Source organism: Rhinoraja longicauda, chromosome 6 (genome assembly GCF_053455715.1).
Source record: "Rhinoraja longicauda isolate Sanriku21f chromosome 6, sRhiLon1.1, whole genome shotgun sequence".
Lineage (NCBI taxonomy): Eukaryota > Metazoa > Chordata > Chondrichthyes > Rajiformes > Arhynchobatidae > Rhinoraja > Rhinoraja longicauda.
Genome location: NC_135958.1, coordinates 36,992,585 through 37,280,942, shown reverse-complemented (window position 1 = coordinate 37,280,942; position 288,358 = coordinate 36,992,585). Strand labels below are relative to the sequence as shown.

Here is a 288,358-nt window from a genome sequence, read left to right as displayed (position 1 = left end):
ATTGCAGGACACAAGATGGTAGGAAGTGTAGCCTAGAGCTGTGGGGATTTTGTCTTTATGGACACTTTTATAGTTAACATATCCTCTCAGGATAGAGAAAGGGAAGAATTATAAATGGGCCATGTGAACTTGAGAACAAGAAAGGAATTGGCAGCAAAAGTGATTTAATATTGCAGTTCCATATGAGACCACAAAGCAGCACAGATACAGCCACCAAAATAATGGAAAAAGTGAGGTGTGGGCCTGAATAGAATTGACAAGGAATATTTCACATATCTCATGAATAAATGAGGCTCCCGTGAATTCCACTTCCACTATTAGCAAGGAAGAAAGTGGAACTGTAGAAGTTGTTCGATGAAAGACCAAGTACAGCTCCACCAAAAAAATGGTGGTGGAAGGGGACTGGATAGGTCCCTGTTTAAGAAAATGAAGCCTTAGGCCGTCCTGGTGTGAGAAGCATATATACTAGACATCTATTGTGAAGACGACTCAGTTGGGACCAGAACATTTTCTGGGAAAACTTGGGACTCAGTTGGAAACTTTGAAAGTGATAGAGTACATCAGAAGTGCCATTCATGTTAGGTGTGAGTCTGGGTGGACAGAAATAGAGGAGACACAAGGAACTGCAGATGTTGGTTTACAAAAAAAAACAAAGTACTGGATTATCTCAGCAGTTCAATCAGCATCTCTGGAGGACATGGATTTGCGTCAGTTTGGGTCCAGACCCTTCGTCAGACGGATTGTTATGGGGTGAGTAAACAGAGGAGATTGGGGCAAAGCCTGGCACGGGTAGGTGGATACAAGTGAGAAGGGTTTGACTGGCAGATGGATGGAGGCTAGAGATGAAAAGATGCCAAAAGGCTGAGATAAGGTGTGAAACGTGAAGGCAGAGGAAGGGATATAGATGGAAGAGGATGGGGGGGGGGGGTGTCCGCTTAGGCCTGCTGGATCTTCCAGTTGCTAACCATTTCAACTCTCCTTCCCATACCAACCTTCCTATCCAGCGCCTCCTCCATTGCCAGAGTGTGATTACACACCATATAAATTGCAGGAACTACACCTCATATTTAGCATGGGTAACCTACCACCCGATGGTATGAACCCTTAATTCTCCAGTTTCAGGTAACCATCTATTCCCTAAACATCACCCATGTCTTCCAGAGATGCCGCCTGACCCGCTGAGTAACTCTAGCATTTTGGGGGGATTTTTGAAGGAAGAAACGTTCAATTGGACAAGAACATTGGCTCCAGATAGATGGCTCTACTAGTACATCTTGCAGAAGAGATAACAGTAGGCTGTGTGTGGTTGTGGAACAATGACACTGGAGGCTGTGGAGAGAATCTCTCAAAAGAAATAATCAGTCTGAAGAAGGGCCTCGACCCGAAAGGTCACACATTCCTTCTCTCCAGAGATGCTGCCTGACCTGCTGAGTTACTCCAGCATTTTGTGATACTCTCAAAGAAATAAGGTCAGTGACAGTCTGGGAAACATTCGCTTTATGTTTAGAGGCAAATCAAGGTTTAGAAGTTAACAGGAAGTGTCTGAGAGCTGTAAAGTATGAGTTGATAAATTTTGCATGTTTACAGATGTTTTAGGGTGTCTGATGGTAAATTTTGTTTGATTAGAATTCTAAAAATGCACTATTTGTGGTTCTAATATGTTGAAGTATCAATTTGGAATGGATTGAAGAAATATTAAATGCTTAAAAAAGAATTTTGGTCCAGAAATGGAAGGTGGTGCTGCTTTCTGACTTGAATCAGAAAGATCATGTGCATAAAGATTGTAGCTTAATCAGGGCAATAATTTAAATGTTTCTGAAAGGTAATATCTGATAGGGGAATATGTCCTGTTCATTATGTATGTAGGAAATGTTTCAATTGCTTGAAATCAACCACAATTGCTGGGTTGGGGAGGCAGCCAGAGTCACTGCCAACCATCAGAAAAGTGGCATTCCCTTGAACATGCATTCTAGGAATTGGACATTCCACAGCATAAGAGTTCAGGATAGGCAGCAGTCTAAAAAGAGCTTTTCAGGGCATGTCATTGTCAGATCTTTAGTCACTTTTGGTGTGTGGAAGCACTGAAGATGTGCAGTTCAGGAAAGGACACATTGAATAAAGATTGAACAGGACGGGGTGAGATGTACAGCACAAAAGTCATCAGGGTTCCATTGTTCAGGCGTGTGGTGGTGGTGTAACTGTTAATGGTATTCTCTCATGGTGTATTGCCTAGCGTAAGTATGGCATATTAATGGCAACATTCTAATTTTACCATCACTATAATGTTAATAACTTTTCACAAATTCTTGACGGCTTTCTAAGCCAGCAAAGCCATGGTCGGTTTTAAGCTGTTCTATGAGCAGGACTTGTGCTAACCTACCATTTTACTGTTCATTGCACTGCCACTGCTTCGGAGAACATTGACCCGAAGGGATCAAATGGCAAAGTTGCATTTATTTTATAGATTAACAGCAGGCACAGGTAGCTTGCTTCTGGTATCAAATTCTGGCCCAGTCGCATTCAAAAGTACTTGGTCTGATGGCCTTCTTATTCATGGTTTTGAAGCCACGTGGTTAATGCACATAGAAGGGCTTTGCTCTGCCTGTTTGGCGATACCTTACAAACAAAATTCAAATACCCATTTCGATCAGAGTCAAGAATAAGTGTTTTCTAATCAGTTGGGAGTTTTAGCAAAATAAACTGGGAAATTGAGATTCAAGTGACTTGAGGATAGAGGTGGAAGGATGCATTACTGATTTGAAATCTGTGATTGATGAGTGGTGAACTGCAGAGATCAGTGTTGGGACCCATGCTGTTTGTGATATATACATATATATATAATGACTTGGATATGAATGCAGGGGAAATCAAGTTTATAGATGACAAAACATGGTAGCGCAGCGGTAGAGTTGCTGCTTTACAGCGAATGCAGCGCCGGAGACTCAGGTTCGATCCTGACTATGGGTGCTGCACTGTAAGGAGTTTGTACGTTCTCCCCGTGACCTGCGTGGGTTTTCTCCGAGATCTTCGGTTTCCTCCCACACTCCAAAGACGTGCAGGTATGTAGGTTAATTGGCTGGGTAAAATGTAAAAATTGTCCCTAGTGGGCGTAGGATAGTGTTAATGTACGGGGATCACTGGGCGGCACGGACTTGGAGGGCCGAAAAGGCCTGTTTCCGGCTGTATATATATGATATGATATGATGGTGGTGTTGTGCAGAGCAAGGAAAGTTTTCTAAGGCTACAGCTAGATATACATATATATCAGATAGAAAGCTTAAATTGGTAGATGGAATTTAATACAGGTACTGATAAGTGCAAGGAAGTCAAATAGGGAGGAGGAATTCAAATAGAACTTGGATATTTACAGTAAGTGGTAGGGCACCAAGGAATGTTAATACACAGAGGGTCTTTAAGACTCAGGACCATGATTCCTTGGAAGTAACAAGAGGTGGATACAGTGAAGGCAATGGGGAGTTTGTCTTCACAAGTCAGGGCATAGAATTTGGGCCCTTATGTTACAATCTATACAATACATTGGTTAGATCGCACTTGGAGGATTGTGTGCACAGAATGGTTACCATCTGCAGCTTGCTGCAAGAGAATATGGTGTTAGATTCAATCACTGTGTTTAAGAGAAAATCAGCTAGGCACATCATCGATGAATGTGGACCTAATGAAGGCATGTGGGATTAGTGTAGATGGACGAAATGGTTGGAATTCAACAAGGGGATCATTCTGTTTCATATAACTATATGACCACCAGGTAGATTATAAAATGGGAGGGAACATTAATCAACCAGTCTCCTTCAGTTTATTGCATGGTTAAAGATCTGCTATACAGGCAGATATGCAGGGAAATAGTGTAGGAAAGAACTGCAGATGTAGTCTGAAGGGTCTCGACCTAAAACATCACCCATTCCTTCTCTCCAGAGATGCTGCCTGTCCTGCTGTGTTACTCCAGTGTTTTGTGTCTACTTTATGCAGGGAAATATATACTTAGTATATACAGTGCATTGGAAATCAAATCAGGTTAGTTTATAACATTTTGTAGACTGAAAATACAGCACAAATGAATGAATTTACTGAATGAGTATTCATTATTTCTTTCCCAATGCAGCAGAAAGAGGTTCATTATTTTCATCTGAAATAAAGTACTTAATAGCAAAAACTTTAAATTACCAATTTGACCCCATAAAGTTTAACATGAAGCGACTGGAGTTGTTACAAAAGAGCCAATAAGACGCTTGCAATTAATGTGAATTTGAATATCAGCGAAACGTCGATCCAATCAGCGAAACGTCGATCCAATCAGCGAAACGTCGATGAAAGTAGGTGTCCACTTAATAACCCCAATGACGTGTCTGCCTAGCCTTTCTCAACATCGGAGGAGCATAGGTGAGTGCTTAAGCCTCCCATCACCACCGGGAGCAAGTTAACATTTGGCACTTTGGATATCTAACATCTTGTCCTGTGTATTTGGAAACATTGCAATTAATGTGAATTTGAATATAAATTTTAACTTAAAAATATCTGACAAATATTTTTAGCCCTTGCTTCCAACAAAGTCTAGATATGTAGTAGCAATTATGAAGCAATGGAGTATTTTGTAGAAAAATTCCACATCAAGAAATACAACAAAAAAAAAATTTGTTTTCTCTTGTTTATGGGACCATAATTTTTAAATTAATGGTAATAAGTTTGGATCATAGCATAACAAATACTTCTCTTCCAGCAGCAGTGTTGGGATTAGTCAATTAGAATTAGAAAAATAATTTACATGGGTAATGTTTACTTAACTTGTACAACAAGAATGTTGCTGTTAGATTTCATTCCGATTATTAAAATTAACTCCCTCAGATGCAGAATTAAAATGCTTCTCTATTCCCAGATTTAATTGCTAGATTGCAAGATTAACTGATCTCAAAAGTGTAGCCGCATAACTGAAGAAACATGATTCAATGGATCACGATTTGAAAGAGAAGTTTAGTTCAGTTTTCGTGAAGTCTAGTGATAATTGCTAGAAGCATGCAGACAAAATATGAAGCCAAAATTGTGGATCGTGGTCATTTCCAGGTGCTTTAGTAGCAAAACATAACACTAAATACAAATAATATTTTAGTTTACAGCATGTGTAACGTTTGCATGAAAATACCACAATGCCAATAGGCAGTTGGGGAAATCTAGGGTTCTGGCTACCAAGCATCATTCGACTGAACAAGAGATGCCAGGAAATTCAAGTACAAAAATTAAAGAATACCACATGGAACAGGTTAAAAATTAAAAAAATCAGAATACCAATACCAGAAGTAAAATTACAATATATCTATACATTAGAAAAATAGGTGATTTATTGAAACACATTTCTCACAGCAATTAGCAGGGTGGATTCCAAGAGGACATTTCTGCTTGTTGGGGTGCCAAGAACTAGGGAGCACAGCTGAGAAGACATTTATCATGAATGGATCATTTCTGATTCTGTACAGAATCATGATTCTTTGAAATTCCAGAGGACTATGGAGGCAGTCATTGAATAAATTTACAGACATCTGAACTATAGGGGAGTCAAGGACTCTGCAGAGAAAGCAGGAAAATGCTGTTGAGACTGAGAATATCAACCAAGCTCCTATCTGTTGCAGTACAAGCTGTTAGCTGGTTGACCCATCATCTGCTTGTTTATGTTTGGGGAAACTGCAAATAACCCGCATACAATGAATCCATATTTAAATCAATCTAGTGACTTGATTCTCACCAATCACTTTACATCGTTTGGAAATGAAATTTATTTTAATAGACAAGTACTTGCTCGTTGGTATAGATATTACTCAACAAAGTGCATTTATGAGACTAAATTCTGAGTCTGGTGTCAGTTATAAAATTATTCTAATAAAGTTTTTTTGATTAGCAAATGTTGTATGCACATACCCAAATACAGCATTCATCAACAAGTACAAGATATAAATTATGTTGCATAATTATATATAGCAAAGACCAAAAACATTATAGCTGGTTATCTTGACATTAAATAAAATTCACAATTCAAGAATACATTGTAGCAGCTATTACAATAAATTAAAGAACAAGTGAAATGCCTTTTAAGATAGCAGTGGAAAGTATTTCTTAGCTCATCAGATGAAGAATTTAATGAAACCGGACTAAATTGCTGTTGCATACACTGCATCATGGTGAAAGCCAAAGATTTGCACTCAGTGCAGAAGTAATCCAATATTTTTGATACATCGTTGAAAATTGATTTAAAAAAAGCTACCCAGTTACAAATATAGTCTGAACATACAAATCAAATCCTGCAGACATAGCAGATAGATACAAATCATGTGCATAGCAACAAATTTTACATAGTGAACATATTTTAATCTTAAATGTGATTAATGAAATCTGACATAACATGCAAAAATAATCATCTACATTAATTAACATCAAATATTTATAAAGTACAAGATTGGTAATCAGGAAGCCAAAATTCCAATGAGTAGAAGGGTCAGGAAACAAAGACCTGATTAGATATTATGAGATGCAACTTAGGAGTTCTTCTTATTCCTTCAGGGAAAGTTAAGGCCCAGCACATCAGAAATAGTAGGCCACATCACTTCCAATTTGGGGTGCAGTGTACCAAACCACATCAAAGACAACCATAATGGTCACTTTATCCTTAGTGCTCAGTGGATAAATGGATCAGCTATCTTTGTAAAATTGCATAATTTAAGACGGAAATGAGCAAGACTACAACTATTATTGAGCTAGGGAGGGAAACCAAAGAAATAGAAACAATCCCATTCCAGTCTACTTGTTGTTGGCAGGTACAGAATAGACACTGTGCATAAAGTCTAAAATCACCCACGTCAGCTTGAAACAATATCCTGTCTTCAGGAATGTTTGTCTGAGTTGGTATATCAGAAATGCTATAAACCAATGAAACTGTACCCATCTTGAATTTATCACCCTCAAGGAGAAATGGGCAAGGAATACTAAGAATTTTAGCTGCATTTCATTTTACATTATCAGCTCCAAAAAAGAGTCTTGTAAAATTAGAAAATTGTAATAACATGCCATATGCCTTTTATATTTTAAAACGCATATAGTGAAGGCCAGTTTAAGGAAAAGTATTTTTGTAAAAGCAAAGAAAAAAATGTAATTTGTGTGAACACAATAATTATTAATATGCATAAAGGTAACATTTACCAGGACTTTACAATCGATAGATATTTGCAGCATCAGTGGTACTGAATTTTTCAATATCTGATGTGCTTCACATTAAAAAATCAGACATAGGACTCAAAAAATGCTTATTATTCAATTTGTTGTGTGCTCTTTATAAAATTCTGACATAACAGACTGCATTTACTTCACTAACAGGTGCACAGAATAGGAAAAAAGGTATACAGGGGTCTTGCATTTAATTTAAATAACATCCAATTCTTGATAAAACCTTCAACACATGGGTGTTACTGGCCTCTTGCTTTCTGGTTCACCACACCTCATCGCACCTTCAGCATAGTTAATTTAAAGTGAAATGCTTCAGGAAGAATTCCTGTTCTCATAAAGGTACAAGCGGTACATGAGTCCTATAACACCAGCTGCAAAAGCAGGAATAAGCCAATTTGTCCACCAACTGAAAAAGAAAGCATACTTTGTTAGTAATCTAATTCAAACATTGTATAATGTAGGCCATATTTTCACTTTTTGCTGATAAAAAATTAAACTCAAGCAGCTATGTACAGAAAACCCAATAAGCAGTACAAAACAATAAGACAATCCTTCACAAAATATTTTTGTGTCTCTGCTACATTATATTATATTTAAATATCATGAAAATGTATGCATTCAATTTCCTATCAACCTAACTTTTATTAGTTGTATTGTAACATGTTAAAGGCTCACTGGGAAAACAATCAATGAATACAATATAGCACTCAAGGATTAATCTAAAGAGACCATCTCTTCCAATTGATGATATTGTCTCATATTAAAGTAGATATGAAGGTTTTTGTTTTGCTATTTATGGCATTTCCATTGATGAAGCTGATGGATTTGAACTTTTCCAAATTATCATTTAAATTGAGCAGGGTGGAGGACAAAGTTGTTAAAGTAAACAGCTGATTAAGCTTTTTGCTGATATGAGCCTTTTGCCTAAATTAATCAAAACAAAGGAATTTATTAGTTCGACCATGAGACAGAGGAGCAGATTGAGGCCATTCAGCCCCAGGTCTACTCCACCATTCAATCATGGCTGATCTATTTTTCCCTCTCAACCCCCTGTCCGTGGGTGCGGGGGGAAGAGAGGGGAAGTTTTGTTGCCTCCATCACAGTGAGGGGGTGTTTGGAGTCACTGTGATGGATGTTTGTGTTGGGGTCGGGTGTCCTGTGTTCTTTTCTTTTTGCTGTATTTTGTGTGACTGCTGAAATTTCGCTCGGTGTTGTGCCGAGTGACAATAAAGTGTTGTTATGTTATGTTATGTTATTCTCCTGCCATCTCATAACCTTTGACGCCCTTCCTAATCAAGAACCTATCAATCTCCGCCTTAAAAATAACCGTTGTCTTTGCCTCCACAGCCCTCCATGGCAATGAATTACACACATTCAGCACACTCTCGCTAAAGAAATTCGTCCTCATCTCCATTCTAATGGTATGTCCTTTTATTCTGAGGCTGTGCCATTATTTCTTAACATTGAAAATGAAAAAGGCTTGAAATATTCATTTAAAATATCCCTTTTTGCCCAGACTGTTTAAATTCCATCTATTTATTTTAATGTTTTCTTCTCAGTTTCCATGTGGCAAATAAAAACCGTTAAAAGTTTCAAATGTTATTGCAGAGGTATCACATAATAGATGGGGTGGGGTGTTTGTTGATAAGTCTACTGGAAGCAAAATTGGTCATTTTCCCCCGGACACTAGAATGCTTTTATGCCATGAAGATTTGAGCACGAGCAGCAAATGGTTTTCTTAATTCCAGATGGAATGCAGTTCATAACAAGTGGTCTTTGTCACACTTGTTAGTTCCGATTCACTCACCACCTTTTTGCAAAGGCATTCCCAACCACTATTCCATTGGGAAATGCCACCTGTACTTGTCAATATAAAAAGCACGAGTTGACTTTTATTAAAATTTTCTGCCATTTTAAACTATTATTTAAGGCTACTGTACCTAGAATGGCTTGAAGATGTCGTTATTAACACATCCTGTGGAGAAAAGGAATATTGTTTAGCATCTTCATGTGAAATCTTCATAAAAAGATTGATAACAATCTTAAAGTATATTATTTAATCTTCTCATTGAGCTGCTCAACTTTATAAAGATTCAATTCTTTAGATTTATCTTCTAAATTCATTAGAGGGGGGCGAGGGTGGGGAGGCGCGGTGTGGGGGAGGAGGGGTGGAGGAGGGGGTGGGGGAGAATGAGCGTGGGGCTGGGGGAGGTGGGGCTGGGGGGAGATTGGGGGGGGAGAGATTGGGGGGGAGAGATTGGGGGGGGAGAGATTGGGGGGGGAGAGATTGGGGGGGGGAGAGATTGGGGGGGGGAGAGATTGGGGGGGGGAGAGATTGGGGGGGGGAGAGATTGGGGGGGGGAGAGATTGGGGGGGGGAGAGATTGGGGGGGGGAGAGATTGGGGGGGGGAGAGATTGGGGGGGGGAGAGATTGGGGGGGGGAGATTGGGGGGGGGGAGATTGGGGAGGGGAGATTGGGGGGGGAGAGATTGGGGGGGGAGAGATTGGGGGGGGAGAGATTGGGGGGGGAGAGATTGGGGGGGGAGAGATTGGGGGGGGAGAGATTGGGGGGGAGAGATTGGGGGGGAGAGATTGGGGGGGAGAGATTGGGGGGGAGAGATTGGGGGGGAGAGATTGGGGGGGAGAGATTGGGGGGGAGAGATTGGGGGGGAGAGATTGGGGGGGGAGAGATTGGGGGGGGAGAGATTGGGGGGGGAGAGATTGGGGGGGAGAGATTGGGGGGGGAGAGATTGGGGGGGGAGAGATTGGGGGGGGAGAGATTGGGGGGGGAGAGATTGGGGGGGGAGAGATTGGGGGGGGAGAGATTGGGGGGGGAGAGATTGGGGGGGGAGAGATTGGGGGGGGAGAGATTGGGGGGGGAGAGATTGGGGGGGGAGAGATTGGGGGGGGAGAGATTGGGGGGGGAGAGATTGGGGGGGAGAGATTGGGGGGGGAGAGATTGGGGGGGGAGAGATTGGGGGGGGAGAGATTGGGGGGGAGAGATTGGGGGGGGAGAGATTGGGGGGGGAGAGATTGGGGGGGGAGAGATTGGGGGGGGAGAGATTGGGGGGGGAGAGATTGGGGGGGGAGAGATTGGGGGGGGGAGAGATTGGGGGGGGAGAGATTGGGGGGGGAGAGATTGGGGGGGAGAGATTGGGGGGGAGAGATTGGGGGGGAGAGATTGGGGGGGGAGAGATTGGGGGGGGAGAGATTGGGGGGGAGAGATTGGGGGGGGAGAGATTGGGGGGGGAGAGATTGGGGGGAGAGATTGGGGGGAGAGATTGGGGGGGAGAGATTGGGGGGGGAGAGATTGGGGGGGAGAGATTGGGGGGGGAGAGATTGGGGGGGGGAGAGATTGGGGGGGGAGAGATTGGGGGGGGAGAGATTGGGGGGGGAGAGATTGGGGGGGGAGAGATTGGGGGGGGAGAGATTGGGGGGGGAGAGATTGGGGGGGGGTGAGATTGGGGGGGGAGAGATTGGGGGGGGAGAGATTGGGGGGGGAGAGATTGGGGGGGGAGAGATTGGGGGGGGAGAGATTGGGGGGGGAGAGATTGGGGGGGGGAGAGATTGGGGGGGGGAGAGATTGGGGGGGGAGTGTTGGGGGGGGAGAGATTGGGGGGGGGAGAGATTGGGGGGGGAGATTGGGGGGGAGAGATTGGGGGGGAGAGATTGGGGGGGAGAGATTGGGGGGGGAGAGATTGGGGGGGGAGAGATTGGGGGGGAGAGATTGGGGGGGAGAGATTGGGGGGGGAGAGATTGGGGGGGGAGAGATTGGGGGGGGGAGATTGGGGGGGGAGAGATTGGGGGGGGAGAGATTGGGGGGGGAGAGATTGGGGGGGGGAGAGATTGGGGGGGGAGAGATTGGGGGGGGAGAGATTGGGGGGGGAGAGATTGGGGGGGGAGTGATTGGGGGGGGAGAGATTGGGGGGGGTGAGATTGGGGGGGGAGAGATTGGGGGGGAGAGATTGGGGGGGGAGAGATTGGGGGGGGAGAGATTGGGGGGGGAGAGATTGGGGGGGGAGAGATTGGGGGGGGAGAGATTGGGGGGGGAGAGATTGGGGGGGGAGAGATTGGGGGGGGAGAGATTGGGGGGGAGAGATTGGGGGGGGAGAGATTGGGGGGGGAGAGATTGGGGGGGGAGAGATTGGGGGGGGAGAGATTGGGGGGGGAGAGATTGGGGGGGGGGGAGTTGGGGGGAGAGATTGGGGGGGGAGAGATTGGGGGGGGAGAGATTGGGGGGGGAGAGATTGGGGGGGGAGAGATTGGGGGGGGAGAGATTGGGGGGGGAGAGATTGGGGGGGGAGATTGGGGGGAGAGATTGGGGGGAGAGATTGGGGGGGGAGAGATTGGGGGGGAGAGATTGGGGGGGAGAGATTGGGGGGGGAGAGATTGGGGGGGAGAGATTGGGGGGGGAGAGATTGGGGGGGGAGAGATTGGGGGGGGAGAGATTGGGGGGGGAGAGATTGGGGGGGGGAGAGATTGGGGGGGGAGAGATTGGGGGGGGGAGAGATTGGGGGGGAGAGATTGGGGGGGGAGAGATTGGGGGGGGAGAGATTGGGGGGGGAGAGATTGGGGGGGAGAGATTGGGGGGGGAGAGATTGGGGGGGGAGAGATTGGGGGGGGAGAGATTGGGGGGGGGAGAGATTGGGGGGGGAGAGATTGGGGGGGAGAGATTGGGGGGGAGAGATTGGGGGGGAGAGATTGGGGGGGGAGAGATTGGGGGGGGAGAGATTGGGGGGGGAGAGATTGGGGGGGGAGAGATTGGGGGGGGAGAGATTGGGGGGGGAGAGATTGGGGGGGGAGAGATTGGGGGGGGAGAGATTGGGGGGGGAGAGATTGGGGGGGGAGAGATTGGGGGGGGAGAGATTGGGGGGGAGAGATTGGGGGGGGAGAGATTGGGGGGGGAGAGATTGGGGGGGAGAGATTGGGGGGTGGGGGGGAGAGATTGGGGGGGGAGAGATTGGGGGGGGAGAGATTGGGGGGGGAGAGTTTGGGGGGGGGAGAGATTGGGGGGGGAGAGATTGGGGGGGGAGAGATTGGGGGGGGAGAGATTGGGGGGGGAGAGATTGGGGGGGGAGAGATTGGGGGGGGAGAGATTGGGGGGGGAGAGATTGGGGGGGGAGAGATTGGGGGGGGAGAGATGGGGGGGGAGAGATTGGGGGGGAGAGATTGGGGGGGAGAGATTGGGGGGGAGAGATTGGGGGGGAGAGATTGGGGGGGAGAGATTGGGGGGGAGAGATTGGGGGGGAGAGATTGGGGGGGAGAGATTGGGGGGGAGAGATTGGGGGGGAGAGATTGGGGGGGAGAGATTGGGGGGGAGAGATTGGGGGGGAGAGATTGGGGGGGAGAGATTGGGGGGGGAGAGATTGGGGGGGAGAGATTGGGGGGGAGAGATTGGGGGGAGAGATTGGGGGGGAGAGATTGGGGGGGGAGAGATTGGGGGGGAGAGATTGGGGGGGAGAGATTGGGGGGGGAGAGATTGGGGGGGAGAGATTGGGGGGAGAGAGATTGGGGGGAGAGAGATTGGGGGGAGAGAGATTGGGGGGAGAGAGATTGGGGGGAGAGAGATTGGGGGGAGAGAGATTGGGGGGAGAGAGATTGGGGGGAGAGAGATTGGGGGGAGAGAGATTGGGGGGAGAGAGATTGGGGGGAGAGAGATTGGGGGGAGAGAGATTGGGGGGAGAGAGATTGGGGGGAGAGAGATTGGGGGGAGAGAGATTGGGGGGAGAGAGATTGGGGGGAGAGAGATTGGGGGGAGAGAGATTGGGGGGAGAGAGATTGGGGGGAGAGAGATTGGGGGGAGAGAGATTGGGGGGAGAGAGATTGGGGGGAGAGAGATTGGGGGAGAGAGATTGGGGGGAGAGAGATTGGGGGGAGAGAGATTGGGGGAGAGAGATTGGGGAGAGAGATTGGGGGAGAGAGATTGGGGGAGAGAGATTGGGGGAGAGAGATTGGGGGAGAGAGATTGGGGAGAGAGATTGGGGGAGAGAGATTGGGGAGAGAGATTGGGGGAGAGAGATTGGGGGAGAGAGATTGGGGGAGAGAGATTGGGGGGAGAGAGATTGGGGGAGAGAGATTGGGGGAGAGAGATTGGGGGAGAGAGATTGGGGGAGAGAGATTGGGGGAGAGAGATTGGGGGAGAGAGATTGGGGAGAGAGAGATTGGGGAGAGAGAGATTGGGGAGAGAGAGATTGGGGAGAGAGAGATTGGGGAGAGAGAGATTGGGGAGAGAGAGATTGGGGAGAGAGAGATTGGGGAGAGAGAGATTGGGGAGAGAGAGATTGGGGAGAGAGAGATTGGGGAGAGAGAGATTGGGGAGAGAGAGATTGGGGAGAGAGAGATTGGGGAGAGAGAGATTGGGGAGAGAGAGATTGGGGGAGAGAGAGATTGGGGGAGAGAGATTGGGGGAGAGAGATTGGGGGAGAGAGATTGGGGGAGAGAGATTGGGGGAGAGATTGGGGGAGAGAGATTGGGGGAGAGAGATTGGGGGGAGAGAGATTGGGGGGAGAGAGATTGGGGGGGGATGGAGAGATTGGGGGGAGAGAGATTGGGGGGAGAGAGATTGGGGGGAGAGAGATTGGGGGGAGAGAGATTGGGGGGAGAGAGATTGGGGGGAGAGAGATTGGGGGGAGAGAGATTGGGGGGGAGAGAGATTGGGGGAGAGAGATTGGGGGAGAGAGATTGGGGGGAGAGAGATTGGGGGAGAGAGATTGGGGGGAGAGAGATTGGGGGAGAGAGATTGGGGGGAGAGAGATTGGGGGGAGAGAGATTGGGGGAGAGAGATTGGGGGGAGAGAGATTGGGGGAGAGAGATTGGGGGGAGAGAGATTGGGGGGAGAGAGATTGGGGGATGATTGGGGGGATGATTGGGGGGGAGAGAGATTGGGGGGGAGAGATTGGGGGGGGAGAGATTGGGGGGGGTGAGAGATTGGGGGGGAGAGATTGGGGGGGGGAGAGATTGGGGGGGAGAGAGATTGGGGGGGGGAGAGATTGGGGGGGGAGAGATTGGGGGGGAGAGATTGGGGGGGAGAGATTGGGGGGGAGAGATTGGGGGGGGAGAGATTGGGGGGGGAGAGATTGGGGGGGGAGAGATTGGGGGGGAAGAGATTGGGGGGGAAGAGATTGGGGGGGGAGAGATTGGGGGGGGGAGAGATTGGGGGGGGGAGAGATTGGGGGGGGAGAGATTGGGGGGGGAGAGATTGGGGGGGGAGAGATTGGGGGGGGAGAGATTGGGGGGGGAGAGATTGGGGGGGGAGAGATTGGGGGGGAGAGATTGGGGGGGGAGAGATTGGGGGGGAGAGATTGGGGGGGAGAGATTGGGGGGGGAGAGATTGGGGGGGAGAGATTGGGGGGGGAGAGATTGGGGGGGGGAGAGATTGGGGGGGGAGAGATTGGGGGGGAGAGATTGGGGGGGAGAGATTGGGGGGGGAGAGATTGGGGGGGGAGAGATTGGGGGGGGAGAGATTGGGGGGGGAGAGATTGGGGGGGAGAGATTGGGGGGGAGAGATTGGGGGGGGAGAGATTGGGGGGGGAGAGATTGGGGGGGGAGAGATTGGGGGGGGAGAGATTGGGGGGGGAGAGATTGGGGGGGGAGAGATTGGGGGGGAGAGATTGGGGGGGGAGAGATTGGGGGGGGAGAGATTGGGGGGGAGAGATTGGGGGGGGAGAGATTGGGGGGGGAGAGATTGGGGGGGGAGAGATTGGGGGGGGAGAGATTGGGGGGGAGAGATTGGGGGGGGGAGAGATTGGGGGGGGAGAGATTGGGGGGGGAGAGATTGGGGGGGGAGAGATTGGGGGGGGAGAGATTGGGGGGGGAGAGATTGGGGGGGGAGAGATTGGGGGGGGAGAGATTGGGGGGGGAGAGATTGGGGGGGGAGAGATTGGGGGGGGAGAGATTGGGGGGGGAGAGATTGGGGGGGGAGAGATTGGGGGGGAGAGATTGGGGGGGGAGAGATTGGGGGGGGAGAGATTGGGGGGGGAGAGATTGGGGGGGAGAGATTGGGGGGGAGAGATTGGGGGGGAGAGATTGGGGGGGGAGAGATTGGGGGGGAGAGATTGGGGGGGGAGAGATTGGGGGGGGAGAGATTGGGGGGGGAGAGATTGGGGGGGGAGAGATTGGGGGGGGAGAGATTGGGGGGGGAGAGATTGGGGGGGGAGAGATTGGGGGGGAGAGATTGGGGGGAGAGATTGGGGGGGAGAGATTGGGGGGGAGAGATTGGGGGGGAGAGATTGGGGGGGAGAGATTGGGGGGGAGAGATTGGGGGGGAGAGATTGGGGGGGAGAGATTGGGGGGGAGAGATTGGGGGGGGAGAGATTGGGGGGGGAGAGATTGGGGGGGAGAGATTGGGGGGGAGAGATTGGGGGGGAGAGATTGGGGGGGAGAGATTGGGGGGGAGAGATTGGGGGGGAGAGATTGGGGGGGAGAGATTGGGGGGGAGAGATTGGGGGGGAGAGATTGGGGGGGAGAGATTGGGGGGGAGAGATTGGGGGGAGAGATTGGGGGGGAGAGATTGGGGGGGAGAGATTGGGGGGGAGAGATTGGGGGGGGAGAGATTGGGGGGGAGAGATTGGGGGGGAGAGATTGGGGGGGAGAGATTGGGGGGAGAGATTGGGGGGGAGAGATTGGGGGGGAGAGATTGGGGGGGAGAGATTGGGGGGGAGAGATTGGGGGGGAGAGATTGGGGGGGAGAGATTGGGGGGGAGAGATTGGGGGGAGAGATTGGGGGGGAGAGATTGGGGGGGAGAGATTGGGGGGGAGAGATTGGGGGGGAGAGATTGGGGGGAGAGATTGGGGGGAGAGATTGGGGGGAGAGATTGGGGGGAGAGAGATTGGGGGGAGAGAGATTGGGGGGAGAGAGATTGGGGGAGAGAGATTGGGGGGAGAGAGATTGGGGGGAGAGAGATTGGGGGGAGAGAGATTGGGGGGAGAGAGATTGGGGGGAGAGAGATTGGGGGGAGAGAGATTGGGGGGAGAGAGATTGGGGGGAGAGAGATTGGGGGAGAGAGATTGGGGGGAGAGAGATTGGGGGGAGAGAGATTGGGGGGAGAGAGATTGGGGGGAGAGAGATTGGGGGAGAGAGATTGGGGGGAGAGAGATTGGGGGAGAGAGATTGGGGGGAGAGAGATTGGGGGGAGAGAGATTGGGGGGAGAGAGATTGGGGGGAGAGAGATTGGGGGGAGAGAGATTGGGGGGAGAGAGATTGGGGGAGAGAGATTGGGGGAGAGAGATTGGGGAGAGAGATTGGGGGAGAGAGATGGGGGAGAGAGATTGGGGGAGAGAGATTGGGGGAGAGAGATTGGGGAGAGAGATTGGGGAGAGAGATTGGGGAGAGAGATTGGGGGAGAGAGATTGGGGGAGAGAGATTGGGGGAGAGAGATTGGGGGAGAGAGATTGGGGGAGAGAGATTGGGGGAGAGAGATTGGGGGAGAGAGATTGGGGAGAGAGAGATTGGGGAGAGAGAGATTGGGGAGAGAGAGATTGGGGAGAGAGAGATTGGGGAGAGAGAGATTGGGGAGAGAGAGATTGGGGAGAGAGAGATTGGGGAGAGAGAGATTGGGGAGAGAGAGATTGGGGAGAGAGAGATTGGGGAGAGAGAGATTGGGGAGAGAGAGATTGGGGAGAGAGAGATTGGGGAGAGAGAGATTGGGGAGAGAGAGATTGGGGAGAGAGAGATTGGGGAGAGAGAGATTGGGGAGAGAGAGATTGGGGGAGAGAGATTGGGGAGAGAGAGATTGGGGGAGAGAGATTGGGGGAGAGAGATTGGGGGAGAGAGATTGGGGGAGAGAGATTGGGGGGAGAGAGATTGGGGGAGAGAGATTGGGGGAGAGAGATTGGGGGGAGAGAGATTGGGGGGAGAGAGATTGGGGGGAGAGAGATTGGGGGGAGAGAGATTGGGGGGAGAGAGATTGGGGGGAGAGAGATTGGGGGGAGAGAGATTGGGGGGAGAGAGATTGGGGGGAGAGAGATTGGGGGGAGAGAGATTGGGGGAGAGAGATTGGGGGAGAGAGATTGGGGGAGAGAGATTGGGGGGAGAGAGATTGGGGGGAGAGAGATTGGGGGGAGAGAGATTGGGGGAGAGAGATTGGGGGGAGAGAGATTGGGGGGAGAGAGATTGGGGGGAGAGAGATTGGGGGGAGAGAGATTGGGGGGAGAGAGATTGGGGGGAGAGAGATTGGGGGGAGAGAGATTGGGGGGAGAGAGATTGGGGGGAGAGAGATTGGGGGGAGAGAGATTGGGGGAGAGAGATTGGGGGGAGAGAGATTGGGGGGAGAGAGATTGGGGGGAGAGAGATTGGGGGGAGAGAGATTGGGGGGAGAGAGATTGGGGGGAGAGAGATTGGGGGGAGAGAGATTGGGGGGAGAGAGATTGGGGGGAGAGAGATTGGGGGGAGAGAGATTGGGGGGAGAGAGATTGGGGGGAGAGAGATTGGGGGGAGAGAGATTGGGGGGAGAGAGATTGGGGGGAGAGAGATTGGGGGGAGAGAGATTGGGGGGAGAGAGATTGGGGGGAGAGAGATTGGGGGGAGAGAGATTGGGGGGAGAGAGATTGGGGGGAGAGAGATTGGGGGGAGAGAGATTGGGGGGAGAGAGATTGGGGGGAGAGAGATTGGGGGGAGAGAGATTGGGGGGAGAGAGATTGGGGGGAGAGAGATTGGGGGGAGAGAGATTGGGGGGAGAGAGATTGGGGGAGAGAGATTGGGGGGAGAGAGATTGGGGGGAGAGAGATTGGGGGGAGAGAGATTGGGGGGAGAGAGATTGGGGGGAGAGAGATTGGGGGGAGAGAGATTGGGGGGAGAGAGATTGGGGGGAGAGAGATTGGGGGGAGAGAGATTGGGGGGAGAGAGATTGGGGGGAGAGAGATTGGGGGGAGAGAGATTGGGGGGAGAGAGATTGGGGGGAGAGAGATTGGGGGGAGAGAGATTGGGGGGAGAGAGATTGGGGGGAGAGAGATTGGGGGGAGAGAGATTGGGGGGAGAGAGATTGGGGGGAGAGAGATTGGGGGGAGAGAGATTGGGGGGAGAGAGATTGGGGGGAGAGAGATTGGGGGGAGAGAGATTGGGGGGAGAGAGATTGGGGGGAGAGAGATTGGGGGGAGAGAGATTGGGGGGAGAGAGATTGGGGGGAGAGAGATTGGGGGAGAGAGATTGGGGGGAGAGAGATTGGGGGGGAGAGAGATTGGGGGGAGAGAGATTGGGGGGAGAGAGATTGGGGGGAGAGAGATTGGGGGGAGAGAGATTGGGGGGAGAGAGATTGGGGGGAGAGAGATTGGGGGGAGAGAGATTGGGGGGAGAGAGATTGGGGGGAGAGAGATTGGGGGGAGAGAGATTGGGGGGAGAGAGATTGGGGGGAGAGAGATTGGGGGGAGAGAGATTGGGGGGAGAGAGATTGGGGGGAGAGAGATTGGGGGGAGAGAGATTGGGGGGAGAGAGATTGGGGGGAGAGAGATTGGGGGGAGAGAGATTGGGGGGAGAGAGATTGGGGGGAGAGAGATTGGGGGGAGAGAGATTGGGGGGAGAGAGATTGGGGGGAGAGAGATTGGGGGGAGAGAGATTGGGGGGAGAGAGATTGGGGGGAGAGAGATTGGGGGGAGAGAGATTGGGGGGAGAGAGATTGGGGGGAGAGAGATTGGGGGGAGAGAGATTGGGGGGAGAGAGATTGGGGGGAGAGAGATTGGGGGGAGAGAGATTGGGGGGAGAGAGATTGGGGGGAGAGAGATTGGGGGGAGAGAGATTGGGGGGAGAGAGATTGGGGGGAGAGAGATTGGGGGGAGAGAGATTGGGGGGAGAGAGATTGGGGGGAGAGAGATTGGGGGGAGAGAGATTGGGGGGAGAGAGATTGGGGGGAGAGAGATTGGGGGGAGAGAGATTGGGGGGAGAGAGATTGGGGGGAGAGAGATTGGGGGGAGAGAGATTGGGGGGAGAGAGATTGGGGGGAGAGAGATTGGGGGGAGAGAGATTGGGGGGAGAGAGATTGGGGGGAGAGAGATTGGGGGGAGAGAGATTGGGGGGAGAGAGATTGGGGGGAGAGAGATTGGGGGGAGAGAGATTGGGGGGAGAGAGATTGGGGGGAGAGAGATTGGGGGGAGAGAGATTGGGGGGAGAGAGATTGGGGGGAGAGAGATTGGGGGGAGAGAGATTGGGGGGAGAGAGATTGGGGGGAGAGAGATTGGGGGGAGAGAGATTGGGGGGAGAGAGATTGGGGGGAGAGAGATTGGGGGGAGAGAGATTGGGGGGAGAGAGATTGGGGGGAGAGAGATTGGGGGGAGAGAGATTGGGGGGAGAGAGATTGGGGGGAGAGAGATTGGGGGGAGAGAGATTGGGGGGAGAGAGATTGGGGGGAGAGAGATTGGGGGGAGAGAGATTGGGGGGAGAGAGATTGGGGGGAGAGAGATTGGGGGGAGAGAGATTGGGGGAGAGAGATTGGGGGGAGAGAGATTGGGGGGAGAGAGATTGGGGGGAGAGAGATTGGGGGGAGAGAGATTGGGGGGAGAGAGATTGGGGGGAGAGAGATTGGGGGGAGAGAGATTGGGGGGAGAGAGATTGGGGGGAGAGAGATTGGGGGGAGAGAGATTGGGGGGAGAGAGATTGGGGGGAGAGAGATTGGGGGGAGAGAGATTGGGGGGAGAGAGATTGGGGGGAGAGAGATTGGGGGGAGAGAGATTGGGGGGAGAGAGATTGGGGGGAGAGAGATTGGGGGGAGAGAGATTGGGGGGAGAGAGATTGGGGGGAGAGAGATTGGGGGGAGAGAGATTGGGGGGAGAGAGATTGGGGGGAGAGAGATTGGGGGGAGAGAGATTGGGGGGAGAGAGATTGGGGGGAGAGAGATTGGGGGGAGAGAGATTGGGGGGAGAGAGATTGGGGGGAGAGAGATTGGGGGGAGAGAGATTGGGGGAGAGAGATTGGGGGGAGAGAGATTGGGGGGAGAGAGATTGGGGGGAGAGAGATTGGGGGGAGAGAGATTGGGGGGAGAGAGATTGGGGGGAGAGAGATTGGGGGAGAGAGATCGGGGGGAGAGAGATCGGGGGGAGAGAGATCGGGGGGAGAGAGATCGGGGGGAGAGAGATCGGGGGGAGAGAGATCGGGGGGGGAGAGATCGGGGGGGGAGAGATCGGGGGGAGAGAGATTGGGGGGAGAGAGATTGGGGGGAGAGAGATTGGGGGGAGAGAGATTGGGGGGAGAGAGATTGGGGGGAGAGAGATTGGGGGGAGAGAGATTGGGGGGAGAGCGATTGGGGGGAGAGAGATTGGGGGGAGAGAGATTGGGGGGAGAGAGATTGGGGGGAGAGAGATTGGGGGGAGAGAGATTGGGGGGAGAGAGATTGGGGGGAGAGAGATTGGGGGGAGAGAGATTGGGGGGAGAGAGATTGGGGGGAGAGAGATTGGGGGGAGAGAGATTGGGGGGAGAGAGATTGGGGGGAGAGAGATTGGGGGGAGAGAGATTGGGGGGAGAGAGATTGGGGGGAGAGAGTGGTGGAAAGGGGGGTGGGGAGAGTGAGAGTGGGGCTGGGGATGAGAGAATGGGGTGGGGAGGAGAGTGGGACTGGGGAGGAGGGCAGGGTAGGGTGGGGAGGAGGGAAGAGTGGGGGCGTGGAGGAGGAGGGCTGGGGCAGCAGGGGTGGGGGAAAGGTGGTGGGGGGGATAAGAGAGTGGGGATGGGGGTTAGGGAGACAGTGGGGGTCAGGGAAGATGGGAGAGTGGAGGGTAGGGAGGGGGAGGGGATAAGGGGGATTGGGTGGGGGGGTTGAGGGTGGGGGTGGGGGAGAGTGGGGGTGGGAGGAAGGGAGGGAGGTGGGGGCAATAGGGGTAGGGAGGGAGAAATGGGGTTGGAGGTGGGGCTGGGAGGAATGGGGGTAGGGGAGGGGCAAGTGGGGGGAGTGGCATGGGTAGGGGCAAGTGGGGGAGGGGCGTGGGAGTGGGGGCAAGGGGGGGGCAAGTGGGGGTGGGGAGGGGGGATGGAGTGGGTCAGTGGGGGCAATAAGGGGGATTGAGTGGGGGGGTTGAGGGTGCAACAATACAGGAGAGGCTTTGGGTCCAGGGCTCACTCAATCACACCCTCTCCCCTTCCCTGTCCCCCCTCTACGAGGAATGGGCCCAACAGGTCCACTCGGTCTAGTAACCACATAAAAGTTGACATAAACATCCATCACAGTGGATTCCTCATTCCTCACTGTGATGGAAGGCAATAAAGCTCAATCTTCTTCCTCTTGTTCTCCCGCAGTCGGGGTCGGGGTGGCAGCGACACGGCCTCTTCTTACCAAAGACCGCGGGCTTCACGATATTAAAGTCCACAGGCCCCATGGTTTAGTACAGCATGGAAACTCTTTGGCCCGCTGATCATTGGCTGACCGTTCATACCAACTCCATGTTATCTACTTTCACATCGGCTCCCTACGCACTGGGAGAACTTTTTTTGCCTAGAACCATCCACCCACAAACCTGCAATTCTTTGGGATGTGGGAGGAAACCAGAGCACCCGGAGGAAAACCACACGCTCACAGGGAGAACATGCAAACTCCGCAGACAGCACACAAGGTCAGGATCAAACCCAGGTCGCTGGCACTATGAGGCAACAGCTCTACCAGCTGCGTCACCTTGATACCCACAGTTCTTGCATTTCAAATCCTTAGAAAGCTTGAATTCACTTTACAGTCTGACTTAATTTTGAAGTCTCAATATTGGAATTGATTTATTATTGTCACGTGTGCCATGGTGCAGCGAAAAGCTTGTTTGTATGCTATCCAGTTAAATCAGATTGTACTACACACAAATACAATCAAGCCATATACAAGTATAACAGATAGCGCAAAGAGAAAAATACCAGTGTAGAATATAGACTTTAGAGATAGTGTGGAAACAGGCACTTTGGCCCACTGAGTCTTCGCCGACAAATGATCACCCAGTACACTAGCAGTATCCTACACACTAGGGATAATTTACAGAAGCCAATTGACCTACCCGTACGAATTTCAAATGTGGAAGGAAAACAGAGCATCCAGTGAAAATGGAGAAAGTACAAACTCCGTACAGACAGCACCCATAGTCAGAATCGAACCTGGGTCTCCGGCGCGGTAAGGCAGCAAACTCTACTGGTATATCACAGTGCCACCCAGTTTACACCATTGTAGCATTACAGTGGAGAAAAAGTCTAATGTCTGCAATGAGTTAGGTTAGAAGATCAGGACTACACCCTAATTTATAAGTATGTATCATTCAGTCGTATGATAACAGAAGGGAGAAGCTGTTTCTAAGTCTGTTGGTATGTGTATTAAGCTTTTGTGCCTTCTGGAGAGGGCTGAAGAGGGAATGAGCAGGGTTAAAAAGGTTTTTGATTATGTGGTATTGCCATAATGTGAGAAGCACAGTGCCAGGTTGTTCGCAGCAAAATACAAATCAAGAAAGACCAAATAATCTGGTTAACGTTTAAATATTAGAAAGAACACAAAGGATAATTTGCCTCCTTTCATTCTGAACAATGCCATAGGATCTTTTTGTTTACAGATAGCGCGGAAACGGGCCCTTCGGCCCACTGAGTCCGCAGTGTAGATCTCTCTCCAGCGTCAGCCTGGATATTATGCTGAAGGGGCTCTGGTGGGAGGGATGATGCTGACAGACAAACAAAACTGCCATAACGGATTCACAGAGACAAAAATAAATGAAAGCAGGATTTGAAATGCATTGCTTCATCTCCTATACAACAAAATTTTAATTCAAGGATTGGGCTCCGATTACTGAGAAGCGCTAGATATGCTCATTGGTTATAATCGGGTTGCTGGGATTGGTGGAGTTCAGTCTACTGCAAATGTTTCAGGAGATAGATGTGCTATTGGAAAACATAATGGGTATTTGTGTTAGATTGGGAACAAGTGGCGCAAAGGATTTTTTTCATCGACTGAATCTCAATTAAAAATGTTATTTGGTATTATCAACTGTTATTAAGAAAATAAACACAAAACAGGATTGAAATGATAGATAAGTGATATTATTACGAGACCACAATAAGACACACTCCTCAATCCCTATGTTCCTCCACGGGTACACGAGATCCCAGCCGCCTTTACTTGGCTCATGCCTTTTTCCTTAACAGAGCCTGAATTTCTCTCGACATCCAAGGCCTTGCCCTTCACTCTAACAAGAACATGCATATCTTCAACTCTCACTATCACAATTTTCAAAAACATTCCCAACAGTATCCAAAAGGGTATATCTGCTGTTGAGGGGAAAAGGCACACACTGCCTACCCCTTTCCTGGTGATCACCCATCTACATCTGCTATACCTTAAGTGTGATCACCTCACTAAAACTCGCATCTATGAAGCCCTCAGTATTCCAGACAATTCTGAGATCGTCCATTTGCAGCTCCAGTTCCTTCATGTGGTCATTCAGGTGCTACAGTAGGATAGACTTTCCACAGGCATAGTCCTCAGGGACAAAATAAGTTTCTTTGACTTCAGACATCCCACAGGGAGAGCATACTGGTGCCCCAATTACCATCTGCACTAAGACCAAAGAGTTACAAAGGATTAGGTAGTCATTTTGTGGGCAGTAGTATAAGTATCCCTCTGGTGCTCACAGATCTCAGCTGGAGATTCATTCTCACCAGGCAGTGCCACTTTGATCTCCCCCATGGCCTCATTAGCCTCGTCCAAATCCCTTCCATTCGTCCTCCTGGAGATTTTAGGAGTCAGTCTGAATCTATAGCTGGATTAAATCTATACTTGGTTAGGGTTAGTTAATTTGAATCTTTCGTCACCCTCAGCTCAGCTCCTTACTGAAGCATCAGGAGCCATAAGCTCAACACTTAGCTTCAAGCACAGCTCTTAACCTCAACACAAAAGCCTTTCCCAGCTCAACCTCACTGCTAGTGCCTGCCTTTCATTTTGTCATCACTTGGAACAGTCACTACTGGCCAATAACTGCTTATTTTTAAATAATCAGTTCTGCTCCTTCTCTCAACTACTCACTCGCAAGTGAAACTTAAGTTTCCTCATGTCAACACAGCTTTTTAAATCTCCATGCAGCACCTCATCTCAGCTGCTCACTTGCTGATGTCATTTTGTGCTGGCATTTATTGTAAAGGATATTTTAAATAAGTAATATAATAAATAATTATGTTGACTAGATTAAAGGAAAATCATCTGCAATTTTGACCGTAAAAATAAACAGAAATATCATATTGAACTGAATAAATGTTATTAGCCAAATACGTATACATCCAAGCAATTTGCCTTGGTGCTTTGTTCGCAAGTAACAACATGATATAGGGTAGACAATTAAAAATAAAACATTATAATTTAAACATGTGAAGAATGAAATATAATACCAGAGCAACAGGAGGCTACAGACTTTTGGCTGTTGAGTAGAGCTACTGCTTGTGGAAAAAAAGCTGTTTTTATGTCTGGCTGTGGCAGCTTTGACAGTTCGGAGTTGCCTTCCAGAGGGAAGTGCTTGAAAGAGTTTGTGGCCGGGGTGAGAGAGGTCAGAGATAATGACAATATGGGATAAATTGTTTAAACAGCACATTATTATTGCAAAACATTTATTTATAATCAGTATGATAACTGATAGTTCTTTCCTTACCTTAGAATTTTCCTTTTTCCGATCAGCCTACAAAAAAAAATATTTTTAAGATGTCAGCTAGAAACGAAAAAGCTACTAAATGTTGAAAATCCAATACAAAAATAAAATGCTGAAAATAATTCAGCAGTTCAAACTGCATCTGTGCAGAAACAGGTTCGACCAAAAACATCAGCTTTGTTTCTCTCTCCTCAGATGCTACTTGACTAGACGTGCATTTCTAGGTTTTTACATTAAGATACAACTGGCTGCAACAATGCCTTGTTTAAAGAATTGAAGTGCTATTTCCTGGAGGTACATACTATTTTGCAACAGAAAAGATTATTTTTGGAATACACAACACCCTTCAGCCTCAACAATGTCATCTTTCTGTGAGTAGAATCAGTGGAAATGTGTCCCTATTAATCAGGCATATTTTTATCCCTTGACTTTTTTCTGAATGAAAACAAAGGTGCAAAAGTAACAGGGTTAGACAATAGACAATAGGTGCACGAGGCCATTCGGCCCTTCGAGCCAGCACCACCATTCAATGTGATCATGGCTGATCATTCTCAATCAGTACCCCGTCTCCGCCTTCTCCCCATACCCCCTGACTCCGCTATCCTTAAGAGCACTATCTAGCTCTCTCTTGAATGCATTCAGAGAACTGGCCTCCACTGCCTTCTGAGGCAGAGAATTCCACAGATTTACAACTCGTGGGTGAATTTAATTTCCCCAATATTGCCTGGGGCTTACTTAGAACAAATTCTGGCCTGTCTAATCCTTATACAGTGTATCCAAGAGGGCCTCCTAAAACTGTATGTCCAACTCAAAAGGGGGATCATACTGGACATGGTATTGAGAAACAAGCCTGGTCGCTGACCAGTGTTTCAGTGTGCACAATGCCAGTTTTTAAGACTGTTTTAAATAGCTATGAATCTGAACCTTTGGAGAAGGTACTAAATTGGGATAAGGCAGCATTAATAGATAGGAGTCAGGGAGAGTAAATTGGAAGTAGTTATTATTGGGATGACATGTGACATGTGGGAGTCATTTGAAGGCAAGTTGATCAAAGCTGAGGCATGCCAGTAAGGTGGTGGGGTAAGGATGGCAAGGTAAAGATATAATGGTTGTATATTTAATCAAAAAGAGAAAGGAGGTGTATATTCAGTTTAAGATGAAATCGGACTGGTCCTTTGAGAAATATAAAGCAAATAGGAAATAATCCTGCTGGAAGGGCCAAAAAGGGCCATGAATGTCTTTGGCGAGACGGATTAAAGAAAATCTCAAGGCCTTTTATACGTACATAAAAAACAAGAGGAAAAGCAGGGAGAGGGTAGGATCGCTCAAGAATAGAGGAAGGAATTTGTGCTTGGAGTCAAAGAACTAAATGAGTACAATGTGTAGGAAAGAACTGCAGATGCTGGTTTAAATTGGTCTAAAGAGGGTCTCGATCCGAAACGTCACCCATTCCTTCTCTCCAGAGATGCTGCCTATCCCGCTGAGTTACTTCAGCATTTTGTGTCTAAATGAGAACATTCCATCTGTATTCACCAAGGAGAAAGACATGAAGGACAGGGGGATCAGTGTGGAGAATACTATATGCTTAGGCACTTTGAGATCAAAGAGGTGATTCGGGGGTTTTGAAGGGCACCAAGGGAAATTAATCCCGTAGGCCTGATGGTTATATCCCTGGTTAGGACAGGGGCTTTGACGAAGATCTCTGCAACTTCTCTAGCCATAGTCGAGGTACCGAAGGACTGTGAATAGGTAATGTTATTCCTTTAAGAACGGAAGTGGACATAACCCAGGGAATTATAGGATAGTGAGCCTCACGTTAGTAGTAGGGAAGCTACTGAATAGTACTCGTCGGAATAAGATTTACTCCTATTTGAAAGGGGATGTGCTAATTAGGGTCAATCAACACATCCTTGCAGGCAGCAGGTCACGTCTTACTAACTTGATCGAGTTTTTTTGAGGAGGTCGTGAAGGTGACCAACGAAGGTGAAGGTGGTGGGTGTTATCTACATGGATTTTGTTAAGGCATTTGATAAAGTCCCCCATGGTAGAAAAAGCAGAAGATTACAATCCACAGAATTTACAATAACTTGGTCATATGGATTCAAAACTGGTTTACTCACAGAAGACAGAGGGTTATGGGGGAAGGATGTTATTCTGGCTGGAGGTATGTGTCCGGTAGAGTACTGCAGAGATCTGTGCTGGGACTTCTGGTGTTTGTGATATATATAAAAGACTTGGACGTAAATGTAGATGGATTGGCTTGCAAGTTTGCAGATAACACCAAGATTGCTGGAGTTGTATACAGTAAGGCTGCCAAAGAATACAACGGAATATAGATCAACTACAGAAATAGGCAAAGAAATGACTAATGGAGTTTAATCCGAGCAAGTGTTGGGGGTTACCCTTAGGGAGGTCAAATGTAAGGGGAAGGTATCCAGTTGATGGCAAGACACTGAACAGCATTTATGTAGGGAAGGGTCTTGTGGTCCAGGTACACAGTCCCCTGAAGGTGGCAACACACTTACATAGGGAAAGTATGGTCTGCTTGTCTTCATTGGTTGTGGCACCGAGTGCAAGAATCAGGAAGTCAGGATGCAGCTCCACAAGTCTTCAGTTAGCAGCATTTGGCATACCATGTACAGATGGAGAGGGTGCAGTTGAGGTTTACCAGAAAACTGCCTGGATTATGAGATATTAACGACAAGGGGAGGTGGAACAGACTTGGATTTTCTCCTCTGGAATATCACAGATTGAGGACTAATAAAAGTATATAACATTATATAATTATAATTATAAGAATATATAAGTATATAAGAGTTGAGACCTGATAGAAGTATTTAAAATTTTGAGAGGCATAGATGGGATAGACTGTCGGAACCTTTTCCCCAGGATGGAAATATCAATGACGAGAAGTTACAGCATTCGGGTGAGAGTCAAAGTTTAAAGAAGATGTGCAAGGCCAGCTTTTGTTTTACACATTGGGTGGCAAGTGCCTAGAACATACTGCCTGGGGTGGTGGTAAAGTTAGATATGATAGGGTTGTTTAAGAGGCTTCTAAATAGGCATATAGATATGCAGGGAATGGAGTGATATGTATCATATGAAGCCAGATGAGACTAATTTATCTTGGCACCGTGTTTGTCTCAGACATTGTGGACATTTGTGCAAACCATGGAAATTTAAATAACTTGAAAGTAAGTTAAACATTCAACCAGGAGCATACACCAGGAGCAACATAAATTATATTCCATACCAAATCAAGTTCTCCAATGAAATACTGCTTCAGCATCTCTCTGGCATCAGATGAATGTCCCACATCTTCAAAGCTTTCCGTGGCATCTCCTCCAGCTTGTTCAAAGAGCACCTCCTCTCCACCAGGATGCTACAACAAAAATGTTAGCAATTCAAAAATGCATCCAGATCAGGATTTGCTTGGTTTGATGTAAATAAACCATCTACAATATTATGCTCTCACCAAGATTTCCATATAACATTACTACAAGACAGAGGAGCAGAATTAGGCCATTCAGCCCTCGAGTCTGCTCCACCTTTCAATCACGGCTGATCTATTTTTCCCTCTCAACCCCATTCTCCTGCCTTCTCATAGAAAATGGGTGGAGTAGCCCATTCAGCTCTTCGAGCCCACACCACCATTCAATATGATCATGGCTGATCATCCAAAATCAGTATCCCATTCCTGCTTTCTCCCCATATCCCTTGATTCCGTTAGCCTTAAGAACTTCAACTATTCTCTTGAATACATCCCCATAACCTTTGACACCGTTCCCAATCAAGAACCTGTCAATCACCACCAAATACATACCTAATGTCATGGCCTCCACAGCCACCTGTGGCAATGTATTCCACAGATTTATCACCCTCTGGCTAAAGAAATTCCTCTTTATCTCCATTTTGGTATGTCCTTTTATTCTGAGGCTGTGCCCTCTGGTTCTAGACTCTCCCACCACTAGAAATATCCTTTCCACTTCCACTCTATCTAGACCTTTCATTATCCAGTAGAGGTTCAATGAGGTTCCTCATCCCAAACTCCAGTGAGTACAGGCCCAGAGCCTTCAAACGCTCATATGTTAACCCAACCAGCCCATGGATCATCCTTGTAAGCCTCCTCTGGACCCTCAACAAAGCCACAACATCCTTCCTTAGGTAGGGGGCCCAAAAGTATTACAAAAGTGATCTCACCAGTGCCTGAAAAAGCCTCAGAACTACATCAATGTTTTTATATTCTAGTCCCTTGGAAATTAATTGCCCTGGATTTGCCTTCCTTACCGTCGATTCAACCTGCAAATTAACTTTTTGGGATTCATGTACCAGCATTCCCATGTCCCTTTGCACGTCCAATTTCAGAATCCTCTCTCCATTTAAAAAGTAGTCTACACCTTTATTCCTTCAACCAGTGCAAGACAATACACTTTACTGCACTGTATTCTATTTGTCACTTCTTTGCCAACTCTCTCAACCTATCCAAGTCCTTCTTCAGCCTACCCGCTTCAACATTATCTGCCCTTCCGCCAATCTTTGGATCATCCGCAAACATGACCACAAAGTGTTCTACAGAGGTCGGTTTTACTTCTGCTACTTTTCACGTTATATGTTGATGATCTGGATGATCTTCCCTCATCCAGATCATCAACATACAACGTGAAAAGTAGCAGGACCAACAACAGAACACCATTAGTCACTGGCAGCCAACTGGAAAAGGCCCTATTTATTTCTACTCTTTGCCTTCTGCCAGTTAGCCAATCTATCCATGCTAGTACCTTGGCTCTAAAACTATGGGCTCCTATTTTGTTTAGAAGACTCACGTGTGCCACCTTAAAGGCATTCTGAAAATCCAAGTAAACAATAACCACTGACTTTCGTTTGTCTTTTCTGCTTGTTACCTCCTCAAAAACTCCAACAGATTTGTAAAGCAAGATCTCCCCTTGACAAAACAATGTCAACTTCAGCCTCTTTTATAATGTACTTCAATGTAACCAGAAACTTAATAATCTCTTCCTCTTAGGCATGTGCCCAACAAGCCTCACCAACTTTTACAGATGCACCCTAGAAAACATTTTTTTGGTACACATCACAGCATAGTTTAGGACAGCTCCATCCAAGACAGTGAGAAACTGCAGAGAATTGTGGACTCAGCCGGGATCATCATGTAAACCGACCTCCCTTCCATTGACTCCATCTACACTTCATGCTGCAATGCCAAAGCCACCAGCATAATAAAGGACCAGTCTCACCCTGGTCACTCCCTCTTCTCCCCTTTTGAAATGCATATCTCCAGATTCAGGGACAATTTTTAATGTAATTTTAATTTATTTACAAATAGGTGCAGGAGTAGGTATTCGGCACTTCGAGTCAGCACCGCCATTCAATACGATCATGGCTGATGTTGAGAGCAAGTTTGTTGTTCACACAATCAGAGTATCGATCTCTCTCCTGCACTCTGACTCATCATTACGTTATTTCCCAATAAAAGATATTGTTGCAGCTGCATCTGGCTACACTGTCATGAGTAGAAAGACAGTAGAGCAACTCAACTGTTTTTTGTTCATACCATTTTCTCCCATTCTAAAATTTGAAAGATGGGTTCAGAAGTTGCTAAGTATGTAGTTTGCATGATTTCCTACAAATATGCCGAGCCCTTACAACGCTTGATGAGGTTTTAAACAATTAGAGAGCTTCAAAGAGAAAGCAAAAAGCTACTTCGGCACACTGAGTAGACCGTTTAGGAACTTCATTAAAGGAGGAGTGGCAACGTTGACCCAACCAAGATGCCATAGATAAAACCTTATTTATCTATACATGAATCATCAAAATAAATTTATGAAAACAGATATAGTTGCTTACCAGTTTTCCTAAATTAAACTTAACTGAAAGATGACTTAGAATAAATGAGTTCCTCCTGATTAGTTGATGTCCAAGTAAATCACAATAATTTCCTCCCTTTCTCATCTTAAGATTCAAGCAAGATCTTTCTCTGTTGGCCAATGAACCATTTTGGATAAGATATCAATGTTCTGAAGGAATAAATATGAATTTACCTTATCAAATATTTTTTTAAGATAATCACAATTAATCACGAAGGTAGAAACGCAGAAATGGGCACTTCAGCCCTTCATGGCTATATTCAATGATGGAGCAATCATGGCTAATCTATTCCTACATTCTACCAATGCTCCATGATGCCTTATGTCTATGTCTATCTACCTTATTTTCAAATACATTCAGTGACTTAGTCTCCAGTGGCTTTGGTGATAGAGTGACAGGTGGTAGGTGATAGGCGACAGGTTCGCCACAATGTGCACAGAAATTTCTCTTCATCTCAGTACCAAATCCTAAGATTGTGCTCCCTCCTACTGACATTCTGCAGTGGGACATTACAGACATGGAGGGAAACAGCGTTAACTTTGCGCTTTGTGACATGGAACAAAAACTAGCAGCCCACTGAAGTGGATTTTTAGATGTACTGTCCTCTTTGGAAATAACCCCATCATCACAAGATACAAGATCATAATATCTGATGTGTTAATATATTTAGATATAACAGAGGATTGTTTTTGTAACAGCAGAGTAACCCCTGGGCTGTCTTCAGGAGCTTAAAGATCTGACATTGGGCACATATGGAAATATGTAACAATACATTGGGAAGCAATGATAAATAGCTCTTTTGGTAATGCAGGTGATGGAGTAGTTAATTGAGAGAGTCCAAGAAATGCAGGCAACCTCTGAAGATATGTGGTAACTGACGTGTCCAGTTCAAGTGTTATTAACCTGGTAACTAAAGCTTTAAGCGAACAATGTGATGTTTTAAGGCCCAGAGATTTGCAAGTACACAGTGATCGTGCAGGGAAAGTAATGTCCAAAGCAACTGTTTTATGCAACTCATCTTGTGTTGGTCAAGCAGTGAAAATTAAATGACCACCCATTAGTTGAAGATGCTGCACCTTATTTCTCAATGCATGTAAAATGCCATGCTATGTACAAAGTCCTCTTCTTTATGTAGATGATAGACTGATATTTGTCCAGGGTACAGATTTATGCAAGTGATTATTTTAGTCCACAACTGCGTTATATTTGTAGCTAAAGGCAGGTCTGGCTTGAGAAAGACAAAACCAATGACCCAATATCACACAGCGTTCAAGACAGGCACCTTTTTCTCCAATGCTCCCTAACCACATTTGCTTCGCAATACTCCCAAACACCAACTAACCACCATTGCCCCGACCACACAATCCTATCTTTCTGCAAGATTCTACCCTGATTCTTGGATCTCTCCACTCATACCATATTCGTGGACATCCTTTCTGTTCCAGGCATGTTCCAGGGCTTCACAAAATTCTAGCAAATTATTTAACGGTTACTGTCTTCGTGTTCCAAAACAAAAATGTTCCTGTCGCTTTTGCAAAGCCCAAGTAAATCAATACTTCTCAGGACACAAATATTTTGTTCTGTGAGCATTATGTACAATAGATTGGGACGGATCAGGTGAAATTATTTATGCTCTCTGTTAAAAATATTGTTTTGAAGGCACATCAGTCCCAATTGGTTTGATCTCAGTGCAAACAGAAACACAAGGATAATTTATCATTACTGTATTGTAGTGCATTTAAAAACAAATGGTTTAACTACTCTTCAAAATGAATGTTAATATTGTCCAATATTTGTGTACCCTCCTATCACTTAAAATGAAAAATACTTCATGCAAAATTTCATTATGCTTATGTTTTCATAGTGTTCCCCCCACCCCCCAAACTTGCAATACCAATAAGACAATTTCTAAATTCCAAGAAATGCCTTTGGACACCATTTAAAATAGTGCAATATAATTTACATCTTAAAAACATTTTTGGCCTAGGGAACACGATGGAACAATGAAAAAGCATCCTCACAACTTGAAAGCATTGTCTTAAGATCTCTGCTTGAAACAAATGAAATACTTAAACTATGAATGCAGTGCCTAAATATTGAAAACAAAGTCTCTAAGTAACAATAATCAAATTTGGGACTGCATATGAAGCAACAAGTATTAAGCAGGGGAGATAAAAAACATATTCTTCAAATGTTGATGCACCTATCATTAGATTAATAACTTTCGCAATGTAAGTATAAATGGACAACTTATCCGAAGCCATGGTGTTTACATCAATGTTTTACTTGGTTCCACTTTATCACCAAGCTCAGTTGGTTCATGTTGGCAAAACAAATTCAACGATCCCAATGTATTTGTTTCTCCATAGCCTCACCTTATCTCAATTCTGCAAATTATGCTTGTTTAGACTGAAGCCGATGGAGAATTTGGCAACAAATGATGTTGGATTTAAGCCTTTCGATTGACAAAAACATCCATGCAAGATAAAAATCAGAACTTGGCATTCAGAAAGTATTTATTCGAACGTGAGCGTACTGTTGACAGTATCTTCCTACATTTGGCTGATGATTAACAAATGACTGTTGGAGGAAATCGATTGGATACATTCTGCTTTTTGTGAACCAGATATCAAATATACAACTGTTCAAATTCAATCCCATTTAGCATGACTGTTCTGCTACACAATACAGTGGAGTGTGTCTTTCGTGTGGAAGAGGCTGGACTTTCTTACCAGCAGGATTGTGTTGTTACTTCCATCCATGCTAACTGGACAGATGTATATGCCACAGACAAATTGGCATGGACATGGTCAAGTTGCTTTCTCCTTCAAGTTGATTTGCTTAATACCTGTCAGTGACCATGTCTGGCAGCTGGATCTTTCAGGACTCTGCCAACTTAATCAGTGACAGTGCTACCTAACTATTCTAGATAATGGACTGAAATCCCCCACCATCTGCTGCTTTTATTACTTTAAGCAGTTGTTATTCAAAAACCTTTGTACGATTCAGCACGTTAGACTGCTCTGGAAAATTAGAGGCCTGCGATTAGTGGTGTACCTCAGGGATCGGAGCTGGGCCCATCGCAATTTGTCAAATACATAAACAATTTGGATGAAGATGAGTATCAAGAATTATTGCAGGATCTTGAACAGCTGGCCAAGTGGGCTGAGGAATAGAATATGGAGTTTAATTCAGATATGTGAGGTGTTGCATTTTGGGAAGTCAAACCAGGGCTGGGCATTTACAGTGAACGGTGGGGCCCTGGAGTGATGTGGGGCAGAGAGATATCGGAGTACAATTACATTGTTCCCTGAAAGTGACAAGATAGTGTGGTGAAAAAGGCTGTTAGCACATTAGCATTCATCAGTCAAGAAACTTAAGTATTAGTCGGGATGTTATTTAAATTGTGAGTTAAAGACGTTGAGTTATAGTTGTGCAAGACATTGATGAGGTCATTCTTGGTGTATTGTGTACAATTTTCATCACCCCGATTTAGGAAAGATGTCATTAAGCTGGAAGGGGTGCAGAGAATATATAAGAGGATGCTTCCAGGACTCGAGAGCCTAAGTGATAGGGAGAGTTTGGGCAGGCTCAGACTTTATTCCTTGGAGCACAACAAGGTGGGGTTCACCTTATGAAATAATCACGAGGAAAAAAGATTGGGTGAATGTAGTCTTTTTCCCCAGGGTAGGAGAATCAAGAATCAGAGTTCATAGGTTGAAGACAAGAGGGGAAACATTTACGGAATCTGAGGGGCTTCAATGATTTATAAATGACTTGGATGTTACTATAGAAAGCCACACACCCAAATTTGATGATGGCACCAAGATGGTGGCATCTTGTGATAATATGTGAAGGATTATACCCTTCTTTTGCACATCACCATCTCTGGTGGGTCTGCACAGTGGGTCTGCACAGGACATACTCTGGGGCTGTAATGGACTCTGGCACATTGTCTATATGGTGTTTATAATTATGTCATGCTGCTACATGACTGGAATGTGGGTCAAATCTCCCTATAAAAACACCAGTCTCCAAACAGAGTTGAAATATTGGCTTAAATTTTCTGAAATTTCTTAGAAATTCTTAGGTTTCATTGAATTAGAAAATAGTAAATGGAGGTTCTTTATTCAAAAAAAGTGACAAAGGAGGAACATGACACTTTAATTGGGAAATATTACAAACTATTCATAAAGCCTTAAAATTAACAGTGGAAGCAGATTCTGAATATTTAAGGCAGAGATAGACAGATTCTTGATGAGCAAAGGGATGAAAGGTGATGTGATGTGGACAGAAATATAGGGTTAAGATCACACAGATCAGCCATGATCAAGTTAATTCACATGTAGGATTATGAAAAAAACTTTACAAGATCAACACAGTAAGATGGGGTGGAGCAGAGGTCACTTTGTCATGTTTACATGGTAGTTTAACCATTTTTAGCCTTGCCATAGTCCTACCCATTCATTTCATCTTCTGCTAACTTTGTAATTTAGTGCCTCCACTACCCAGTTTAAAATGCGAAACAACCAACTCGAGTTCATCAAACTGCAAGCAAGTCCTTAATATTTATTGTTTCCAAATGTGAACAGGGTGCTCAGGCTGAGCGATCGTAATGAAGAGGGAATCCTTTCAGCCCATCTCTATCTCCCACTCCCTGATATTCAAACACAGCAAATCTACATTTTATGAAGTTGTTTAACTAGTTTCAATCCTGGAGTTTTTGTAACCTTTCAAAATGCCGCTGTTTCTTGACCTGCCCAATACAAACAGGCGCCTCGGTTACATCAAATTTTGTCCACTAAAACCAAAATCCCTTATGAGGTCTGTAAAAACAAGGATTTAACGCATTGACAAAATCCTCACTGTGTGATTTAAAGAGAGTTAACATTGCTACTTAGCAATTTCTATTTGAAAACAAAGAATATAAAAGTTGATTTGAAACCCCCTTTTAAATTTCTTTCCATTGTTCCATTTTGGCACCTGGCACCTTTCGTGATTTATATTTCTCCCAATGGCAGGATGTAGATGTAGATTATTGTTTTGGCAAATTTTATGTTTGTTTCTTTGAGTTATATGCTGGTCCTTAATCTCTGAAAGCATCAATGGCTTTGTTACTTTTTAAAATACAGGCAGTTCCCAAAGGTTCCATTTCCAAGAACTATCCAGAAGACAATTTTGCTATAAGTCAGAAACATCCATTCCCAACAGTTACTCATATTGTATAATTCTACATGCTTGCTAGAATTCGTTCACTTTTTTTAAATAATCACCCAAACACTCATCATTAAAATGAAATATACCAGTCCGTAGTGAATACCATGAAACATTTATAATTATGCTTGAAAAATACTTTGAAAATGTATAGGAGAATTTGCATAAAGTCAGATTTACATAAATCGGGTCATTTACAACCCAGGCAAGCTCTGTAGAACCTTGGTTAAGTTTAAGTTAAAATGAACTAACAAGTTAGATGATAGAGGCAAAATGTTTGAAATCGGTTTCCAAGATGAATGACCTTTTTAAGCAGATAAATCAAATGGAAAATATGTTTTGGTCACCATCTAACTCCTCAACAATATTCCATCACCTGAGGTACAAATTCAGGTATAAAACTGAATACATCCACTTTTCTGAATGGATGCTCAATCCAATCCACAATAAAGCATCGATTTGATTAGTCCTGGCTGGAATGTGTATTAGCTACAAGATATTTTGCAGTAACTCATGATCGTCTTTGATATATACATCTTCCCATTGATATCCAAGTGTGGAAATCTCAGCTAAAATTCTAGTGCGGTGCCATTGGAGTGCTGATTGTTGGATGTTAGATTGTGAGATGTACCTTTTTTTTAAAAATGGGGCTTTAAAACTGAAATCCTATGCATACTAACAATCCCTTGGTGTTATTTTGATGGAGTTCAGGGGAACAATTCTCATGTGCTGATCAATTTCCTCTTCAAATCATTACACATTGTGAGAGCATGCTGCTCTTGTCGTTACAGTAAGCTTCGATTAAAAATACTTGAGAAGCAAATGACTGAAGCTGAAAACCTGAAATAAAAACAGAAAATGCTGGAAATATTCAGCTGATCAGGTCCCATCTGTGGAGAAGGTAGCAAAGCTAATGTTTCAGTCAAATTGACCTTTTGGATGGAATAAAGATAATGGTAAATGACTTTATGTAAAATTGTCTTTTTCATAATCCCTCTCGCATCCACTTTCATTTATAATAATAATAAATTGTATTTATCATAAGTTGGTTGAGACAGGGTCAACAGTACAATGAAATGTATTTGGCAAGACAACGGGTCACCTCAGCAGTAATATTCCATGGATAAATAAGATTAAAAACATGACATTAGTAAGGTAAAAAGACAATATTAAAAATAGGTAAAAAGACAATATTAAAAATAATCAACATATATGATTTGAAATGTGTTTATGAGTTCAGAAGCCTGAGGGTAGAACCTGTTCTTAAGTCTGGTGGTACGTGCAGCCATACTCCTGTATCGTCTGCCTGGCAGTAACAAGAACAGCTATGCTGGGTGGCTGTGGTCCTTGATGATGCTGCGTGCCTTCCGCAGGCACCGCCGGTAGTAAATGTCCTGAATGGCCGGGAGACAGTTGCCAGTGATGTGCTGTACCATCTTCACCACTCTCTGTAGTGATTTGTGGCTGTGGGCAGAACAGTTCCCGTACCAGACTGTAATGCAGCCCGTCAGCAGGCTCTCGATGGTGCATCTGTAGAAGTTTGTGAGGATGCTGGCGTTCATGCCAAACTTCCTCAGTCTTCTCAGGAAAAAGAGCCGCTGGTGGGCCTTCTTTGTTATTGTGTCCGTGTGCAGTGTCCAGGAAAGGTCCTCTGTGATGTACACACCGAAGAACTTAAAGCTGCTGACCCTTTCATCCTCAGCATCACTGATGTGGATGGGGAGGTGTCCACTCCCCCGCTGTCTCCTGTAGTCCACGATCATCTCTTTAGTTTTGCTGACATTGAGAGAGAGGTTATTTTCCTGGCACCAGCTGTTTAGTGCCTTTACCTCCTCTCTGTAGGCCATCTCATTGTTGTCTGTGATGAGGCCCAAGATGGTCATGTCGTCAGCAAACATTCTGATGCTATTTGAGCTGTGCTTAGCAACTCAAGTGGCCTAAATTCAATTGTTATACATTGAAATGTTTGAAACTTTTGTTAGCATTAGCAGGACATGAATGAATGAAATAAGGGAAGGGTAACTGGATTTGGTCAGTGGCAAAGTAAACTGAAAAGTAATGCTTTGGAAAATAAATTAGAATGGGAAGATGCAACAGGGGAATCTAATCTTGCTTGAAATTGACTATTTTGATTTATAAACAATAGTTAAATAATTTATTACAAAAATAAGTGTCTGAATAAACACTTAAATCACCGAGCCATAAAGCCACAGGTCAAGTGTTGTAATCTGGGATTAATATGGATGAATGCCCAGTGGTCGGTGTGGACTTGGGGGACCAAATGCCCTATATCTGTATGACTATTAAATATCAAGTATACACATTGCTTTAAATTGCACAGTACTTCAAATTCTAAAAGATCCAAGAAAAATTGCATATTACAAATATAGAATAACACGATAGGACTTTGACATTTGAACATGGAGAAGTCGTTCACTAATATTGCATTTTATCATTTAACCGAAATTTAAATTACATTTAAGTATAAGGACTTACATCAAAAAAAGGAATGCACATTTAAATAGGACGACATTTTAAAAAGTCGATTATACACATTGAAAGATCATTTTAAAATCATTACATGTTACAGCAGCACTCTTACGAAATTGAATGGGCGGCGTTTAACAACAAATTTAAAACTGACCTCCTCCAAGAATTTAGTGACATCGTACACTTTGTCGTGTAAGACCAGCCACGTGGATTTGCTATTGTCGTGAGTTTTCACTTCTTCCATTGAGAAATAGTTCACCTCCGGCCCATTGTCAGCGCTGTCCGTTTGCTCCCCCATTTTGCACCTCCACCGGTTCCCTGCGCTACCGGCTGCACTTCTCTCGCTCGGCGCCCGGGCGCCGCGTGACCACCATCTCGCGAGGGCTCAGGTGGCAACGGCCAATCGCGCGTTGGGCGTTGACGCGAGGCGCTCGAGCAGAGTCCGCCGGCAACGCCGACCGTGAGTGGCGCGCACGTGACCTGCTCACTGCATGTCTTTGCTGAAGTGGACAACAGGTTGTCGTGAATGATCAAATCTTATTTGAATAATCTTGATCTGAATTACTTCAAAAAAAGCGGTTAAAAAAACCCCATTTTCTTAGCAAAATATGTTAGGAAAATGCAAAGGGAATATTGTTAATGTGAAATGAGAATTCTTGATTAGTACGGGTGTCAGGGGTTATGGGGAGAAAGGCAGGAGAATGGGGTGAGGAGGGAAAGATCAGCCGTGATTGAATAGTGGAGTCGACTTTTGATGGACCAAATGGCCTAATTCTACTATCCCTTATGACCTTATGAGAACCTTATACTGGTTTTCAGTAAATATTCACATTCAAATGTGTATTATAATTATATTAAGGGATAGGACTGACCTGAATTATTTTTCTTCTTTTTTTGTATACATGGGGATTGAATATGTCAGGCTAGTTATATTGTTCTTAATCTCATCTGTGAATTCCGACATGTTTACATTTCACAATGCCAACTTTTCTATTTAAAAAAAAGTGATCAAAATACTCAATGGGTTAGGGGGTACTTTGAGACAGAAACAGGATTAGCATTTCAAACGGAAAAGTTTGAGATAAAACTTTAAAAATGCCAGGAAGGTAGAAGGTAAGAAAGATTAAATGACAAATTAAAATGCAGAGTGAGAGAGCCTGTAAAGAGATTAATTAATAAAAAGAAGAATATAAAAAATTTTGGACACAAAGGGCTGGAGTAACTCAGCGGGTCAGGCAGCATCTCGGGAGAGAAGGAATGGATGACGTTTCGGGTTGAGACCCTTCTTCAGACCCGAAACATCACCCATTCCTTCTCTCCAGAGATGCTGCCTGACCCGCTGAGTTACTCCAGCATTTTGTGTCTACCTTCGATTTAAACCAGCATCTGCAGTTTTTCCTCCAAAATATTTTTAAAGTTGGATAGACTGTATGAAAGTCAAAAGCTGGAATTGGTGATTATCTTAGGTTGTTGAAAATTAGGACTTGTTCCTTGCGATCAGTTTTGACACTTGTAGGAAACTGAAAATAGAGTTCAGAGTAGGCGCGGCAAGAAGAATTTAAGTTGCAGGTAAGTAGAAGTTTGAGGTCATCATCAGAGTCTCCAAGCACATTTTCCAGGTGAGGTCATATTTAAAATGTACTGTGTATTCTATTTAGTAAAGACATTTGTTACATCAGGCTTTGTGTAAAAGCCATTTGTTCAGAGAAGTCTTTCACAATATTTCAACCAGCTTTTCATGTGAATAATCCCTTAACTGCATAGCAACCATCTGAGACCCATTGGAGAAACGTGAAACTGCAGATACTGGATTGTCGAGCAACAAACAATGTGCTGAAGGAGCTCAGCAGGGTGAGCAGGTTCTGTGGGGGGAAAGGAATTGTTGAGACAGGAAGTGATTTGTGGACAGAGAAAGGCTGAAGGATGTTGGTCAGATGAGGCAGGAAGGGAAGAGGAGGGGTGGAGCTGAGAGATAGAGATTCCATCTTGTGTATGGATAGAGGTGGGGTCAGAGCAGAGATCTAAGAAAGAAAGGAAATGTGAAATAAAGGAAATACCATTACCCACAGTAGGAGGGAAACCATTTTTTCTGAAAAAGGACGGGGTTATTCAGGTGTCCTGGAGTGGAATTTGTCATCATGAGAGCAGATTTGGCTAGTTTTTATCATATGCAGCAAGGTGTAATGAAATTCCTCGATAAAATGAAACTCACTCGCCGAGAGTATCAGATCACACCCAGACATTCACGGCTATAACACTAAACATACAATTAACAAAATTTCCTTATATGCGGATGATGTACTATTATACATCACAAATCCTGAAATTAGCATTCCAAATTTACTAAATCTCATAACTCAATTTGGCTCATTCTCCGGATATAGAATTAATTGGTACAAAAGCGAAATCATGCCAATTACGGAACAAAATCCGGTTATACTTCAGCAATTCCTTTTTAAAATTGCCTATGAAAAGTTCAAATACCTTGGAATCTACGTGACCAGGAAATATACTTCTTTATTTAAATCAAATTTTCCTTCTTTAGTTACTAAATTACATAGAAATATCCAATTTTGGAAAACACTCCCCATTTCACTAGCTGGTCGAATTAATGCTATAAAGATGATCTTCCTCCCACAGCTACTATACTTATTTCAAGCAATCCCGATACACCTTCCAAAATTTTTTTTCAAAAAAATTGATTCAATTATTACTAATTTTATTTGGGATTATAAGACCCATAGAATAAATAAAAGACATTTATGCAAGTCTAAAACTAATGGCGGATTCGCTTTACCAAACTTCCTATTTTATTACTGGGCGGTTAATATTAAAAATATAACCTTCTGGCTGGACGACATTGATCAGCAACCAGATTGGTTAAAGTTGGAGAAGGAGGATTGCTTACCATTTGACATTGGTGCGATCTTATTCGCCCCAATAACTTTGAATAAAAAAACATATGGAGGAAATCCAATTATACATAGTGTTATCCGTATTTGGAAACAATTAAAACTCACTTTAAAATTGAGTAATTTATCTTTCTTCCTACCCATTGCAAATAACCCTTCTTTCAAACCGTCTGTTTCAGATAGAGGATTCATTCAATGGAAAAGTTATGGAATTAAAATGGTGGGAGACCTCTATCATAAGGGAACTTTTCTCTCTTTTCAGGAATTACAACAGAAGTATGGATTACATGCTAATAATTTTTTTAGATATTTACAACTCAGAGATTATGTAAAATCACATACGCAAGAATATAGATTTAAAGGCCCAGGGATTCTTGATGAATGCTTGAACCGTCACTACAATACAAATAAATTAATATCTTGTATTTATAACACTCTTTTAGATACCGACATTCCGTCATCAGAATCATATAGACGAGCATGGGAGGACGAATTGGCTCAATCCATAACACAAGACATATGGGACGAAAGTTTACAACACATACATCAATGCTCGTTAAACACTAGACACTCATTAATACAATTTAAAATATTACACAGACTACATTATTCAAAGACAAAATTAAACAGGATCTTCCCAAGTATCTCTCCTATTTGTGATAAATGTCAATTTCAAGAAGCCAATTTAACTCACACTTTTGTGACTTGTACAAATATGCAAAATTTTTGGATCGATATTTTAAAAATAATTTCCAAAGTTATCGATAACCAACTGGATTTAGATCCAAAATTAATAATTTTAGGATTATCAGAACACATTACAAACTTTACGCTAAGTCAGAGATGCTTTCTTGACTACAGTTTAATAACTGCGAAAAAATTAATACTTACATTTTGGGAAAAAACAGTAACCCCCACAATTAAAATGTGGATTACGGAAATGACCGAGACCTTGCATTTGGAAAAAATAAGGTTTGCCTTAATTGACAAACCAGATCTATTTTTTAAAAATATGGTCTCCATTTATTGAATTTTTAAAAAAGTAAATGGGTTTGTCACAAAACTAAAATTTAAAACTAAAGTTAAAACTTGAGTTTAGGGTTGGAAGTACAACTATACTCACTAACTCCCGGATCTATCCCCATAATCTTTATGTTTGTAATTCTCTTTTTTCTTTGCTTTCTCTCTATTAGTTTATAGTCTTTTTTTTAAGTCTCTTTTTATCTTTATTTTTTCTTTAAAATTTTTTAATTGAAGCTATGTAAGAACTCTATAACCAGTTTGTCGTTTATTATTATTTGTACATATGCTTTAAAAAAAAATTTTTTTTTTAATTTTAAATTAAAAAAATGAAACTCAGAGTAAACAGTATACATACAGTAATGATAAATACAATAAATACAGTGACAAGTACAAAACAGCAGAATGCCACAAGAGTGTAGTGCAAAATCCAAATAGTGCAAAATAATCCAAAAAATATGTTCAGTGATTTTGTATGTGTGAGGTCGTGTCTCAAAAATCTGAGTGTTTTTTTTAAGACGTGACCAAATTGGTCGATGAGGACAGAGCTGTAGATGTTGTATGCATGGACTTCAGTAAAGCATTCAACAAGGTTCCACATGGTCAGTTGCTTTGGAAGGTTAGATTGCATGGGATACAAGGAGAGAGAGCTGAATGGATAGAAAATTGCCTTCATGGAAATATGCTATTGCGCTTTCTTAGTCCGCACTTCAGTGTGAAGGCACCAGATTTTGATTGCTAGTGATATAAAACTGAGAGTACTGCATACTTTGTTTCACAGAGACATAGCTCACAGCTGATATGCTTGATTATGCCATCCAAACCGAGGGTTGGACCTCATAGCGTCTTCAGACGTGGTTTGAGGTGAAGAGGTCTGCTTCCCAATCAATACCTCGTGGTGTTCAGACGTGGCAGTCCTGACGAGTTCATGCTCTCCAGACATGGAATATATAATTGTGATGTGCCATTCTTGCTACCTTTCACGAGAATTCACCTCGTCTATCCTGACAGCAGTCTACATCCCTCCCCAAGCTGATGTCAAGCTTGCTCTGAATGAACTGTACTCTGCTACTAAGAGCCTTGAGACAAAGCACCCCATAACTCTGATCATTGTAGCTGGCGACTTCAATCAACCCAACCTCAAGAACGTACTACCAAAAGACTATCAGCATGTCTCTTATCATACCAAGGACCAGAACACCCTCGACCACTACTACATGTCCATAAAAAACGCCTACCGCTCCATTCCCTGGTCACATTTTGAATAAATCTAATAATTTAGCTGTGAATTTACTCCCTGCCTACAAACAAAAACTGAAGCAGGAAGATCCGGTACGGAACGTCGTTCAGTGCTGGCCTTCGGTAACAGATTACTTCCTATGCGACTGCTTTGAGTCAGTAGACTGGTGCAGATTCAGAGAAATCTGCGGCCAACGTGAATGAGTATGCCACTGCCGTGACTGACTTCATAAGTAAGTGCCTGCTGAAGAAGACAATCTGAGTGTTCCACAACTGAAAACCATGGATGCACCGTAAGGTCCATTCCCAAGTGAAGGACAAGTGAACCACTGTCAAATGAGTACTTGAAATGATCCTGAGTGGTACAGGAATAGAATAGAATAGCCTTTATTGTCATCCAAAAACATGTTTTTGGACGAAATTACGTTACCCACAGTCAACAATGAGAGGCAATAAAAAAGAAAGCAATAAAAATCACAATCACAAAAAACAAAAAACATCCATCACTGTGAGTCTCCTCCAGTCACCTCCTCACTGTGATGGAAGGCCAGAATGTCTCTCTTCCCTGCCGTCTTCTCAGTCAGGCAGTCGAACGTGCCATGTCGGGGCGGTCAAGGCTCCCGACATTGATGCTCCCGCCGGGCGGTGGAAAATCCCGCGGCCTATTCCAGGCCGCTTCAGACGGTGAAAGGTCCACAGCGGGCCGACCCAAGCCTCGTGATTCGGGGCGGACAAAGACGCTGCCACTGCCGGAGCTCCCGAAGTCAGCCCCCACCCAGGGACCTGCGAGCTCCAGACGTCCATAGGGCCCGTGGCCCATGGCCGAAGCCTTCGAAGGCGAGTCGCAGTCTCACACGCAGCGCCACCACAGCCTCCGAAGAAAGTCAGCTCTGCAGGTGGTGAGTACAGTCCGCAGGATCTGCGAACCAGAGCCCAGGTGGTCCCAGCTGGAGGCCGCCAGCTCCAGGTGTTTTGCCAATGGCAGGCCACAGCCCCCCCCCCCCCCCCCCCCCCACATAGTTCACAACCACAAAAAAAGGCTACATCACATTTGCTTACAATTAAGACAAAAAAAAACAAAAAGACAAACGGACTGCAGGTGAGCCGCAGCTGCTGCGCAGCGTCGCCACATGTGACACCTCACAATAAGACAATAACGGAACAAACTTGAGTCCAAAGAAAATCATTTGGACATCAGTCAACTGTGAGAAGGCCTGAATACTATAACTGGTTGCAAAGCAAAGTTATGCAGTGCGATAATGCGGTGATAGTGCGTCCCTCCCTGAGGATGTTAATATATTCAATGCTCGCTTTGAGCAGATGGCCAACAGGGAGATGACATCCATCCCATCAGACTCGAATGTGCTTTTTCCCACAGTCACTGTTGCAGAAGTGACCTTCCTAAGTGTGAACCCACGGAAAGCAATTAGCCCAGATGGAGTCCCTGGCCATGTCCTTAGGAATTGTATGGACCAATTAGTGGGAATATTCACGGATGTCTTTAATCTCTCCCTACTCCATTTTGACGTACTCAACTGTTTCAAGAAGACCACAATCATCCTGTTGCCAAACTCTGGTACACTCAACCCTGGCCATCCTGGTGCACTCATCCCTGGAACACCTGGATAAGGAGGACACCTAGGTCAGACTACTCATAGACTAAAGTTCTGCTTTTAATACCAATCCCAACCAAGCTCATCTCCAAACTCGTGGAACTTAGAGTCAGCGCTCCTCTTTGCAACTGCATCTTCGACTTGCTAATACACCACAATCAGTGAGGATAGATGACAAATCATCCTCTATGATAAACCTCAACACCGGTGTCTCGCAAGGATGCGTTCTTTGCCCCCTACTATCTCTTATACACTCATGACTGTGCAGCGAAATAGCAACCCAACTCAATTTATAAGTTTGCGGACGACACCACTGTAGTGGGCTGGATGAGACGAAGTACAGAAAGGAGATTGAGAACCTCGTAACCCAGGGCCAGTACAACAACCTCTCCCTCAATGTCAGCAAGACAAAGACGATTGTGATAGACTTCAGGAAGCAAAGCAGTACGCACACCCTGGTTTACACTGGTGGCGCTGAAGTAGAGCTTCAAGTTCCTAGGAATAAATAGAAAGCAATTTGTCCTGGACCAGTCACATCAAAGCTATGGCTAAAAAAGCACACCAACTCCTCTACTTCCTTAGAAGGCTGAGCAAGTTCAGCATGTCCCTAACAATCCTCACCAACTTCTACAGATACACCATATAAAGCATTTTATCGGGATGCATCACAGCTTGGTGTGGGAACCGCTCCATCTAAGACGGCGGGAAATTGCAGAGAATTGTGGACGTACCCCAGATGATCACGCCAACCAATCTCCCTTTCATTGACTCCAGCATAATCAAGGACCTGTCTCACCCCGGTCACTCCTTCCTCTCCCCTTTCACATCAGATAAGACGTACAGAAGTGTAAAACCGCATACCTCCGGATTCAGGACTGGAGTGCGGTACTATCCCATCTACCTCATTGGAGACCTTTGAGCTATCTTTTAACAGACTTTATTTTGCACGAGGTGTTGTTATCCTCTATCTGTAAACTGTCAACAGCTTGATTGTAATCATGTAGTCTTTTCTTTGGCTGGATAGTACGTAAACAAAAGCTTTTTACTGTACCTCCGTACACATGACAATAATAAACTAAACTACCTAGAAACGTAAAGCTGTTGACCATCTTTACAGCAGCTTCGTTGATAAGGACAGGGTTGTGTTACCCTCCTTCGCTTCCTTAGGTCAACAACCAACTCTTTCATCTTGCTGACTTTATGGCCTAGGTTATTGCCCTGACACCCTCGCTTTCAATTGTTTCTACTGTGTTTCAACGTTGTTACAGATCCTGGCGGCAACATTGGTATCATCAGTGAACTTAAAGATCGAGCTAAGTTGTACTTAACCGCACTATCATGGTGTACAAGGAGTAAAGCAGCGGACTGACCACAACACCCTGAGGGGCACCAGTGTCAGGCATATGTTTGTTCCTATTTCACTGCACTAGAGGGAGACGGGGCCGTGGAAGAGAGTGGAAGAGCAGCGCACATCTTGCTGGCGCAGGGAGAGAAAGAGAGAAAGAGAGAGAGAGACCCTGCAAGTGGCGGCGCTCCTTCACCCTGCAACCTCTCCCTCCCCATGCTCCTCCTCTCACCCGCTGCTCCCTCTACCCCGACTCCCTCTACCCTGACTCTCTCTCCCCCCGACTCTCTCTACCCCTCCCATCCCCGACTCTCTCTCCACTCCGACTCTCTTTCCACCCCCGACTCTCTCCACTCCTGACTCTCTCGCTCTCCACCCCGACTCTCTCTCTCTACCCCCCTCTCTCTCTACCCCCTCTCTCTAACCCCCCCTCTCTCTAACCCCCCTCTCTCTCTACCCTCTCTCTCTATCCCCTCTCTACCCCCCTCTCTCTCTATCCCCTCTCTACCCCCTCTCTCTCTACCCCGTCTCTCTCTACCCCTCTTACCCTCTCTCTCTCTACCCCTCACTCTCTCTCTAACCCCTCACTCTCTCTCTAACCCCTCACTCTCTCTAACCCCTCTCTCTCTACCCCCTCTCTCTCTCTACCCCCTCTCTCTCTACCCCCTCTCTCTACCCCTCTCTCTACCCTCTCTCTCTATCCCTCTCCCTCTACCCCATCTCTCTCTACTCCCTCTCCCCTCTCTACCCTCTCTCTCTCCCCTCACTCTCCCCCTCTTTCCCCCACTCTCTCTCCCCCCTACTCTATCCCTCTCCCCTCCCTCCCTCTCCCTCCTCCCCTCTTGCTCTCTCTCTCTCTCTCTCCCACTCTCCCACTCTCCCTCCCCTCTCTCTCTCTCCCCCCTCTTTCCCCCCTATCTTCCCCCTCTCTCTCTCTCCGCTCTCTCTGCTCTCTCTCCCGTCCCCTCTCTCTCCCCTCTCTCTCTCTCTCTCTCGCCCTCCTCTCTCCCCCTTTCTCTCCCCCTTTCTCTCTCTCTCCTCTCTCCATCGGTCCCATCTCTCTCCTCTTTCTCTCTCCCATCTCTCTCTCCCATCTCGCTCTCTCTTTCTCTCTCTCCCCCCCTCTCTCTCTCTCCCCCCTCTCTCTCTCTCCCAGCGCCAACGAGATCTGCGCCGCTCGTCCACTCTCTTCCCCGGCCCCGTCTCCCTCTAGCGCAGCGAAATAAGAATAAACACGTGTTGTGGTTATTGTTCAGAAGCCCCGCATTCCCGCGATGAGCGGCAGCGGTGGCGTTGAGAAGTTTCCTTGGGTTTGTTGTTTGCGAGGGGGCGCAGTGATCTCTCGCCTTGTCCCGGCTCTGGGTTGGTGGCGATCCGCTCTCCGGTGAACCTTCGCCGGCAGCTTCTGCCGCCGCAGCCACGGTTCCATGGCTTCGGGACAAGTTAAAGAGTCGGGGAGCGTTGAGGGGAACTTGCCGCATAAAGCAAAAAAAACTACGAGATCATCGTAGTTTTTACTAATTAACCATATATACACCAAATTAATAGTTTTGAAAACAGTATTTTCTTACCTATGTGGAGAATGGAAAAAAAACGCATCAATTTTGCTGGATTTTGGTCCATGAAAATGGGATTTTTGGACCTTGAAAGTCCTTGAATTTTTTGCTGTTCCAAGTGTACGAACCCTGGGTGGGTTGAATTTGCAACCTGCGGCCCGTGCTGGAACTCCAGCCCAGGTGGAGCCAGCAAATCTATTCCCATACCTGGCCTCCTTGGCCTGCTGGATAAACCAGCAAAGCTCTAGAACCAAGAGTGCCAGAAAAACAATGGTGGAACTGTAATGAGTAAATATTAAATTTAAGTGCAAGTTATATAACTAAATTAATTAAGACAGGGTTAAAATATAAAACACAGCAGAAAAGCCAATCACCACCTTTTAGGGCTGATTATCAATTAATGTGCGAATTTACATGAAAATGTTATTAGTATATACCACATATTCACATTATTTTGTAATGTCTGTTTTTATTTTGAAATGCACTAAAAGAGGCTTGAAACTGGTAATTTTGTGCGTAAATTTTCAACATTTTTTGACCCCTGTTGTAAGCCTCGTGCAAGCGCTTGGCTCTTTTCCTCTTTTTTTTTTACCTCACTCGCATGCCTGCAGTGTTGAGGGTCAAGATGGAGGAAATGTTATGAACAATTCTAACTGACTTCTGCCAGTTGCTTATGGAGGCTGCAAGGCTAAGGTCCAGAAGTTTAGGGATGTGCTTATTTGGTATCATGGTATCAGTGAATAGCATCCTGACGTGGACGTTCTTATTGTCAGGGTGATCCATGGCAGAATGTACTGCAGAAGAGATGGCATCCTCTGTAGACTTATTTTCTGTATATGTGAATTGCACGGTGTCCACATTGCCAGGAAGACTGACGGAAATATGGTCCACATGATTATTTAGAAATCTGATGCAGATGTGGACCTAAACTAATCTTTCAAAGCACTTCAATGTTTGAACTATAGGGTAGTAGTCATTCAGATTTTTTTGAAGACAGGAATGTTGGAGGTTTAGACTTTTATGCAAATGTAGATGGGATGATTAGTAAGTTTTCAAACAAATACTCTCTTGAACTCCTACACGTGTACAGTAGAGAGCATCTCAGATGGACACAACAAGCTGGAGTAACTCAGCGGGACAGGCAGCATCTCTGGTGAGAAGGAATGGGTGACGTTTCGGGTGAAGACCCTTCTTCAGACTGGTTAGGGATAACGGAAATGAGAGGTATAGACGGTGATGTGGAGAGATAAAGAACAATGAATGAAAGATATGGAAAAAAGTAACGATGATAAAGGAAACAATAGACAATAGGTGCAGGAGTAAGCCATTCGGCCCTTCGAGCCAGCACCACCATTCAATGTGATCATGGCTGATCATTCCCAATTAGTACCCCATTCCTGCCTTCTCCCCATACTCCCCAAACAGGCCACTGTAAGCTGTTGTAGGGTGAAAATGAGAAGCTAGTGCGACTTACACTAGGGGTAGAGAGAGAAGGAATGCCGGTGCTACCTGAAGTGAGAGAAATCAATATTCATACCACTTGGGCTGTAAGCTGCCCAAGCAAAATATGAGATGCTGTTCCTCCAATTTGCATTTAGCCTCAACCTGACAATAGAGGAGACCGAGGACAGAAAGGTCTGTGTAGGAATGGGAAGATCAGGTTGGTTCACGCGGGCTGAGCGAAGGTGTTCTGCGAAACGATTGACCAGTCTGCGTTTGGTCTCGCCGATGTATAAGAGTCCACATCTGAACAACGGATACAGTAGATGAGGTTGGAGGTGGTGCAAGTAAACCTCTGCCTGAAAGGACTGTCGGGGTCCCTGAACAGAGTCAAGGGAGGAGGTATAGCGACAGGTGTTGCATCTCCTATAGTTGCAGGGGAAGGTACCTGGGGAGGGGGTGGCTTGGGTGGGAAGGATAAGTTAACCAGGGAGTTGTGGAGGGAATGATCTCTGCTGAAGGTGGAAAGAGGTGGAGATGAGAAAATGTGGCTCGTGGTGAGATCCCGTTGGAGGTGGCGAAAATTTCGGAGGATTATGTGTTGTATACAATGGCTGATGGGGTGGAAGGTAAGGATTAGGGAGACTCTGTCTCTGTTGTGACCAGGGGGAGGGGGAGCAAGGGTGGAGCTGCGGGGTACCGATGAGACATGAGTGAAGGCCTCATTTACGATGGAAGAGGAGAACCCCCATTCCCCAAAGATTGAGGACATCTCAGATGTTCTAGTATGGAACACCTCATCTTGGGCGCAGATGTGGCGTAGACGGAAGAATTGGGAGTAGGGGATAGCGTCTTTGCAGGAAACAGGGTGGGAAGATGTGTAGTCGAGAAGGATCTTGACCCGAAACGTCACCCATTCGTTCTCTCCAGAGATGCTGCCTGTCCTGCTGTGTTACTCCAGCTTTTTGTGTCTATCTTCGGTTTAAACCAGCAACTGCAGTTCCTTCTTACACATGGTTGTATCTCAGCCTTGTTCAGCAACTCAAACGCCCAGGAACAAAGAAGATTGCAAAAAGTAGTGAACACTGCCCAGTCCATCACATGTACTGACCTCCCTGCCATCGAAGGGATCTACGGGAGTAGCAGCATCAGAAAAGCAGCCAGCACCATTAGAGCGAAGATAGACACAAAAAGCTGGAGTATCTCAGCGGGACAGGCAGTATCTTTGGAGAGAACGAATGGGTGATGTTTCGTGTCTGAAGAAGGGTCTCGACCCGAAACGTCGCCCATTCCTTCTCTCCAGAGATGCTGTCGGTCCCGCTAAGTTACTCCAGCTTTTTGTGCCTATCTGCAGTTCCTTCTTACACAGCACCATTGGAGACCGAGATCGCCCTGGCCACACTCTCATTTCACTCCTGCCATTGAGAAGAAGGTATAGGATCCTGAAAATTCTAATGTCGAGGTTCAGGAGTAACTTCTTCCCAAAAGCCATCAGGCTATTAAACATTACAACTTCCTAATAAACTCTGAAAGATTTGGATTTGGGGGCATTGCTTTTGTCTTTACACTATACTGAAGTGTTTATATTGAACTATTTTGTTGTTTATTATGGTGCTTACAGAGTACTGTGTTCACATCTCTGTCGTGCTGCTGCAAGTAAGAATTTCATTGTTCCGTTTGAGACATTTGGTAATAAAGCTCTTGACTTTTGAAATGGCAGATGGTGTTTAATTTGAGCAAGTGCGAGGAATTGGACTTTGGGAGGTCAAATATAATGGGAAAATATACAATTTATGGCATTGAGCATTCAACAGCATTGAGGGATCTTGGCGTCCCTAAAAGTGGCAACACAAGGAAATAGTGCCCTTGTAGAGGTTCACGTGTTGTATAAACATTCAGTTTAATATTTAAATGATACAGCTCAACAATTAGTATAAGAGGGCAAGGTGTGTGTTACCGTGTTGACTGTGAGGTGAAGACTAGCTCCGTCGTCCGCTGCATACCGCCAGCAGACCACCCAGGTCAACATTGATTGGTCAGCCCAGATCACGCCAGGTCCACGCGAGTGCTCGAGCTTGACGAACGACAGTTCGAGACCAAAGTAGCTCGGCCAGCCACAAGACCCCCCCAGAACCGGAGTATTGGAGGTGGTTAGGCTGTCGAGTGAGGCGACCTGATCTTGTGCACGTGTCTCCCGTGTTCGGGGTTGCAGTTGGTTGAGCTGAGGGTGGGTTTGGTCTTGATGGTGGATGCCCTCTGCAGCAGGGTTGTGCCACCTACACTGGTTGGTCAATGTCCAACTGTGCCAGCTCTCATGTCTGCCGCCCTTGTCGATGATGAAAGTTGTGGCGTCGCTTTGCAGTACTCTGAAGGGTTCCTCGTAAGGCTTTTGCAGTGGGGTACGGTAGGAATCTAGGCGAAGGAAGACGTACTTGCAGTCCTGGAGGTCGGGTGGGACGAACGTGGTTGTGAGACGTTGGGACTGGAGAGAGCATGCCCACCTTCTCACGGAGGTGCGTCAGCATGGTCATAACAGAGCTTTATTTGTCGTTCGGTACCGAAGTACCGAACGAAACTACATAGCAGTCATAGAAAAAAAAAAAGAACACAAGACACATAACCCCAACACAAACGTCCATCACAGTGACTCCAAACACCCCCTCACTGTGATGGAGGCAACAAAACTTCCACTCTCTTCCCCACGCCCACGGACAGACAGCTCGTCCCTGACCGACCCGCACAGTCCCCGCACCGGGCGCTGAAACGTCTCGCGGCCGAACCGGGCGATGAAAGGCCCGCGACCAAGCCTTGCGCAGCTAAGTCCCGTGGTCGAGCCGCACCGGGCGATGTCAAGTCCGCAGCCGAGCCGCACCAGCGATGAAAAGCCCCGCAGCCGAGCTGCACCGGGCGATGTTAAGCCCCGCGGCCGAGCCGCACCGGGCGATGTTAAGTCCCGCAGCCGAGCCGCACCAGCGGTGAAAAGTCCCGCAGCCGAGCTGCACCGGGCGATGTTAAGCCCCGCAGCCGAGCTGCACCGGGCGATGTTAAGCCCCGCAGCCGAGCTGCACCGGGCACTGTTAAGTGCAGCGGCCAAGCCGCACCGGGATGTAAAGTCCAGCGGCCAAGCCGCACCGGGATGTAAAGTCCAGCGGCCAAGCCGCACCGGGTGATGTAAAGTCCAGCGGCCGAGCCGCAGCGGGCGATGTTAGGCCCCGCAGCCGAGCCGCACCCCGCGCCGTGAGGAAGAAAAAAGTCCCCCCCCCCCCCCCCAACACCCACCCACCCACACCACCACCCCCTCCCACACATACACAACCGGAAAAAATATATATATAAAAACCATCCCAACACCGACACACAACAAAAAAAGGGGAAAAAAAGACGGACAGACTGCTAGTCAGCCGCTGCCGTTAGGCGCCGCCACATGGGCGGTTCTTGATATCCATGTGCCACCAGGATGAATATAAGAAAATAACTGCAGATGCTGGTACAAATCGATTTATTCACAAAATGCTGGAGTAACTCAGCAGGTCAGGCAGCATCTCGGGAGAGAAGGAATGGGTGACGTTTCGGGTCGAGACCCTTCTTCAGACTGATGTCAGGGGGGCAGAACAAAGGAAGGATATAGGTGGAGACAGGAAGATAGAGGGAGATCTGGGAAGGAGGAGGGGAAGGGAGGGACAGAGGAACTATCTAAAGTTGGAGAAGTCGATGTTCATACCACTGGGCTGCAAACTGCCTAGGCGAAATACGAGGTGCTGTTCCTCCAATTTCCGGTGGGCCTCACTATGGCACTGGAGGAGGCCCATGACAGAAAGGTCAGACTGGGAAATGGGAGGGGGAGTTGGAGTGCTCGGCCACCGGGAGATCAGTTTGGTTAATGTGGACCGGGCGCAGGTGTTCAGCGAAGCGATAGCCGAGCCTGCGCTTGGTTTCGCCGATGTAAATAAGTTGACATCTAGCGCTGCCACCAGGATGAAGTTCCCTGGGACCGTAAGCAGGGTGCCGTACACCAGCTCGGCCGAGGAAGTTGCCAGGTCCTCCTTCGGGGCAGTGCGTATGCCGAGCATGACCCACGGCAATTCGTCCATCCAGTCAGGGCCCGTAATCGTATATTAATGATTTAGAGAAGGGAATTAAATGCAACATCTCTAAGATTGCAGATGACACAAAGCTAGGTGGCAGTGTGAGCTGCGAGGAGGATGCTATGAGGCTGCAGGGTGACTTGGATTGGTTGGGTTAGTGGGCAGAAGCATGGCAGATGCAGTATAATGTGGATAAATGTGAGGTTATCTACTTTGGTGGCAAAAACAGGGAGGCAGATTATTATCTGAATGGTGTCAGATTAGAAGGGAACGTGCAACGAGACCTGGGTGTGCTTGTACAGCAGTCACTGAGCGTAAGCATGCAGGTACAGCGGGCAATGAAGAAAGCCAATGGCGTGTGGGCCTTCATTGTGAGAGGATTTGAGTTTAGGAGCAAGAAGGTTGTACTGCAGTTGTACAGGGCCCTGGTGAGACCGCACCTGGAGTATTGTGTGCAATTTTGGTCTCCTAATTTGACGAAGGACATTATTGCTATTGAGGGAGTGCAGCGTAGGCTCACCAGGTTAATTCCCGGGATGGTGGGATTGACCTTGATGAAAGAATGGGTCGGCTGGGCTTGTATTCACTGGAATTTAGAAAGATGAGAGGGGATCTTATAGAAACATATAAAATTCTTAGAGGATTGGACAGGGTAGATGTGGGGAAAATGTTCCCGATGTCGGGCGAGTCCAGAACCAGTGGTCACAGTTTAAGAATAAGGAGTAGGCCATTTAGGACTGAGATGAGGAAAAAAGTTTCACCCAGAGAGTTGTGAGTCTGTGGAATTCCCTACCACAGAAGGCAGTGGAGGCCAATTCGCTGGATGTTTTCAAGAGAGAATTAGATTTAGCTCTTAGGGCTAAAGGAATCAAAGGATATGGAGAAAAAGCCGGAACAGGGTACTGATTTTGGATGATCAGCCATGATAATATTGAATGGCGGTGCTGGCTCGAAGGGCCAAATGGCCTACTCCTGCACCGATTTTCTATGTTTCTATGGCACAGTCAAAAGGCAGTTCCAAAACATAAGCATGACAAGACAGGGAAAAGGCCTTCACAGAAAAGTTCAGGGAAAAGCGCAGATATGTTCTATCGATGCACTGGTCAACACAAAGCAAATAAGTGCCAGTTCAAGGACTCTATGTGCTACAACTGTCAAAAGAAAGGCCATATTGCATCAGCAGATAGAGCACCATCGCAGGTCAAAGCAAAACAAAAGGCACGACAAAACCAAATGCGTGGGATTCACAACCTCGAAGAACAGTCAGAGAGTAATGAATGTACTGTACGGTATCTATACTATGACCCTTGTCCGAAAGTCTTGCTTTCCAGATAGGGGTCAAAGTTAACAATCAATACATTACTATGTGTACCGCTGCTGATTGCACAATTATAAGCAAAGACACCTATGAATCCAAGTTCAGCAATATGCCTATCACAGAAACAAATGTTCAGCTGAAAACATACTCTGGAGAAGTATTGGAAACATGTGGAGAGATGGTTTGTGATGTACAACACAAAGGCAAGACTTTGAAGTTGCCAATAGTTGTTGCAAGTTATGTCAATAGGCCAAAATTGATGGGCAAAAATTGGCTCCGCTTATTGAAATTGACTGGAAATCTTTATTCCAAGTCGAAGCGCAAACACAACTGGATCAGTTGTTGCAGAAACATCATGCTATGTTCAATGACAGCTATGATGGCATAAAGGGTGAGCAAGCACACATCAGGATTTGACCCAATGTGGAACCTGTCTACTGTCTACCAGTGCCATATTCACTGAAAGGTAAAGTGGAAACTGAAATCAAATAGTTGGAACAAAACGGTGTGCGGGTTAAAACAGATCGCAGTGATTGGGCTACTCCAATAGTGGTGGTTCCGAAAACGGACAACATTGTGAGATTGTGTGGAGGCTACAAAGCGACTATCAACCAGGCAGCAGATGATGAACAGTATCCACTACCATCCTCACAAGATTTATACGCTGAACTTGCTGGTTCCAAGGTATTCTCCAAGCTAGATCTGTCACATGCAGTACCTCACGATAAACACACACATGGGGCTGTATTCCTACACAAAACTACCCTATGGTGTGAAGTCAGCACCAAAAATCTTCCAAGCTACAATGAACAAGATTCTGCAAGGAACATTACATTGTTTAAGCAATCAAGGTGACTTGCTGATTGCAACTGTTACTGAGGAGAATTAGGAGATACTCAGTGAAGTGTTGAAACGGCTTGATGATCACAATATAAAGTTGAAAAGAAGCAAATGTTCATTCTTACAGACCGAATTAGTGTACCTTGGTTTGACAGTGGATCAACATGGACTACAACGAGAGAACAAAAAGATTGAAGCTATAGCAAACGCACCATCACCACAGAATGTGTCTCAACTCCGCTCCTTCCTGGGCAAGTTCTTGAAGGGAATTCAAAATTCAGTATGTCACAGTGGCTAGCTAGTTTCTTACTGAAATATCGTACCACGCCACAATCTACCACAGGGGAAACGCCAGCTGAACTTCTCATGAAAAGAAGGCTCAGAACTAGACTGAGTTTGGTTCTACCTAACCTATCTCCTAAGGTTGAACGCAATCTGATCAGAAACATCATTATGGTGGAAATCAAAAAGAACGTAGGTTCAATACACATGATCAGGTTCGTGTTCTCAGCCCCCCTTACAATGGAAACAAATGGGAGATGGGAACAGTAGTTGAAGTGTGTGGTACCAGGAGGTACTTGGTAGAAATTGGAGGACATGTTAGAAGTGTGCACATAAACCATGTGATTCCAGCAAGAGATGAACAAGAGCAAAGCATAGACGAAGAAGCAGATCTGTCAGACTTTGGTATTATTCCATGTTCAGATGTAAAATCAGAATCTCCAAAGTAGAGACAAAGGTAAATGGTCCTGAACTTGACTCTCCTTTAGAACCACAACCTGACACTCCCCCTAAACCACTCAGGAGATAAGAAATAGTGCGTAAACCAGTTGTCAGATTAAATTTATTAAATTATTCTTGTTTGTCTAATTTACAAGCTATTTTACTTTCTAAGGGGAGAGCAGTGTAATGTATATAATGGTAACTGTAACCTTAAGAACTGAGTACTTGAATGGTATGATTTGTGTCATGTGTTTTTTTCAATATCTTATCAGTCTCGTGAATATGTGTGAGTATGCGCAGTGTACTTTTGTAAAATAAAGACCCACACTGGCAACAGCGTGTACTGAAAACCTGTGCTTGTTTATATCTACATGCTGAAGCCGTAACATCTTACAATAACTGGACCGAAAGATATGCAAACAATTCTTACTCTTGACATCAAAATAAACCTTTCATGTATCAGTACTTTCACACAGATATCTCTTGGAAATCGCATGTTTGGTGGTGTGGGGCTTTAGGTTCTTTCAGCATTTTCTGTTTCTTTTTATCTTACTGTTAATTTATTTTGCGATGTACATTGTCAGTAAACCAGCTAGTAATGTATATTCTTTAGAAATGAACGGGCGGTTAGAAAAAGTGCATTTTACTGGCTGGAAGTCTCCACCAGCAGCAGATCCCAGTTGATTCCTTCACAACATGGAGGTTTATTACCGCAGATAAGACACAAAATGCTGGAGTAACACAGCGGGACAAAGCAGTATCTCTGGAGCGAAGGAATGGGTGACGTTTCGGGTGGAACCCGATGTTGCCTGACCCGCTGAGTTACTCCAGCATTTTGTGTTTATCTTCGGTGTAAACCAGCATTTTTTTTTTTTTGCATTTCATCATTTGTTTTATTTCAATAAAATCTGAACATTGAAATTGCAGCTGCTCACTTGAGTTCTTTGACAGCCAAATTGGGGGTAGGGACTGTTTGAGTTTTTCAGTCTTTAATGACAAGTGTGACAACATACCTACTGCACCGTACTTTAAATTTCACATTGTCTTTGTTCTTCTTGATTTTCACAGATTTTGCGTCCTTGCTATCAGCAAGAAGTCTTTGATTTCAGCAATCGTGCGACCAGCATCTGCGCTTCCCTCACAACATGGAGGCAGGTTTGTTGTCCCACTCGTGGCGGCGGTGGATGGCGAAGGCAACTGGCGTCTTCCGGGTAATTTTAGTTTTAGTTCCGGTCTGATGCTCGGTGCGAAATGGCGGCCCGGTTACTTTGGGGCTCGGAGTTGCAGTTCAGGAAGGTGAATGGAGATTCGGTGCAAAATGAAATGGGTGTAAGACCGAAGGGCACAACGAGTCAAACGTCTGGTGGAGCCAAAGCCGATCTCCGAAATCTCGAACGAACAGTGAACCACTGGATTTTGGAGTTTAACTTCCACTATGCGCTTCAGGCTTTTCGAGACGGCGAGTATGAGGAGTTCTGCACCATCCTGAACGTGATAACCGGTGAGAAGGGAGATTACGTTTTGGTCCCGGATTAACGATCAGGGACACAGTCGGTTAAAAAAATGCCCCAAAGCAATAAATGTTGGTAAAGCTCAGCAAGCCAGGCAGCATCTAGGATGGAAGGAGAGAGCTAACGTTTCAAGTCCGAGACCTTTCGCCATAAACCCATCGTTCATATTTGCCGTTTTTGAAGATTTGTAAAGAATATATAACCTGCTCGGTATGGAGAACAAAAGAAACATACGAGTTCAGGGTTATTCATTTGGGAATATGTTGCGTTTACGCATCACTCCCTGTTTTCCGTCAGATCAAAAGTATTCGATTGTTTACACTTGCATCAAATCTTCTAGGAGTTAGCTGAAAACTGTTAAGTGACAGAAAAGCAATGGCTCGCAGATGAAACGGAAGCAGAAAAAAAATGCAAATAGGTTAATTAACACTAGTGAAGAGTCAAATGGATCATCAAACTGAAATGTGAATTCTCTCATCAGTACTAGGAAGAACTTTAAATTGTGTTTTAGGGAAGGCTATTGGGTAATATTAATGAACCCGTGACAATCTTCACAAACTGCTGAGAATACTCAGCAGGTCAGACAGTGTCTGGAAAGAGAAGATAATTCAGGAGACCCTTGGGAGAAACAAGGTGGCATGTCACAGATAAGGTGGAACAAAAAAACATTTGCTGATGGGGTAAAATAATGGCAGCAGATCTGCCTAATGAAAATATAAATTACTAGACAAACTTAGCAGGTCAGGCAGGCATCATCTGTGAGAAGTGAAATAGTGGGTGTTTTGGTCTGTGACCCTTTGTCAGTGCTGCTTTCTCTGTGGCACGTGCGCCAATATTTTATGATATTTCCCTTTCACCCCACCAGCCTCCACATTCAGTGGATTCTGCTCCCTTGGCTAAGTCATTTCTTTCTCTGTTCTGATTAGGAGTCCCTGACCTGATATGTTAACTGTTTTGCTTTCAACGGATCGTATCTAACCTGCTGATGTTTTGCAACATTTTCTGTTTATATTTCAGATTTTCAGCATCTGCAGGTTATAAAAAAACTTTAATAGTTTGAGACAGTAACAGAGTAGTCAGTGGGGGAAGTGCATTTGATGAATAGTTCTTCTTCATAAGGAAATATGTAGAGGAGTTTGTTCTGACTATTCCACAACCAGAAGTCTTGGATGAACCAGGAGATCCGCAATGTGGACATTTTCAACCTCTCATTACTAAGGTCTGAGGTTCCCACCTGTTTTAAAGGAACATCAGTAATACTGGTGCCCAGGAAGAGTAAGGTGACGTGCCTCAATAATTACCGTGTTGATGAAGTGCTTTGAGAGGATGGTTATTGTGCATATCAATTACCTTAGAAAGAACCTTGTCTCACTACAATTCGCCAAACACCACCATAGATCATCTGGGGATGCGACCTTGATGGCTGTATACTCTGTGCTGGAATACTTGGACATTAAAAGCACATACGTCAGGCTGTTGCCCGTCGATTATAGTTCTGCATTGAACACCATCATCTCCTCCAAACTTGTTATGAAGCTCGGGGAACTGGGTCGCTATATATCCCTATATCTAGATCCTTGACTTCCTCATCAACAATCCTAAATCAATACGAATTCTCACCAACACTCCCTTCTTTAACCATCAGCACAAGAGCACCACAAAGCTGTGTGCTTGGTCCCCTACTCTATCTACTTTATAGACAATAGACAATAGGTGCAGGAGTAGGCCATTCAGCCCTTCGAGCCAGCACCGCCAATCAATGCGATCATGGCTGATCACTCTCAATCAGTACCCCGTTCCTGCCTTCTCCCCATACTCCCTCACTCCGCTATCCTTAAGAGCTCTATCCAGCTCTCTCTTGAAAGCATCCAACGAACTGGCCTCCACTGCCTTCTGAGGCAGAGAATTCCACACCTTCACCACTCTCTGACTGAAAAAGTTCTTCCTCATCTCCGTTCTAAATGGCCTACCCTTTATTCTTAAACTGTGGCCCCTTGTTCTGGACTCCCCCAACATTGGGAACATGTTTCCTGCCTCTAATGTGTCCAATCCCCTAATTATCTTATATGTTTCAATAAGATCCCCCCTCATCCTTCTAAATTCCAGTGTATATAAGCCCAATCGCTCCAGCCTTTCAACATACGACAGTCCCGCCATTCCGGGAATTAACCTAGTGAACCTACGCTGCACGCCCTCCATAGCAAGAATATCCTTCCTCAAATTTGGAGACCAAAACTGCACACAGTACTCCAGGTGCGGTCTCACCAGGGCCCGGTACAACTGTAGAAGGACCTCTTTGCTCCTATACTCAACTCCTCTTGTTATGAAGGCCAACATTCCATTGGCTTTCTTCACTGCCTGCTGTACCTGCATGCTTCCTTTCATTGACTGATGCACTAGGACACCCAGATCTCGTTGAACTCCCCCTCCTCCTAACTTGACACCATTCAGATAATAATCTGCCTTTCTATTCTTACTTCCAAAGTGAATAACCTCACACTTATCTACATTAAACTGCATCTGCCATGTATCCGCCCACTCACACAACCTGTCCAAGTCACCCTGCAGCCTTATTGCATCTTCCTCACAATTCACACTACCCCCCCAGCTTAGTATCATCTGCAAATTTGCTAATGGTACTTTTAATCCCTTCGTCTAAGTCATTAATGTATATCGTAAATAGCTGGGGTCCCTGCACCGAACCTTGCGGTACCCCACTGGTCACTGCCTCCCATTCCGAAAGGGACCCATTTATCCCCACTCTTTGCTTTCTGTCTGTCAACCAATTTTCTATCCATGTCAGTACCCTACCCCCAATACCATGTGCCCTAATTTTGCCCACTAATCTCCTATGTGGGACCTTGTCGAAGGCTTTCTGAAAGTCGAGGTACACCACATCCACTGACTCTCCCCTGTCAATTTTCCTAGTTACTTCCTCAAAAAATTCCAGTAGATTTGTCAAGCATGATTTCCCCTTCGTAAATCCATGCTGACTCGGAATGATCCTGTTACTGCTATCCAAATGCTCAGCAATTTCGTCTTTTATAATTGACTCCAGCATCTTCCCCACCACTGATGTCAGACTAACTAGTCTATAATTACCCGTTTTCTCTCTCCCTCCTTTCTTAAAAAGTGGGATAACATTTGCTATCCTCCAATCCACAGGAACTGATCCTGAATCTATAGAACATTGAAAAATGATCTCCAATGCTTCCACTATTTCTAGAGCCACCTCCTTAAGTACCCTGGGATGCAGACCATCAGGCCCTGGGGATTTATCAGCCTTCAGTCCCATCAGTCTACCCAAAACCATTTCCTGCCTAATGTGGATTTCCTTCAGTTCCTCCATCACCCTAGGTTCTCCAGCCGCTAGAACATTTGGGAGATTGTGTGTATCTTCCTCAGTGAAGACAGATCCAAAGTAACGGTTTAACTCGTCTGCCATTTCTTTGTTCCCCATAATATATTCCCCTGCTTCTGTCTTCAAGGGACCCACATTTGCCTTGACTATTTTTTTCCTCTTCACGTACCTAAAAAAACTTTTGCTATCCTCCTTTATATTATTGGCTAGTTTACCCTCGTACCTCATCTTTTCTCCCCGTATTGCCTTTTTAGTTAACTTTTGTTGCTCTTTAAAAGAGTCCCAATCCTCTGTCTTCCCACTCTTCTTTGCTATGTTATACTTCCTCTCCTTAATTTTTATGCTGTCCCTGACTTCCCTTGTCAGCCACAGGTGTCTCTTACTCCCCTTAGAGTCTTTCCACCTCTTTGGAATAAATTGATCCTGCAACCTCTGCATTATTCCCAGGAATACCTGCCATTGCTGTTCTACCGTCTTCCCTGCTAGGGCCTCCTTCCAGTCAATTTTGGCCAGCTCCTGCCTCATGCCTCTGTAATCCCCTTTGCTATACTGTAATACCGACACTTCCGATTTTCCCTTCTGCCTTTCCATTTGCAGAGTAAAACTTATCATGTTGTGATCACTGCCTCCTAATGGCTCTTTTACCTCTAGTCCCCTTATCAGATCAGGATCATTACACAACACTAAATCCAGAATTGCCTTCTCCCTGGTAGGCTCCAGTACAAGCTGTTCTAAGAATCCATCTCGAAGGCACTCTACAAACTCTCTTTCCTGGGGTCAATTTCCAACCTGATTTTCCCAGTCTACCTGCATGTTGAAATCTCCCATAACCACCGTAGCATTACATTTTTGACACGCCAATTTTATCTCCTGATTCAACTTGCACCCTATGTCGAGGTTACTGTTTGGGGGCCTATAGATAACTCCCATTAGGGTCTTTTTACCCTTACAATTTCTAATTTCTATCCATACTGATTCAACATCTCCTGATTCTATGTCACCCCTTGCAAGGGAATGAATATCATTCCTTACCATCAGAGCAACCCCACCCCCTCTGCCCACCTGTCTGTCTTTTCTATACGTTGTGTACCCCTGAATATTCAGTTCCCAGCCCTGGTCCTCTTGTAGCCATGTCTCAGTGATCCCTACAACATCATACTTGCCCATGACTAACTGAGCCTCAAGCTCATCCACTTTATTTTTTATACTACGCGCATTTAAGTACAACACTTTAACTTCTGTATTTACCTCCCCTCTCACATCGGTCACAAATGGCCCTGCCCTTAATTTCTTTTCCCCTCTAGAACTTCTGTTCCCATTCTTCCGAGAGTCTTTTGCAATATCTCCTGTATTCCCTTTTACCTCATCTTCATATTCACAATTTGTTAACCCCTCCCCCCCACTACTTAGTTTAAAGCCACAGGTGTCGCACTAGCAAACCTGCCTGCCAGAATGTTTGTCCCCCTGCTGTTAAGATGTAACCCGTCCCTTTTGTACAAGTCACCCCTAGCCCAGAAGAGATCCCAGTGGTCCAGAAATCTAAATCCCTGCTCTCTGCACCAGCCCCTCAGCCATAAATTCATACCCTCTATCTCTCTGTTCCTGGCCTCACCAGCACGAGGTACCATGTAACCATTCCAGCTCTATCTTTAAATTTGCTGACAACAGGGTGGCACGATGGCGCAGTGATAGATTTGCTACCTTGCAGCACCGGAGATCCGAGTTCAATCCTGACTACGGGTGCTGTCTGTACGGAGTTTGTACGATGAATACTCTCTTGAACTTCTATAGATACACGGTAGAAAGCAGTATGTGTATGAAGGAACTGCATGTGCTGGTCTAAACCAAAATGCTGGAGTATCTCAGCGTGACAGGCAGCATCTCTGGAGAGGAATAGGTGATTCGATCGAGACCCTTCGTTAGACTGACGTCAGGGGGGAGAGAGATAGATAGATAAGGAAGTGTGAAGGTGTGAAAACAGGGCAAAGGGAAGGGAGATCAAGGAAAATATAGAATAGATTTTTGGTAGCTGGGAGAAGGTAACAACAAAGCAAACAGATAAAATGTCGGAGATTGTAAGACTGGTCGGAGAATTGGGAAGGGGGAGGGATGGAGAGAGAGGGAAACCAAGGGTTACTTGAAGTTAGAGAAGTCAATATTCAACCGCTGGGGTGTAAGTTACCCAAGTGAAATATGAGGTGCTGTTCCTCCAATTTGTGCTGCGCTTCACTCTGACAATAGAGGAGGCCCAGGACAGAAAAAAAGATATACGGTGGGAAGTATATTGACTGGTTGCATCATGGCCTAGTTTAACAACGCGAATGGCCAGGAATGAAGGACATTACAAAAAGAGGTGAACACAGCCTGGTCCTTCACCGGCCCTAACCTCCCCACCATGAAAGAGATCTATGGGGGCTGCTGACTCAAACAGGTAGTCAGCATCATTAAGGACCCATACCAATCGTGCCACATTCCCAGTTTACTCCTGCCATCAGGAAGAAGCTGTAGGAGTTTGAAAACCTTGACTTCCAGGTTGAGGAACAGATTTTGTTTTACACAAAATTGTTTTTTTTAATTTATTGAACTTTTTTGTTTATTATTATGTCATCTATTGAGTACTATGTTTACAAAACCTGTTGTGCTGCTGCAAGTAAGACATATCATATCATATCATATCATATATATACAGCCGGAAACAGGCCTTTTCGGCCCTCCAAGTCCGTGCCGCCCAGCGATCCCCGTACATTAACACTATCCTATACCCACTAGGGACAATTTTTTTTTTTACATTTACCCAGCCAATTAACCTACATACCTGTACGTCTTTGGAGTGTGGGAGGAAACCGAAGATCTCGGAGAAAACCCACGCAGGTCACGGGGAGAACGTACAAACTCCTTACAGTGCAGCACCCGTAGTCAGGATCGAACCTGAGTCTCCGGCGCTGCATTCGCTGTAAAGCAGCAACTCTACCGCTGCGCTACCGTACATTTGTACTGTTTCGGCACATATTGACACTTGAGTCTTAATACCAGATAACCATAACAATGCAAAACTGATATCAGTAGTGCAACTTATATCGCACTTCTAGCAATCAGATTTTTATTTGATTTCAATGTGCATCTTGTCTTTTTCTTCCCCCTCTCAAATGACAGCTGTCCTAAATCGACCATACATTGATACGGAGGAGATTGGAACAAAACTGCTAACAATACAATTTCTCTCCAAATTTGGTAAGTTTTGTTTCTGACGACAATGCACTTATTATCTAGGCTCTATATGGCACTTCTCTGTTCTGACTTCACTGTATCATAATATAAAAAAAATTATTGACAGTGCATACAATTGCATTTCATTGAGTTGTTCATTGAGCCCTTGGACGCACAACCATTAATTCTAATCCATCCAAAGTTGCCAGAAATTACTTAAGTACTTAAGGAATTACTTAAGGATTACATTTAATTACTTAAGGAAGTCTGGATCAAAAAATAGTATTTGTAATAGTGGCTGTGAGAGTTCAGATTTTCAACAAAAAAATCCATATGTTCAAAGGAAAGGTAATCTGCCATCTTCATCCTGTTAACTCTGAAAGTATCCACACTCCTTGCCTCGCTTCCTGCGGTTCTTCGGCCCCTCACCACTCCTGCTGCCCCTCCTGCCCTTCTCCCCACTCGCCCTCTCTGTCTGCCGGGGTCCGCTTCCACTTGGCCAGCGCTCAACACCTCGAGGCTGGGGCCGCCGAGCAGAGCCATGGCCACTTGGCCAGTGCCCGGCCCAGCTCTCGCTGCTGCTCGGCCTCCACTGCCAATCGGCCTCTCCCCGGATCTCTTCCTCCTCCCCTTCGGGCTCGATACTCCGCTCCTCGTCTTCCACCGCCTCCTCCTCCAAGGCCGTCGAGCATGGCTCCCTGGGCCCTTCGCCCTCAGGCCCCAGTGGGTCGCCGACCTCCAGCTCTCGCTGCTTCTGCCCCTAAAGGCCTTCAGGCCCCTCGGCCTGGGTTCTTCCCGCTGCTCCTCTCCCAGCTTGCTCAACCCCGTCCTTTCCTCCTCCTCCTCCTCCTCCTCCTCCTCTTCTTCTCTCCCCGGTCGGCGGCCCTCTGCTTCTCGGCCTTGCTCTCCTGCCGCCCTTCCCGGCCGCTTCTCCCCTAGAATAATGTTCTAGCCTATCCAATCTCTCCCTATAACTCAGTCCCTCAAATTCTGAAAACATTCTTATACAATTTTTCTGCACTCTTTCCAGTTCAATGGCACCTTTCCTCCAGCAGGATGGCCAAAACTGAACACAATACTCCTGTAACAGCTTCACCAGTGTCTTGTACACAGCAACATAACATCCCAACTTCTATACTCAGTGCCCTGACTGATGAAGACTAGGTTACAAAAAGCATTCTTCACCACCCTGCACAACTGTGACGTCGCGTTCAGGGAACTATGCAATTGCACTCCTTGATCAATTGTTCTAGACACCTCACAGCTCACTACCGTTCATTGTGAAAATCCTACGCTGCTCTGAATTCTCTTTTATGACTGGTTTGGTCACAAATGGAATTTTGTGCCCAATTCTGATCACTACATTTTATGAAGTGTGTCAAACCTTCAGAAAAATTGCAGAAAATATACCACTTTCAGGGTTGAGGGATTTGTAGCATTGAAGAATGAACTTTTCTTTGGAGAGCATAAAAATATAATAGAGGTCATTGCATAAGGGAGCTTAAAGGAATTGTGAGGTTATGGGGAAAATGGGAAATGGAGGCCATGTTGCTTTTGCTGAAAGTAGCAATATCTTAAAGCCCAAGTGTTCAACTTCTGTGCTGTTGTGGTTGTGCAAATCTAATTTTCAGAAAGTGATACCTTTCCACTGGAGTCTATTTTAACAATTCTGGGCCGGATGAAGACAGAATTAACACTGGATGAGGATTTGTTCCAAGAAGTTAGAGGAGCTGTGGTGAAGCAGGTTAGCTTACCCGGATGTTTTTATTATATCAATACATTTTTTGGGAGTCTTTGGTGTGACAGCAATTTTTCCAATAACTTTATTACAAAATTATTCGTTGTAAAATGCTCATGGCTCTGAAATGATAAAATGTTACATAACTATTTAGCAACTACTATTGTTGCATTTATAGTAAGGAATTGTTCAGGTTAGAATTTGTGTTTATATGTGGCTTCCTCTGTATTATAACACATCCACATGGAAAAAGCAACCGAGTATTTGTCAGCTAGGTCTTGCAGTCAGTCATTTCAACCGTATCAAATTAATGATTCCCAAAATTAACAGGAAAATGAGGATTGTTGTTCCTAAAATTTCAAGCATTATCCTAAAAAAAGAAATGTTTCCAAAAGAAGCCAGGGTAACTGGAAGAGAAAATTTCAGCCTCTCAGTTAATCCTTGTGATGCAGAATATGGAAGAACCACAAAGAAAATAGTGGCATTGACTCCAATAAATTCTCAGCAGTTGTTCTATTTCTCTCCTTTACAAGTGAGCATCCAGGAGAAGCCGTTGAATCTCTCTGTAAATTGTAATTTTAAAACATTCATCCAAAATTACCAGCAGTGATGAGTTTATTGGTAGTCAAAGCTTTTGCAAAATTACTCAGTTATTTTTATACATAATAACATGTTGATCCTCCCTCAAGGCTGTGGTTGAATCTATTAAGAAAAGCCGTTTTCGAGAAGCATCTAAAATGTTGGAAAAGAATCTCAATAAGGATACTGCTCATCAGGTATGTGTGAGGCAATTACTTAATTTGGGGTACTAAAATAAGATGATTAAATGCCATGACATGCATTTTTTTATATTAACGATCTTTTGTTATTGATGTTTTTCCACCCAAGTAATAAGTAGTGTAATTGTGTCTTGTACCTGGAAAGAAATAACTAGAAGCGCCATGGTCTTGTTTAAATAGTACATAAAATAATAGACAGTGGCAGAAGGTGATACATAGAACCCATAAGGAAGGGATGATGGGCAGATGGAGGAGAGGAAAGTGAGGATGGGCTACGAGAATAGAACCCCATATGGATAGATAAGCAGGTAATGGGCAGACAGAAATTGGAAAAGTGAACAAAGAATGGATAATTGGTAGGAATTGGAAATGAGGAATGGGCAGATGGAACCAGATATGGGAGAGGAAAAGGAGGAAGGTGTGGGAGACACCAGATGGGTTTCTACTGGGAGCCACTTACTAAAATTGGAACAATCAACACTCATGCCTTTGGGTTGTAGGCTCTGGCACTGATCCATAACCCTTTCTGCGCTATATTTAAGACTGCAACCATATGGAACTTGATAATATTAACAACCTTCCACCACACCCTCAAATTTTGACGCTTCTCTCCCTTTTATGGATCTCTCTGTCTCCATCTTGGGAGACAAATTACCCACTGCTATCCTTGAGTACATCTTGTCTCCTGTAAATATGCCAACAAATTCAGTTTTGTCCTCTCCATCGTAACTGTTCTCGGGATGAGTCTTTTCACTCAAGGACATCTGAAATATCCTCCCTTTTCACAAAAAATGGCATTCTCTACCGTAGTTGATGGAGCTTCTACTTGCATTTCAACTATTTCCTAGCTGTCTACGTTCACCACCACATTCCCCAGACAGAATAGAAAAATAGTTCAGCACACTTCATCAGTCAGAATATTGACTATAGAAGTTGGAAGGTAATATTATTGTTGTATAAGGCATTGGTGAGGCTACATTTAGCGTATTGTGTTCAATTTTGGTCACCATGTTAGAGGAGAGTTCTTGTTCAGCTGAAAAGAGAGCAGAGAAGATTGACGAGGATGTTGCCATGATTTGATGGTCTGAGCTATAGGGAGAGGTTGAGCAGGCTAGGACTTTATTCCTTGCATTCCTGTTTCTACGCTGTAAGACTCTCTATGTCTCTGGTTCTCATATCATATCATATCATATCATATATATACAGCCAGAAACAGGCCTTTTTCGGCCCACCAAGTCCGTGCCGCCCAGCGATCCCCGCACATTAACACTATCCTACACCCACTAGGGACAATTTTTACATTTACCCAGCCAATTAACCTACAAACCTGTACGTCTTTGGAGTGTGGGAGGAAACCGAAGATCTCGGAGAAAACCCACGCAGGTCACGGGGAGAACGTACAAACTCCTTACAGTGCAGCACCCGTAGTCAGGATCGAACCTGAGTCTCCGGCGCTGCATTCGCTGTAAAGCAGCAACTCTACCGCTGCGCTACCTTGCCGCCCTTATGATCATCTTTCATGCTCCCCTAGCGTCTGCATGCAACATATTATTTTTAGCCATTTCTGCCAGTTTAACTGGTTATCACACCTCTAGTCACTTATTTGCCTCTTTCTTCATCCCCCTTTTCATTTATGTGGGTCCACACTCTGACTTTGTGATCCACTCATCCCTCTCCACCCATTTTGTGTATTAAATCTGGTCCTAATGTGGCCTCTAGACTCATTGGTGAGTCTAGGCAACCATTTTGCAAAGGATGTTGGCAATGGCTATCTTACCTCAAGCTTGTTGCATTTCACTTCAATTCTCCTATACTCTTCATGTACCAATGTGTCTGTCCTTGGACGTCTCCACTGCCTTCTCACTCGGGAAGCCTATAGCCCAATGGTATAAACATTGATTTTTTTAGTTTTAGGTAACCCACTTTAGGTCCCCCAAAATAGTTTTTTAGGTCCCCCAAAATATCTCCCTTTATTCACCTTTCCCATTTCCATCTGCCCATCACCCAGACACCTGTCCAACTGGGTTTCTGCTCCCCTGGCCTACCTCCCTAATCGTTTCCCCATCTGCCCATTCCAAATAAAATATAAAACATATAAAATTATTAAGGGATTGGACAAGCTAAATGCAGGAAACATGTTCCCGATGTTGGTGGAGTCTAGAACCAGGGGCCACAGTTTAAGAATAAAGGGTAGGCCATTTAGAACTGAGACGATAAAAACTTTTTCACCCAGAGAGTTGTGAATTTGTGGAATTCTCTGCCTCATAAGGCAGTGTAAGCCGATTCACTGGATGCATTCAAAAAAGAGTTAGATAGAGCTCTTAGGGCTAGAGGAATCAAGGGATATGGGGAGAAGACAGGAACGGGGTACTGAGTGTGGATGATCAGCCATGATCACATTGAATGGCAGTGTCGGCTCGAAGGGCTGAATGGCCCACTCCTGTACCTATTTTCTATGTTTCTACGTCTTCCTTATCTGCTTCCATTTAAATTTTAGCGTCTGTATACTTTCCCCTCCCCTCCACCCAACTGCTCTTTTTTTTTTCGCATCAGAGGATAATGCAGCTGCTCTGCCCAAGACCACACAAAATTGCAGCAAATTATGAATGCAGTCCAGTTCAATTACACAAACCTCTTTACCTCCCCACCCCCACCATCTATTTAATTCATAAGTCACACTGCTTTGGGAAAGCTATGTTCTGAAGGAATTAGTTTCCTGATGGATCTGTGGCTCAATGGCTCAGCTGGTAGAATTGCTGTTTCACAGTCCTTGCAACCAATTAATTTGTAACATCTGGTGCTGCACAGTTTGCACACTCTTCTTGTGACCGTGTGGGGGGTTTTAACCAGGTGCTCTGGTTTCCTCCCACATCCTAAAGAAGTTTGCGAGTTGGTAGATTAATTAATCGCTGTGTGTATATAAATAATAACATTATTTTGTGGGGAGCTGAATTGGTGGGAGAAGATAGGAAACGGGTTTGTGGGTGATTGGGTGAGCGAGTGATTGATGATCAGCGTATGTAGGCCCAAGGGCCTGTTTCCAGCTGTAACACTTTATATATCCACCTTAGTACCTCTAACAAGAGGTTAAACATACCTGATTTTGCCATCATCAATCTAACTGGTAGACTCATTTGCCCATGAGTGTAGAAGTGACCATTGCATAAATGTCCTATTTTTCCAGTAAGAATACCCTCCACCTTGTTGTGTGACTTTGTAATTGTGTTAAATGCATAGATGCAGAACTGATCTGGTAGATCAACCAGGCATCCATGAAACTGTAGACTATCAGTGGCAGTAGCAGAAATGTGCACTATGCTCTGTAATTTCATAGCCCAGCAAATCCCCCATTTTAATACTGAGCACAGCTCCAGGTGCACCTAAATGTGCTGAGGTTCCAGTTAAGAAAGCTGCAGCATGGTATACATGGTTGTACAGGTGTACAGCGAAAACAAAATGCAGTATACAACTGAACAACTTCTTAACCAATGGTTCAGAATAAAACGTTGGAAACCTGTAGTACCTAATTTTGAATGATGGTTGACAGTTTAAACAACAATTGATTTGCAGAGGTGACACCAAAGAATATTTTATGCTCAAAAATGGCAGGGCCCTGTAGATGAGCTCTAAAGTCGAACTCCAACATTAATCAGCATTATCTTCTGCCTGAAGAGGTGATCCATTTTGGATTCCTCCTGATTTTTCTGAACTCGCAGAGGTGGTTTTTGACCAATTTGATTCCTGTATGTAATATCCTCACACGGCTGGGAGCATTGGTTGCAGCAAAGGATACAGGGCCAAATCAGCCCAGCTGTAATGGTGAAGACTTGTGACTCCAGTAAATCTTTCCAGTACAGTTAAAACACTGGCATCTCCATGATGGTCTGAGAAGTTATGCTGCTCACTAAAAGGAGGAAAAAATACAATCCATTTAATTATTGCTTATTCAGTCCACAATCAATCATCAGCAGCATAACATAACATAACATAACATAACATAACAAAACTTTATTGTCATTCGGCACAACACCGAACGAAATTTCAGCAGTCACAGAAAAGAACACAGGACACACGACCCCAACACAAACATCCATCACAGTGACTCCAAACACCCCTCACTGTGATGGAGGCAACAAAACTTCAAAACTTCCCCTCTCCTCCCCCCGCACCCACGGACAGACAGCTCGACCCCTACTGAGGCAACCGACACGCACAGCCCCCGCAAGGGGATGGAAGGCCCCGCGGCCGAGCCGCCCCGGGCACCGAAACGTCCCGCGGCCGCACCGGGCGATGTTAAGTCCAGCGGCCGAGGGGCACCGAAACGTCCCGCGGCCGAGCCGCACCGGGCACCGAAACGTCCCGCGGCCGAGCCGCACCGGGCACTGAAACGTCCCGCGGCCGAGCCGCGCCGGCGATGTTAAGTCCCGCAGCCGAGCCGCGCCGGGTACTGAAACGTCCCGCAGCCGAGCCGCACCGGGCACTGAAACGTCCCGCAGCCGAGCCGCACCGGGCACTGTAGCATTAATATCACTTCATCGTCAATGTCTTGGAGATCGGCACCACCGACCAGAAGCTCCACTCAGCCAACCATATTAAAACTGTGACTACAAGAAGCCATGTGTCCTGTGACAAGTCGCTTGCATCCTTGCCACCTAATGTCTTTCCAGAAGAAGTGTCAGTAGTGTTATGGAATAGTCTCCACTTGGCTGGACGAGTGCAACTTCAATAACTTGAAGATAAACCTGCCCATTTGATTGATAATTGGCAATCACACTAAACATGAATTCCCTCCACTACTGTAGAGCAGAGGGATTTAAGAGTACAACTACATCGTTTCCTGATGTCACATGTATACAGGGTGGTGAAGAATGCTTTTGGCACATAGGCCAAACTGTTTACGAGGATATTATCAGAACTTGATGGACTGAGGTACATTGAGAGATTGGACCAGGCAAGGGATTTTTTTGCCATGGAACGCAGGAAACTGGGATAATCTTGTATAGGTGTATAAAATCATGAGGTGTATAAAATCATGAGGGGAATATGGTTTTATGAGAGTGAGATCCCTATGTGGGGAATATGGGCGCAGCAGTAGCGTTGATGCCTTACAGCACTTTCAGCGCCAGAGACCCAGGTCTCTGGCATAATAAGGCAACAACTCTGCTGCTGTGCCACCATGCTGCCAGGTGTAGTTCTGTACTGTAGTTCTACATTATTCCACTTTCACATACTTTCCTTACACAGTTGGGGCAATTTACAAAGGCCAATTAACCTTCAAACCTGCACATCTTTGGATTGTGGGAGGGATCTGGAGCACCACGCGGTCACAGGGAGAACATGTGCATTCTACACTGACATCACCCGAGGTCAGGATCAAACCCGGGTCACTGGTGCTGTGAGCCAGCAGTTCTACCAATTCGGCCACTGATGACTTTCTAATTAGATTAGAAACTGCCACATTGATGCAGTTTCAAAAGAGACCTCCCTATTTATATATATTTGATTTGGAAACTTGCAACAAGCGCAAGATACATCCCAGTCAACAAGAGGGACTGAAATAGAAACCATGTGAAACACCCTGATCAATCCTGTAATTCCAGCGCATAGACGTGGACACTGTTTGGTTTAAGTACATGATAAACTAGTAGGAAAGTTCTAGCTGTGATTGAATTCATTATGATTGGGACAAAGTCCAAACTGTAGATTGTACTTTTGCTGTTATTTGATTTCACATTTGTTTTGTATTTGGTTGTTTCAGAAATTGCTTTCAGCAGTTATTAAGGAGAGGAATTCATCTCATCCAGATCTGGACCTCTTTTCGTACTGCAACTTGAAAAAGAGGATGTTGTGTTTTGCAGAAAGCCTAATAAGCAACACTGTGCCATTTCTTCTTCTCGTACGTGTTGTGATTTATCACTTTATTTATGTGGTGTAATATACTTTAGAACTTTTATACATTAAACTAAGTATAATACAGTAAAACTGGTGAGAAATATAAAATATATTTACAAAAGACACTGACAAAGAACATTTCAGATCAAAGATTAACTTTATTTCTCTTTACATGGGTGCTGAATGTTTCTAGCATTTTATCATTTTATATACATTCTTGCAGAAATGCTTTCTCAGTATTACTGAGGAATAAGGAGGGGGTGGAGTAGGACTTTACAAAATAAGTCTGTTTCTATTGCTGATGCAGGCTTAAGCTGAGAGCAGCATCTTTTGCCCTGCTTCTGACGCTGGTTGTGGCTGCCCCTGCTGCTACCATAGACTTCTCATCAAGTCTAACAGGGCGATAATTTTGCCAGGTCTCAATTTAGGAAAACAGAGATAATCGGTGCAGGAGGAGGTCATTTGGCCCTTTGAGCCAGCACCGCCATTCACGGCACGGTGGCGCAGCGGTAGAGTTGCTGCCTTACAGCGAATGCAGCGCCGGAGACTCGGGTTCGATCCTGACTACGGGCGCCGTCTGTACGGAGTTTGTACATTCTCCCCGTGACCTGCGTGGGTTTTCTCCGAGATCTTCGGTTTCCTCCCACACTCCAAAGACGTACAGGCATGTAGGTTAATTGACTGGGTAAATGTAAAAATTGTCCCTAGTGTGTGTAGGATAGTGTTAATGTGCGGGGATCGCTGGGCGGCGCGGACTCGGTGGGCCGAAGGGCCTGTTTCCGCACTGTATCTCTAAATCTAAAAAATCTAAAATCTAAATCATTGTGATCATGGCTGATCATCCGCAATCAGTAACCCTTGCCTGCCTTCTCCCAATATCCCTTGATTCCGCTAGCCCCTAGAGCTCTATCTAATTCTCTTTTAAATTCATCCAGTGAATTGGCCTCTACTCTTCTGAGGCAGAGAATTCCACAAATTCACAACTCTCTGGGTGAAAAAGTTTTTTCTCATCTCAGTTTTAAATGGCCTCCCCTTTATTGTTAGACTGTGGCCCCTGATTCTGGCTCCCCCAACATTGGGAACAATTTTCCTGCACCTAGCTTGTCCAGTCTTTTCATAATTGTATAGTTATAAATCAAACATCTATAAATAGGGAGGTCTCAGGAAGCCTGCTCATTGAGCCTGCACTGGGATTAACTTTGCACAAGCACCATAATCCTTTCCCAGGTGAATGGGCCAAGTTGCTTATGAGCTATTGAAAAGGGACAATACCATTTAAGTAAGTTATAATGTTTTCATCAATTTTATTGTATTTTTTTAATGATCAAGTAGTGATCATTTAATGAGCAGAATTAGGCATTCGGCCCATCAAGTCTACTTCCTCTTTCAATCATGGCTGATCTATTTTTCCCTCTCAACCACATTCTCCTGCCTTCTCCCCATAACCCCGACACACTTACTAATCAAGAATCTGTCAATCTCCACCGTAAAAATATCCTGATAGTCCAGCAAACTGTCAGCATTGTGACAACCCATCTCCTGGACTGGGCAATGCTGAATTGGTAGAAACCAGGCTCAGCTAAGGACAAGGCTGGATTAATATTTAAAGCTCAATTCTGTACATATCAATGCGATACATATTAAAGATCAATATGATCCAAGTTCTCAGAATTTGCAATGTAAATCATTTTTCTTTTTGCAAGTAATACAGTGGAAATATTTGTTGTAGTGGTAATATAGCAGTAAAATGCAGAAAATTGATCTTAGTTCTGTCACCAGCTTTTTTTGATGGAGAAAAACATGGGATTTCAACAAGGCAGTAAAAGGAATTGTTGTGGAACAGAATTTGTCCCTTTCTGTTTCCCTCATGATTTTATACATCTTTATAAATCACTTTTTAGCCTCCTGTTCTCCATCTTTATAAATCACTTTTTAGCCTCCTGTTCTCCAAGGAATAAAGTCCTTGCTGGCCCAACATCTTCTTATAGCACAGACCATTAAGTCCTGGAAACATCCTTGTAAATGTTTCCAGTATCATGGCATCTTTTGTAAAGCAGGGTGACCATAAGTGAACACAACAGCCCAAATGTGGTCTGACCAATGTCTTGTATAACTGTAATATAATGTCCCAATTTCTGACTGATGAAGCCAATGTGCCAAAAGTTGTCTTCACCACCCTACCTACCTGGAATGTCACTTTCAGGGGACCATGGATTTGTACTCCTGGATCCCTCTGTTCGACAACACTCCTCAGGCCCATACTCCTCATTGTGAAGCCCTTCTTGGTTTGACTTCCCAAAATGCAACACCTCTCACTTATTTGAGTTAAACTCCATTTGCCATTCCTCACCCCACTGTCCAGCTGATCAAGACTTTACTATAATTCTTGATAACCATTTTCATTGTCTACTATTTCTATTTAAGTAACATCTGCATAATTATTAATCATGTCTTGCACATTTCTATTCATAAGCTTAGTAAATTCCATAACTATGGTTTCACAAAAAACCCTAAGGAATAAACATTGTTTATACGTTTTGTATTTCATTTTCAGAGTGCAGAGAAATCTACTTCAACCATTCCAGAGATACAAAACGATGTAAGATTGACCTGTGTTCAAGTAGGGAATCAGAACGTGCCAACTTCTGATGGAAATAAATGCTTATCAAGTCCAGGGAATGAATGTTGCGTCTGTTCAAGCAGGTCATTGAAATCTTTTTTTATCACTTTGACTATCGCATTGCACATAAACGTAATTGGGCTGAGGCAAGTGTGGCCATCCTATAGACTGGGAGTAGTGAACAGATAGTGCAGGAGTCTTGAGTCAATCTCATTCTCCTTTTTGGACACTTGGGGGCAATGAATAGTTCCTTGGAGGAAATATGACTTTCAGGTTTGGCTGTATTTAAAGAAGTATTGGATGGCATTGCAGAATTGGGTCACAATGTGAATTCCTCAGATAAAAGATTGATGTAAGAATAATTGGTGTGTAGAAAAAAGCGAGGTTGCCTTCTTAAAAGGTATAAAATTCTGAGGGTGGATCCCCTAAGTCAGGGTCCACTAACTAGTGAACTTAGTTAACCAGTTAGCGAACTAATGACTAGCTGACTTTTTCAAATGGGGATGAAGGGAAATTTCTTAAGATTTGGGAATCTTCAGCATTCTTCAGAGAGTCGTGAAGGCTAGGGTTAGGTGAGGGGGAGGAATGGGTGGAGTGGGGGGGGGGGGGGATCATTGAGTAGATCCAAGGCGGGGCTGCCCTTGAGTACATCCAAGATAAAGTGACAGACATTTAAATCAAAATAAAGTCGAGGGTTATGGGGAGAGAGCATGAGGCTAGGATTGGATGAACAGATGGTTCAATCCTGCAGCTGCATTCGGCAAGATTACAGCTGCTTCCCTGCCTCTGCTATTTTCCTTTTCCTTTTCGATCACATCCCTTGATCTCTCTGATATTCATAAATATATACATTTCAGTTTTAAATTACTGGCCATGTGTCTACTGTTCCCTGAGCTACAAAATTGCACGTTTGAAGAAACCTTGTGTTGTGCCCCTCAATAATCTACAGATTATTTTGAGACTGACTCCTAGTTCTGGATGTCTCGGCCCAGGGAAATATCCTGCATCCATTGTGATGAGCATTGTAAGAATTTTATAAGTTTCAATGAGGACACCATTCGTTCTCCTCAACTAAAGAAGAGACCTTGCCTAAGCAATTTCTCTACGTGTCAGACTTGCCATTCCAAGAATCAGTGTGATAATGGGCACTGCCCTGCCTCAAGCAGATCCATTTTTTAAAGTAATGAAACTAAAATTGTAAGCAATGTTCCAGCCGTGGCCCCAATAAAGTCTACTGCATTTATTATGAGACATCTGAGTTTACCATTTACCATCATATTGGTGTTCTTGCATCATAGCATCAGGTGACTTGCACGCAAAGCCACCCAAATCACTTTGAACATCAACACTCTTCTCCCACACTTGACAATCACTTTTTTTCCCCCATTGTGGCTAATCTCACATTTTTTCCCATAGTAGCCGCTGTGCACATTAATGATCATTCACTCCAATTTTCTAGATCTTTTTGAGGCTTCTTTGCATTCTGATCTTAACTCTTATTCCTACTTTTGTCTCGGCAGCAAACTAGGAGGTGTTTCATTTTGTCCCTTAACCAAATTATTAATCTAGATTGTGAATTGTTGAAGCCCAAATGTTGATTCCTGTGGGTACAAAGTAACGGCCTGTCAACCTGAGAAGCTCCCATCTATCCCTATTCTTTTTTTTCTGTCAGCTGTCTCTCAATTTGCACTTGGAAAGCATCCTGGAGTTCCCTTATGGAATTCAATGCATCTGGGATTTCCATTTGTGCCTCTGCCTAGTAAATTACCTGGACTAATAGAATATTCTGAAAATGTCATTACTATTAGACTACTTGGCCTGAGGGATTTCTTTTTTTGCATTCTGTGACAATTTTAACCAAAGGCTTGTTTGAACTTAACAGGTGAGCCGTTCCTTTTAAACATACCTTTTTTCTGTTCTGGTAGGTGGTTTGTCAAATATTTGATATTTTCATGTAATTTAATAGTCAGCATTCTAGCCATTTAGTTAAAAAATAATTTAACTTTTCTGTTAACCATTTGTTATTTGTTGTATTTGCATGGTAATGGTAAACATGGGCAATATATTTTGGTGTCTTGAATATCAAGATCCAGAGAAACCATGATGCTATAATGTCAAATTTACTTTATTTCTAGAGTGGAGGAAGCACAGCCTTGCAGTCTCATAGCCCTGCAAACTGCATTCAGTGTCTTGCATAAATCAATACTGGATCCATTGACATTGTTTGAAAAGATGGACATATTGGATTTTAACATGTGTGAAAGCCGTGAAATGCAAAGTAGAACACGAAGCAAGAAGCAGAAAATGAAGGCAATGGATATTCAACGATCTAAAAAACCTAGTGCAAATTGCATCCAGGCTGTGTCTCGGTTTGTTATAGATCCAGACAGTCAGGATGAGGTAGAATGTCCTGATACCGTATCTGATGGCAAAAAAACAATTCACAATGACAGAGAGAGTCCCAATAAGCCGCACAATGGAAATGTTGCTTCTAAAGAAATTATGAATCAAGAAACCAGCCTGAATGTCAAGAGGTAAGAATTGTTAACAACAGCCTACTGTCATTATTACAATGGATTTCAGTTATAGCGGATGGGGAGACCACTGTAATCGGACACTACTGTGTCTTTAAGAACACGGGCTGCTAGTTACACAGCGAGAGGTTATTGAAATTGACAAGCAATTGCTTTGATCAACAGCTGTGCAATGATATTCTGTTAAACAATGTAATATACCTCCTTTAGTATTATGTAGGGAGGAACTGCAGGTGCTGGTTTTACAGTGGATAGCAGATAGCTGGCAGTGATAAAATAGTCTGTGAGATTATGGGCTGGTGCTCATCTGTGGGATCATGGTCCAAGGATAAGTAGGAAAAGGGTCTCATCCCAAAACGCCACCCATTGATTCTCTCCAGAGATGCTGCCTGTTCCACTGAGTTACTGCAGCATTTCGTGTCTATCTCAGCCTTGGTATTTTTAGCTGGCAGTAACAAAAATACATATTTAGCTGTTCAAAAGAACTTTGTACATTCAGCAGGTTAGGTAGCGTCTTTAGAAAGAGAAACAGAGTTACGTATAAAGTTGATGTCCTGGGGAAAAACGTTTACCCAGTTATAGCGGAGAATCGGCAATAACGGAAACTATTTCTCCCCCTCCCTCCCTCCCCACCAAGGTCCATTATAATGAGGTTTATCTAAATGTCTGTATGTAATCTGTACAAGAGTACACATTGAATTATGAATTATATATTATCTACTTTCTGTTGTTTTTCCTGTCATTGACTTCTACCTCAATAACACATGTATAATATCCTCTGATAGCTTGGGTCAAATTTACAACTCAGACTGAATTACTTTTTAGGTTATTTGACATGGAGAATACCAGAGATTATTTTCTCTTCTTTTCTGGTCTCCCTCTTAGTATCGACATATGGAGTTTATAATTTGAGATCACAAGCTAACATCGAGAAAAAGGAACCCCAGATACTTATAGGCCAGTTTGTCACCTCTTGTCAGTTCTTCTATTTTTCCTGAGAATGTGCAAATGTCCTGTTGTGTGTTATAACTTGGAACAGTAGCTTCAAACACTTGTTTTTTTATGAGAATTTGTTTAATAGTCTAAGCTCATCTACTGTCAGGGATATCAGATTTGTATTCTAAATATTAGTCTATAGACTATAGCCTGTAGTCATCTATTGTCGAGCCACAGGCAATTGGTGAGGTATTAAATGAATATTTCTGGTCTGCATTTACCATGTGGAAAGAATATGGTTGCTAAATAATGTAGGGGAAGTAACTGATATCTTGAAAAGAGTTCCCATTACAGAAGAGGAGGTGCTGGAGATCTTAACATGCGTAAGGTAGATAAATCTGGGCTTGGATCAAGTGTATCCTAGGATATTATGGAAAAACAATTATGGGCCCCTGACAAAGATATTTGATAGACATGAATGAGGTGCTGGAAGACTGGAGGGTGGCTAATCTTGGGCCTTTATTTAAGAGAATCTGCAAGGCAAAGAATGGGAACTGCAGGCTGCTGAGCTTAACATCAATGGTGAGCTTAACATCAATGGTGGGTAAGTGATTGGAGGGGATTCTGAGAGAGTAGATTTACATGCATTTGGAAAGATAAGGACTGATTAGGGATAGTCTGCATGGCTTTGTGCTTGGGAAATTGTGTCACAAATTTGATTTGAGTGTTGGTTTTGAAGAGGTGCCCAAGAAGATTTATGAGTGCATTAGATTTTGAGAAAAACAAGGTCTGGTTTGTGGGCTGATCTGGAAGATTAGATCACATGGATTCTAGGGCAAGCTAGCAAATTGGATTCAAAATTGGTATAAGCCTGAGGATGGTGGTAAACAGTTGTTTTTCACACTAGGGGCCTGTAACAATGGTGCTCCACAGGGATCGGTGCCAGGCCCACTGTTGCTTGTGATTCATATTAACGATTTGGAAGAAAATGTAGATGGCAAGGTAAATTAGCTTGCAGGTGACACTAAAATTGATGGTATGGTATAGATGGTATATAGAAGGTCAAATAATATTACAACAGGATCTTGATCAATGGGCCAAAGAAATGGCAGATAGAGTTTAATTCCGATAAATGCAAGGTGTTGCATTTTATTAAGACAATCTAGGGCAGGTGTTGCACAGTAAAGGTAGGGCGCTGGAGAGTATTGTAGAACGGAGACACATAGGGGTGCAATTACATAGTTTCATGGAAGGGGTGACACGGCTAGACAGGATGGTGAAGAAGGCATTTAGCACGTTTTCCTTCATTAGTCAGTGCATTGAGTACAGAAATTCGGATGTCATGTTTGGAGTTGTATGAGACTGGTAAGGCCACATTTGGAGTACTGTGCACAGCTCTGTTCACCCTGCGACAAGAAGGGTGTTATTAAAGGTGGAAACAGTTCAGAAAAAGATTCATGAGGCTGTTACTGGGTCTGGAGTGTTTCATTTATAAGGAGAGGATAGATAGGCTAGGTCTTTTTCCCTGGAGCATAGGAGGCTACAGGGTGACCTTATAGAGGTATGTAACATTGAGAAGGGCATAGATAAGGTAATTGTCAGTATTTTCAACAGGGTAGAGGAATCTACAAATATAGGTTTAATATACTTATAGGTTTAAGATGAAAGGGGAAGGATTTAAAGGGGTGATATGTGCATAGAACAAGGTGCTCGCGGAAGTGGCTGAGGCAGGTACAATAACAACATTTAATAATCACTTGGTCAAGTATATGGATAGGAAAAGTCTTGAGGAATATAGTCCAGGCACAGGCAAGTGGGCCTCACACATTTAGACAACTTGGTTGGCATGGATGAATTGGGCTGAAGTGCTGCACAACTCTGTCTATAGTGGTATTTCACTTATGTCACTAAGCTCAACCATTGGGTAGTGTTTCTGTCTGCTTTGTCCACACACTAAGTTATTAGTAACATTTTCCTTTGGGCATTTAACATTATGGGATCTCAGGTTAAGTGAGAAAAGTGGTAACAATATTTACTCGGAAGCGGGTTGATTTTAGCTTAGGCAGCAATGCCTTTGGTAACGGTTAGTGTGGTTATTTTTTCTCTCAAACTGCTAATTAGGCAAAAGCTCTTCAATCATCCAGGTGTAGTTGAGAAGAAGGAAGACTGGAGTGATGAAGAATTACTTTTTGGCGTGCCTCGAAAGAATTCAGTCCGTGAGTAAAATAGTAATTTGTTCATTTTGATGCCTCATTATGAACAGTGAGTTTCAATGCAGAACCTGACATGTCTCGTAAGAATTGATGGTGTTTGAACTGTTTGAAGTCTTGTGGGAATACAGGGAAATTCAGGAAATTCGATCATGTGATGGTAGGGGAACTTGAATTATACCTCCAAGTCAAAGAGATGTCTGATTAGTAGAGCCTTTCATGAGGTATGTTATCTATGTGGTTTAAGTGGCTGGTTGTTAAGGCTGGAAATACCTTTGCATTTCTGGATGCATTTTTTTGGTAACCTGAGATAGAAGGAATGTTTTGTTATATTAGGGGCAGATCTAATCAAGCAAATCAGTTTTGTTTTAAATAATATCAAGTTTCTTAGAATTAAAATCATCTCAATTGTTGAGTATTTCTACTGGAATCCAGAGTAAAAATTCAACGGGGTAATAGGATAAGAAGAGGGATTTTCTATGTATACTAGAACAATAATTATCGAACAGCAAATATGTGTTAAAATGGGTATTTGGAGGAGGATGATGACTCGGCCAAAGGTCATAAGTGATAGGGGTAGAATTCGACCCATCAAGTCTACTCCGTCATTCAATCACGGCTAATCTATATCTCCCTCTTAACCTCATTCTCTTACCTTCTCCCCATAACCTCTGACACCTGTACTAATCGAGAATCTATCTATCTCTGCCGTAAAAATATCCACAAAGCCAAGGACTCGCTCTGGGGCAGAGTCAGGTGGGGAGTATGCGGCGGAACACTTGTCACACCATAACGCACGTGTCCTAAGGTGAGCTCAAGGAGAACAGAAGCCTCCCATGGAGCAGAAGGGCAAAAGAAATGCATGATCTTGATTTTCAAAATTGTTTTATGACCGGAGAGTGGCAGAGAGGAAATTAGCTAGTTCAATTGAATAGAGGTGGCATGGATTCTAGAAAAGACGGTCATAGATGTAACAATATCTATCATGATGTCTATAATGGTATTTAACATGTTACCAAGCCTGACCTTTCTGCACAGGGTTTTCTCCAGGATAGAAATAGCATTACAGAAGTGAGTACATTGGGATCAGTGATTGTAATGGCCTGTAAAAAAATTAATTGACAGATAGTTATTAAACTTAATTAATCTGCTTCTGTCACAGAAATAGAACATAGAACGAACGGTACAGCACAAGAACAGACTTTTCAGCCCACAATGTCTGTGCCAAACATGATAACAAGACTATCTCTTATCTATAAGAAAATAACTGCAGATGCTGGTACAAATCGATTTATTCACAAAATGCTGGAGTAACTCAGCAGGTCAAGAAGCATCTCTGGAGAGAAGGAATGGGTGACTTTTTGGGTCAAGACCCTTCCTCAGACTTGATAAGGTCCTACACGGGAGGTTAGTGAGCAAAATTAGAGCACATGGCATTGGGGGTAGGGTATTGATATGAATAGAGAATTGGCTGGCAGACAGGAAGCAAAGAGTAGGAATAAACGGGTCCTTTTCAGAATGGCAGGCAGTGGTGAGTGGAGTGCCACAAGGCTAGGTGCTGGGGCCGCAACTATTTACAATATATATTAATGATTTGGATGATGGAATTAGAAGTAACACTAGCAAGTTTGCAGATGACACAAAGCTGGGTGGCAGTGTGAACTGCGAAGAGGATGTTAGGAGGTTGCAGGTGACTTGGACAGGTTGAGTGAGTGGGCAGAAGCAGTATAATGTAGATAAATGTGAGGTTATCCACTTTGACGGCAAAAACAAGGAGGCAGATTAAGTCAAGTCAAGTCAAGTCAAATTTATTTGTCACATACACATACTCGATGTGCAGTGAAATGAAAGTGGCAATGCCTGCGGGTTGTGCACAAAAAGAATTACAGTTACAGCATATAAATAAAGTTAATAAGTTACTAAACATAGCACAAAAAGTGTCGACAAAAATTTAGTCTCTGGGGTTATAAAAGTTGACAGTCCTGATGGCCTGTGGGAAGAAGCTCCGTCTCATCCTCTCCGTTTTCACAGCGTGACAGCGGAGGCGTTTGCCTGATCGTAGCATCTGGAACAGTCCGTTACTGGGGTGGCAGGGGTCCCTCATGATCTTGCTTGCTCTGGATTTGCACCTCCTGATGTATAGGTCCTGCAGGGGGACGAGTGTAGTTCCCATGGTGCGTTCTGCCGAACGCACTACTCTCTGCAGGGCCATCCTGTCCTGGGCAGAGCTGTTCCCAAACCAGACTGTAATGTTGCCGGACAGGATGCTCTCTACAGCCCCAGAGTAGAAGCAATGAAGGATCCTCAGCGACACTCTGAATTTCCTCAGTTGTCTAAGGTGGTAAAGGCGCTGCTTAGCCTTACCCACCAGTGCGGCAATGTGCGTTGCCCACGTCAGATCCTCTGCGATGCGGACTCCCAAGTATTTGAAACTGCTCACCCTATCCACAATAGTCCCATTTATCTCGAGTGGCGTGTACGTCCTTGGATGTTTAGCCCTTCTGAAGTCCACAATCAGCTCCTTTGTTTTAGTGACATTCAAGAGGAGGCTATTGTCCTGACACCAGAGTGCCAGATCAGCCACCTCCTCCCGGTAGGCCTTCTCATCGTTGTTGGAGATCCGGCCCACCACCACAGTGTCATCAGCAAACTTGATGATGGAGTTTGAGCTGAACCTGGCCCCACAGTCATGTGTGTACAGGGAGTACAGTAGGGGGCTAAGGACGCAGCCCTGGGGGGATCCTATGTTCAGGGTGAGGGAGCTAGATGTGTGTTCCCCCATCCTGACCACTTGGGGCCTGGCAGTGAGAAAGTCCAGGACCCAGGCACACAGAGGGGTGCTAAGCCCCAGTTCCAGCAGCTTCTCAACCAGTCTGCTGGGGACTATTGTGTTGAATGCTGAACTAAAGTCAATGAACAGCATCCTCACATAGCCCCCCTGGCTGTCCAGATGAGAGGGAGCGGTGTGTAGAACCTGGGAGACCGCATCATCCGTGGACCTGTTCGGACAGTATGCGAACTGTAGTGGGTCCATGTTGCGAGGAAGGAGGGCGCAGATGTGCTTCTTGACTAGCCTCTCAAAGCATTTCATGACAACCGAGGTGAGGGCCACCGGTCGGTAGTCATTTAAACACGCTGGAGAGGCATTCTTTGGCACCGGTACAATGATGGATCTTTTGAAGCATGCAGGGACCACGGACTTTGCCAAGGAGAGGTTGAATATTGTGGTGAGCACTGGAGCAAGCTGAGTAGCACAAGACTTTAGTACTCGCCCAGATATACCATCTGGGCCTCCAGCTTTCCTTGTGTATTATCTCAATGGTGTCAGATTAGGTAAAGGGGAAGTGCAACAAGACCTTGGTATCCTGGTACACCAGTCACTGAAAGTAAACGTGCAGGTGCAGCAGGCAGTGAAGAAAGCTAATGGATGTTGGCCTTCAGAACGAGAGGATTTGAGTAGAGGAGCAAGAAGGTCCTTCTGCAGTTGTATAGGGTCCTGGTGAGACCACATCTGGAGTATTGTGTACAGTTTTGGTCTCCTAATTTGAGGGAGAACGTCCTTGTTATTGTGGCAGTGCAGCGTAGGTTCACGAGGTTAATCCTGGGATGGAGGGACTGTCATGTGAGGAAAGATTGGAAAGACTGGGTTTGTATTCACTGGAGTTTAAAAGGATGAGTGGGGATTTTGTGGAAACGTATAAAATTATAAAAGGACTTGACAAGCTAGATGCAGGAAAATTGTTCCCAATGTTGGGAGAGTCCAGAACCAGGGGCCACAGTCTAAGAATAAAGGGAAGGCTGTTTAAAACTAAGGTGAGAAGAAACTTTTTCACCCAGGGAGTTATGAAGTTGTGAATTTGTGGAATTCTCTGCACAGAAAGCAGTGGAGGCCAATTCACTGGATGAATTTAAAAGAGTTAGATAGAGCTCTAGGGACCAGTGGAATCAAGGGATATGGGGAGAAGGCAGGAACAGGTTACTGATTGTGGATGATCAGCCATGATCACAATGAATGACGGTGCTAGCTTGAAGGGCTAAATGGCCTCCTCCTGCACCTATTTTCTATGTTTCAATGATCTGAAACGTCACCCATTCCTTCTCTCCAGAGCTGCTGCCTGACCCGCGGAGTTACTCCAGCATTTTGTGTCTACCTTTGATTTAAACCAGCATCTACAGATCTTTCCAAAAATCCATATAACTCTGTTTGTCAATGGGGGGAAGGTTGCAGTCAACAACCTCAGCTGATCGATTGGTCTGTTGCAGCCTCCGGATGTCGTGCTTGGTGGCTGAGCCAAACCAGACTATGGTGGCCCCCCATTTAAGGTCCCTGGAGATGATGGTTCCAAGGAACTTGAATGGCTTCACAGATGTGACTGTGGTGTTGTTAATGGTGAGTGGAGGGAGGAGAGGGGGAACTCTTCAATTAGGCTACAATTAGTTCCACTGTCTTAAAAGCATTGTGCTCCAGGTTGTTGCGATGGCACCAGGACGCCAGCTGTGTCACTTCCTTGTGTTGGCAGATTCCTCCCCATCCTGGATCAGCCCAATCAGGGTTATGTCATCCACAAACTTGAGGAACCTGACAGAGGATTCTGTGGAGGTGCAGTCGTTGGTTTAGAGAGAGTAAAGGAGAGGGGAGAGTACGCAGCCTTGCGGTGCTTCTATGCTGAGGATGTGCTTTTCCAGCCTCACATGCTGCTTCCTGTCTCAGGAAGTTGATGATCCACTGACAGAGGGGTTCGGGCACAGTCAACTGGGAGAATTTGGAGTGTAGTGCATTTGGTACAATGGTGTTAAATGCAGAGCTAAAGTCCACAAACAGAATCCTGGCATCGGTCCCCTTGTGGTCTCGGTGCTGGAGGATGAAGTGCAGGCCTAGGTTGAGTGTATCATCCACCGATCTATTGGCCCTGTATGCAAACTGCCGAGGGTCCAGCAGGGGGTTTGTGATGTTTTTCAGCCGGGCCAGCACGTCTTTCAAAGGTCTTCATGACTACAGAGGTCAGTGCAACAGGCCTGTTGTCATTAAGACCAGTGATCCGTGTCTTTTTGGGTACAGAGACAATCGTGGAGACCTTGAAGCAGGCAGGTAGAGTGCAGGTTTGCAGGGACTGGTTGAAAATGTCTGTGTAGTTTGGCACAGAGCTTGAGGGTAGAGGGGCGAACATTGTCGGCTTTTCGGCTTTTCCATTTCCTGAATAGCCTCTCCACCTCCACAATTTCTATTGTTGGGGATGGAGAAGTGGCCAGACTGATGTTTGGCGCTGTGAACTGTTTTGTATGTGCTGTTATGTTTGTCTGCTACTGTATGTTTCATTTTTTCCTTAGTACCTAATCAGATGTACAGCACTTTGGTCAACGTGGGTTGTTTTTAAATGTGCAATACAAATAAAATTGACGACTTGACTTGACTTGATGTTGAGTAGTGGACGAGGGCGCAGGCTGGAGTCAGGCTGTGAGTTTGTGCAAATTGGTGATTGCAGAGGGGTGGGGAAGGGGCCAGTCTTTGCAGACTGGAGTCAGTCTGTGAGTAGGTGTGAATTGCTGCTTGGGGTGGAGTGGGTGGGGAAGGGTCCAGTTTTTGCAAACTGGAGTCAGTCTGTGAGTACGTATGAAGTGACGATGAGGAGGGGGTGGGGAGGGGATCCCAGGATTATGTTTCTGTTTCTCGAACCTGCATTAAAACTCGTTCAGGTCGTTGGTCAGCTGACGATTGTCCAAGGAGCGGGGGATTTTCCTCTTGTAGCTGGTGATTTCTTGTAAGCTCTTCCAAACTGACGAAGAGTCATTAGCTGAGAACTTGCTCCTCGACTTCTCAGAGTACCTTTCCTTGGCAGCTCTGATTCCTCTTCTCAGCTTGTACTTGGCCTGCCTGTAGAGGTCTGTATCCCCACTCCTATGGGCCTCATCTTTTGACTGGCGGAGCTGTCTGAGTTCTGCCGTAAACCAGGGCTTGTTGTTGTTGAACCAGATCCGGGTCTTCGTGGGAATGCAACTGTCTCGCAAAAGCTGACATAGGATGTCACAGTGTCTGTGTACTCAGCAAGGCTTGTGGTTGCTTCCCTGAACACATTCCAATCAGTGCAGTCAAAGCAGGACTGTAGTATTACAATGCCCTCGCTCGTCCACCCTTTTGTCCTATATATATAAGATTTAGTATTTTATTGAAATACAGCCAAAACGTTTCATGATAGTGCAACAATTTTAGCACTACCTTAGTCTTGTGGTTCAAATGGTTGTTATATATATATATATTTTTCACTTTTTAAACTTTAAAAATCACCTTTTCCACCTGCACTGCCCGTCACCAGCGTTCGACGTCACAATGGGAACCCAACGGGTCCGCGTGTTCAACGTCACAATGGGAACCTAACGTGTCCACGCCTGCGCAGTTGGGGCCCGTTGATCTGATACTTACGTAAGATGGCCGCCAGATCCGTGTGTGCACAGAACAAACGGGTCCGCGCTTGCGCAGTTGGGGCCCGTTGATCTAATACTTACGTAAGATGGCCGCCGGATCCGCGCGTGTGCTGTTGGGGAGGCTTGCCGCTCGGAGGGGGAGCGGAACCCGCCTAAGTGACGGGAGTGGCGGCCAATGAGCTCTCCTGCTGCTGGCCGCGTGGTGAGTGGCTCCCTCTCCCCCCTCGCCCGGCCCTGGGGGAATTTTGAGGGGGGATGGTGTGGTGGGGGAGGGTTGAGAGGGGATGGAGTTAGTGAGTTGGGGGTGGTGGTGCCGGAGAGGCCCGAATAGTGTAGGGGGGGGGGGGTTGATGGGGGATGTACTGGGTGAGTGACGGTAGGAGGAGGGGGGGGAATTGATTGGGGGGGGGGAATTGATTGGGGGGGGGGAGAGGGTGCTACACCAATGGAGGAGAGCTTGAGGTGGTATGGAGTGGGAGGGGGGGAGTGCCGGTGAGCCCCTAAGACTGGAAGGGGGGGGGTGAGGAGAGGAGGGGTGATAAGGGAGGTTGAGAGGGGGTGGAGTGGGTGAGGGGGGGGGGGGGAAGAACGGAGGTGGGGGGATAATGGGGGGGGGGGGAAGGGAGTGGGGGAGAGGAGGGTGCCCCACCAATGCAGGAGAGCTTTGAGCCCAAAGGGTCCACCCTTTTCTAGTATCCTTTAAATTTTGCCCCTCTTATTTTCAAGCTATGCCATCTAGTATTTGGTATTGTCCATCCTGAGGAAATATGTTCTGACTGTCTACCCTGTCCATGCCTCTCATAATGTTAGATGCTTTTATAAAGTCTCCCCGCAACCTCGGGTGTTCCAGTGAAAACAATCCAAGTCTGTTCAATCTCTCTCTGCTTGTAGCTAATACCCTCTAATCCAGGCATAATTCTGGTAAGGCCTCACTTCACCTTTTCCAAAGCCTGCAGTAGGAATCTAGGTATCCAGTGGGTAGTTATCACAGTAAAATAAAAATTTTGGGGGTTTTCTTTGATCAGTCATGCCAAAACAATTGTGTGGCTCCTTTGGGCCCTACTAATTGTCCGCTTGAGTTCTTTTCTTCTTTATATTCTCAAAGGCCCATTCTGATTCCATCCAATTAAACATTCATGTACTTCCTTTTTCTTTTTGACCAAATTGACAACATTTTTGGTCATCCAAGGTTCCCTTATTTTGCTGTCCTTATCCCTCCTTACTGGAACATGCTGGTTCTGAATTTTGATCAGTTAGACTTTAAATGCCTCCACATGTCAGATGTTGTCGCCCTATAACAATTGCTCCCATTGTACCCTACCAAGCTCCTGCCTAATAAAGTACTATGCCTTACTCCAATTTAGTACTTTCCCGCAAAGTCTAGCCATCTCCCTATTTAAAACAATCTTGTTTGCGATTATCCAAGCATTGCAATTTCCTTGGCTGAAAAATCTTGGCCTTTTGCCTGTTAGCTTCCGATTAAAACGTCTTGAATAGCATGTTTTTGATTTGTGTGGAAAATACATACCAACTATTTAACTAAAATTTGAGTCTTGTACATGTCATGTCCCAATTTATTCACAAAATGCTGGAGTATCTCAGCAAATCAGGCAGCATCTCGGGAGAGAAGGAATGGGTGACGTTTCGGGTCGAGACCCTTCTTCAGACTGATGTCCCAATTTTCATGTCCCAATTTGCCTTGCCATTGCTAAAAAGGACTGAAGCACTGAAAGTTTACTATCTGTACAGTCTCAATCCTTCAGTTAAAGATTTTGAAGTTACATTAAATTCTTTGCTTTTCCTTCTTCGCTCATTGAGCAGATTTTAACTAAATATGCGAGGTTAGTTCTAACAGAAAATTCTAGTTGATACTGGACCAAGTGGACCCGTTGGGCCCATTCCTCGTTGGGTTCCCATTGTGACATGGGAAAATCGCGTTTGTTCTTTAAAATAACCTAAACACAATTTCAGTTATTAATCAAAATGTAAGGATTAGATCAAATTTATTTTAGAATAAAATTAATCTCAATGAAAATGGAGGGTTAGGGCCAGACTTTTTTTTAGAATAAAATTATTCTCAATGAAAATTGAGGGTTAGGGTCAGACTTTTTTAGAATAAAATTAATCTCAATGAACCGCACAGGTGTGGACCTGTTTGTTCTGCGAACGTGCGGATCCGGTGACCATCTTAGGTAAGCATCAGATCAACGGGCCCCAACTGCGCGGGCACGGGCGCATTAGGTTCCCATTATGACGTCAAACACACGGACCCGTTGGGTTTCGATTGTGACGTCATACACGGCTGAAGGAGACAGCAGGTGAAATGGGTATTTTTTAAGTTTAAAGGGGCGATTTTTAATGCTTATAAAGTGAAAAAAAATATATATATATATATGAGCCGTTTGAAGCACAAAACAACAGTGATTAGGGTGGTGCTAAAATTGTGGCCCTATCGTGTACCGTTTTGGCTGTAGTTCAAATACAAACTAAATCTTATATATATTATTTCTATATCTATCGACAGACAGACAGACAGACACAGACAGACTCACACAGCAAAATGTGTGAATTCCTACACTGGCTATGGTGATTGATTTACTCCTTTGATTGCTTACAGAGAATGGAAGAACTTCACCAACAGAGAGTACTTTTTCATGCTCAAGCAAACGTCAGGTAAATTGCTTGCCTTGAAACATTAATCATTTACAATAACACCCAAATAATGAAGTTAGTATTGTGTGCAGTTTACCCACAAAACTGAAAGTTGTAAGTGTTAAATAATTTCCATTTTTTAAAAAATGCTTTGGGAAATGACAAGAAATAAACTACATTACATTCATTAATGTGATTAAATATTTGTATGCTGTGCCGCTGCCTCACAGCGTCAGAGACCCAGGTTCGATCTGTATGTTCTCCCTGTGACCACGTGGATTTTCTCTGCGTGCTGCGGTTTCCTTCCACATTCCAAAGGCATGCAGGTTTGTAGGTTAATTGGTTTCTGTAAATTACCCCTAATGTGTAGGATGTGAAAGTGGGACAACATAGTGGGATAGTGTGTTATCAATGGTCGGCATGGACCTGGTGGTCCGAAGAACCTGTTTCTATTACGACACCAAGGAGGAGTGAATCATTTGGTGTTATATCTCGAGATTACTATACAACAAACCTGTTCAACTGCAGATTCCTGCTGAAGACAGCATGAAGCTTGCACACCTGTTTATCATATTACATCAGCAAGAGCATTGAAAAATGATAATTTGAACAGGATTTAAATTAATTGAATTATAAATAATAGATGTGGTTAACTATAATATGTTTACAAAAGTCTGACAATCTTGGCCTTGTATTTTGTTTAGACATCTGAATGTTTCTAATTTACATTTTAAAAATTATTTTCCAGAAATGGACAGTTGAAGAAAGTGAATGGATTAAAGAGGGTGTACAGAAATTTGGAGCAGGAAATTGGCTGAAGATCCTGAAGCATTACCCATTTTGTGATCGTACTAGTGTCATGATTAAAGATCGATGGAGGACAATGCAAAAGCAAAGCATGACTTAAAGAATTTGCTCTTTAAAGAGTTTTAACTATTTTCCAGATATAAAAAGTAAAACATGTAATTTTGTACTGTAAAAGAAGACTCTTTTTTTTTATCTACTGTTACAATGTTTCATGTGAGAATAATTTGCTGACACTATTTTGTGTACTTGATATGGGCACTGTTACCGATATTTTTTATCTATAAACCCCTGCAAAATCTCCTAAGGAAATCAGAAGTTTTAGGCTTTTTTCCTTCCATGTAATATTCCTATATTGTCCCTGCTGAAGATTTTTAATTTTGTGAAATACATCAATTTTGACTTGTAATACTCGAAGTAAATGTGCAGTGCATACTGACATTTGTAACTTAATCATCAGACAATAAAAATGCTGAACCACCCAACGATATGACAATCTTTGGAGAGTAGTAATATTGAAGTTCTTCGAGAGACTGGTGATGGTGCCCAATTACTCCCGCCTCTCAGCCAGCCTTGATCCACTGCAGTTTATTTACCGTTGCAACAGGTCCACAGCAGATGCCATCTCCCTGGCCCTAAACTGGAACACCTGGACAACAAGGAATCAGATGTTACACTCTCTTTATTGACTGTAGCTCTGCTCTCAATCCCATCCAAACTCCTGAACCAAGGAATCAGCCCTCCCTCCACCACAAAGACCACAATCAATGAGGGTAGGTGACCCCACCTCCTCCACAATAATTCTCAATACTGTTGCCCTGCAATTATGCATTTTCAGTCCACTAATGTACTCCCTATAAACTCACAATTGTAGGCCAAATTCACCTCTAATTCCATTTACAAACTAAACTGAAACTATAAATTTGAGATGACACCACTGGTAGGCTGAATCACGAACATGACGGGATTGAGTACAAGAAGGAGGCAGAGAACCTAGTGACATGATGTCAGGACAATAACCTCTCCATCAATGTCAGCAAGATATATTGACTTCAGGAAGCAGAGTGGTGTACATGATCCAATCGGTATCAATAGTGTGAAATTAGAAATGCTTGAGCGCTTCAGGTTCCTTGGTGTTAATATTATCAATGCTCTGTCATGGACCAACCACATTGATGCGACAGCTGAGAAGGCACACCAACGCTTCTACTTCCTAAGGAGACTGAGGAAATTCAACATGTTTCCGGTGACTCTCATTAACTCTACAGATGCACCATAGAAAGCATACTGTGTAGGAAAGAACTGCAGATGCTGGTTTAAATCGAAGGTAGACACAAAATGCTGGAGTAACTCAGCGTCCTTAGATGGGGTCGAGGGGGGAGGTAAAGGGACAGGTGTTGCATCTCCTGCGTTTGCAGGGGAAAGTACCTGGGGAGGGGGTGGTTTGGATGGGAAGGGACGGGTTGACCAGGGAGTTGCAGAGAATAGAAAGCAAACTGTCGGGCTGCATCACAGCATGGTTTGGGAACAGCTTTACCCAAGACAGCAAGAAACTGAAGAGAGTTATAGATATAGCCCAGTCCATCGCACAGACCAGACTTCCTACCATTGAGTCCATCTACACTTCACACTCCTTCAGAAAAGTGGTCGATATAATCAAAGACATCCACCCAGGTCATTCCACTCCCTGCTCCTGTCTAGGAGAAGGTTCAGAAGCTTTAAAGCATTACCACCACCCTCTGGCATCCGGCTTCTGAACAGTTGTGTAAGCCAGGGTACAGTCCAATTCACCTTAACTCCATTGAGGACATTGGACTTTGTCTATGGAACTGATGCGCCACAAAGCTGAGAACTATATTCTACATTCTGTGTCTTCCTCTTTGCTCTATCTAGTGAATTTGACTTGAATGTATTTATGTATAGTATATCTGACATGTTTGGATAACACGCAAAGCAAAACTTTTCACTACTGTACATGTGATAATGATGATAAACCAATATCTTCTGCACCTTTATGGAAAATGGCTGAATCTTGTTCACCAGGAACTTTAAGAGAATCCACCAATATAACTCGGTGATAGTTTTGCTCCAGATTTTGGAGGGATTTTGTATTTCATTTGTTATAGGAATAGGAAATTGAAGCGCTTTTTTAAACCTTGGGATCATGGGAATAACATTGCAATGCTGGCAAGGACAACATTTGCCCGTGAAGGTTGGTGGTGGGCTACTGCTTTAAACAGCTGCAGTCCATCTGATGAAGGAGCTTTCAAGGAATAGGTAGGTCAGGAGTTCCAGAATTTCCAATTCAGAATGCTGGGTGATTTGAGGGGAAGCTGCAGCTGGTGATGTACCCACACATCCCCACCTCCTGTCCTTGCTGGTAGAAGTTGTGGGTGTAGGGGACTGTTGCTGCAGCCTTGGTGAGTCTGCAAATGATATGCACTGTAGCCACATTGTGCAGGATATGGAGGAATTAACAAATTACATGAGTGATCTCCTGATCTCCCAGTGGCTGAGCACTTCAACTCCCCCTCCCACTCCCAGTCTGACCTTTCTGTCATGGGCCTCCTCCAGTGCCATAGTGAGGCCCACCGGAAATTGGAGGAACAGCGGTATGAACATTGACTTCTCCAACTTTAGATAGTTCCTCTGTCCCTCTCTTCCCCTCCCCCTTCCCAGATCTCCCACTGTCTTCCTCTCTCCACCTATATCCTTCCTTTGTCCAGCCCCCCTGACATCAGTCTGAAGAAGGGTCTCGACCCGAAACGTTACCCATTCCTTCTCTCCTGAGATGCTGCCTGACCTGCTGAGTTACTCCAGCATTTTGTGAGTGATTGGCTGGGTGTCTGTCAAACAGGCGGCTTTGTCCTTATTGCTGTTGAGCTGCTTGTGTTGTTGAAGTTATCTTTACCCAAGTAAATTGAAATCATACCATCACACTTTTGTCTTGGAGATGATGCAAAACCTCGGCATATCAGGAGGTGAATTACTTGCAGCAGAATACCAGCCACTGACATGTTCTTGTAACCACTGTATTTATATTTACTATAATTATGACTTTCAAAATATATTTGGACAGATGTATTGATGGGAAGGACTCAGAGAGTTTTGTGGACGAGTAATGCAACTTGGTCGGCATGGATAGAGTGGGACGAAGGGCCTATTTCCGTGTTGCATTGCTCTATGAATCTATGACAAGTCCAGTTGAGTTTTTGGTTAAAGGTGACTTTTGGAATGTTAACAGTGGTGGACACAGCAATAATAATGCTAGTAGATATCAAGGTGGTTAGACACATTAGATGAACATTTGCAACTGGAATATTACTTGGCATTTAACATATCTATTTTGAATGTTGTCTAGATCTTCCGTGAATATGAATGGACTGCTTCATTTGGTGAAGAGTAAGCTAATGTACTTTCAGATATTATAATCCACAATATAGGACAAGTGACTTTTCATCAGCTTATTTTTTACTGTAAAAAAAATCTACTGTACAAGCTGTGTGCTTTTCCATGTTGTATTAGATAACATGCAATCTATAAATTAAATAAAACTTCAGTTTTCCTTTTTTTCATTCTCCGTCTGTGTTTTAAAATGCATTCTGACAGTCATTTTTATGTGGAGCTAAAAGTGAATGATGGCACATCTGGTACATATCGTATTTCCCAGTAATTTCAAAGGTTATTTCAAAGAAAGATGGAAATCTTCCCAACTGTACCATTTTATTAGATCAGAATATCCATGTTTCCAAAAAAGGTGATTGGAATATGACTAAATCTTCTGATCTGGTGAGAATGCTGACAGCAAGCTTAGTGAGCTTGGTGCTTGGCCTAGCACAGCGGTGACCACTGCAATTGGAGAATGTAAATGCTTTCCATTTCTTAATCGATTGCAGTGGATAATCATGACACCTTTTAAATAAATTGATAAAGATTTAAACATGTAACATAGAGAAAACTCCACAATTTGTATACTTGACCACTTGTCTTCAAATATTAAAATCTTAACCTTTTATGTTTTTCATAAAAATAGGTTACAAATGGAAATATTTTAAAAATGGCTTTTTATGGTGATATATTGCTTGAATAGATTGCTTGAATAGATTTTAGTCAAAGTTATGATGGCAGTAAATTTGAACGATGTATTTCATTCAATTTTGATGGCGTTCAGTGTCAAAAAGAATATGAATAATGAATTTACATAATTCTTTAGCATTCCTTTAAAACATCTCAAAGTTATCATTAATCATGATAAATGCAACCACTAATTTGTAAACAACATTACGTAAAATGAGGTGAATAAATTACTGAAGATGCTGGTAATTTATATATTTTTTAAAACTGGATGTACTCAGCAAGTCAGGCAGCATCAGAAGAGAAAGAGTTGAATGTTAATTGTTGATAGCCTTTCATGAATAATTGAATGGTGTCATTTGATCAAGTAGTACCATGATATTCTTTGTATACAAGCCATCACAAAAGGGTATGAAAGATGAATTTATGGTTCCTGCCTGCTTTAAGTGTATTTGTCATTTTAAAGAGGCTCTATTTTTCTGTTTTTATTGCAAACTAAGTATTGTAATCACTCCTTTTTCTACTCAAGATACTATTTGGATATTTAAGTGCATTCCTCCTTATAACTTAACTGACATTTAGTCCTCACGATTCACCAGAAATGGGAGATTTGGAAAATCAGTAATGTAGCATGAAAACAAGTCCTTTGGTTCAACTTACTAATGCCAATCAAGATACCCCATCTACACGAGATCCACTTGCCTGCATTTGGCCTATATCCCTCTAAACCTTTCCTATCCATGTACTCGTCCAAATGTCTTTTAAATTATGTTTTAATATCTGCTTTAACTACATTCGCTGGGAGCTCACTTCATATACCTACCACCCTCTGTGTGAAAAAGTTGCCCCTCAGATTCCTATCAAGGGGTGGCATAGGATCAGAATTCTTGTGGATAGAGCTGAGATATTGCAAGGTTAAAATGATGGGAATTATTTACAGACCTCCAAACAGTAGCCAAGAAATTATATCAGGAGATACAATAAAGACGATGTTACGGTGGTCATGGGGGATTTCAATATGCAAGTAGACTGGGAAAATCAGATTGGTACTGGACCCAAGAGAGAAAATTTGTAGAGTGCCTACAAGATGGTTTCCTAGAGCAGCTTGTAGTTGAGCCTACCAGGGAAAAGGCAATTCAGAATTTGGTATTATGTAATAAAAAGCGGGAAGTGGCGGCGCTGCCCTGCAGCTGCGGCTCGCCGGCAGTCTGTTTGTCTTTCTTCTTACTTTGTCTATTTGTTAGTGTTAGATGTATGAAATAGTCTATCTTTAGCTGTGTATATGTGGGGGGTGGTGGGGGGGTGGGGGAAACCTTTTAAAAAAACCTCTTCCTCAACGGAGATGCGACCCTTTCCGAGTCGTATCTCCGTTTGCGCTTAAAAAAAAAATTTAAACGCGGGGCCTTCCATCGCCCGCGGGGTCTTCCATCGCCCGCGGGGCCTTCCATCGCCCGGTGCGGCTCGGCCGCTGGACTTAACAGTGCCCGGTGCGGCTCGGCCGCGGGGCCTTCCATCGCCCGGTACGGCCGCGGGACGGTTCAGCGCCAGGTGCGGCTCGGCCGCGGGGCCTTCCATCGCCCGGCGAGGCTCGGCTGCGGGGCCTTCCATCACCCGGCGTGGCTCGGCCGCGGGACCTAACATCGCCCGGCGCGGCTCGGCCGCGGGACTTTACATCGCTGGTGCGGCTCGGCCGCGGGACCTTCCATTACCCGGCGCAGCTCGGCCGCGGGACTTAGCTGCGCATGGTACGGCCGCGGGGCCTTCCATCGCCCGGCTCGGCCGCGGGATGTTTCAGCGCCCGGTGCGGCTCGGCCGCGGGGACTTGGGCGTGGGGAAGAGAGCGGAAGTTTTGTTGCCTCCATCACAGTGAGGGGGTGTTTGGAGTCACTGTGATGGATGTTTGTGTTGGGGTTATGTGTCTTGTGTTTCTTTTTTTTGTGTGACTGCTGGTAACGTAATTTCGTTCGGTACCTCGGTACCGAATGACAAATAAAGGCTCTGTATTCTGTATTCTGTATTCTGTAAACCAGATTTGATTAGGGAGCTTAAGGTAAAGGAGCCACTAGGGAAGTAGTGACCATAATATTATAAAATTTGAGAGGAAAAAGATGGAGTGGATATGTCTGTATTCCTGTTGAGCAAAGGTGATTAGTGGCATGAGGGAGGAGCTGGCTAAAGTTGTTTGGAAAGGGACCCTGGCAGGAATAATGGTGAAACAGTAATGGTGGGAATTTCTGGGAACAATTTGGAAGACACAGGATCTTTTCATTCCAAAGAGGATAGAAAGGGAGAATGAGGCAATAGTGGCTGACAAGGGAAGTCAAAGACAGCATAAAACTGAAAGAGTAGGCATATAACATTGTAAAGATGAATGGGAAGCTGGAGGATTGGGAAGCTTTTAAATAAACAACAGAATGTAACTTAAAAAGGCAATACGGGGAGAAAAGATAAAATTTGAAAGTAAGCCAGCCAATAATATAAAAAAGAATAGCAAAAGTTTCTTCAGATACATAAAGAGTAAGAAAGAGGCAAGGGTGGATGTTCGACCGGTGGAAAATGATGCAGGAGAAATGATAATGGGAAATAAAGAAATGGCAGATGAATTGAATATGTTTTTTTTGTATAATTTTTAATTTTTCACAGTGGAAGACACCAGCAACATGCTGGAAATTTAAGAGAGTCAATGCATAGACGTTAGTGGAGTGGCTAGGACTATTGAGAAGGTGCGTGGGAAGCTGAAAGATCTGAAGGTGGATCAGTCACCTGGAGTGGATGAACTGCACCCCAGAGTTCTGAAAGAGGTGGCTTTAGAGATTGTGGAGGCATTAGTTGTGATCTTTCAAGAATCACCATCAAGGACTAGTCCCTCCCTGGCCACTCCCTCTTCTCCCACCTCCCATCAGGCAAAAGATATAGGTGTGAAAACGCACACCACCAGATTCGGAGAGTTTTTTCCCATCTGTTATCAGGCAACTGAATCATCCTACCACAACTAGAGAGCAGTGCTGAACTACTATCAACCTCTTTGATGACCCTCAGACTATCTTTGATTGGACTTTGCTGGCTTTACCATGCACTAAAAGTTATTCCCTTATCATGTATTTCTACACACCATAAATGGATCGATTGTAATCATGTATTGTCTTTCTGCTGACTGGTCAGCATGCAACAAAAACTTTTCACTGTACCTCAGTACATGTGACAATAAACTAGACTGAACTGAACACTAGAGTCAGGGGTGGTTCCAAACTTTTGGAAAATTGCAAATATTACAATAGACAATAGGTGCAGGAGTAGGCCATTCAGCCCTTTGAGCCAGCACCGACATTCACTGTGATCATGGCTGATCATCCACGATCAGTACCCCGTTCCTGCCTTCTCCCCATATCCCTTGACTCTGCTATCATTAAGAGCTCCATCTAACTCTCTCTTGAAAGCATCCAGGGAATTGGCCTCCACTACCTTCTGAGGCAGAGAGTTCCACAGCTTCACAACTCTGAGTGAAAAGGTTTTTCCTCATCTCCGTTCTAAATGGCCTACACCTTATTCTTAAACTGTGGCCCCTGGTTCGGGACTCCCCCAACATCGGGAACATGTTTCCTGCCTCTAGCGTGTCCAATCCCTTAATAATCTTATATGTTTCAATAAGATCCCCTCTCATCCTTCTAAATTCCAGAGTATACAAGACCAGTCACTCCAGTCTTTCAACGTACGAAAGTCCCGCCATTCCGGGAATTAACCTCGTGAACCTACACTGCACTCCCTCAAATTTGAAGACCAAACCTGCACACAATACTCCAGGTGCGGTCTCACTAAGGCCCTGTACAACTGCTGAAGGACCTCTTTGCTCCTATACTCAACTCCTCTTGTTATGAAGGCCAACATTCCTTTAGCTTTCTTCACTGCTTGCTGTACCTGCCTGCTTACTTTCAGTGACTGATGAACTAGGGAACCTAGATCTCGATGTACTTCCCCTTTTCCTAATTTGACACCATTCAGATAATAATCTGCTTTCCTGTTCTTACCACCAAACTAGATAACCTCACATTTATTCACATTAAACTGCATCTGCTCACACTTCTTTATTTTTTCCTACGGCCCACAAAAATGTGCCAAATTTATAATGTGGCCCTCATGCTGAAAAGTTTGGAGGCCTCTGCTATACACAAATAAAGCTTTTCATTGTATCTTGGTACACGTGACAATGATAAACCAACACCAGTAATTTTATACAATAGTTGTTAAATTACCATCACCACTGCAAACTTTCTCCACTATTATTTAATATTTTAAAATCTAACTTCAAATTAACTGAAAACATTGAAGTAGCCAAATATATGAAGTTGTACTTCTCTTCCCAAATGAATAAATGTTATATATTAACTAAACAAAATAGAATCTTTTTTTAAAGTATCATTAGCAAAGTATTCTCTTGGAGTTCAGAAGATTATATTTTCCATTAGTCATGTTCGATGAAGCCTGTTCGTGACTCATGAAATGTTGCTTTATTTTCACATTCAAAAGAAACTATGAACAATATTTTGATATAAATAATGCATGCACCTTCATAGGTGTTATAATTTGTTGAAAGTCATTTGCTTAAAAATGTACAGGTGTGAAAGACATTAAGTACGATTAATAATAATGTAGATTAGATAAAAAAGTTAATCATTTCCTGAAATGTAAGTTTTCTGCTTGTTGCCTTTCTTCAGATGCCATTGCAGTAAAATGTCTGTACAAGGATGTACATTTATGTACCTATGTGTTGTTTTGCTTATAACTGGAAGATGTCAACAACCTGAATCTATGGGTAAATCTGACATATTTCATGGTGCTAATCAATATGATTTCTCTATCATTGTTGAAGGAGGTAAACAGGAATGCTTCTGGCAGTACGCAGATCAAAAAGGCTATTTTTACTTCAACCATGAGGTAGGATCTTGCAATTCATTGTTTACCATATTGGTTTTTGTATTTAAAAAGAATTGTTGAGAAATTATAAGACACTTTCTTTCAAATGTTTAAAATTCTGTAATTAAATATTTCAGCATGCTACGATTATTGGGATGTTTACTGAATTATCGGTTTGTGACTTTTATCAGCAGGATAGGACGTTGGTGAGATCGCCTTTGGAATATTATTCCAAGTTCTGATCGCCATACTGTAGGAAGAATGTATTAAGTTAGAGAGCGTACAGAAAAGATTCAGAAGGATGTTGCCCTGCCTGGATGGTCTAACTTATGAGGAGAGACTGGATAAACTGTTTCCAGTCTCCCCTGGTATGAAGGCAGTTGAGGGCTGACCTTAGAGAAGTTTATAAAATCAAGAAGGGCATAGATAAAGTCATGCTCTTTTTTCCAAGAGTAGAGGAGTCTAGAGGGCATGTTTAAGGTAAGAGGGGAAAGATTTAAAGGTGACTTGTTTTTCACACAGAAGACGATGAGTATGTGGAATGAGCTACCAGAGGAAGTGGTGGAGGAAGATACAATTTTAACATTTAAAAGATATTTGGACAGGTTGCTGAATAGGAAAAGTTCAGGGGGACATGGGACAATGGTATTGGCTCAGGCACGAAGGAGTTGGGCTGCAGGGCCTGTTTCCATGTTATATGAATCTGTATTCTGCAATTTAGTTTTCAGCAACCTTCCCATCACCCCCCGATTTCCGCTGCTCTCCTGCTCTTCGACCATGTTATTCACCTATCACTTGCCAGGCTTTGCCCTGCCTCCACATCTCTTTTCCAACTTTTTCACTACACCAAATAGTCTGAAGAAGGGTCCTGACCTGAGATGTTGTCTGTCCATTCCCTCCACAGGTGCTGCCTGACTTCCCCCAGAACGTTGTTGTTGTTTTGGTCAAGATTCCAGCTTCTAGTTATTCACAGTCTCCATACAGTCTCCATTATATTGTTAAAAAGAATTGTCTAAGATTCTTAGTATGCAAAGCATGTCATACCTGCAAGTCAGTTAAATGAGGAATAACAGATACATTTATGTTTACAACTTATTAACAACAGCACATGCACTTTTGAAGGATTACTGAGCTCATCAGCTGCATAATACAATATATAATAAAACATTTCATAAACTTGAAACAGCACTTTTAAACTATTATTCCTAGGTTCAATGGGTAATGGGATTACAGAACGACAGAGCTGTCACTGCCTCAATTAATGCACCCAGTGGACATTTGATAGAAAGATCCAGTGGAACAAGTGGCCAAATTAACTTCAGAACAACTGAATCAGGTATGGGTGCATAATTCTATTTCAAACAATGGTACCAGTGTTCTTGTCTTCTCGTCTCTGAATAATCTGTCTCCCGCACTCTGTTCCCAGCTTGCCGTGCTTCTGGCTCCTGCACTTTCTTCTGACTTGTGGGGACCCAGTGCCTGACCTCCTATTCAACTTACTGGGGCCCCTATTTCCAATGCTCTCTTCAAACTGACCAGGACCTGTTTCCTGCACTTCCTTTAAACTTATCTTTACTGCCTCATAGATAATTCTTAAATCATAAAGTTTTATCTTAAAAATGTGGTTACTCCTACAAATTCCTCCTCCTTTCTTCTCTTTTAAAATATACTGCATAAATCTAAATGCAAGTTGTTAATAATGCTTATAATACTATTTTATCCATATAAACTATTCTAATTTGATTTTATTAAGGTTTTTATCAACTTTGCATGAGCAACTTCTTCTCACATTTTGGATCAAAACAGATCTTTATCAGTTTTGGAGTTTACTATGAAGATTTTGCTGAGAAAGAGGAAACAATAAATGTTCAACTGAATGATACAGTTTCAGCTATCCAGGTGAGAGACTGATCAAGATATCGTCAAGTTATTGATGGGATCTTGTATTAATTTACTCCTCTTCAAAGCAATATGTCTTTTCTGTGGAAGCATAAAGACTGCAGATGCTGGTTTACAAAAAAGAGACAAAGTGTTGGAGTCAAACAGCATCTCTGGAGAAAATGGATAGGTGTTGTTTTGTGTCGGGGCCTTCTTCAGACTGATTATGCTGGGAACTCCCTTTTGCATAATCACCTTTCTGATCTGTGCCAGAGAGAGGCCACAAGCAAATTGGAGGAACAGCATCCTGTATTCCGCTTGGGTAGTTTACAAATCACTTGCTGTCTGCTAGACCTTTGTGAATCCTGCACTCGGATAGAGGCTATTCTTGAGTTACAGGACACCCTGTACGTATGGAGGGTTGTTTGGGAGACTGGGGGGGGATGGATGCATTTGGATTTGCTGCCTCTGCTCACTGAGGCCAGTTGGTGGCTACTCTTACTGTGCCACTGCTCACTGTCCTGTCACAGCTGTTTCTGTAATCTTCTCACTCACACACTGTGGTGTTCATTTCCTACATGAACAGTTCAGGTTATGCACAGTTCTCAAGATAAAACCCTCATTGTAACCTCATTATCACCTTTCTGTCCTGGGCCTCCACCATTGCAGTGAGAGGCTTAATGCAAACTGGAGGAACCATCATTCTGCTTAGAGAGCTTACAATCTAACGGCATGATCATTGAATTCTCCAATTTCAGGTAACTTACCGACAAACAATTCCCCCTTCTCCCTACCTCCCCTACCCCCTCCCGACTTTTTTCACCCTCTCTTCCCTGTGCCCCACCTAGATTTGCACTCATTCCTCTCCTTCCCCCCTCCCCTCTGTTCCCTTCCACCTGTATTCCTTCCTCTAGCGTCACAATTAGCACCACTTCTTCTCTCACATCTTTTGTCTTTTCATCTCAGGCCTTTGTCCAACCATCTGCCTATCTATTCCCCCCCCTCCCCCCACCCCCGGACTTGTATCCACCCATCACTCGCCAAGTTTTATCCTGCCCACACTTCTCTTCCAGCTCCCCCTTCCCCCACTCCCCCCCCATCTCACAACATTCAGTCTGAAGAAGGGTCCCAATCTGAAACATCATAAAATCATCTATCATGTTCTCCAAAGATGCTACCAGAACTGCTGAGTTACTCTAACACTTTGTGTCTTATGTCGTTTCTGTGGTTTGACCAGCATTTGTTTCTACCCTGTTCAGTTGAGAATGTATATTTCTTGAGTTGTGCAATTGACTTGTGCTGCTAAATAATGCTCACGAGTAAAAATATAGCAGGTTAACATTTACAATGGCAAAAGGATATTCATTATGAATGGACACCTCAGCAATTTTATGGCAAAAAAGAGCTCTGGAATATTCATCATCTAATATTGATATTTAAGCAAAAATGTAAAATGGAAATGTATTGGTTGCATTGAGTCTTTTTAGGCAAACTGTTAGTTAAAAATGCACACTTAACCTCCAATATCTTTAGTTATACACACCAATTGTAAAACTTGCACAAGTTGGGATGAAATTTGCCGCTGAAGAATGATTCTCATGTGAAAACACTTACATGGATCTTGGAACTTAAACTTTTTGACCCCATTCACTACTTGGATTGGAAAAAAACCCATATGCAAGTCAATGAATTGAGGTGGCATAGTGGTGCAGAGGTAGAGTTGCTGCATCACAGCACCGGAGCGAGTTTGATCCTGACTACGGGTGCTGTCTGTACAGAGTTTGTACGTTCTCCTTGTGACAGTGTGGATTTTCTCCGGGTGCTCCAGTTTCCTCCCACACTCCAAAGATGTACAGGTTTGTAGGTTAATTGACTGTGGTAAGAATCATAAATTGTAAAGTGTGCAGGATAGTATGAGTGTACTGATCGCTGATCGGCCCGGACTGTGGGCCGAGGGGCTTGTTTCCATGCTGTATCTCTAAAGTAAAGTTAAAAAATGCAGGACAATTCCCCGGTGGGAGGGGGAAAGGGGAATCGATATTTTGCATTAGAATCATACATTTTATTTTCATATCAATAACTTTTAAACATCTGCTACTCCATGTGGTCAGCTGTTGGAGGGTTCATCAAGAAACTTCAATTTGAAATTACAGCAATAGTTTTGCACTAAAATTATCTTTTAAAATATTATAACCAGGTGTTCACTGAGTAGGTTGCTTTATAAGGGCATGACAGACACTGCTGGAGAATCTCTCTGACCTCGGGAAATGATTTTACGTGTGGAGTCCCACTCCTTTGGAAGTAACTGGTTAGTAGGGAATTAAAGCAATTTATTTAGTTTTTCTATCTGCTTCTTTAATCATGCTCTCCTCACAACACCTGTATTTCCGATCTTTATTTTGCTCATTCGATACCATTTTAATCTATTTTATACTTCCTGTTTCATACATCCTAATTTGGACTGTGCATGTCAAGGTCAGGTTTTTTCAATTGATTGCAGGGCCTTTCATTTGCTTGTTCCCTTATGTATGTAATAAATCAGGGACCTACTGTTTAGTTTAGTTTAGAGATACAACGCGGAAACAGGCCCTTCCGCCCACCGAGTCTGCACCGATCAGCGATTCCCACACATTAACACTATCCTACACACACTAGGGCCAATTTACATTTTTTTATAGCAAGCCAATTAACCTACAAACCTGTACATCTTTGGAGTGTGGGAGGTAACCGAAGATCTCGGAGAAAACCCATGCAGGTCACGGGGAGAACGTATAAACTCCGAACAGACAGTTCCTATAGTCAGGATTGAACACGGGTCTCTGGCGCTGTAAAGCAGCAATTCTACCGCTGCACCACCGTGCCGCCACTGGATTGGAAGAAATCTTCAATGACAGACTCTCAAAGAGTCATCACATGCCCATGAGTAACATAAAGAGTGAATCTAATTATTTGTCACTGAGGGTAAAATTATAACCATTGTATTCCACTAAATACAACTTCAATGGAAGCAGTCTTTCCATGCCTGACCTCACCCTCTTTCTCAGTTCATACTGACAACACAGTTGATAGGCACCAATACTAAAATGCCAAGTAACTTCAGAACGTGGTAAGCATACTGAATCCTGTTACTAACCATGTACTACACGTAACTAGTTTGAAACTAAGGACACAGGTATGTCTAAACCAAATTATTCAAATGTTTAAAGCCTGCGTTAGCCATCCAAAATGAGCCTTTTTTTATTCTGAAACACGAGAAACTTTTTATCCTCTAGAGCTGCTGTTACTACAAAAACGTGCTTTAAATAACTTTCAATAAAATGGAAATATCAATAGCACCATTTTTGTTACATTACTCTGACTGGGAAATGTAGGCAAATGTGTCAGAAGATTTACATGGAACAAGATCTCATAAATAAATATCAGTCTGAAGAAGGGTCTCGACCCGAAAAGTCACCCATTCCTTCTCTCCTGAGATGCTGCCCGACCTGCTGAGTTACTCCAGCATTTTGTGAATAAATACCTTCGATTTGTACCAGCATCTGCAGTTATTTTCGTACACCATATTTAGGTAATGTTGGTGCAAGGAATGGAGCAAGCAAGCCTGAGACCATTAACTCGGCATTGTCTAGGTATCAAAACAATGGTTTTTAACAGGACATAGATTTTTATCTATTATTGTAAGAGTCATGTCCATGTATGTTCAATTTATTAGTTATTTAATGCATTCTATTAATTCTGCATTGGCATTTTGATTTGTTACATCAATTATCATTTTAAACTAATATATCTTGTGCCAAATTTAAAATCTCTTTTTCACCATTATCTCCCCATAGGAAACAGCTGTCAAATTGCAGAACTACGTCTTCCACATGTGGAAATACTATAATTTTGCAAGGATGCATAAAGGAGCTGATTACTTTGTCGCCCTGGCACTCAGTAACTATGTGTTCTGGTGGTCATTTGCCCAGAGTGCAATCATTGTCTTATCTGCTATTGTGCAGCTTTACTTTCTCAGCCAGTTGTTTGCTGTGAAAGCCATCACTGCAAATGAAAAGCCTAGGTGCTAGATACAGTTTCATTTAGGAAGTGTAATTGTACCAAATTGACAGAACTATGACATTTCTTTTAAACATTATCCTTGAATCTATATTTGTTTTTGTACAGATCTCAAATATTATTAACCTTCACTGAAGCCTTGATTGTAACTATTTTAGCTTCAAAACACAATAAAATTAATTCACCAGAATACATAAAAAGGCTAAATACATCTGCCTGAACCCTGTAAGATCATAGACCATCATTTCTGCTCATTTTTGATTACATTCAAACTTTAGAAATGATTTACTTTTCAGATATTACACGTCATCAAACATGGAAGGGCACGGCATGACAAACAAAATGATTATCTTGTTTTGCTTTTCAGGGTTTCCATTTCCTTTTTCTCTTTCAAATTAAAATGTTTTCTCACATTTTTGTTTAGATTTTTTAAAAATCTTAAAAATATTAATTGACTGATTTCTGACATTTATTCATGATATATTGCATATTGTATATTCACTAAATGAAGGTAACTCACAGCTGGTTACTCTTTGCTCATTGTTATTGGAGTTAATATTGTGCTAAATAGAATGGTTGAAACAAATCCGGAATAAATTGGTTAGTGATGGACAATGGTTGTTGGGATCATGATGCCAATGAACTGAGGCCCACTTGAACTGCAGCCAGTCTCACATTCCTACTGTTTTGTCTTTCTAGTTTTAGTTTGAACCACACTATTTCAAGAAAGCTCATGAAAGGCAATCTTCACTCTTGCAGGAAGCTTAAGGGGATGATAAAAGCAAAATATTCTGGATGCTAGGATTCTGAAACAAAACTGAAAATGCTGGAAAGGGAAGGGTTGAAAGAAAAACTGAATTAGAATTTCAGGGCAAAGATCTATTGGCAGAAATGAAAAAACAAGTTTTAAATTACAGAGAAGGGGAGCAGAGAGAACAAAAGAAGACTGCAATAGCATGAAGAGGAGGAGAAAATTTGAGATGGAAGAAGGCAGTGGAAGTAAAAGTATATCTTGAGACATAATAGAAGTGGACAACATTTTTTAATTATAAGAGCTATCCTCCTTTGTAGCATAATGGTGTGAATTATGTGTCCTATCAAATGCCGAGCTAGTCAATGATTCAATTCAATGATTCTATGATACGTTATTGACACATGTACCGAGGTACAGTGAAATGCTTTGTTTTGTGTACAACCCGGTAAAATCAGACAGCAGACCTCACCTAGGCAGTACACAAGAGTCGCCGTGTCTCTGAGGCCGTCAAAGTTACAAATGTTCACCAAACGGTTTTATCTTCTGCCTGCTACCGCACGTGGCCTCCCCCACCAGGTCCCCCTTTGTTCCCGGCGGCCCCCCTCTGGGTCTCCCCCTCATTCTCAACAGCCCAGCTGCTGGGTAACTCTTGGCTGCGCAGGTCCCCCTACACTCTTGATGGTCTACTCCCTCTCGATTGTTCCTCTACGATATCGATGGTCCCCCCACACTCGATGGACTGGACCCCTTTGCTCATGGCGATTGCTCGTGCATTCCTCCTAGATCTCAGCAGCACAGGTGGTTTGGGGCCAAGTTCAGAGTCTGTGGTGGGTGACCTGGGCTTACCGGGCAGGTCCTCCATTCTCAGTGAGCAAGTCCTCTGGCCGTGGCAAGTGAGCCGGGTCTACTGGTGGGCTTGGCCCCCGCTCGCCAGGATACTACCGGTGTATGGTTCGGATGTAGTCTTGGATTTCTCTAGGAGGGAAAGTTTATCTTAGTGTTCTCACAGGGAGCCTCATGATTTACTGGTCCTTTCAAGTTAGTCTAAGCATTCTTTAAAAACATCTACTTAAGGTCATATGTGATAGGAGCAGAATTAGACCATTTGGCCCATCAAATCTACTGCGCCATTCAATCATGGCTGATCTATATCTCCCTCCTAACCCCATTCTCCTGCCTTCTCCCCATAACCCCAGACACCCTAAGTTATGGGTATACTACCAAAATACCACACCATACTTGACACTACCTATTTTCTTAAGCGGGGTTTGAAATGTCTTGCTGCTAATTTAGCTGACAATTCTGGGATGGCACGGTGGTGCAGTGGGAGAGTTGCTGCCTTACCACGCCAGAGACCTAGGTTTGATCCTGACTACGGGTACTGTCTGTATGGAGTTTGTATACTCCAGTTTCCTCCCACACTCCAAAGACGTACAGGTTTGTAGGTTAATTAGCTTTGGTAAAAATTGTAAATTGTCCCTAGTGTGTTAGATAGTGTTGGTGTACGGGGATTGTTGGTCAGCAGGATTTGGTGGGTCGAAGGGCCTGTTTCCATGCTGTATCTCTAAATCTAAAACTTAAAACTCCATTTTAGCTGACATGGTCTGTTTAACTTCTCTTACATTATATTCCATCCCTTGAAGTTGTTAGGCCACATTAGCACCCATGTAACTGAATGTTACTGAGTATACTAGTACAAATAATAATAGTCTAAATTTCAGTATAAACCATCAGTTCATTTAAAAAGATTGATATCCTCCAGGTGCTGATCTTCTTTCTGCATATTCATCATAATCTCTTCTTGGTTCAATCATTCGGTATAGATGTCAGAACCAAACAGTGTCCAACACGTGCCGCGGTTTGATATCCCTGCAATCCGAAAGACAAAGTAATACCTGCTCTTATTTCCATTAAAATGTCTTATTCACACTGTGTAAATTTTCCTGAATCGAAATAAATCGGCACTGAGTAATACCTAAAATGTATTACCTTGCCCATCTGCGACAATTTCCGTCATTTGCGGAGGGTTATTTGGGTGGTGTACCCATACTAGATGTTTGCCTAAGCAGGGTTAAAAGCTGCTGCCTTGTAGCATCGCTGTCCATTTTCCAATACAACAGAGCCATCCGTGAACCATGCATGTTGTTGCTGAACCATGGAGAGTTTGCCAAGTGATGCACCATTTAATAGGCAAGTCTGGCAAGCTAGGGAGAGTAGCCAGGTCAGGAACTGCAGAGTGAGGGATTTCAGCAACTTGCTCATGTAATTTGCAAACACCATCCATTCCTTTGGCAGTTCTTACAGCATTTCCATTTAACAATCGAACCTAAATCGATTGTGCATCTACATGTTACCTCTTTTGAAAAACGGCTGCTGTGCTGTCATTGGGCACTGGTAGAAACGGAAGGGCTGACAGGGGGTGACAAGGTCCTCCTGCGACCAGACCTTCCAATCGTGACATATATTCTTTCTAAGACCACCACCAATTGAGAAGCTGGGAGATTTATCTACCTTCATACACCTTTGGACATCAGGCACCTCCTCATCCGTTATACAGACTGTCCCTAAGACATTTTCATTGATTGTCTCAAGTTCCCTTGCCTTCATGTCTTTCTCCAAAGTAAAAACAGAGGAGAAATACTTGAGGGCCTTGTCCATCTCCTGTTCCACACATAGATGACGATAGATGTCCCTACATCACTTCTCTCACTTCCATTCTAGCTGCCCCCCCCCCCCCCCTTCAGGTGAGGCAGAGGTTCACGTGCATCTTTTCATACCTCATCTAGTGAATACGGTGTCCTCGATGTGGCCTCCTTTACATCATCGAGACCAAGCACAGACTTGCCGACTGTTTCACTGAACACTTGCCTGTGTTGGATATCCCAATTGCCAACCATTTTTATTCCCTTTCCCATACCAACCTTTATGTTCTTGACTTCCTCCATTGCCGGTGTGAGGCCACGCAAACTGGTGGAACAGCAGCTCATATTCCATTTGGGAGCTTACAATCTAACCGTATGAACATTGAGTTTTGCAATTTCAAGAAATGCCTTTCTCCGCCCCAACCCCAATGTGCACGTGTTTCTCCCACCATCTCCCAATCCTGCCTCGTCACCCTACTCCTTTCCCTTCATTCATACACCCATCCTCCATTCCTGAATCCACCTGTTTATTTCCCTCCTTTTCCCTCCCTTTCCACTCATTTCCCTTCCTCCAACTTTACATTTCACTCCTGCCCTTATCTGAGTTTTGTCTCCTTTTCACCTTTCACCTTTGTCACTTACTCCACCCATCTAACCAATCCAACCCCCCTCCTCTAAATCCTCTTGTGAGGCTTTGTCCCGTCCCCTACCTCCATTTTCTATCTCTCCCATCTTCTATCAGTTTGAAGAAAAGTCTTGAGATGAAATATCACCAGTCCATTCTCTCCACAGATGCTTCCTGACCCACTAAGTTCCTCCAGCACTTTGGGTTTTGCTGAAGATGAAACCTTCCACTATTCCATGAAGCTAATTCTGCATCCAGTTAGCTAGCTCTCACTGGATCCCATGCAATTTAACCTTCGAGAACAGCCTACCATGCGGAACCTTAACAGCCACCTTGCTTCTGTCCAATATCTATGGCCTTGCCCTCATTACCTTTCTTGGTTTCCTCTCCTAAAAGTCAGGGTCTTGGAAGTAAAGTATTACAAGCTTTTATGTCATATGCATTCGTCTTTGACTACATAGGACTGGTTCGGTTGCTGATTTTATATTTTTATAAATGGATAATGCAGAGTTAGTTTAGGCCAGTAAAGCTAGATTTTGTACTGGACAATTTTGGGGAAAAAATTGACCTGAAATTTCACCTATCCATGTTCTCCAGAAAATGCTGCTTAACCTGCTGAGTCACTTCAGTACTTTGTGTCTATTTTTGAAATGGGAAACAATTCTGAGACTAAGCATAAGTGATTCTTGTTCAGCAGCCCACAGCCAAATAAATAACTCATCACCAAAATGAACAAAGATTTTAGGTGTAATTTGTCTGCAACATGTGCAGAATGCTGCATATTAAAGGCTCTTCAGCACATTGTCAAAAGATATCTATTTTAATCTGCATGGCAGCCTACACAGTAACCTGGGTCTTTGATAAAATAACCTTGGATAATTACTGAAGCATTTTTCATTTAATACACAGAAGCGTTAATTCCGAGTCTAAAGCCATTGTGGCTGACATTCTTAAAAATAAAAATGTTATTCATTGCTGAGAAACTTTTATTTGCTGATATAAAAAAATACATTAGTGCACAAACATATTATTTGTATTTCTACTGTAAATTCCTTCATTGATGTTTGAGAGTGTTTTCAAATGAATGAAGAATGGAATGTGAAATGACTAGACTGCTGACAACAGTATTTAATGTCACCATAGACAAGTAGGACTACGAAGAGGCCTTCCTCAATAATCAGAATGTTTGTTGAACAGCACAAAATAAAGGATTGATTTAACTAATTTCTCAAACAGTACTTTCCAACAAATGACCCTTTGAAGAACATACCCAAATGTTAGCAAACAGCATATGCTGAGACAAAAGATTTACCAGACTGTGAATGACATATTAACATTTCACTGGAATCAAAGCACTGAAACAGGCTCATTGACCCAACTTGCTGACCAAATTGCCCCATCTATGCTAGTCCCATCTGCCTGCGTTTGGCCCATCTATATACTAAAACTCTCGTTTGTTTGTTCGTTCGTTTGTTCCTGAACTACAGCCAAGACGATACACAACAGCACGACAATTTTAGGACCACCTTACTCACCATCGTGCTAATGGAAGAAGTTTCATTAAAAATATAACACCGATTTCAGTTATTCACATTTTAAAGTTTAAATCCATCTCCTAGTGAGGGAGGATAAGGGGGGTTGAGGAGGATGGAGTGGGGGGGAGGGGAAGGGGTAGGGAGGGGAGAGCTGGAGGGGGGAAGGGGGGGGGGGGCAGGAGAGGGTGCTGCACCAATACAGGAGAGGTTTGGGCCCAGCGGGTCCACTTGATCTAGTATCCCTCTAAACCTTTCCTATCCGTATGCCTGCCCAATGTCTATTAAATCTTGTTATATAGTATCTACCTCAACTAATCCCTCTGGCAGCTTATCCCATCTACCCATCACCCTCTGTGTGAAAACATTGCCGCTTAGCTTCCTATTAAATCTTTCCCCTCCCATCTTAAACTTATGTCCTTTAAAAAATGCTCTCTTCCATATTCACTTTTTTACTGAGCAAAACTTTTATTAAAGTCATTTGCACGTTTATTGTTAACTAATTGTTTAAATAAATGAAAAAAATATACAACAATGTAAAAAAAAAAAAATCTAACAATTAGATCTGGAACATAAATGGAAATGTATTTTCTTTTAAATTAAATTTCCAGCACTTTCATATTCCCTTAATCCTGTACTTTCTCTCTTGAAAGTGAGATTATGATTTATAACAGGCAAATAATATTTATTCAAGTAACTGGGAAATTTAATTTCCTAATTTGACGTAGTCTACAGATTTTGAGTACATGAACAATGTTCACAAATAAATATTATACTATCACATTAATCACCACACTACCAAACAACAAATCTCATTGGACACAAAGTGCTGGAGTAACTCAGCAGGTCAGGCAGCATCTCTACAGAAAAAGAAACGCACAGGTCTGAAGAAGGGGGAACGTCACCTATTCTTTTTCCCCAGAGATGCTGACTGATCCGTTGAGTTACTCCAGCACTCTGTGTCGATCTTTGGTATAAAGCAGTATCTGCAGTTTCTTCCTAAACAAATGTCATTAACTATGTGAATAAGTTCCATTGATAAAATCATCAAGTTCTAAATATGTGTACAAACATTCTTCTTACAATCAATACTACTAAAAGAGTTTTCTGTTTTGAGAGTCACAATGAATACAATCTTTAACATCATGTCTTTTTACTGTTTGTAGTTATTTCAGAGCTCCGAGCCTTCACAATAAAAGGCTTCTGGGCAGATTCACCAATAGCATTCAATCTCTTGCTCACAGGTGTGAGCTTCTGTGGATGTTACAGCAATGCCTGCCTGTCAAAAAAGTAGGTCAATTATGAAACGCTTTAACCCAAGGAGCTTTGTAAAACGGGTTGAAATTATTTATTTTATATGTTTCAAGAATACAGCACATTACATCTTTAAATAAACAGAAATGAAAGCCTGGTTGGAAACAAGGCAACCTAAATAAATATAGCGACATAGTCACACTTCTCCTTAGTCGATAAACTGTAAACAGGTTCAGGCCTTTTGTTGCCATGTGTTGGAAGGAAGTGCAGATGCTGGTTTACACCACAGACACAAAATGCTGGAGTAACTCAAGCAGCATGCCTGGAGAGAAGGAATGGGTGACTTTTCAGGTCAAGACCCTTCTTCAGACTGAGTCAGGGGAGAGGGAGACTAGAGATATGGAAGAGTAAGGTGTGAAAACGACAGAGCAACACTGTTCAAAGGAAGTGTAGAATGTTTCATTGTTAGCTGTGTGGGGAAGGTGACAACGAAGCATGTAAACAGTAAAATTAATCAGGACAGTGAAACTAGTCAGAGAACTAGGACGAGGGGAGAGGGGAGGAGGGGGGAGAGGGGAGGAGGAGGGGGGAGAGGGGAGGAGGAGGGGGGAGAGGGGAGGAGGAGGGGGGAGAGGGGAGGAGGAGGGGGGAGAGGGGAGGAGGAGGGGGGAGAGGGGAGGAGGGGGGAGAGGGGGCAGAGAGAGAGGGAAATAAGGATTACTTGAAGTTGGCGAAATCACAATTCATACCACTGGTTTGTAAGCTGCCCAAGCGAAATATGAGGTGCTGTTCCAACAATTTGCGTTGGGTCTCACTCTTGACAATGGAGGAGGCCCAGGTCATAGGTCGGTGTGGGAATGGGAGGGGGGAGTTAAAGTGTAGGAAGGAGCTGCAAATGTGTAAGGAGGAACTGCAGATGCTGGTTTAAACCGTAGACACAAAATGCTGGAGTAACTCAGCGGGACAGGCAGCATCTGTGGAGAGAAGGTCAATGAATGGGTGACGTTTCAGGTCGAACCCCTTCTTCAGACTGAGAGCCAGAGGAAAGTGAGACGCGAGATGTAGACGGTGATGTGGAGAGAGAAAGAGAACAAATGAATGACAGATATGCAAAGAAAGTAAGGGTGATGAAGGAAGCAGGCCGTTGTGGGCCGCGGCTCGGTGTTTGCCGGTTAAGGAGTGCGGCCCGGGCGGGCGGGCGCGGAGGTGTTGTCCTTGCCATACAGGGAGCAGGCCAGTGTGGGCCGCGGCTCGGAGGTGTTGTCGTTGCCATACAGGGAGCAGGTCATTGTGGGCCACGGCTCGATGTTGTCGCTGTCGTTGCCATACATACAGGGAGTGGGCCGCGGCTCGGGGTTGCCGGTTGAGGAGAGCGGCCCGGGCGTGTTGCCGTTGCCATACATACAGGGAGTGGGCCGCGGCTCGGGGTTTGCCGGTTGAGTAGAGCGGCCCAGGCGGGCGGGCGCGGAGGTGTTGTCGTTGCCGTTGCCATGCCGCGCCGGTACTTCCGGTCAGCTGACAGCGCCGCCGGTTGGGAGGAGCGGAAATGGAAGCGGCAGCTGAGGCAACGTCGGAGGCCTGAGCAACTAAGGTGAAAAATTAACTGACGCTGCTGGCAGTTTGGGCCTCGGCACTTGGAATCAGTTCATTTCTGTTTTATAAGGCATGTGGTTTTAGTTAGGGGGTAGATTTGAGCACGCGCGCGTGTGTCTGTCTGAGTGAGGGAGCTGGCAGCCGGCAGCGATGGGCGACAGAACAATAACAATCGCGTTTCTTTTGGGCACAGAAAACAAACCGCTGCTGGAACTCAGCGGGTCAGGCAGCATCTGTGGAGGGGAATGGACAGGCGACGTTTCGGGTCCGGACCCTTCTTCCTTCTACAGAATCTGCCTGACCCGTTGAGTTCCTGCAACACTTTTATTACTCAAGAGGCCAGCATCTGCAGTCTGTTGTGTCTGCGCTTCTGAGTGTGAGGGAAGAGAGAGGAAACCAGTCAGTCAATTAATTAATTAACCTTTTTTAATCAATTGGTCTATGTACACCCCGGAACTTTTACCTTGCATATTCAGCAAGGTAAATTCAGGAATCCTGGTTGCGTTCATACTTTGCTTCCTGGTCAATTCGCCTAATCAACCTTTCATTAAATGCCTTGAAATTCCAAAGCGACATTTAGTGGAATCCTTTCAATTATTTTATAAAGAATATTCTGAGCGATTTTGCGCCCTTCGGCTTAAAAGATTTGAATATATTACTGTGCAACAGCAGTGTTTATTTAGCTGGAGTACATACTCTAGACTTGACCTGATCTTCAGAAGCATCAACTTTCTCGCTTAGACGCAGTTCATATCTGAAGATCCAATTAATCCGTGGAGTCTTAAATGTCCTAAATGTCTCGAGATGCGTGTAACTTGGATTTACCTCATTATAGGGCTAAATATATTGCCTGGAAGTGAGTCATGTCCAAATCTCTTGGATTTCTGCCCACTTACATTTCTTACCATAAAGCTTACAATGGCACAGTTTTAAAGTTTCACATGATTTTTCTTGTCCTTTCGTGGGGGTGCTATACAGTATATCCGGGTGCACCAAAACACCCGTGTTTTCTGGGTGTGGGTTAAAATTTTGAGAGGGACGGACAGAGTTGACGTGGGTAGGCTTTTCCCTTTGAGAGTGGGGAAGATTCCAACAAGGGGACATAGCTTCAGAATTGAGGGACAAAGGTTTAGGGGTAACATGAGGGGGAACTTCTTTACTCAGAGGGTGGTGGCTGTATGGAATGGGCTTCCGGTGGAAGTGGTGGAGGCTGGCTCGATTTTATTATTTAAGAGTAAATTGGATAGGTATATGGATAGGAGGGGATTAGAGGGTTATGGTCTGAGTGCAGGTAGATGTGACTAGGTCAAGGAGAATGGTCGGCGTGGACTGGTAGGGCCGGACAGGCCTGTTTCCATGCTGTAGTTGTTATATGTTATATGTTAAGCTCTACTTTTTTTTCGGCTAGAGTAACGACTGACATTTTACTCATTATGCTCCATGTTCCCACTAATTTCCTTAGTCTTTCTATATTTCTATGAAACCTCTCTGCATTTTCCTGAGGATTTTTACTCTGATGTGGCTATCTGATCATCAAAATGATTTCTCTTTTTCAAATCACTGATGGAGAATGTGGAGTCTAAGCACTGAAACTCTTGGCATCTCATTAATTTCAACCTCTTAACTTGAAAATGACAGTTTATTTGTACTCTTTACTTTATATCCATTAAACAAACACCTCATTCCACCCCCAAGATGAATATAAGAACTGTCCACTGATAAAAGATAATCAAGGGATATAGGGAGCAAAGAATTTAAAGTAGTTTCTATTACTAGAAAAATAATATAAGGTAAGTTAACGAGGCTAATGCCTGTGAATCACCCTGGACATAATGGTTTGCTTCCAATGGTCTTAAAGGAAGTGGATGCAGTGGTTGTAATATACCAAATTTCCGCAGATGTCTTGGAGGATTGGAAAATTATAAATATAGCTCATCAATTCAAGAAGAGAAAGAGATAGGAAGCAGAAACCTAGGAATCACCGAGCCTAACAAAAATTGAGACAACAATTTGTTACACCCCCCCTCCCCCGCAGATTTCAAGCTTGCCTACCACTACCGGGGAGCAGTACTGAACTACTATCTACCTCTTTGATGACCCTCGGACTTTGCTAGCTTTACCTTGCACTAAATGTAATTTCCTTATCATGCATCTATACACTGTAAATGGATCGATTGCAATCTAGCATGTAACAAAAGCTTTTCTCTGCACCTCGGTACACGTGACAATAAACTAAACTGAAGAAATGCATTATTAAGGAGGTAGTTGCTCGGGATTTAGATGTTCATAAAATAATGTAGCTAAGTCAGCTGTTTTATGAATTGGAAATCATGTTCAACAAATTTGTTAGATTTCACTTTGGATGAAGGGAATCCAGGATGGATAAAGTGGAACTATTTTTGGATGGGCAATCAGTAACAATTAAGGTGCTACAATTATCAGTGCTGAGCCTTCGATTATATTGATGTATAATTGGATAAGGGTGCGTGGTGAGGGTACTATTTCCAAATTTTCTGTTGATGCAAAATATATATTGGTTAGCATATTCTGAAGATGCTAAGTGAGTGGACAAAATGGTGAAAGATGGGGAACAAGTGAAGTTATTTACTTGAGAAGACAGAATGATGAAGCAGATTATTATCTAGCAGATTATTATGAAGCAGATTATTATCTAGATGGAACGGGACTACAAATCTTGTGGTACAAATGATTATGGAGGTCCTTGTTTGTGAAACACAACAAAAAAAAGCATGGAGGTCCAGTAAATAAATAGGAAAACCAAGAGGATGTTGATCCAAGGTGTAGGGAGTAAAAAAGTAGGAAGCATTTGGTGCAACTTTGTCAGAACAAGGAGTGGGAGAGAAGGAATTAAGTTTCAGACAAAATGAATCATGGGATATAATTTCACAATAAGAGATCACCCTTTTAAGACTGAGAGGAGGAGGAATTTAATCTCTCAGAAGATTGAGAATCTTTGAAATTCTGCACACCAGAGAAATATGGAATATAGTCATTGAATATATGCAGGACAGAAATTGACAGATATTTAAACGATAAGGAAGAAATATAAAAAAACATAATAGGGACAGGAATTGGCTATTCAGTCCCAGTCCACCATTCAGTATGATCACAGGTGATCATTTATTCAGTACCCTGTTTCAACTCTTTCCTCATATTCAGTGATCCCTTTTAGCATTCAGAAATATATCTTTGTGCATATATTTACCGACTAGAGAGTATTCTGAGGGATAGGATATACGGGCATTTAGATGGATAAGGGGTGATTAGGGATAGTTAGCATGGATTTGTACGTGGGAGGTCATGTCTCACAAATCTGATTGTTTTTTGAAGACATGACCAAAATGGTTGATGAGGGCAGAGCTGTAGATGTTGTATACAAGGACTTTAGTAAAGCATTTGGAAAGGTTACGCATGGTAGGCTGCTCTGGAAGGTTAGATCGCATGGGATCCAAGCAGAGATAGCTGAGTGGATAAAAAATTGGCTTCATGGAAGGAAGCAGAGGGTGATGGTGGAAGGTTGCTTCTCGCACTGGAGGCCTGTGACGAGTGGTGTGTCTCAGGTGCTGGGCCCGTTACTGTTTGTCACCTATATCAATGATTTGGATGAGAACATAGATGGCAAGATTAACACGTATGCAGATGAAACAAAAGTGGGTGGTTGTGCAGATAGTGAAGATGGTTGTGAAAAATTGCAGCAGGATCTTAATCGATTGGCCAGGCGGGTTGAGGAATGGTTGATGGAATTTAATACAGAGAAATGTAAGGTGTTGCATTTTGGGAAGTCAAACATAGGCAGGACTTACACAGTGAATGGTAGGGCTCTGGGGAATGGTGTAGAGGAGAGAGATCTAGGAGTGCAGGTGCATGGTTCCTTGAAGGTGGAGTCGCTGGTTGATCGGGTGGTCAAAAAGGCTTTTGGCACATTAGCCATCAGTCAGTATTGAGTATAGCAGTTGGGAGGTCATGTTGCAGTTGTATAGGATATTGGTGAGGTCGCATTTAGAATATTGCTTTCAGTTGTGGGCATCATGTTATAGGAAGGATGTTGTCAAGCTGGAAAGGGTACAGAGAAGATTTTCGAGGATATTGCCAGGACTAGAGGTTCTGAGCTATAGGGAGAAGTTGGGTAGGCTAGGACTCTATTCCTTGGAGCGCAGGAGGATGAGAGGTTATCTTATAGAGGTGTATAAAATCACGAGAGGAATAGTTCGGGTAGATTCACAGAGTCTCTTGCCCCAGAGTGGGTGATTCGAGGACCAGAGGACACAGGTTTAAGGTGAAGGGGAAAAGATTTAATAGGAATCTGAGTGGTAACCTTTTCACACAGAGTGGTATGGAACAAGCTGCCAGAGGAGGTAGTTGAGGCAGGGACTATCCCAACATTTAAGAAAGTTAGATAGGTACATGGATGGGACAGGTTTGGAGGGATACGGGCCAAACGTGGACAGGTGGGACTAGTGGGAGTTGGAGGGCAGGAGGAATCACAGAGGGTGAGTAGTGAGAGTCGGCGGGCAGGAGGAATCAGTCTGAAGAAGGGTCTCGACCTGAAACGTCATCCATTCCTTCTCTCCAGAGATGCTGCCTGACCCACTGAGTTCCTCCAGCATTTTGTGTCTGGTGGGACTAGTGTAGCTGGGACACGTTAGCGGCGTGGGCATATTGGGCTGAAGGGCCTGTGCCTATGCTGTATCACTCAATGACTCTAAGCATACATGAGGAGCTGGGAATTCCTGGTGAAGCTGGAACAAGTAATATAACCTGATCAGCTTTTCAAGCTAAGTGGCAGATTTGGGAGAATTTTTGAAGGAATCTTCACGGGCTGTTTGGCAATCCAAAACAACAAGTTGCTATTGTCAGAAGAATCCTTCGGACCTTATTTTGTTTAAAATTGTTTAATTGTTTAATTGTAAGCTCCAGAAAATAAAATAAAGAATACCAATTTTTAAAAATGCTAAAATGATAAATTTGAGAACACCATTTTTGGAAATGGAAGGATCTCTTGGTTATGGACTAATATATTCCTTGAAGCCACGATATTGGCCTGAAAAAATTCTGTAATGTATTTGAAACATATGGCGTTATTTTTGTTCTTTTGACTTGGCATTCTGCTTGTAAATTGTCCATTAAACAATGTCCACTTGTAATTTTAAGGAATTGATAAAATACCACAATAAAAGTCGCATTAATTTTTTTGGAACCTTTTTGCTATTGTAGGGTGACTGCTATTGTAGGGTGATTGTATTTCAAATAATGAGAATAAAGAAAGACAAGGTATTTTTTAAACTTTGTTGAGTAGGTCTGCCAGAAGGGTTTTAAATCTGTGATGTTTGATCCAGAGGCATGAGGGATGCCAACTGACATAATTGTAAAAACTCAGGAACAAGCATAGCATTATGTGTTGTATGCTGGAACACCAACTGATTAACTTCAACAATTGCAAACAATGTTTTGTGAGTTAAAGCAGAATAATTGTCTGTTGCATTATAGTGCAAAGAATGTAGTTTGGAGAGGCAGGCGGCATTGTGTTCTGAGAAAATAAAACACAGCTAATAAAACTGCACCCTTGGATAAGAACTGAGCTTTCAATTATTCATAGAAAATTAGCTTGTTCACAGTGCATCATAAAGTGGTGTGATGATCACAGGCTGTCTTTTTAATTTTGGTAGAAGTAGAAATGCTATCACTTTTGGATATTAAAGGATAATAATGTAAACTCTTTGTAAAAGAACAAAATGTCTTGCATCATTTACCAGTCGTCCAGTCAAATACACCGCCATACAGCAAGGCAAATTCCACATAGATTTTTGCAGTGGTGCCTAATATGCTTGGTACCTTTGGTACCTGAAGTACGTTGTATCCTGGAGTATTTCCCTGGGGCTTGGCTTGGCTTAACATGAGAAGCAACATTTGAAGTCAAAGATGAAAGTGTTACAAACACTATTTATCTTTCCCACAAAATATTCAACACATTTTCTCATGAAATGCTTTTCTAGTTGTTAGTAAAGAGAAATCACTTTCTGGAATTTCACTTCAAATGACTCCATTAATTTCTTCCTGAGGGAGAAGCTTTCCGCAGTCCATATTTTATTTGTGCAGTTATTAGTGTAAACTAGAACACGACATATGACACTTGTTCAGCGTGGATTCAGCTAAACATGAATTCATCTGAATGTGCTATTCAGTTTTTATATTTTGACAAAATGAGTTTAGTGTAATGTGCCTTGCATTATTAGTAGGATATCTGAATTAATTTTCATGAAGCAGTTAATTAACTGGCTATTTGTGCCTAAAATACAATATGCACATGGGAGATCAAATGATGAGCTGAAAGATTCGGCGGCCCGGATTAAGCTTACCTTCCTTTGCCAATTCCACAGAGGAATGCTGGTTATCCACGGTTCACTGTTTTGCAGGCTATAAGGTGTATGCCCAGCCAATTCTGGAGCTCAGCTGTTGGTACATGTGATTTCCCACTCTGTAACCAGATTAACCATTGAGTCCAGTCACAGAGCTTTGATGTGCTAATAAGAAGGGACGTGGACTTTGCACCTGGTCTTTCAGCATTTTACCAGAACTGGCTGACTTAAGAATTATGTCTGGCGGCATCAACCCCATGAAAAATGGTTAACGTTTAATGTTTTAAATGGTCTGTTAGCACTTTAGTGTTTTTAGTTAAACTGATTTTATTTTGTTTGATTTTTCTGTTTACTATTGAAGTAAATAAAACGCTTCCTGTGAAGAGAATTTACCTTCATGTACGGTATAATGCTCATAGGAGATTTTATGAGCACTTGCTTTTGATGTGCAAAGAAGATGTACTCCAAAGACGTACAGGTATGTAGGTTAATTGGCTGGGTAAATGTAAAAATTGTCCCTAGTGGGTGTAGGATAGTGTTAATGTGCGGGGATCACTGGGCGGCACGGACTTGGTGGGCCGAAAAGGCCTGTTTCCGGCTGTATATATACGATATGATATGATATGATACTCAGTAGCCAAAATATGCTCAGCTCAGTCCCATGAAAGCCAATGGTGAATAATTACTTAATTGGCCTTTCTGATTTTCTTGGTTGAAGCAAGAAGAAAATACCAGGAACTTACTGCTTTTCTTCAAGACGTGCTGTGGGATCTGTTATTTTCAGCTGCATTAACAGAATATAACTCATATAATGTGCAATCCAAGTGGTTGCACACATCATTCTCTGTAATGCGGCAACATATCAACTCCGATAATATACCCCCAAAAAGATTTGAACAGATTGCTTTATAGTGGTGAGTGGTGAACCAAATGAACCAAGTAAGTGCTTTAAAATTAAATCACAACTTCAAACATAATAGTAAGGGAAAGAAAAGGAAAATGCCACAAAACAAGAAACAGTAAAAATACACAACTAATCCCAGCACCAGTAAACAACAGGTAAAATTTAAGTTATTCTAATACTGCATTGTCTGTAATCTGATTAAACCAGTTTTGCTTTGGGAAAACCTTGGAAACAGTTTGCAATTTAAAATCAAATGATCTCTTTGTGGTATTGTTATTCTATTATTAATCCCATAATCCCTTGATAAGAGCACTGAAGAGTTTTGGCATCAGCTGGTTGGCTTGCAGTGGATAACCTCTACTTAATTGAGAAGTGAATAAAAATTGTGTTTAGGGTGTCCAATCTCTTCCTTACCACTCAATTTTTTATTCAAGGTTATTGGTGCACAATTAACTTGCAGCATTGAATCTTTATCAAATGAAAGCACTTAACATTGATGTTTAACACCAATTCAGGGTGAATTTATAATACTGAAGGGCCCATTTGTCTTGAACCAGGTGTCACATCCAATTCTGTAGATGGCAAATTGTGACTGTTTCCTGGTCTACTAACATAATCAAGACAATAAAAAAATACCAGAAGCCTCAATTTCTACTATATTTCTGACCATATTTGGAAATTTTAGTTGGTGCCATGACGTTATGAATGTTCATCTGTACAAACTCAAAATTTTCTCTGCTAATAATGTTAGAATGTCCTTTATTTATTCGTGCCATCACACAACTGTTTGCCAATAGCGAGCAAATTTTAGTGCCATGTCGTTGGCCTCTGCAAGATCCTTTACAGTGCATGCGTCATGCAGCATGTCACAGCTCAGGAGATGTTCCATAGACTGGAGGCCCTGTCCACACTCGCAGTCCGACGCATCTTCAGTATATCCCCACTTCAGCATGTTTGATTTGCTCCTCCCCATGCCTGTCCGCAGTCTGTTGAGACTGCACCAGGTGGGAGTTTCTCAGAGGGATCGATTGCCATGTGAATGTCTTCCGGAGATTTCTCTAGTCTTCCCAGAGTTCAAGCCTTCTGGACGATGCTTTGCAGTCCAGGGGATGGACAGAAGAGAGGAAACTTCTGCGTGATTTCAAACACTGAGGTAGCAAAGGGTGGTCATCCTCTGATTGTCTGAGGCGTTCTTTTTGACTGGCTACAATTCTTCTGATTCCAGGAGGTGCAATGCCAGAGAGTAGGTAGATGTTGTCAGTCTTCGTAGGTTTCATGCATCCATTGATGCAGCGACAGCTTGCGTTTAGCACAGGATCAATCTTCCTTGCATGAGCTGAGCGCTCCCATACTGCACAGGCATACTCGGCAGTGGAGAAGCAGAGAGCCAGAGCTATTGATCGAATTGTTTTAGAATTTGCTCCCCATTTTGAGGTACTCAGCTTGCTAAGGGGGGAGGGAAGGGGGAGGGAAGGGGGGGAGGGAGAGGGGAGGAGGTAGGGGAGGGGGGGAGAAGAAGGAGAAGGTGCTGCACCAATGCAGGAGAGGTTTGGGCCCAATGGGTTCACTTGGTCTAGTCCTTATTAAGATTCATTCAGCACAGAAACAGGCCCTTGGCCAAACTTGCCCATGCCAACCAAGATGCTCCATCAATACTAGTCCTACATGTCAATGTTTAGCCCATCTTCTGTATACTAAAACTCTTGTTTGTTTGTTTGTTTGTTTGTTTGTTTGTTCCTGAACTACAGCCGAAACGGTACACGACAGTGTAACAATTTTAGGCCCATCTTACTCAACGTTGTCCCTTTGGTGCTAATGGAAGAAGTTTCATTGAAATCGGTGTCATATTTTAAGTTATTCGCAGTTTAAAGTTTAAGGGGGGTAGGGAGGGGAGAGAGGGAGGAGAGGGGGGAGGAGGGGAGGGGAAGGGGAGAGAGGGGAGGGGGGGGGGGGAGAGGGTGCTGCACCAGTGCAGGAGAGGTTTGGGCCTCACAGGTCCACTTGGTCTAGTTTCCTTTAAACTTTCACCCTTTACTCCTCATCTTAAAGCTATGCCCTCTGGTATTTGACATTTCTACACTGGGAAAAAGACTATCTACCTTATCCGTTTTTCATAATTTTACAAATTTGTACCTGGTCCTTCCGCAGCTTCTGATGTTCCAGAGAAAGCAATCCATGTTTGTCCAAACTCTCTTCCTTGTAGTTCATTCCCTAATTCAGGTAACATCCTGGTGAACCTCTTAACAGCCTGCACAGCTTTCCTGTATTGGGGCAACTGGATCAGCACACAATAGTCCAAATGCGGCATAACTAATTTTGGCTGCATCATGACTTCTTGACTGTTGTACTCAATGCCTTGACAATTGAAGGCACGTATATGATTCCCTATCTGCTTGTGTTGCCACTTCGAAGGAGTTATGGACTTGCACCCTCAAATCCCTCTGTACATCATTACTCGTAAGGGTCCTGCCACTTACACATGACTCCAAAAGTGCTCACCCTTACCTGAATTAAACTCCATATGCTATTTCTCCACTCACACCTAAAACAAATCTGTATCCTTTGACAACCTTCTTTGCTATCCACAGCTTCATCAATTTTTGTGTCATCTGCAAACTTACTAATCAGTCCATTTACATTTTTTTCAAGTAATTTATATACATCACAAATAACTGAAGGGCACTGATCTCTACGGAAGATCTCTGATCACTGATCTCCGCTGGTCACAGACCTCCAGTCAGAAAAACAGCCCTCCACCACTATCCTCTGTCTTCGATAGCTAAGTTAATTTTATATCCAATTTATCGCGTCACCATGGATCTGCTGCATCGTTGTTTAATGGTCAGGAGCACTTGCCCTAGATTATCATTCAGTCTATAGTAATCTTTAAGAATGATGACAATACTGTGTATACCTGTAATATAAGAGTTATTTATCGCGTCACCATGGATCTGCTGCATCGTTGTTTAATGGTCAGGAGCACTTGCCCTAGATTATCATTCAGTCTATAGTAATCTTTAAGAATGATGACAATACTGTGTATACCTGTAATATAAGAGTTAGATAGGGCTCTTAATGAGAGAGTTAGATAGGGCTGTTAATGATAGCGGAGTCAGGGGGTATGGGGAGAGGGCAGGAACGGGGTACTGATTGTGAATGATCAGCCATGATCACATTGAATGACGGTGCTGGCTCGAAGGGCCGATGGCCTACTCGTGCACCTATTGCCTATAACAATGGAATGGGAAACAAATATGCTCATTTGAAGTTGATAGAAAAGGTTGGATATTTTGTCTTTACAAATAACATGGGAACTGACAGAAAATTGTAAAGTTTTGAGAAATGCTTGTATTTGTGCAACACCTTCCATATCCTTTGCAATATGTTACATAACTCCTTCATTTTGCAGCAAGTGAAAATAATTATATGCGAATTAACGCATGAATTGACTGTGGTACGAATTGCATATCTGGATGAAATTTTAGGGTATGTGACACAATTTCTTAAACAAAACATATCCATATATTAGCTGGAATAATATGTATTTTAGGGTAGATAGACACAAAGTGCTGGAGTAACTCAGTGGGTCAGGCAGCAACTCTGGAGATAAAGGATGGGTGACGTTTCGGGTCGGAACCCTTCTTGAGACTTCTCTTCAGCCTGTAGAGGGGTTCCAATCTGAAACGTCACCCATCCTTTTTCTCCAGAAATGCTGCCTGAACCGTTGAGTTACCCCAGCACTTTATGCCTATCTTCGGTATAAACCAGCTTCTGTACTTCCTTCCTACACATGTAATTTAATATGTTTGATGCATGTTTATTTCTTTCCAGAGTGGTGTGATGTCATGGCAACTGCCAATTCTAATATTACTGGACATGACCAAGCCTTGGAAAAATCAAAACTGAATTTAAAAAGTAAGTCCTGAGTTGGTTGATATTCGTCATTTAGTGATACAAGAATTGTAGTACATAATTGATGAACCATAACACTTTTGGCTAATCTTTCCCCCTAACTTTGTCAAATAATTAGTCCTGATATTGTGATACAAAAAGTTGATTTATCTGGAAGGGCTCAAATATAACCAGATCAGTGTGCAGATTTCTGTATTTTGTCAAAATTATTGTGGCCTCAAAATTGTGTTATTGATAAAAAATAGCAATGCAACAAATATTTTTGAAGTGGTAACAGATTTAATCGTAAAGACAATGGTAATTTGGGGGATTTTGCCATGACTGCAGAATTTAAAATCTGAATCACAAAGGTATAAGTACTTGAAAGAAAAATCTTAATCATTTTAGATCTTTAAAAAAATTATTACTACTCTGCTGAATGCCATCTTAACACTCTTCCCATCCAGACTAACTGTCTTTCTAATCCTAAATAGAGATGTGCCATTTTGGTTTAAATTTTTGCTTGAGGTTAGTGTGGATAACTGAGCTTGAGCATTTTAGATGTTCACTTCTGTGGGGGAGCAGCATCTTATCTGCCATATTTTATGGTTGAAGAATGCCAATTGGATCTAAACCATTTTTTCCCAGGCTTTCCAGTTCAAGAGAATCATTTCGGGGAAGTTGGTTATTTATATTTTGATCCCTTTCGCAGAAAAGTTACATCATAGAATGAAGCACTTCAGCCCATTGAGTTGGCTCCATGCAAAAGCAATCTGGCTGTTTCTCGTTCTCCACCCTTTTCTACAGCCTTGCAATATTTTTTCTTTAAAGTACTAAGCCAGTTCCCCATTGAGCATCGTGATTGAACTTGCTTTACCTATTCCCTCCAGCAAGCATTCTAGATTGTTGCTGCTCACTTCTTTAAAAATAATGTTCATACTTAAGCACTTTATTTTTCAAACTAACAGATTGCCTGTAGTGTAACAGTTGATATGTTCAGTTGATGGTTGGATTTCATTCCAAATTCAGCCAATTAACTTCAGCTACTCCCATCCGAGCTTTGAAAGCTGTGTTGTTCACTGATTGCACATGCAGTTTCCTCTGTGGTCTCTCGGATAATAAACCTGCATTTATCAGCATGTGGAACGACTATGACTGTTTTCAAACTTAAGTTAATAATTGGCAAGAAAAATGGACAGTAAAATAAGGTTATCGCTGAACAATGAATGTCCGGTCCTGAAAAACTAATTTTACATGCATTGGGGCTCTTCTGCAGAATAATATTTAAAATTGAATTTAATTTCAAAATGTTATGGAGAGTTAATATTTTGCCTTTTCCTTTGAATCCTATCTACATATAACCATATAACAACTACAGCATGGAAACAGGCCTGTTCGGCCCTACCAGTCCACGCCGACCACTCTCCCTGACCTAGTCTCATCTACCTGCACTCAGACCATAACCCTCCAATCCCCTCTTATCCATATACCTATCCAATTTACTCTTAAATAATAAAATCGAGCCAGCCTCCACCACTTCCACCGGAAGCCCATTCCATACAGCCACCACCCTCTGAGTAAAGAAGTTACCCCTCATGTTACCCCTAAACTTTTGTCCCTCAATTCTGAAGCTATGTCCCCTTGTTGGAATCTTCCCCACTCTCAAAGGGAAAAGCCTACCCACGTCAACTCTGTCCGTCCCTCTCAAAATTTAAAAAACCTCTATCAAGTCCCCCCTCAACCTTCTACGCTCCAAAGAATAAAGACCCAACCTGTTCAACCTCTCTCTGTAGCTTAAGTGCTGAAACCCAGGCAACATTCTAGTAAATCTCCTCTGTACCCTCTCCATTTTGTCGACATCCTTCCTATAATTTGGCGACCAGAACTGCACACCATACTCCAGATTCGGCCTCACCAATGCCCTGTACAATTTTAACATTACATCCCAACTTCTATACTCGATGCTCTGATTTATAAAGGCAAGCATACCAAACGCCTTCTTCACCACCCTATCCACATGAGATTCCACCTTCAGGGAACAATGCACAGTTATTCCCAGATCCCTCTGTTCCACTGCATTCCTCAATTCCCTACCATTTACCCTGTACGTCCTATTTTGATTTGTCCTACCAAAATGCAGCACCTCACACTTATCAGCATTAAACTCCATCTGCCATCTTTCAGCCCACCCTTCCAAAAGGCCCAAGTCTCTCTGTAGACTTTGAAACTCTACTTCATTATTAACTACACCACCTATCTTAGTATCATCTGCATATTTACTAATCCAATTTGCCACACCATCATCCAGATCATTAATGTAAATGACAAACAACAGTGGACCCAACACAGATCCTTGGGGTACTCCACTAGACACTGGCCTCCAACCTGACATACAATTGTCAACCATTACCCTCTGGTATCTCCCATTCAGCCATTGTTGAATCCATCTTGCAACCTCACTATTAATACCCAACGATTTAACCTTCTTAATCAACCTTCCATGTGGAACCTTGTCAAATGCCTTACTGAAGTCCATATAGACAACATCCACAGCCTTGCCCTTATCAATTTCCCTGGTAACCTCTTCAAAAAATTCAAGAAGATTATTCAAACATGACCTTCCAGGCACAAATCCATGTTGACTGTTTCTAATCAGGCCTTGTTTATCCAAATAATTATATATATTGTCCCTAAGTATCTTTTCCATTAATTTTCCCACCACAGACGTCAAACTAACAGGTCTATAATTGCTAGGTTTACGTTTAGAACCTTTTTTAAACAAAGGCACAACATGCGCAATGCGCCAATCTTCCGGCACCATCCCCGTTTCTAATGACGTTTGAAATATTTCCGTCATAGCCCCTGCTATTTCTGCACTAACTTCCCTCAATGTTCTAGGGAATATCCTATCAGGACCTGGAGACTTATCCACTTTTATATTTTTCAAAAGTGTCCGTACCTCCTCTTCTTTAATCCTCATAATTTCCATCACTACTCTACTTGTTTCGCTTACCTCACATAATTCAATATCCTTCTCCTCGGTGAATACCGAAGAAAAGAAATTGTTTAATATCTCCCCCATTTCTTCCGGCTCAGCACATAGCTGTCCACTCTGACTCTCTAATGGACCAATTTTATCCCTCACTATCCTTTTGCTATTGACATATCTGTAGAACCCCTTGGGGTTTACTTACATTACTTGCCAAAGCAGCCTTATATCTTTTTTTCGCTTTTCTAATTTCCTTCTTAAGATTCCTTTTACATTCTTTATATTCCTCAAGAACCTCATTTACTCCCTGCCGCTTATATTTATTGTATATCTCCCTCTTTTTCCGAACCGTGTCCAATTTCCCTGGAAAACCACGGCTCTTTCAAATTATTATTCTTTCCTTTCCACCGAACAGGGACATAAAGACTCTGTACTCTCAAAATTTCACCTTTAAATATCCTCCATTTCTCTATTATATCCTTTTCATAAAACAAAAAGTTCCATTTCACTCCTTTTAAATCCTTTCTCATCTCCTCAAAATTAGCCTTTCTCCAATCCAAAATCTCAACCCTTGGTCCAGATTTGACCTTCTCCATAATGATATTGAAACTAATGGCATTGTGATCACTAGACCCAAAGTGCTCCTCAACACATACCTCCGTCACCTGACCCATCTCATTTCCTAACAGGAGGTCCAACACTGCCCCTTCTCTGGTAGGCACCTCTACGTATTGCTGCAAAAAACTATCCTGCACACATTTTACAAACTCCAAACCATCCAGCCCTTTAACAGAATGTGATTCCCAGTCTATATACGGAAAATTGAAATCACCCACAATCACTACTCTGTGCTTACTACTAATATCTGCTATCTCCTTACATATTTGCTCTTCCAATTCTCGTTCCCTATTTGGCGGTGGTCTATAATACACCCCTATAAGTGTTGCTAAACCTTTCTCATTTCTGAGTTCCACCCAAACAGCCTCCCTAATCGAGCCTTCTAGTCTGTCCTGCCAAAGCACTGCTGTGATATCCTCCCTGACAAGCAATGCAACACCCCCACCTCTTGCCCCTCCGATTCTATCACATCTGAAACAATGAAATCCTGGAATATTTAATTGCCAATCGCAACCCTCCTGCAACCATGTTTCACTGATCGCCACAACATCATACTTCCAGATGTCAATCCAGGCTCTAAGCTCATCCACCTTTCTTACAATGCTCCTAGCATTAAAATATACACATTTAAGGGACCCATCATTTCTTATTCTCAGTTTATTTATTTTCCCTTCTTTCTCTCCTACATATTGGGTCTGAGTGTTTCCCTTTTCTGCCTCCTGCCTCACACACTGCCGATTAGCTATCTGTGTTTGAGTCCCTCCCCCCAACCGTACTAGTTTAAAGTCTCCGCAATTACCTTAGCAAATCTCCCCGCCAGGATATTGGTTCCCCTCAGGTTCAGATGCAACCCGTCCTTTTTGTACAGGTCATACTTCCCCCAGAAGAGGTCCCAATGATCCAGAAACTTGAATCCCTGCTCCCTGCACCAGTTCCTCAGCCACGTATTTATCCTCCACCTCACTCCATTCCTATTCTCACTATCGCGTGGCACAGGCAGTAAGCCTGAGATTATTGCTTTGTAAGTCCTTTTTTTTAACACTCTTCCTAGCCCCCTAAATTCTCCTTTCAGGACCTCTTCCCTTATCCTACCTATATTGTTGGTACCTATATGTACCACGACCTCTGGCTCCTCTCCCTCCCCTTTCAGGATATCCTGGACACGCTCAGACACATCCCGGACACCGGCACCAGGGAGGCAAACCACCATCCGGGTCTCCCGACTGCGTCCACAGAATCGCCTATCTGACCCCCTCACTATAGAGTCCCCTATTACTATTGCTCTCCTCTTCCTTTCCCTACCCTTCTGAGCAACAGGGCCGGACTCCTTGCCAGAGTCCCGGGCACCGTCGCTGCCCCCAGGTAGGCTGTCCCCCCCAACAGTACTTAAACAGGAGTACTTATTTCCAAGGGGTACAGCCACCGGGGTACTCCCTAGTCCCTGCCTCTGCTCCTTGCCCCCCCCTAACCGTGACCCACTTGTCTACCTCCCGTGGTCTTGGAGTGACCACCTCTCTGTAACTCCTATCTATAACCTCCTCACTCTCCCTGACCAGACGGAGGTCATCAATCTGCCGCTCCAGGTTCCTAATACGGTCCCTTAGGAGCCCCATCTCGTCGCACCTGGCGCAGATGTGGATGTCTGGAAGACTATCAGACTCGCAGATTCCCCACATCCGACACCCAGAACAATAAACTGCCCTGGCACTCATACTCCCCAAACAAAGCCCCGTGCTCGGTTACTAAACCTACCGCCCGGCCGCTGCTCCAACTGCTCCAACCGCCCACCCAAAAGAACTGAGTGATCTCCTGGGAGAGGCGAAAAACCGGATAAAAAACCCAGGCCAATTTGGGAAAAAGAAAATCCGGGAAATTCCTCTCCGACCCCAAGCTAGGCGATCGAAACTTGTCCGGGAGATCACACAGGTCTTACTCTTTACTATCCCCACACAATACTTCCCAAGCAACACAGCTTGGTGCTGCTGCTGCTGATTGCTGCTACTGCTGCTGCTGATTGCTGCTATGCTGCTGCTGATTGCTGCCACTGCTGCTGCTGATTGCTGCTGCTGCTGCTGCTGATTGCTGCTATGCTGCTGCTGATTGCTGCTACTGCTGCTGCTGATTGCTGCTGTTGCTGCTGCTGATTGCTGCTACTGCTGCTGCTGATTGCTGCTATGCTGCTGCCGATTGCTGCTGTTGCTGCTGCTGATTGCTGCTGCTGCTGCTGATTGCTGCTACTGCTGCTGCTGATTGATGTCTAAATTTTTTTTTTGGCATTGCTGTCTGTGAAAATTCTGCACTTGTCCATCGATCTCCATAGATGGCGCTACATTCAAAGTACTGTGGCCATAAAGGAATATTGAAAGTGTGCTAAATTTTTGGGGACACCTCTTTTCGGGTTTAATGCCAAGCATCTTCCTTTCACTTTTGTCTGCAATATTCAAACCTTCATAGTCAGATTATTTTGATTCTGTATTTAAAAAAAAAAAAAATCTACGAGGTTCAGGGTTCCAACTCATCTGATATGTTTGTGTACTCGTAGAATCCAGGATCCTAATTCTTTTATTGTGCTTTTCCTTTGAAAAAAAGGGAAGTTTATCCTGGTTAGCAATTATTGTTCAGCAGCCATTATCCATGAAGAAGGGTCTGAAGTAGGGTCTCAACCCGAAACGTCACCCATCCCTTCTCTCTAGAGATGTTGCCTGTGTCGCTGAGTTACTCCAGCTTTTTGTGAGTATCTTAGGATCTTAGGTTAACCAATTATTTATTCCTTTGCTCCTTGTAGTTTTTTTCGCCCTTGCACTTATCTGGAAAACAGAACTAAACTTAAGACAGTAATGAAATGCTACAGGATAGACCATTAAATTCTAGTCAGTAATTATTCACAGTGAAAAAGAATTGAATCATAAAACAGAACAGTAGAGCACAGGAACAGGCCCTTTGGCCCACAATGGTTATGGTTAAAACGACGCCTAGTTAAATTGATCTCATCTGCATTTACATGCATTCTCATATCCCTCTATTACCTGCACTTCCATGTGCCTAACTAAAACTTTAACTCCACTATTGTATCTGCCTCCACCACCTCCCCTGGCAATGCGGTGTAGGCTCCCACCACTCTCTGTGTAAAAAAACAACAACTTGCACATTTCCATCAAACTTTCCCCCTCTCACCTTATAGCTATGTGCTCTAGTGTTGGACGTTTCCATCTTGGATTGTTTACCACTATCAAGCCTCACCTCAACCTCCGACGTCCAGAGAAAACAATCTGACTCTATCTAACCTCTCCCTGTAGCTGACACCCTCTAATCCAGGCAGCATTATGCTAAACCTCTTCTGCACCCTCTCCAAAACCATTCCTGAAATGGGCAACCAGAACTACATGCAATACTCCAAATACAGTTTAACCAAAGCCCTATTGAGCTGCATCATGACTTCCTGACTCTTATATTCAATGCTTCTAGCAATGAAAGCAAGCATACGATATGCCTTCATTACTACCCTATCTCAAAAGGCTTTTGTTGCGTGCTAACCAGTTAGTGGAAAGACAATACATGATTACAATCGAGCCATTCACAGTGTACAGATGCATGATAAGTGAATAACGTTTGGTGCAAGATAAAGCCAGTAAAATCCGATCAAAGATAGTCCGAGGGTCACCAAAGAGGTAGATAGTTGTTCAGCACTGCTCTCTGTGTGGTAAGATGAGTCACTTGCCTGATAACAGCTGGGAAGAAACTATCCCTCAATCTGGAGATGTGCTTTTTCACACTTATACCTTTTGCCTGATGGGAGAGGGGAGAAGAGGGAGTGGCTAGGGTGTGACTCATCCTTGATAATGCTGCTGGCCTTGCCGAGGCAGCACGAGGTATAAAATGGAGTCAATGGAAGGGAGGTTGGTTTATGTGATGGTCTGGGCTACGTCCACAATCCGTTGCAATTTCCTGCGGTCTTGGATGGAGCTGTTCCCAAACTAAGTTGTGATGCATCCTGATAAAATGCTTTCTATGGCACATCTGTAGAAGTTGGTCAGAGTTGTTGGGGACATACCAAACTTCCAAAGCCTTCTAAGGAAGTAGAGGCATTGATGTGCTTTCGTGGTCATTGCTTCAATATGGGTGGTCCAGGTGAAGTTGTTGGTGATAGACATAAAATGCTGGAGAAACTCAGCGGGTCAGGCAGCATCTCTGGAGAGAAGGAATGGGAGAGTCTGAAGAAAGATCTCGACCCGAAACATCACCCATTCCTTCTCTCCAGAGATGCTGCCTGACCCGCTGAGTTACTCCAGCATTTTGTGTCTACCTTCGATTTAAACCAGCATCTGCAGTTCTTTCCTACGAAGTTGTTGGTGATAATTATTCCGAGGAATTTGAAGTTTTCAACCATCTCTACTTCAACACCGTCAATACAAACTGGGATATGTGTATCGCTTCGCTTCCTGAAGTCGATCACTATCTGCTTTGTTTTGCTGACACTGGAGAAAGGTTGTTGTCTCGACTCCAGGACACGAGGACCCTTCTTAAACAAAGGAACAACATTGGCCACTCTCCAGTCTTCCAGGATATTGCCTGTGTCTACAGAAGAAACAAAGATCCTCATCATAGCCCCAGCAATCTCCTCCCTTGCCTCCCTCCCTCTATAACCTGGGATAGATCCCATCAGGTCCTGGAGACTTGTCCATCTTAACATTCTTCAAGAGCCTCAGCACCACCTCCTTGATGTCAAACTGCCCTTGGATTTTTATACTCTCCACATTAATCTTGCTGTCCCCCAAGTCTTTCTCCCTGATGAATACAGATGCAAAGTACTCATTTAGTATCTTACCTACATCCTCCTAATCCATCCTCCGATTCCTCCTTTATCTTGGAGCAGATCTACTGTCTCTCTGGTTATTCACATATTTTTAACATACGTACAAAAAGCTGTGGGATTTTCCTTAATCCATCTCGCTAATGACATCTCAAAGCCCCTTTTTGCCCTTCTAATCGCCCATGTGAGTTCGTTACTACACGCTTTATATTCCTTATAAGCCTCCGATGCCACGTTCTTAAACCTGACATATGCTTCCTTTTTCTTCCTGATCAAGTTGACAACCTCCTTGGTCATCCACATTTCCCTTACCTTGTGGTGCCTATCCCTCCTCCTTACTGGAACATGCTGATCCTGCACTTTGATCAGCTGGCCTTTCAGCAGTTTCCACATGTATCCCTATTCAAAACAATCTTAACATTTATGGAGTTGTGATCACTATCTCCAATATGCTCTTCCACCATTATATCAGTCACCTGGCCAGGCTCATTTTCCAATACAAGGTCTTGTATAGTCCCTCCTCAAGTTGGACTATCCACATATTGTTTAAGGAAACCTTGGATACACCTAACAAATTCTGCCGTTAAAGTTACCCACTACATCAACCCCGTGCTCTTTGCATCCTTCTGTAATCTGTCTACATATCTGATCCTCTATCCCCATTGGCAATTGGGTGGCCTATAATGTAATCCCATTAGAGTAATTGCTCCTTCCTTGAGTTCAACCTGTAATGCCTGAGTTGACATACCCTCTCGTATGTTCTCTCTGAACACCACTGTGACATTCTCCTTGATTAACAAAGCTTCCCCCTGATTAGCGAAACACTGATGCACTGATCATGTACTGATGTACGTTTTGACTGAAGATATTGATCTAATTTGTGAACATGGAGCTTTATGGTCAGTGAGAGTGCACAGCCACAGATGGTGTCTCACATAACTTCCCTTTGAGACAGAAAAAAAGGCTGAAATATTTCAGGCAAGTTTTAAGAAGCGAAGAAATGACTAAATCTCTGAATTGCTCCTGGTACCATACACCAGAGTACATAAAAAGGGAACGATGATGCAAGAAAAAAGACTTTAGATTCATGATGCATTTGTCAAGAAATTACATGCCGTGTGAAAGGATGAGTATTTGAAAGGATCATCAAATGAAGCTATATGGATGTACTAAAGGGAAAATAAAGAGCAATCATGTGGTAGTAATTGTAAAGATTTCAATTACTCAAATATTTTCTGAAGCATAGATTTTCTAAATTGCATTACCCTTTATGCAGCCTCAAAAAGATGGGGCCGTGGGCGAGGGGGGGGGGGCAATTTTGTATTTACTTTTAGGGAATGGAACTGGGGAGGTAGAAGGAGTGTCTCTGGGGAGAACATTTCTGTTGTCATTACATTAATTTAATTAGTCTGAAAAAAAGGACAGAATTAAATAGAAGTAAAGGTTCTAAGTTGGGCGAAGGCCAATTTTACTAGACTGAAAAGTAATTTGGCAAAAATGCACTGGAAACAGCTATCAGTCCTCACAATGAAATTCAGGATAAATCTATTCCCACAAAGAGAAAAGGTTGGATATTGACACACTTGTGCATAGAGTGTAAAGGGGGTAGGGGTGGGAAGAATGGGGAAACTATGTAAGGCACAGTTTACCACAGCAACAGACCGAGAAAGTGTGGAAAAAAAATACTGCCAAGTAAAACATAAATCCAATTATGTGTTGTAAGAACACAACGAACAAGAAGATAACTAAAAACAGGGTTTATGAGTGTAATCTATGCAGAGGATGAAGATGAGGGTGAAATACTGAATGAATATTTTGCAGGTGTCTTCAAAAAAAGGGAATAATCTGTTTTTCAGGTTGAGGAGAACAAAAGTGAAATATTGGGTGGGATAAACATAGCAAGAGAAGAAAAGGGATTCAGCTTCTTTGAAACAGGATAAAGCATCAGGGCTGGATCCCAGGCTGTTAAAAGAAGGAAGATGTTGTGGAGACTGATTACAACTTTTCAAGTTACTTGCTAGAGATTTGGAGAACTTTAATGTTGGACAAAGGGAGGAAGAAATAACCCAAGTGTCAATTAACATGAGTGTTGAGCATATTTTTGGAATCACTTCTGTGTGATCTTTCAACCTTCATTTAGAAAAGAGCATATTAATTAAGACCAAGAGCATAGATCTGTTAAGGGAAGGTCAAGGGATATTAACCTGATATGTTTGATGAGCTAACAACAAACATTGATGAGAGCAATGTATTCAATGTAATTGTGTAGAATTTAGCAAGTCCTTTGATTAAGGACAACGTGGCAGAATAGTCAAAAACCTGAAAATCTATATTATCAGGGGCGATATGATAAAGAAGTCAGCAATTGATACAGGAATTGGTTATGCGATTGACAATGAGTTGGAAAGCTTTAGACTACATAAAATAGATGGTTCAGTCAGTTAGAAGGAAAAATTACAGATGGAGTTTAATTTAGAATAGTGTGTGATAATGCATCAGAGCAGAGGATAATATGATAAACATTAAAGGAGAAACAGGATAAGGAGAAAAAAACATAGGGGTTGATTTTTTCTTAATTTATTGAGCAAAGAATATAAGAACAATGAGATTGTGCCAGACACCAGTTGGATCACAGCGTGAGAGTACTGTATGTCATACATTACGGGAATGATGTGATCACATTGGAGAGGGTGCAAAGTTGATGAACGAAGAAATTGTTAGGACTGGAAAAGTGCAGCTATGAGGAAACATTGGATCATCTAGGGTGTTTCCTTTGGAACAAAAGTGATGGGTGGAAAATTGTGCTTAAATCTATGAGGAGCTGAGGTGGATTAAATGGAAAGGTCCCATTTCATTTGGCTGAGTGATCAAAACCAGTGGGCATTCATTTAAAGTATTGTTAGAACGATTCGAAGGTTGAGGAAATAATTATTCATTCAGAGGGATGTGGAGGTCTGGAACTTACTATAGGGCCTTATTCTGCATCAAAATAAGTAATAAGATCCTCTCTGAATCCTTGGTTTGCTAATCCCTCCTTAACAACCCACCTCCCTCCAGCCCCTTCTTAGGTACATTCCCCTACAAACGCAGGAGGTGCAACACATGTCTCTACATCTGCCCCCTGCCCCATCCCTTCAGCTCCATACAGACATCCCAATAGTTCTTGCAGGTGAGATAGAGTTTACATGCATCTTCTCCAACCTCATCTATTGGATTTGGTACTCGATGTGGTCTCTTTACATTGGTGAGAACGTGTAGACTAAGAATTGCTCTGCCGACCATTTGAGTTCTGTCCGTCAGGGACACCTGGAGGTCTTGTTTGTCAGTCTTTTTAATCCTCCTTAACATTCCCACACCAATCTTTCTGTCCTTGGCCTCCTCCACTGCTAGAGTGAGGCCACAAGCAAACTGGAAGAACAATACCTTGTATTCTGCTGGGGTAGCCTACAGCCCAATGGCATGTACATTGAATTTTCGCATTTCAGGTAACCTCACCGTCCTCGGGAACACCTTTCCTTCCAATCTCCTCATGCATGCGACCATGTTCCCTTTGCTTTCTTTACCTGGGGTGCTCATTGCCCACCCCCTTTTTCTTCCATCACCCCATTCCCTCCTACCCATCATTCCTCTCTCTGGCTCTGTATTTCACTACCCACCTTCCTTCTCGGATTCCACCATTTGTGCCTTTTTGCCTTCTCCACATCACCTCAAGCCTTGGTTGCTATCTCCACCCTTCTATCCCCCCTTTGACTCATCTGCCATTCACACCCTCCTACTGGCTAAGTTCTTGCCTGCCCCTTCCCCTCGGTGCCTCCTCCCAGATATTTCTCTACTCTCATCAGTATAAGGAAGGGTCCTGACCCGAATCATTTGTTCATTTCCTCCACAGATTCTGCCTGACCCACTGAGTTTCTCCAGCTGTTAATTTTGCTAAAGTGACAAGACCATTTACCACAGTTATATTTATATCCATTGATTTCCAATTCCTGAATTAGTGATGTAGATGGTTAACATGTTACATCGACAAAGTCTGAAGAAGGGTCTTGATCCGAAACGCCACCTGTTCCTTTTCTCCAGAGATGCTGTCTGTCCCGCTGAGTTACTCCAGCATTTTGTGTCTACTTTCGATTTAAACCAGCATCTGCATTTCCTTCCTACACATAGACAAAGTGCCTGGATACATTCAACCATATCCCATTGTCGCAAGAAGAAATCTTGTATATTTGAAGTTAACATTGTCATTTTATGCTTGTAACACTTTGATTTGACATTAGATTAATAAATTGAGATGGCAATCAAATTTCTTGTGGCTTCTGATGAAACTCAATTTTATTTCTCCGATAATTATCTCTGATAATTCTTTTAAAATTGCCATTCTCTTTCCCATCTGCTGCCCATGTTTTTTCTCAAGTTTCTGCTAGAGGGTATAATTAACTTCAAACCTTCAATAGTAGTTAAGAGGTTAGATGAGTGAGATATGCACAAGAAAAAAAAAGATATTGTGGTAAAATGTAATTTAATGAGATGTTGTTTGGTGGAATGCACTCATGATGCCAGGAGAAACAAAGAGAGTTTTATTGTGGTCCCAACTGTTTACTTTAACATTCTGTAAGACACAGTGGAATATTAGCTGCCAGTTATTTTGGAGTAGTCCTATTCTGAAGATGGTATGAGGGTCAAGACTTTTTTGCATGTTTGTTATTCATGCTGTAGAGAATTGACTACATAAATTATGAAATGTTCTGATTTTTATATAGCTGTAAAGTTTACAAATATAGCTTTGATAATTAAGTTATTTTCAGCACATTCTCTTCATTCATGCTCTTGAACCACCTGGGTGTGGATATTTGTGAATACCTTTATCTCCAGAATACTGGATTCTAAAGAACCTACAACACAGGAAGACATTCAGCCCATACTGCCTAATCCTACCTCCCACCTTTTCCATGGCTAGATAGATACATAGATAGATAGATAGATAGATAGATAGAGGATGACATACTTCAATTTGGGTTTTGTAAGTTCTGAGTTGGGTAATATGGTCAGTTTAGAATCTGCAGACTCTTTTGTAGATGGGGTAGGTGGGAGCTAATGAGAATGCCAGGTGGGTTAGGTTGTGACCTTTCACCACTTGATTCATAGCATTCATTCATCGCTATCAATCAATACCCCATGTTTCTGCTACCGTGCCAGTTTTGGGTTGAGTTTGCCAGTAGGCCTCATGCACCTTTATTTTCATCCATACTCTTTACAACTGTACTACCCTTCTCCAAATGTTGCAGTTTGGTGCTAAACAATTTTGTGTAAGGGATGCAAAATTCATTATAAATTCTTGGCTTGGGTTTGCTAACCGTGAAAAATACTGCCACATCTCATCTATTGATACTATGATATGTTTGGGCCACCAAAGTCTCGTAGGTGTGTTTGGTAAGGATCTCCAAATGAGAGTCATACAGCGTGGAAACGGGCCCTTCGGCTCAGTTTAGTCAATTGACCAACATTTACGTTAGTTCCACCTGCCTGCATTTGGCCCATCTATATACTAAAACTCTCATTTGTTTGTTTGTTTGTTCCTGAACTACAGCCAAAACGGTACACGATAGCGTGACAGTTTTAGGCCCACCTTACTCACCGTCGTCCCTTTGGTGCTAATGGAAGAAGTTTCATTGAAATTGGTGTTATATTTTAAAAGTTTTTCACATTTTAAAAACTAGGGAGGGAGGGGGGGGGGGGTGGGTGGAGAGAGGGATGGGGGGGGGGGAGATAAAGGGGGTTGAGGGGGATGGAGTGGGGGGGAGGTGGGGGAATAAGGGGGGATGGGGAGAGGGGAGGGAGGTTGAGGGATGGATGGGGAGAGAGGAGGAGGGAGTGGGGGGAGGAGAGGGGAGGGAGGAGTGGGGGAGGAGAGGGTGCTGCACCAATGCAGGAGAGGTTTGGGCCCAACTTGGTCTAGTATCCCTCTAAACCTATCCTGTCCATGTAAAAGTCTCAATGTTTCTTAAACGTTGCAATAGTACCTGCCTCAACTACCTCCTTCAGCAACTCGTTCCATTCACCCACCACCATTTGTGAAAAAAAAGTTACTCCTCGGGTTCCTATTAAATCTTTTACACCCCACACCTTAAAACTATGTCCTCTGGTTCTCGATTCTCCCACTCTGGACAAAAGACCAACTGTGTTAAACTGAGTTCATTCTAAAATAGTGTTTGAAAATGGTTATGTGAATTGGTTGCTACTCAACCATTGAAAACAATGTTTAAAATGAAACTTTCCTTATCACAGTTAAGGGAAAAAAGACACATTAGGAATTTTAAAGTAAATTATAATTCTCTGCTTTTTGTTTTTAGCCATGAATAAAACAGTGTTACACATTGACACATAGTATAGATCAAGCAGGTGCTAATAATTTATTATGTAGACTCACAACAAACATGATTGATCAAATTGTGAGATAGTCATTAGAGATAAGGAAACAGTAGCACTCAACAAAGTCGTCTGTACTCGCTAATGCAGAGGTATTTTTTGCTGAAAATATGACAGATGTACATCTCTCATGGTAGCTGCAAAACCTTCATTGGTTGGTTGAAAAATAATTTACTTAACGTAAATTAAATGATTCCTTACAGTTTAGACTTGAGTGTGTAATTCAAGCAATTTCATTACTCAGACAGGAAAATACCGAAATAGTAAGAAAAATAGTAATTGTACAATCTGTTTTTTGCAGACCCATGATGACTAGAATTACTGGTATTACTCTTCTTGGACACTGGTATTATTAATGCCCTTTTAAAGCAGGTGGGAACCTCAGAGCTCAATAATGAGAAGTTGAAGATGTCCAAAAAATCTCCAGGCAGTTGGTCTGCACTATTACTAAAACTATTACTGTGAACAATTTTTAGAAACATGGTGTTCCTGATTCTTGCCAGTCTTTAATCTTAAAGGAAATTATTATTTTTTTTAATCTGAAAAAAAGTCTTGCATTGCCTCTGCCTACATTCGTATCAAATATTGATTTAATTCTAGCACGTTGGTTTTCTTTGCAATATGTGGTGCAATTATAGATCAAAGCATGGAATCCTGTTATGCCACAATGTGGTCAATGGAGGAAACAATTTCCACGTCTTAACAGCCAAAACTTATAATAGAGTATAAGTAGTTGTGTCCGATAAATATTCTGAAATTATTATTTTAAAAGTTAATTTAAGATTCTGTACTCATAGGGATTTAAAGATTCAAAACTCTTTCTCCCTGTGAATCTCATAAAGTCAGCAAATAATAAACTCGTATAGTGTCCAAAAGTGAAACATGATCCATGTTACCATGACAGGTGGTGGTGATTTGTCATTCTACCATTAGAAAAAGGGAATTGGCTATTTTCCAATTGCTGTATAGTGATCTCAGCTGAGATTATGCAGATGTTTGTCATGGAGGCAGAATCAATCTTCTTTACTGACCCCGTGGTCCATATTCAATCTATGTTCAAATTCATAACGACAGTCAGCAAATGACATCGTGAGTGTCATCAGTGCTTCTGGAATTAAAAGGCTGATTTTAGAAAAAAGTCGAAAATTAAAGTCAAACTGTAAGCAGTGGTTATATTTTGGTGAAAATTCTGGCTTAGTTGAGGTTAGATAATTCAGCAATCTGACATTTTCTGGGCTGTAGTTTGTACTAAACTTTGTTTATAATGACTGATATTTTGTTTTGTCTTTTGACATAGCTGTTTTCTATTTAACTATTTAACTATATAACCAATTGTGAGGGGTCTGGATGGACCTCTGCATTAGGTTGGGTTGAATGTTAATTACAATCGGAAATCAGAATTATGGTGGTTTGTGTGACAAATGTGTTTGATGTTTGTATTAATTGAACTATGAATTTTGGTGCTTACAATCTGCTCCGCTGTCACCCCTTCTCACAGGACATGTTTGCAATGTAGCTTACTTCCATTAGCAGACATGATAATCCGAGTTCTTTACCTTCAGCCTGAATAACATACGTATACTGGATGAGTACAACAGATTTATTCCACAGTGGGGTTCTTCCCGTGAGGATTTCCAGTTACAATGCTTGTGTCTGAAAAGATCTCAACTGGGGAGAGGGAAAGAACAACTTTTCCACGATTGTTTACTTTTTATACAGAAAGGAAAAAGGGGTGTAACAGATAAAATCAAGGACCAATTACAATTCTAAAACAATTCCCATGGTTACAGAGAAAACAAAACCATTAATACAAGTCACACACTTAGAAAACAAACCATTAATATAGGTCACATGCTTTCGGGGAAACGCATCAATTTACCTAGAGTGGATTCGAAACTTCTCCTACTTTCACACGCACCCATATAAGGAGTTGTTCTTGAGAAATAAACTTTTTATCTATATATGAGCAATCTCGCAGCTGCACAACCTTGCTTCTGTTTTAGTGCACAAGCTAACACGATCAGACAAGGGAGTAATTTAAGAACAAAGAACCCCTATACTCCTCTGTCTACTCCCTATCACTCGTAAAGGGACAAACACATTCCATTCCCAATGATAACATTTCTGCCACAAGCATCCATCTTACTGCTTTCTACTGAAAATAAGCATTCATTTTATATTAGCTCAGACAACAACAAAATAAACCACCTTCAACCATCTACAACAGGCCAGGCTGATCTCCCGGTGGCCGAGCACTTCAACTCCTCCTCCCATTCCCAGTCTGACCTTTCTGTCATGGGCCTCCTCCAGTGCCATAGTGAGGCCCACCGGAAATTGGAGGAACGGCGCCTCATATTTCGCCTGGGCAGCTTGCAGCCCAGTGGTATGAACATCGACTTCTCCAACTTTAGATAGTTCCTCTGTCCCTCTCTTCACCTCCCCTTCCCAGATCTTCCTCTATCTTCCTGTCTCCACCTATATCCTTCCTTTGTCCCGCCCCCCTGACATCAGTCTGAAGAAGGGTCTCGACCCGAAACATCACCCATTCCTTCTCTCCTGAGATGCTGCCTGACCTGCTGAGTTACTCCAGCATTTTGTGAATATCTACAACAAAATATCAATATCTCTAATTAACTATATCAGCAAATAGGCTAGATTCTCAGACACAAGGAACGGCAGATGCTGGTTTATTAAAGAAAGATGCAAAATGTTAGAGTAACCCAGCAGGTCAGGCGGCATCTCTGGAAGATATGGATAGGCAATGTCTTGGGTCGGGACCCTTCTTCAGATAAAGAGAATTAGGGAAGGGGGGGGGGGGGGCAAAGCCTGGCAACTGGTTAATTAACTGATAGGTTAATGCAGTTGAGAGGGGATTTTATTGGCAAAAGGGTGGACAAAGCCCAGGGATGAACATAAGACCAAGGGTGTAAGATAAGGGTATAAAAGGAGTGGAAGGGAAAGAGGAAGGGATACAGATAGAAGGAGATGGGGGGAAGGTGAAACAGGGTCAGGATAGTGGGAGAAATAGGTGTACATACTGGTGTGGCACAGGGAAGAGAGGGGGAGGAAAGGGGTGGCTGGGGGGTGGGGTGTTAACTAAAACTAGAGGATTCCACGTTCATATTGTTGGGTTGTAAGCTACCTATGTGGAGTATATACTGCTGTTCCTCCAGTTTGCGTGTGGCCTCAATGTGGCAAAAGAGATGGCGCATGACATAAAGGTCGGTATGGGAATGGGAAAAGGAGCTAAAATGGTTTGTAACCAGGAGATCCAGCAGGCTTTTCCAGACCAAGTACAAGTTTTTAGCGAAACGGTCGCCTAGTCTACACTTGGTCTCGCTGATGTAAAGGAGACCACATCGGGAGCACCTAACGTAAATGTGAACCTCTGTCTCACCTGGAAGGGCTGCTGGGGTCCCATGATGGATTTGAAGCAGTTGCAGAGGAAAGTACCTGGGGAAGGATGAGCAAACAAAGCAGTTGCAGAGAGAGAGTGGCCTCTATGAAAAATAAAGAGGTGGGGATGGGAAGATGTGACCGGTGGTGGGATCAAGCAGAATGTCGGAGAATGATATGTTAGATGCAGTGATTTTTGCACGACTGGATCAGCGAGCACAGATAAGATGGGATTTAGTGCCAGTTAAGGTGCAGTTCATCTTAGAATTAAATGTGTCATTAAAATTATGTCTGTTTGTCTTCCTACAATGGGAAAAAATTGAGGAGTTTGTGGCTAGGGGACAAAATCAATCCAGGATACCCGTGGCAATTGCTTTGTTTCTCTTAATTTTTAACTGAGAATCTTCTCTTTATTTAGTACAGGATGAAGTTGCATAACAAATCAGATGTGCAGGTGTTTGCAGAAGAGGTGGTGTGGTAGAGTTGGCCGATGTAGCATTCGCATGAAACCTGATGTTTGTTTTTGACCTTGTCAAGGGTCTGCAAATAGAAGAGAGATAGGAAGGGTCCTGTACAGCTCCTTGGGCAAGTGTAGAAGTAAGAACGAAGGAGAAGGAGGCAAGTCTTTATACATCTGCTATTAATTCTATAAACACATGAAATTAGCAGGAGCAGAGCTTATTTCAAATCTGAATTGGGAACAAAAGAGTATTCAAATCTGAAACATCTGAAGTTAATACACCACCAAAGACTTTAATGTAGTTCAGCAGGCATTGTATTTCGTTCCACGGGTTTTTAGCAATGGAATCTTTTTTCTCAATGCAACACCAGATGTCGCTATTGCAATCAAAAATGAAGGAAGATCTATATCAGACTTGAAAGTTGGCAAGTAATTATTTCCGTTGCAAAAGATTCAAAGTTTCTTGAGAACATCTGACAATGAATAGATTGAAACTGGTTGCTTCCACAGAATTTGAACATTTAGTTGATATCAACTCTTTAAAAAAATGAACTTGTACCTCATGATAAAAGATTTTCGCCCTTTCTCTGTTTTTCGACAGCTTTTGTTTTATTTGGCATCCACTGAGCTCAAAGTTGTTAAACCCCAGACAGTGAAATTGTTACTAGAGGACTGGATTGTACTCAGAATATATTTTTAAATGGTGATCTCATATTGAACTGCTAACTTTGTTTGTGCAATGTCTGTGCACCATTGTGCAGTTCCTTTTTTTGTTTCTTTTTCATTTAGTCTTGCTTTCTGTAGTGATGATATAGGATTTTTCAGTTTATTAGAACAATTGTTAATTTGTTCTTCTAGCCATTTTTCTTTGCACTACCTATAGCTAAGACAGAAGATATATGTCCAGGAGACATCCAGCAGTGTCACTTTGAACATAGTTGTTGGCTGCTCTATGGACATAATTCTCAGATTATACTCCTTCCTCTGCCAACTCACTATTACAGGAAATCGGCTGTCGGCCGCTGCTGAGTGCATCACTGTTGTGGTACGATAAAAAAACTTCAGGTTTCTTGAAAATATGCGCTCTTCCTAGTTCAGAAAATAAAGTATAACATGAAATATGCACCGTATATTAAGAGCTAAATTAAAACTGAAGTTTATAAGTAAAACTGAAGTTTATAATTGCCTGAATGAGCTCATAATGCACTGTGTGACTACTGACTAAGAGCTAATACCCCATGACTCTAGCGTATTACGCTAATATGCCGTGCAACATTGTCATTCTTTAGTTTGTCTGGCTTGTCTCCTGACAAAGAATGGTAATCTCCAATGTTTTCTGACAACTTTGGAATAATTTACTTATTTTTATGACTCAGTCTGGTACAACATTTTATCTGTAAAGATGCCCTAATGCATAATGAATCTGGGTTTTCATTTTTTAATTTGAATACTTAAAAAAAAAAAAATGAATACGTTGTAAAAGTGAATGCAGGTGATGTAAGCTGTTTTAAATGTCTGGCTGCTCTTCATTCAAATTGTTTTGAAAGTTTTTTTTACATTAAAAAAAAAACTTTGTTTCAGTTTTAAAAGCCAAATTGAAAGTCCCAAAACCAACAAGGATTAGTTGCTACATTGAAGTGACGGTGGATGCTCTTCCTGATGAAACCAAGAAAACTGGAAAACGGAATGGAAACCTCCATCCACAGTGGAATGAGACACTGACCTTGTAAGAAAACTCCCATTTTTATTCATCTGTGTTCACTTAAAATGTTTAATATGTTAGTTTTTTTTATATCTGAGTGAGATTAGAGATAGATGTGATGGTCAAATTGAGCTGGGTGGAGGGTTGGCGGTCTGAAAATAAAGCTTTGGTGATCAGCCATTTGCAAATAAGTACATCCTGGATTTGCAGTCGGCATTAGTCTGGGATGAGCTGAGTGAAGGATGCTGGCACATCTGTCATTTCTACCACATTACATCCATTGGTGGAGCACGATCATGCCACTTTAGACATTTGTGGAGCACGATCATATCACATTAGAGATCTGTGATCCAACTCTAGCCAGACCTAGCAAAGGATTAGAAAGTAGTTGCCAGAAATCTGAAATAAAACAAAATGCTAGAAACATTCAGCAGGGCAGGTAGCATCTGTAGAAGGAGAAACGGTGTTAACATTTCAGGTCGAAGATCCTATATCGGGATTGGAGAAATGAGAAAACAAGTATTTTAAGTTGCAGAGAGGGTGGGGAGGAGTGAATAACTCAAAGAAATATCTCTGACGGAGTAAATCCAGAGTGATGAGCCATTCGAGAAGTTGATAGATAGGTGATGCAGTGAGGGAAAATAATCAAAAGGACTTGTAAAAGCTGCAAAACATAGGACCACGGTGTAGGAATTGCCCAACAGACTAAGCAATAACAATGGAGAAAATAAAATTGTGGTGATATTACCAAATCCTTCTAGATTGGGATTTAAATTTATATGGATGGATATATCCACTCTGCAGATTAGGAAGAAAAAGATAAAATCTGTCATTTATTTAATTCGGCGTTTTTAATTGTTTATTGGTATTTCAATATATGCTTCACTAATTTTTAATTTTTTTTTTTTTACTAAAATCAGTTTTGGTAGCTTTTAAAAACTCGCCAAGCCTCACAGATTTTTACATAAGGTTGGATTCCTCCCCTGATCCTTGTCTCCAGATAGCCACAGGCATTCTGTGGCTGACCTTGCCACGTGACAAAGGGATTTGGAAGCCATCCATAAAGTTATACATACACCCATAAAGTTTAGTATAGGCATGGCTATTTTGGAGCACTATGATGAAAGGAATTTTTGGTATAAAATTAGTTGCTGTGCTGTTGGTGCAAGGAATTTAACGGGATTCAATTTGAACGTAGAAAAGTACAGCACAGGAACAGGATATTCGACCCTCAGTGTCTTTGCCTTACATTATGCCATGTTATACTAATCTCCTCTGCCTGTGTGTGATCCATTTTTCTCCATTCCCTGCATATCTATACGCTTATCGGAAAGTCTCTAAAATACCAATCATATCTGCCTTCATAACCACCTCTGGCAGCATGTTCCAAGCATCCAATATTCTTCATAAAAAGACATTTCCACGTGGGATCAAGGTTCTAAGTGTCTGCCCTTTCATAATTTTATAGTCAGATCTCCCCTTAGCCTCCAATGTTTCAGAAAAAACAATCCAAGTTTGCTCTCTCCATATAGCTAACATCCTCTAATCCAGACAGCATTCTGGTAAACCTCTTCTGCGTCTTCTTCAAACTCTCCGCATCACTCCTATGATCTAGAACTTTACACTCCAATACTCCAAATGCAGTCTAACCAAAGTCTTATAAAGCTGCCACATGACATCCTGACTAAAACTTAATGCCCTAGCCTATGGAGTCTATGGAGTATAATATGCTTCCTTTACCACTCTTTGTGTTGCCACTTTCACGAAGCTATGGACATGGACCCCAAGATCCCTCTGTACATCAATACTGTTAAAAGTCTTGCTGTAAACTGAATTCTTTCCCCTTGCATGCGACCTCCCGAAGTGCAACATATAACACTTGCTTGGATTAAACTCCATCTGTCTTTTCTCTACCAATTCTGTCGATGATCTACGTCCCACTGTATACTTTGATAACCATCCTCGCTGTTCATATCTCCATCAATTTGGTGTTGTTTGCAAACTTACTAAACCAACCCATCTACACTTGTGTCCAAGTCGTTTATATATACATCACAGACAACAGCAGTCCCAACAGAGGTCCCAGCTGTGAAACTTCACTGGTCACAGATCTCCAGCCAGAATAACACTCTACCACTCATATTCTATGAGTAAGCCAATTCTGAATCCAAACAACCAAAAGTATTAACAAACATGTCAAAATATTTGAAACAAGAATGGTGACAGCACAATGGGGAAAGAGCAAATGCCTGAGTATTGTTTAAGGGTTGAATGACACCAACCTACGCCACAAATAATCAAGTATTTTTTACCAATGGGAGGGATCAAGAAATGGAATTCTCTAAGGTGGATAAGTGGTAGCTGGATTCGGGTGACGATATGGATACTGTCATCTGTGACGATTTTAAATAAAAACCAAATGTTGGAAATTTGAGACAAAATTTGCTGAGAATTCACAGTAGTTCATCCAGCATTTTTTAAAGAGGAAAAGAAATGTTAATATTTCAGATGGAACCTTTGGCAATATGAGAGCAAGAAATAGATCAAGATGAATTCACGGGATCTCCGTGTTTTTCCCCCTACTTTTGGAGAAGGAAATGCCGTCTTCCTCAATGCCTGTATTTACATGGCAAATGAAAAAAGCTGGATTATGGGGCTGAGATCTATTCTGGAGCAGTTTCCTTCAGTAATTTGCATTAATTTGCATCGTAAACTAGGTAGAAAGTAAATTTAAAAGATATAATTAGGTTTTAAAAACTTATTTTGGAATTTCCTGTTTTTTAATATTTTCACATCTCCTTAGAATTCTTCAGATTTTCAAAATCACATGTTTTTTTATTCCAGGAATGTAACTCCACAAAGCCAATTGGAGCTAAAAGTGTGGAATAGTCATACCTTAGATAATGAACTATTTGGCAATGTTTCGATCGATGTCTGTGACATTTTAAAGAAGAACAATGGAAAGTGTGAGTTTTTCTTTGTGTACATTTTTATTGAGTACAAAGGTGATTACATTTATGTAACCATTGTGTGAGCAGTTTGTTAACATTTTGAGGACATTTGAGGAATGGGCAATAAATGCTGCCAGCATTGCCCAGATCTCATTAATGAGTTTAGGGGGAAAAAACACTCAACAAAAGGATATAAATGGCCATGGCACTTTATTACTATTTACACCAACCAGTGATGAAAACTAGGAATTTATTTTGTATTCAGAATATCTGGAAAAATAGAAATATTGGAGTTAGCTCTATAGTTTGCCATTGACTATATAGGCCTCAAAGGCCCAATTACAGTGCAGGACCTGCTGATACTGACTTGAAAAGATGGTTACTTGAAGAGGAAATCTGAGCATTAATGGTATTTGTGTTGGCAGCTGAAATATTGTGCCTGATGTCTTGGAGTTTGTGACAGCATGATATACGATTCAACATGGTTTTTTATGAAACATTGAAAGATCTTCCTTCTTTACAATTTAACTCTTTGGAGAGAAATTAGAAATGTATAAGGCTGTACTGTTAACTGACAGATTGATTCCAGGGATGCCGGGTTTGTTCTATAAGAGAACTTGATCAGACTGCTTGTTCTTTTCCGTTTAGAGGACTGGGAAGAAATGTGCAGGAAAGAACTGCAGATGCTGGTTTAAATTGAAGGTAGACACAAAATGCTGGAGTAGCTCAGCGGGTCAGGCAGCATCTCTGGAGAGAAGGAATGGGTGACGTTTCGGGTCGAGACCCTTCTTCAGACTGATGTCAGGGGAGGGGGCAGGACAAAGATGGAATGTAATCGGAGACAGTAAGACGGGAGAACTGGGATGGGGGAGGGGATGGAGAGAGAAAGTAAGGGTTATCTGAAGTTAGAGAAGTCAATGTTCAAACCACTGGGGTGTAAACTACCCAAACAAAATATGAAGTGCTGTTCCTCCAAATTGCACTGGGCCTCACTCTGACAATGAGGAGGCCCAGGTCAGATTGGGAATGGGAGGGGGAGTTGAAGTGTTGAGCCACCGGGAGATCAGGTAGGTTAAGATGGACTGAGTGGAGGTGTTCAGCGAAACGATCGCTGAGCCTATGCTTGGTCTCGCCGATGTAGAGAAGTTGACACCTGGAACAGTGGATACAGTAGATGAGGTTGGAGCTTGGTCTCGCCGATGTAGAGAAGTTGACACCTGGAACAGTGGATACAGTAGATGAGGTTGGAGGAGGTGCAAGTGAACCTCTGCCTCACCTGGAAAAACTGTTTGGGTCCTTGGATGGAGTCGAGGGGGGAGGTAAAAGGATAGGTGTTGCATCTCCTGTGGTTGGAGGGGAAAGTACCTGGGGATGAGGTGGTTTGGGTGGAAAGGGACGAGTTGACCAGGGAGTTTTTTGAGGATGTAACAAGTAGAATGGATAAGGGAGAGCCAGTGGATGTGGTGTATCTGGACTTTCAAAAAGCCTTTGACAAGGTCCCACACAAGAGATTAGTGGGCAAAATTAGAGCACATGGTATTGGGGGTCGTGTCTTGACATGCTTAGAGAACTGGTTGGCAGACAGGAAGCAAAGAGTAGGAATTAACGGGTCCTTTTCAGAATAGCAGGCTCAGTGCTGGGAACCCAGTTATTTACAATATATATTAATGATTTAGACAAGGGAATTAAATGTGACATCTCAAAGTTTGTGGATGACACAAAGCTGGGTGGCAGTGTAAGCTGCGATGAGGATGCTATGAGGCTGCAGGGTGTCTTGGATAGGTTGGGTGAGTGGGCAGAAGCATGGCAGATGCAGTATAATGCGGATAAAGGTGAGGTTATCCACTTTGGTGGGAAGAACAGGAAGGCAGATTATTATCTGAATGGTGTCAAATTAGGAAAAAGCGAGGTGAAACGAGACTTGGGTGTGCTTGTACATCAGCCGCTGAAAGTAAGCGCTCAGGTACAGTAGGCAGTGAAGAAAGCTAATGGCACGTTGGCCTTCATTGCGAGAGGATTTAAGTTTAGGAGCAAGGAGGTTGTACTGCAGTTGGGACAGGACCCTGGTGAGACCACACCTGGAGTATTGTGTGCAATTCTGGTCTCCTAATTTGAGGAAGGACATTATTGCTATTGAGGGAGTGCAGCGTAGGTTCACCAGGTTAATTCCCGGGATGGCGGGACTGACATATGATGAAAGAATGGGTCGACTGGGCTTGTATTCACTGGAATTTAGAAGGATGAGAGGGGATCTTATGGAAACATAAAATTCTTAAAGAATTGGACAGGCTAGATGCAGGAAAAATGTTTCCGATGTTGGGGAAGTCCAGAACCAGGAGTCACAGTTTAAGAATAAGGGGTATGCCATTTAGGACTGGGATGAGGAAAAGCTTCTTCACCCAGAGAGTTGTGAATCTGTGGAATTCTCTGCCACAGAATGCAGTGGAGGCCAATTCACTGCATGTTTTCAAGAGAGAGTTAGATTCAGCTTTTAGGGCTAAAGGAATCAAGGGATATGGAGAAAAAGCAGTTATGAGGTACTGATTTTAGATGATCAGCCATGATCATATTGAATGGCGGTGCTGGCTCGAAGGGCTGAATGGCCTATTCCTGCACCTATTTTTCTAAGGAGACAGTTAAGCTGCAGCAAGACATGTTTTTATTGTTCCTTTGCCAGTACATATAACAATTAAACAGTCTTGATTTTGCCTTGAATGACCAAGAAGTCTATTTTTGATGGTTTTCTGCCTTCCTTGATCTTGCATGCAATCCACGATGCTTTCTGTTTTGCATAGGCTTCTGGTTAACCATGGCTCAGTTCTGAGATAAAGACATTCAGAACAATGTCTTTGGTTTCAGTGAAGTTTTGTGTTGTAACAGCAGGACTTTATGGAAAATGACCGTCAGCAAATAAACTTGTTGATCCTCTGCTGTCCAGAAGAGTTTGCCTTCAAACAGGAGTCACATTGTTGTTCAAATTTATTCAAAGGCAGTGGTGCAATAGGCACAGATGTGCATGTTACAGTTCACAATTGCATGGCCCTACATAGCATCAAATATAATCCTTTGAAATTAGTTAAAAACATTTAGTGCATTTGAATGCATTTTTAAAAATTGGATATTGCTTTAAAAAAAGGTATTTTAACCCCTGATGCTCCATCAGAGGCAGTAGGTTCATGTTAGAACACAGAATCTACAAACTGATCACAATTACCGCCATTTGTTAAAATGGAAGGATTTTTGGCTTTTCAACTTGGCTTTTATTACTGTACTTTTAGAAAATATTTTTTTCTTAACATGCAGGACATTTTTCAGTTCAAAAAAATATGTTACCTGCTTCGTAGGTGGATGTTCTATCTGATTTTTACAATGATGCCTGAAATGATTTATACTTAACTTTTCCAATTTGCTGAGTTTGTGTTTCTGAGGAAACATTTTAAGGAAACATTCATAAAACCGTTTGGGTATAAGAAAATTATGTGATGGGACCCATTGTTGGTACCTAATTGATTCTAATTTGTAATATTCTCACTTTTAATGGAAAATTTGATTGTTTATTTTCTTATACAGGAAAGAGTGAATTTACAACATGTTTAGGTTATTAATTCCCTCGTGTTTCTCCAAACAGTAATGAGATCATGGCTGATCTATATCCCAACTCCATATACCTCTCATGGTTCTGATCAAGTGCCATTGACCTGAAACATTTTTCTCCTCATAGATGCTGTCTGACCTATTCAGTATCACAAGCATTTTTTATTGTTATTTTATAATTGATAATAATACCTTTGATAATAAAATAAAGTATGGAGCTGTGTTCAAGTGATAGAACATTGATAAATTGTTCACAAGATTTTTCACTTTTTCATCAAAATGCTAACATGATGCTTCATCCACCCTCTACCCGGATGCCCCACCAGATGGAATCCTTTAATTATAATTACCTCAAATCTTATATTTTGAAGTTAGTGTCACATCTTTCCAAAGTCAAAACTAATCCAGGACTTAATAAGGCCTAACCAAAATTCTGTACATCTGCAAAATATCTTCAACTGATTGTACTCCATGCATTTAGGGAAAGGTCAATATTGCATGATCCTTTTTTGCAATACCTTTCTACCAAATTCTGTTTGTGGTCAATGAAATCTTTGCTAATCCACTTTCTCTGAAATATCCCTTTAGAAAATACACAGATCTGTCTCTTTGCACTCCTCACATTTTCCCATATTAAATTCTATCTGCCAGAATTATTTTATTTTCTGTACTATGCAACTTATTAACATTAGCAAAATTAGACGTGGTGGTCTTGTATCTATCATCCAACAGCTTGCATTTTATGCACTTTTAGCCAAGTAAAATACTCCAGGTTACAGGGAGTGTATTAAAGATTGGGTACCAAATAGCTAAACAGATATTGGAACTAAAGAAATAAATTTTTAGCCACCTATTTCTTAATAGTCTGCAGCTTGATAGAACTTTAGTTGGGCTGCATTTGGAGCAGTGGAGTGTGCAGTTCTGGTTGCCTAATTACAGGAAGGATGTGGAGACTTTGGGGAGGAAGCAGAAGAAATTATCCAGAATACTACCTGAATTAGAGCGTATTAGCTCCGAAGAGAGGTTGGGCCCGAGAAATCTATAAAATGATGAAAGCTAGAGATAGTAGACAATCAGAATCTTTTTTCCTAGGGTCAAAATGTAAAGTATTGGAGGGCATAGCTTTGAGGTCAGAGTGGGAAAGTTCAAAGGAGATGAGTGAGGCAAGTTTTTACTCAGAGTGATAGGTGCTTGGAATATGCTGCCACATGCGATAGTGGAGGTTTCAATAGGTTTTTAGATAGGCACATGAATATGCCGGGAATGGAGCTATATGGAGCAATTGCTGGCAGAAGGGATTAGTTGAATTTGGCTAGAAAACAAACTGCAGATGCTGGTCTAAATCGAAGGTAGACACAAAATGCTGGAGTAACTCAGCGGGTCAGGCAGCGTCTCGGGAGAGAAGGAATGGGTGACGTTTCAGGGTCGAGACCCTTCTTCAGACTAATCAGTTGAATTTGGCATCTTGTTGCCTGTCGGAGCACCCTCATGCAGTGAGACTGGGCCTCCACCTGTCCTCCACTACCACTCTGAGTACTGGCACACCACAGGGTTGTGTATTGAGCCCCATCCTCTACTCCCTCTTCACACACGACTGTGTCCTGCATTCGGCACCAACACCGTCGTCAAATTTGCGGATGACACAAAGGAGATCGGGCTGATCTCCAACGGCGATGAATCAGCTTACAAAGCGGAGGTGCAGAACCTGGCGAGCTGGTGCTCAGAGAACAACCTGTCCCTAAACACAGCTAAGACCAAGGAGCTAATCATCAATTTTAGAAGGTCACAGAATGCGGAATATGCTCCAGTCTTCATCAACGGGGACAGAGTGGAGAGAGTGTCCAGCTTCAGGTTTCTGGGCACACAAATTTCAGAGGACATCATGGTCCACTAACACCGCTGCACTGGTCAAGAAAGCACAGCAACGGCTGTTTTTCTTGAGGACGCTTAAAAAGGCTGGTCTGCCCCAACAGGTGCTGATGACCTTCTACCGCTGCACCACAGAGAGCATACTAACATACGTCATCTCTGTGTGGTACTTCAGCTGCACGGCAGTGGATAGGAGAGCTCGTCAGCGGGTCATCTGCAGAGCGCAGAGGATCATTGGGATACAGCTACCAGCCCTGGAGGACATCTACAATGCACGCTGCCTCAGGAAAGCCACCAGCATCAACAAGGACTCCACACACCCATGCCACCGTCTGTTTGAACTACTTCCATCTGGCAGACGTTACAAGGCCTTCTACGCCCGCACCTCCAGACTAAGAAACAGCTTTATCCCTAGAGCTATAGCTGCTCTGAATCGGACCTGCTGAGTGCCCCCCATGATCTGTCTCTGCCCCCATGGTCATTTGGCACAATTGACCCTGCATGAACCGATTTGCACTTTACCTTGTTTCTTTTTATTTCTCCCTTCTTTTTGTTGTTTTTTTGTTTTCGCCGTGTTTTATTTATTTTATAGCATCGATATGGAAGTGGCATTCTTAATCTCGTTGTACTTGTACAATGACAATAAAGATATATTGATTGATTGATTGTTCAACACAGACATTGTGGGCCAAAGGGCCTGTTCTTGTGCTGTACGTTCTATCTTAATAATTAAGCTCATTAGTAATGTACTAGGTACTGATATGACATTGACCCCGTGTTACACCTGATTTGGGAAGGCTTGATTCGGTCACAGGTTTCCAAATGTGAAATTTTAAAACCCAACATTAAATCCGGAGGGGTACGACATAACCAAGTGGATGTTGAGTTGCTGTTCCTTAAACTTGCATGACTAATAATTTCTATTGGAAGCATTCAACGAATCATGCAGCATCATTGGGGGAGAAACATAATTGGATGGTGCTTTTGCATAAACCGATGCAATTTTAAACTATGTTATATTAAATCCTTCCTTTTCTGAAATATAATTTCACTAATTCACTACCTGACTTTATTTTTCAGAGTTTTGCAGCATTTCTATTTGTAATTTTACACACGACTGTGTGTTGCTGCATAAGAATACATCGGAGGAGAAAGCTATTTTATCTCACAACTTTTAAAATTGTTTATAATAATTCAGTTCAAGAAAATAATTTAGTTTTTCACAGCCTACTTTTGCCTTCTGTTGGTGAAGTAAATTGTGATCACATCATAATTCTACTGTATCACAAAAAGCTGGAGTACCTCAGCGGGTCAGGCAGCATCTCTGGAGAGAAGGAATGGGTGACGTTTCGGGTCGAGACCCTTCTTCAGACTGACCAGGCTAGATCAGTCTGAAGAAGGGTCTCGACCCGAAACATCACCCATTCCTTCTGTCCTGAGATGCTGCCTGACCCGCTGAGTTACTCCAGCGTTTTGTGATACCTTCGATTTGTACCAGCATCTGCAGTTATTTTCCTACACTCCTTCATAATTTTATTGCTGCATTCGGTTTCATAAAGGAAATGGGAGGCAAGGGAATTTATTCTCTTATCTAAACTAACTGAATCAGAGCCATCTTTTCTTCTGTGAAGGTCTTAACACATGTGGCAAGCAGATTGGAGTATAAGGTGAGGGTTGAATGTCTGACTGGTGTACAGAAATTGGCTTTCTCAAGAAGAAACGGCTGTTTCTATTTGAAGTTGTGGAAGCAAGTTGAAGATGAACTAGGGAATAAATCTTGAGTTTACACAATTGAGTTTATTTATCTATGTTTCTATTTTATAGACAGCAATGAATTGAAGTCATAGATTCATATGACATCTATTTATATTTCAGAAATGTCGATCTTTACTGTTTATAAGAAGCATTGTTCTACAATATGCTTGCTTTGAGTTCTTTCCATTTATCTCAATTTCTAAAATAGCTTTACCTGAGTTTTTGACAGATTCCCTCATGGATGAGTTCTGCTAAACTCAAAAGTATTCTAGCAAAAGTAATAGTCAGAATTAGTCAGAAGTAATTCAGTCTGAATAGTCATAAGATATCCTTCACTAACTATTGTCAAAACAATTAATAAAAAAACATTGAAGAATACCTGTTTGCATCGTATTGTATATACCCATTGTATATACCTTCATTAACTCAAGGCTTCTACACTAGACTACACTACAAAACACAAAGTGCCAGAGTAGGTTAGACAGAATCTATAGAAGGCATGGATAGGTGAGGTTTAGGTGAGTATCCGTCAGACCGATTGTAGTAAGTGGGGAGAAAGAGAGAAAAGAGAAGTGGGGGTGGGACAAAGCCTGGCAGGTGATGGATGAATACAGCTGGGGGGATTTGATTGGTAGATAGATGAAGTAATTGACAGAGATGAGAGATGAAAAGGAGACAAAAGAGTGTCAAATAGGGAGAGAGGAAGGATGGGGGGGGGGGGGGGGGGGGGGGGGGAAGGGGGGGAAGGGAGGGGAGGAGAGGAGAAGGAGAAGGAGAAGGAGCAGGATAGTGGGTGAAATGGGTTGGTACCAAGGTGGGGAGGGCACAGAAAAGAGAGAACGGAAGGGGAGAGGTATTATTTAAAACTGGAGAATTCAGTGTTCATACCGTTCGGTTGTAGTCTACCCATGTGGAATGTGAGGTGCTGCTCCTCCACCTTGTATGTGGCCTCACTCGGGTAATAGAAGTGGTCTAGAGCAGATAAGTCGGCATGAAAATGGAAAGGGGAGTTAAATTGATTAGCAGCCAGGAGATCCAGCAAGGCTAGGCAGACCGAGTGCAATGGTCGCCTGGTCTACATTTGGTCTCGCTGATGTAACGGAGGCCACATTGGGAGCACCAAATTCGGTGGACAAGTTTTGAAGAGGTGCATGTGAACCTCTGTTTCACCTGGATGGGTTGCTGGGATCCCTGTATGGAAGTAAGGGAGGAGGTGTCAGGCAGGTGTTACATCTCCTGTGGTTGCAGGGGAAAGTATCTGGGAGGAGGTGGTTTAGGTGGGAAGGAAGAGTGAATCAAGGAGTTGCAGATGGAATTTTCTCCGCAGAAAGAGATGAGAGATGGGAAGATGTGACTGGTGGTGGGATCACACTCAATGTGCGCACCCATTTCTTCCACTTTTCTGGCACATTTTCATCTCCTTTTCATCTCTTGCCCTTTTCACGTATTCTATCGATCTGCCAATCAAAACCCCCTCATCTGTATCTACCTATCACTTGCCACGCTTTGTGCCACCCCCACCTCTCTTTCCCAACTTTTCCACCCACTACAATCAGTCTGAAAAAGGGTCCCCACTCAAAACATCACCTATCCTGGTCCTCCACAGATGCTGCTTGACCTGCTGTTACTCCAGCACTTCCTTTTGTGCTTGTATATTCCATTCAGGGTAATAGCAACATAGTTGTTGAAGTTAATCGTAGCTGATATTTGTGCAGTGGTTATGTTATTGTGCTTGTAATGCAAAGACCTTGACTAACAATTTTGAAAATTGAATTAAAATCTCATTGCGGTAGTAAAATCTGATCGGACGAACAGCATTGGTCTTGTTACTGGAATCTGATACATCTAAGTTGGTCCAGTTGCCCTAGTAACGTTTTCTGGGAAATGGTGTATAAATTGGAAGATTTAATCTGCAGACTTTTCAATTATCCTCATAGAATCACATCTTTCAGCCAATGTGCCAAAGCTTGGCAGCAAAAGAGATCCATCAAAAATGGAGTTTGGTAATCCTCAAAATTGACCCCAGACATTTTGAAGTCTCTTAGCAGAACATCAAACATGGGCAAAAAAACTGAAGGACTTTTTTTTTCTTAGCTAGAATCTGAGAATTTCAAAGACAATGATTTAGTAAAGCAAAGAGGGTGTTAAATTTAACATTTCCACAAGAACGGTGATTTGTACAGGTTACTGTGATGAAGATAGCAATAATAATGAAATAGACCTAAATATGTATTTGGTTAACCATACATACAACCACATTTATTGATTGATCCAGGTTGGTCCTTTAGTTCTACCTGTAGAGTCAGTGCTATCCTTCTAACTCCAGTAACAAGTGAGGATCAAAGAATGATCATTTTGGCTTGATCAAGTGGTGCTTCTAAGATTAGTGATCTCCTGACTGACTGAACTAATATTTGTCTGTGTTCCAGTTGATACTTCTCCAGCATTGAATCTCACAAGCGTACTGGATATCACTGTGGTATATTCCGCCACTGAGATATGTTTAGAACTTTTTTTATCTGCATTATTAAGGCTGAAACCTATCACTGGAGGCTTAATGATCTTAACTATTTGATGAATGGGTAATTGATTGTAGGGATGGTCTAGGAACAGATAAAGCAGCTCTCAACGTTTGTGAGGTGGTGTATTGGTAACCAGCAGCTACAAATGGAATTCTTTCCAATATGTATTGGCTGGCATACCTCTTCCTCTGCAATTAAAGTCAAGCCAGGGATATTGATTCAATTAGGAATGATGCATTAGGCATACTTAAAAATGACAGATAAACCAGGTGAAGTTGCAGTGCAGTGTCACATGCATGCTAAGTAGTAGGTCAGGTATAATAGGCAAAGCTAAGAGATTCACCAGCCGACAAGCTCTGAAGTCCAGCTGCTCTCAGACAGGTATAGCATTCTCAAGAGCATAAATATGGAGTGCAGCATATGATGCTTAAGATGAGACTGATTTTCTTGCCTCATTGGCAACTAATTGATTCATTTCAACTTTCCTGCTACTATTCTTAATTCACTTTGAGGGAGCGCAGCATAAAGCAAAGTCTTATGTCAGGAGTGTCATAGTCTGCTATCCACATGCCTGGATACACAGCTCCAATAACATTCAAGATGATCAATGACGTTGGAAAATTTGGAGACACAATCCCCATGCAGGGTCTCAACCTGAAATGTCAACGGTTGCTTTGCATCTAACACTTCTTTGCTCCATCAGAAAGTTCATTTGATTGGCACCTAATTGCATTTCTGAATATGTCTGCTATCTACAGTTATCGGGTGGATGCCAATGGTTTATTGTACTGGAACATCGTGGCTGGAGAAACACATGGTTTCCCACATGGCTGCTGGGATGTTGTCTGGACACACAACATTTGCTATGTCCTGTGTTCACAGGAGCTTGATATCATGTGGAGTGAAATGAAGTGGCAGAATGCTGGCTTCAGTGGGAGAAGTTCAGGTTGATCATCCACTCATCACTTGTGACAGATGTTACTGAAAATGCCTGAAACCTTGATTTTACTGAAACCTTGCCTTTGGCAGTCTCATCATCGCTGAGGATGTTCTTGGAGCTGCTTCCTTCTGTTATCGGCTTCATTGACACCATCATTCATAAATGTGGCTGCTGCAGAGTTTTAATCGGTTCTTTTGCCTACGGATTGATGAATTCTGTCCATTTCATGCTGGTTTTCTTTTCTATTTAACGTAAACAGTTCTTTTTTGCAGCTTGTCATTGCATTCATAAGTGCGTCTGGTGCTGTTCTCAGCATCCCTTCTGTAATTTTCATTGAACTAGAATTAATCCAGATATTGCATTATGTTGCTTGCATTAGTAAGATGTTTCTGAAAGGTCTGGCTTCCAAAGAAATTCACAATTAATGAGCAGCGATGAACATTAAAAAAATTGTGTATATATTAGATTTTTTTAGATTTAGAGATACAGGGCGGAAACAGGCCCTTCGGCCCACCGAGTCCGCACCGCCCAGCGATCCCCGCACATTAACACTATCCTACACCCACTAGGGACAATTTTTACATTTTACCCAGCCAATTAACCTTCATACCTGTACGTCTTTGGAGTGTGGGAGCAAACCGAAGATCTCGGAGAAAACCCACGCAGGTCACGGGGAGAACGTACTAACTCCGTACAGACAGCACCTGTGGTCAGGATCGAACCAGAGTCTCCGGCGCTGCATTTGCTGTAAGGCAGCAACTCTACCGCTGCGCCACCGTGCCGCCCAACTTATTCACATGTATAAGTTGCTATGTGGGTGAAATCTGGAGAGTAGAGCATTCTAAGCCATTGCAGCAATTCTCAAGAAGCATACATGCCATCCAAGGCAGCCTGCTTTTGTGTTGTCTGATCAACTACTGGCACATTATGTCTACAGTGAGTACCATCTAGAAGGTACTCTGCAATTACTTGCCTAGGCTACTTTGACAGTATCTCCGAAAACGGAGTTGTGAATCACCAAGAACGACAAGGGAGCAGGTACATGGGCACACCACCACATGCAGGTTCCCCTCTGTCATGTACTCTGATTTGGAAATGTATCCCTAGTCTATCATTGTTGTGAGTCAAAATCCTGGAGTTTGTCACCCAAAAGAACCTAGAGCATACCTTCACTAGAAGATTCAAGAAAACGGTGCACCCTCACTTTTTTAACGGCATTCAGGGAAGGTGATAGACAATAGACAATAGGTGCAGGAGTAGGCCATTCAGCCTTTCGAGCCAGCACCGCCATTCAATGCGATCATGGCTGATCACTCTCAATCAGTACCCCGTTCCTGCCTTCTCCCCATACCCCCTCACTCCGCTATCCTTAAGAGCTCTATCCAGCTCTCTCTTGAAAGCATCCAACGAACTGGCCTCCACTGCCTTCTGAGGCAGAGAATTCCACAACTTCACCACTCTCTGACTGAAAAAGTTCTTCCTCATCTCCGTTCTAAATGGCCTACCCCTTATTCTTAAACTGTGGCCCCTTGTTCTGGACTCCCCCAACATTGGGAACATGTTTCCTGCCTCTAATGTGTCCAATCCCCTAATTATCTTATATGTTTCAATAAGATCCCCCCTCATCCTTCTAAATTCCAGATGATTTGATCTCTAAAATGAATATTAAAAAGATATTGATATTAGTATTGCTATTGGTTTATTATTGTCATTGTACTTTATAGCATGTTATATTTAGTTCAAGTTCTGACTGCCTTGCATCTTTCAAACATGTCCTAATGTGAGAGAGTCATCGGTTATGTTCCCTTCAAGTTGAATTTCCAATTCATTCAATTTGTTTTTACACCTAATATTTAAAAAATAATGTAATCCAGACCACTGCTACTCCAAAAGGGATAGGGTTTTACTTACCAAAATGTCAATGACTAGAATGTTAAATAATAATGTAAAATTGTAGAAAAGGCTGATGGGTGGTTATCATTGATCATTAAATGAGATAGATAAATACTGTGGGTAGACACAAAATGTTGGAGTAACTCAGCGGGTCAAGCAGCATCTCTGGAGAGAACGAATGGGTGACGTTTCGGGTCGAGACCCTTCTTCTGACTGATGTCAGACTGATGTCACCCCTGACATCAGTCTGAAGAAGGGTCTCGACCCGAAACGTCACCCATTCCATCTCTTCAGAGATGCTGCCTGACCCACTGAGTTACTCCAGCATTTTGTGTCTACCTTCAATAGTTTCTTCCCCTCAGTTATCAGACATCTAAATGGTCATTCCATAGGACAGGGTACAGTTCTGATTTTCCAACCAACCTCAATGTGGACATTGGACTTTTTCTCTGGAGCTGTTACGCTATGGTGCTGAGAAACTATATTCTGCGCTCTGAATCTCTCTCTTCACTGTACCTTTTGTACTTGTGTTTGGCTTGATTATATTCATGTACAGTGTTAGCTGATTTGATTAGTTAGCACACAAACAAAAGCTTTTCACTGTATCTCGGTAGACATGTCAATAATAAACCTCAACCTAAACATTTGAAATGTTGAATTCTGTAGCGCCATACCATTGAGTGTCAATGGAGTGTCCATTGTAACTAAGCTAACAATATTTTGGCACCTTCTCACGACCTTGACAAACTCCCAACATTACATCTTCATCTTGTGCAGTTCTAATGAATCAAATAAAATGATGTAAGCATGCAGAAAGTCATTCTACATCTAAAGCCAAAAGCATACATGGTGATCTCATTGAAATATATTAAAATCTTAAGAAGCTTGAATGGGAAGATATTTTCCATGGCTGCAAAGTCTTGTACTTGGTGTTAGTTTCGGAATATGGGATTAATTAGGTCGATGGTGAGGGGAACTAGTCTCATTTGGAGAGTTATTAATATTCAAGATGTTCAGTTATTTAAAGATGGGTATCTGTATACTAAATTAATCAATTAATATTTGGATGTTGTGTGAAGGTGGAGGTGAGGTAGATAGTTCATGAAATTCCTTCTTTGCCTTTTTTGTATTTTCTGCCAATATTTGCATGGATCCTTTGGACCAAATGGTCTATTCTAGTATTAAATATGTAATTTGATGTGTGTTTCTTTTCTAATAGTTTAATTGAACAATCTGTTGAAATTAGAAAAAAATTTGCATCAGGCATTCAAAGAAAAAATTGTCGTTGAGAAGTATTTCCTTTCCTCAGTGCATACAACCTTTGCAAAATCCCCTTTTTAACCCCTCTCCTCCACTCTTCTCATATGTTTTGCACTTCACTTTCTGGTGGTGATTTGCACTAGGTCAAAGTTGTCAGTTTTTTGCACTAAGTTAAAGCCATCGACGAAGTTTCATTTTTCAAGATTAAGATACTATGTTGGCTGGGTGTGTTATGAAGGGGACACAATAATTGAGTTTGAATCAACACCCATCACTAGTCTGTCATTGCTTTGCAGTAGTGATGTTAGACAGCAGTCAGTAGAGCATCACACAGCAACTTATCTTACTTTACCTTCGATTAAATTAATCATGTTTTTTTTAATGCAATAGTGTTCTCACTGTAGTATCTGATTGGCTGAAGAAGTTCAATTGGCTGGATGAGAAGCTGAGAATGGTTTTCAGATGAGGGAAATATTGGTTGGGTCCCATCCTAAACCTATCTTGGTGCAGAGTTGTAGGCTGGGGAACTCTGAATTACAGTAGATAAAGCAAAACAAGATGCTTCCTGAGAGGGATTTTAGATGTGACTGGCCCACACCACAGCCAACTCTAATGCTCACCTGCCCATCCTTGGATTTAATGCTTGCCATGAAGTTATCATATAGATAAATAATAAAGTAATTCTACTTCTATTGTTTCTTATCATGGTGTTCAACATTAGGAAAGTCTGTCTTCATATACCCAACTTTAAAACATTTAGTATTCAGGTGCACTTCAGCAAATAGACTTTAATTATTGAAACTTAGTGACATGAAGCTGCAACAGTAGTTTCTGTCTTCACAAATGGTAGAGAAACACCAAACTCAATCAATTAATCTTTTTTTCTTGCTCACAGTGGAGAATATTCAGCTGAATTTGAACCTTCAAATGCGGAACAAAAGTAGTGTTGTATGCAGCGGTGAATTGACAGTTTGCCTGGATGGCCTTAATGTTGACTTGGGAAATTTGCCTAATGGCACCATCATGTCAGAAAGTAAGTACTGCACACACATGGTTCATTTTGATTTTCGGATTGAGGGTGATGGGTCATACATCAGAAATTACTTAATACATCTTAATTGATTTGCAACTCTTCAATGAGAACATGTGTTTTTTTATACAGGTAGTATTAAAACTGGTAAGTTTTTCCTCCTATGGTTATGAAATTAAACTTACTGAATCTACTTGAGGCTCTACTTTGACAAAAAGTTTATTTGCTGATAACCTTTACTGATCGCAAATTGAATTGGAAAATGAATATCTTAGCTTTAATATTTTATAGTATATTCCCTATTTTCAAATGTGTTACAAAAACTTTTAATCTGTTGGACTCAAAGCAGAACTGGAGTTATGAATAACATTAAGATTTAATATTTGCCATTTGCAATCAATTTTTCAACAGTATTTATTAGCAGTCAGCTTTAATAAATTGGAAGAAAAATTGTTGAAGGCTGTCTTTGGATCATACACACAATTACTAAAATGAAAAGTTATACCATTTAATTATCCCCAAGCTTTCCAAAAGGAAGTTAGTTTAATTTTATTGATAACTTATCAATGATTACATATCTATGAGTACCATGTGAAATGTTTTTATTATATTAATAAGCTGTTGATGTATTGCCCCTCAAATTTGATTCCAACCAATATTTCATCAATTAATGCTGGTATAGCATGTTATTCTATGTTTCTTCCTGTAAACCCCCCAAAATATAGCAATATCATTGAGTTGGGAATATAAATGTATTTAACAACAGTTACTAAGTCGTTGATGTTGAATTAAGAGGACATTGAGTTATAAATTAGAAAATTATTGAAATCAAAGTACCATATTACAAATAATGGGGAAAAATAGAATTTATGTTTTGTTCCCTCAGTTAACTTCATTATCAGATAAAAGCACTAATAAAGATGAAAATGCCGAGTGTTTACTTTTTGTGAAACAGTTTCAATGAGAGCCTGAGCTCAAGGCCAGTTTCTTCCAGTGACCAACAAAAGATAGTGAGGTGGTGGTTTTGTGAATTGCTTTGTGTCTATGTTTAGTCATTTTGTCAACATGTATCAAAATCCTGACTTTAATTATATAGATAATGCTTTCTAAAAAAAAGTCTGATCATTGAAAACCTTAAGTAGGTTTTGAACATTGTGAAAAATCCGTATGTCCAGCATTTATTTGAAGCTTGGAGGATTGCTGTAGGTTTTTTTTTTGCATTAATGTTTAAAGCCAGGTTGTGTAGTTGATTTAATAAAAATCATGAATCCACATAATCTTATTTTCTATGTTTCTATAACGGGAAGTTGCGGGTATAGTATATATTTCACAGCGAAAGAAAAGGATGTTTGAAAGGAAACTTATTATAAAGTCTGCATAATTTATTTAATTCTGTAGTTATAATCATTTAAGGAGAACTGATATTTCAATTAGCATAGGCCATTCAAATAGGTGGGCTTCTATCATTATTCATTTAGATCATGCCTCCATTTACTTGCATTTGATAACTTTGCTAACGAAAAGCTAACTAACTTTATTACCAAAAATTCAATCACATTGACATTTCCAAAGAACATGTTTCATATTTACATAACCCTCTGGGTGGAAAAAGCAATTTCAATCCTAAGTGACCAAACTCACACATACACGATATCCCAAAGTAATTTCTCCTGAAGTTTATTGGCTAGCACTGAATGCAGTTTTCTATGTACGGTCTGATTAGCTCTCTATACAACTGAAGCAAAGCTTTCTCACATTTGGATTTTAATCCTTTTGAGGTGATAGCCCACATTCCATTCACTATTTGCTCTTTATTTTGATTTTTAGAATTTTGAATATACAGATTGGCAAATCACTTTGTTTCCATGCAATGGATGAGACATAGTTTTCTCAACACATTAGGAGACCACAACTATCGTTTTGCTTTCCATTGTGAAGCTGATAACGTTTGTAGCAAGTTTCTTAGCTGCTGCTTTGGACTAAATCATTTGGTTTATATACAATTCACTGCCAAGCATGAGCTTCTAACCTGGTATCCTCTTCATCACAAATAGAAGCTTCTTCCAGTTTTGCAACATTAACATTTTCTCCAGTACTGGAGACCCTCAGTTGTTCATCAATCCTCTGAAACCTACAGCTTATTCTAACTGAGCTGTCTGATTCCCATTACCATACAAGCTCTTCCCACTCATAATCTTTGACCTTGCAAGCATGTATTGGTTCCTATCCTAGCCTTTAGTTCAATTAAAATTTCTGCATGCTTCCTTTCAGTAACTGATGCACTAGGACACGCAGATTTCGTTGTACGTCCCCTTTTCCTAACTTGACACCATTCAGATAATAATCTGCCTTCTTATTCTTACCACCAAAGTGGATAACCTCACACTTATCCACATTAAACTGCATCTGCCATGTATCCGCCCACTCGCACAACCTGTCCAAGTCACCCTGCAACCTCATAGCATCTTCCTCACAGCTCACACTACCACCCAGCTTTGTATCATCTGCAAATTTGCTAATGGTACTTTTAATCCCTTCATCCAAGTCATTAATGTATATTGTAAATAGCTGCGGTCCCAGCACCGAGCCTTGCGGTACCCCACTAGTCACTGCCTGCCATTCTGAAAGGAACCCATTTATCCCCACTCTTTGCTTTCTGTCTGTCAACCAATTTTCTATCCATGTCAGTACCCCATCCCCAATACCATGTGCTCTAATTTTGCCCACTAATCTCCTATGTGGGACCTTGTCGAAGGCTTTCTGAAAGTCGAGGTACACCACATCCACCGGCTCTCCCCTGTCAATTTTCCTCGTTACATCCTCAAAAAATTCCAGAAGATTAGTCACGTATGATTTCCCCTTCGTAAATCCATGCTGACTTGGAACGATCCTGTTACTGCTATTCAAATGCTCCGCAATTTCGTCTTTTATAATTGACTCCAGCATCTTCCCCACCACCGATGTCAGACTGACTGGTCTATAATTTCCCGCTTTCTCTCTCCCTCCTTTCTTAAAAAGTGGGATAACATTAGCTACCCTCCAATCCACAGGAACTGATCCTGAATCTTTCGAACATTGGAAAATGAGCACCGATGTTTATACTTGTACCCATAGGTGTCTCTGTTCAACAACACTCGCCAGGGCCCCGCCATTTACTGTTTAAGTTCTACACTGGTTTAACTTACCAAGATGCAATGCTTCTCACTTGTCCAAGTTAAATTCCATCTGCCATTCTTTGGCCCACTTTCTCCGTTCTAGATCCAGTTGTAATCTTAAATAACCTTCCTCACTGTCCACTGTACCACAGATTTTGGTGTCATCCACCAACTTACTAATCATGCCACCTATATTTTTATCCATATCATTGATATAGATGATGAACACAATGGACCCAGCACTGCTCCCTGCGATAAACTACTTGTCACAGGCCTCCAATCTGAAAACCAACTCGCCACTTCTATCCTTTGCCATATATCACCAAGCCAACTTATTTATCCAATTGGCTGGTTCATTGTGGATCCCATATGATCTAAAATTCAGCTGCAGCTTATCATGCAAGACCTTGCTCAAATCCATGTGCACAAAGTCTACTGCGCAGCCCTCATCAATCCTATTGATTAGGTCTTCAAAAAAATCAAATTGGCGTGACCCGATTTCCACGCACAAAGTCATGCCGACTATCCCTAATCCGTCCTTATCTTTACAAATGCAGGTAGATCCTGTCTCTCAGAATGTCATCCAGTAACTCTCATCACTGAGGCTACGCTCATCGACCTATGGCTTGTCCACAACATTAGCCACCCAGCCCCAGTCTTTTGCTATTTCACCCATGGCTAACAATAGTACAAATATGTATATTTGCCAAGCCCCCAGTAATTTCTTCCCTCGGATCCCACAAGTCTGAGGATACACTTAGTCAGCCTCCAGGGATTTATCCTCCTCTACATGTTTTAAGATTGCCACCACCTCCTCTTTTGTGATGTAGATACGTTTCAGGGCATCACTATTCCCTTCCCTGAATTCTTTAGCTTCCATGACACAAGACATGATATTGTAGACTATAAATGCTCAATTAAGACGTTGTCCATCTTCTGTGGCTCCACACATAGATAACATCATTAATCTATTCTCTCCCTAGTTACCCTTTTATTCTAAAAATGTTCATGTCATCAAAACTATCCTTACCCGAATTTAGAACTTGTGAACCAGTCCTGTCTTTTACCATAAGTATTTTCAGATCTCCTTTAAATTTCTCCCCATCTGCGCCCTCTAGTTCTAGATTCCCCTGTCTTGGGAAGAAGACTCTGACTCTTGATCCTTTCTCTACTCATCTTAAATTTATAAACCTCTGAAACAAACCACTCAGCTTCTTCCATTCCAGTGAGAATAAACCCTGCCTGTCCAATCTCTTATTATTACAGCCCTCCAATCCATTCAATATACTGGTGAATCTCTACCACACTTTCTCTGTTGTTACCACACCCTTGCTGAAACCAGAACGGTAACCAGAATTATACACAATACTCCAAATGTGCTCTAACCAACATTTAGTGCAACTGAAACATGACATCCCAACTCTTATACTCAATGTGTCGACCACTGGAGGCAAGCATGCAAAATGATTTCCTTAATACCCTATTTTGTCGCCACTTTCAGCGTGTTATGCACTTTCATCCAAAGGACCCGTTGTATGTCAATGTTCCGACCAGAATTTGACTTCCCAAAGTGCATTACTTCACACTTGCCTGGATTAATTTCCATCTACCACCGCTCCATCTGACTTTCCAAGGTAGACACGAACTGCTGGAGTAATTCAGTGGGACAGGCAGCATCTCTGGAGAGAAGGAATGACAGTAGGAATCTAACTTTCCAATTGATTTATGTCCATCGTAACCTTAAACAGCCTTATTTGCCATCTACGATTCTACCGATTTTCGTATTGTTTTCAGACTTACACATGGGACCACCTATATTCCCTTCAGTGCACCATTTATTCCAGATTTCAAGTCAGAAAAACATCCTCCTATCATCGAGCTAATGTTGCATACCTTTTGCCAGCGCACCTTGGATGCCTTCCGGACCAACTTGCCATGTAGGACCTTGTCAAAAGCCTTACTAAGCTTGGACAATTAGCATATCATATCATCATATCATCATATATATACAGCCGGAAACAGGCCTTTTCGGCCCTCCAAGTCCGTGCCGCCCAGTGATCCCCGTACATTAACACTATCCTACACCCACTAGGGACAATTTTTTATTTTTTTTTACATTTACCCAGCCAATTAACCTACATACCTGTACGTCTTTGGAGTGTGGGAGGAAACCGAAGATCTCGGAGAAAACCCACGCAGGTCACGGGGAGAACGTACAAACTCCTTACAGTGCAGCACCCGTAGTCAGGATCGAACCTGAGTCTCCGGCGCTGCATTCGCTGTAAAGCAGCAACTCTACCGCTGCGCTACCGTGCCGCCTGGTTCTTCATCTGGTTCTTCTGGTTCTTCAGCCACAGTGTCGGATATGGCTGTAAAGTACTGGAATTCTGGCAAGCAGAATGTTTGGGTGGTCTGTATTGCCACCCAACAAAACCAAAGTGAATTACGCTTGATAACTGAATATTATTTCATTTATGTTGCCATTCCTTTCTTTGGGATAGTTTCAACACTCCATCCATAAGAAATGTCAGCCCACAATTTCAAGTGTAGCTCTTTTGCCTTTATTAAGCGAGATGTAATGTTCACTTTTCTACATTTTTTTAATTTGTATGTACTCCCTGAAGGCATCCACCCAGAATATTGTAAACAGAACAGCAAGTGTAACATGGTGGCACAACCAGTAGAATTGCAGCCGCACAGCTTCAGAGATCTGGGCTTTATCCTGAACTCCGAAGCAGTGTGTGTGAAGTGACCACATGGGTATCCCCTGATGCTCTGGTCTCCTCCCTTATTCCAAACACACAGACGAGTAGGTGAATCGGCCACTATAAATTACCCTGAATGTGTACATGATGTAAGGTTTGGGGGGAGTAGAGGGAATGTAGGGAAAACAACATGGGAGTAGTGTAAAAATGGAGGCTCGATGGTCGGCATCAACTCGAGGGGCTAAAGGGCGGATCTATCTCTGACGCTATAATAGTACCATTCCAAGATAACTGTTGTTCTGACGTGCTTGAAAAGCAAGGTTGTTTCCTCACTTATGCTTTTTCAGCTTTCTACCTCCCACCACAATGTCTGAAGAAGGATGCTTAACCGGAATGTCGTTTATCCATATCTTCGCAGATGCTGTCTAACCCATTGAGTTACTCCAGTACTTTGTGATTTCCTTACTTACCCACTCTACCTTTGGTGTTCTCTGAATATTAGGTAACTTGCATCCCAGCAAAGGTTCATGCACAAGATTCCATGGCACTAAACATGTGCTGGAAGTGGTCTGGCACACGTGGTTTTACTATACTCAGGAGCCTGACTGGGGCTGACACCAACATTGTCACTTTTTGTTTATGGATGTTTTTGGCAATTTATAACACTGGAACGATGGTACATGTACTGTCCTCTGAGAACAAGGACAACAAGTGGAAATAATCAAACGTCATAAATATCCTTCATCTAGACATTACAGCTCATCATAGGGAATGCACCGAAGTATGATTAGTAAGCAATTACTCGACTACACAAAAACTGATTTAATTTGGAAAGCATGCATCATATAACGTATGCTGTACCCTCAACGACGCCATGTGGATCATCACTGGCTGCCTACACCCTACTCCGACGGATCTCCTGTTGGTGCTTGCAGGTATCGCACCCGCCAAGCTTCGCAGAGAGTTCCTCACTCATAGGCTGGCGTGCAAGGCCCCATCGGACACCAAACATCTTTTGCACCAACTCGCCCAGGATTCACAGCAACTGGGACCTCAACGCCTGTCATCTCGTCGCCCTTTCTCCCGTCATGCATCGACCCTCTGTGGCTCCGGTTTCAACATACTAGGAGCATGGAGAACCAGCTGGGAACAGACATCGCGACCTCCTCAATTCACTGTCGCACCGAACACCACAGCCCTACCCGGCTCGACATGCCCCGCAAAGAGTGGGTCGCCCTGAACCGGCTCCGCACAGGGGTCGGCCGGTTCAATGCCAACACGCATCGTTGGGGGTTGTGTTCATCAGCAGCCTGCGTGTGTGGAGCAGACCAGGTCATTTTCGACTGCACTGTCCTCCGTCCCCCTGGTGGAGGGGTAGACCTCACGGCCCTCGACAACAGCACATTGCACTGGCTACAGCGCCTGAAGGGCGTCACATAACTTCTGCTGCCTCAAACACAAGAAGAAGAAGATGATGAATATAAATTATTATAAATTATTAATGATTAACTTAGATGATGAATATAAACTATAGGTTACTAATCAATAAAGTTGGAGCATAGGCTCATCAACATGAGTTTGCAGTTTGAATCCTAATCATGATTAATTTTTCCAACACCATATCCAACACATTTTGATGAGTATGGCAACAAAATAGGGAAAATGTGTTCTTAAAGGAGTTTAAAGATCTGCAGATGGCCATCTTCAAATTCATTAAGTCACATTGATTTGAAATGTGTACCAAGGTCTGATAACCTTCTCCCCTATTGTGTAATGAACGGATTTGATTACGGAGCTAAAGGTAAAGGAACCACTGGGAGGTAGTTACCATAATATGATAAAATTCAACCTGCAATTTGAGAGTGAGAAGATGAAATTGGATATGTCTGTTGAGCAAAGGTAACTCCAGAGGCACGAGGGAGGAGCTCGCTAAAGTTGATTGGAAAGCGGTCCCAACAGGAATGAGGGTGGAACAGCAATGACAGGAATTTCTGGGAACAATTCGGAAGATGCAGGATCTTTTCTTTCCAAAAAGGAAAAATGCTAACAGGAGTATGAGGTGAAATTCAAGAGAATCATGGAGTGGAAGTTAGTGGTGTGACTATCACTAAAGAGAAGGTGCTTGGGAAGCTGAAATGTCTGACGATGGATAAGTCACCTGGACTAGATGGACTGCACCCCAGGGTTCTGAAAGAGATTGTGGAAGCATTAGTTGTTATCTTTCTAGAATCACTAGAGTCTGAGGTGGTTCCAGATGATTGGAAAATTGCAAATATTATTCCGTTGTGCAAGAAAGGAGTGAGGCAGAAGAGTGGAAACTATAGGCTGGTTAAGCTGACTTCAGAGGTTGGTAAGAGTCCATGATAAAAGACGAGGTATCTGAGCACTCAGAAGCACACAATAAAATAGGCTGAAATCAACATGGTTTTGTGAAAGGGAGATCTTGCCTGACAAACCTGTTAGAATTCTTTGAGGAAATAGCAGGATACCTGGATTACCTGGATTTTTAAAAGGCCTTTGATAAGGTGCACCATGTGAGGCTGCTAAAGAAGATGAGAGCCTATTGTACCAGAGGAAAGATACTAGTAGGTTGACTGGATGGCAGGAGGCAAAGAGTGGCAATAAAGGTTGATTTTTCTGGTTGGGTGTCAGTGACTAGCGATGTTTCGCATTGGTTGGTGCTGGGGCTGCTACTCTTCATGTTGTATATCAATGATTTGGATAAGGGAATTGAAGACTTTGTGGCCAAATTTACAGATGATACAAAGATAGGTGGAGTGTATGGAAAGCAAGGATTCTGCAGAAGGATTTGGACAGGTTGGGAGAATGGGCTGAGAAGTGGCAGATGAAATATAGCGTTGCAAAGTGTGAAGTCATGCATTTTGGAAGTAGGAATAAAGCCGTAGACTATTTTCTAAATGGGGAGAGAATTCAGAAATCAGAGGTGCAAAGGGACTTGGGAGTGCTGGTGCAGGATTCCCAAAAAGTTCATTTGCAAGTTGAAGCAGTAGTAAGGAAGGCGAATGCAATACTAGCATTTATTTCGAGAGGGCTACAATACAAACTCAGGGATGTGAGGCTTTATATGGATCTGGTCCAACTGTATTTGGAGTTTTGTGGGCAGTTTTAGGCCCCATATCTGAGAAAGGATGTGCCAGCATGGGAGAGGGTCAAGAGGAGGTTTACGAGAATGATCCCTGGAATATTTGGGTTAACATATGATGAGCGTTTGAAGGCACTGGACTTGTACTCGCTAGAGTTGAAGGATGGGGGACCCCATTGAAATATACCAAATAGTGAAGGACCTGGATAGAGTGAATGTGGAGAGGATATTTCCATTAGTGGCAGAGTCTAGAAGTAGAGGTCATAGCCTCAGAATAAAACGACGTACCTTCAGAAAGATAAGGAGGATTTTTTTTTGTCAGAGATTGGAGAATCTGTGGAATTCATTGCCACATTCGATTGTGGAGGTCAAGTAAATGGACATTTTTAAGGCGGAGATTGACAGATTCTTGATTAGTTTGGGTGTCGGGGGTTATGTGGTGGTGGAAGGAGAATAGGGTTGAGAAGGAAAGATAGATCAGCCACAATTGAATGACAGTAGATTTGATGGGCCGAATAGCCTAATTCTGCTCCTAGAACTTATAAACTTCCAGACGTGCAAGTGTTAAGCCATATGAGAGCTTATATGTTTGGTAAGATGTGAAAGTTCTATATATTTTTTAAATGGTTATTGACCATTTTCATTAAAAAAGTAATATTTTAAAATTGATTAATTTATGTCAGTTTTAGTTTATTTCCTTTTCATCACAGTTTAGAGACACAGTAAGATTCCAACATGATGTCTGAGAAAAACATTGGACCCCAACTTATGACGTGAAGGTATATAGGTTAATTGGCTTGGTGAAAGTGTAAATTGTCCCTAGTGTGTGTAGGATAGTGTTAATGTGCGGGGATTGCTGGTCGGCGCGGACTCGGTGGGCCGAAGGGCCTGTTTTTTTCGCGCTATATCTCTAAACCAAGCTGAACTAAAATTAAGTTTTTCAGATTTGTCTATGCTAATGATAGTCAATTTCTATTTAGTAAAATTATATCAAAAAACACAGGCAGGAAAATAAGTTAAAATTTGGAAAGATGTAAGTAAATGTTTGTTTTGATTAAACCAGGCTGTGTTTTCAATCATTAGGGGTTCAGAGATTAAAACACAGAAATAAGCTGTTTCTGCATGCTTATGCTGAATACATAGTATATATTTTTTGTTTGAAGCTTCCAAAAATCATAGAGTGAGCATCAAAACCCAATGATAGGTTATTGATCTAAAAGATAATCTTTTTTCTTTCTTCACTGATACTGTATGATCTATCAAGCATTTTCAGCATTTTCCACTTTTATTTCAGACTTCCAGCAAATGAATTGCTATGTTTTTGCAGTCCTTTGAAGAACTTCTTTCCTATATCTAGAGAAAATAAATGTTGAATTCTTGAAAAAAATGATGGTTTCTACGAACGAACTTGTATTGTAGAGGAAGAGCAGTACTCCTTTGTTGGGAGAATTTTCTTGTGTTGAAAGACAGTGACGGAACCAGAGAAAACTGCCTCCAAGTTTCTTATAAAGCACAATCATGCAAACCTTGTTTCCAAAACTGTGGGCAGTAGCAGCCTATTTTGTGAAGAAATATAAAGAATTTATTTGCCAAGATTTACATTCACTTGGAAGAAACAAGTGAAAAACTGGAATTAAGGTGACTTCATTCTGTCATTCTCAGCTGGCACTCCTGTTGTGGAGCATAACATGTTTTTTACTGAAGGGAACCTAGAGAACCTAGACATTTTCAACCAGTCCCTGCAAACCTGCACTCTACCTGTCTGCTTCAAGGTCTCCACTATTGTCCCTGTACCCAAAAAGACAAGGATCACTGGTCTTAATGACTACAGGCCTGTCGCACTGACCTCTGTAGTCATGAAGACCTTTGAAAGACTTGTGCTGGCCCAGCTGAAAAACATCACAAACCCCCTGCTGGACCCTCTGCAGGGCCAATAGATCGGTTGATGACGCAGTCAACCTAGGCCTGCACTTCATCCTCCAGCACCTAGACCGCAAGGGGACCTATGCCAGGATTCTGTTTATGTACTTTAGGTCTGCATTTAACACCATTGTGCCAGAGCTACTACACTCCAAACTCTCCCAGTTAACTGCCTGAACCTCTCTGTCAATGGATCATCAACTTCCTGGCAGACAGGAAGCAGCATGTGAGGCTGGGAAAGCACATCTCGGACCCCCAGACCACCAGCATAGGAGCACCGCAAGGCTGTGTACTCTCCCCTCTCCTTTACTCTCTCTACACCAACGACTGCACCTCCACAGACTCCTCTGTCAAGCTCCTCAAGTTTGCGGATGACACAACCTTGATTGGATTGATCCAGGATGGAGAGGAATCTGCCTACAGACAGGAAGTGACACAGCTGGCGTCCTGGTGCCATCGCAACAACCTGGAGCTCAATGCTCTTAAGACAGTGGAATTAATTGTACACTTTCGAAGAGCTCCCCCTCCCCTCCCCCCACTCACCATCAACAACACCGCATCACATCTGTGGAGTCATTTAAGTTTCTTGGAACCATCATCTCCAGGGACCTTAAATGGGGGGCCACCATTGACTCCACAGTCAAAAAGGCCCAACAGAGGATGTACTTCCTGCGGCACAATCTGCCACAGGCAATGATGGTCCAATTCTATACTGCTATCATTGAGTCCATCCTCACCTTCTCCATTATGGTCTGGTTTGGCTCAGCCATCAAGCACGACATCCACAGGCTGCAACTGATCGTTCGATCAGCCGAGAAGGTTGTTGGCTGCAACCTTCCCACCATTGACGAACTGTACACTGTAAGAGCCAGGAAGCGAGCGGGCAAGATCATCTCTGACCCTCTCACCCTGGCCACAAAATCTTTGAAGCACTTCACTCTGGAAGGCGACTCTGGACTGTCAAAGCAGCCACAGCCAGACATAAAAACTGCTGTTTTCCACGAGTAGTCATTCTACTCAATAACCAAAGTCTGTAGTCTCGTTTTTGCTCTGGTTTATTTTCACCCACATGTTTAGACCGTAATATTGTGTCCTTATTGTTTTGATGTGTTTATGCTTTATTCTTAATTGTTAACTGTATGTTTGTGTTGTCATTTGTGAGTGGTGCACCAAGGCACGTTCCTTGTATATGCACATACTTGGCCAATAAACTTATTCATTCATTCATTCATTCATTCATTCATTCATTCATTCATTCATTCATTCATTCATTTATTCATTTAATGAATACTAGACCAAGTGGACCCGTTGGGCCCAAACCTCTCCTGCATTGGTGCAGCACCCTCTCCTCCCCCTCCTCCCCCCTCCTCCCTCCCCCTCCCTCCCCATTCCCTCCCCATTCCCTCCCTCCCCCCTCCCTCCCCATCCCTCCCTCTCCCCTCCCTCCCCCTCCCTTACCTCCTCCCTCCCCCTTCCTCCCCCGCCCTCCTCCCTCCCACCCTCCTCCCTCCCCTCCACCTTCCCCCACCTCCCTCCCTCCCTCCACTCTCCCCTCCTCCCTCCCCTACCCATCCCCCTTCCCCTCCCCCACTCCATCCCCCTTCCCCTCCCCCACTCCATCCCCCTCAACCCCCTTTATCCTCCCCCTCCCTCCCCCCTCCCCCTCCTCTAACCCACCCCCTCCTCTCACCTACCCCCTCCCTCCACCCCCTCTCACCCACCCCCTCCCTCCACCCCCTCCCTCCCTCCCTCCCTCCCTCCCTCCCTAGGAGATAGATTTAAACTATAAAATGTGAATAACTTAAATATAACACCGATTTCAATGAAACTTCTTCCATTAGCACCATAGGGCCATAGACGGTGAGTAAGGTGGGCCTAAAATTGTTGTGCTATTGTATACCGTTTTGGCCGTAGTTCAGGAACAAACAAACAGACAAACAAACAAACAAGAGTTTTAGTACATAGATAGTTTGAAGTTGATTTCCAAGATTAGCCAAAATACTGGTATCGCAAGCATTTGTATTATTTTATCTAGGTCATTATGTACTCAGAACTGTGAATGTATTGGTAACTTGAACCTCTCCATTAGATGCTGATACTAAGAAAAGATATTCTCACAGAAGGCAAATCATGGATTTTTAAAAGTAATATGTTATTAGTTATTATTGAAAGTATGTTTACTCAGCAATTAAGTTGTACTTTAAGAACAATTCAAGTCGGGGGTGGAATTTTTTGTTCTAATTGCTCACAAGTATAAAATATTGCCATAAATATTTTATGTGACACAAAGTTATTTTAAATGTTCATGTCTTTACTTGCACTGTGTTTAGATAATATTGTTCTTAATCACTTGGAGCTTATTTATTTTACATTTCTTGAGTTGTATAATTCGTAAAGTATTGAAATAGTTGGTAGTGGCATTGGTGAATTTAGATGAATACTTAATGAATTGAAAAATGAATGTGAAAGTTTTTATAAACCATTAGGACACCAACATAGCATGAGAAACTTTTCCAACGGAAAATGTCTTTAATTACATTTAACTCCTTGCTTTGACTGTGCTGACTTGTGAAATTTGTCAACCCCATAACAAATTAAACAGTAGGTTATATTTAAGGGCTCCATCAATGATGTTTGATGTAGTAAACCTGGTGTGTATGCTTGTTCAGTAGATTATGAGTAAACTTTACACTGAACTGGTATGTTTTTATACAGTCCCCTCGAGAGTATAAGTTAGTGTGGTCTAAGGTCCAATTTGCACTGAGGCAAAAGAGTCTGATTTTTGTTTGCATCCAGGCAGGTTTTAATGGTTTAAAAAGTTGAAAACGTTTGCTTGCATTGAACTATATTAATCTGAATCAGTCCAGAGCCAGTTGGAGGTTTTACTTTATTCCGAGCTGTGGCTTTGTGCTGAGAAGCCATACTCTTTGCCAACATTATGATCAACTGCCTATTGTGTCTGCTTGATATTTTAATTTATTGATATTTATTCTGCAGAATTCCAGCAAAATGGTAGAATTCATCAGAGCACAAGTGAAGACAATGATTCAAAGTCTTTGCCGTCATGTACCAGTGATTCTCCCGACAGAGTGCGGTAAGCAAGTTGAAAGTGATGCTTTTTTCCTCTTTCCAGAGCTTCTCCTGCTGATAACCTATTAAAGTTAAATATTTTAACATATATGTTGTGTCTGGTTGGTCAAATATGTGCACAGACAATTTTAATATTGAGTTGGTAATTCAAATAGAACGTAATAAGTATTTGTTTAAGGGGGATTTTACAGGATCCATGTATGCATCTATTTAGGAATTGCAGGTATAAATTACAGATTACATACAGTTCTGCTTTGACAGGGAATACTAAAAACCCACGCATAACCTAAAATGCTAGATGACCTGCATTGTTTATTCCAGATTTTGAACAAAAAAATTGCAATGGAATTTCAAAGTAAATTTTCACTTCTATTTTCCATCTTCTTTTTACATTGGTTTGATATTCATTTTTTCAGTATGTTTAGGAAAATGGAAATGAAGCAATATTTTTTCTAAAATATATCTACTTATCTATATAATATTTTATAATCTGATTCTCCTCTAATAAATGTGTGAGGCTAAAATTTATGTCATTTGCCATCTGCAAAAATAATTATACATTTTTTATTAGAGTTCACTTTGTAAAAGCAACTGATGTCAGTTGGTTTAAGATTGTGCATGAGATACAATTGTTTCATAAAGCATTTGTGACTATTCGTATCATTGAACAGTGGTTTACAGCAGTCACTTGCTCAATTGATCTGACATTTTAGCTGTAAAATTTACATCTGTGGGAAGATGGTTCTAAAGTAAAATATGCTCAAATGTGTTGGAAAGTAAACAATAATCTGAATTAATTCAAAAATTGTCTAAACTATGTTTCAGCAAAGTTTTAAGTTCTATCATTGGCCTTTGCTGCATTGGATTTACTGATAAACTGTAGCTATATTTCAAATGATGTGCTAATTAGCAGTAAATGGAAATCCCTTGTGTTTGATAACAGGGATGGTTCCCCATTTGGCTCCAGTTTCTGTGACTTGGAAGGCTAAATGAAACTGAACGACTGCTTTTGGTAGCAATTTAATAGTTCTGTTACAAATAAAAGCATTGGTTACAGAGACTGACTCAGCTGTGGTACTCCTCCAGTAGTATTTGATAGCTTTTTGAGTGTCATATATAATTAATTGCTCTGTGAATACTAGAACATAAGAAATAGAACATAAAAAATAGAAACAGTGGCATGCCATTCTGCCCTTTGTGCCTCTGGTGTGATATTCAGTTGTTTTTTTGTAACCTCGGTTACATGCTCCTGTGCTGATTCACATCCTTGGATTCTTCCAATATCTAAAATTTCTCGATCTCCGTCTTGAGTGTTCTCAGTAACGAGGCCCTCTTGAGTAATTCTGGGTAAAACTGTTTTGTCATCTCTGTCCCTGCCCTTGGTTCTCGGCACCCAAGCCAGAATGCAAAAAACTCTGCATCTACCTTAAGAATTTAGTATCTCGTGTTCATCTAAACTGGAGCGTACTTGTCTAATTTGTTAATCTCTCCTTCATGGCAAACCCATTGTTCCAGGAATCAATCTGGTATACGTTTGAGAGACTGTATGATACTGGATGTTTAATGAATGTAAGTAAGTGCATTTAAGGGAGGGAAGGGGGTATCTTGTTGAGAGGTGTTGAGAGGTGTATGAAGACACATCTCTCACAACTAAATAGACACAAATATAGAACACATTCAATTCTTACCTAAACGAACAGGTTTTCTTGGTGCATTCATTACAAGGTCGCGTCTCCGTTCGGAAGAGACAATTTTACAGTCCCCCCCACACAAAAGACAAACGGACTGCAGGCAAGCCGCAGCTGCGAGGGCAGCGTAGTCGCAGATCGTTCTGGAGGAAAGGCACAATTTTATAGGTCAGGCTTTGGTTGGTAAACACGAATAGTTCTGAATGGAATTGTCGGCATTTAACCATTTGAATTGAAGTAAACCAGAACAATCAAAAGCAGAAACTGAGCTGCTGGGAGTTTCATCTCAAGAATCAAGATAGTCATGAGTGTTTAATTATCATATGCACTAACAACAGAACATTGAAATTCTTACCTGTAGCTGCTTAACATGCCTATAAATGCAATAACACAGATAATATACAATATTAAAAAAATACAGTAAATTAATATTATGGTAAACATAACTAGTGCAAAAGCTAAAGTTTGTAGTGCCAACAAACACAGTCCATATAAGTTCATAGTTTGTGAGGTTAGTTTGTGTAGTGTTCAGGAGCCTGAAGGCTGCTGAGAAGAAGTTGTTCTTGAACCTGATGGTCATGGTTTTTGGGCTACTGTACCTTCTTGTTGGTAGTAGAGAAATGAGAGCGTAGCCAGGTTGATGTGTGTCTTTGATGATATCATCTGTCCTTTTGAGGCAAGACCACCTGTAGATCCCTTCGATAGTGGGGAGGTCAGTACCTGTGATGGACCGGGCAGTATCACTCTCTGAAAACTCCTTCGTACTGTGTAGTAGAGTTGCCGAACCAGGCCACAATGCAACTAGTCAATATTGTTTCGACCATAGACCTGTAGACGTTCATAAGAGTATTCATCGACATATGGAATCTCCTCAATCTTCTAAGTAAGTAGTGATGGTTGATGAGATTTCTTTGTGATTGCATCAATGTGCTATGTCCAGGACAGATCTTCAGACATATGTATAGCCAGGAAGTTGAAGCTTTTCACTCATTCCAGCGCTGTTGCATCGATGAAGAATGGTTCACGGATCTCCTGCTTTCCCCTTATAGTCAGTAAATTTAAACAATTTGATGGAGCTGTGTCTGATGTTTGGTTCTCTGGCATTTAGGCTGGAAATTGTCTCTTGAGAATTTATATCAGGTTATGGGGATCTGAATACCCACCCCAACCACCAATCTCCATTGATTTCAAAAGGGAATTAAATGGCTGCAAATAAAAAGGAAAGGGACTAGTAAATTTATTTTGTTTTAAAGGATTTTAATTATGTTTTATTTCAAGTTTTAATTTCTTGTGTTTTGTGATCATTATTTTTAAGTAATATTCATATTTTTTAAATCATTGACTTTATTTTTGCTAGTTTTTAAGTTTTGCTGAATGCCAAAGACATATAAAAAGTATTAAAAATTCCTCAGCTTTTAAAACTGGCAAATCTGGGCATGTTGTTTACCAGCTGTCAAAGCTTTCAATGGTGTTTCGGAGGTGGATTTTCCTCATTTCTTACTTGGAGGTCTTATGGCAGTCAGCCCACGAAATTAGAATCTGGAGTGATTTTGAGTTATACTCTTTGCATTGAGACCAATTAATTGAGTGTGTGGGAAGGAACTGCAAATGTTGGTTTGAACTGAAGATAGACACATAACGTTGGAGTAATTCAGTGGGACAGGCAACATCTCTGGAGAGAAGGAATAGGTAACGTTTCGGGTTGAGATCCTTCTTCAGACAGTGATTGAGTGTATTGGGAAACCATGAGTACCAGGCTCGGGTCCGTAAGCTTTGGCCTATGATTTTTCATGTCACTTGCTAATAGACCATAATGTTTTATCGAGATTTACAAAGCCACCTTGAATGTAGGCACTATTTTTCAAGGAGATTTTAAGATTGTAATTCAATCTTTTTCGCTGTCCACTTGGTTAACTCTTTCCATAACAGTGCTCGAGATAGTATGGCTATTTTGGGAGTCTGGTATTGGATATAGATCGGACATGGCCTGACCATTGGAGCTGACTGACAGTAATTAGAGCCTCGATGCTTGGGGGTTGTTCTGGGAGAGGATTCTAATGTTGGTTTGCTTGTCCTGCTGGTTGCTCTGGAGTATTTTGTGGTGGTAGTATCTCCTCAATGCCTTGAGATGCTTGCTAGAAATAGATCAATTCTCAGAAGTATATAGGAGGACATGGATCTCTGCTGCACAGTAGACCATGTGTTATGTGCATGATTTGTGTTTTTTTCACGCACGCTTTTTGTCAGCTAACCAAATGCTGTATTGGCACATTGTGGGTGATAATGTCCATATTAGGTGAGAGGTGGCTCTCTTAGCACTCTACATGGAGTGTCAGCTAGGTTTTTATGGTTTAGTCATTGAAATAGGACAAGCCCTGAACCTTCTGACAGGCAAGGGAACAATCAGACAAAACTGTAAAATATAACTGGAACTCAACTACATTAACTTATTGCAATGGTATGGAAGTGTGGAGAATCTTCATTGTAACATGTAGCTGTGAATCAGCAAATCTGGTGTGCTTTTGACAATGATTCAGCCTACAATAAAGGAGAAAAGTGCTGTTATTCACTAGATCCGAATAAAAATGGATACAGCATAATAGAATTTGGATGAAATATCTCTGCTGGTGCCTTTATTTACTCTTTATTTGTTATAAAGTTTGATCAGTATGGTTTTTCTGAGATTTTGTAACTCTTCAATTTAGTAAACGGTTGCGAGAGTGCTCACTAGCCAAGAAAAGCTGATTTTTAAGAGACCATGACGTGTTCTGTCTGAATATTTGTTACTTTCTGTAATGTTTTCAAAAAGGAAAGTGAGGAAACTCTGTATTCCAGGTCCAGACAGAGAGCTGTAATCTTCATCAGCATGGTGATATGATACAAAAGGCAAAGGTCCCCAGGGAGAATTGTTAAAATCACTACAAAACCTTGCAGATTTTGCTGAAACGGCTTGGCGTTGTATTTTCTTGTGTATTGGATTCTGTCAAGAAAAACATTGATATCAATTAGTTATTAATCTGGGGTATGACAAGGTTTTACATCTTTACAAAACATTTTTTGCATTTGCTCTTGCGATATAGATGTTGCTGACAATGCCAGCATTTATTGCTCATCCTCAATTACACCAAAGCTGAGGGAATAAAAAGTTCATTATATTGGTGGATCTTGGAGTCTCATAAAGGCCATATTGGTAAGGATGGCAGATTTCCTTCCATGAAGGGCTTTAATGAACCATTTATTTAAGAACAATCCCGTAATTGCCATTGAAGAGACTCGTTTTTTCTTTAATTATTTGAATTTAATTTCTCCAGATGTCATGATCGGATTCAAACATGTTTCTCTGGAACAATGTTCCAGGACAATGGCTGGTGGTCCAGTAATTTTAGTGCTGCCCTGTAAGAGTTGTTATGTTTGTCACGTGTATTCTTGCAAAATAATCTTCTTGCATAAAACATAGTTTTGATTGGAAATTGTAATATGAAGTTAAATATGCAAAATTAAATCTTTTAGTTGACTAGTTCTCTTGCTCTCCTCCTTCCGTTGTTGACCTCAAAACATCTGAACCCAACCATTTAAAAAGGGAGTTATGTGGATCCATGTACCTTGTGTCATTTTCTTTCTGGTTTGTTTTGTGTACAAATGATTGATTTTGGATTAACTCCCTACAAAAGGTTCCGTGGGATGTTCAGAGAGGAACGATGGAGATTTTATGATATTCTGATCAACATTTATTTCTCAACTAGCACTAAAAACAATTATTTGGTCATCCATTTCATTTCTACTTATATGGCCTTGTAGGGCAGAAATTGATTGCTGTGTTTCCCCACATCAAAATTGGTGTTTAGTTGGCTGTAAAACATTTTGTTATTAAGGTGAGAAGTATGGTACAGAGATAGGTGTTTTCTCTTTGTTGTTACCCCCTATTAGAAATGTAGGATATTGATGTACTAGCAGATAAGAATCTAAGTTAGTGTTAAGTCTTTTCTTGCTCATGCCAAATATTAACTATGTTTTAAACCCTGGTGAACTCATTCACACATCTGACTTTTGAGTCTCAATTATGGCATAGACCTATTTATTATTTTGAATAGACTGCTGGCAAAATTGTGTATGTGTTCTGTGGCTTCTTCAGCTCATAATATATATAAGTGGGAGTTGGTGGCAACTAATTCTTGCAGATTTATTGTAATATTGGTGCCAAACCTGTTGCCTTTTAATCTTGCATCTAATATTTCTTTATCCTTTGCATGATTTTTTTTTGCTAATGATGCACTCAGTTAATTTTGGAGTAAACAAAGGGTTTGTGTGACTGTTCAGACACTGTTACACACTCCAGTATTAACAAATACCTCATTGTTTGGTTAGCAATTACATTGCAACAGTTCATGAATTTTACTAAAAAGCAAACACATACGACTACAGTGATTATGTTGTTAACCATTGATTCAAACCAGCTTTGGAGAGCATGCGGTATTGTAACTGTGGTGAAGATCCATTGAGCAACATGAACTGAAAAGTTGAAAAAAACATTTTTTTCCTCATCACACACATTTTTGCCCTGCTCCTAACTTTAATTTGCAGATTTAAAATTATGAAAGAATGGTAATCTATATTTGTATACTGATGCAAATAATTGCAAATGTGTGCTAAGGTCATTTTCACCAATGATATGTGCATTGTATGTATATTTATCCAAATTGCTATTTAAAGCTGCAACAATACCTTATGCGCTACATCATTGAATGAGAAAATTTGCCATTAATTCAGCAGATGGATTAAATGGATCAATTCAGTTTGGTTTTGTTTAGTTTATTATAGTCACGTGTACCAAGGAACAATGATAAGCTTTTTTGTTGCATGCTGTCCAGTCAGCAAAGAGATTATACATGATTACAATGAAGCAATCCACAGTGTAAGATAAAGGGAATAGCGTTTAGTGCAAGATAATGTCCAGTAAAGTTCGATTAAAGATAGTCCGAGGGTCTCCAATGAGGTACATGGTAGCACAGGACTGCATTAGTTGGTGATAAAGATAGAAACATAGAAAATAGGTGCAAATGTTGAAATGGTTCCTTCTGCACAAAAGAGGGATCCCAGGAAAAAGATGAACTAATCTTTATTACCAAAAATAATCAGAGAATATATTAAATCAATGACAAGAGGATACGAAGTGGATCGGACCAGGGGTAGACCAGGTGCTGGGAATTTTGTAAGAACCAAAGTAAGAAACCAAAAAGAAGGAAAACTATAAGGAGGGAAAGCAATGGTTATGTGAAAATCATGGCAAGGAATATCTATAAAATCACAGGGGGGTGGGGGGGGGTTCTATGGATATATCAAAAAAGAGGGTAGCTGGAATAAATATGGGAAATGTAGAGACTGAGGCTGAGAATAATAATGGGAATCAAAAAAATGCCAGAGAAATTAAATCAGTACATTGCATCAGTCTTTATAGTGTAGATCAGTGCAAAAATTCTAATGATATCTGATGGGCTAGTTTCAAACAGTATTAACGGACTTGTAACAATCACAGTCACAAAGAACAAGGTATTGATAACATTATTAGTTCTCAAGGCGGCCAATTTGCCAGGTCCCAATGGTCTGAACCCAGTGGTTTTACAGGAAGTAATTACAAGGATAATGGAGCTGTTGGTTGGTGTTTTGAAAATTCTGTGTGTTTTGGGAAGGTGCCAGGCAAGAGCAAAACTGTAAATGTGACTCTACTGTTAAAGAAAAGGAAGACAAAAGACAATAGCAATAGGCCTATTAGCCTTTTCAACATGATGCTGGAGGTTATAATTATGAAAGGAATACGCAGTCATTTGGAGAAGCTGAATGTAATCAAACCAAGTTAACATGGTTTTATGAAAGATAAATAATATTTGACAAATTTGCAGGAGTTCTTTGAGGATGGAGCAAGCAAAGTTTATGGAAGAGAACCTGTAGAGGTACTACATTTGGATTTTCAGAAGGCATTTGAGAAGGTGCCACACAAAAGACTAGCAAACCTGATGATTGATGGTATTAGGGAAATGTTTTGGCATGGATTCATGATTGGCTATTTGAAATGAATGGATCCTTTTTAATGGTGAAAGGATGTAACTATTGGAATGCCGCAATGATCATTACTTAGCCCTCAATAATTTACGATTTATATTAATGACCAAGAGGAAGGGTCTGAGTGTAAGGCATCCAAGTTGCTGATGTCACAAAAATAGATGGGAGGACATGCTGCAATGAGGATATTTGGACTCCGGAATAGGCTGAATGAGTAGGCAAATTATGTTTAACATGGGAAACTGCAGGTCATACACTTTGGTAGGAGGAATCTAAAGGCAGACTATTATTTAAATGAATAAATATTGTGAAGACTAGAAGGGGTTTTTTCTGCAGCTATTCTGCACGAATTTCAAAAGGATAGTGGGCTCGTGCAGGTAACTGGCACATTGGCCTTTATTTCACGAGACTGGAGTTTAGAAATAGGAAAGTATTACAATTGTACAGCATACTGAGGTGGCCACATTCAGAGTACTGTCCATTTTTTAATCTCCTTCTTGAAGAACTATTGACATGGAAAGCAGTTCAAAAGAGAGATTCGCTTGGCTAATTCCTGGGATGAGAGAGTTCTCTTATCATGTGACTTTAGAAATTGGACTAATATTTTTGAAATTAAGAAGAATGAGGATGATCTTATTAAGATTTATAAAAAAGACCATGACAGGTGTCAAGATGTTTCCACCAACAGGAGAGCATAGATAGTTACAAGGTTAGAGGCTGAACATTTAAAATTTAGGTGCATAAGAACCTCTTTTCACAGAGGATGGTGGATCTCTGGGATTCACTATCCCAGAGTGTGTGGGGAAAAGATCATCATTGGCATTTAGCGAAGATATAGAAGCATTTAAAAAAGAACGAGGAATTGAGGCCTATGACAGGAAATGAGGCCTGGGGCAGAGCAGCCATGATGATATTGAATGAGCTTGAAGGGCTGGATGGTCTACTCCTCCTGTTTTCTTATCTTGTTGTGTTGAGTAGGAAAGAAAATGAGTACAACATTTGGCCAAATTTGAAAACAATTTTCTGAAATCAAAATACTGCAGATGCTGGAAGTCTGATTTAAAAACTGAAAACAAGAAATACTCAGCATATTGAATGGCATCTATAGAGAAAGAAATTGAATTAATATTTCAGGTTGTTGATCTGCACTCAAAACAGATGAAAGGTGTTGATGAATTAGGGTTGCCAACTGTCCCATATTAGCCGGGACATCCCGTATTTTGGGCTAAATTGGTTTGTTCCGTACGGGACCGCCTTTGCCCCGCATTAGGCCCGGATGCTGTAGGCCCGGACAGTGTAGGCCCGGATGCCGCTGCAGGTTCGGACAGTAGCGGCCTGGAGGCCCGGGTGCCGCCTAGCGGCTGCCATTGTTGGAGTGGGAGCACGTGGTCGCTGACTGGGTGAGGTCAGGTGGAACGCGGGGCAGTGACATCACCTTGCCCCTTATTTGGGAGTGAGATGGTTGGCACCCCATGATGAATTGTCATTGACCTGAAAATGATCTCCTGTTTCTCTTTTAGCTGCTGCATGACCTGCTGTGTACTTACAGCATTTTATTTAAAGCAGTTTAAGTTTACAATAGAAAATTGATGATAATACTGGCTGTGAAGTCGGAATCCAAGATTATCACTTATTTAAGTGAGCCAGGATTATTCAGGTGTTACAGGATGTTTACAATTTGAAAAGTTCAATTAACTTGATCTGCTTCAGCAAGAAGCTGTTAATGTTACACCATCAAGTCCTTTTCTGTAAAGTAGGATTTACAAAAGCCTTAATTTCTTGCACACAAAGACTTCAGTACACAGAAGTTCAACATTATTGATCAGATATCAAGAAGTCAGATAATCTGCAAACCATCAATAGGATCACAGAACAATGTGATCGAAAGGAGGCTACTAAATCTGAGATAAAAAATTTTAATAACAATTTTCCATTTCTCCATTTCATTCCTCATATCCCTTCAGAGTTGTCTTCTTTATGCATTTCAACACTTTTCTTTTGAAGGCTACTATTGAATCTGAATCGATCAATTCATCATTCAGTCTAGATTTGATCTTGCATTTAAATGAGATTACTTCCTTTTGTCACATCTGGTTCTTTTGCTTATCACTTTAAATCTGTTTCTCTGGTTATTGACTCTTTACCCATTTAGAAATGTTTCAACTTACCTAAACCCCTTGTAGTTTTAAACACATCTATCGCAACACCTGTTAGCTGCTTTTGCTCTGTGCATTAATCCAGCTTCATTAGTCTATATCCAAGTAACTGTGATTATTCCAGTAATTATTTTTGGTAATACCTGTAAAATCTTCTTGTCTCTTTCAAATGAAATCCCCCCAAACTGATTTCAAACCTCTAGCCAGGGCTGAAGTAGGTCACATTATAGAGTTTGTATGCCATGCATCTGTTTATAAAGTATTGGAATTTATTTGTTTGACTTTTTAAGTGTAACTAGAACAGGGTGGACCCGTTGGGCCCAAAGCTTTCCTACATTGGTCTAGCACCCTCCCCTCCCCCATTCTCCCTCCCCCACTCCCCCTTCCCCCTTCCCCTCCTCCCCCACTCCCCCTCCCCAACCTCCCCCTCCCCACCACTCACCCACTCCATTCCCCCTCAACCTGCTACAGAAAGGATGTAATTAAGCCAGAGAGGGTGCCGAAAAGATTCACAAGAATGTTGCCTGGGCTGGAGAGCTTGAGTTATAAGATGAGATTGGATAGGATGAGCCTTTTTTCTCTGGCAAAAAGGATGATGAGGGGTGACCTTATGGATGTTTATAAAACTATTGGGGACAGCGCATAAACAAGAGAGATAGTCACAGACTTTTACTCAGGGCAGGTGGGTGTAAAGTTAGAGGTAATTGGTTTAAGGTGAAAGGGAAAAGGTAGTTTTTCTTGCAGAGGGTGGTGGTATATGGAACTAGCTGCCAGAGGAAGTGGTAGAGAAAGGTACAAATAGGTACAATTACAAAGTTTAAAAACATTTGGACGAAGAAATAGGCCAATCCAGACAAAAGGGATATGCTTAGAAAGGCATCTTGGTTGGCATGACCAGTGAAGATAGTTATCAAGAATTACATTGGAATCTTGATCAACTGGGAAAGTGGGCCAATGAATGACTAATGGAGTTTGATTCAGATAAGTGAGAGGTATGACATTTTGGGAACTCAAACCAGGGTTGGGCTTTCACAGTGAATGAAAGGTGCCTGGGAGTGTAATAGAGCAGAGGCATCAAGGAGTACAAGTGTATAGTTCCCTGAAAGTGGCTTTCCAGGTGGATAGGGTGGTGAAGAAGGCTTTTGGCACATTGACCGTCATCAATCAGGGAATTGAGTGTAAAGGTTAAGACGTTATGTTACAGTTGTACAGGACTCTGGAGAGGCCGTATTTGGAATATTGTGTTCCGTTATGTTCACCCTGCTAAAGGAAAGATGTCAATTGGCAGGAAAGAGTGCCGAAAAGATTTACGAGGATGTTGCCAGGACTTGAAAGCCTGAGCTATAGGGAGGGGTTGGGCAGGTTGGAACTTTAGTCCTGTGAGTGGAAGTGGCTGAGGGGAGATCTTGTAGAGGTGCACAAAATCATGAGGGGAATAGATAGGGTGAATGCACAAAATATTTTACCCAGGGTAGGTGAAATCAAGAAATAGAGAGCATAATTTTAAGGTGAGAGGGGCAAGATATAATAGGAACCTGAGGAGCAACATTTTCACACATAAGGTGGTGGGTTTATGGAATGAGCTGCCAGAGGAAATAGTTGAGGCAGATGTAATGACAACGTTGAAAGGATATTTAGACAGATACATTGATGGAAAAGGTTTAGAAGGATATAGGCCAAATGCAAGTAAATGGGACAACAATCCCTTTAGTCCCATTACCCGCTCCTTTTTCTGTCTTGACTCCCCTTTGATTCCTCTCGCCATTAACCTACATTGTATAATTAATACCAGGCAAGTAACCTATCAAGATATCTTTGGCAAGTGGGAGAGAACTAAAGCACCAGGAGGAAACTTACGCAGTCATATAAAAATGTGTGAATGTACACAGACAGCACCCACATTGATTTCAAGTCTCTTGGGCTTTGAGGCAGCAGCACTATTTGCTGGACAACTGTGAGTCTGCGAGACAGCAGCTCAAACGGATAACGTGTGTCATAACATGATGCAAAGCAGAGTATTGCTAGAGAATCTTCATGTTCATGTTATTGAGCCTTCAAATTAGTTACAAAGATTTTCGGAGAAAGGAAAGTGTTCTCCCAAAGATGGCAATTTCCATCAATATTTCAAAAAAATTGAAATCCGTTTCACATTAAAGTCCATTAAATTTAGAGTATTGACCTGGAAAAATGAACCTTAACACTGGACAAGTTTTTTGTCTGGGATCTATTACAACAGAGAGAAAATATGTATTATAATATCTTGGTAGAGACTTTCCATATGTATAATTCGTATAGCTATTTCTGTATCACTTCCCATAACTTCCTCTATGTTGTCAGACTCCCTGACTAACATTATGTCTGCAATGAGTCAAAATTTCCGTCAGCTGGATTTCGGGAAGGTTGCAGTTGCTTTTGGCTCTTGCCATCAACCCTACTCTATTGCTACTTATTAATGTACTCCCTGACCGTGAGCTTTGGGTGAATTAGGGTTTTGTAAAGGGCTAAAGGGATTCAAAGACAAAGGTTTGAAAGAAGTAACTGAGGTGGCAAATCTAAATGTTGGAACTAAATTTCAGTTGTAGAGGACAGTATAATTTTAACTTTTGGGGATATGAAATGTGAATGATCACCTTGTCGGGAGTGTATTTTCTTAGGTAATGTGCAGAGAACCCTAAAAGGGAGAGGGCAAAGCTTAAGAAATTGAGAAGGGCCGTGACTGAAGTGTCGTTGGACGAACCTTTTGCACCAGTGACCACCGTTCTATTAACTTTAAAATGGTTATAGATAAGGACAAGATGGGCCCACAAGTTAAAGTTCTGAATTGGGGCAAGGATAACAATGATGGTATTAAACAGGAACTTGATAAAAATTGATTGGATTGGAGTGAAGGGCAAGGCAGTAGGGAGTAAGGAAGCCTAAATGAAGAGTGAAGTTGAATCTCTGAGCAGGAAAAGGAAGTAGGCATGGGTCAGGTACAGACAGCTGGAGGGGTTTAGGGGACTGAGGAACATAAGTGAGAGGAAAATCAGGAGGGCAAAAACAGGGGAGGAGATAGCTCTGACAGACAAAATTAAGGAGAATTCAAAGAGATTTTATGTATATTAAGGAAAAGAGGGTAACTAAAGAGAAAATAGTGCCCCATCAAAAACCAGAGTGGTCATCAATGTGTGGAGCAGCAGGAGATGAGCAAGGTCCTCAATGAGTATTTCTCTTCTGTTTTTACTGTGGAGAAAGACATAAAGGCTAAGGAATTTGAGACAGTTAATGGAAATGTCTTGTGGACAGTTCATATTACGTTCGAAGAGGGGTTGAATGTCTTAAGGCATATGAAGGTAGATAAATGTCCAGGGCCTGGTCATATATTTCTGTGGGAAGCAAGAGAAATAGCAGTAGCCCTGGCTGAAATTTTGAATCATCATTAGGCATGGGTGAGATTCCGGATGATTGGAGGATGGTTAATGTTATGCCTCTATTTAAGAAGGGACGCAAGGAAAAGCCTGGAAACTATAGACCAGTGAGTCTAACATCCGTGGTAGGTAAGTTACTGAAGAAGATTCTCGGGGGCAAGAGATATATGCATCTCGATTGACTGGGGCAGATTAGCAATATTCAGCATGGTTTTGTATGCAGGAGAATGTGTCATACGAATTTGAGTTTTGTTTTGAAGAAGTATCCAAGGAGATTGGTGCGGGAAAGGCCGCAGACATTGTCTATATGGACTTCAGCAAGGCCTTTGATAGGATTCTACAGGGTCTGGAAGATTAAATTGCCAGGTATCCAGGGGGACATAGATAACTATGCAGAATTTACTTCATGGTAGGAAGGAGAGTGTGGTGGTGGATGGTTGTTTTATGGATTGGAGGTCTGTGACTAGTCGGTTCGGTGCTGAGCCCATTGCTGTTTGTAGTTAATGGCATGATTAGTAAGTTTGCAGGTGACACTAAAGTAAGTGGTATTGCAGACAGTGAAGATGTTTTTTCAAAATTTACAGCAGGATCTTGATCAGCTGGGGAAATGGGCTGTAAAATGGCTAATGAAGTTTAGTGCATATATGTGTGAGGTGTTGCATTTGGGAAGTCAAACCTGGGCAGGATCTTCACAGTGAATGGTAGAGCTCTGGGGGTGTTGTAGAATAGAATGATCTAGGAGTACAGGTACATAGTTCCCTGAAAATTATGTCACAGGTAATATGGTGGTAAAGAAAGCGTTTGATACATTGGCCTCAATCGGTTAGGGTATTGAGTATAGAAGTTGGGACATTATGTTACAGTTGTACAAAAGGTTGGTGAGGCCGCATTTGGAATATGTGTAGGAAAGATCTGCAGATGCTGGTTTAAATCGAAGGTAGACACAAAATGTTGGAGTAATTCAGCGGCAGCATCTCTGGAGAGAAGGAATGGGTGACGTTTCAGTCTGAAGAAGGGTCTCGACCCAAAATGTCACCCATTCCTTCTCTCCAGAGATGCCGCCTGTCCTGCTGAGTTACTCCAGCATTTTGTGTGTACTTTTGGAATATTGTGCTCAGTTTTCATCACCCTTCCACGGGAGGGATGTCATTAAGTTCAAAAGTGGGCCGAGAAGATTTACAAGGATGTAGCCATGACTTGAGGGCCTGAGGAATAGATAAAGGTCAGGCAGTCTAGGAATTTATTCCTTGCAGCGCAGGAGGCTGAGAGGTGACCTTAAAGAGGCATATCAAATCATGCGGGGAATCAAGAACCAGAGGATATAGGTTCAAGGTCAGAAGGACAATATTTAATAGGAACCTGAGAGGCAAATTTTTCACTCAGAGGATGGTGGGTATGTGGAATGAGCTGTCAGAGAAGGTAGTTGAGGTTGGCACTATAACAGCGCTTAAAAGACATTTGGACAGGCACAGGTACGTGGACAAGGTTTAGAGGGATATAGGCCAAATGTGGGCAAATTGGACTAGCTTAGATGGGCCGACTTACTCAGCATGAACGAGTTAGGCCGAAGAGCCTGTTGTCGTGTTGTATGACTATGACTCTGTTCTATGACTAAGATTCTAAGATCTTGAGCACAAATGGTAAAGTTTACAGTTTCCTTTCTCCCCTATTCACAAACTTTCCAATTAGGAACATCCCAGGTTGATTTTTCTCTTATTTAGAATCTTGTTTAGTTCTTTGCTGAATTATCTTATATCATTTTATTCTGATAAGGCTGAAGAGAAATTTAAGTTAAATTATTTCCATAGAGAAAATGATCAGTGGATGTTGCCTGTTCAAATGACTGGTTTGGTAGCATTATCTGTGATAGTCGTATGCAGTAAGCTGCAGGTGTTGAGTGACCTGGGCAAGTGAAAAATAAAAGTAGAGACGAGTCAAAATAACAAAAGTGGACATATGTATACTTATCACTTAATGACATTCATTATATGAAATTCCAGTATATAATTTACTTCTTATTTTCATAATTTTTCATGTACAGGCCATCCCTGTGTCAATATCAATAGTCAATAGTCAATAGTCGTTTATTTGTCACATACACATAAATGTGTAGTGAAATGAAACATTACCCGCAGTTGAAACACTAAGACCAATAAGAATAATCAATAAAAATGCAATAACACATACAATCATACACTAACACCAAACAAAAGAAACATCCATCACAGTGAGTCTCCTCCAGTCCCTTCTCACTGTGATGGAAGGCCAGAATGTCTTTTCTCTTCCCTGCCGTCTTCTCCCGAGGTCAGGCTGTTGAACTTATCATATCATATCATATATATACAGCCTGAAACAGGCCTTTTCGGCCCACCAAGTCCGTGCCGTCCAGTGATCCCCGCACATTAACACTATCCTACACCCACTAGGGACAATTTTTACATTTTACCCAGCCAATTAACCTACATACCTGTACGTCTTTGGACTTGCCACGTCGGGGCGGTCGGGGCTCCCGACATTGGAGCGCCGTGCCGGACGGTGAAAGGTCCACGGCCTATTTCAGGCCGCGCCGGACGGTGAAAGGTCCGCGGCGGGCCGACCCAAGCCCCGCGATTCGGGGCGGGCGAACACGCTGCCTCTGCCGCTGCCGGAGCTCCCGATGACGGCCCCCACCCAGGGGCCTGCGTTTTTCCGTCGTCCACGCGGCCCGCGCCGGAGCTTCTGGAGACGAGTCGCAACCGCTCCCGCAGCATCCGAAGGCTGATTTTTTTGAGGTTCATAAGTTGATTTTGTTGATGTCAGAAAATATACAAAAATCACTTGACGTGGTAATCTTATCGTCACAGTGTACCTCTGAAGAAGGGTCCCAGCCCAGAACATTGTCTATCCATTCCCTCCTCAGGTGCTGCATGATCTGCTGAGTTCCTCCAGCACTCTGTGTTTTGCTCCACAGTATTGCAATGAAATGCATCAAAAGCACATAAGACTGAGAAGAAAGAATAATGACTAAAAGTGGAGAAAGAAGGAGAAAAAGGAGGGAAACCAGTTCTGCCTATCGTAGGAACGTACGTCAGACATGTCAATTTAATAATTTTACTGGAGCTTGTTTGAATGTACAAGTGTTTTTAAGTTGGGTGTTTGTAACCGGGACGGCCTGTAATTGAAACAGGATCAAAGAGAGATGATGCCAATGATTTGGATAAGGCAAAGAAATGTGAAGCATTTGATGGGATAAGCTTGGCAAAAGAGAAGGCCTTGATAAATCACCAGGTTTGTCTTAAATTCATCCTGGCTGTGAGGAGTGCTAACATTGTACCATTGTAATAAATACCATTAGATTGACTTCAATGGCGGGCTATATGTTGGAATTCTTTGAAATGGTAACAGGGGGGATCACTGATGGCAGTGGATTTGCTGCAGCTTACATGGATTTAAGTAAGGCTTTTGACAAGTTCCCAGGTGGCATATTGTTAAAAAAAAGAAAGACCAGGCGATCCAAAAGAGAGTTGTAAATTGGATGCAAGATTGGCTCAGTGACAAGAAACAAAGGGTAATGGGTAATCTCTCCAGAGATACTGCCTGACCCGCTGAGTTACTCCAGCATTTTGTGTCTATCTTTGGTGTAAACCAGCAGAGTTATAGAGTCTTACAGCGTGAAAGCTTTGGCCTAACTTGCCCACACCAGCTAACATGTCCCATCCATGTACCTGTCTAAATGTTTCTTAAACATTACAACACCTCCTCTGCCAGCTTGTTCCATATACCTGCCACCCTTTGCGTGAAAATGTTACTGCAGTTCCTTCGTACACAAAGGAGAATGGTTGATGGATATGCTTGTAATTGGAGGGCTGTTGGCAATGTGCTTTTACAAGCCTCAGTACTCAGCCCCTTCCCTCTCCCAATATACATTCATGATTGAGATCTAAATACAGGGGTCATGAATAATGAAATAAGCAGATGATATGAAATTTATCCTTGTTCTTAACAGTGAAGAAGAAAAATGGACTTGTCATTGGCAAAAAAGTCAAATGAAGCTTAAGCAAGAGCAGTGTGAGGTGATGATTCAAAGGGCAACAAGGGAGGGGAATGGTCAATAAATGCATGGTGTGGTGAAACAGAGAGGGTCATTTGTACGTTTGTTTACTGATCTTTAAGGTGGTTAAAAAGGGTTTTCTTTGTTAGCTGATGCATAGGATGTTATGATAGAATGGCACATAACAGTGGTTAGGCTATATATTGAGTACTGCAGACAATTCTGGACACCACATTCCAGGGAAGATGTGATTTTCTTGGAGATGATAAAATGGGGATTTATGAAGTTACTGCAGGGAGTGGAAAATTGTAGCTGAGGGAAAAGCTTAAAGGTTCAGATTGTTTTCTTTGTTACAGAGGATCTTAAATGGAAGCTTTATAGATAAGAGTTAGAACCAGGACCTATTTCCAATAGCAGAAGAGTAAAAAATACAGAATGCACATATTTAAAGTATTTGGAAGAAGGATTTGAGAGGAAGAAATATTTTTTCTCCCAGTGGATGGTAGGGTGAGTTCTGTTCAGAAGGTTAAGGATCTGGTCCTGGAAGGACAGAATGCCACAGGAGATCCTTCTTCCCTGTGGCTATCAAACTTTACAACTCCTCCCCCTTCTGTCATGGGGTAGACTGAGACTGTGACTGACTCCCCTTCCCCCCTCCCCCCCCCCCCTCCCTTGCACATCCCCCAAGCCTTTCCACTCATCACTTTAATTTCATGTTTCATGTATTTTGTGTTTTATGACTGTTGGCAGATCAATTTCCCTCCTGGGATAAATAAAGTTGTATCGTATCGTAGATTGATGGATAGTTCTATTTCAACTTGCACAGAAAGGATGAGATGAATTGCCTCTATGTGTTGTAATTTTTCTTATTTGTGACTAATTATGGACTGCTGGTTTAGAAAATATATCCTTGATTTTGCCAATCTCGAGGCATAGTTGAAATATCTTTTGGAACATGATAATGGCTTCTTTCAGTTCAAACAACAGTCTGTATTTGTTCACCTGAAGATGCAACCTCGTTACTCTTTCATTGCCAATGCTGTTCAAAGCTGTCTGTGTATTGATTCCATTCTGTGGCATTTTTCTGAAGAGAGCAAATTCTTGGTGTCGAGTATGAAATTTCTCAGCCTTGTAATAAGTGAAAGCTTTGACTTTAACACATTTGTGTAATGTGGTTTGAATTACTGACATGGCCAGTTGTTTTTGAAAGCTACAGTATTGAGCTCTGAAATATACATGACCTCAAAACAAATTTGGAGAAGAGTCCACTTTCAAGTTTTAAATATAAACATACTTTATGATTATCTTAGGTTTTGGGATTTACATTCCAATTTATGGAGAACAAATAATAATTTGAATAACAGATCGAATAAATGAAACTCGCTAACCTAAAAATTATACAATTTTGTTTCAAATTTGTAATAAAAGTTATAATCAATTTAAAGAATACAAGAGAGTAAAACCCCATTACTAAAATGTCGGATTATGTGAACAAGATTGCTCTTTAATCTTGAAGTTTGTTCTCCAGCTGACTTCTGTGTCTGGTTTGAGGGTGTTTGATGCAGACGCCAATTAACAATAATGGAACGTTAAAATAAGCAAGAAAATAAGTCTACTTTTCATAATTTCAGTAATAACAATGCTTCTACAAAAGGAAACTTTTATGTAAAGTATCTTTGAAAATTGTTCTATGGTGTTCTGCGGTTCAAATGAGTTGTTCAGACAAGGCTATAAATTGCCAGTCTTCCTCAATATTTGCAAATTCAGCCTGAATATTATCAGAAAACATCGCAATAAACATTTTCTGACTGTGGCCAACACTTCTGAAAGGAACGGCTGGTCTTCAGCCATTCAAACTAAAGTAGATGCCAGAGCTGCACGGTGGCGCAGCGGTAGAGTTGCTGCTGTACAGCGAATGCAGTGCCGGAGACCTGGGTTCGATCCCGACTACGGGTGCTATCTGTACGGAGTTTATACATTCTCCCCGTGACCTGCGTGGGTTTTCTCCGAGATCCTTGGCTTCCTCCCACACTCCAAAGACGTACAGGTTTGTAGGTTAATTGGCTTGGTAAATGTAAAACATGTCCCTAGTGGGTATAGGATAGTGTTAATGTGCGGGGATCGCTGGTTGGCGCGGACCCAGTGGGCCGAAAGGGTCAGTTTCCGCGCTGTATCTCTAAACTAAACTAAACTGCCCAGAACTACTGTGTGATAAAGTTGCATTTCTCAGATATTTTCAGTAGCTGTCTTAGGAAATGGAATTATGATAGCTGGCTTCGAAAATTGAATTATGATGGTGAAACTTAGTTATGTTTAAACTCATTTAAAAATGAGCTACTACTTACATTGATGAATGCTCTTTCTCTCGCTTAATAAAATTTGATAGCTACCTTTTGCCTTTCGCATCAATAATGTAATTATGATGTGTAAAATAATCAAATACAAATTTTATATCAATCTTTTAAGTTTGAAACTTGGTATAAGAATATGCAAACTTATTTTCATCTATCAAAATAGGCATTTATTGGACAGGCAAAGCCTTTGACTTATCATTAATGAATTTTCAGTTCAAGTACAAACTAAAGTTTGAGCATGAATGTGTGTGGAACTGCAAAATCCTTGGAACCAATATAGTGTCACTTGTGCTGCATGGAAAGATTGAAGACTAAGGCTTATAAATGAAGGTGCTGAAAACATATCTGTAAAATAGAAAAACATGTTCAACAAAGACCCTTTTTGCTCCATGTGGTGTGGAATTTAACAACCTCCGGCTGGTTTCTATTTATCTTAATACTTGGGCAGGTTGTCTGTAAACAGGCTTCTCTTTCAAGGTTTGTGTCATTGAATTGGATGTTATTTCCCATTTTACCTGAAATGTTCTGGCCTCCCTCTTAAACACATGCAATATATGTCCTTAGTTGACTCTTGAAAATTCAGACATCAGTTCATAGCTGTCTTCTAGTTGCCAAATATACTAGGACTTTTCTTACCATGTACTCTATTTATATTCCTCACATTTAACATTACTTAACACAATATTTTAGGTTCCCTCTTAGAATAGTAGTTGCAAATTTATTTATTGATATCGAAATATAGGACAAGAGTAGACTGTTCAGCACCTTAAGTCTATTCTGTGGACGGAGATATATAGATACAGATGTAGATAAATTGGAGTGGGCTGTTGAATCTTTAGTGTGTCAGGAACGCATTCCAGATAATATAAGAAAATAACTGCAGATGCTGGTACAAATCGAAGGTATTTATTCACAAAGTGCTGGAGTAACTCAGCAGGTCAGGCAGCATCTCGGGAGAGAAGGAATGGGTGACGTTTCGGGTCGAGACCCTTCTTCAGACTGATGTCAGATAATCATTAATTATTAAGTACTTGGATACCAGAATGGCAAAACTCATTCAAAATTTGCCTATTTTTAGAAATTAATTAAACTTTTGTTTTAATTCTCACCTTTTTATACTAGGTTATTGAAACCACTCAAATAAATGGGGTGTTATACGAATGCCAGGCAGAGCTGGCATAAAGTGCATCTGGCCCTTAAATGCTGCATGACTGAGATCTGCCCCTGTACTTAATCATATCATATCATATCATATCATATATCTACAGCCGGAAACAGGCCTTTTCGGCCCTCCAAGTCCGTGCCGCCCAGCGATCCCCGCACATTAACACTATCCTACACCCACTAGGGACAATTTTTAAAAAACATTTACCCAGCCAATTAACCTACATACCTGATGGTGCATACCTGATACATACCTACATACATAATGCTGAGCTCTGTGGTGGAGCAGAATACCAGATGGACCAGTGCTCCTAATGTTATGCTTTTCATTGAAGAGGGTTGAAGTACAAAAGTAGGGAAGTCTTATTACAACTGTGTAAGGCATCAGTGACACCATATTGTAGATACTCTGTGCAGTCTTGGTCTCCTTTGAGGAGAAAGTAGGTCAGAGCAGATTCATTAGGATGATCCTAGTTATGAAAGGATTGTCTGTAGAAGCAAGGTTGAGCAGATTGGGCTGTACCCTTTTGAGTTTAGTAAAAAGAGGAGTGATCTAACTGACTGCATGGTCTAACTGGGAGGTAGTCAGCAATGCACACTACCCTGCCCACATTCACCACGTAGTGGTTCTCCACCGATCCGCTGTCTAGCCATCAGGCTGCAGGGTGGCATGGCCCTGCAAACCAATAATATTCTTCCTGTCTAATCCACGCACAGCATGTTAGCTTGCCCTTGTGTCTTTTAAATACATTTTTCCTGTATTCCAGCTGAATAATCAAACTTCAGGGAAAACTTGTTTGCCAGAGTCTTTGAAACGATCATGACCATGTCAATAATGCCATATTACATTCTAAAGACTTACTTTATTTTAACAAATAGTACTGAATATATGATGAGTCGTATTCTATTGATTTATCAAATTACAATTTAGAACATCTTCAGATTTTTTAACATTAACTTAAACTGGTTAAACTTAATTGCTTGTGTTAAAAGTGGTTGATAATTTTATACTACAGATAATTGCAGAGTTAATGAATAAGATTACTATAGGAGGCAATTCTATTGCGTAGTAATTCCGCTTGGAAGTAGTTGCCTGAATGCTGAAGCATATATTCTACTACTTTATGGAGTGATAATCCTACTTTCCCACAATTACTATAATTGGTAACATTTTTAGAGTTTTTGTTTAATCAACATATGGCAAATATATTTTGTGATGATTTTTTTCGTGAATTGATTTTTTTTGTTTGATATGGCACTTTTGATTTTCAGTAGTTCTGGGTATGGATTATATGTCTTTTAAAATTATGTAGTTATTTGTGATAGATTATAGCGCAATTGTTTAAAAATGTAAAATCAAGTTTAAGTAAGATGCACTAACTTTTCCTGTTATCAACAATTTATCACTGACACCCAGATTTTGTTGTGGATTATTGATCGATCTACAGACAACTACTTTGGTTCTAGCCTTTTGGGCCAGTTTCCCATGTAGGACCTTGTCAAAGGCCTTGTAGACTCTATCAAATGCACTTCCCTCAGATGCACATTTTGCCACCTCTTCTAAAGAGTACAATCAAATCGGTCAGAAACAATATTCTTAACAAAACTATACTGACTATCTTTGACTCATCCCTACCTTTCCAAATGTAGATTAATTCTGTTCCTTAGAATTTTTCCTAAAATTTATTGACCATTGATGTTAGACAAAATAGCCTGTAATTACTTTGCTTATCTCTGCTACCCTTCTTGAAACAAAGTAACACATTTGCTATTGGCAAGTCATCTGGAACCTTGCCTGCAGCCAGTACGAACTTTTAAAAGTCTCTGTCAATTCCTGTTTAATCTCCCTCCTTGCCTCCCAGAGGACCCTGGGATAAGTCTCATGAGGCCCTGGGGATTTATCCATCATGAACCCACCTCTTCCTCTCTGACTTCTCCAACTACAATGTCCTTCTCCTCAGTGACTGCAGATGGGATGTATTCATACTACTGTGCAGAAAATCCTTTCTTGGTCTTTAATGGGCTCTGCACTGCCCTTGGCTACCGTTTTGACTTAAAATGCTTTAGACCTTTCTATAATCCATCATCTTCATTGTCCCCCCTAATTGTATTTTCAAATCCTTACATGTTTTAGACTCCTGAATGGATTATAACTTCTTTATAATATTATGTCCTGTGCTACTCCTTCTCTCATAGGATGATGTGTCATAATGGCTAATACAGTGCATTCACAAAGTATTCAGACCCCTTCACTTTTTCCACATTTTGCTACGTTACAGCCTTATTTTAAAATGGATTAAATTCATTAATTTTATCAAATACCCCATAATAAAAAAGTGAAAACAGGTGTTTAGAAATTTTTGCAAAGTAATTAAAAAGAAATAACTGAAATATCATATTTACATAAGTATTCAGACCCTTTACTCAGTACTTTGTTGAGGCACCCTTGGCAAAGATTACAACCTCAAGTCTTCTTGGGTATGATGCTACAAGCTTGGCACACCTGTATTTGGGTAATTTCTCCCATTCTTCTCTGCAGATTCTCTCAAGCTCTGTCAGGTTGGATGGGGAGTCTCGATGCACAGCTATTTTCAGGTCCCTTTAGAGATGTTCAATTGGGTTCAAGTCCAGCCTCTGGCTGGGCCACTCAAGGACATTCACAGACTTGTCACGAAACCACTCCTGTGTTGTCTTGGCTGTGTGCTTAGGGTCATTGTCCTGTTGGAAGGTGAACCTCTGCCCCAGTCTGAGGTCCAGAATGCTCTGGAACAGGTTTTCATCAAGGATCTCTCTGTACTTTGCTCCATTCATCTTTCCCTCGATCCTGACTAGTCTTCCAGTTCCTGCTGCTAAAAAACATCCCCACAGCATGATGCTGCCACCATCATGCTTCACCATAGGTATGGTATTGGCCAGGTGATGAGCGGTGCCGCTTGGCATTCAGGCCAGAGTTCAATCTTGGTTTCATCAGACCAGAGAATCTTGTTTCTCATAGTCTGAGAGTCCTTTGGGTGCCTTTTGGCAAACGCCAAGCGGGCTGTCATGTGCCTTTTACTGAGGAGTGGCTTCCGTCTGGCCACTCTACCATTAAGGCCTGATTGGTGGAGCGCTGAAGATTTAGTTGTCCTTCTGGAAGATTCTCCCATTTTCACAGAGGAACTCTGGAGCTCTGTCAGAGTGACCATCGGGTTCTTGGTCACCTCCCTGACCAAGGCCCTTCTCTCCCGATTGCTCAGTTTGGCCGGGCGGCCAGCTCTGTGAAGAGTCCTGGTGGTTCCAAAGTTTTTCCATTTAAGAATGACGGAGGCCACTGTGCTCTTCGGGTCCTGCAATGCTGCAGAAATTGTTTTATACCCTTCCCCAGATCTGTGTCTCGACACAATCCTGTCTTGGAGGTCGACGGCCAATCCTTTGTCTTCATGGCTTGGTTTTTGCTCTGACATGCACTGGTCAACTGTGGGACCTTATATAGACAGGTGTGTGTGTGCCTTTCCAAATCATGTCCAATCAATTTAATTTACCACTGGTGGGCTCCAATCAAGTTGTAGAAACATCTCAAGGATAATCAATGGAAACAGGATGAACATAAGCTCAATTTTGAGTGTCATAGCAAAGGGTCTGAATACTTATGTAAATGTGATATTTCAGTTATTTCTTTTTAAATCCTTAGCAAAAATTTCTAAACACCTGTTTTCACTTTTTTATTATGGGGTGTAGATTGATGATAAAAAAAATGAATTTAATCAATTTTAAAATAAGGCTGTAACATAGCAAAATGTGGGAAAATTGAAGGGGTCTGAATACTTTCTGAATGCAATGTATGACATTCATGGAGCCACATTAGACTATCAACTGGTTCAAAGCAATAAGTTGTTACTACTAACAGAGAACAAAATAATGACGTACTGTAGCATTGCTCACGCTATTTATAGAATATCAAATATATTATTTCATGCGGTCCATTTTAACAATTTTGAAATATACACAGTCAATCGCACTGCTGAACAGAATATCTAGGTATAAAATGGGTCTCTGGTAGGATGGAGAGTTGTTCAGAAAATAAAGCATCAAAAATAACCTTTCTTGACTGGGAGAAATGTGGTTGAACAGCATCTGTCAGTACAAAGAGAACCATGATGCAAAGTGCCTATTTACCATAATAATTACACCACAGCAAGGTGGAATAAGGGTGGCTTTATAGTTTCCTTAAAAATAAATTTAAATTGTAGTTTGATCTTAAAAGCAAACCTTGAGTGCACTGTTATTGATACTCCATCTGGTGGCAGAAGGCTAAGGACATAACACCTAGTAACTCTTTAAAGCATGGATGTGAGAATATCTACCGAGGGATGAAATAAAAGGATCAGGTAAAATCAAGGAATAAAACAAAATCAGATTGATACAGTGCATAAGGAGCCCATTATCCCAGTCGGGTTTTGATGAGAGAAAGCATGCAAAGAATTGAGCAATTCTTCAGTGGTAATTTCTATATTTTCTGAATTGGAACAGTGAAATTACAATAATGTACATGAATATTTCAGAATACTGAATGAATGAATGAATGAATGAATGAATGAATAAGTTTATTGCCCAAGTATGTGCTTATACAAGGAATGTGCCTTGGTGCTCCACTCCAAACATACAGTTAACAATTAAGAATAAAGCAAAAACACATCAAAACAATAAGGATACAACATTACGGTCTAGACATGTGGGTGAAAATAAACCAGAACAAAAAAGAAACTACAGACTTTGGTTATTGAGTTGAACTACCACTCGTGGAAAAAAAGCTATTTTTATATCTGGCTGTGGCTGCTTTGACAGTCCGGAGTCGCCTTCCAGAGGGAAGTGCTTCAGTTTGTGGAATACTGCAATACAAAATCATTTTTACCATGGAGTTGCACATTGCTGAATGGAATATAGCCATCATAATTCTTATATAATTATCTGAATTGTCAAATATCTTAATTTAAACTCTGAATATGAAGTAATTCTGCATGATATTTCATGATTAACTCTCTTAACGGGAAAGAATAGTTGTGTAGAAAAGAACTGCAGATGCTGGTTTACCGAAGATAGACACTAAATGCTGGAGTAACTCAGCGGGGCAGGCAGCATTTCTGGATAGAAGGAATGGGCGACGTTTCGGGCCGAGGCCCTTTTTCAGACTGAGAGTCAGGGGAGAGGGAGCCGCAGAGATAAGGAAGAGTAAGGTGTGAAAATGAGACATCAAAAGAGATGCGGGGCTTGTTAATTTTGTTCCGCCATCTCACTTAAGCCTACTGTATTTGAAAGGAAGGAGGTGGGATAATTTTCATCAGAAATTTTTGTCATGAAATAATAATTCAAAACATGCAGCATGTAGTGGGCCAAGTAGGCCAAAATAACGACAAGTAGGCAAGGTTAACGAAAGAGTGTTTACTGTATCTCTGGAACTCCAAAAGGGAATGAGAGTCATGCGGTCCTTGACCTTTATACTCCGGGCCGAAGTCCGCCTCCTTGGCTCGACCCATTCCCGTGCCGAGGGGTCGTGAGTGGTATGGCCCGACCCTCGGGAGCCGCCACAGGACCCCCCCCCAGAACCAGAGGCACGAAGCGCACCGGTGGTCGCACTAGTCGACCGAACCGTGTACGGTACCCGTCTGACGGGGGGTCTGGCGGGGGCTCAGCTGAAGGGACAACCGGGGGGGCTGGCGGGGGCACTGCTGGAGGGACAAACGGGGGCGGAGAAGGGGGCTTACCGGCTCCCGAGAATGGAGCGGGCTAAAAGAATCCTCCAAATGCCTCCCCTGGGCGCCCGGCGCCCATCCGCGCTGCTTAGTGATCACGTCGGGGTCACCAATGTAGTGGGCCAAGTAGGCCAAAATAACGACAAGTAGGCAAGGTTAACGAAAGAGTGTTTACTGTATCTCTGGAACTCCAAAAGGGAATGAGAGTCATGCGGTCCTTGACCTTTATACTCCGGGCCGAAGTCCGCCTCCTTGGCTCGACCCATTCCCGTGCCGAGGGGTCGTGAGTGGTATGGCCCGACCCTCGGGAGCCGCCACACAGCATGTCTTTACCCCATGATGATGATAGGGCAGCAATTATTGAGGCTGTGATCATCAATGTGGCTGTAAAGGTAGATGAGTATCTTCATGCCTAATACTACACGTTATGTCTTCCTTCATTCCTTGATCTCACCTCATCAGGTAAGGGGGATGAAAAGAAATACCATTAGGCAGATGGTATTTGTTTTTGGATAATGGATAGGAGCAACTTCTCCATGTGGTAGGTAGGCATCATTACGGTTTCCAGAAACTGGGCGTTGAGCTGAATATTTCATTACCAGTGGAGACCTTGCACCTGGCCATTGAAGGATACTTTTGGAAGCTATGCCTCTGAGGCCTCTTGTGTGCAGTCGGTGGCACTCTGTTCAAGGGTGAAGCATGCAATCCGAGCAAAGCCCTTTGCTTCTTCATGCTGTTTTTTGCTAGGAGAGAATGAAATGTAATCCGCTCTCTCCAAACAAACCATTAGTGATTTCTCATCAACCTTTGGCAAGTTAAGAGAGATCTCTAATTCTAGTCTGATGAGTTAATGGCCACAGACATCTTTGTAGCATTGGCAATGTTGTCCTCAGCCTCCTAGTCTGCATTTGTGACCGTCTCAGGTGGCAGATTTCAGTGAGAATGTCCTAAGCATACTGGCCCTTACTGTTTCTGTTTTCTGCTGCACAACCGCCAACAGCTGGGCTATCTCGTGCAGTACACTGATGTGTAAGAAGAAGCAGTAGATGCTGGTTTACACCAAAGATATACACAAAATGCTGGAGTAACTCAGCAGAACAGGCAGCATCTCTGGATAGAAGGAATGGGTAATGTTTCGGGTCAAGACCCATCTTCAGAAGGGCCTCGACCTGAAACGTCACCCATTCCTTGTATTCAGAGATGCTGCTTGTCCTGCTGAGTTACTCCAGCATTTTGGGTCCATTACTGATGTTCAGGGAGGAGAAGTGCCTCTTTCATGTCCTGGATGAATATGGTTTGACACAATTAGCCCTTCTTTCTTCCATCCCTTCACTTTCAGCAGTTTATGCTGCTCTGCATGCTATCTTTCAAGGGGATTGCCTTGTAATGCACTTCAACAAATGTTACCACATGGAGAAACTTTGACTTCAGGGTAAAATCCTTTGTTACTTAGGAAAGGAAAGTAATATTCTGTTTTGCAATCTTGTCTCTGGGAGCAGCACAGGTCTGCGGAAATTAAAAATAAGACTTTTGAAGTACTTAAGACTGGCAATTTTTAAGTACTTATGACATTTTGATCTGTTTTCTTTCTCCTTTTAGTGCTTGCAGACAGAACACTGGTGCTGTGCAAGGGACTGTGGTAATTGCGGAGAACATAGTGAATGAGGTAGATGATAATGCTGATGGTAAACAAAATCATGTGTCCAGGATACCTTCACATGCCACGACTCAAAACCGAATAGGCAAGTATTGTTGGTTCAAAGTCTTTTCTAGTCTTATGTAGGCTGTGCTGCTAAATTCCCCAGTTGCTTGTAATAAAATTAAATATTTGTTATTATTAAATAAAGACTGATTAATGATTGCCTCCCCACATTGTTCTTTCTGGATAATCAAAAACAGTTTACTTGTAGATAAATGTTTATACTTTTCCATTGGACAAATGTTTAATGACAATTATTTGTAACTTAATTTATGTCTTTACAAAATATATATTTGTTCATTTTTATAAATTTCGTTATACTGAGGGATTTGCCCCTGACCTGAAAAATGAATTTAATTTAACTATTTCACCAAAAAGAAAATTCCAATTCCATTGGACTTTGAGAAAAAGTTTTCTCAATCACCTCTCAACCCTATTAGTTATAAATTCATTGTGGTGTTTGTTTCCAATTCATGCTCCCGTTTCCTATTTATTTTTTTAAAGCACAAAAGCCAAGCAAGGAAATAAAATAGCACTGATTCAGAAGTTTCATTTTGTTAATGATTCTGCTTCAGGGGCAAGTGGTTGCACGGTTTTGCATTGTATATAACCAATTATATTCTTTTCTGGAAAGTTTGTTCATTGAATTTTGATTTTGTTTAACGATGTCAGCAAAAATACGTTGTTAAAAACAAAGTATAATGTAGCTCATGGCCATTTCGCTAAATTTTAAGATTTGGCTTTTGTGTAATAATTAATTGTCTGTTGTACGATATCAATGGTGCTAAGAAGGAGTAATTCATAAATGTTAACTGCATTTAACATAGCTCTAAATGTTGAAAATAACTTACTTTCAATAATTCATTTCAACAGTTTCATTTGACATTTGCAAGTTTACTATAAACCTGATTGTTAAAAGGTAATGTTAATCAATGTTTCTTGAGCAATTATCCATTCATCCAATGTAAGTTTATTTTAATATAATTTCAGTTAATGGTGAGATTACTTCAAATGAAAGTGACAATGGTAACTGGAATGCTGCACCAAGTCATGCAGCTCCACCAGCCATTACACGTTCACCTGCTGCAGCACCTTCCCCAGCCTCAGCTACGAGTTCTTCAACTACTAGCACCACTAGTTCATCTGCTGTGGAACGGACGACAGAAGAAGGTTCTGCCGTGACAGAACTGTCTCAGGCACTAGCCCAAAACTTGGAAGCGCTACCTCCTGGGTAAGGAAGCTGGAAAGTTTTTTTTCATGAAGCAAACATTTGCAGACTACCATTCACTGGGAAATAAACAGCTTGTCTATTAATAGGTTTGGTTACTGAATGGAAAATTGTCAGCAGTCATGTTCTACCCAGCCACTGGGTGATAAAAGTATTACTCCAAGGATATGAGGAATTTTAGCCAGTTAAACCGTGAATACTCCATTGTACAGCCACAGAACAATACTTCGCCTAATTTTACATTTTGAATTCAACAGTGTGCTGAGATATTTACTGATGAAGTACTTGGTTTTCTTCTATATACTAACAAAAAATTGATTCTTATGGTGTGAACCTTGCTGGCAAGGTTGAGATTTATAGCCTACATCTGGTTTCTCCAAGCAGCCGGCACTGATCTTCTTAGACTGCTCCTGTGTTGGAGTCTGGTGTAAATGATTGATTTGCAGGGCTGCTTCAGTGAATGGTTTAGAATAAACCACATTAGTATTGTACATGATTCACAAATAAATTTCTGGAGAGTTCAATGAAGCTACTAGAATGACATAGTAAAAATATTGCAGGAAATCGTGAACTGATACTTTTTGATAGGAAGAACACGGAGAGAAAATGGTGCAATTTAAAATGGGGTGCAGGAAAGGGGATTTCTTGAGAAATCTACACAAAGGTAACAGAACCAGTGGATCTTTTGCTTATATGTATGAACCCAGGGTTCAAAATTATTGTAATTATTCACAACTTTTATGGACAGTTGTTACAGTCTTGGTGGGGATGCAGAGGAGATTTTCTCAAACATTATCAAAGGTATGAAAAGCGCAAACACAATATCGGAAAGAATAGATTTGCAGGATATAAGAAAAGTAGTGTGTAAGAAGTTAATTGGATAGTTTAATCAACAAGCCAACACTGCTTACCTGGATCAAAATGGCTTCCTTCTGTGCAGCATCATTTTGCATTGTAAGAATCAATGCTTAGCAGCTATAGGAAGTCACCACTTCTTTCCACTGATTTTTGCATGTTTTCTTATCCACCTTGGTCTGGCCTTGAATGATCTGTTTTTATAATTCTGCGCGATTTAGAGTCATAGAGTGATACAGTGTGGAAACGGGCCCTTCGGTCCAACTTGCCCACACCGGCCAACATATCCCAGCTACACTAGTCCCACCTGCCCGAGTTTGGTCCATATCCCTCCAATCCTGTCCTATCAATGCACCAGTTTGTTTCTTAAATGTTGGGATAGTCCCTGCCTCAATAACCTCTTCTGGCTGCTTGTTCCATACACCCACCACCCTTTGTGTGATTTAGCAGAAGATTGTTTGATTAACTTTGAATATGATGAGGTTTGAACTTTCATACAGGTTTAATCAAAGGTTGGAGGAGGTGCAGGTGAACCACCGCCTCACCTGGAAAGGCTGTTTGGGTCCTTGGATGGAGTCGAGGGGGGAGGTAAAGGGATAGGTGTTGCATCTCCTGCGATTTCAGGGGAATGTGCCTGGGGATGGGGTGGTTTGGGTAGGAAGGGACGAGGAAATGGTGATGAGGTTGGAGGAGGTGCAGGTGAACCTGATGAGGTTGGAGGAGGTGCAGGTGAACCTGATGAGGTTGGAGGAGGTGCAGGTGAACCTTATGAGGTTGGAGGAGGTGTAGGTGAACCTTATGATGTTGGAGGAGGTGCAGGTGAACCTGATGAGATTGGAGGAGGTGAAGGTGAACCTTATGAGGTTGGAGGAGGTGCAGGTGAACCTTATGATGTTGGAGGAGGTGCAGGTGAACCTTATGAGGTTGAAGTGATGGGATTACTCTTTTGAGAATAGGCATGGATCTGATGAGCCAAATTGAATTTCTTGCAGTAAATAGGTCAACAAGAAAATGTTTGTTGGTTGGCAGTCAATCATTCTAACCCCAGGACATCATTGCTGTAGAGCAGTGTCCTAGATCCAACTATCTTCACCTGCTTACTCAGTGATCCATTAAATGGTCAGAAATGGGGTTGTTAGCAGATGATTGCAAGTGAGGTGGACCATGTCTACTTGGACTAGTTGCTTCTGTAAAATAATTGAAGCAGCTCCCAACAACTTCTCCCAGACTCACAACATTTGTCTCCAAGAAGAACGAGTTTGGTAGGGGCACGGTAACACCAAAACTTGTGGGATCCCCTTGCCTCACACCTTCCAGGTTGGGAATAAGTAGCTTTCATTGTTGGTCGATCTAAATCCTGGATCTAAATCCCCATGCCCCACTCTTGCTTCCTCGCAACATTGCAGGTATTCGATCATCAAGAGTCAAATTAACTCAAGAGTCATGAGGGTTTTATTGTCATATGTCTCGAAGCGAAACAATGGCATTCTTACTTGCAACAGCACAACAGATCTGTAATCAAAGTACTCTACAGTATACACCATAATAAACAACAAAAATGTTCAGTATATAAAAAAACAAACAAGCAATAGCAAAGGCAAAAACAATAAAATCAATGCCTCCCACGTCCAAGTAGTTCAGAACTTAATTGGAGTTGGTAGTATTTAATAGCCTGATGGTTGTTGGGAATAAGCTGCTGCTGAACCTGGACGTTACAGTGATGGACTGGGCAGTTATCACCACTTTTTGTAATCTTCTTCATTCCTGGGTGTTCGAGTTACCGAACCAGGCCACGACGCAACCAGTCAATATGCTCTCTAGATTTTCAAGAGAGTATTTGTCGACATACCGAAACTTCGCAATCTTCTGAGAAAGTAGAGGCACTGATGGGCCATTACTTGCAATAATGCCATTACCAGACTGATCTAACACACCTAATTAGAGTGGATGAGAGTTTGTAGCCATAATTCTTATGGTTGGTTTTAATTCTAATGTTTTTTTAAACTCTTTTTGCAAAGGAAATAAATTTGATTTTTGAAAAGGAAAGCACAACTATTGCTGTGTACAGAGCTAAAAATGGCATTTGTGTCAGTGAAGGGTTTCAAGTAATTCACTGTCTTGCTCGAGTTATGTTGAGTTCAAAAGGTAGTTTGTAGTTTCTGTCTGTCAGGAAATTCTAAATTATTATAACACTGAGCTGTTTATTTTATTATGAAACCAATACTCTAAAGCCAGAGCAGAGCTCATACACATTCCTGCTGTTTAAAAATCAGTGTTCCTTTATGTGATGTATGTATATGAGCGCTACTGTTTCTCTGGTTGTCGACTTCATGTCTGATACTGCAAACCTCAATTTCTGCAATTAGTATTAGAAGGATCCTTATTTGGATACCTGAAGCACTGGTGCTCCTTTTACCATTAGAAACCCTTGGACAAAATTCACCACCTTTGCTCCCAATTTCTTCCCTTCCTCGATTTTTCCATCTCCATTTCAGGGTCATACATCACTATCAAGCAAATTCTGAGGACACCATTTTCTGTATCAGTGCTTCCAGTATATTTTCTACTTTCCTGAACAGTTCATTTGCCTCTGCCACAATTAACAGTGCCCTCAACCGTTCCACTTCCCATTGTGCTGCTCTTGCCACTGATCACCACTGCAGAAGCAGGATAAGATTCTCCTTTTCCAAAGTTCCTGCTCCACCAATCTTCACATTCAGTGAATTATTCTGTGCCTTTTTTAAGCATAATGCCACCACCAAAGCATCGTTCTCCTCCACTTCCAGTATTCTGAAAGCATAATTCCCTCTGGGATATACATTGATGCTCACTTTTTCCGACACAACTTTCTCTGCAGTTGCAGGAGGTGCAACACGTGCCCTTTTGCCTCCTCCTTCTCTACCCTCCTGGGCCCCAAAGCAGTGATGCACCCATTTTTCACAATATAGTCTTTGACCTCGGAGATCAAACATCTATAGAGTGACTACCTTGTGGGAACACACCTAATTTACAGTGATGACCCTGACCTTCAAGTCTCCTGTCACTTTAATTATCTGATCCATTCCCACTTTCATCTTAGCCTTGGCCTTCAATGTTGCTGCAATAATACTCAATGTAAGCTCAGAGAACCACATCTCAGATTTCAGATAATTATTATTTGTTTTGTTATTTATTCAATTTCCTCCTCTTTTCACCTTCTACCAACACCCATGTTAACACCTAGTTTCTCCTGCCTTACACCATATTACAAATCTCCTATGTTCCTCTTGTTTTCTGCATTTTTAAGCATATTTAATTTCTCAATTCTCTCAAGTGTGGTGAAAGATTATCAACTTGAGATATTGTCCTTGTCTCCCTCTTGGTGGATACTGCCAGGGCTACCTTTTGATTCCAGGATTTTAGGTTTTTATTTCTGATTTCCAGCTTGATATTGCCCTGGTGCTATTAATTTCTGCATTTTCTCATGAACACTTCATCATTCAGTCACGTTTTAGTTCTACATGCCAGCGTACGGATTAGAAGCAAATCTATATTAGCGATGTTACAAACCTTTGAAATGTTTAATTCTATCACATTGTGTGTCAGGCTTGGTACCATACCTATGTTCCTTGATGTTTTATCTTTTGACCTCAACCCTTCTGCCTCAAACTGTTTTCCTAAACTCATATATGACTTGCTGTAGGATTGTGAAAATAACATTGAATCTCCTTTTGGTTTCTGCAGTTCATGCAAAATGCAAGTTTCCTTGTTTCAAATTTCTCAGACTGAAATGATATATATTCACAATAATGCACTCTAATTTTAATAACAAAATTTTGCTGCTTTATCATTACTCAGACTAAATTTTGTTCACCTATCACCTTTACAAAGATAGGACAGGTTTGGAGGGAGATGGACCAAGCGCAGGCAAGTGGGACTAGTATAGCAAGGACATTGTTGGCCGGTGTGGGCAAGTTGGCTGAAGGGCCTGTTTCCACACTGTATCACACTATGACTCTATGACCTTTGCACAAGCTAACCAAATCCCACATTGGTCCATCAATTCTTCCATTCATATTGTGTTTACATCATCCTAAGCACTTTTCACTCCCTCACTTCTTTGTAACCTCCCTGATTCCAACATCTCTCCAAGAGCTCTATGTTAATGCACTTCATTCAACCCATCATTGGTGAGCATAGCTGCAGTTATTTAGGTCATAATCTCTGGAATTCCTTCCACGAACTCCCTGCAGTTCAACCCCTCACGTGCAGCTGAGTGCTGGTCTTCTTATGCAAGATGTTTTGGTTATTTTTCTTATTTGTTGAATCCTTTGGCTCCATGGTGATTACTACCAATTTATGTGAAGCATTTTTCATTCGGCCAAAGATACTGCAGAAATTTAAATCTTTGCTGTTTAAATTTAGATAATAGATCATTGGCAATTAATCTATCAGCAGTGATTTTGCACCAGTATTTGGTATTAATAGTAGCATCAAGATCACTTGCAGCAGCAAAACCTTGACAGATCTTCTGTCTCCAGAGGCACCAAAATCATCTAAAAAATAATCAGAAATTGAACTTCTTCCTGTGCCTTTTCTATGCTTTCTGGCACAGCAATATTCCTTCCAAACCAGCATGTGCTTTTGCCATCTTTTATTTCCTGTTCTTGTGCCGTGAAATTTATTGGCAGATATAAATAAATTCTATACCTCTGAAGATCTGAGTAACACCAAACCACTAAAATTAATATCATAATGGAAATAAATGGAACATTTACACAGACAAGAAAGAGAAGCCTACCAAGTACATCCATGGATCAATGGTGGCACTCTTGTCCCCTCGTCAGAAGACTGAAGGTTCTGGACACAATCCAGTGATATTAACTCAAAATATTGGTTGACAATTGATCACATTTCTGATGTTTTGAAAGGTGTTATATAAAGACCTTTCTTTCCAACACATCCATACGAGTGGTAAGGCGCTTGCATTTCTCAAAGGTCATCATACTGTTCCTCCAGTGATGAATTAATCTGATTGCATTGAAAATAAAATCTCTTTGAATCTGCAGCATATGTAAATTAATGGAGCAATAATTGACATTTTTGATGGCTATCATGCAATTTTGCACATTGGATATTGCTGGGGTTCTGTAAATATTCTAACTTTTTGTTTTCTTATTTAATGCCTGGTCGTTGAGTCATGTTATGCGTCAAAGTAAGCTGCAAGGATAAAAGGATGAATGCCCAAGGTCCTGGACCTAGGAATCAGCACTTCTCTGTGCAACTGGATTCCTGACATTTTGATCCATGGACCAGTGAGGATAGGTGACAAAACATCCTTTACAATAATTATCAATACCAGAGCTCCACAAGGATGCTTTCTCTACCACTTACAATACATCCCAAAATATTCAAAATTGTGCAGCCAAATTCTGCTCTAAACCCATTTACAAGTTTACGCATGATACTACTGGAGTGGGCTGAATCTCTAACAATGACGAGACAGAGTACATGAAGAAGACAGAGAGCTTATCAATAAGGTGTCAAGGCAACAACCTCTCCCTCTATGTAGGAGCTAGTTATTGACTTCAGGAAATAAGATGATGTAAACATCCCAGTCAGCATCAATGGTGACGAAATGGACGAAACATTTAAGCGCTTCAAGTTCCTCGGGGTATATATCACCAGCAATTTGTCCAAGAGCAACCACAATGAAGCTGCATCCGAGAAAGCACACCAACACCTCTCCTTCCTTAACAGGAGAGTGAAAACTCATGCAACATGCAGCCAATAGGGTGCTTGGTTTGGCAACACCTCTGCCCAAGATCACAAGAAATTGTGAAATGTTGTGGATATAACCCAGTCCATCACATTAACAACCACCTGCCCCTCCCCATAAACTCCATCTTTATTCATGCAGCCTTAGGAAAACAGACAACATAATCAAGGTCCATTTACATCCCGATTATTCTCTGTTCACCCCTCTCCAGTCAGGCAGAAGATACAAAAGTATGAAGGCAGGTACCACCAGATTCAGGAACAACTTTTTCCCTGATGTTATTATACTACTAAACTCTCCTCTCATAAGCTAAGGGTGTAGTCCCGATCTCCCAACCTACTCCATTGCGACCGGTGGCCTTTTTTATTTTATCTGCACTTTCACTGTAAAGTTGAAACACTATATTCTGCAGTCTGTTATTTTTCTCTTTACACTACCTATTGTACTAATATATGGCTTAATTGTGCACACCTTTGGTATGATTTGACTGGATAGCATGCAAACAAAGCTTTTCACTGTATCTCAGTAAAGGTGACAATAATAACCAATAGTAAAACCAATACTAAGGAGGTTTATTGAATTTAGCATTATGCTTTATTAAAAGCATTCACACCAGAGACTTAAAGATCTATTGTGCACTGGGTTTGTTAACTGTCATATGGGTAGTAATAACTAAAAACAAGATATGTTTGCGTAAGATTGTGGAAATTAATAGAAGTAACAGAGGGCTTATATATTCAAGAGAGTTACTTGAACATTTTGATGGATTCCATAACATTCCCATAAAGATAATTTGATTTGGAGAGTTTAATGAGGAGAATTTGACACCACGAAGAAATTTCAAATTATATTTTGATACTAGTGGAATAACTTTATATTTAAACTTAAGAGTTTGAAAAAATAATTTCCCTGGATTTCAGCAGAAATATATATATTTTTTGTTGCTATTCTACAGTAATCCTGTGCATTTGTATCCTTATTTTGCTGTATTTCTAGATCTGGGCGGCTGCATCGAAGATGACCAGCCAGTTTGGTACATGGACCAGTCTAGATTTTTCATCAATTTACCAGTGTATTACTGAGCTAATGTGACGCAGAACGAATGGACAGATGGATTAGTCATTCTTACTGCCCTTTGCATAAATATTTGTTTCCTTCATAGTCATGACTGGTTTATGCATTTGCTGTTGATTAGGACCAAAAGCAAATATGAAGGGTGATCTGAATTAGATTTATTCCATTTTGTCCTGACATTGCAGCAACAGATGCAACCAAATCAGCCTTTTCAGCCATTGGATACCACATTCTATTATTTTCAGTGTGCACTTTAAGTGTGACTTAATTAATTTCTACAGTCCCATCAGTAATACTGGATAGTTAAATGGCATATTCCATTACCAGATTAAGATGTGTTGTTCATCTTAAAGGTTTCTGTGGTGACTTAAGAACTGCCAATGCAATTAATCAGAAGGATGTTTTTAAGAGTTGTGTTAACAAATTAAAATGTAGTTCAATGTGGGCTTTAAATGAATATGAATGGATATATATATAAATGAAGCACTGCTCTGACCCTCATTTATGAGCGAATTACCTAGTCTGAAGAAGGGTCTCGACCCGAAACGTCACCCATTCCTTCTCTCCTGAGGTGCTGCCTAACCTGCTGAGTTACTCCAGCATTTTGTGAAAAGAATTACCTAGACTAGTAACTTTTAGTCAGAAGCTGCAAACTTTTCAGCAACACGGCTTTAGAAAATATAACCTCAGTTTAAAAGCTTTCACAAACCAACAAAGTCAACAAAGCAAAACAAAATACTACAAATGTTGGAATCTGAAATAAAAACTGATTCCGTTTTTATTCCAGATGGAATACTCGGTAGTTCAGGCAGCATCAATAAAGGAAGGAATAAAGTAAACATTTCAGGCAAAAAGACAGAATAATTCTTTGTTTCTCCTGCCACAGATGCTGCCTCACCTGCTGAATATTTCCAGCATTTTTTTGCCTGTATTTCAGTAAACATAGCACATTTTGTAATTTGGCACATAATGTTAATTAAGTTTCTGAAAACTTAAATAAATTCAATTTATCGTTTGCAAATGTATTAATTCGCATGCCTTAGACCTTTTAGAATGCTGATTATAAATTCAGAAAAATTGTATATAAGAAAGCAATGTTTGGAAAGTTTAAAATTTGGAATGATGTACAGTAGTCCTTTTATGCACCCAGACAAGGAAGTTTTCAGTTCCATGCTTGGTATCATTTACAAACTGTTAGTGTTAGAAAAATTGGTCCTCAAGCAAGAAGCTTTTCAGTGAAGGATTTTCAGTCTGGAATATATTTTGACCTCAAATGTGGTAAATCTTAAAGTGAATCGACATGTGGTTCATATTATTAATGCTTTAAAAACAAGTCAGTTAATCTATTCAGCAATTCAGTGATAGCATTATGAGGAGTTATGTTAAGACACATTGTGTTTGTTTTCATTGAACTATGGGGCAGTAACAGGAGAGTGAAAACTCGGATGCAATAAGACAAAAATAGAACCTGCATTTGTATTATTCCTTTCACCATTCCAAATGCTATATTGCTAATGAAGTATTTTTTGAAATGTAGTCTGTATTGCATTGATGAATTGTGGCAGCCATTTAGGGCAAAACAAGCTGCCACAAAAAACAGACACCAGACATAACTCCCTGGTTATTCTTAAAACAAAATCACTTTGTGATCTTTAATGAATGTTTAAGAGAGCAGATAAGAGGCTTAAGGTTTTTAGGTTCTCTGAGAAAAAGGGTCTCGACCCAAAACTTCACTTATTCCTTTTCTCCAAAGATGCTGCCTGACCCGCTGAGTTACTCCAGCATTTTTTGTCAATCTGAGGTTCTCAGTGCGGTCTTAGATACTTATTCATTTTGATGGGCAAGGGGCTGAAATTTCCATCATGCGACTTTGAGAACACAATTGAAAGATTTCCTCCATCTTCCTGATGATCTCTTGCCATGATGATGTCGTGTAACTTGTTGGATGAGATTGGAATGATCTTGGTTCTGTCGTGGAGGGAATAGAGATTGAACAGACTCCATTCATCCTGAGGATTAACTCGTGTCCAACAGGAAGTTGTAGGATTTGAGTGGTGTGTGGTGTGGTGAAAAAGGTTGTGGTGATGACATAGTCTTGCTTAGCCCACTCTGCACTGGGATTGGTGAATTATTAGTTAGTTAGATTTTCTATGCCATCATTTAGCAGATGTTCAAAGGAGATGATTTTCTGAGAACATCCAAATTCTCCCCTTTTCCCGTAAGCTGACAGAATTGAAGGCTCTTGCTAGGTCAGAAAAGACCATATATGGTGGTCGATAGTCCTCCCTGTATTTTCATTGGCATGGTTTCAAACATATTGAAATAGAATTGATGTGAATGTTCGAGAAAGAAAAGATTCCCAAAAGATGACTGAAAATATTTCCTATAAACCAATGTTGAAGTGAAGTCCATTAATTATTTTAGAAGAGATAGATAGAGAACACAGGACAGTAAATATTGATCTTGTTAAACTGTGGTGGTGTTTGGAAGGAGTTAAATTGAGATTTCATGATTTTTTTTGTCACATCAGAGGTTATCGAGTCGAGAGGACCTAGGTTGAGGGTAAGAAGGAAGAAATTGTATGGGCTCTTACGGGGATTTTCTTCAGCCAGATCGCAGTCAGTACCTAGAATGCAATGCCTAAGCGAGTGAATGATGATAGGCCATCAATATTTATAGTACTGATGACCCATTGAAGAAATGTGCAGACAAGCACTTGAATTTTTTAGGCACAGAGTGCTATGGACTAAGTGCTGGGTAATGTGATTAATGCAGAAGATTGCCCTCTGGTCAGCATGGATAAGTTGGGCTGAATAACTTGATTTCTTGCTGTATGATTCTATGATTCCAATATTGTACCGTGTCTTTTTTTCAGGACTGGATTTAATTAGCTACTATGTTTTACAGAAGACATGTATCAGAACATTTTTGTAAATCAAAATGAATGATAAATTTGTTTGTTTTAGTTAATAATGTACAAGGTTATCAAATTGCAAAGGCTGGAAGAAATATAATTGGTCTGGAAAGGATACATTTTAAAAAAATCTTCAAAACACCATTCCTTGAGGGGATAAAAGGGACGAGTGATTGATTTAAATTTGACAGATCTTTTTTAATATAAATGGTGCATTTAATGCCAGTTTTTTTCACCAGCAGTGAAATATTACGCTTCAACACCTTACTCCTGTTATGTAGGACAATGAGCCATTAACCTGCCTTGTGCCGCTGAGTTACTCCAGCTTTTTGTGTCTACCTTGTGTAGCAACAATACAGATTAGTTATCAGAAATATTGAAGACTGTTTAATATTGCAATATTTTTAACCTCTGGCTCTTTTTACAGATGGGAACAGCGAGTGCTTCCTTCTGGAAGAGTATACTATGTGGACCACAACACCAAAACTACCACGTGGGAGAGACCTCTGCCTCCAGGGTATGTTCTGGTCATCTAGCCAAAAGGAGTTTAATTTCAACAGATCTTTTTTTTAAAGTAGTGCGTACTTTTGAAATTGTTTTACCACTGAAATCCTGCTGCAAAATCATTCCATGAATTAAGTGAAAAACATATCCACGTTTTATAAAACAATTATCAATTTAAAAAGAAAGTTGAGGATCTTCCTGCACCCTTCCCACCTTCAACGACATTGCTGATCTTTGGTCTAAAACATGAATGTGTCGGTGCTTTCTTTGTCAGAAATTCAGTCCCCTCACAGTCACACACTGTACTGGGAGTATGGCTAATGCACCACATATTTACTCTACATGCGAGAACAAAAAGTTCTTCCCATCCTGTTCTCCCCATGTCCCCTTTTACAACTGTGGAGAAAACAGCCACAATGAGGAATACTAAAACCAGCTTACTTGGCCTCCAATTAAATTATTTTCAGTTTCTGCCAAAGGCCATGCTGAATTTTAAAAAACTTATAAACTGAATAAGTCCTTGTTTAGATGCTAGCATTTTGTTTAAATGGATCACATGTTGAATGCAACATAAACCTATTACTGCATTATCTTTTTATCATTTCAAAGTCGCAGGACAACTTGGTTTGCCACCCCATGCTGTGTTTGGCATTAGAAACATTTGCTACTTTTTTTTCAGCTGCCAAGCTTTGCTTGGGGTGCTTTGGATTGGGACATTGGGTTTTATAATGTTAGCTGATCTTATCTGCGAATGAACAGAAAATAATTCTGGATAGCTGTTACCAGCTGGGTTCCATTTACCTGCACATTTTCTCAATGAGGATTGAGATTGAGTGTGATTTGAGCGCAGTAATTGAGCTTTCACTGCATGTAGTAATTTACTAACCATGCCCATTGAGAAAGCTAGAACAAGAAGCAAACATAGACTTGACGACTAAAACTTCACTGCAGCGGTTTTGAAAATAACATTTTGGGTAAAATAAAGAATTGAAATACACCGAATTTTAAAGCAAATTATAATTATATCTGGAGTTACAAGGAATTCTGTTCTTTCATCCTAATACCATTTTAGCATAAAGTAGACAGTAGACAATAGGTGCAGGAGTAGGCCATTCAACCCTTCAAGCCAGCACCGCCATTCAATGTGATCATGGCTGATCATTCACAATCAGTACCCCGTTCCTGCCTTCTCCCCATACCTCCTGACTCCGCTATCTTTAAGTCTATCTAGCTCTCTCTTGAAAGCATCCAGAGAATTGGCCTCCGCTGCCTTCTGAGGCAGACAATTCCACAGATTTACAACTCTCTGACTGAAAAAGTTTTTCCTCATCTCCGTTCTAAATGGCCTATCCCTTAGTCTTAATCTGTGGCCCCTGGTTCTGGACTCCCCAACATTGGGAACATGTTTCCTGCCTCTAATGTGTCCAATCCCTTAATAATCTTATATGTTTCAATAAGATCCCCTCTCATCCTTCTAAATTCCAGCGTACACAAGCCTAGTCGCTCCAGTCTTTCAACAAACGACAGTCCCGCCATTCTGGGAATTAACCTCGTGAACCTACGCTGCACGCCCTCAATAGCAAGAATATCCTTCCTCAAATTTGGAGACCAAAACTGCACACAGTACTCCAGGTGCAGTCTGACTAGGGCCCTGTACAACTGCAGAAGGACCTCTTTGCTCCTATACTCAACTCCTCTTGTCATAAAGGCCAACATGCCATTAGCTTTCTCCACTGCCTGCTGTACCTGCATGCTAACTTTAAGTGACTGATGAACAAGGACACCCAGATCTCTTTGTACTTCCCCATTTCCTAACTTGACACCATTCAGATAATAATCTGCCTTCCTGTTCTTTCCACCAAAGTGGATAACCTCACATTTATAATAGATTTTACTGGTAATCGTGGGTAATCGTGGTAATGGGTGGAAGAGGAAGGAGAAGGGAAAAAGGGGGGATAAAAGGAAAATGTGGAACTCAGGGATGGGGGATAAGCATACAGAGGTGAGGAAAGGAGGAGGGTGGGCTAGGATGTTGGGAGATAGTGAGAGAAATAGATTTTACTGGTATCTCAAGCTACCAGCACCTGTGGATCCTGATGATCTGATGTTGTAAAAAGCAAAAAAAAAACCCTGTTCTTTAATTACAATATACTAATTAAGTTTTAAATGTGTTATTACATATTTGGTATTTTGGTAGGAGAAACATTTAACATTTCAGGTTGGAATCCTTTTCTATATCTTTAACCACAGAAGCTGCCTGTTTTCCAGAGTGTTTCCAACATTTTCCATTTTTGTAGATTTCCATCTGCAGTTTCTAATTATCAGGTCAAATCTCTTTCCTGCATCATCTTTAAATTTTTACCGATTGATAGGCTGCCTATTTTTATGTCAAAAGAAACACAAATATCAACTTGCATATTTACAATAAAGTTAATGTAACACAACATCCCAAAGCACTTCATGAGCATTACCACCTAAGCCAACACTGGGCCACATTTGGAGATATTAAGGAGTGTGAGACACAACAAAATGCAGATGCTGGAATCTTGAGCCAAAAATAAAGTGCTGGAGGAACTTAGCAGATCAGGCACCATCGGTGGAGGGAATGGACTGACAACATTTTATGTTAGAGTCTTCGGACTGATGGGGTCGGGGGGGGGGGGGGGGTGGAAGCTGGAAAATAAAGATTGGCTGGGGCAATACATGGCAAGTGATAAGTAGATACGAGTAAGGGGTGGGGTAATGATTGGCTGATGAGTGGAGTAAAGTGACACATGGTAGAGTGGAAAGGAGACAAAATGGTGACAAATATGGAAAGATGAAGACAAACGAAGTGTAGAACCAGAGGTAAGGACATGGGTGGAAGGGGAAGGAGTAGGGAAAAAGGAGGGATCAAAGGAAAATGTGGAACGGGGATAGGGGTTGAGCATACAGAGGTGAGGAAAGGAGGAGGGTGGCTTGGATGTTGGGAGATAGTGAGAGAATGTGTATGCATCAGTGTTGGGGTGGGGAAAGGGAAGGGGGGGGTTTACTTGAAATTGAAAAATTCAATGTTCATATAGTTGGGTTGTAAGCATCGCTAATGGATTATGAGGCGCTGTTCTTCCTATTTGAGTGTGGCATCACTCTGGCAACAGAGGAGGCCAAGGACATAAAGGTCAGCATGGGAAGGGAAGTTAAAATGATCAGCAACCCAGAGCTCCAGTAGGCATTGCTGGACAGAACACAAGGGTTCGTGAAACAGTGGCCTAGTCTACGCTTGGTTTCGCAGATGTCAAGGAGCACCAAACGCCGTAGATGAGATTAGAGGAGGTGTATGTCGTTCTCTGTCACACCTGGAAGGGTTGGAGTCCATGGATGTGTGAAAGAGAAGGTGTAGGGATAAGTGTTACAATTCCTGCAGTTGCAGGAGACCGTGCCTGGGGAGGGGTTGGGTTGGGTGGAAAGGGATGAGTGAGAGAGTGTTATTTTGTCAAAGTGGTTTTAAAGCTAGAGAGAGAGAGGAAGAGTGAAGGAGAAAAATGGATTAGGAGTAACCAATGTTAAATTTTTGGCAGCTGAAGGTGCAACCATCAGTGAGGGAGCAATTAAATTCAGTGATTATCAAGAGGAAAGAATTGGAGGGACACAGTAATCTTTTTCAGTACTCTACTACAATCAGTTCTCGTTGTAATCTTTCTTGCCATCTCATTTGATGTAATAATGAGCACTCCTTTTGTAGTCTTTACCCTTGCAACAGGCAATGGAGCCCAGCTGGTTACAGATATCCAGGATTATTTTTTGTTCCATTTTTCTGATAAGATTTGCTAAAGTTACAAACATTAGCAACTTAGAAACATTAGAACATTAGAAACCTTGGCACAATAGTGCTAATCTCTAGTTCCTCAAGCAATCACTGCAAACTTTGGCTGCTTCAAAAAGCAGCAGCAAATGTTTTTCTTATTAAAGGTACCGCTGGCCAAGGTTCATGAGATCCATTGCAATTGGCTTTTCTTTGCAACAGATCTGCTTGGTTTTTTACCATGATTCGACAATTTCGAATTTTCATGTGGAGAAGGGAGCCCAAGTTTGTGAAGCAAAATATTGAGGTATTTAATTGAAAGCAAACATTTAAAATTGCAATTTTGTTCTCATTCTTGATATTTTTTGAAAAGTTGGGAAAAGCGAGTAGATCAACGTGGCAGATTTTACTACGTGGACCATAACACGAGGACAACTACATGGCAGCGTCCAACAGCTGAATCTGTTCGAAACTTTGAGCAATGGCAGTCCCAAAGAAATCAATTGCAAGGAGCTATGCAACATTTCAACCAAAGGTTTTTATACCAAGTAAGTTACGTTCATTTGCTCCTAAACTCTCTTCTCAATGGTTTTGAAATAAATACATTATTTTCCTTTTTGATCTCTATGCAAATGAATCTTGAACTTTCTAACATGCAATTGAAAATATGGACAGAACTGCTGGAATGGTTCTTCATTGTGCATCTAAAAAAATGATAGCCCAGTTGATTCAATTAAATATTTATTTTCATGAAATACATCAATAGGCTGCACAGTATTGCGTTCTATAAAATTGTTATTATCGTTTATATAACCCTTTGGACCCCTGCAGTCCACACCATTTTGTACATAACAGGTGCCTGCTACCAGACCATACCAATATTGGTCCATGACATTAAATGGTGATTGCGAATCGTCTGACTGAGGCATACCATTCTTTAATATTTCTCTTGGCAGGACAATATTGTAAACATTATCCTCTCATAAGATAATTAATGATAAATAAAGCAATTCAACCAATCTAAATTCATCTCTTGACAGAGAAATCCTAATATTCTGTTAAAGGTGACCCAACTCTTCTGTTTTTTATTTGCCTTGAGCAGGTTTCTTAACAATCCCCAATATTGATCTCCAAGCAACATCTGATAGTGTAAGAAAATAACTGCAGATGCTGGTACAAATCGAAGGTATTTATTCACAAAATGCTGGAGTAACTCAGCAGGTCAGGCAGCATCTCAGGAGAGAAGGAATGGGTGACGTCACCCATTCCTTCTCTCCTGAGATGCTGCCTGACCTGCTAAGTTACTCCAGCATTTTGTGAAGCAACATCTGATGATCAGCACCGCCATATTTTATTCATCTAGATATCTAATTGCTATTTGTAGAGGAAAGCAAATTGTGTTTAATATGAAAGAGTAGTGGCTGCACCATTTTAAAACATTGAAATATACAAAAATATGTTATGGTTTATGCTTCTACCCACCCTCTTCATCTTCTTTTATTTGTTACTTTTCCTCAATATATACTACTCTAGTTTTAATTAGACAACTTCTGTAGGTCTGCGTATGTGCTTTTTATGATACAATTTTCTTTAACGTGGACTGTCTTTTTGTCTATAAATATCAAAAAACTGCAGATTCTGGAAATCTGAAATAAAAACAATATCACTCGCCAAGTTATGCAGCATCTGTGGAAAGAGAAACAGTTAATATTGAAGGTCTGAGACTCCTTATAAGAACTGTCATATTTTTATCTATAATATCCTCAATTTTGCTCCTGAGAACTATTTCAGCGATATTGCAGTCTTGCCAATATCTATTCACAGATATATCGCAGGATATTAGCAAGTAATGATCAAGCACTTTCAAGATTTCACTACCAGAAGCAGTCCTTTGCAATCAAGGGTCGCCTACTTGTATTCAATCTCTTTGGGTTCTGAGAGGGCTCATGACGTCTATGTGGAATGCACAGATTCATCCATGTGCGGGATAGAAGGTGCTTAATAGATTAGGTAATTGGGTGCCATTTTTTATTTTTTGGTGGGTTTATGTGTGATCTGAACAAGGAGACATGTAGTTAATGCATATCTGGATGTTTCTTCTCCACTAAGCTAGGGAGTCAAGATTTTGGAAATATGCTTGAAGTGTTTCCTTGCTTACTTGAAGGAGTTAGGAGTAGAATTCTCGTTTCAGGGGTTTGGTGCCAAACATGAAGGCAGTGTGGCTCATCTGTTGGAGCTGGCAGAGTAAAATTAAAATCTTGATGCTGGGGGATGTTGGTCAGCGAGATGCTAACATGAGTACATTTATGCTGCCAATAGGTTTAGTGTTTTTTATGAAGACAGCATTGGTTGCATCTCTCAAGTGTTTTAAGCAGCCTGCTGTAAATCCAAATCTTGGGCATACCAGGGGGGAGGAAACACTGCTGTCCATCGGAGCATGAACTTTGTGCTGAGTTTGAGGATGGCTAGAGTCTGTGCTCATGTATTGGATGTTGTGGTGCATTTAATCATCCATGTCTGCTTTCAACATATTGGGAAGTGGTCACCTGTTTCTGGGCCTTGTTATCAAACTTTTATTGCTAGGGATAGCTGAGCAATATTTTGTAGTGAGAGATGATTGGGGAAGGACTTTTATTTTAATTACTTGGAATTTGGTCTCTGAATGTTGACATGTGCAAGCATTATCTGCATATTGTAACTTGCTGACCATGATTCCAGTGTGCAGGGGGTTGAGCAGCTTCTCATACATCCTATTAATTGCCTGTACTCCAAAAGGAAGCTTGTTCTAATGAGGTGCAACATCGCAGCGAGAAAAAATGAGAAGACCATGATAGTGTGATGCCATTTTGCTTGACCCCAGACTGCACTACAAATAGTCTCTGGTAGATGGTCATCGAGTCATATCGCATGGAAACAGGCCCTTCAGCCCAACTTGACCATGCAGACCAAGATGGCCCATCTGAGCTTGTCCCATTTATCTGCGATAGGCCCATACCCTCTAAATCTTTCCTATCCATACACCCTTCCAAATGTCTTTTAAATGTTGTTATTGTACCTGCCTCAACTATTTCCTCTGGCAGCCTTCATGTAACAGGCATAGAATGGAGAGTATTTTGAGGGCTGCCAAGTATGAGAAGGATTCTCCACAGTGCCCCATGATGAATAGGGTTCAAGGCTTTCTCTCTGCATTCTCTTTGAAAAGGGAACAACAAGGAGTAACCCTTCGGCCACTTGGAGGAGGCATTTCTGGAGGGCACAAGTCACGACTTTTCCTGTGACAGATTGCATACAACTGTTTAAAAAGAAATCCATTCTTTGGTTAAAATCATTTGGACATGAACAGTGAAGAAATTAAGCCATTCAAATAATAATGCACTTCACCTCATTCTCATGGTCAGCCAATAAAGCATGAATGGTAGGGTTTGTAGTTATAATTAGAAAGACATCCAAAGTACACAACTCGCTTAACCTGGCAATCCTAAGCAGGTCCTATTGGTGAAAAGAACGATTGCTTTGCCATATTTCGGAATATTATTTTGAAACATTATTTCGAAACATTATTTTGATGAATTTTCCCGATTTTCCTTTCCTCCTTGCCTTAACTGGTATTTGATTTCTCATTTATTTTTGTTACTTTATCAATATTTTAATTTGTTTTCAACTTGATCGTTTGCACTTCATCTTTACTGTTTATATTGTCAACATTTTGAAAAATATTTTAATTTCAACTTTTTACGGGCACACTCATAAATTCTGTTTTTTGTTCTCTTTGGGCAACTTCTGGTATCATATAGCATGGATAAACATGTCAATAGAAGTGGATTTTCAAAGCATTTTTATTTCTTTAAGATGTTCAAAATCATTTCAGAGTTAAATGCTGGCCAATGTACACCTAAAATGTTTAATTTTTCAATGTGTTTAAATGAATCAGAATATTTGCTCCACATAATGACTTCCAGTTTTGGACATAAAATGATAGAGGTTGTAAGCTATTTTGAGAGAGCGAGAGAGAGCGAGAAAGAGAGAGATTAATAGACAATAGCTTTGTAGATACAGACTGCAATTAGGGTATTGTTGTATTGAAATAATTTGAGGCAAAGAACCCCTCAGAGAGAACTGTATGTAAATGAATGCAAGAAGATTGGTTGGCTGATGGTTCAGCTTGTTAGATGAGAGGTTTGTATTCAGCAGATACATCTCACTTAGTTTTTATTTGGTACCCAATGTTTTAATTTTAATGTTCATTCTGTAAATTGTTGATATTTGGGTCACTTTTCATCTTACGTAAATATATAGAGAACAGATGTCCATAAGAATTTTGCTGGGCACTATTTACTTCCATTATTTTGGAAAATTTCAAGTAATTTTATCAACTATTTTCCTGTTTTAAAAGAAATAAGATACCTGTATTCATTACTTTCTGTGTTCCGATTAGTTCAGGGTGTCAGTATTTTGTGGTATTACATTTCTTCAGATTCCATATAGCATGCATTGAAACATCAGGGGTAAAAAAGGAAAAGTACAATTTGCTGTTTAACAGAAATGTACATGTTGATTATAAACTTAAGTTTAAAAAAAGGACGATTACAGTTTTAATTTTACTCCCATGGAATGGTTTGATTCATTGTTACTGTATTTCAACTTTATAATTACATTTTACAGATTGTATTTTATAATTTAGAGGCGAGTGATCTGCAGATTGATGGTGGATTTCCATTTTGAAAGCATATGTTAAAATTGAAGACCATGTTTTTCAATTTCAATCTAACGGAAAAAAAAGAGCTCTTAAGGCTGATTTATCGGTCTTTTTTCCAGCTTGATAATAAGCAATTGAATTCCACCATTTATAGTTTTTCTACCTATATTTGTCAGGGAAAACAACATTGACTTTTTGTTTTCCGTTATAGAAGCTTTATTATGAACCAGATTTTGTGGGTGATATGGCAGACTGTGGAATGTATTGGTTGTGCAGGCTGCATCAATGAACAAAAGACACATTGAGTTTTGTTTAAAAGTGTGGACTATTGAAGAAAGGTGGTTTGGTGTAAAGGGTGTGCCTCTATAATCATGAATTTAATGTTCCATATTGTGATCTGTTTATGAATAAGGCAGCAAAATGAATGTAGGATCTGAAATACATTGGTTAGATTTTTTCGTGCTTACTAGATCACAATTTACTAACCATTGGTTTTCGAGGGTGGAAAATTACTGGCTAGTTAGCACAGATTCAGTAAGACTTTGTGTTGTAAGGATAAAATCAAAACTTCTCAGTTATGCATTCATGAATTATCTTATTTTAGGCTTTTCTACGAGGAACATTTTATGCTAAATTATTTCAGTATTAGAAAATAGGTGCAGGAGGAGGCCATTTGGCCCCTCGAGCCAGCACCGCCATTCATTGTGATCATGGCTGATCATCCACAATCAGTAACCCGTGCCTGCCTTCTCCCTATATCCCTTGATTCCGCTAGCCCCTGGAGCTCTATCTAACTCTCTTTTAAATTCATCCAGTGAATTGCCCTGTACTGCCTTCTGTGGCAGAGAATTCCACAAATTCACAACTCTCTGGGTGAAAAAGTTTTTTCTCATCTCAGTTTTAAATGGCCTCCCCTTTATTCTTAGACTGTGGCCCTTGGTTCTGGACTCCCCCAACATTGGGAACATTTTTCCTGTATCTAGCTTGTCCAGTCCTTTTATAATTTTATACGTTTCTATAAGATTCCCTCTCTTCCTTCTAAATTCCAGTGAATACAAGCCCTGTCTTTCCAATCTTTCCTCATATGATAGTCCCGCCACCCCGGGGATAAACCTCATGAACCTATGCTGCACTGCCTCAATAGCAAGGATGTCCTTCCTCAAATTAGGAGACCAAAACTGCACACAATACTCCAGATGTGGACTCACCAGGGCCCTGTACAACTGCAGAAGGACCTCTTTATTCCTACACTCAAATTCTCTCATTATGAAGGCCAACATGCCATTAGCTTTCTTCACTGCCTGCTGTACCTGCATGTTTACTTTCAGTGACTGGTGTACAAGGACACCCAGGTCTCGTTGCACTTCCCTTTTTCCTAATCTGACACCATTGAGATAATAATCTACCTCCTTATTTTTGCCGTCAAAGTGGATAACCTCACATTTATCTACATTATACTACATCTGCCATGCATCTGCGCACTCACTCAACCTGTCCAAGTCACCCTAGCACCCTCTTCGCAGTTCACACTGCCACCCAGCTTTTTGTCATCTGCAAATTTGCTAGTGTTATCATATCATATCATATCATATCATATACATACAGCCGGAAACAGGCCTTTTCGGCCCTCCAAGTCCGTGCCGCCCAGTAATCCCCGTACATTAACACTATCCTACACCCACTAGGGACAATTTTTACATTTACCCAGCCAATTAACCTACATACCTGTACGTTTATTGGAGTGTGGGAGGAAACCGAAGATCTCGGAGTAAACCCACGCAGGTCACGGGGAGAACGTACAAACTCCTTACAGTGCAGCACCCGTAGTCAGGATCGAACCTGCGTCTCCGGCGCTGCATTCGCTGTAAAGCAGCAACTCTACCGCTGCGCTACCGTGCCGCCCAATTTTAATTCCATCATCCAAATCATTAATATATACTGTAAATAGTTGCAGCCCCAGCACCGAGGCTTGCGGCGCTCCACTTGCCACTGCCTGCCATTCTGACAGGGACCCATTTATTCCTATTCATTGTTTCCTGTCTGCCAACCAATTCTCTATCCATGTCAATACCCTACCCCCAATACCATGTGCTCTAATTTTACCCACTAATCTCCTATGTGGGACCTTATCAAAGGCTTTCTGAAAGTCCAGATACACTACATCAACTGGCTCTCCTTCATCCATTTTACTTGTCACATCCTCAAAAAATTCCAGAAGATTAATCAAGCAGGATTTCCCCTTTATAAATCCATGCTGACTTGGACCAGTCCTTTTACTGCTATCCAAATTCACAGTCATCACATCTTATTGTTATAGTGCACAATGAATTGTACTGAAATGTATGTGTTTTTCCCTGGTTCGGATAATTTGAGATGCAACTATTTTGTTTCTCTTTCAAATCTCTCTCCTTCATGCTGCCAGTGATAATCTGCAAAGTGAAATTTGAATGTATTCAAGCAAAGCTTTCTTTTCCAACACTTGCATGTGCTTTGCCATTTACTAACATTTTCCATGAAGAAAAGGGCAACTGAACCCAATGCAGATGCTGGTTTACACCAAAGATAGACACAAAATGCTGGAGTAACTCAGCAGACAGGCAGCAACTCTGAAGAGATATAGTCTATGCAGTGTATGCCCACTTTCCTAATGGAAGATTCAGGCTCGTGTTTTACTTTTTTTTCTCTGGCTCCTGAATTGACATTTCTATATTCTCTAAATTTCAATGGTTTCTTCATGGAAAAAAAGTCATCTTGGTAACAATGCTTTTTGGTCAAGAATGAACGATGTGGTGTCTAAAAATAAAATATCTCAGAGAATTGAATGAGGAATTCCAGAATACTTGAAGTAGATAGTTTAAAAGTTAACATCTGTGGTTATCAACTTGAAAATTATTCTTTGAAATGTAAGTTTCTAAACAACTAATTTCCTTAAAATCACATTTTCTTTTTGAGTTTGGTATTTTGCTGAAAATTATCGCTGATTATGAGTAAACACTCGTAAGTACAAGGCTCGTGGGACATGTTCCACTTATGGTACAAGCAAAAGGAAATGGGAAATTCTTTTCTCATACTTTTGTACCCGAGTTCAATTGCTGTCTTATTAGTCAGACATTGTGTTGCAGATAGCTGGATAAAATGTTTTAGATTTTTCTACTTGTGAAATTTAAAATTTAACTTTAACACTTGCCTTTCCCATCCATTTTATGTAAAAAAAGTTTCAAGAATGTGAGGTGTGACGGTGCAGCATCATTAAATTTTAATTTAAAATCTGCTCTTAATTTCACCTCACTTATCAACAATTTAAAAAAAACTGCTGGTAAAATGATAAAGAACTAGTAAAATACAAAATAGATTCTTTTTTTGTTGTTTCCTCCATATTTGATGCCTTAATTCTTTAAAAGAAATTATGGGTTTTGGGAAAACATCACTAATGAAGCTTGAATTAAACCAATTCAATTTGTGCCATTTCTGCAGAGAATCCAGACTGACTACAATGAATGGATTCATCAAGTCCATGTTTTCCATGCCTGTACATCCATTGTAGTAATCAGCAATATGTTTGAAGTCAGATAACAACATGCAGGGTCGACGATCTCAAGTGCAAAGATGTATTTTTTAGTTTTCTTCTTTTTACTTATTCAATGTTTTTAATTCATATCTGACACAAATACTTTAAAAAAATCTTTATTTTAAATAATAACAATTCTTATCTTTATATTTCCAAAACGTCTCTGACTATCAGAGATAGTCCCAAGCAGTTCAAAGACCTTTGGCAGCAGCCAATTGTCGAAAAACCTTCCAGTGCAGGAGCTCAGGATTCAGCCCATTTGTTCAGCTTTACGTTGGTTTACATTTCTGGAAAGAAATGTCGAAAAATAATTGTCTATGTCCAATACCATTTCTAAGAAATGTGAAATTTTCAAAAGTCTATAAAGTTACAACTGAAACGTTTAAAACTTGCATATTGAAACAAAAATGAAATCCAGATTTTTGTTCAATTTTAGCTTAAAAAAATTCTATCCCCATTTTTAACTCTGAGGATAGGTTGTGCAGTGTGAAGGGGTGGCTTATGGGTGGTCATCACTCTCTTTACATTTGCAATATTGTACAATATACAGCATCCAGTCATCCAGTTTTGTTTCGCAACAGTTGTTGCGCATTCTGTTGCGCATTCAGTAATTATTAGTTATCCTACTTTGTCTGTATATTTGCCCAAAGAAGAAAGCTGTTTCTTTGACATTGATTTCACATGGATTTCAGTTGTTGTCAGATGTTGTCCAGCACATTTATGTCAGTAAGAAGGCAGAGCAGTCAGTTACACTGAAGGTTTTTTATGAGCAACATGCCAAGAAGGAAACAATATGTTTTGTCCTAGCAATTACCATCCCATTTTCCACCAAGAGTGGAATATTGTGTTTTGGTTGAAGGTTGCAGGATAAATTAATGTTCTCTTCTCCTGAGGAATCTCATGCAGACATGCATGATTAATGACCACCTTTTATAAAATAGCAGAATACCCTATTCTATTGTTAATTTCTGTACTCGAGGAACTGCAGATGCTGCATGACAAAAAAGTCACCATTGCTTGAGTAACTCAGTGGGCCAGGCAGCATCTCTGGGGAACATCTTGTGAGCAGATGCGTTGGAGAGGGAGAAATTGAGAGTAGGAGGTTGCATCTTTGCAGGAGGCAAAGTGGGAAGACGTGTAGTCCAGATAACTCTGGGAGTTGGTGGGTTTGTCATAGTTGCCAGTTGATAGTCTGTCCCCTGCGATGGAAACAGAGAGATCAAGAAAGGGGAGGGAAGTGTCAGAGATAATCCAAGTGAATTTGAGGCCAAGGTGGAAGTTAGTGGTAAAGTTAATGAAATGGGTGCAGGTGGCAGCCCCGATGCAGGCGTCATTGTCACGGAGAAAAGGTTGGGGGATGGTGCAGTGTACATTTGGAACAAGGACTGTTCAAAGCAACCAACAAAAAGTCAGGCGTGGCTGGGGCCCATGTGAATGCTCATGGCTATACCTTTAACTTGAAGAAAATGAGCGGAATGAAAAGCGAGGTTGTTGAGGATGAGGTCGTTCCGCAAAGCGAAGGACAGCGTTAGTGGAGGGAAACCAATTAGGTCTCTGCTCAAGGAAAACTGGGAGGACAATTTCTGTACTCGAGGACATCTTCCTGGTGGGGATGGAAGTGTTAAGGGACTGGATGTCGATGGGTAAACATGAGGCAATGGGGGCCGAGGAATTGCAAGTTATTGACCAGTTGAAGAGCATGTAAAGTGGCTCAAGAGGATGTAGGTCAGAAGATACTGTATATGGGGGGACAAGATAGAATTGAGGTATTTAGAGATGTGTAATGAGAGCAGAACTGTGGGACACAGACGAAACATGGGTGAGGGTTCCATCTATAACAGCGGGGGGGGGGGGGGGGGGGAGGTTGAGCAAGAGCAACTGCAGGATACAGAGGAGACACGGGTAAGTGATCCATCTACAATAGCAGAAGAGATTATTTTAGTTGGCATTCCAATAGCTTGAATGCAACATATGTGAAGTTATCTGCCAGGAATTGGGAGAGAAAGAGCAATGACAAGAAGTGCCCAATCATTTCCGGCTCTATGTTGAAGTAATTCGAGAAAATGATGTGCTGATATCAGCTTTGCAAACAGCTACTTAGTGATTGCTCTCTGCAGGTGTGAATGACGGACTGTGGTGTGCAGCTAATGACTCCAAGACGTCAAAAAGTGTTAACGTTTTGGTGATTCTCAGAGCTTCTGACAAAGTATTACTTCTTTGTACAACAGGCAACTTGAACCTGTTACAAGAGGCTGCAGAGGACTGTAATATCCTCACTGAAGAAACAACACCTGTGTTAAATCTATAAAAAAGTGATTCTTTGTCTGAATATGTAATGTAACATGGCTTCAGAAGAAATAAAAAGCAAGAGGAGTTTGATATCACACTGAATAATCTTTCCAAATTATCAGCACTTAGAGTGATAACTTCTTCCAGGATAACAAAATTGTGATTCTCAATTAATGCAAAACATCTTTTTCTTAGCATATGATGATATTATAGTTAGAATTTTAATTTAAAATAGCAAATTCAATTTTTTTGCTTGATATTGAAGGGCATTTTAGTTATTGTAATATTTGTTTAAAAAAACCACTGGCACACAGAGGTGCTGTCTGTACGGAGTTTGCACGTTCTTCCTGTGACCGCATGGGTTTTCTCTGGGTGCTGTGGTTTTTTCCCACATTCCAAAGATGTGCAGGTTTGTAGGTTAATTGGCTTCCATTAAAAACTGCTAATGTGCAGGTGATTGCGGGTTGGCGTGGACTCGGTCGAAGGGCCTGTTTCTCTAAACTAAACACTGACTCAGAAATTAAATATTCCATGAGACACATTTACAGGCAGAGTAAGTTCCAGTGCTTTGGAAGTTCCTTTAAGACAAAACAACACAAGTAGTCTGAAGAACGGTCCCGACCCAAAAGGTCGCCAGTTCATTACCTCCATAGATGCTGCCTGACCTGCTTAGTTCCTCCAGCACTTTAATTTGAACGCAAACATCATAATGGCATAGGCCGAGCCATTACAACAGTTTTTTATGTGAATTTATAGACCTAGATCAAAATCTTATCTGTCCATGATCAAGTTTCATGAATGTTGACATTTTAATCTTTTCATTGATCTCATTAATTCAGCAGCTTTTCTCTAAATATGTAAAACTATTTAAAAACAAATTATCCAACCCTTCAGCCATGCTTGGTTGTGGAATTTCCATACAATTCTAGATAAAAGATGTTATGATAGAATAAATATCCGTTTGTAAAACTTTCTTTAATTTACAAAAGCATAATTTTGCTGAATGCTAGGGGTTAGAGTTGGGAATTATTTCTACCACTTGGATTGGCACTGCATTTACCTCCATGTACAAATATACATACTTGATTGAATACAGACATCAGGTGGATCCAACCTATTGTTCAGTCATCTCTGACTAACTGCATATGTGTAGGAAATAACTGTAGATGATGGTTTAAATTGGATAGACAATTTGCTGGGAAATGAATGAACACAATCCTTTTGCTGCATTTCTGAATACATGCTCAGGTGACGTGGCTACACATTATGGAAAAACTCGATATGGACCATGATCTACAAATGCAACGTCACTGGAACAGCCTCGAGTCTGGTGGGTTCAAGTATCACTGCAGAGGTTTGAGGACAAAAACAGGCTGACGGTTCTATGCAAAATCGATGGGACCTTGCAAGTCTGGAAGTGTTGTCTTTTAAATGAGTTGTTAAACTGAGAATTCATCCCCCATAGGTTGTTGTAAAGGGCACAATTTCAAAGAGCAAAGGAAATTAGCCCATGTATCTTGGCCAATATTTAATTAGCCTCACTATTAACAGTTATTGTGGCCATCATCACCTTGTTGTTGTTTGCAAATTGGCTGCCACCTTTCCTACAGTACAATGGAGATTTTGTCTCATTATTAGTTCTTTGGCCATAAGGTTCTTTGGAATATCCTGAAAGAAACACAAAATATGCTTCATAAGTACATGTCTGTCCTTTCCTTGAAATCAAAATTGGAAATTTGGATGCCAGGCAAACATTCAAACATTTGATTAATAAAATCTGTGCCATTGATTCATTCTTTAAAGTCATAAGCAAAAAGCAGTGATAAAATAGGTAGTTTAATATATATTATTAAAAACTTTAATCATATGCAATGGAATTAATAGCTAATTAATGGAGAATTCACAATTTCTACAACTTTGCTCTTGAATATTTTGTAAAAGCAGTGCAAAATGGCTCATCCCAGACAATATGCCAAGTTCTTTTGGCACAACACTGTGCAAGTAATGTAAATACCCAAACATTAGTCATGATCAGTTTCCTTTACCCTGAGCTGCACAGCTTGGTTGGGGCAGAGCAGCCACTTCATTGCCATTCATTTACATTCAGAATAAAGGTGCTTTTGTGAGTATGAATAAAACATTCATAGTAGGGAAGGGCGTCTGTCTGGAAAGAACATGAATGTCCCCTCAGTTTTAATTTACATAGCAGAATACTGCTTACATTAACACCACATTGAGAAAGGTTGAACACACACTGCAGGCAGGAAGCTTGGGCGTACACACCATGCGGTAATGATTTCATTAGAACAGCCTGTGATTTCTGTGTGTAGAACTTGGAGAGAGAGAGAGGGACGCACAGCAGCACTGGTGCAATTTCTGCTGCCTGAGCCAACAGTGTCAGTCTAGCATTGGTACAGTTAGTGTTTTATAATTGATCTGTGAAAAAGTTTAAAATTCTCTGGCTGCGGGTTCTTGTACTGTTTGCTGTGGCATAATTGCTTGAGAAAAACCTCAGCTTTCATAACGTATATTTGAAAGATGAAGATTTCTGCTGCTGATAAGTTTGCTGTATTAACCAAGAAGGAAGAAACCAGTTGGGAGATCTACAAAATACTATAGTAGGTTGCGATATAGTTATCTTACTTATCTTAAACATTCTCTCAAGTAACAATGTGCTTGATTACTATTTTTTGTTTTGTTTTAGCCATCTGGAATCTCTACTGACAATGATGCCCTCGGTCCTTTGCTTGCTGGCTGGGGTAAGAAGAAATTACAATCTAATAATTTGAGTTAAGATTCTCAATTCTAGGTACTATTCATGCCTTAAGCAAGTCGTAAGCAAGAATAATTTTCTTATCATTAAACTGTCGGTAAAGTGCAATGAAGTGCAATACAGTAGATATTTAGTGTAAGTAAGCCAAGTTAATGTGGTTTATTTAATAAAGTTTACTGCTACAAGTCTGCTTTTCACTTCAACCTTTTCATTGTTGTTCTATATGAGATTTTGAGGATAAATTGAAATAGCTTGGCAAAGTCTGAATGCAGTATTAATGATGGATTAAATATGTTTTACTAGCAGAATAATACCATTCTAAACAAAAATTTCTATGTACCCCAGCGAGAAAAAAAAATTGCATTTATTTTCGTAACTATCAATGCCACTTTACCTTGTGTACGAATAGGGAGGGGTGGTGTGGGGAGAAGATGAAGCAGGACCATTGTAGTTGTCAGGCACCACAGAGCTTGAACTTTTGTTGGAAAATGTTGCTCATAATATGGTGGAGATCGATATTTTCCAAAGCAGAATTAATGTTTCAACACTTTTTACCTATAATTTAAAAAAAATCCTCTTAATTTTGTATTATAGTCAAGTCAAGTCAAGTCAATTTTATTTGTATAGCACATTTAAAAACAACCCACGTTGACCAAAGTGCTGTACATCTGATTAGGTTCCAATGGAAAAAAAATGAAACATACAGTAGCACGCAAACAGTTCACAGCGCCTCCTCAATGAGCCTCAAACGCTAGGGAGTAGAAATAGGACAATAGTGAACTTGAATGTCCAGTGTAAAATTTGTAACTTTGATCCAGAGATAATAGTATGAGAGATTGAAATTGGGTCTCTCATCACACTTCGAAAAAAAAGTTTTTTTTTAAAGTAAAGTAAAAAAGTCGAATTGTTATGTAAATTTTATACACGACTTTCTTGTCAATAAATCAGAAAGCATTGTTTAGTTTACAAAGGAAGTTAATTATTTAACCTTAATCCACAGCTACAGCTGTCTGGGTCAGATGGGTGATCACAGTTTGTTAGTAGCGGTGCTACTTTGTGAATCGGCAGCAGGAGTTTCATGCGGGTGGGGGGAATGACATGACATGACATGGCATGGCAAGGCATGTGTCTGTCATTTTCTTCCCTCAACTCTTCCTTAAATCAATGGTGTCTTAACTGCTGCATCCAGCAATTATGTTGAAAGCTGGGACTAATCTACTTAACCAAATCCAAGCAAGTTAACAGGATTTCACAAGTCATGACTTATTGAAAAGTCTTTGTATTTATATATTTTAAAAAAGCTAGCTTTCTTCATAACCACAGTTATTAAAAAATGTTTGCTGTCAATTGAAGGGAATGCACTACTAATAATTGTACTGGTTTTCATCTGGAATTGATTTGTTTTAATTAAAAATATGTAAGCTAGAATGTAAAACTTATATAAATATATGTATATATATATATATATATATATATTCACACTGCACAGTGTTAAAATATGCCATTTTTAAACGAGTAACTAGGCTGTATTATTTATTTAGTTCAAAAGTGTTTTCATAGTGACAAATAACATACCTGTTCCATGAGGCTGACAAACCACAGAGTGGGTGGCAAGAAGCAGATTTCTTGCACATACAATAATCCATTCATTGCCTTGGGATTATAAGGAGCTGTTGTTTTATTTTAATGATGTTTCAATTATTTTCTAAGAAAGGTTGCTTTTTTTAACTTGCTAAAATGTTTGTTTCCTCACATTGATCAAGAGTATTTTTGCCTCATTGAAATTCTATCAACACAATTTTTTTAATTGTTAGCTGAGAAAAATGACGCTAACCGAACAAATGCACTTTTTGTAAGGTTTTTGAGGTGATGATGTTGAAAGGGGCCACAAATAACACAGTTATGAACCCTCAGTGAATTTAAAGGCCTGTAGTGTTCAGCAACGTAGCTGGAAAACCTTTGGTTTCTCATGGACTGAGACAGACAGATGTTTATTAAGGTGATGCATACAAACTTGCAGTTCATTTGTGACACAGGATCATACAGTAAGAGACATGTATTGAATGTGAATTCCTAACACTAATAGTATATTTCTACAAATCTCCGTTATGGTGAAAATGATCTATCTACTTCTTACCTGATTTGACATTTAGTTGACTACAGTATGTCCCTTTCATTTTGTAATTTATGGAAAATCTCACAATATTTAATTGACAAACTAATAAAGAATCACAGATTTTTTAAAAGTGAGATTTGAATGTATGTTATTTTGGGTCAATAAAAATGGCTGAAAACCCATTCGTCTACTCTCCCCAGAGAAGCGCCAGGATAATGGACGAGTCTATTTTGTTAACCACAATACACGTACAACCCAGTGGGAGGATCCAAGAACTCAAGGGTAAGTGCAGCTAATCTCTTTTAAATAAATAACAACTGGAGAGGTTTTGGGAAAACCTGATGATTTCTCATTGAATCCAACAGGCACTCCCCCCTGTTTAAAATAAATTTGAAACTGGTGTTGTTCATTGAGACTTTTAGCATTATATCTTATCATACAGTTGTAAAAATACTCGGGTAACCCACCAAACTTAACATCAGTACTTTTTACATACGTATTTGGGGAAAAATTGAGGGAGATTTTGTTTCTTTAAGTCTAGACTTTTCTTTAGCTCTTCCCATTCCTCTGATTTTGGAACATTTAGGTATTTTAGTTCTGATTGGGCTTTCCTGGTTAACATTTGATTTTGGAGTGGAGCATTGGAGCAAACCAAGAAGAAATGTAAACGAGCAGCAATAACGATTCAGGTTGTTGCATTTCTTACTAACTTTATTTAATTCATAATCATAACCATTCATTAGCTTTACTGATTCGGTAACTTTAGTGACTTGTGCACAGAGAGCTACTATGATTAAGCCAAATACCTTCTGGCAGGGGAAAATCAAATGGATAGTCTCCACCAGACTGTTCCTGAGCACCTCCTGGCACATGGCCTCAAACAGCATTGGAGGTGACTGGTTACAAGTTCCATCCTTAACAACTACAGGGAGTGAGTGCCCTTGTGAAACTAAACCAGAGTAAATAAAAGTGTGCAGTCTTTGATCTGTAGCCTCATCTTAGCGAGCAAGAAAGTAGATTGATAGGGCCTTTGCTAATTAGCCATGTTCACTTAAGTTCTTATGAGAATCAACAATGAATTCATAAGGAAAGTAACGTAAAATGGAGTTCCCAATTTCAAACTCAGATATTTAGATCATGCTCATATTTTGCCTTTTTACCGTTAATCTGAATTTGTCCATGATTTTGAAAATGTTCCAGCATTTTCATTCCTCATGTTCATGACACTTGAAAACCATACAAGACGTATATAATTTACTCTAAGTTCAGCCTTCTAATTATTTGCACCAAACACTATTAGCGCAAAATTTAGTCGACTAACATTTGCTGCCAATGTTGACTGCTTTTGACCATTGCTTATTTATTTTAAAAAATGCATTTTCTCCAATGTCAGTTTGCTAGTTGGATCCTAATTTTGGCCCTTGGCAATGTAATCACATCATGTGGGTAGGCCAAATCCAGCAATACTCTTGTGATGGTGGAATAACTGAAAGCCAGCAAAGCTGCACCTGTAGCGTTGCTAGCTGTCAAATACATTGATTTTAAAGGACCCTGCTCAATAGCATTCAATAACAATGGAGAAAAAAGACCTTTGAACTTTTAACAATTATTACCAGGTAAATTTATTTTTTTAAATGGCACTTAAAGCATAATTAATAACATTAAAGCAAACTCAATGAATTAAAAATGGTTTAAAGTACACCCCCCTTCCCTTTCACAGCTTTACCTGTCTATTCCTATGATTTGGGTTGCAAAAAACAAAAATAAAATGAATATTTCTAAAATTTAACATAACAACAAAAAATGCTGGAATTACCCAGCAAGTCAGGCAACATTTGTTTAGAGTGGAAGAGAAATAGAAATTTTAGGTTGATGATCTTTCATCAGAACTACAAAAAGTTTGAAATTAAACATATGTTTGCAAAGGGGTGGAGAGAAAATGGGAATATATGTAACAGAGATTGAGCGAGATTGAATGACACGTGTTGGTGCTGGCTGAGAGAAGGTGGTGAAGGGTTATTAATCATTGCTGAACAAACTGGACGAGATGCAAATTAGAATGGAGAAGAGAGAAAGGGGAACAATGCTGGAATTGTGAGATATAAAACGTTACAATTGCTGGAAATATAAAATAAAAAAGAATGCTAAAAATACTCAGCATTTCAGACAGGAACCATAGAAAGAGAAAATGTGGTTATTTGGTTTTAGTTTCTCCAATGTAGAGATGACCACATTGCGAACACCAAATGCACTACACAGAAGTTTAAAAAAAGATTCAGCGATTTGCTGCTTCTCTCTCATTGATTCTCATTCATCTCCTCTGTGTTCATCTTCTCCAGACAGATCAAGTATGAGTAATGAGCTTTGATCACTCTCTGTCTCAGCCATCAGCCATAAGAGTGTTATTCACTAATGTTTGACCTGCACGCCAGAGGACAAACAACCATTGATTTTCAAACCCCTTCCCTTTTTCTGCAACTGAAAACATGCTTTATTTCTAACTTTTCCTTCTTTCCCATTGATCTGAAACATAAACTCGGCTTCTCTCTCTGCAGACACTGCCTGACTTGTTGAGTGTTTCTTGCATTTTCTGTTTTTATTAAATGAAAGAGCTTGTTGTTCCTGTGCCAGATATAGATAAAAGTGACATAAATGCTGAAGAACGTACTTGGGTTACGCTCTCTACTGGACACCATGTGGAGTTGCATATCAGCGTGCAGACAGGAAACTGGTGGCAAAGTCCAAGCACCAGAACATTGCCATAAACATGGGAGTTCCAAACCATCTGATTGAGCATTTCCACCATTCTCCTGTTGGTTTCTGTTCTCAGCTCACAAATCTGACCCCCATTTCACAATTTTTACAATTCCCTTTACTCTCTAATTACACCTGGACATCTTTGAAAATATTGCTGTTTAAATTGCAAAATTGACTTAATTTATTCAGTCATTGGGTTATTTCTGAAAGTTATTTTTGCATTGTGCTGTCCGATTCTTAATTTCTTCTGAGATTTGTATTTGATCTTTTTCTTTAAAAAAAATCATGAAATGTTTGTCACAGAAGAAATTAGGATTCAGCCCTGCCTTAATATTCTATATATTTGGTGACGTATGAACATTTATAATATTGATTGATGCAAATGGACGCAGGTATGTGGAGCTTTCATTGTAACATCACCTTTGCGTCTGTACCCCAGTTTGATTCAGTGCCTTTAATGGGTGAAGGAAATTGGAAATAGAACAAAACTAGCATTTGTTGAGCTGCAATTGAATATCTAACTTGTATTTAAACAACTAGGGTTTGAATCCTGGTGAATTTGGCGAAGTTGAGTAAGTACATTCTGCAGGCATTTCCTCTGGCTATTAGTTGTGAGGTAACATGACCGTGAAAGAGGAGAAAAACTAAAGCAAGTCTGCGTGGATAGAAAATGGCACCCTTGTTTGCTATGGATGATGTCAATCTTTCTCAGGAGGAAAGCAAAACGCTTATTAAGAGAAGTGAAATCTAAAAAATATATTGTCAGATACTACTTAGTTTTCATTATTTTTGTGACGAGCTGAACCAATCAGAGCGAATAGTTGTATAAATGGGATCAGTGTCTTGGTTAACTAACTGTACAGTCTTTATGTGAGTCGGTCAGTTTAAGCCTTGAATTTGACAGCCAGCCATTTGCTGTAATTATGAACAAAAAATACATGGTTATCTTAATTTGCCTGTCAGGGATCAGCATGATCAGAAACAGCAGTTATGACAGCATGGCAGAAGTATTTCATAGCCATTGCCACTCATTTACAAATGGTCAAACAATACTTTGGGCTAACAAAATTAAGAATGACATTTGCGTCTCCTGAAGTTTTTTCTTACGTGGGCATTTTAAATCTAGAAAAATTATTAATGATCTTGTGTCAAACTGAAACTTCTAATCAGAATGCTGATCTAAACACAGTTAAACTACTCCTATTTATGATGTAAATACACACCTTAAATGGTTATGAACCAAATAATTGCCTCATGATCATTTTGATGGTAGAGTGATAATTTAACTATGGACCCCCGACAAGGGCGGCACGGTAGCGCAGCGGTAGAGTTGCTGCTTTACAGCGAATGCAGCGCCGGAGACTCAGGTTCGATCCTGACTACGGGTGCTGCACTGTAAGGAGTTTGTACGTTCTCCCCGTGACCTGCGTGGGTTTTCTCCGAGATCTTCGGTTTCCTCCCACACTCCAAAGACGTACAGGTATGTAGGTTAATTGGCTGGGTAAATGTAAAAATTGTCCCTAGTGGGTGTAGGATAGTGTTAATGTGCGGGGATCACTGGGCGACACGGACTTGGAGGGCCGAAAAGGCCTGTTTCCGGCTGTATATATATGATATGATATGAAGATGAGTGAACATTGGGTGAATATGAAATTGGCTCAAGTCTAGGACCCTGTGCAGTCCATTAGCTATTTGACAGGCAGGTGCTTCATTGTGCAAATCATCCATTGAGTATTATAAAGCAGGGAGTCAAAAAGTGAAGATTGGCTGAGAAGCTTTGCAATGAAGTCATCCTGAGTCATTCCGAACCGTAGGTGATTTATTAGCCCACAGAAAATGCTGCTGAATGGAGTTGTTTTTCTAAAAGAAATTAAATTGGCTTTGAGAATAATTTGCATTATAAATCAATATTCTCAAACAAAATAAAATTGGCAAACAAATGAGTTTTAATCAGCCTGGTGTTTAATTTGGTGCTGATTTCAACCAAAAGAATTGGATATATTCCCTCTAATCACTGTTGCATTGCCTTTTAATTTATTTTTTCATTTGATGAAGTACGTCTTCGGTTATTCATTTGTGCTCCACGATGTCCTTAGAAGCAATGTCTCGTCAGGATTTTCCAAATATCACTTGCAGATTTGTTTCACTGCCCTGGAAATATTCAGCTTTCAACCTTATTCCGTCTTTAATTTTAATATTTCTGTCACTATTTTTTCACCTTATATGGTTTTGCATTCAGTACAAAGTTCTGAACGGATTGAGTATACTTAGATAGTGCTGCAGTGTTGAAGGTCCTGTCTGAGATGTTTATCCGCACCCTGTCTACTCTTTCAGGTGAATGTGGAAGATGCCATTTTGCAATTTTGAGGAAATATAGGGAGTTACCTAGGTTTTCTAATGTATTTAGCATTATCAAATACAGATGTTTGATCCTTATCACTGTCCTGCTTTTGTGAGCTTGTTGTTGGAAATTGGTGACAAGATTTCCACCCTACAATAATGATTATATTTTGAAAGTACTATATTGGCTGTAAAATGCCTTGGAACATCCTGAAGTCACAAAAGGGTTGATACAAATTAAAATGTCCATTTTCTTGCCTTGCTGATTTCAATAAGAACAATTAGTTCTGTGTATTAATTCTTCCACTTGTTTATTTTGTCTTTCTTGAGCCCTCAAGAGTTACAAATTAGTATTTAGAAAGCAATAGTAGGCAATATCTCAATTATAGGTTTTGTAAAAGTGTAATTCAGAACACATGGAAAGAAAGGCAACCATCAAAATGGTGAGAGTTAATAAATACATTAACGCATAGGCTGTCAAAAAATGACTCAACTCTTTTATGCGGTTTGAAAAAGGATTCTGTAAAAATATGGAAATAACTTCTGTAAAATTGAAATAAGATGCATGTAGTTTTAGGAACCTATGGAAGTAAATACAGGATGCAAAATTTTCCTTAAACATACAATTTATATTTTGCAAATATAGTAACTATTAAGAATATAGACTATTATTTTAATTTTACGTAATATGGTTCCACAAAAAGTAACTCTTTGGCCTTCTAATCCTTTACAATACGCATCCTATTTCATGCATTGAATCATGGAATTGTTAAATCTAGGAAGGAGGTTATCTGCTCATTGAGACCATATAGATCATTTGTGACACAATGCAGTTACTTACATTCCTTAACTGTTTCCCAGTAACTGCAAATTACATTCCCTAAAATACTGAGGTTGATCCCATTTACACGATTCATACAGGCAGTGAATTCTATATCAGAACCACTTCATGCACAAAAAAAATGTTCCTTGTATCCCAGCCGTCCCCCACCCCTAAAGTATCTGCCATTCATAATAAATCTCTGTTTCCTGATCAATGAAGCATATGCTACTGGAAATACCTTCTCTCTGTATACCCAATGTTTCATGAATAACAACTACATCTACTTTGTAACTGAAAAGCCTCATCCCTGGAGCCATTTCTAGTAAATCATTTCTGTACAGTCTCCATTTTTCCATTATGCGTAGTGACTGTAATTGGATGCAATATCCCAATTGTGGCCAACTTTTTAAAATTCTGGTTTCAGATTATCTCCATGCTTTATTATTCAATGCCTCTAAAAATTATTTACGCAGTCTGGCATTAGTCTTTTAACTGCTCTCAAAATGTCTTACCAGGTTTATACACACGTGCACACAGTATCTATGTTGCCGCACACCCTTTATCACCGTGCTATTTAGCCAAACTTACTTGTTCTTTCCAAAAACTGCATCACTTCACATTTCTCTATATTAAATGTCATCAGACACTCATTCTGCCAGCTTATTTGTGTTTTTTTGCATTTTATTACTATATTTGTCACTGCTTTCACATTTCCAAGATTGGTGCTATTGCAGATCTGTGTACTCTGTGTACCCTTGTCTAGACCATTGATACAAATATGCTAACTGCTAGTCAGATGCCCTCAGGGGCAATCATCTAAAAAAAACACACTCTTTTACCATGGGTTTGTTTTTTGTTATTGGGCCAATTCCTTATCCATGCAGCCCACCCTTTATTCCATGGGCCTCACTTTTGCCTACCGGCCAAATACCTTCTGGAATGACACAATTATGACATCTGATGCCTTTCCTTCAGCACCCTTCATTGTTTCCTCATCAAAAAATAATCAGGGTTGTCCAATGTAATTTGGTTTTCACAAATCTGTGCTGGGTTTTCTCAAATAACTCAGACTTCTTCAAATGTCTGACTTCAGCAATAAAAACAGCAAGAAGCCTGTTAGCCAGTGTCTGTGAAAAGAGAAACAGTTAATGTAGACTCGAGTCCATATGCTGGAATCTTCAGCAAGAAACAAAGAGCTGGAGGAACTCAGCAGTTCAGGCAGCATTTTTGGAGGGAAATGAAGAAACAATATTTTGGACTGGGATCCTTCTTTAGACTGACGTCCCCTGTGATGGAGTCTAAAGAAAGGTCCTGACCCAACATCGTTTGTCCATTTCCCTCCATAGAAGCTACCTGACCTGCTGAATTCCTCCAGCACTTTGTTTTGGTCTTGAAACAGTTAATGTTTTTAGGTCTTGATCCCTTCAACTTTTCCATGTCTAATTTTCCATGATTATTGTTTGTAAAAGATTTTCCACGCCATATTTAAACTGACTAGTCTGTAGTTTTCTGGCATACCCCAGCACTAAGTTTTGAACAAGAGTGTCATTTGTGCCTGTTTCCATTTTCTGGCACTTCCTTTCCGAGAAGGGATATAAGAAATTGATGGAAAGCCATTTTGCAAATTCTTCTCCTCTTCCCTCAGAAACCTAAAAAATGCCGACCTAGAAACTTATTTACCTGAGGTACCAGCCTGTTAGGTACCTCCAAATCAATTTTTACCATGGCCTTAAGACTATCGCCTTCCTGCTGTGATTTTGGCAGAATGTTTCCTTAGGAAACACTGATGCAAAGTATTCATTATGAGAATATACAACCCTGTACCTGAAATATATTTTTACATGCTGGGAATACCCAGCAGCTCAGGCAGCATTTATAGATTAGAAAATGTTACTGTTTTGCTAAATAACTATCAGAACCGTAAAAAAATTATATATTAGACTCAGTTTAGTTTATTGTTATGTGTACAGAGGTAGATTGAAAAGCTTTTGTTGCGTGCAATCAGACATATTAATTAACTGGCAATTTGAGTGGATTGGGTGAAGAATTTTGCCTTCAAAATAAGGTGACAGTCTTTCAGAATAAATTCATTATTTTTCACCTTGGACCAGAATGCCTGTTACCTTATTTTGAGATTGTCGTGGTTCATGAGACTGGAGCCACTAGCTCCGCAGTTACCCTATTAAGCCCCTAAAGAATTTTGTACATTTCATTAATTATCAGGAGAATAAAATGAGTGTACGAGTACACTTGAAACATTAAAAAATCAATTATGAATGAGGCAATTTTCCAAATTCAGCCATTCCAGCCTTGTACATTTCCAAGATTATGTGGCTCGTCGAAAAAGGCCCGAAATAAAGGCGAGGAGCCGGGTATTTCGGGAGGTTTGATTTTATTACGTTTATTACACCTTTTTCGACGCGCCACAATTATGTTTTTAATTTCTTTTATCCTTCTGGTAAGTTTAGATCTTATTTACTTCCTCATGTTTGCACCCTGGACATGTTTTACCTATATTATACCCTTTCTAACCATTGATCCTGCCAGTTTTGCCATTTAATCTCTCATACTCAATTCTACCACAGATATTCCCTTTTGTTCTCGTGCCCCTTTCCGCTTACACTGCAACTTCAAAGATGCTATTTCTAACTTTGGTGATGAAAGATCATTATCCTGAAATGTTTTGCCTGTTTCTCTCTTCTGACCTGGTGAATATTTTCAGCACATTTTGGGGTTTTTTCAGACCCAGCAACATTAATATTTTGCTTTTGGATTTCCTCTTTAAAACACAGTAGTGCAACAGTTTTAGTTTCCGATCTTTGATTTTAATCTTCTCAGCCATTCTCTTCTTGAAGTCAGCCTCTTTTCCATTAAAAATCTGAACCTTAAAATATAATGTTCAGTTTTTCCCTGGTGTTCTGCACTGACATTTGGTCCACTTGGCCCATTTCATAACCCAGAACTGGAACTAGTAATATTCCCCTCCTCCTTGAGGCGAAAACATGCAGACCCCTGCACATTTTGGATGTTTCTTCTCTTCTCATTACCCTAACATTATCCCAATTACCCAATAATATTTTTTTCCTTTTCATACCTTTTATGAGTAGCTTGTTTCCAGAATATTAACATTTCAAATTATTTTCCTCACATTTTGATACAAAGTGCTGTAAGTTAAAATGAGGAGTACTTACAGCATTTCTGAATCTGCATCTTCTGAAAACTCAATTACTTTTTAAACTTGGTATAGTGGACAATAGTTCTTGCTGAGAAAAAAATGGCGTTATTGAGCCATTCATGAAAAAAACCAGCTTGTAGTACTGCAGTGAGTGCATATTCGTAAAATATGAAGCTAATTGATATTCACTGTGACTATTTTGTCCATCTATCTATCTATCATATGAGGTATTCCTATAACGAGCTAAAATTGGGTTTTCATAGGATGATTCAAGAATCCCCACTGCCTCCTGGCTGGGAGATGAAATACACAAATGAAGGTGTTCGATATTTTGTGGACCATAACTCTCGTGCCACCACCTTTAAAGATCCCCGCACTGGATTTGATTCCACCTCTAGGTAAATATGTTTTCTCTTTAGGAGTTTTTCCATTATTTTTACATTTTGCCAAAGTTGTGGCAAGTTATTTTCCACATATTTGCTGAGTACCAATTCTAATGTTTTATTATTACCATTTGTCTTTGTTTATTTCAATTGACCAACTGATGATAATCATCAAATAATATTAAAATCAGTACGTGGGATGTGATTGAAGTTTGGTTGTATCAACATAATTGTGTTCAAAGTAGCAAAAAGCTAATAATATTGTGATGAGTATCTATTGTCACCTTAGTATTAATATTGTGTGAAGAATATTCAATTTTAGAGAATAGCTCCTTTAATGAAAAATGTATCTTGATCATCAGATTATTTACTCATGTTCTAGCCCCCGGCTGCTCTTCAGATTTTATGAATTTTCCTTGCTGAATTAAAAAGATCACCATACTTGAAAACATTAACATATATGGTTTATATAAGAGATTGCAGAAGCTGTGATCTGGAACAAAAAAACAAACTGTTGGAGGAATTGCTGATACATAGTTTTGATCCAATATGCTGATTATCCTGATTATGCTGATTAGCCTGAAGAAGGCTCTCGACCCAAAACGTCACCCATTCCTTCTCTGCAGAGATGCTGCCTGTCCCGCTGAGTTACTCCAGCATTTTGTGTCTATCTTTTATGCTGATTATCCTTTTGGTTCCACAGATGCTGCCTTGTACACTGAGCAGTATGATTTTGGAATAGCTATATGGCCCATCTTTTATTGAAATAAAATAAAAAATGTAGCTTTTTGTAAATTTCATCTTATGTATCAAAGTTATGTCAGAGAATAAACATTAAAACATGCTAAGCTCACAAAATCCACCATTTTATATTTTACTAACTAATGATTCTGATGCCTAAATTTGCATTGTGCAATTCTAGCAATTATTTTAATTTTGAGAGAAAAATCCTAAAATACTACCCATAAATTGCATACCATTGTAATATTTTTGCTTTTAAAAATGTCTGAAAGTGACCCTTTATTGTTATCACATATCTGGAATAAAATTGCAATAGCTATTGCACATTTTCTGCTTCTTCTGTAATGGATAGACCTTAATTCTGCATTAACTTCCCTCGTGTGCATTGTCAAACAAATACCTACACATTTACTAGTGACAGCATTACAGTCTTGGCGACTGGCCTCCAAAAATATATATTTTTAATCATGATGGGATAATGCATTTTAGAGGTTGTAGACAAGTATCCAGTGAGTCTACTTAAGGTCATTCAAGTTGTTCAGTAATAAAGTATCTGTAATTGAGGCTCTCAGCCGTTGAGTAACAGGGATACAATATCGACTGAATGAATCCTCTAATGCTATGGTACCAATTAGTATTTGACAAGATGGAAAACAGAAGCAGGAATGATTTGTATTTATAACTGTAAACTCATTAATAAAGTTGCAAACTGGTGCATTCCATTATTCAATTTCCTGTGTTGCTCAAAAACTGATCATCAAGGCAAAAAGACTAAATAAACACCCAATTTGTTTTCATTCTGAATGAATTCATCACTTATTTTAACCATTTCATACTTCCAATACTTCATAAAAAATGTATTTACCTAAACGGATCATGTGTTTCTCATCATTGGAAATATAGAAATTAGGTACTATTCTGTTAATTAAATCTCTGGATATTGAATGCATTGTAGTTTACAAGTCAGCTGGTCATCCAGTTTTGTTATGGTCAATGGTGCCTTTATTGTCACATGTGCAAACGCACAGTGAAATACTTTTTTTACATATAGTTCAGTAAAGTATTGCCACACCGTATGCACAATCCCTGATTAGCAAAGTGTGCAGAAATAGTCCACTGAGACCACATGCAAGAGGTGGCAGATGGCTAGATTAAGTTGATCTCAACACAAACATAAACATTTTAATGACTTTACAGTGCAAGAAGTGGGTCTCCGGCAGCATATGATCGAAGCTTTCGATGGAAATATCACCAATTCCGTTTCCTCTGCCATGTGAGTATAATTTTATAATGAGAGATGAAAACCAAATTTTAATTTTGGTTAAATGGAGGTTAAAATGTGACATATAATACAATACAATACAATATATCTTTATTGTCATTGTACAGGGGTATAACGAGATTGGGAATGCGCCTCCCATATGATGCAATAAATCAATTAGCTAGTCAGTATTAATTTAAACAACCCAATGAAACAAATTAGAACAGTTTTAAAACAGAATAAAGTGCAAGTAGATCTGTGCCGGTTCGCTGTGCGATGTGACCATCCGGCTCAGCAGGACCGGTTCATAGCAGCTATGGCCCTGGGGATGAAGCTGTTCCTGAGTCTGGAGGTGCGGGCATAGAAGGACTTGTATCGTCTGCCCAATGGTAGAAGTTTGAACAGACCGTTGCAGGGGTGTGAATAATCTTTGTGGATGCTGGTGGCTTTTCTGAGGCATCGTGTGTTGTAGATGCCCTCCAAGGCTGCTAGCTGTGTTCCGATAGTCCTCTAAGCTCAATGGACTACCTGCTGAAGAGCTTTCCTCTCTGCCTCCGTGCAGCTGAGATACCACACAGGGATGCCATGTGTTAGGATGCTCTCTATGGTGCAGCGGTAGAAGGTCGTCAGCAGCTGTTGGGGTAGACCAGACTTTTTCAGTGTTCTTAGGTAGAACAGTCATTGCTGTGCCTTCTTGACCAGCGCAGCAGTGTTAGTGGACCATGATAGGTCCTCCGAAATGTGAGTGCCCAGAAACTTGAAGCTGGACACTCTCTCCACACTGACCCCATTGATAAGTATTCCCCGTTGTGTGACCTACGGAAGTTGATGATCAGCTCCTTGGTCTTACCCGTACCAGATCATTGAGCTCAAACGAAGATTTTCATTGGATGGTGGATTGAGAAACAATCTTATCCCAAGTATAAGATTAGAATAAGCTATTATAGTATCAAAATAGGATGCTTGATCAACTGTTTAGTAAAAGAATGATAGGATTGTGATAAAGAACAGTGAGTCTACAAACAAAAATGTTGGCAAGGGTAAAAAATGTCAATGTAATGTTACTATGAGAAAATATACAGGGTTATCAGTTCTAGAATTTGGTGATTGAGAATGGGATTTTACTTTTAAAATAATCCTAAATTTTATTTCTCTTTCTCTTAATCTATTGGTGTAAATGTGTATAAAGGTTAAACAACCTTTGAGGTCTTTGCACCCAAGTCAGTTCGCACCACTTTTTTCTTACAGTGAATTACGAAGTAAGAACATAGAACATAGATCACACGCCCCTCATAATGTTATGAACTTTAATCAGGTTGCCCCTTCGCCTCTGATGATACCAACCTCTTCTAATACATTATTTGCGTTGAGCTATAGTAACAGCTTATAGAGTCATACAGCACAGAAACAGCTCAACTCATCCACGCCAACCAAGACACCCATCTGAGCTAGTCCCGCAAACCTCTAAACCTTTCCTATCCATGTACCTGTCTGAGTTTCTTTAAATGCTGTTATAGTGCCTGCCTCAACTATCTCCTCAGGCAGCTTGTTCCATATACCCACAACCCTCTGACTGAAAGAGTTGCCCCTTCGGTTTGTATTAAATCTTGCCCCGCTCACCTTAAACCTCTGTCCTCTGGTTTTTGAATTCCCTACCCCGGGGGACAAAAATATGTGCATTCAACCTATCTATTCCCCTCGTGATTTTATACACAACTATAAGATCAAATTATTTAACTTGGATGCAAAGGGAATTTCAGGTTTTAATATGCAATTCCATTTTATTCTGTAAATAAATGTTTGTTTTTAAGTAATAGGATGAGCTTGCTTCATCTGGTAGCTTAGCTAAGAACTCATTTCCGGCTGCGACATATGAACTTAAAAGATAACCTTTGGGACTGAAACCACAAATAAATATATTAGTGTAACTTGAAAATATAAGTCATATTAGGTTTACATGGCGTTTTAAACATATCCAAAATGTAAAGAAAAAGTTTCCATGCAATAGTTACGTTTTCCATCTCTTTTTGAGGAGAATGAAACATTTGTAAAATGGCTGAACAAGAGTTTTCACTGTGTTGAAGCTGGCAATCCAGCACCGAACTTTTAAAAGTGCATTTCGCCTAAAGAAAACTTTTAGAGTTACATTGTACCATGTCAATTCAATCCAGAGATAGAAATATTCAGCTGTTAAAGATTTCAGCATTATCTGGTGCGGGAGGGTTATGTTGATACCCTGAAACAATTGAGGATCACTCATGCAAATATACAAATCCCAGGCTTTCGGGCAATCCATACTGCTGTCAATTTTCCTGCACTTTGATGTTGGATACTTTTTGGAGCCACTGGCAGACCGTCAACTTTCCATAACTGTATTGGGAAATCTGCAGGCTGAATCTGTACTATGTTAGACCTGTTGCAAATTCAGAAAGTCCAGTTATTTCGATGAAGAAGAATGATGTAGAGATAGGAAGTTTTAGGACACACATTTTGAGACATTTATTTATATGCACATGATTTTGTTTCGAGTGAATGGCCCTTCATCAGTTTTGCTGAGTGATCATTGATCTGAAATGTTAACTTTGTTTCACCCTCTAGAGTATCTCTAGAGATACTGGTAGTATCTCTAGAGATACTGCCTGATCTGCAATTTTAGTTTTCATTTCAGATGTCTGACATCTGCAGACTTCAAAAATTATTTCTGTATTTCCTAAAATTTCCTTTAGTTTTTTTAAACTTTAAAACATTTTTAATAGTATGATTACATTAATTATTTGCTTGTTTTGAATACAGTATGTTGTGCTTTATCAGCATGGAATTTCTTTCTGATTTAACTAATGTTTTCTCATTTTTGATTACTATTATTTGTTGTTTCAGTCCAATGCATTACCAAGTCATGTCAAAATCAGTGTCTCCAGACAGACGTTATTTGAGGATTCCTTTCAACAGGTAACAAAATATTTTCGGTGTCACATGTTAATAATAAAGGCGGCACACAAAATCAAATATGAACTCAATCTATGTTTTTTCTTTCCAAGCACGTTGAAATTAACACTTAGTATTTTGTGTTGAGCAGTTGAAGGTACAAAAGTACACTTTTGAGTAGAATAGGGAATGAGTTTTAACCAGCCTCATCTCACCTCATCTCCTCCTAATCTTGTGATCAGATAGCAACCACTTTAAATGGCTGGGTTACATCAGGAGACGTTGAGTAACTGATATTAAAAGTATTGTCTTGCTCACCCTTCGAACTGAGCAGATTGCACACGTACTCGAAGAGTCAATCAAGCACTGATAGGAAATGCATTTGCATTTTAAGGTAAAATGTCCCAAACTTGTTCCTCTAACAGTTTCATCTGAGAGAAATTTCTTGTACTGTTTTCTTTTCCTCACATCTGGTTCAAGTTGTCTTATCGGAAATCTCCGCTTCAGGCCATGGCTTAATTCAACTAGTGAAAACTGCCTGAAAAATTTAGTAACTCTTGCCAAACTAATTAATTTTCCGTTTATAATCCACATTTTAAGTTGTACGCTTATGCATTATAGCAGTTCTTATATCCTTTTCATTAGGCTGAATTTTGTTCTTAACCTGTTTCATGCCTCTTATCACATTTTTTTGCTATCAGCATTTTACTCCAACAATACTCCAGTTTCCAACATTTGCAGTCTCTTGTGTTTCAGATATTTTTTGATTCCTTTATTGAACATTTTATTAGCTGCTGCTTTTGCTTTTCTATAGCAGAAGTGCTATTTTCCCTCAATTTTATTATGTGAATCAGTTGATTCCCTGTACTGTCTGTTTATGACTTTGACTACATCTCTCGAGGCTCAATCTGTACACATTTTCTTAACTGAGCTGTTTTGATAACAGTATAACAATACTAAACACGGCCATAAAATGGGAGACATTCTACCACTAACTTTGGCCTTCATTCCCTTTTTGTATTTAGCCTATCTTTCTCTGTAATGCATGTTGTTTAATTGGAAAGAGTGTTCATTAGCTGCATTAGCATGACATTTTCTTAATGTGAGGTGTATGGTCTTTTTGTAATGTATGGACATACAAAATTGTAAATGTATCGTTGGGTCCTGATTGAAAAATTGAATTATTTTTCTTAAACAAAAAATCGAAATGAAACTGCCACTCATTTTGCATATTCTTTGTTTGTAAATTTAAAGTAACTGTAAAAGGGTCCTGAAATTTTTTCTTAGCAAATTTTCTTTAAAATATTTTATATCATGCACAATACAGATAATGAATATGAAGCCATATGACCTGCGCCGTCGATTGTACATTATAATGCGTGGAGAGGAGGGTTTGGATTATGGAGGTATAGCACGGTGAGTAACTCAGACAGTTATTTTGATAACATTTTATGCCTCACTGAGCTCTGTGGCATCACTTTCCCTTTTGAGTCACAACAGGCTGGACCATTTTTGTATATAGAAATGAGAAAGAACAACAATGTGGACATTCAGAAGCATTGTAAAAATGACAGATGATTGTGTTATCAATTTAAAAAAACATTTTTTTTCATTATAGGGCTCCTGACCCACCAATGCAATCCAATTAGTTTGCATCAAGCTCTGGTGTCACATAGGGTCTCACTGATTAAGTGAAGGAAACTTTAATTCAGCAAGTTCTTATTTCTGGAAATGCCTTTGGTAGTGCGGACATTTCACTAGTCAGTGTCCAGTGGAGCTAGCACATAATCCTCAATAAAATCCACACTATTCGGTCAATTCAGATGTCTTCTGGTGCATGAAACTAAGGTTAAATGCTTGTACATTAGCAAACAAATGATATCCAGTTAAACATTGTGATCATCCATTGGCAAATGGTATTGAACATAAAAACAAATTAAAGCAATATTCTGGTCAACTAAAAATGCTACAGTTGCAAACTAGTGTTTCATATTGCAGTACAGTTCTTGAAAAAAAAATCATTGTGTATGCAACTATTGATGTGCCTCAGATCTAAAAAGACTGGCCAAAATAGTGCAGGTCACAAATCCCTACGTAAAGAAGATTAGGTTAAAAGAAGTGTCCCATAGTCTTCTAAGTACTGCTGGAAGTGTCTTTGATACTGAAAATAGATGTCTTTCAAACATTATATTGTTCATCGGTAAATTCCTCTCTTTACCAGCAAGAGTAACCCAAAGTAGGTATAACTTGAACCAAGATGGCAGCCAAGTGAGTTCATATGCTTTACCATCTGAACTATTTTGGATTTTGAATTGCATGCCAATGGACAAATAATTTAATTTCTACTTTATTGTAAATGAAATTAGATTTTTTTTGGAGATATGTAATGTTTACATATTGTGTTTAATTCATATAAATATTTTAAGATTTCTGAAAATAAAGCCACAGTCCTTATTTTAAGAACATATCATTTATATATGATTATTTTGCGAATATATTGGCTCCTTGATTCTAATTAAATACTGTTTGTTATTCCATTATGAATGTTGCATCCTTTTTCTTCACCTGGATTTATTTTCTATTTGTTTTCCTCTGTGCATTCAGTGTTGGGCAGTTTTCTATTAAATCTTCTTATCAATGCATAACTCTACAGTATATATTCATCATTGAAAGAGTAAAAACAGTTGTTTGGAATTATTTTTCTCTCTGAATGAACATCCCAGGTCCAAATATGATGCAAGAAAATTTGGAAGATGTTTGTGCCTGATAAGATACATAAATTTGATGAAAGAACACTAATTTTCAATGATTTTTTGAAAAACATGCAAAATACTAATTGATGGAAAAAAGTTTCCAAATTTCAATATATATTGATTGATTTGACCTCTTTTTAAATTTTTAATCATTATATATACAGTAAAACATTTTTATTAGTTTTGACCTCCAAATTTCAATATATATTGATTGATTTGACCTCATTTTTAATTTCTGAACACTATTTTCATCTATATATAAAAACATTTCATTTGTTTTAAAATACAACAGTACACACTAAATTCTATCTGGTGGTTTGTTGCATGAAACTAATAAAATCTTAATTAGAAGCTGCAGTTGATAATTAAAAATAAATATTTTTGACTTTTGTGATTCATGAATTTAATCTTTCTAAAATGAAGTAGCCATCAAAAGAGAATTGTTGTGGTGAATTCAATATTGTATGTTTTATATAACAGTGCAGCTTCTAATGTGGACTGTTTGGCACATTTCTGGGATTGCTATTTTATTTAATTTGATTTTCAAAGTTGCTAATTTTCTTGGTGGATCAGGTGCCTGTACTATTTTGAGCCTCCATCATCTCTTCTTGCAGCCTCTTTTCTCTGTGACCTACCAGTGGTTTTACCCTATGGTAGGTTACGTCATGCTGTTCTACCACAGGGTAGAACCACGGACAGGCTGCTGAGAATCTTCCTTCATCCGTGGAAGTCACTTGTCTTTTTGCTGTTATCTCATTGTTCCTTTGAAGTAACTGTACTCCGCATATTAGTTATCACTATGTTTTATTGACAGTAAATGTAATGTATTGATCTTTACAGGAAATCATCAGGATGGAAAATTTAATATTTAATAATAATATATCAGATTAAAGATTAAAAACTATTATTGTTACAAACAAACCGGTTTCTATTCTTTTGCTAATCCTCTGGAAAATGGAAAGTAATCATGTTCTCCCCTTGTAGCTTTGCATTTTGCCTTAATCAGATTATTTGCCTATTGCAGCCTGTAAGGTGACTACTTCTATATCTCAGTTTGTGCCACAATATTGACATTCTTACAGCGCCTACAGAGCAGTCTAATCTTGCTCTCCCTCTCTCTCCATCCCTCCCCTTTCCCAGTTCTCCGATCAGTCGGACTGTCCCTGATTACATTTTATCTGTTTGCTTTGTTGTTACCTTCTCCTAGCTAACCATGATCTATTCTACATTTTCCTTGATCTCCACCCCTATGATGTCTCGTTCTCACACCTTGCACTTCCTTATCTCTGTATCACCCCTCCCCTGATTCTCAGTCTGAAGAAGAGTCTCGACCCAAAACATTACCCATTCCTTAGCTCCAGTGATGCCTGTCCCGCTGAGTTACTCCAGCATTTTGTGTCTATCTTCAGTCTAATCTCTGTTCTTTCTTCTCCTTGGAGAAAGGGGCACATTCCATCCAATGGTTTTTTTGAGATTGGGAATGTGATCATTTTGGGCAATTGTTAGAGATTCCGACACAAATAAACAGATATTTAGGCATAGCAATGAATTTAATTGTCTACTTTAAACATGCATTAATTTTAATAAAATATATGCAATGGTAATTATATCGCATGCAAGTAGAATATTCTGAGTTCTAAAGTGACTACCAGACCAGACTGTTCCCATGAGAATCTGTTTGTTGGTTCTACACAGGATTATTTAGAACACCCAATCCCTTTGAGTGTGGAGCCACAGCACAAACTCATCGTAACTTATTTATTAAATCCTATTTACTTAAGGATGCCCCAAAATTTCATACTGGGGAGTTGGTACAATATAAAGAGAAGGTGGTTAATGAAGAATTAGTGTACATGGGTGATTGATGGTACAGGCTTGGTGGGTTGAAGGAACAATTCCATGCTGCATCTCTCTCTCTGACTCCATGAGTTGAATATGAGTATTCTTATATGCTAAAGACAGATCTGTGCTTAATGCAGAAAATAAATTTTGCCGGGTATTTAAATATTTGCGCCTGATTTGGTAATTCTTGGAGCTTGCTATTCACTGGCAGCTGTGAAATTGGTTTTACTTATGGGAGCAGGGAAAGATGTTATGAGCTGTTATTTTTAAATTATTACTGAAAATAGTTTATGTGAATAATTTAATTGTATTGGAAAAATTAACATTGTTTTCAAAATGTATACTATAATTACATAATTACAGCTGAGTTGCAGCAATTACTGGAGAAATGTATTAGAATTGCTGCCCTATCAACAAGTCATTAGTTCTGAGTAAAGAGTCAGACAAGGTGAAATGAAGCTTTGCCTCCAACTGTATGAATAAAAATTAATAGAGGAGAGCTGTTATTTCTTGCATGCAGAATGAATAATTGGGGTGGTATAAAAAATCTATGAATCCAAATTTTTCATTGTAATTTTTAAATATTTAAGTGTAAGTTCTATTTTAACACATTTTTGGTGAAGGTTCAACATTCATTTTTGGAGTTTATCATTGTTCCGCAGGGAGTGGTTTTTCCTGCTATCCCATGAGGTTCTCAATCCAATGTACTGCTTGTTTGAATACGCTGGAAAGAACAACTACTGTTTGCAGATAAACCCTGCTTCATCAATCAATCCGGATCACTTGACCTATTTCCGTTTTATTGGAAGGTTCATAGCAATGGTAAGCAATGGAGTAACTAATATCTGGTGCTCATACATGTCTATACTCTAAACACTGTGTATGGAATTTCATTTTAAAAAGTAGAACTTGCACATTTTGATAGATTTGTAATAGGAAGGTTGCTTTCCTATAAAATGGACCTCTTAAACTTTCCAGGAATGAAGAACCTATGTAGTGCCTTTTATGACTTAAGAAACACCCCATAGTATTTTGCAACCAATCAAGTACTTTTGCATTACTGTTGTAATGTTTGGAAATTATTTTTTGCTCTGCAAAGTACTATGGTGATATAGGTTTTGTTCATAATTAAATAGTTTGAATGACTTAATATAGGACCCTGGGATTATCCTTTGGCTCTTCTTCAGTTAAAGCCATTAATTATTTTGGTCCACAAAGTGCGTTAGCAAAATTACATTCATACATTATTGCATTGAAGAGCCAGAATAGATTATTTATCAAGATCTTGACTGAGGTTTAAATCCACACCCTTTGACGTAAGGTGAGATAGTACTATTGAGCCACCACTTACGCAAAAGTGTAGCATCTTCACTATAATTGCACTGAAAGAGGACTGGATATTTATTTTGCCAACCCTCATCTACCTGTCACTATGATGTTACTTTGACTTGTGACTGAGATGCTGCCTGACCTGCTGAGTTACTTCAGCATTTCCGTGTAAGCCAGCATCTGCAGTTCCTTCCCACCTACACATGTGACTATTATTATGGTTGATCTCACTTACTCCTGTACTCATTTTTTCTGCCATACCATGTATTTAGAAATATAAATTAAAGTATATATTATGTGAATGTTATTAATGTAGCATCTATGATCATTGTGATCGTATAAGACTCCTTTAGGCAATACATATACAAAGATAATTTTTATGGAGAGCCCAATTCCTTTTCTATTTAATTTTATTCAGACAATGACCCACAATTACTTTTATAACTGATTGTACAGCTACCTCTGGTGTATTTTAATAATATCTCTTAGATTCTTCCATTTTCACGTGTAAATACTACGATTCAACTATTTCATCAGTAACCACTAGCTGACATTCAACTCTATCTAATTATTGCCATTTCGATCACGCCAGTGTGGCAGCATTGTCAGATTATTCCGTGCTCTTTAAATTTTGTTATGTTTCTTACATAGATCCTCATCAAATGCCTTTTGCAATTCCACATCTTCAGAGTATTAAACTGGAGTTGTTGGATATGATATTCTGTCACAAGTTTCTGATGATCTGATTTGTTTACCTTGGATAATAAGCGTTAAGATATTGTGCTTTGATTGGTGCGTGAGGGAATTTCAGAGCGATTATTAAAACACTTGGGATCATCTTTGTAGTTCTTTATTAGTCCTGTGATAAAAGTCCTTTTCAGAACTTTCTATGAGCAGCATTATGAAACATCTTGAAAGTTTTTGTTTTGTTTTGTCCTAGGCACTTTACCATGGTAAATTTATTGATACAGGATTCACACTGCCGTTTTATAAACGAATGTTGAATAAAAATCCCACAATGAAAGACTTGGAATCAATTGACCCAGAATTCCACAATTCACTGCTGTGGATCAAGTAATTATTTGTTCATTCAAAACTATTATTTGAACAAACGGACTCATTGATTGTAAAATTATTTTATAAAACGAGTAATATAGCATTAAAATTTACTGAAATTGGTATCATTTTGCATTTCTATCAGTATTTTGCTGTTAGAGAGAAAAAGTATTTGGAGATAATTTTACGAAGCAGCTGATTGGGCGTAACCCCGGGGTTGTATTTCTGCTTTTTGTTCGTACTTTTAGTTAAGGGTTCAGTGAGTTAAGGGTTCAGTGAGTTAAGGGTTCAGTGAGTTAAGGGTTCAGTGATTTAAGGGTTCAGTGAGTTAAGGGTTCAGTGCTTTTTAGTAAAGGTACAGTTTAAAGGATTAAGAGGGATTTGATTTAATTTGGGGGTAAGACATGTCAGGTGAGATCGGCCCCGTGGAATGCTCATCCTGCAACATGTGGGAGATCAGGGATATTGTTGGTGTCCCTGATGACTACATGTGCAGGAAGTGTGTCCAGCTGCAGCTCCTGGCAGACCGCATTGAACGGTTGGAGCTATGGTTGGACTCATTCTGGAGCATCCACGATGCTGAGAAGGTCGTGGATAGCACGTATAGTGAGTTGGCCACACCACAGGTAAAAGATAAGCGGACAGAAAGGAAACGGGTGGCCACTAGCCAGCGTAGCAGTAGGCAGGTAGTGCAGGAGTCCCCTGCGGTCATCTCCCTCCTAAACAGATATGCCATTTTGGATACTGTTGGGGGAGATGGCTCATAAGGGGAAGGCAGCAGCAGCCAAGTTCATGGCACCGTGGGTGGCTCTGCAGCAAAAGAGGGGAGGAAAAAGAGTGGAAGGGCTATAGTGATAGGGGATTAAATTGTAAAGGGAATAGACAGGCGTTTCTGCGGCCGCAAACGAGACTCCAGGATGGTATGTTGCCTCCCTGGTGCAAGGGTCAGGGATATCTCTGAGCGGCTGCAGGACATTCTGAAGGGGGAGGGTGAACAGCCAGTTGTCGTGGTGCACATTGGCACCAACGATATAGGTAAAAAACGGGATGAGGTCCTACAAGGTGAATTTAGAGAGCTAGGAGATAAACTTAAAAGTAGGACCTCAAAGGTAATAATCTCTGGATTACTACCAGTGCCACGTGCTAGTCAGAGTAGGAATAGGAGGATATTTCAGATGAATACGTGGCTTGAAAAATGGTGCAAGGGGGAGGGATTCAAATTTTTAGGACATTGGAACCAGTTCTGGGAGAGGTGGGACCAGTACAAACAGGACGGTCTGCACCTGAGCTGGAATGGAACCAATGTCCTAGGGGGAGTGTTTGCTAGTGCTGTCGGGGAGGATTTAAACTAATGTGGCAGGGGGATGGGAGCAGGAGCAGAGAGACAGAGGGGTGTAAAATGAGGGTAGAAGCAACAGGTAGCAAGGTGAAAAGTAAAAGTGGCAGGCAGAGAAATCCAGGGCAAAAATCAAAAAGGGCCACTTTTCAACATAATTGTATAAGGGGTAAGAGAGTTGTAAAAACAAGCCTGAAGGCTTTGTTTCTCAATGCAAGGAGTATACGTAATAAGGTGGATGAATTAAATGTGGAGATAGTTATTAATGATTATGATATAGTTGGGATTACGGAGACATGGCTCCAGGGTGACCAAGGCTGGGAGCTCAACATCCAGGGATATTCTATATTCAGGCGGGATAGACAGAAAGGAAAAGGAGGTGGGGTAGCGTTACTGGTTAGAGAGGAGATTAAAGCAGTGGAAAGGAAGGACATTAGCTTGGAGGAAGTGGAATCGATATGGGTAGAGCTACGAAACACTAAGGGGCAGAAAACGCTAGTGGGAGTTGTGTACAGGCCACCTAACAGCAGTAGTGAGGTTGGGGATGGCATCAAGCAGGAAATTAGAAATGCGTGCACTAAAGGTGCAGCAGTTATAATGGGTGACTTCAATCTACATATAGATTGGGTGAACCAAACTGGCAGGGGTGCTGAGGAAGAGGATTTCTTGGAATGTTTGAGAGATGGTTTTCTAAACCAACATGTCGAGGAACCAACGAGAGAACAGGCCATTCTAGACTGGGTATTGAGTAATGAGGAAGGGTTAGTTAGCAGTCTTGTTGTGCGAGGCCCCTTGGGCATGAGTGATCATAATATGGTAGAGTTCTTCATTAGGATGGAGAGTGACAAATTCAATACAGAAACAAGTGTTCTGAACTTAAAGAAAGGTAACTTTGAGGGTATGAGGCGTGAATTGTCCAAGATAGACTGGCGATTGATGCTGAAAGGGTTGACGGTGGACATGCAATGGAAGGCATTTAAAGGTCGCATGGATGAACTACAACAAGTGTTCATCCCAGTTTGGCAAAAGAACAAACCAGGAAAGGTAGTGCATCCGTGGCTAACAAGGGAAATCAAGGATAGTATTAAAACAAAAGATGAAGCATACAGATTAGCCAGAAAAGGTAGCATACCAGAGGACTGGGAGAAATTCAGAGTCCAGCAGAGGAGGACAAAGGGCTTAATTAGGAAAGGGAGAATAGATTATGAGGGAAAACTGGCAAGGAACATAAAAACTGACTGCAAAAGCTTTTATAGATATGTCAAGAGAAAAAGATTAGTTAAGACAAATGTAGGTCCCTTGCAGTCGGAAACAGGTGAATTGATCATAGGGAACAAGGAGATGGCAGACCAATTGAGCAAATACTTTGGTTCTGTCTTCACTAAGGAAGACATAAACCGTCTGCCGGAAATAGCGGGGGACCGGGGGTCTAATGAGATGGAGGAACTGAGGGAAATCCAGGTTAGTCAGGAAGTGGTGTTAGGTAAATTAAATGGATTAAAGGCAGATAAATCCCCAGGGCCAGATAGGCTGCATCCCAGAGTGCTTAAGGAAGTAGCCTCAGAAATAGTGGATGCATTAGTGATAATTTTTCAAAACTCTTTAGATTCTGGAGTAGTTCCTGAGGACTGGAGGGTAGCTAATGTAACCCCACTTTTTAAAAAGGGAGGGAGAGAGAAAATGGAGAATTATAGACCAGTTAGCCTAACATCGGTAGTGGGGAAAATGCTAGAGTCAGTTATTAAAGATGTGATAGCATCACATTTGGAAAGTGGTGAAATCATCGGACAAAGTCAGCATGGATTTACCAAAGGCAAATCATGTCTGACGAATCTTATAGAATTTTTCGAGGATGTAACTAGTAGAGTGGATAAGGGAGAACCAGTCGATGTGTTATATCTGGACTTTCAGAAGGCCTTCGACAAGGTCCCACATAGGAGATTGGTGTACAAACTTAAAGCACACGGTATTGAGGGTTCAGTGTTGAGGTGGATAGAAAATTGGTTGGCGGACAGGAAGCAAAGAGTAGGAATAAACGGGTCCTTTTCGGAATGGCAGGCAGTGACTAGTGGGGTACTGCAAGGCTCAGTGCTGGGACCCCAGTTATTTACAGTGTATATTAATGATTTGGACGAGGGAATTGAATGCAACATCTCTAAGTTTGCGGATGACACGAAGCTGGGTGGCAGTGTTACTTGCGAGGAGGATGCTAGGAGGCTGCAGAGTGACTTGGATAGATTAGGCGAGTGGGCAAATGCATGGCAGATGCAATATAATGTGGATAAATGTGAGGTTATCCACTTTGGCGGCAAGAACAGGAAAGCAGAGTATTACCTGAATGGTGACCGATTGGGAGAAGGGGAGATGCAACGTGACCTGGGTGTCATGGTGCACCAGTCATTGAAAGCAAGCATGCAGGTGCAGCAGGCAGTGAAGAAAGCGAATGGTATGTTGGCATTCATAGCAAGAGGATTTGAGTTTAGGAGCAGGGAGGTTCTGCTGCAGTTGTACAGGGCCTTGGTGAGACCGCACCTGGAGTATTGTGTGCAGTTTTGGTCTCCTAACCTGAGGAAAGACGTTCTTGCCTTAGAGGGAGTACAGAGAAGGTTCACCAGATTGATCCCTGGGATGGCAGGACTTTCATATGAGGAAAGACTGGATAGACTGGGCTTGTACTCACTGGAATTTAGAAGACTGAGGGGGGATTTTATAGAAACATATAAAATTCTTAAGGGGTTGGAGAGGCTAGATGCGGGAAGATTGTTCCCGATGTTGGGGGAGTCCAGAACCAGGGGTCACAGCTTAAGGATAAGGGGGAAGTCTTTTAGGACCGAGATGAGAAAACATTTCTTCACACAGAGAGTGGTAAGTCTGGAATTCTCTGCCACAGAAGGTAGTTGAGGCCAGTTCATTGGCTATATTTAAGAGGGAGTTAGATGTGGCCCTTTTTGCTAAAGGGATCAGGGGGTATGGAGAGAAGGCAGGTACAGGCTACCGAGATGGATGATCAGCCATGATCATATTGAATGGCGGTGCAGGCTCGAAGGGCCGAATGGCCTACTCCTGCACCTATTTTCTATGTTTCTATGAAGCATAGGGTTATGCAAAAATGTATCATTGTTTCAGGAAGCAATAAATCACCACAGTATTGAGGAATAAATGAGATAAATCATCATGCTACTTGCTTCTCATTATTTTTATTATTTTTCTCTTTCAGGGAGAACAATATAGAAGAATGCGGCTTGGAACTCTATTTTGCACAGGACATGGAAATATTGGGGAAAGTAACAACCCATGAGCTGAAGAAAGATGGAGAAGATATTTTGGTCATTGAAGAGAATAAGGAGGAATATATGAGGTTAACTGCCTTTTATATGTTTTGGAATTTTAGTTTGGAAATTATACATTTTACATTTCTCTAGCACACAGAGGGAAAATTTAAAAAATAATAATGTATATATATATAAATAACAGAATCACAAAATCAGACTTTTATCAGTATTAATCAATTTCTCCATGCCATGTACATCTTTATCACCTGTTAACTTTTCTGTTAACCATTAGACATTAACTAAATGTTTTGTATTACAGTTGAAAGAAAAATATATGAATTATAATGAGATGCTGGGAAGAGCAAATGTAAAATTAAGCCACCTGCAAATTGCCAAGTTATAATGTAAATTATAAATTAGCAGGGTTTTCATGGATGATGCTGGCCTCACAGGCTGCCATGTCCATCCTGGTGGTTGTTTCTGTTATGTTGTCCCGACATCTACCTGATACCTACATCTCCTGCATTCTCATAAACATGGTTACTCTGCATACCTCTGACAGATTAGAATACAACATCGCGATCATATGATTTATAATGTCTTTGCAGGTCAATCTTGTCCTGTATTCCCACCTAAAACGCATATTTTACTTAGCCAAGCATTAATAAAAAATTACAATAAATTGGAAAATTTGTTGAATTGAATCCCAAAAATATAAAGCATTTCTTTCAATCCATTGCCACCACAACCCATCAGTTGTCAGGGTTTAAAAGATACAAATGCCATTTGGTTCAGTCACTATCAGATGTTCACAAAAATAAATATTAATTCAAGTTTTCTTGCTCCTTAGGTTGCTGACAGACTGGAGATTCACCCGTGGAGTTGAGGAACAAACCAAAGCTTTCTTAGATGGTTTCAACGAGGTGGTACCTTTAGAATGGCTACGGTATTTTGATGAAAAAGAGCTTGAGGTAAATGTCCACAGCAATGCCTGTCTCATCTAATGTAAGATTAATGCAATGGAAACCAAGTGATCGCATCTCAAAAGCAAATATTTGTTTTAATAGCTTCCATAGCAAACAGGTTTTAAAGGCAGCACTCAAAAGCACCCAATAAGACTGATGCACTTATTTCTTACTAATGCATTTTCAGGAACTAATTTGACAGCTTTAAAATAAAAGGAATAGTAGTAGAATTAGGCCATTCGGCCCATCAAGTCTACTCCGCCATTCAATCATGGCTGATCTATCTCTCCCTCCTAACCCCATTCTCCTGCCTTCTCCCCATAACCTCTGATACCTGTACTAATCTAGAATCTATCTATCTCTGCCTTAAAAATATCCACTGACGGCCTCCACAGCCTTCCAAAGAATTCCACAGATTCACCACCCTCTGACTCAAGAAATTAAGTATTATTGGTGAAGGTGGTTACACTAATCAATGAATTAGGTGTAGGTTATTACTGTTTGATGATCTGTTGCTTTTCATTTTGCATGTTAGATCAGAACTTTCTACTTGATGGGCATTGAAAGTTGACAGCAGCTACTATAACTTTTAGAAAGTCCTAATGTAATACTGGTTGGTTTAAAATATATATCACAGTTAGCTTCCTTCACTTTCTTGGTTTTCCACTCACCAACAGTACACATTACCCAATGACCTTTCCATTTAGATCTGCATTTGTGTTGTATCATCAGATCTTAAATTCAGTTCAGCTGGGACTCTTTGCTTGGAATAATTGCTAATTCTTTGGAATTCAGCGTAGCATTCCTGCGCTGTAAATACATGAAGCATAATTGATATCTTAATTTGTAAATAATAAAAATCCATTAAATATACACCCAAGAAATAACAGCATTCCACAGATAAAGAATTTTTCCTTTTTGGTCATTTTTTTTTCTCTCTATGGCAAAGTTTTGAATAGAAAAAGATTGGAGTACTTTGATTAAAATGAAAGATACAGAAATGACTATATATAACGGGATTTAACATACCAGTTATTTGGGTTTGTGTTATTGTCACTATTAGATTTTCAACCGTTTTTAAAAACCCAATTCTGATTAAAATAGACTCTTCATTTCTACGAAGTGTAAAAAGATTTACAGACATGCTACAATTTAAAAACATTTCAGTGCAACATTATTGTACCTAAGAATGGATACACAAGGCTGGAATCTTCTGCAGAGCGGCAAACCAGGATAATTAGCATAAACAAATTGTACGTTGAAAAAATCACGGAATGCATGCATAATTTCCATTTGAAGTGGAAATTTGAAGTACCTAATATTGATATGTTCCCAGCTTGGAGGAGATAGATCAGTTGTTACGGTTCCCATTATGACGTATATCTATGTGCAAATACGCAGGGGATTTGAGCCCACCACCCTCAGCAGCAGTGTACATCTGAGCTGTGCTTCTTTTCACTTTTAATGGCACAAATAGGGCTTATCCATCTGCTTCTTTCACTGATGTATTTACATTAAATGATTTTTACAAGCTAATGTGCTGATCTTGATGACATTTTTAATCTTTGCTCCCTTTATTTGTTTGCTTGACTTATTTTTCAGAGTTCCAATGTGTTGATTTCTTGTAAACTATAACGCTAACACGTTATTGTTCCGTTTTATTTCACATTCCTCAGTTTGGTTATAATATCTAGTTTTACTTTGTAGCGTTATTCCCTCACGTCATTTGTTCTACATTATTAAACATTGCTTTTATGAAGTAGGTCCACTTCCCATCAATTCTACCTCTCCCACTAACTCCTAAATAATTATTTTTATTTACTTTCATATTGTGTTCCAAACCAATGCCAAGTATGTTAATGTATTGTCAATACCTCTCAGCAGATCAGTTCCTAATAATATATTGCTATTATTTCACTAGTTGGACTCTCTTAATATGGTTTTGTTCTTTGAAATCCTGTTCTTTCATCTTTAATCATTCGAAATCAATTGCTAATCAATGAGGATTTTTCCAGTATTTCCTCTGCTTGTGATTTTAAGTTCCATGGCACCAGATCATCATGTCTCATTTCAATAGCCAACACTACTGGTCATGAAATGCCTTCCATGTCACTTTTCAACTAAACAGATAATGATTGATGTATAAATTGTAGCAGACTTAATAGCTCTATCTGTAGTTATGCACAAATAACACTAAAACTTTGTCATTTTGTAATAAATAAAAACTACAGAAAATTTTCAAAGCATTAAAATGCATAAAATCTCATGTGCCACAACAATAGCCAACTATTCTACAAACACGTTTAATCAGAGATGGCAATTAATTTTGCATTTATAGTTAATGCTATGTGGAATGCAAGAAATTGACCTGACTGATTGGCAGAAGAATACCATCTATCGCCATTACACGAAGAACAGCAAGCCGATCCAGTGGTTCTGGCAGGTGAGTATCCCAACCTATGCAGCAGAAAAAGGACTGACAATTCATTTTGTTATATGATAGGTCAGTGTTAGAGAATCTGCTGGTGATCTGTATTTATAGGTCACTAGAGCAAGCTTACCATGCCATTACTTTGTGTCTGCATCTTGTTGCTGGGAAAATTGGAAAATTAAATTGTTCAACTATTTTACTAATTTTCCCAGGCTGCAAGCGTAAATGAAGCTTACGTTTTTTTAAGCCCTTGCACAGAGTGGTTGCTTCGTACATAAACTGGCAATTGCACAATTTCCCAGGTCACAGGAGTAATGTTGAACAGTTTGTTTAGTGTTTTCTAATGTACAGCCAAACTAAACACAATCCTGAAAGAAAGATAAAGGGATAAGTCATTCTTTATTTTTAAATTACGCTCATTCACCATATCAGTATTACTAATAGATTAAGCACTATGAAAACTGTATTTAAGTAAATTAAAGATGCCAGTGTGGATTTGCTAGGTGGAGGTCAAAATTCAAGATCTGTTGTTTAATTATCATGCACAACATCTTCTAGTGAAATTTGAATGTAGTCGTTTCTTATTCTGTTATCGATTTGCTATTTGAACCCCGCATATTACTAAAAAAGGAATCACAACAGAAATCTTTTTTTCCTGAGGGTTTAGCTTTTAATTTTAGAGATACATCGCCATAACAGGCCCTTTTGGCCCACCGGGTCCGCACATTCACACCATCCTACACACACTAGGGACAATTTACATTTATACCAAGCCAATTAACCTACAAACCTGTACATCTTTGGAGTGTGGGAAGAAAGCAACGATCTTGGAGAAAACCCACGCGGTTACGGGGAGAACGTACAAACTCCGAACAGACAGCACCCGTAGTCAGGATTAAACCCGCGTCTCTGCAAAGCAGAACAAAATGATATTAGTCTTTTGTAGCAATATTTCTTTATTTTTCTTCAGAACTTTGTTGTGTCATAGTTCTGTAAATTTACCTGGGTATTTTCATAACCCCAGGATATTTCAACACTTCCTACCAAAAATTACCTTTGGAATGCAGTAATGTAAGTGTTATTGCATTATTTGTAAGGTTGGGAACATAATTCTGACTGTAACAGATTTTCTATCCACTTAGCTACAACTAAATTAAAATGAAAATCAACATTTAGGAATTGTGAACGTATTTTTCTATTGCTATTTAGTTATTGGAAATTATGGCTGAATACCATATCCTGACTTAAGACTAATTTTATTATCCTAAAGCAGATATTAAAATTTAGGTACATAAACTCAGATTTGTAATTGAGCTTGAAAATAAAATAAACTGCTGGAAATCTGAAATAAAAAGAAAAAATGCTGGAAAAGCTCGGCAGGTTACACAGCCTCGGTGGAAAAGGAAACAATTCTGATGTTAACGTTGTTTTTCCGCAAATGCTGCCTGACCTGTTACGTTTTTTTTCAGCATTTTCTATTTTTGTTTGTAATTGGTTTTGATTTAAATAACTTAGAATTATAATTACACACAAGTTAAAACATCAGCAAGTTGGGCTTCAACAGACCCCATCATCTGATAAAGATAACAGATCTTTCATTCATTCTGGTAATCTAAATTGTGATGATAATAATACAGTTAACTTGTTGTGTATAAGAAGCCTTCATTGAATATGTGTGGTTACCAGCATCCTTTGTTTAACTCTGTTTTCAGGTTGTAAAAGAAATGGACAATGAGAAACGGATCAGATTATTGCAGTTTGTCACTGGCACATGTCGCCTGCCCGTTGGGGGCTTTACCGAGTTAATAGGTAAGAAATTATAGCTTTTATTTCAGAGTTTTTAGTTTTACGCCATGACTACTTGTTTTTTAATTACACATACCATTGTTCTCAATTGAGCCTCAATTAAGATTATAACCTTCGGACTTTTGATCTCAATTATTTTTAAGACATTTAATCCTCTCATTTCATTTGGTACCTGATCCTCCAACGACCCAGGTTTGATCCTGGCCTCTGGTGATGTCTGTGTGGAGTTAATATGCCCTCTGTTTGACGATGTGGATTCCCCCAGTTGACCTGGTTTGCTCCCACATCTTCTGAATGTGCTCGTGGATGAGATCATTGGCCACTGAAAATTAGGTGATGTGTGGATAGTAGGAGAATTGGCAGGGGTTATGGGATGTTAGTGAATGGGCATGTGAGACGGTATAGGTGACAGAGAAATAAGTAGAAAATGAGTTTGATCTAGAGTCGACATTCAATTAATGGGCTAAATGGTCATTTTCTAAATTGTAAGGCAAGCTGAAACATCAACTTAGACCAGTCAACTTCACCTTAAAAGTAGCTGCTAAAAGGAGCACTGCCTGTTTAGAGGTCTCCCTTTAGGTAATTTCCATACAAACACCCCTTACTCTGGAAATTAACTGGGCTCTGCCTCATGCACAATGATGTGGGTGAGGACAAGAACCTGACAGCATGGGAATTAAAAGGGCAACAGTTCATACCAACATTCTGCATGCAGATGATTCCCTGTACTGCCCTTAATGTTTTTTAAATTGCAATAAGATTTGTATTTATTTAATATTTTTTAAATTGATTTTCCATTGAATATTCAAATTCAATTTAAGAATTTCAGGGATTTACCTTTAGTTCAGATTTCATGTGGCTTCAGATGTTCAAATTTGAATGATTGGAATTTAATGCAGCAATAGTTAGTTAGGGAGTCAAATGGAGAGAATGGAATCCTAATAATTTGATGTTGAAATAAATTGAGATCATTATATAACATTCATACAATACAAATTTTACTTCAGGGAGCAATGGGCCACAAAAATTCTGCATCGATAAGGTTGGAAAAGATAGTTGGCTTCCAAGAAGTCACACTTGGTAAGTAACATTGAAAAGTTATTGAAAAATAATTGTATGCATGAAAAGATTCTTTTCATCCCAAGGGGTTGGACACGTTAGAGGCAGGAAACACGTTCCCAATGTTGGGGGCGTCCAGAACCAGGGGCCACAGTTTAAGAATAAGGGGTAGGCCATTTAGAACAGAGATGAAGAAAAAAAAATTTAGTCAGAGAGTTGTGAATCTGTGGAATTCTCTGCCTCAGAGGGCAGTGGAGGCCAATTCTCTGAATACATTCAAGAGAGAGCTAGATAGAGCTCTTAAGGATAGCGGAGTCAGGGGGTATGGGGAGAAGGCAGGAACGGGGTACTGATTGAGAATGATCAGCCATGATCACATTGAATGGCGGTGCTGGCTCGAAGGGCCGAATGGCCTTCTCCTGCACCTATTTTCTATTGTCTATTGTCTATTGATGATGCACATTTTGAAACATTTGCAGTTTTTTTTTTGGTCATCTGCAATATTCGGCCAATTTAATCCGTGAGTTAACTATGCATGGAGACGTTAATATCTGTCACCGTGACTGCCTTGGAATTACCTCCATTGACTGAACTGGTAGTCCTGACAGAGCAGCCAGAGTAGGTCTGTGTCAGGCCGTGAGTTAATTAAGAAGAGAAGGTATCACAAAATGCTGGAGTAACTCAGCAGGTCAGGCAGCACCTAGGAGAGAGGGAATGGGTGACGTTTCGGGTCGAGACCCTTCTTCAGACTGATGTCAGGGGGGCAGGACAAAGAAAGAATATAGGTGGAGACAGGAAGACAGTGGGAGAACTGGGAAGGGGGAGGGGAAGAGAGGGACAGAGGAACTATCTAAAGTTGGAGAAGTCAATGTTCATACCGCTGGGTTGTAGGCTGCCCAAGCGAAATATGAGATGCTGCTCCTCCAATTTCCGGTGAGCCTCACTATGGCACTGGAGGAGGCCCATGACAGAAAGGTCAGACTGGGACAAATAAGAAGAGAAGGTATCACAAAACTTGGCCTCTTCCTCACCAATCTACCTGTAGCCGATCCATCTGCCATGATTGAAGTGGTAGAAGTAACTGCCACACAGTCTCCGTGGAAAGACAACTGAGGACATTCCCATCATATTGTCTGGTACTGAGTCATGTTAAATAATAGAGACCAAGATCTAGAAACAAGAAACTACAGATTGCTGGTTTACCAAAGAAAGAAACAAAATGCTGGAGCCGGGCAGCATCCCTGGAGAACACGGATGGGTGAGGTTTTGGGTCGGGATCCTTCTTCAGGCAGATGGCAGGGGTGGGAGGTAAGAAAGCTAGAAGAGCGGAGGGGCAAGTCAAAGCACGGGAGACCATACGTGAACACAGGCGAGTGTGGTTTTGATAGGCACGACATTAGTTGGACAGAGGCTAGACAAAGTCCCACAAGGTGTAAGACAAAAGGATTTGAGAATTACGAATTGTGTAGCTAGAAGATTGACAAGTTGTGAATTGTTTAGGAATGTCGGTGGAGAGAGAGGGAGGGGAAGGGAGAGATAGATGCAAGGCCAGACAGAGCTCAGGGGAGGGGAGGAAAGAATGGAGGGGGGGGGGGTATGGGGGAGAAAGGGGGAGGGAGTGTTTAGTAGAGAATACCTCAAGTGGAGAATTCAATGTTCATACCTTTGAGTTCAAAGCCACCCGTGGAATATGAAGTGCTGTTCCACCAGTTTGTGTGTGACCTCACTCTGGCAATGTAGGAGGCCCAGGACAGAAAGGTCAGTATGAGAATGAGAAGGAGAGTTAAAATGGTTAACAATTGGGAGTTTCCCCGGGCCTTGGCAGACAGAACGCTGTTCAGCGAAATGCTCGGCAAAACCAAGCATAGACTGCATATAGTCTGCAATCTGGTATTTTTCTCTTTGCACCTGTTATTTTTATGTGTGGCTTGATTGTACTCATGTATAGTATGATTTGTCTGGATAGCAAACAAACTAGTTTTCTTCACTGTTGGAGGTCAATCTCCCAATCCCACGACATTGTTGCAGGAGTTCCTCGGGGCAGTGTCTTAGATTCAAAATCCAATGATCTTGACCTGCTTCATCAATGATCTGTCAATAATAAGGTCAGAAGTGGAGATGTTTAGTGGTGATTGCTCCATGTTCATTTCCATTCACAGTTCCTCCAAAAAAGAAAAAGTCTTTGCATGAGCAAGACCTAGTCAACTTTCTGGTGTTAGATAATAAGTGGCAAATAACATTGATGCCACAAAAGTTCCAATCAATTGTCGTCTCCAATGTGAGAGAGTCTAACCACCTCCCCTCCTTATTCAATTATAAATCTATTGTTGACTCCCCCACTGGCAACATTCTTTTGTGTCACTATCGACCAGAAGCTCAACTTGACAACCACATGTTCAGCGTTTGAATTACCGTCTGATATCGCGAAGCCTTTCCACCATCTACTAGGCATAGACTATAATGTAATGCAAATTACCTACTCACAAGATTTTGTGTAGCTCCAAGAACACTCAAGCAGCTCAACCAGGATAAATCATTAGGCTTGATTAGTGACCCCTTTAAACTTTCATTCCCTCAACCACCAGCTCATAGTGGATACAATTTGTACCATATATAAGATGTAGCCTAGTTATTCACCTAGTCAATTTCAACAACGCTCCCAAACCCGTCACCTCTAGCTCTAAGAGCGACAAAGGTTTTAGGTGTGTGTGTGAACACCACAATTTGCATGTTCCCCTTTACAATTTCGATTTTCTTTTCTCAACATGGCTGGGTTTAAATCCTGGAACTCCCTATCCAACAGGATTGTGGGAGTAGCTTTACCAGATGGATTGCAACAGGTTCAACAATGTTTTCTTGAGGATTGTAGAACTGGTGGGAAGGAATTGAGGGAACATGACCCAATGTAGTTCAGCAAGCTGAGACACTAAGTGAAATTTGATACGTGGCAGAGTTTTGGACGAGCTGAAATTTATGGAGAGTTGAGAAGGGAAAGCTAACTATTGAGCATTGATCAAGTCTTGTGTGGAGGCAAGTGATGCAGGATGAGGGTTTTAGTAGGAGTTAGCCAATACTAAGGAAAGGAAGTCGATAGTTCTTTTGATGGAAAATATACGGAATGGAAACCATACGTTTAGCATAATAAAGTTGCAAACAGTCAAAGTGGGAATGATTATTTCCACTCTGTAGCTCAGGAACTTTCAAGGACAATTTTAGCACTTTGGCTTCTAGCCTTGTTATGAGCATTCAAAGCAGAGCACAGACTAAAAAGAAATATTTCAGTCAATAAAAAAGGAGCTGTCAGAGAGTTCCAATGTTTTAGAATATCTTTAGATGATTGCATTAGAATATAGGTTTGATTATTTCAGATGAATCTATTTTTGTGTTACACACCCTTGCATGCATTTGTTGTGTCTTGCTGTAGAGCAGTTCATTAAAGGGCGATGGAAGCTGGTCCTTAGAATATTTTCAAGTCAGATGTTGGTGGATACTTGATAAGCAATGGGCTGAAAGGTTATGTGTAGGAAAGAACTGCAGATGCTGGTTTAAATCAAAGGTCTGAAGTTTGAAGAAGGGTCTCGACCCGAAACATCACCCGTTCTTTCTCTCCAGAGATGCTGCCTTACCCCGCTGAGTTACTTCAGCATTTTGTGTCTACCCGCTGAAAGGTTATTGCAGGTACAGAGGAATGCAGAATTGAGGTTGCAGTCAGATTAGTCAGATGTGGTTTGCAGGGCTGAGTGGCCTTTTCTTGCTTGTGACTTGGATGTTTGTATGCCATACCACTGCCATCAGAGATAAACCAACACAAGGAATAGGAATCTTTTACAGTGATCACTAGCATAATTTTAAAATCCAAAGTCAGTATAGTGAATCCCATGTTTGATCAAAGAGAGTTATAATTGGTGATTTTAATTTTAGGTTTTATAATGTTTTTAAAGAATAAAAGCTGGAATCTGTGGTGCTGTGATTGTTCACCGCCCTCCAAATTTCCCTCAATGTTTTTACTGGCTTCACCTCTAAAGTAGTTTTTATGTCCCCTGTTGGAAAGATAGTTGCAAGCTTTCAATTTATTCACTATATTGCCAAAAGAACCACTAATGTTAATGCAATAAAACTGTGAACTGTCAGAAGCAGTTTTATTTCTTTCAAGTTAACACTCTCCAGCACTTCACACATTTTTTAAAGTTAACAAATAAACACCCGCTATTCATCTCATAATCTTGATTCCCTCTTTATTTTTAACTATTATTCTACCAATTTCTGAAAATAATAGAATAGCTACCTATTGCAGTTCCCCCCCCCCCCTTTTCTTCTGGCTTTTGCCATCTTGTATCTGAAAACAGCTGTCAAAATCTGTTTAGACTGGCTTTAAAGACATAACTTAATGTTCAGAATATAAAATTGCTTCATTACTGTCGGAACTTTGAATGGCCAAAAATATCCAATTGTTAAAATCATATAGGTCCAACTCCTAGAAAGTCAAGGTCATCTTTTCTTCCCTCTCCTTATGTTTTATTTGTTTGTGTGGAGGGTATTAATTGCAAGCCTGACATTTTATTGCCCCCCCCCCCCCTCCATAATTGCTCTTAAACAGAATGGTCATGTCATGGACTACGACAAACAGAAATGTGAGTCTGAAGATCCATGTGCCAGATTTCCGTCCCAGATGCCTTATTTTACAACAACTAGGTGGTTTCACGAACATTTTCTAGCACTAGTTTTTATTACAGATTTATTTATTTAACTGAATTTAAAAGACTCAGTTGCTGTGCTGGGACTTCATCTCATATCTGTGGATGAGTACTCCAAGCCACTGAGCTAATGGTCACCATGGACGAGTTGGGTCAAATGACCCAACTTTATTCTTTATTCTTTACCCTTTATTCTTGGCTATCTCAGTTATGTAATTGAAAAATATTTGATTCAATGGCCCAATTCAAAACAGAAGAATAACATATTCCGCCTGAGGAATCTACAGCCTCATGGTACGAACATTGAATTTTCCAATTTCAGATAACGCTTATCTGCTTTGTGTTGTCCCCTTTTCCATAACCCCTTTCTCTCACCCCAGCCCTCCATCACCCATTACTGTCCTCCTCCCCCTCTAATTCCATCTCCCTACTATCCACACATTTTACCCACCAGCTCTCCCTGCCTCTTCCCCATCTGGTTCCGGTTCCATCTTTCTTTTTTTAGATTTTGTTTTTAGATTTAGAGATTCAGCGCGGAAACAGGCCCTTCGGCCCACCGAGTCCGTGCCGCCCAGCGATCCCCGCACATTAACACTACCCTACACAAACTAGGGACAACCTTTACATTTACCCAGTCAATTAACCTACATACCTGTACGTCTTTGGAGTGTGGGAGGAAACTGAAGATCTCGGAGAAAACCCACGCAGGTCATGGGGAGAACGTACAAACTCCGTACAGACGGCGCCCGTAGTCAGGATCGAACCTGAGTCTCCGGCGCTGCATTCGCTGTAAGGCAGCAAATCTACCGCTGCGCCACCATGCCGCCCTTCTTATCTTTCTTACTAAGCAAATTCCAGCTTATCACCCTCCTAGCTCACAAGATCATGAAAGTGTTTAATTGTCAAATGTACCGGTAAGGGAACAATTTCTTACTTACTGCAGCTTCACAGGCCCATTAAAGCAATAGAATACAATGAATGGACAATAATCCATAATACAATAAATTGATAAGCAGTTATGCTAGGTAACCAGGTCATGACAGAGCAAAGAAAACAAAGTAAGTAATGCAAACAAAGGCACAAAACATAGTAGATCACAATTGTTGAGATAGGGTTGTCGTTAGTGCTGTGCCCTGTTTGAGACTATGAAGGTTGCTGGGAAGAAGCTGTTCTTGAACCTGCAGATCCTGTTTTTCCGGCTCCTGCAATTTCTTCCCGATGGTAGTGGTGAGATGAGAGTGTGGCCAGGCTGGTGTGGGTCTTTCATGATATTGGCTGCCGTTTTGAGGCAGCATCTCCTATACATCCATTCAATGGATCTTAAGGATCCACCTATTATTTCCAAAAAATGCTGGAGTAACTCAGCAGGTCAGGCAGCATCTCGGGAGAGAAGGAATGGGTGACGTTTCGGGTCGAGACCCTTCTTCAGACTGATGTCGGGGGTGGGACAAAGGAAGGATATAGGTGGAGACAGGAAGATAGAGGGAGATCTGGGAAGGAGGAGGGGAAGGGAGGGACAGAGGAGCTATCTGAAGTTGGAGAAGTCGACGTTCAAACCACCGGGCCACAAACTGCCCAGGCGAAATATGAGGTGCTGCTCCTCCAATTTCCGGCGGGCCTCACTATGGCACTGGAGGAGGCCCATGACAGAGAGGTCAGACTGGGAATGGGAGGGGGAGTTAAAGTGCTGGGCCACCGGGAGATCAGTTGCGTTAATGCGGACCGAGCGCAGGTGTTCAGCGAAGCGATCGCCGAGCCTGCGCTTGGTTTCGCCGATATAGATGAGTTGACATCTAGAGCAGCGGATGCAATAGATGAGGTTGGAGGAGGTGCAGGTGAACCTCTGTCTCACCTGGAAAGAATGTTTGGGTCCTTTGATGGAGTTGAGGGGGGAGGTGAAGGGACAGGTGTTGCATCTCGTGCGGTTGCAAGGGAAAGTGCCCGGGGTTAGGGTGGTTTGGGTAGGAAGGGACGAGTGGACCAGGGAGTTGCGGAGGGAACGGTCTCTGCGGAATGCAGAGAGGGGAGGGGATGGGAAGATATGGCCAGTGGTGGGGTCCCGTTGTAGGTGACGGAAATGTTGGTGGATGATATGTTGGATCCGCTGGCTGGTGGGGTGGAAGGTGAGAACGAGGGGGATCCTGTCCTTGTTGCGAGTGGGGGGATGGGGAGCAAGAGCGGAGCTGCGGGATGTAGAAGAGACCCTAGTGAGAGCCTCATCTATAATGGAGGAGGGGAAGCCCCGTTTTCTGAAAAACGAGGACATCTCGGAAGCCCTAGTCTGAAACACCTCATCCCGGGCGCAGATGCGGCGTAGACGGAGGAATTGGGAGTAGGGGATAGACTTTTTGCAGGGGACCGGGTGGGAAGAAGTGTAGTCCAGATAGCTGTGTGAGTCGGTGGGCTTGTAATAAATGTCCAATAATGTCCAATAAATGTCCAATGTCCAATAATTAAGGATCCACCTGTCTTCACCTTCATCCCCCCCCCCCACCTGGCTGCCTTTTATTTTGTCTGCCTCCATCCAAGATATCTATCATCCATTTGCCTCTCAATTCCACCACTCCTGCTCCCCTACCTGGCTCCATTTGCCCTGCATCCTTCATCCCTCCTCAGTCCACATTATCTCCTGCCCTTAACTCACTCTTCCCCCTCGCCTCGTTATACTGGTTATCTCCCTTCCCCATTCTGTCTGAACATGGACAATTCCTTTCCTCCCCACAGGTGCTGATCAATCCGATAAGTTCCTTTCGCAGATTGATGCTCCAAATTTCAGCTTCTGCAGTCTCTTGCGTCTCCATCTTGTTTGAAATAGGGAATTGCAGTTTGAAATAGGAAATTAATTACTTACAAAAAATTAGAATTATTTTAAAATAATTAACATATGGAGTGTGATTGAAATAAGCGATTGTTGTGATTTTTTTTGCAGCTTCAATCGCCTAGACCTCCCCCCTTACAAAAGTTATGAGCAACTAAAGGAGAAGTTACTGTTTGCCATTGAAGAAACAGAAGGCTTTGGTCAAGAGTAACGGGTTCTTTCAGCTGCAGAGAGGAAACATCGAATAAGGAAACTTTATTTAACATTCAGAAGACAGTGGCTACTATGAAGAACTTCTAGCTTAAGTTTGCTTCCATATGTCCCTTTAATTGATCTTTGTATAATATAAGTTCTGTTTGTTTTTAGGATTTGACCGGTTAATTAATAATATAACATTACTTTCATGACTGAGATACATGTTTCTTTCTCTGAATCCGTCATAGGTTTATGTTAAGTGAACTGCTACTGACTTATTACCCGTTACACTTTCGACACTTAGTGTTCGATACGATAGAACTTTATTTACCCCAGGAGGGAAATTAATTTGCCAACAGTCATAAAAACACAAAATACATGAAACATGAAATTAAAGTGGCGAATGGAAAGGCTTTGGGATGTGCAAAGATTGACGAGGTGGGGGGGGAGGGGAATCAGTCTCAGTCTACCCCACGACAGAAGGGGGAGGAGTTGTAAAGTTTGATAGCCACAGGGAAGAAGGATCTCCTGTGGCGATCAGGTTCTTCCACCCATGTAGAAACGGGAAATCAGTTGCTGGTTTACAAGAAAGGATACAAAGTGAAGAAGGTGCCCTGACCCGAAACGTCAATCTGAAGAAGAGTCACGATCCGAAACATCAATTTCAAGAAGAGTCACGATCCGAAATGCTAACTTGCCATATTGTTCAGAGATGCTGCCTGACCCGCTGAGTTTCTCCAGCACTTTGTGTCTTTGTTTCTTCTTCCACTCATTCTGGTTCTGGCAAGCCATTCAAGGTTTCCCAAGCTTTGCTTCAAGTTTTTCCGAGAGTTTTCACAATCCCGCACCATGCTGTTCTCCATTTTCACTTCAGGTACCCATCTTTAGCTGTTCTCGTGTGGAATCACCTTCCACCTGAAGCACATAGCTCATCCATTTCCAGTGCTCTTGATGATTATGGTGTTTATTTCGTCTTGACCGCACTGTAAAATCAGGTCTTCGTTTGGGATTGTTTAGGGCCAAGAGATACAGAGGCAGGCTGTATAAAGTGAAGTCTGTTTGGGCACGTGAAGTTCTGCTATTCCTCAGCGTTCTGGTAGAGAAGTGTCGATAGATCTCAGGTTTTGTCTGGGTCTTATAGTTTGATGTTCGTCCGACTGCATGTAAGCTCCTGAAGGTATTCCTGACTGTTGATTTTGTTCTTGATGGCTTGTTCCACCATCCTGACTGATGGTACAGTTCAAGTGTGTGGACGTTTCAGCGTTAGAGATAACATGATTTTATGTCCATACTGATGATGGTGAATCAAAATGAAAGGTCATTATATCCGTTACTCAGTTAATTTTTGGTGTGATTTGTTGGTTGAATGTATTGAGTAATTGCTTCGTTCTTTCGTGTGTTATTGGGTATGTGAGATGATTTTGGAGGGTGTCCATCTGTTGTCTCGGAATATCTTCTGTTGTGCACCATGTTTCCCACAAGTAAAAGTGAAGAGAATTGCAGACATGCCATTCCCTTGATGTGCTGAAGTTTTGTCTTCAAAGCAGATCAACGATACGTGTAAAGTTGGCTTAGACACATTTGATATTGATTGTACAACGAAGGATTCCTTATTCTCACAGAGTATTCCATGGTTTAATCCAGTGTTTCTCAACCTTTTTACCCTTGCGGAATCCTTGAAATAATTTTCATGTCTCAGGGAACCCCCACATAAAAATTCGTCACGTACAGCTCCTGTCCACTGACCACTAAAGGCCGTTTCACACTGGCGCCGTATTGACGTCGCTAAACTATTATATTATATATGACTATTATATTTACTTTTAAATTACATAACAGGTTGAAAACTTTATTATAATACCCAAGAATTTTCCAAGAATATGCCGTATGTGTATAATAAAATGACGAACATGAAATTAAACACAAAAATGACTCAAAAATGCATTTACATATGATTAGCAAGGATGTGCATTTCTGCTCTACATTGGTTCTAGTCCTGGGGAAAACAAACCCACATATGACCACTGATTGCAGTAATTTATAGTATAATGTCATCTTGCTTATTGAAGTACTTGTTGAAGTAAATTTGCATATAAATTGATAATCAGCCCAAAAAGGTGACAATTGGCTTTTCTGCTGTGTTTTATATTTTAACCACGTCTTAATTAATTAATATAGTTATATAATCTTGCACTTAAATTTAATATTTACTCATTACAGTTCCACCACTGATTTCCTGGCACTCTTGGTTCCAAAAAATCAGAAAATGGTTTATCCATTTTACCTGACCAAAGGAGGTCACGGCCTCTGATAGGGATTCAACGGTACCGGAACGGTCCACCTAGGCTGTTGGGGGGGGAGATACTGGCCTGCAATGCCGGCCAAGGAAGTCGGCTATGGGGATACATGTGCTGGCTCCAGCTGGGCTGGAGTTCCAGACCCCTGGCCGCAGGTTGCAAATTCAACCCACCAATCGGCCATGGAAGTCCCAATGAGGTCGAGATTGGCTGCCTTGCCCAGCCTAGGTGCCACATTTTTGGGGAGACTTCCAGGGAGGGTGGATTTCTCGCAGAACCCCTAGCGACCTCTTGCGGAACCCTAGTGTTCCGGGGAAGCCCGGTTGAGAAACGCTGGCCTAATCCTATGAATGGTGTTAGAGGTTTTCTCAATGTCTGTGAAATTTATGTAGAGAGGCTGGTACCATTCTCTGCATTGTTCTATTACATCTCGTATATAAAGATCTGGGCTGTGCTGCCATCTCTTTCCAAAGACCAGTTCATGCTTTTCTGGGAATGCTACCAGCTGCTTCTGATGTATGCTGGACTGTGATCTTGCACATTACTTGCTTGGCACAGATGGAGGTGTAAGATCATGTCAGTTAATGCCAATATTAAATTCTTCCTTCTTTGAGTATCTTCACTTTAATCCCATTGCTCCACTTATCTGGTTCCTTTTATCTTTTCTAGACTGATGTTTGAATAGAGAGACCAGTATAGATCATGCTGACTCAGGATTTATTTTGAACAATTCTGTCATTGTCTTTATCTGGAGCATTCCCATTTTTAAGAATGCATTCTCACGAGATGGCCTTGTTTATTGCCGAAGAGTGTATTTGTTTGTATGTGTATGCTGTTTGCCACTGTTAGAGCATAGTTACTTTATAGATGGTTTCTTGTTGGATACACAAGCTGACATACCATAGCAAGGCACAGGCACGAGAAATGACTTTTGATCTTTAGTAAGTATCTCTTTTAGTTGGTATAATATATATTGTTGCAATAATATTTTAATCGTGTTTTCATTCTAAGCAAGAATGAGTCCACAGAGATCAATTGGATAATGTCCACATAAAAAAAGGAATTTGAAACTAACCAGGACATACAGAAATATAAGTTACCTCAAAATGAATGTAAAGCATTTCTTGAGAATAGATAATAATTGCAATTGTGATTTTTCTAAAGGTTTTAGTCATGTTGTAAATATTTTGTTAATGTATGTTTAACTGAGACAATACTCTAAATACATTTCAGGTTTGCAGTTTGCTTTGATGCTCAAAGATGAATCATGGGAACCAGCAGCAAATATTATATTTCGGGCACAAAGCTTAGAAATTTTGTTTTATGGCATACTAAAGTAATTATCCAACATTGTTGCCTTTTAAAATATAAATATATATTTCAAAATGTTATTGTGGCAGTAGCATGTAGAACTCAATGGACTCTCTTTACATTCATCTAATTGATTCAAATGCTTTCTCACTTTTATTTTCAGTAATGTATTGTGATCCTTTTGTTAGAGGTGACGGTTAACTTAATAAACCTCATCATAGAATTATCAGGCAATCAAATTTTGAATTAGTGGCTTTTCAAAATTGTACTTTATTGGAAATAGTAAATACAGTGGCAAAACAAAATTACTGAGATCAGAATTAAGACAAATCATATTTTATTAAAGCTCTTGCTGTTTCGTCTTTGTTTCTAATTGTATGTTGTGTGATGGCTGCGACATCAAAAGGTAACTCTGAGTAAACTTTATTCCTGATTTCCGCAAACGTACTGTGTTTTATGAATATATTTTTGAAAAATTAGCCAATAAATGACTGGCTTGGTTTTACCTTTTGGCTCAGCTCTGCTAGGTTATTAACTTTGCACTCTTTAGTAAAGAAATATTCAGTATTTTAATTAAATCTATTGTATAATCAAAGAAAGCAGAACAAAATCTCTTGTAAACGATTATTTTTTTCAAAATAGAGAAACTATTGTGTAAAATGTGTATATTTGTTTTCCTGGAATAATAGCAAAGATCATAAGTTTTATGGAAGTTTTAAATAAATGTAATGGTTGATGTATGTTCCAAATATGTGATTAATGTTTTGTGCTTTTGTAGCTATGCAAGAATGAAGTATGGTGCACACTTCACTATGCTGACACTGTACATTAGTTAATTTCTGACTTTCAGGAGGCGATGATTTCTGATAAAAGGTTCACACAATATTCTAAGCTTTTGAATTTATGTTGTGAATTATGTTTGAAATTTTAAACACCAAATGTAATACCGCTGATTATTTTTGGGTCAAAATGAATTGATCATTGATAAATAATTCAAGCTTTTTAAAATTATAAATAATTGCTGATTTGGAAGATAAATAAAAGTAAAATAACTTTTAGAGGATGAATTGCAGTTTTGTGTAATAAAAATGAAGATTTTAACATTGCATCCAGAAAATATATATATATATTTTTTTATATGGTATCCATGCAAAGTGTCATTGCCTCAGTGTCACCTCACTCAGTATGATAAAAGGGTTTACATTCTGGTTAATTTAAATCTTATTATAATTCTCACAGCTGTTGTCATTCTGTAATCATTTTTTTCCAATTCATCTTTCCTAGTTTTAAAATCACTTGTCTAAAATTAGTTCGTTTTCAGTCTGTTACTTTAGACAAGGCACTGGAAAGATACTACCAATTCTGTGCACACAAAGTCTTCCAATGCATTGGAAGGATATGCAAACTAAAATCAGTGTTCCCTTCTAGATAAACACAGTGAGGAACGAGCCCCTAGATATTACACTTGTTGCTTACATACCTGATTCCATACTGCTGAACTCTATTCCAATTCCCGTCAAGATATTACCAGGCAGATGAAGGTAACGATTCAAGGATATATTCAAAGCCTCTTCAAAGCAATGCATAATCCCCACCTACTCCTGAAAATCTCTGGAGAAGAATCATTCAGGATGCTATTGAGAAACCTGGGTCTATGCTTTGAGGACACATGGAAGTGGTGGAAGAGCCGCACTACTTCACAAACTACTCACCTGTCCACGCCATCAGGCATCTCCTGCCCCATCTGTGGAAGAGTGCTCTCCACATTGGCCTCTAGAGCACCTCAGAACCCACAAAGCCAAAGATGAAGCAAGTCATCCTTGAACCTCAACTGCTATAGAAAAATGAACATTTTTCATAAGTCACTATCAATCATTGTCCTCACATTTGTATGCTGTATTTTCTGTAACCTTACGCAATCATTTACAAAATAAGCAATAGAGGATATAGTTTCTATGGTATGATGGGGGACTATTGTGATACCTATCTTTCAAAGTAGATTGAACAAGTTCATGTTCAGCCTAATTTAGGAAAGGGAATGATATTTTTAATTAAAGATGAAGAAGGAAAGTATCTCATACGGAAAACATAAAGATGGCACCTCCTCCAACCTCATCTACTGTATCCGTTGTTCAAGATGTGGACCCTTATACATCGGCGAGACCAAACACAGACTGGACAATCGTTTCGTGGAACACCTTCGCTCAGCCCGCATGAACTAACCTGATCTCCCAGTTTTTAATTTAATTCCCCTTTCCATTCCAACACAGACCTTTCTGTCCTTGGTCTCCTCCATTGTCAGAGTGAGGCCAAAAGCAAATTGGAGGAACAGCATCTCACATTTCGCTTGAGCAGCTTACAGCCCAGTGGTATGAATTTGATTTCTCTCACTTCAGGTAGTCCCCACATTCCCTCTCTCTCTCTCTCTCTCTCTCTATCCCTTCCCCACCCAAGTCGCACTAGCTTCTCATTTTCACCTTACAAACAACTTACAAAATGGCCTGTTTCTTTTATCATCGTTACTTTTTTGCATATCTTTCATTCATTGTTCTTTATCTCACCACATCACTGTTTATGTCTCTCGTTTCCCTTATCCCTAACTAGTCTGAAGAAGGGTTTTGACCCGAAACGTCACCCATTCCTTCTCACCAGAGATGCTGCCTGTCCTGCTGAGTTACTCCAGCTTTTTGTGTCTATCTTGGGTTTAAACCAGCATCTGCAGTTCCTTCTTACACATAAAGATGGGTGGCACTGGTTTTAAGCAGGGGTGTAGCCTGACTTACTGTATTAAATCCTTCAGTTTAGTTTAGAGATAAAGCGTGGAAACAGCCCCTTCGGCCCATCGAGTCTGTGCCACCAGCTATAACCCATACACTAGTTTTATCCTACACACTAGGGACAATTTACAGAAGTCAGTTAACTAACAATCCTGGACATCTTGGGAATGTGGGAGGAAACCAGAACACCTGGAGGAAACCCATGTGATCACAGAGAGAACGTAGACAGCACCGGTGGTCGTGATCGAACCCGGGTCCCTGGCGCCGTAAGGCAGCGTCTCTACCACTGCGCCACTGTACCGCCCCTTGATAAGAAGCAAACCAAATAGGAGCAAAAGAAGGGTCTAACATTCTTGGACTTCCAAAATGCCTTCCATCCAGCACTGCATAGCAGACTTGTAATCAGATTTTGAGTAATGTAGAATTTGGGGAATGAGGTTGAGGGACAAAGGGACCAGGGATTACAAATTCACTATTAGTTTAGAGATACAGCATGGAAACAGGCCCTTCGACCCACCGTGTCCGTGCCGACCAGCGATTCCTCCACATTCACACTATCCTATACACTAGGGACAATGTACAATTTTAGCGATCCAATTAACTTACAAACCTGAACGTCTTTGGAGTGCGGGAGGAAACAAGCTCCCGGGTAAAACTCACGCAGGAGACGGGGAGAATTTACAAACTCCGTACAGATAACACCCATGGTCAGGATCGAACCCAGGTCTCTGGCGCTGCAAGGCAGCAACTCCACTGCAATGCCACCGTGCCACATATTATTGGAAGTAGCAATGCAATTTAAACTACTGGATTCATTATCAGAAAAACAGAGATGGCAGGCATAGATGTTTATAAAAGTTAAAATTTATAAAACATTGTTGCGCCGCATTTGGGATACTATGCACCATTCTGGTCTCTATTATAAGCACACTATTAAATCCTTGGATTGTGCAAAACGTATTTGAAATATACCAGAGCTGGGAGGTTATCAGAGAGAAGCAAAAGAGCTGTTTTTTTAATGCAGAAGGATTGCTCTGGGGTAATACAATAGGTACTTCTTAAGACAAAAATTGTGAAGGGGTTTGCCAAAGTAGACATGGAGAAGATGTTTCCACATTGGGAAGTCTAAAGCCAAAGGTTATAAAACTAGGAAAACTAATAAAATCAGCAAAGAACTCAGAAGACATATCATTAGTCAAAAAGAATGTGCTACATCCTGCCACATGGAGTATCAAGGCACATTGACCGGATGGAATTTAAAGGACGCTACATGAAGACTTGAGGGAAGAAAGGAATATGTTAATTGAATGAGGTAAAGTGGGATGGATGAAGATTCGGAAGTGGGACTGAAACCCCAATGATTTTTACGCGTTTTTAATTTTATCTGCCACCTATTCTTAGTTCTTTCAAGTTTAAATATCTGTGGGAGTCAACAGGAAACCATTACATCTTGGCATTTAGAATCACTGTCATGATTACCGAACAATTATTGCTCTTAATTTTAGATCTTTGTTTCTGTCATTCCCTTGAATGGACTCATTGTCCCATTAATTCCAGAACAAGAAAAAATGTATCAATGGCATGAATAGGGTTTCTCTGCAGTCACCTTGGTTTCTTTACTGTATACATTGCACCGGTTGCATTATTTCATGTGGTCCCACATGTACTGTAACCCAGTTGTAAGCCACATTGGTGTTCCTTTCTATCACATTCCTGGGATATGCTGTGCTGGTCTTCCCAAGTAAAACATAAATAAGATAATCTTACTGACAATTAACATGTCCACAGTTTTTAATATTTCACATTTTCAGTGGTTGGTTTATTTTGACTAACTCGTTCATTTTTTTTTTTTTTAAATCAGCTTTTCTACCCTGGAGTTCAAAATGCTTCTATTTTGGTTGGCTGGTTGCTGTGCTGTATAAAGAACAGAAGGCTTCTGTATTGTGGCTTGAGAATCACACCCTAGGGTGTGTTCTCAGTTGCAAGAGCATGTCATGTTCCATCAATCATGGAGTAATGGTGATGCAGTTCCACATAGTTGCAAACCAAGATTGAACCAGGGTGTTGGAAATTGTAAGGTGGCAAGTGAATCATGAGGTAATGGAGAGAAACATCTTTAGTGCAACTAATCTGATTCATTCTGATCACCAAATTTGTATATGAGTAGAGTTTCAAAACTAAAACTTAGTAAATCAAATATCTCAATAGTAAGTTTTCCTATTTGTTTGAAATCTGATTAATCTTCAATGTTACAATTAAAATCCTTAAAAAGAACTTCAAAGATCAGTAATTATTTTAGTTTGTTCTTTAATTCAGGTTATTTTTTTCTAATCTCTTTAGACTTGCAAGTGTAAATATTTATGGAATATTATTTCAATAAAACAGTAGGCATTGACTCATTTACTAAATATTTTGTATTATATTGTAGTAAGGGGAGAAAGCTGGAAAAGAGGTGGTGATGGATGGTTTAAACCAGCATCTGCAGTTACTTCCTATATAAGTGATGGATGGATATAGGTGGGCGGGGTTTGATTTGCAGATGGTTGGAGTAAGCTTAACTGAACCTCTCGCTTGCTATCCATTACTTCTTCCTTTTCCATTCCCATACTGACCATTCTATCCTGGGACTCCTACATTACCAGGGTGAGGCCACACGCAAACTGGGGGATCAGCACTTCATATTCTGCTTGTGTATCTTACACCCCAATAGTGTGTAGGAAGGAACTACAGAAGCTGGTTTAAATCAAAGATAGACATAAAATGCTGGAGTAACTCAGCGGGACAGGCAGCATCTCTGGAGAGAAGGAGTGGGTGATGTTTCGGGTTGAGACCCTTCTTCAGACTGAAGAAGGATAGAGCATGGTAGGTAATCGGTGAATAGGCAAGAGGGCTTTTTTGAGACCCTTCAGAATTCTCCAGCATTTTGTGTCTATCTTCGATTACATCCCAACAGTATGGACATTGAATTTACCAATTTTAGGTAACCTCCCGTTTCTCCCCCACCCCCCTTTTCATCCCACCCTTCCCCTAAGGCCCAACTGGACCCGCTCCTATTTCTCCCTTCCCCTCCCTCTACATTCGTTCCTCTGGCTGCACAATCCACAACTCTTCAATCCTTTTGTCTCACACCTTCTGTTTTCTCATCTCTGGCCTTTGTCCAACCACCTGCCTATAAAAAAAAAAAAACCCTCGCCTGTTCACCGATTACTTGCCATGCTTTATCCTGCCCTGCCTCTCTTCCAGCTTTCTTTCCCCCCCCCCACCCCCCACCCTACAATTAATCTGAAGAAGGATCCCGTACCAAAACGTCACCTAACCATGTTCTCCAGATATGTTGCCTGACCCGCTGAGATTCTCCAGCACTTTGTCCTTTTTTGTAAAACAGCATCTGCAGTTGTTTCTGTATTCTCATTTGTCTGTTCACTTTGCAGCAAATGCTCCAGTTTGAGATAATTTGCTCTTTCTGTTAAGACCAGTTACTTTTGCCTACCTTTGCACTCTTTCTATCACTGTGTATTCTGACCAGACCGGACCAGCACTCCACACTGCAAAATTAGCAACACTTTATACAGACAAAGGAGCCTACCTGCCCCTCAGCGGCCCCCTTACTTCACCCTACCACAGAAATACACTCACTTTCTCCAATTTCCCTCTCCCATCTTTTTGGCTACCCACACTAATTTGTTTCTCTTCATTCTGGTGAAGGATATCAGACCAAAAATGTTAACTGCTTCTCTTACCACAGTGGCTTTTTGATTGGACTAGTTTTTCCAGCATTTTCTGTTTTTATTTCAGATTTCCAGTTTTTAAAAAAATCTTTATTATAAGCATATCACTAGCATTACACATTGGATAAAAGAATGATTTGGAATAATCGGTTTGCATTCTATCTTTTTCTAATTGCATGAATATTGTGGAGTCATACCGCAAGGAAACAAGTCATTTCACCCAACTCATCCATGCCAAGCAAACTGCCTTGTCTAATCAAGACCCATTTGCCAGCATTTGGCCAATATCCCTCTCACCATTGCTGTCCAAATGGAAATTCCTCTCTGAATGTTTTTAAACGTTGTTATTGTACTTGCCTCAACTATTTCCTCTGGCAACTAATTCCATACACCCACCATCCTCTCTGTTTAAAAGTTGCCCCTTAGGTTCCTATTAAATTTTTCCCCTCTCACCTTAACCCTTGTCCACTAGTTCTTGATTTCCCAGCCCTGGAAAAAGACTGTGCATGATGTTATACACCTCTGTAAGATCACTCTCCAGCCTCCTGCCAGACAAGGAATAAAATCCTAGCCTGCTCAACCTTTTCCTGCAGTTCAGGCTTTGCGTCCTGGCAACATCCTTGTAAATATT

At 41.5% G+C, this 288,358-nt stretch overlaps 4 protein-coding genes across 7 annotated transcripts; 3 read left to right on the top strand and 1 right to left on the bottom strand.

Annotated features, from left to right (window-relative positions):
* Nucleotides 1-5,067: 5,067 nt before the first annotated feature.
* On the bottom strand, nucleotides 5,068-38,746 carry cyb5b (cytochrome b5 type B). 2 transcript variants are annotated; one of them, XM_078400793.1, is made up of 5 exons: nucleotides 38,537-38,746; nucleotides 28,049-28,177; nucleotides 24,799-24,825; nucleotides 9,165-9,199; nucleotides 5,068-7,630 (listed from the first exon to the last, which is right to left on the bottom strand). In XM_078400793.1, the coding sequence occupies exons 1-5, from the start codon at nucleotides 38,678-38,680 to the stop codon at nucleotides 7,537-7,539; spliced, it is 429 nt and encodes a 142-aa protein (XP_078256919.1). In that variant the 5' UTR covers nucleotides 38,681-38,746; the 3' UTR covers nucleotides 5,068-7,536. The 2 variants fall into 2 exon arrangements, with proteins under 2 accessions (XP_078256919.1, XP_078256920.1); XM_078400794.1 differs by lacking the exon at nucleotides 38,537-38,746 and adding an exon at nucleotides 30,658-30,833.
* Nucleotides 38,747-56,395: 17,649 nt separating this feature from the next.
* On the top strand, nucleotides 56,396-92,510 carry terfa (telomeric repeat binding factor a). Its single transcript, XM_078401779.1, has 11 exons — nucleotides 56,396-56,489; nucleotides 57,542-57,974; nucleotides 64,499-64,576; nucleotides 66,184-66,296; nucleotides 66,980-67,066; nucleotides 72,828-72,965; nucleotides 75,516-75,664; nucleotides 77,717-78,115; nucleotides 81,173-81,267; nucleotides 90,299-90,354; nucleotides 91,082-92,510. Exons 2-11 carry the CDS (start codon nucleotides 57,725-57,727, stop codon nucleotides 91,238-91,240), a joined length of 1,524 nt encoding a protein of 507 aa, XP_078257905.1. The 5' UTR covers nucleotides 56,396-56,489; nucleotides 57,542-57,724; the 3' UTR covers nucleotides 91,241-92,510.
* A 7,429-nt stretch (nucleotides 92,511-99,939) lies between these two features.
* On the top strand, nucleotides 99,940-106,067 carry tmed6 (transmembrane p24 trafficking protein 6). The gene is made up of 4 exons (XM_078401778.1): nucleotides 99,940-100,143; nucleotides 101,332-101,458; nucleotides 101,876-102,021; nucleotides 105,834-106,067. The coding sequence occupies exons 1-4, from the start codon at nucleotides 99,940-99,942 to the stop codon at nucleotides 106,065-106,067; spliced, it is 711 nt and encodes a 236-aa protein (XP_078257904.1).
* A 7,790-nt stretch (nucleotides 106,068-113,857) lies between these two features.
* Nucleotides 113,858-282,250, top strand: wwp2 (WW domain containing E3 ubiquitin protein ligase 2). Of its 3 annotated transcripts, none has more exons than XM_078400790.1 (24): nucleotides 113,858-113,981; nucleotides 125,569-125,652; nucleotides 145,906-146,050; nucleotides 148,871-148,992; nucleotides 163,706-163,843; nucleotides 177,721-177,817; nucleotides 205,998-206,140; nucleotides 207,088-207,328; nucleotides 218,354-218,443; nucleotides 222,585-222,759; nucleotides 235,469-235,523; nucleotides 237,854-237,935; nucleotides 247,012-247,146; nucleotides 249,070-249,145; nucleotides 252,011-252,082; nucleotides 253,386-253,474; nucleotides 257,316-257,475; nucleotides 258,923-259,056; nucleotides 263,592-263,732; nucleotides 264,497-264,617; nucleotides 266,950-267,054; nucleotides 268,755-268,851; nucleotides 269,856-269,928; nucleotides 277,531-282,250. In XM_078400790.1, exons 2-24 carry the CDS (start codon nucleotides 125,583-125,585, stop codon nucleotides 277,628-277,630), a joined length of 2,661 nt encoding a protein of 886 aa, XP_078256916.1. In that variant the 5' UTR covers nucleotides 113,858-113,981; nucleotides 125,569-125,582; the 3' UTR covers nucleotides 277,631-282,250. The 3 variants fall into 3 exon arrangements, with proteins under 3 accessions (XP_078256916.1, XP_078256915.1, XP_078256918.1); XM_078400789.1 differs by lacking the exon at nucleotides 113,858-113,981 and adding an exon at nucleotides 114,375-114,454; XM_078400792.1 differs by lacking the exons at nucleotides 113,858-113,981; nucleotides 247,012-247,146 and adding an exon at nucleotides 114,375-114,454.
* The last annotated feature ends 6,108 nt before the right edge of the window (nucleotides 282,251-288,358 follow it).

What these genes read in the sequence shown, in the direction of transcription:
- tmed6 (XM_078401778.1), top strand. Translation starts at nt 99,940, where the DNA reads ATGTCTGTACAAGGATGTACATTTATGTACCTATGTGTTGTTTTGCTT. An exon ending in CTTCAGAACAACTGAATCAG is followed by an intron (nt 101,459 to 101,875) that starts GTATGGGTGCAT and finishes GATTTTATTAAG; the next exon opens with GTTTTTATCAACTTTGCATG. An exon ending in ATACAGTTTCAGCTATCCAG is followed by an intron (nt 102,022 to 105,833) that starts GTGAGAGACTGA and finishes ATCTCCCCATAG; the next exon opens with GAAACAGCTGTCAAATTGCA.
- wwp2 (XM_078400790.1), top strand. Translation starts at nt 125,583, where the DNA reads ATGGCAACTGCCAATTCTAATATTACTGGACATGACCAAGCCTTGGAA. An exon ending in GAGAGACCTCTGCCTCCAGG is followed by an intron (nt 218,444 to 222,584) that starts GTATGTTCTGGT and finishes TTTTTTGAAAAG; the next exon opens with TTGGGAAAAGCGAGTAGATC. An exon ending in GGATTTGATTCCACCTCTAG is followed by an intron (nt 247,147 to 249,069) that starts GTAAATATGTTT and finishes ATGACTTTACAG; the next exon opens with TGCAAGAAGTGGGTCTCCGG.
- cyb5b (XM_078400793.1), bottom strand. Translation starts at nt 38,680, where the DNA reads ATGGGGGAGCAAACGGACAGCGCTGACAATGGGCCGGAGGTGAACTAT. An exon ending in TCATTGGAGAACTTGATTTG is followed by an intron (nt 24,826 to 28,048) that starts GTATGGAATATA and finishes TTTTTTTTGTAG; the next exon opens with GCTGATCGGAAAAAGGAAAA. An exon ending in ACATCTTCAAGCCATTCTAG is followed by an intron (nt 7,631 to 9,164) that starts GTACAGTAGCCT and finishes TTTCTTTTTCAG; the next exon opens with TTGGTGGACAAATTGGCTTA.
- terfa (XM_078401779.1), top strand. Translation starts at nt 57,725, where the DNA reads ATGGCGGCCCGGTTACTTTGGGGCTCGGAGTTGCAGTTCAGGAAGGTG. An exon ending in CATCCTGAACGTGATAACCG is followed by an intron (nt 57,975 to 64,498) that starts GTGAGAAGGGAG and finishes CTCAAATGACAG; the next exon opens with CTGTCCTAAATCGACCATAC. An exon ending in CTGTGCCATTTCTTCTTCTC is followed by an intron (nt 72,966 to 75,515) that starts GTACGTGTTGTG and finishes TTTCATTTTCAG; the next exon opens with AGTGCAGAGAAATCTACTTC.